Below are 286,895 nucleotides of genomic sequence, written 5' to 3' on the forward strand. Positions count from 1 at the left end.
ATAAACTCACATACTGAAAAATCCAACGTATGGCTCCTGAGCTAAGTTGCCCTCGGTATGGAAGGGAACAAAAGCGTGTTTCCTCAGAGAGCTGAAACTTTTTAAAAATCATATCTAATGCACTTCACGTGCGCAAGAGTAATGAGAAGCATTCGGAAATGGTGTGTGTGTCTGTGTGTGTGACACCTTCTCTGTATTCTTATTACTAGTCACTCCAAGTACCTGGCGGCAGACATGGCCTATCAAAATCCACCTCCACATGCCTGGGGGGGTGGGGGGGGAAGAACTCATGCGTTATGACCAAAAACTTCTCCAATAGTCCTGGGTCTGTCCCTAAAGCATCTCACCCCTCTGCATCATTTTCAAGAATTTCCAAAAAATTGTGTAAGACTGTATTGTAGGAGAACACTGTACAAGTGCCCACTCAGAGGGTAATGGATCTTCATCTACATAGTCACAGTGTGTGAACTAGTTTAGAACTTTCTGAAAAAGCCAGGAGCACCCAAAGAAGTTTAAAAAAACACTGTCATTTTTGCCCACACGGCTGTCACGGATAAGAAACAGAAACCATGAAAAAATGTCTGGCTAACACCTCTGAGAACTTCCCTAGTTCTAGAGAACGGGAGAATTTTTGTGCATTAGCACACACAATGGCAAGAAACACAAACTTTAAAGTGGAACAATATTTCTTGATTCATGATCTTTATTGGACTCCTGCAAAGCTGACACAGAAATGTACATCCAGGATAAACAAGTGTTGCAGATAGATACAGATAATACTGACTTAATAGCTGTGGAATCGTGTAAAACTACAAACCATTTGTAGAGACCCAAACAGTGTCTGAGCTTTCGGAACAGAATGACAATTCCCCTCTGGATCCAAAGATGGTTCCTGAGTTTCCCTGCTGAACTCACAAAGACTGAAAAGGGAGGTTCCCAGACTCCTCCATCTCATGATCCCACATCTCCCCTCCCCTAGGTCCTGGTCCCCTACCTCCTACCTTTCCCGCAAAGGTCAGACCAAGCGTGGAACAAATCCAGCTCCTACTCCTGAGTCTCACCCTCAGGCAGGAGGGCTGGCTTTGACAATCTCTACCTAGTCCCCTACCCCAGATGCTGAAATAAGCTGCTGGAGTCACTGGGGGTGGGGCATGGGATCCCTCTCCCTGGCTGCTGTCCTAGCGAGTGGCAGGGCAGTCAAGCCAGAGCCACCTTGGTGCAATGGCTCCCACTCATCAACCTACCACAGTGATACTCAGACTGCGGCTCGCAAGCTGCAAGTGGCTCTTTGATGTGTCTCCTGTGGCTCTTTGCAGCACATGATATTAAAACACTGGGTGATTTAATTATTAACCAATTTAAGTCATTAACCAATCAGGATGCTTTTACTATATCATTAATCAACAAAGTTATCAACTTGCACTAAGTTATTAACTTATTTGGTGTGAGTATATATATATGTAAACTAAATATTTCCCATCATACTGCTTAAATATGAATAGTATTACAGTAAATGAAACAATGAATTCAAACTCCTGTGGTTCTTTTGGGTAGCGTTCATCCCTAATTTGGCTCCTTATCCACTGAGGTCTGAGTATCACTGACCTACCATATGTACAGCTCAGGTTTTATCTTTTTGACAGCATACAGCTCTGGATGTTTCTCTTCGCTTAGATCGAAACAGTTCACTCTGTGGGGAAAAGCAAGAAAGAAAAGAAGTGTTAATTCTCAATGCAGACACGATCAATTTTTCTCCATGTTCACTGAAGGTAGGATAAGAAGCAATGGGCTTAACCTGCAGCTGGGGACATTTAGGTTAGCGATTAGGAAAAACTTTCCAACTTTAAAAAGCCTGCTCCTAAGTGACCAGAGGCGTTTTGCAAGGGAGTTCTCCAGGTGAAGGAGGAGCGATTATGTGATCCTTGGCGTAAGTTTGTTGTCTGTAGTGTGTGTGTTTGTGGTGTGCTTGCTGCTTGACTGAAATATAACGTGTGGTCTGTTTATTTGGGGGACCGTGGGTTGACCGTTTTTGTGCTGAGCCTAGCAGCCTGCTAGGCAAGGCTGAGAGCTTCTTAACAAGGCTTTGATCCTTAAGCCCTTTAGCACCCATCAACCCTTAACCAGGGGGCAGGGCAACTCAGGAAGACCAAGGCTTTAAAAAGCCCACTCACTCGTAAGTGACCAGAGGTGCTAGTGAACAGGAGTGGCTAACAGGGGAGTTTTGCAAGAGAGTTCTCCAGGGCGAGTGGGGGGAAAGCTAGATAAACTTAACATTCTTTAAACTTTAAGCTAAAAACACCCCCTGATAAAAACAAAACACCAACAAAGGAATGAGCTTCAGGAGTAAAAAGAGAATGCAGGCAGAAGTCCAGCAACAGAGTGGGGGCTGTCCAGTTTATTGCACCCAATGCAGCATGTATGATTACTTGCCCTATGGACAGGTGGCATATGTGTGCATTCGGTGCAAGAAGCTCCTGGCCCTCAGAGACTGTGTACGGACTTTGGAGACCCAGGTGGCTGAGCTCGAGGAGCTAAGGGAGACAGAGAGGTACACAGATGAGACTTTCCGAGACACAGTAGAATGGTCCCACCCCAGTCTGACAGCCTCTGTGCTGTTGAGGAGGATGAAAGTCTCAGGGAAGGAGAACACCCAACTGGAGCAAAGGGAAATGATCCCACAGTTGGGACCCTCCTTCCAGATGATGACGTGGTATCCTCTCACATGGACGATACCTCTCCAGGGAAGGGAACTCCAGTTATTAGGAAGAGACAGGCATTAGTAATGGGTGATTTGATCATTAGAAACATAGATAGCTGGGTTTGCGATAACCAGGAGAACTGCATGGTGACTTGTCTGCCTGGTGCGAAGGTTGCGGATCTCTCGAGGCATCTAGATAGGCTTATGTGTCGTGCTGGGGAGGAGCCGTGGTCATGGTACATGTAGGTACCAATGATATAGGGAGGAATAGGAGAGACGTCCTGGAGGCCAAATTTAGGCTGCTAGGTAAGAGATTGAAGTCCACAACCTCCATGGTAACATTCTCTGAGATGCTTCCAGTTCCATACGCAGGGCCAGTTAGACAGGCAGAACTGCAGGATCTCAATGCATAGATGAGATGATAGTGTAGGGAAGAGGGGTTTAGATTGGTTAGGAACTGGGGAAACTTTTGGGAAAGGGGGAGACTATACAGGAAGGATGGGCTCCACCTAAACCAAAATGGAACCAGATTGCTGGCACTTAAAATTAAAACGGTCATAGAGCAGTTTTTAAACTAAGGGCTGGGGGAAAGCCGACAGGTGCGGAGGAGCACGTGGTGTGGACAGAGACATCCCTTAGGGGAGGATCTATTAATGGAGATTGTCTATGTCCTAGTAAGGAGGAGAGGATGAAAGATGATAAAAATACAGGTAGGATCTGATGAGAAACAGCCAAATGAAAAAAAGTCCCATTCAATTACATCACGTAATGGCAGACAGCTAAAAAGTGACAAGTTTTTAAAAGTGCTTATATACCAATCTAGAAGTCCAAATAATAAGATGGATGACTGCTTCTTGGAGCAGTTAGTCCTGGAACCCACAAGAGGAGAGGCAATTCTTGATTTAGTCCTAATCGGAGCACAGGATCTCATCCAAGAGGTGAATATAGCTAGACTGCTTGGTAATAGTGACCATAATATAATTAAATTTAACATCCCTGTGGTGGGGAAAACACCACAGTAGCCCAACACTGTAGCATTTAATTTCAGAAAGGGGGACTAGACAAAAATGAGGAAGTTAGTGAAACAGAAATTAAAAGGTACAGCACCCAAAGTAAAATCCCTGCAAGCTGCATGGAAACTTTTTAAAGACACCATAATAAAGGCTCAACTTAAATGTGTAGCCCAAATTAAAAAACATAATAAGAGAACCAAAAAAGAGCCACTGTGGCTAAACAACAAAGTAAAAGAAGCAGTGAGGGGCAGAAAGGCATCCTTTAAAAAGTGGAAGTTAAATCCTAGTGAGGAAAATAGAAAGGAGCATAAACTCTGGCAAATGAAGTGTAAAAATATGATTAGGAAGGCCAAAAAAGAATTTGAAGAACAGTTAGCCAAAGGTTCAAAAAGTAATAGCAAAAATGTTAAGTACATCAGAAGCAGGAAGCCCGCTAAACAATCAGTGGGGCCACTGGACAATCGAGATGCTAAAGGAGCACTCAAGGACGATAAGGCCATTGCAGAGACACTAAATGAATTCTTTGCATCTGTCTTCACTGCTGAGGATGTGAGGGAGATTCCCAAACCTGAGCCATTCTTTTTAGGTGACAAATCTGAGGCACTGTCCCAGATTGAGATGTCATTAGAGGAGGTTTTGGAACAAATTGACAAATTAAATAGTAATAAGTCACCAGGACCAGATGGTATTCACGCAAGAGTTCTGAAGGAACTCAAATGCGAAATTGCAGAACTACTAACTGTAGTCTGTAACCTGTCATTTAAATCAGCTTCTGTACCAGATGACTGGAGGATAGCTGATGTGACTCCAATTTTTTAAAAGGGCTCCAGAGATGATATTGGCAATTACAGGCTGGTAAGCCTGACTTCAGTACTGGGCAAGCTGGTTGAAACTATAGTAAAGAACAAAATTGTCAGACACACAGATGAACATATTTTGTTAGGGAAGAGTCAACATGGTTTTTGTAAAGGGAAATCATGCCTCACCAATCTACTAGAATTCTTTGAGGGGGTCAACAAGCATGTGGATGGGGGGATCCATTGGATATAGTGTACTTAGATTTTCAGAAAGCCTTTGACAAGGTCCCTCACCAAAGGCTCTTAAGCAAAGTAAACTGTCATAGGTTAAGAGGGAAGGTCCTCTCATGGATTGGTAACTGGTTAAAAGATAGGAAACAAAGGGTAGAAATAATTATCAGTTTTCAGAATGGAGAGAGGTATACAGTGGTGTCCCCCAGGGGTCTGTACTGAGACCAGTCCTATTCAACATATTCATAAATGATCTGGAAAAAGAGGTAAACAGCGAGGTGGCAAAATCTGCAGATGATACAAAACTACTCAAGATAGTTAAGTCCCAGGCAGACTGCGAAGAGCTACAAAAGGATCTCTCAAAACTGGGTGACTGGGCAACAAAATAGCAGATGAAATTCAGTGTTGATAAATGCAAAGTAATGCACATTGGAAAACATAATCCCAACTATACATATAAAATGATGGGGTATAAATTAGCTGTTACCACTTAAGAAAGATATCTTGCAGTCACTGTCGATAGTTCTCTGAAAATATCCATTCAATGTGCAGCGGCAGTCAAAAAATTTTGGGCATCATTAAGAAAGGGATAGAATCTGGGGGGAGCAAGGGCTGTTATAGCAGAAATAAGGGAGAGACAAGACAGAACTGGGCGTGGAAATCAAATCAGTATCTTAGATGTCTGTATCTAATGCGAGAAGTATGGGGAATAAGTAGGAAAAACTCGAAATGCTAGTAAATAAATACAACTATTACATAGCTGGCATCACGGAGACTTGGTGGGATAATATGCATGACTGGAATATTGGTATAGAAGGATACAGCTTGCTCAGGAAGGACAGGCAGGGAAAAAAGGCAGGAGGTGTTGCCTTATAAATTATAAATGTCATAAATTATAAATGTCATGGTAGGGGCCTACTACAGACAACCAGACCAGGAAGAAGAGGTGGATGAGGCTTTTTTTAAACAACTAACCAAATCATCCAAAGCTCAGGACTTGGTGGCGATGGGGGACTTTAACTACCCAGACATCTGTTGGGAAAATAACATCGCAGGGCACAGATTATCCAAAGTTCTTGGAATGTATTGGAGACCATTTTTTATTTCAGAAGGTGAAGAAAGCTAGTAGGAGAAGGCTGTTCTAGATTTGATTTTGACAAATAGGGAGGAACTGGTTGAGAATTTGAAAGTGGAAGGCAACTTGGGTGCAAGTGATCATGAAATGGTAGAATTCATGATTCTAAGGAATGGTAGGAGGGAGAACAGCACAATAAAGACAGTGGATTTTGAGAAGGCAGACTTTAGCAAACTCAGGGAGTTGGTAGGTAAAATCCCATGGGAAGCAAGTCTAAGGGGAAAAACAATTGAAGACAGTTGACAGTTTTTCAAAGAGACATTATTAAGGGCACAAGAGCAAACTATCCCATTGTGTGGGAAAGATAGGAAGTATGGCAAGAGAACACATATTCAATGATCTAAAACCCAGAAAAGAGTCCTACAAAAAGTGGAAACAAATTACGAAGGATGAATATAAACAAATAACACAAGTATGTAGGGACAAAATTAGAAAAGCCAAAGCACAAAACGAGCTCAAACTAGCTAGGGACATAAAAGGAAACAAGAAAACATTCTACAAATACATTAGAAGCAAAAGAAAGACCAAGGACAGAGTAGGCCCGTTACTCAATGAGGGGGGAAAGACAATAACAGAAAATGTGGAAATGGCAGAGGTGCTTAATGACTTAAAGCACCTCTTTGTTTCAGTTTTCACCAAGAAGGCTGGTGGCGATTGGATGTCTAACATAGTGAATGCCCGTGAAAATGAGGTAGGATCAGAAGCTAAAATAGGGAAAGAACAAGTCAAAAATTATTTAGACAAGTTACATGTCTTCACATCACCAGGGTCTGATGAAATGCATCCTAGAATACTCAAGGAGCTGACTGAGGAGATATCTGAGCCATTAGCAATTATCTTTGAAAAGTCATGGAAGACGGGAGACATTCCAGAAGAATGGAAAAGAGCAAATATAGTGCCCATCTATAAAAAGGGAAATAAGGACAACCTGGGGAATTACAGACCAGTCAACTTAACTTCTGTACCTGGAAAGCTAATGGAGCAAATAATTAAGCAATCAATTTGCAAACACCTAGACGACAATAAGGTGATAAATAACAGTCAGCATGGATTTATCAAGAACAAATTGTGTCAAACCAACATGACAGCTTTCTTTGACAGTGTAACAAGCCTTGTAGATGGGGGGAAGTGGTAGATGTGGTATATCTGGACTTTAGTAAGGGTTTTGATACTGTCTCGCATGACCTTCTCATAAACAAACTAGGGAAATACAACCTAGATGGAACTACTATAAACTGGGTGCATAACTGGTTGAAAAATCATTCCCAGAGGGTAGTTAACAGTGGTTCACAGTCATGCTGGAAGGGCATATCAAGAGGGGTCCCGTAGGAATCGGTTCTGGGTCCGGTTCTGTTCAATATCTTCATCAATGATTTAGATAATGGCATAGAGAGTAAGTACACTTATAAAGTTTGAAGACGATACCAAGCTGGGAGGGGTTGCAAGTGCTTTGGAGGATAGGATTAAAATTCAAAATGATCTGGAGAAATGGTCTGAAGTAAACAGGATGAAATTCAATAAGGACAAATGCAAAGTACTCCACTTAGGAAGGAACAATCAGTTGTACACATACAAAATGGGAAATGACTGCCTAGGAAGGAGTACTGCGGAAAGAGATCTGGGGGTCACAGTGGATCTCAAGCTAAATATGAATCAACTGTGTAATGCTGTTGCAAAAAAAGAAAGCATAATTTTGGGATGTATTAGCAGGAGTATTGTAAACAAGACACGAGAAGTAGTTCTTCCGCTCTACTCTGTGCTAATTAGGCTTCAACTGGAGTATTGTGTCCAGTTCTGGGTGCCACATTTCAGGAAACATGTGGACAAATTGGAGAAAGTCCAGAGAAGAGCAACAAAAATGATTAAAAGTCTAGAACACATGACCTATGAGGGAAAATTGAAAAAATTGGGTCTCTTTAGTCTGGAGAAGAGAAGACTGGGAGGGGACATGATAACTGTTTTCAAGGATGTAAAAGGTTGTTACGAGGAGGAGGGAGAAAAATTGTTCTTCTTAACCTCCGAGGATAGGACAAGAAGCAATGGACTTAAATTGCAGCAAGGGCAGTTTAGGTTGGACATTAGGAAAAACTTCCTAACTATCACAGTGGTGAAGCACTGGAATAAATTGCCTAGAGAAGCTGTGGAATCTCCATCATTGGGGATTTTTAAGATCAGGTTGGACACACACCTGTCAGGGATGGTCTAGATCAAGGGTCTCAAACACATGGCCCATGGAGTTATTTCCTACAGCCCGCCATAGCTCCCCTTGCCCCCCATCTCCATCCCCCCCCCGAGCGCACTGTGTCTCCTCTCCTCTGCCTACCTCCCAGTGCGTCCCACCGCCAAACAGTTGTTTGGCAGCGCTTAGGATTTTCCAGGAGGGAGGGAGGAGGAGTGGGGCGCTCAGGGGAGGAGGCTGAGAAGAGGTGGAGCCGGGGTGGGGATTTGGGGAAGGGGTTGGAATGGGGGCAGGGAAGGGGTGGGAAGAGGCAGGGCCTCATAGAAGGGATGGAGTGGGGTGGGGCCAGGGACGGGGGGGGAGCTTTTGTATCTTGGTATGACAAGGTGTCAGTGATGTGGCCCTCAGGCCAATGTACTAGTCCTCATGTGGCCCTCATGGTGATTTGAGTTTGAGATCCCTGGTCTAGATAATAATTGGACCTGCCTTGAGTGCAGGGGACTGGAGTAGATGGCCTCTCGAGGTCCCTTCCAGTTCTATGATTCTAAGACAGAAAATATCATGTTGCCTCTATATAAATCCATGTAACACCCACATCTTGAATAATGCATGCAGATGTGTCACCCCATCTCAAAAAAGATATATTGGAATTGGAAAAGGTTCATAAAAGGGCAACAAAAATTATTAGGGGTATGGAACGGCTTACATATGAGGACAGATGAATAAGACTGGGACTTTTCAGCTTGGAAAAGAGACGACTAAGTGGGGATATGATTGAGGTCTATAAAACCACGACTGGTGTGGAGAAAGTGAATATGGAACTGTTATTTACTCCTTCCCATAACACAAGAACTAGGGGTCACCAAATCAAATTAATAGGCAGCAGGCAGTTAATAGGCAGCTAAAACAAACAAAAGGAAGTATTTCTTCACACAACACACAGTGAAACTGTGGAACTCCTTGCCAGAGCATGTTGTGAAGGCCAAGACTATAACAGAGTTAAAAAAGGAACTAGATAAATTCATGGAGGACAGGTGCATCAATGGCTATTAGCCAGGATGGGTAGGGATGCTGTCCTTAGCCTCTCTTTGCCAGAAGCTGGGAATGGGCGACAGGGGATGGATCACTTGATGATCACCTGTTCTGTTCATTCCCTCTGGGGCACCTGGCATTGACCACTGTCAGAAGGCAGGATACTGGGCTGGATGGATCTTTGGTCTGATCCAGTATGGCCATTCTCATGTTCTTAACTAGAAGGATACGTAACTCTAGAATAAGCTTCCAAGAGAGGTTGTGGAATCCCCATCATTAGAGGTTTTTAAGAACAGGTTGGAAAAACACCTGTCAGGGACGGTCTAGGTTTACTTGGTCCTGGGGCTGAACTTACTATCCTCTCACGGTCCCTGCCAGCCCTACATTTCTATGCTGGCTGACAGTCCGTCTGAGGCGGAGGGCACTGCACACCTTTGGGTTCTTTATGATTACTACTTATTGTGGTAACGCCTAGCATACTGAGCAACATTTTCAAATTTATTTTAGGGGCAGCCTGGCCAAACGAGTGCAGCACGGCGACCCCACACACAAAGTCGCAAAACCACTAACTCAAATTTGGCATGGTTAAGCCTGAGAGGCGCTGTGACCCACTGGTCATCCAGGAACCAATGACAGGTTAATCTGGTGCTGAGCAGAGGTCAGCTACATTACCCGGAATCTTGTGCATCAGCCGTACATGAGCATCAGTGTCTCTCACTCTGTCTCTGAGAGAGAGAGAAAGGCTAATGCACATGTGTGGCTGATGCATATGTAGCTGCAGGAGATAACATTATTAAATTGGGAGTCGGGAGTCTGTTCTTTGTAAGTGGGAGTCTCCCTGACATGCTGGGAAACTTGGTCAGTATGGCGCCTAGGAGCCATTGTCATAGGCTAGGAGCTTATTGTGTTGGGCACTGCACAAACACAGAACACAAAGACAGTCCTTCCCCAAAGAGCTCACAGTCCCAGCTGCCTGCCAGAGCCACCGCCCTGCCTGCTGCCTTACCCTTGGGGAAGGGGAGGAGAAGCGCTGGTGCAGTCTGTGCCTGGTCTGCTTCCCCCACACCCCACTCACGCTGTACCACTGTAATGTGAATACTCGCTACGGTGGTGGAAGGGGTTTTTCCATCAGTGTAGTAAATCCACCTCCTGGTAGCTAGGTCAATGGAAGAATTCTATCCTGGGACTTAGGTTTGCTTAACTATGTCTCTCAGGGATGTGATTTTTTCTCACCCCTGAGCAATTTAGATAGATCAGCCTAAGTTTCAGGTGGAAGCCAGGCCTCACTGCTATCTGTATCTTTAAAACATTTGGGCTGGGTGTTTGTGCGGATTATAAATGGCACTTTCGTACTTTTCTTTGGGTCTTTCACTCTTCTTTTCTCTCTCTCTTTTGTCTGTCTGTTAGTCTTTGTCCCGGGATCAGTCGTGATAATGGTTGTAAATTATCTGAGTACAGGCGGGTTCCATTAATTAAATTGTGAAAGAATCCCAGACTTCTGTTTTCAGTCTTTCCCACTGAATAAAATAACATGCCATTCTAATATGACAAACTGCTGCCTTTTGTATGCCCTGAACACCACTGTGTTATTCAGCTTTTCAAACAGTAAACTGCAGCCTTTCTCCAAAGCAGTGGGAAAAGAATAACAGCCAGTTCTTGGGTTAGGGGGCATGGAAAGAAACACTGTGATTCAAGTAAAAAAAAGTCCTTACTCATGACCCGGAGTTAACACGAACAAATTAAAGGGACCCAGCAGTAACTTACAAGAAGTTCCGAAGATCACAGCTTACAAACCTCAGGCCACCACACAGCACCATCGCTCTTGGATCTCCCGCATTCAGATCGGCTATGATGTCATAACTCCACAATCTGCAGGAACCAAATATAGACCATGAGGAAACAATGCTTATTTTTACACCATTCACTGCTGTCAGTGGCGTCTAAAAGGAGATTCTTTACCCGGACATGCACAGATAAATCATAATGCTCCCATTGGCACGACAGGCCCCTGAGGGAATTCCTTTCCATGTGCACCTGTTGTGTCAGTTACGGTATATTCTGCATGCAAACGTCCAGCTGAATTTAAGGGAAAGGTAAACCTTGGGAGTCCACTTCTAATGGGTTTGAGAATTCTAGCAACTTGCTGTAATGAGCTGCTGGTTCATTACTGGATACTCCCATCTTCTAGAACAAGCTGGAGCGAAAGGCGTGGTTCATGGATGATGTACATGGGCACTAAATATGCCTTGAATATATTAGGATTATTAACCACTATGATCACATCTCATTTCCAAACCAAGAGTTGATGAATGCTTTCCCCATCCTAACACAGAAAAACTTGCTGACAGCTACCTCAGTTTACCCCAAAAGAGTGCCTATTCCAATTCTAACTTAATCATAGAATATCATAGAATATCAGGGTTGGAAGGGACCCCAGAAGGTCATCTAGTCCAACCCCCAAACTTCTAGAACTTCTAGAAACCAGGACAATAGAAGGCCAATATTCCATTTTCAAGGTGTCAGATTGGCTTTCTATAGAAAGCCAGATACATTGAAACTAAACTCTGAACTCTCCCAGGGATAAAACGGTAATGTTTACAAAAATTTCCTTCACTTTGCCTAAGTTTATAGATACCTTTGTCAATTTCTTTAAGCGAATGTAAGTCAACTGGGGAACACAGAAAACATTTTATAAATTTACAGATGAATGAAATTGCTTTTTCGGTGTAGCTAAAGAGGTCCACCCAAAGATTAAACACGTTTATAGGAAAGAGCATGTAAAGCATGACATGTTAACTATGGGACACAATCAAATCATAGTGAGGTAGATCAGAGATAAGACTGGACACTGTAAATTTAAACTGGTTAGATCCACTGCTTGATCTACTTGAAATGAAGGTTCCATAAGTCAAACTTCCTGAAATACTAAGACTCCAAAATGAATTTTCACCCCAATTACAAACTGCACTTTTGTCTGCCTTCTGAATCAGATACAGTCTCCCTCTACATGTGGATAATCTGTTTTATTCCTTTTTTTTTGTCTTTTATTCCACTGTAAGTCCCAAAAGCTATTAAATAAAATGTGCCAGACATAATAGAAAAAAACAACAAGGAGTCCTTGTGGCACCTTAGAGACTAACAAATTTATTTGGGCATAAGCTTTCGTGGGCTACAACCCACTTCATCAGGTGTATGAAGTAAAAAATACAGGAGCAGGTATAAATACATGAAAGGATGGGGGGTTTCTTTACCAAGTGTGAGGTCAGTCTAACAAGATAAATCAATTAACAGCAGGATAGCAAGGGAGGAAAATTAACTTTTGAAGTGGTAAGAGAGTGGCCCATTACAGACAGTTGACACAAAGGTGTGAGTAACAATAGGGGGAAATTAGTATTGGGGAAATTACGTTTAGGTTTGTAATGACCCAACCACTCCCAGTCTCTATTCAGGCCTAATCTGATGGTATCCAGTTTGCAAATTAATTCCAGTTCTGCAGCTTCACAGAAGCTTTGTTAGTCTCTAAGGTGCCACAAGGACTCCTTGTTGTTTTTGGTGATACAGACTAACACGGCTACCACTGAGACCAGACATAATAGAGAATATACAAAACACGTCTACTCAGTTCAGAGGAATTGTAAAAGATGTTTGTTTTTCTTTTGACTGGTTGTTGCACTCTGAAATACTGTGATGAAACCACTCTGAAATACTGATATGAATATTACAGCCTGAGAAAAAGTTATTGACAGGGCTAAGCATCTGACGTGTGTGTAGCTTGGGAATATTAACAGAACTGCTTAGCAAAGGCAATTTTCATTAACAATGTGGGTCAATATAGAAAACGATCTTTGAAATTAATGAAACTTAAATATCCTCTGATGAGAAAGGAATCACGAACTTTATTAGACACCGTCACCAGCTACTGGACACAAGTACCAAAGAAACTGGAGCAGCAGAAACCTGAATGCCTATTGGCAAGTGTCAAATAGGAAGAGAAGAGGGCAGACCCCTCCAACAACCCCTGGAAAGGGTCTAAAACCTAAGGACCAGCTCAGAGGCTGCTTGATCCATTAAATGTGATCAGACCTTCATGACTCTTCAAGTGAGCTAAAGCTTATGCTCAAATAAATTTGTTAGTCTCTAAGGTGCCACAAGTCCTCCTTTTCTTTTCACCATGAACAGCACTCCTCTCCTGCAAGGGTTACCGGGGTTAAGAAGAGATTGCAGTTCTCTTTGATTTATGCAAATTAAGGACACCTCTATACTTTCAACTTGATGCTGGTTTTGCGTATCCACCTCAGCTGATGGGCAATACCTGTTGCGCTATCAGATCGTACTGATAATGCCTTTGTTATCCTGCAATCAAGTTAATGTTGCCTTGTTGATTTCCAGCCACACAAGGACAGCACTGTTTTGAAACAAGTGCTCTGCATTCAGGTCAGACATCCAATGAGTCACTGCTCCTGCCCCACTGTTCTTTATGCATTCTGGAAATTTTCAATGCTCTGCACCGTGGGATTCCTACTGGAAGTCAATGGCATCTTGGGGCTTGGAGACAAACTGAATAATTCCCATGATTCCTCCTGTTTCGTCCCATCATCCTCCTTGTTTCTGTGAGCCTGAGCCATTTTCAAAGCAAGCGCTGTCAGGCAGCAAGGAGGAAACTTTGGCATGCTCTGTGGTCCTCGGGGTGAGAAGTATAAACAGGCTGCTGAAAACATATCTACAGTCGTGCAATGACTTCAGAACCTGGCCCTGTCCTCAGCTGCACTTGGTGCTGCTGAGGAGACTTGGAGGAGAAGTTTGCTGTAACCGACCTTTCTGCTCCCTGATTCTGGGGCAAAGTTGGGGCCTAAACAGCTTCCAATCTAACTTCCAGGAACCTCAGGACTGCCCTAAGTTACCTCAGCTGCTGTGCTGGCCTAGGGTCTGCTGAGGCACCTTGAACTCTGCCCCCGCCCTCCTCCCCTAATATATGACTCCATACCGCACATGCCCTACGCTAAGGGCGGGAGACAGAGTTGGCTATACCAGCTTTGCACCACCGGAGAATTATCCCGAGTCAGGGGGATCCTTGGCTGTCCCTTTAGGGCAGCTGCCCAGTTGCTTTCCCTGCTCAACAAAGGTCGAGGCCAGAGCCCACTAGGTTGTTCAATTGTTTAACTAGTAAAATACAAGCAGTGAACGCATTGGTGGGTCTCTGTTCTTTGCCTGGGGAGCAGAGTGGGCCTGGTCCATGGCTGGGTTCCATGCCCTGTAGGACATTGTGCTCCTGGTATAAAGAGTAACTCACAGCATTGAAATGTTAACAGGCACTGACTTTACTTACCCTAGTTTCTGCAGTTTACAGTTTGGATGTTTCAGCCCCTCACACAGCTGCTGCACTCCTGAAGCCCCCAATGAGTGGCCCCCTATATTTAGCTCTGCCAGGGTCTGGTTGGTGCTGAGAGCAGAGGCGAGATCCCCACAACAAGCTGCTGTGAGCTCACAGAGAGACAAACTGCAGGAGACAGACATTTATAGAAAGCAGAACGACTTGTTTATGCCCCATTCTTTGCATTTCATAGAATCATAGAATATCAGGGTTGGAAAGGACCTAAGAAGGTCATCTTGTCCAACCCCCTGCTCAAAGCAGGACCAATCCCCAATTTTTGCCCCAGATCCCTAAATGGCCCCCTCAAGGATTGAACTCACAAGCTTGGGTTTAGCAGGCCAATGCTCAAACCACTGAGCTATCCCTCCCCTCCTTGATACCGGTGTTTATCGCTAAGTGATTTTAGTTCAGAGAGAAATATTAATTTTAAATAATAAAGACAGCTATAGAAAGCTTTAAAATAAATAATTACATCAAGAACAACAACAGAAACTATGTTCTAAGAACTTTAAGGCTGCAAAGTCAACCATACAAAACCATAGGGAATGCTAGACTTAGGGTTCCCCTGCAACCTAAATTCAGCCCCCTTGTTTGTTTGCATTATGACACAATCTATAGTTACACGACCCCCCTGCAGTTTTTTCTATAGCTCCTTGCCTGATCCAGCAGACAGGGCAGATGGTGCACTCTAAAGGAGCAGCCATGCAAAATTTCTTTTTACCTGCAACATTCACTTTGTGGTCCCAGACCTTAATTCTGTACCAAATACAGAAATATGAATTTCCTCCTGGGCCTCTCTCTGGTGCTCTCACCATAGTATCCGAGCACTTTACAAACACTAATGGATTATTTATCTTCACAACACTCCAGGACAACAGGTGGTATCAGCATCCTCACTTTCTAGGCGGGGAGCTGAGGTACAGAGAGATTAAGCTAAAAAAATGTTCATTAGTTCTGGGTACTCGAGACCCCCTAGACCCTGGTCTTCCAGAGTCCTTAACGTTTTAATAGCACATTGCATGTTCGAAGCACAGCTCCAGACAGCCTCCATTGCAGTCATGAGTGCTCAACATTTCTGCAAATAAGGCCCCAGGCATCTCAGTTTGGCACCCAGAAAGTGGCTAACTGTGAACATTTTGGTTTAGGTGATTTGCCCAGCACCGCACAGACACTCCATGGCAGAGGCAGGGAGCAGACTCCAGGGCAGCATTCAGCTGCCTTAATCCTTCTTTCTCTTCCTGTAATACCCAGCCTCATTCACTGCCCGCCTTCTGACTTCTGCAACAGGGGAGGCAATGGTCCTACAGACAACGGCTTCATTCACTGCACAACCCTGATTCATCCGCAGAGTTCAGTCCACTGCTGTTCACTGACTTCCTTCCACAGGACCTCTGCCTTACAGCATGAAAGCATAGCATTAAAGACTGCATCATAATGTACATGCACGGGGTGGGGGAGGGTGTCAAATTAGTTTTTCATGGGCAACCTAAAGTCTGAGGATTTCCTCATTTAAATGTTTGACTTAGCAACGGTAACATTCTTTTAACAGGTTTAATGTAATTTTCTAATAAAAAAAAAACAACAACAACAATCCTGAACACTGTAAATCCATTACATGGAATCATAATTGACCCCCAAGCTGGGCCTTCAGCAGTGTTCTCACCTTTAGAACACAGCTCAGAACGCTATCACTTGAGCCTACAAACTAACTGGTAACAGTAGTAGGCTGCTATCCTCTATGTGGATCGGGCACTAGAGGGATTAAACCCACTGGCAAAGCATGTGTCTCACAGCTATTGCAGGGTATGTCTACATAGCAAAAAACAAAACAAACAAAACAAAACAAAAAAGTGTGTTTTAACTCAGGTTAGCTGCCCCAGGTTAAAACAGAAGTGAAAACACGGCAACTCCGCTTTTAATTTAGGTTAGCACCTTAATTAAAATGTATAGGGGAGCCTGGGCTTTAACGTGAGCTACTAACAGGAGTTAGAAGCCATGTCTTCACTGCTATTTTAACCTGAGTTAGCTAATGCCGGGTAGCTAACCCAAGAAAAGGACACAGGTTTTTGTGTGCACACGCAGTGTAGACATACCCTGAAACTCAAGCCGGTGGGAGCAGTTGCAGAAGCACTGGGCGGGAAGGGGGTTAACTGGCGCCCGGTGAGGGCCACCCCTCTCCCACAGCACCCTGGACTCAGAACTGCGCATGGAGGATGCACCCCTTGGGAGGCACTAGTACCCATGCAGCATCCTCCCTTGCCTCACCATGTGGTCTTGGGGGAAAACTGCAGGGAGGTGCAGACATAGCTGGGCCAGGCTTTTGGATACTGATGAGGTCAGAGCGTTTTCTAAAGTTCTGAATAGGAATTTGCTCATCTGTGCTGTAAATTCCCCCTTCCTCCATTCCCCTCAGCATGCCTGTCCCACCAGCTCAGACTCCCCTTACGCTCCCTCACACGCAGTGGAGAGCTGGAGCCCGTTCGCACCCGTTCGCTAGAACTGGTTGTTAAATTTAGAAGCCCTTTTAGAACCGGTTGTTCCGCGAGGGAGAACCGGTTCTAAAAGGGCTTCTAAGTTTAACCGGCCAAAAGTGGCGCCTTGGGCGCCGGCTCCATGGGTGCTCCAGCCCTAGAGCACCCAAGGGGAAAATTTGGTGGGTGCAGAGCACCCACCGGCAGCTCCCCCACCCCATCCCCGGCCCCAGCTCACCTCTGCTCCGCCTCCTCCCCTGAACGTGCCGCCCCTTCCCCGCTTCTCCGCCCCGCCCCCCGGCTTCCCGCGAATCAGCTGTTCGTGCGGGAAGCCTGGGAGGGCTGAGAAGCAGGCGGCAGGTGAGCTTGGGCGGGGGGGGGTGCGAGGAGGGCCACCTGCGCCGCAGCAGGTAACCCGGGGGTGAGGGGGGCGCGCAGAGGAACCGCTCCCTGCCCCAGCTCACCTCTGCCACCCTCGGCCTGAACGGGAAGCTGCCGCCTGCTTCTCAGTCCTCCCCGGCTTCCCGCTGAACAGCTGATTCGTGGGAAGCCGGGGGGGGGGGCCGGAGAAGCAGGGCGGGGCGGGGCGTTCAGGGGAGGAGGTGGAGCGTAGGTGAGGTGATCTGGGGCTGGGCATGGGGCGAGGAGCTGCCAGTGGGTGCTCTGCACCCACCAAATTTTCCCCATGGGTGCTCCAGCCCCGGAGCACCCAGGGAGCGGGTGCCTAAGGCGCCACTTTTGATGTGATCAGTGGGGGAGCTGCCACTCCCCCTGCTCCCCCCCAGCTACGCTCCCCCACCCCTAGAAGCCAGAGGGACCTGCCGGATGCTTCCTGGGAACTCCCCAGGTAAGCACCTCCGGGACTCCCCACCTCACTCCCTGGCAGGTGCCTCTGGCTCTTAGGGGTGGGCACCCACTACGGTGGCCCATGAGACCCTCCTGCCCGGTTCTGGGGGCAGTCAGAGGACCGGGGAGGGGGATGGATGGGGCAGGGGTCCTGGGGGGGGCATCAAGGAACGCGGGGGGGGGTTGGATGGGGCAGGAGTCCCGGGGGGCGGGGGTGGGCAATGACCCCCTCGTGGGGTGAGGATGGAACCTGCTGTTAAGATTTTGGCAGCTCATCACTGCTCACACGCACTTACCAACATGTAACCCTCCCCTCTCCAATTCAATTCTGAATGTGGCTCAGTGAATCCAACTGAGCATAAGCGAGTCAAACTGAATCAGGCCTGCTGTAACCAAGGGACCAGATCAGGGACGTGAGGAGGGAAAGCAAGTAAGGGGCTGGAGGGGTGTAAAAAGGTGTAAGTCAAACTATCCCTCCCCCTTACCTGGCCTTACACTGTCTTCTGGCTACTTGGTTTTGAGAGCTCAGCTCAGACTCCCTTACACAATTGGGGAGCAGGTGAAAATAGGTCTAGAGGCATCTAAACTAGTCAAAGAAATTCACAGTGTGAGGGACTGACTGAGGGCAGCAGAGCCACACAGAGCCTGCGGCTTTCCTAATTGGACTATTGTCATATCCTCTGTTTCTGCCAGGATCCACGTTATGTTATTTGCACTCCTCTGTGAATCACACTTGGAGAAAATGCTTTTCATCTGTGTGCAATGAATGGTGGGGGATGGGAGTAGCAGTACAGGCCCTTTCCTTTCTGCCCCTCCCCCCCGCCCCCCATTCCCAGCCCAAATGAACCAGTTTGAACCTAGGTCACTGATTAGTAATTTCCTTCATGTGAGGAATGTCTCCATGGTAGCAGCAGGACTGTATCTCTCAGGGTTAGGACCAAAGTTCTGCCCCACATGCTTCCCCTACTGCCTCCCCACCAGGCTCTCAAGAACAGATTCTTTGAAGGGCCTGAGATCTCAGCCACGCTGGTGCTGCAGGTTTGCCCTGAAGCTTCCTCTGAGAGCACATGAGGAGGTCAAGTCCTTCCTGGGGGAAGCACAGTGATATTTATTTTATTTGTTCATTTATTTTTACAGTTCGTTCTGGAGAACTGAGGGGGCGGGTTCTGTCCAGCCTACCCAGGAGAAGAGGATTCCAGTGCTCCAGTTCTGGGGATGCTCCAGTTCTAAGGGGAGGGACATGGCAGCCATGTTATCTTTATGTCCAGACCGAAAGAAGAGACTTGGGGAAATAACTCGCTCCTGAAATCTACACAACCAAAATTTAAATAAATTGCAAAAGCTTCTCTTGTTCTTTCCTTCTTCCTTCCCCCCACCACGCCCACCTCCTTTTTTCTCCCACGGTTCTTTGTCTAGTTGCTAGGCTTTGTCCCAGGGTTGGTTCTTGTGATGGTGGGAAAGGATTTGAATGGAGGAGCATTCATAGCGGGGCAGTAACCCTAGTAGAAAACATTGAAATCACAGTAATGCAATGTTCAGAGACACAGAGTACAGGGAGCCAGCTGTTACTTACTTTAATATCTGCAGTCTACAGTTGGGATGTTTCAGTCCCTCACACAGCAGCTGCACTCCTGGATCTCCCACTTTGTTACGCCCCAAGACTAGCTCTGTCAGGGTCTGACTGGTGCTGAGAACCGAAGAGAGAGCCCCACAAGAAGCGTCGGTGAGATTGCACCAGTTCAAACTGTAGGAGATGGAAAACAGCAAGGAAGATAATCACTCGTTTCCTCCCTGTTTGTGGCAATTCTCTTGCTGATGTCAGCGTCTGTGTGGAAGGAGATGGTTCATTCAGAAGAGACCAGTCACAGGGCTCTAGCAGGAGGCTACAGGATGTCAGCACCAAAGGCCCCTGTGTAGATTCCGGTCCATTTGCCCCGGCTCTGTCAGTCACCCCAAGTACCACAAGGGAACGTTCAGAGGAGCTGAAGGGAGGGAGGCAGAGTGTGTGTGTACGGGGCTGTGGGGTGGGATGTTTGTAATGAACTGGAGAATCCTAACAGCAGGCACTGAAGAACAGTGCAAATCCTTTCCCAGTGCTGGTACTCTGGTTCCTTTCTGCTTATGCAAATGAAATCTAAAGCGTCTGTAAAAGGTCCTTTGCCTTCCCCAAACTATTCCCCAGTATCTAGAACAGGGGTGGGCAAACTTTTTGGCCTGAGGGCCACATTGGGGAATAGAAATTGTGTGGAGGGCCACGAATGCTCACAAAATTGGGGTTGTGGCACGGGAGGGGGTGCGGTCTCTGGGGTGGGACTGGGAATGAGGGGTTTGGGGTGTAGGAGGGTGCTCTGGGCTGGGACCGAGGGGTTCAGAGGGCGGGAGGGGATCAGGGCTGGGGCAGGGGTTCAGGAAGGGGTGCAGGTTCTGGCTGGGGGTGCAGGCTCTGGGGTGGGGCTGGGGATGAGAGGTTTGGGGTGCAGGAGGGTGCTCCAGGCTGGGATTGAGGGGTTTGGAGAGTGGGAGGCAGGTAATAACTGGAACTGGCTGAAGTTTGGGGGGCGAATAGTCTATTCACCAAAAGATGCAATTTTGGGGCAAACCAAAACTATTCATGAATTTGGCACAGATTTGCAGAACAGTTTTGGCCAACGTTTTTCCTCAGGGCTAGATTCACCACGCTGAAGGAGGAACTAGTGGCTTCCTTACAGCCTTTAGCCCAGTGGGTAAGAGCACTCACCTGGGTCTGTGGGGAGACCCTGGTTTGAATCCCCACTGTGGAGCAGAGACTAGAATCCAGGTTTCCCTGCCCTAGCCTATGGGTTATGTTGGCAATCTCTCCCAAAGGTAGGGAATTGAGGGAAAAGACTACTGCCTCCAATTCGGGGGGTGTTTTAATGATCTGCATAGTTTTGAGTCATTGTTGCTATGTGTTCCCCCCTCCTTTAGTAAAAGTTTGCTTTGGTTTATACATAGATTCGGGACTTGCAAGTGGGGAAGTATTCCCATATAACCTCTCCGATGAACTGCAACCTTGTTGTGGTGGAGAGGCTCGAGTGGGCTAAAGACCTGTGGAGCTATATCATCCGGAGCTTTTATACTCCTGGTAGGGTTCCCCTTGGCGAGCAGTTCTGAGGCAAGGCTCCTGACCGTGGTCCAAACTTCAAAAGACCCCAATGGCGTCAGGGTTTTCTTCATGTCAAGCTTTGTGTGGTTACCACTGGCACACCGGTTTCCCCACGTTAAAATATTTCACATGCAGGCCTCTGCCAAAAGGTTCACACCTGCACAAAGTCCTGAGACAATGGACGAGTGGCGGGGAAGACAGGAGCAGTGATCTCTGAGAGTCTTTAGTCACAAACCTGCATGCAGGCAGCAGCCCTGTGATGGTCATTTTGTGCTTGGTTGAGACAGAAGTGCATTTCGGCAGCAGCGGCTGTGACTGAGCAGGGCCTTTTCAGGATCCCCCCCGCTCACCCCAAATGGGAAGGGGGCTAGAAAAGGTGTCCCAAACATAAGTTGTCTCACACTCTTCTGACTGGACGACCGTATCCAGTGGGATCACTCAACTCTGCAGCTGAAACAAGAGATATGACAATGAATTTTGCCACCTGGAATGACCACACCCTTATGGACTCTCAGCACAGTGAATGCCCAGAAAGAAGAACTGCCACAGTTGCCAGAGAACTGGCAAGACTCAACATTGACATTGCAGCTCTTAGCGAGACCCGCCAGGCCAATGAGAGCCAATTAAAAGAGGATGGAGGTGGCTACACCTTCTTTTGGAAAGGAAAGCCACCTGAAGAGAGTGCATTCACGGGATTGGCTTTGCTATCAAAAATAAGATCGCCAGTCACCTTTTGGAGCTTCCTGTGGGGATCAACAAGTGTCTCTTGACTCTTCGGCTCAAGCTTAGCACAAGCAATATGCCACGGTCATCAGCATATACGCCCCAACACTCGGTGATGAGGAAGACAATAAGGAGCAGTTTTATAGCGCTCTCGATGCAGTCCTCACAGCCACACCTAAGGCAGACAAACTCATCCTCCTGGGAGATTTCAATGCCAGAGTTGGATGGGATTCCCAACTCTGGAGCAGCACAATAGGCAAAGAAGGGGTGGGAAACGTAAACCCTCCTCAGCAAATGCGTGGCACAAGACCTGCTCACCACAAATATCATCTTTAGGCAGAGTAACAAATTTAAGTCCACCTGGAAACATCCTAGGTCCAAACACTGGCACCTCCTTGACTATGTTATAGTCAGAACCCGAGACTATACCAACATCCATATAACACAAGCTATGAGGGGTACCAATCACTGTTGGACAGACCATCGATTCGTAAGATCAGTCATGTACCTGCAGCTCGCTCCACCACACACGAAAGCAGTACGAAGTCAAAGCACTTCAAGACCAAGCCAGCTGCAAGACATTCCAGAAACATCTGTTTGAAAAACTCTCTAACATGCCAGACAACGTCATTGACATTCAAGAGCATTGAGATCAACTTAAAAACACCATTCACAATGCATGTGCTGAAACCATAGGATATTCCACTCATCGGCACCAAGACTGGTTTGACGAAAACAACGAGGAAATCCTAGCATTAATTCAACAGAAAAGAACTGTATTTTGTAACTGGCAAAATGATTCTTCTAACAAACGAAAACATGAGGCCTATCACCTGCTTAAAGCCAAAGTCCAAAGGAGGCTACGTGACATCAAAAACAAGTGGTGGCAAGAGAAGACCTCTGAGATCCAGGGTTTCGTAGACCAGGATGACATGAGAAGCTTCTGTCAAGGTTCCTTCCCCACTCTGAACTCTAGGATACAGATGTGGGGACCTGCATGAAAACCTCCTAAGCTTACTTTTACCAGCTTAGGTTAAAACTTCCCCAAGGTACAAACTATTTTACCCTTTGCCCTTGGACTTCCACTGCCACCACCAAACGTTTATCTGAGTTACTGGGAAAGCGTTGTTTGGAAACTTCTTTCCCCCCAAAATCCTCCCAACCCTTGCACCCCACTTCCTGGGAAAGGTTTGGTAAAAATCCTCACCAATTTGCATAGGTGACCACAGACCCAAGCCCTTGGATCTTAGAACAATGAAAAAAGCATCCAGTTCTTGAAAAGAAACATTTTAATAGAAGAAACAGTAAAAAGAACAGGATCACCTCTGTAAGATCAGGATGCTAAATACCTTACAGGGTAATTAGATTCAAAACATAGAGAATCCCTCTAGGCAAAACCTTAGGTTACGAAAAGACACACAGACAGGAATATTCATTCTATTCAGCACAACTTATTTTCTCAGCCATTTAAAGAAATCAGAATCTAACGCATATCTAGCTAGATTACTTACTAAGTTCTAAGACTCCATTCCTGTTCTGTCCCCGGCAAAAGCCTCACCCAGACAGACACAGACCCTTTGAAGTTCTCCCTCTTCCCAGCTTTTGAAAGTATCTTGTCTCCTCATTGGTCATTTTGGTCAGGTGCCAGTGAGGTTATCCTAGCTTCTTAACCCTTTACAGGTGAAAGGATTTTTCCTCTGGCCAGGAGGGATTTTAAAGGTGTGTACCCTTCCCTTTATATTTATGACAGCTTCTTTCACACAACAAAAGCTATATATGGGCCAAGCTCCAAAGGCCTGACCCCCTTACGTTCTCAGGATGGCTCCGCTCTCCTCAAGTAGAATGCAGGCATTAAACAAAGCTGGAAGGAGCACTTTGAGAGCCTACTAAACTTCGAATTCACGGTCTCTGAAGACACCATCGACTTTATTCCACAATGCTCAGCAATGGAACACCTTGCTGATCCCCCATCTTTTGAGGAAGTCCAGCATGCCATCACCCAGACAAAAAAAAATCACAAGGCACCAGACCCAGACGGCATCCCAGCTGAGATTTTTAAAGTTGGTGGAACAATGCTCCAGCACAAACTTTACCAACTCCTTGACAAAAATCTGGACCCGCGAAGAAATTCCACCTGACTTTAAGAATGCTAACATTGTTACAATATTTAAGAAAGGGGACAAATCACTGTGCGGGAACTACAGAGGTATTGCTTTCCTCTCCATCGCAGAGAAGATTCTTGCCTCGATCCTACTAAACTGCCTCCTCCCCCTTTCCGAGGAACTCCTCCACAAATCACAGTGTGGCTTCAGGCCATCCCAAGGCACAATCAACATGATCTTCATGGCAGGACAGATTCAGGAGAAGTGCAGAGAGCAACACCAGGAACTGTTCATGGCATTCATCGACCTAACCAAGGCCTTTGACTCTATCAATTGTGATGCCCTATGGAAGGTGCTGTGTAGGTTTGGCTGTCCACAGAAATTCATTTCCATTATCAGACTACTCCGTGATGGGATGACTGCCACCATTTTGTGCAATGGCTCAGAGACCGAACCATTCACCATTTGCACTGGTGTCAAGCTGGGCTGTGTCACTGCTCCAATACTCTTCTCCATTTACCTTGCCATGATCCTGATTCTCATTCGCGACCACCTTCCTGATGGAATCAGGACTGAGTACCGTATGGATGGCCAACTCCTCAGTCTTCGACGTCTCCAAACAAAATCTAAGATCATGAGAATTGGCATCACTAACCTTCAGTATGCAGATGACTGTGTCATTCTTGCACACACAGAGGCTGACCTGCAAAGCACCCTAAATCTTTTTGCAAATGCCTATTACAGCCTGGGTCTCTCTCTCTCAACATCAGGAAAACCAAGGTACTTTACCAGCCCGCACCTGCACAAACTACTCTTCGTATTCCACAAATCACCATCAGCGAAGAACCCCTGGAAAATGTGGACCATTTTCCATACCTTGGCAGCCACCTCTCCCAAACAGCCAGCATTGACACAGAAATTGAATACAGGATCCACTGTGCCAGCACGTCTTTTGGAAGACTACTCAAAAGAGTCTTCAATGAGAGGGATCTACAAACAGGTACCAAGATCTTGGTCTACAAGGCAGTTGTCATTCCCACTCTTCTCTGTCGGTGTGAGACCTGAGTAACCTACAGATGACATCTCAAGCGGTTGGAGTGGTTTTGGCAGTGCTTCCTCAGGAGGATTCTCCAAATCAGCTGGGAAGACCGACACACCAACATCAGCGTTCTCTCTGCAGCCAACATCAGCAGTATAGAAGCGCAGGTCATGAAATACCAACTCCACTGGGCTGGCCACTGTGTACATATGCCTGTCACTTGCCTCCCAAAGCAAGTTCTCTTCTCTCAGTTAAGTCAGGGAAGAAGGGCTCATGGAGGGAAATGGAAACATTTCAAAGACGTACTGAAAGTACATCTTACAAAGGGAGGCATCAACCCAACAAACTGGGAGGACTTGGCGCGAAACAGAACACAGTGGCATCACACCATACACCAAGCCACAGCTCACTTGGAGGAGAACAGACACTCTCATGAGAAAGAGAAGCAACAAAGGAGGAAAGAAAGGGCACAACGCTCCAGCCAACAAACTATATCTCCTCCAAGATTACACCTGTCACTTCAGTGGGAAAATCTGCAGGGCAAGAATTAGGCTCCTCAGCCACTTAAAAACTCAGCAATGAACCCCTTTGGCAGACATCATCCTTGCACTGAGGGATAGCCGAAGAAGATTCCCCTTGCCCAGGGGAGGTGCATAGTTGTCCCAGGTTTCTGGGTGTGAGCTTGAGCCCTTCTGTTTTGTAATTTTAAGAGGAACCCCTAGATAATGAGCCTGGCCCTCGTTGCTGCCGGACAACACCTGGCAGAAGGGTGATGTCTCTGCTCCAGCAACACGAAGGGGCCATAAAGCTCTTCTACCCAGCCACCTGAGGATTCCCTCTGTGGAGGAATCCCTGCATGTCACAGAGCTGGCATTAGACCACTTCCCACAACCTCCCTGGTGTGTGTGGGCTGGGGGGCATGGCAGAGTTTCAGCAATCCCCAGCTCGTGTATTGGCACATTAGAGCCAGACCCAGGTGGGGGGGAATGACACTGTACCAGGCTCATTAGCCCCTCCCATTAGTTGACCTAATACCTCCCCCCCACCAGTGCAGGATTGGTCCCTAAAGTACACTTCCCTGTGAGTTGCCTAGTCTAGTATGACAATGTCCCGAGTGATGGAGCTTCCACCACTTCCAGGTGGAGACTATTCCATGAGCTAGTCGATCTCCCAGCAGATCTGACAGAGCAGCACAGCAGTGAAGCAGACACCCTTCAGCTGTGTATCTTCCCTTCCCATCCCCACCCCCTACATCACCATCAGTGAGTTACTCATTCCCCACCCTTCTCCAGGCTGTGAGGGAGAGCAGAGGCTGTTGGCACCAGGGAGAGAAGACACCATCACTATAGGACTCTCTGCAAGTCCAATTACTGCTGACGGGGAAGGAAACTACTAATTTCATCTCCTACAGGGAGGCACCAGTGATCTGCAGGTCTTGCTTTTCAGGAGTGGACAAGAAGCTGTAGCTGCACTGACCAAGGGGAGCTGCAACCCCGTGGTGGCTCCTAGAGGAAGCAGGAGGGAAGGAAAGGGCGTGGGGTGGTACTTGCTGAAAGGGGAATTCATTGACAGATGGCTCCTTTCCCCACATACAGGGATCACTGATAGTTGCTGATTGGCTCTCTCTGCTGCAGGGTGCATAATGGAGAGTGGCAGCTTGTCAGCCTTGAGAAGGAAGACGCGAAACATCACCAATTATGGGAATAAAAGGAGAAAACAAAAAGCCATGAGATGAGTCCTATCCATCTACACACTGATAGGCAGAGCTAAGAAGCCTTGCTTGAGGACTGGTGGAAACAGATGGGGAGAGAAGCTACTCAGCCCTCCAGGCAAAGGATTGGACATTCTTGGAAGACAAGGGGGGTCCTGCATTAACCCCAAACCTCCCATGATGGAGCGAAGCTACTGAAAAAGGAGGCTGATTTTGCCATTCACTCAGCTAGTGCTTCTGAGGGTTCAGCATCCAACATGCAGGTTGTTTGGAAATCTGAGCAGAAGCCTCACAATGGGTGTTGGAAAATCTGTTGAAAGTCTCCAGATTTTCCCAGGACATCACAGGCCAGCGGTGTGGGCGTGGGGTGGCGGAGTGTCCGACATGAAGAAATAGAAACTTATTGATACAGAAGAGGGAAGAACAATAGCTTTGCCCAGCGGGTTTCCCCTTTTTTTTTTTTCATTTTAATTGCAAGTCCAACATAGGCACTCATTCTGGCCTGCCCTACTTCTAACCATAAACACACACATCCCCATTCCCACTGGGCTGCACTTCAAAGGGTCTGTCTTCACACTGGTGGGGTCTCTCTGCTGAGAGCAGGTCGAACGTCAAAGGCAAGAGTCACTGGAGCTAAAACGGCGGTGGGGAGGTTCAGAAGAGCCAGAGGGCCAAGTCCTCTTTTTCTCTTAGTTGTTTTAAATTAAATTGTCAGGGTGTCAAAAGTAATTTAAATAGCTGTAGAATGGGGGTTGGCTAAAAGGTAAGAGTGCGCTCTTTTTAATAAATGCATTTTATTAAGGGTTGTTTAAAAGGAAAAAAACTATTTATCCCCCCAAAATTGGGGCTGTGGGGCCAGCTGTCTGGTGTGGGCCCAGCTTTACTTACAATCCCCAAACAAGACAGGCTGGTGCATGTTGTGAGTCACTGACACAAGTGCTGGAGAGACAGTAAAGGGATCAGAGACCAGCCACCCCCAGGGGTGAGCGCTTTAAACAAAGGACACCTGTAAATACACAGAGGTGGCCAAACGTTACTTACATCAATCTCTGTAATTTGCAGTTTGGATGTTTCAGTCCCTCACACAGCTGTTGCACCCCAGTATCTCTCAGATTATAATTATAACACATATCCAGCTCTGTCAGGCTCTGTTTGGTTCTGAGAACAGCAGCAAGATCCCTACCACACGTGTCTTTGAGATGACAGCTTTCTAACCTGCAAAAGAGAGGAAATCCAGACAAGAGTGATCAGCACGTGAATTGCGCTCGTCACAGCTGTTCTGACAAGTGGCCTTGCCCACCAGCCCCTCTCCTGACCAATCAGCATTGAAACTGGGCCAAGAGTCCAGCGCTAGCTGGGAGGATATTTTTAAGACAGCCATGCCTGGCAGCACATGCAGGTTCAGAAACAGAGAAAGAGAGAGAGAGAGTGCATCACACTTTGGAGATGACCCATGCTTTGCTTCTAATAAGTAACCATCTCTCTCAGAAAAAAGAAAAGGAGTACTTGTGGCACCTTAGAGACTAACCAATTTATTTGAGCATGAGCTTTCGTGAGCTACAGCTCACTTCATCGGATGCATGCCGTGGAAACTGCAGCAGACTTTATTTATGCACAGAGAATATGAAAAAATACCTCCTCCCACCCCACTGTCCTGCTGGTAATAGCTATTAATAAGCTATTAATAAGCCATTATTATATTATATTATATTATTATTATTATTATTAATAGCTTATTAATAGCTATTACCAGCAGGACAGTGGGGTGGGAGGAGGTATTTTTTCATATTCTCTGTGCATAAATAAAGTCTGCTGCAGTTTCCACGGCATGCATCCGATGAAGTGAGCTGTAGCTCACGAAAGCTCATGCTCAAATAAATTGGTTAGTCTCTAAGGTGCCACAAGTACTCCTTTTCTTTTTGCGAATACAGACTAACACGGCTGTTACTCTGAAACATCTCTCTCAGCTTTGTCTAAGTCTCCTTCATAAGAATCCATGCATATTACACTAGGCCCTGCCCCAAGCCCCACCCCTTGTCCAATGAGAAGCCAGTGTTGGGTGGGACTTCCTGATTCAGCCCCACTGCTTTCTCGTCACCCTTATCAGCATTAAGAATAAATCAGACATTTCAAGCTCCAAACCTCAGCCATCAACCAATGAGGAATAAGGTTTGGGGTAAGACTTCCTCTCCGACACCACCCCCACCTCTTCCCATGACCTTTGAGTGTATCTACGTCAAAGAGACCAATGACAAGATCAACACTAGCATTCAGACAGCACAGGTTTTCCAGAGAAGCTGACAGAGACACTGCCTGGTATGGTGATGGAGTTCTCAAGAATTACCATCCTTGGAGACTTCAGCATTTACATCAACAATATATCTGATCTAGTCTACCCTTTTCACCCAATGAATGTCACATGGAGTCTCTGGGCCTACACACACACACACAAAGCTGGTCACACCCTGTATCTGATCTTCATAATGAACGTCGATGTAAGCAACAATCGTTGTCCTATCCCAATCAGACCATCCTTTCCATAAAATGGAGAGCAGAACTCTCATCGTCTCCAGGCAAAAGTTCTGGCCATGGTGGCTTGTCCCCAGAAGCTCAAAGACCCAGCTATGGTCACAAAATAATGGTGCCCTACCAATCAAGCAAGGACTTGAAGAACCAGTGAGACATCACAGTCACTGACTGACCACTGCCATCAAGACATGGGTTATAGAGTACCACCTCCCCTGTTTGAGCCTCACAGAGCTCTACGGCTTCTCAGTTCCTAGAGACTTCAGCTTCCTTGGTTGAAGGATCCAGCTTTCCTTAGATTTCAAGAGCTCTGACCTCATGTCCTTCAGGTGATGGATGCAAAAATGGCTGTCTGTTTCTGCTTATGCATCCTATTTCCCAAAGTCCATTGTCTCTTTTTCAAGAGCCAGGAAGGCTTCCTGGGGGGTACAGCCTCCGTCCTCTGTTGGGATTGTTAAGTGGCCACGGCCGCCACCCCAGGCTTGCTAGTTTGATGGTTTTGTTTACCTTCTATATAAATGTACTGACCTCATCTTGTTCAATTTACATTGGAGACAGAGTCATTCTTTTGTCTAGGACAGACTGGGCTTCCACCAAACATATTTTAAGACCATACTTCCAGCTCACCTCCGTAATTCTTTATACACCAACTGCACATACATCACGCAATAATACTAATGACCAACGTGTCCTCAGTTTACATGTGATCCCTTACGTGGCACCTTCTAAATACAGATTCTGACAACAGCGAGCAGGGACAGTGAGCGTGCCAGGCCTGATGTGAGTTGGCACTGAAGGACACCCTGGGTCACAGGATCCCCCATGGTTGGGGCTGAAGCTGAAACCCAAATTGAGTATTTCAGCTCAGACAGGGAGGTTTAGAATCCTCGGGGGTCCTGGGGCCTCTTTTGATCTTTCCATGTAAAACTAGTAAAAACAAAGTATCAAAAGTTAGTAAAGTGATCTATAAAATAGGCTGGTAGCTGAAGGTTAAGAGTGAGCGCTTTTAAATAATTATTAATAATTGGGGGTTTTAGGGAGTCTAGGGAGTACTGTTTGGCATGGTGGAGGAAATCTCTTGCGTGCCAAAGCCATCCTCTACATCCACTTCCATCCAGCATTGGGAACCCGCACCTGATCCCCCTCCCCCACCCCTGACAAAGGAACAGGTATCATGTCACACGTCCCTATGGGCAACCCAGACTTGCAAATTAGATGCAAACCTGTAAGTTGGAAGAACTGGCCGAGCAGGGGCATTGTACAGGCTTCCCAATTAGTCAGTGATGAGGGCTTTGCTCCTTTTCTACTGCTAAAGCAGTGCTATGACCTGCCGCCCTCCGCAGAGTGGCACAACTTACAGCTAAGACATTTGCTAACGTATCTCTTCTGGATATGTTTGGACAAAGGCTAAGACAGCATGAAGAGTGCCAGACTTTCATTGTACCTAACCACTCCTGCCTTTTCCCTCTCCCTCATTCCCGCCTCTATTTATCTACGTCTATTTTATTAATATAACCTCCATCCTAATGTGTTATATCCAGGTAGCATTATCACGTATTTGTGCAGCTTCAGTGAGTTGTAAAACTGCTTTCGTATTTGGGAACAAATACAAGCTGTATGTGGATCTTCTCTTTTGTATTTTTTACTGACTCTTTCTTTACAAAAAAAAAAATCAACAGGAAAAAAAATCACAAAAAGTTGTTTAATATATTTACAACCCTGCCCTCCCTCCCGTACCCTAAACATATATATTCAGCAATGACCAGGGGTGGAGAGCCAGCTGTCTGGTGTGGGCCCAGATTTACTTACAATATCCATTTTCTGAACAGGGCAGCTGGGCGCACGTTATGAGTCATTGATGCGGGTGCTGTAAAAACACTTAACTTTCATCTTCTCCATGTAGCTGCAGGGAGCAGACATCAAACACCAGCAACACACCCTGTCAAACACTTTACATGGAGGACACCTGTAAATCCAGAGGAAGCCAAATGTTACTTACCCTAGTCTTCGCAATTTGCAGCTGGGATGTTTCAGCCCCTCACACAGCCGCTGCACTCCGGAATCTCCCAGAGGATTGCCATTCAGGTCCAGCTCTGTCAGGCTCTGGCTGGTTCTGAGAACAGCAGCGAGATCCCCACAGCCAGCACCTGTAATGCAGCAATATTCCAATCTGCGGGAGAGAGCAATGCAGAGCATAGTGATCACGGCATGAATGGGACCGTTCTGATAGGTGGCCCTGCCCAGCAGCCCCTCTGCCTGACCATTCAGCATCCAGAATGGCCCAGATATTTCAAGCGCCAAACCTCTGCCATTGACCAATGGGAAATACAGTTTGGGGTAAACTTCCCTCCCGAAGCCCTGTCCCTAGCCACCAAAACTGACTCCTGCATAGCCCCCTCCATCACTACAAGAGATTTGTGATAAAATTGAGAGAGATGGCAACACGCTCATACATCAGAAAATACAGGGCTGAGGCACCTAGTTGGGAATGATAGGTGGGCACGAAAGTCCATCATTCCTCAGAACGGAGGAGGGAAATAACCTAATCTGTGTTGACATCAAAATGCTCAGGGTAAAAAGAATGGTTACTTACCTTACAGTGACTGATTCGTCAAGATGTTCTATGCCTGTGCTGATATAGTCAAAAATCAATTTAGACAGTCTCTGTGCAGAAATCAATTTATCTTTAACTTTACTACCATAGGCCGCAAAAATCATCTGGGTGATTTTCTAAAATACCTTCTTCTATTCAGTAGAATAGACCTAGCTCCTTTCTTCCTGGGAACAAAATAGTGGGCACTTGTCTTTGATGGCAAAAAGATCTATCTGAAGAAATCCCCATTCATGGGAGACTAACTGAAGGACTGTGCCTTTTAATGTCCACTCGTGAGAGGACGTGCTCTTCCTGCTTGGCTGATCAATCAGGATATTACACCTACCAGGAGAAGCCATACTATGATACTGAGTTGATGCAGAATGCATCATTCCCATAGCAGTATGGATTCTTGACAAAGAGTCCAATCTTGCTGCCTCTGTCTCTTGATATACATGGCTGTGTAATAGTCCACTAAGATCTGTATTGACAGGCCCTTTGCAACTGGGAGAAAGGACCTGCATGCTAAATGGATAGCCCTCCGCGCCAAGACATTTAAGTGGCCCACTGAATCCATTGCTGCCCCAAGACCATGAGTCTGCAACTGAACTAAGTGAGCTCCCCTGTCTAGATGCATTGGTGATCGGAGTCTTAGCAAGGACTGGAGTTTGAAATGGAATTCCTTGACATATATTGTTAGGGATTAGAAGAGACAAATGAAGAGACAAATGACCCCTTGGGGGATTTCAACCCTTCTTCATGTTGTGAATGCTTGGGTAAAATACTGATTCGATCTGTGACTGTAACAGCCTTAGCTCGAGTCTTGCAAAGGGTGTCATGTAAGTACTTGAGGCCATGTGGCCTAACAGTCAAAGATAGACCCTTATGAGTTTTGAGGGCAAGTCTCAATCTAAGATATTAGTTGACAGATGTTCTGAAATCTCTCTTGAAGGAGAAAGACATTTGCAATTCTGGAGACCAAGATCATCCCGATGAATTCTATTGACTCTGTCAGCATTAGGTTTGATTTCTTTAGCTTGACTGTGAGACCCAAATCAATTAAAAAGGCATGACATCAATGCACATAAATTAAAGCATATCAAACCTCCATTTGACTGCTCATATTCATGAAGAAAGTGGCCTTAATACTCTGTTACTTAATCTGAATTAAGTTACAGCAAATTAAACACTGATCCCCTACCAAGTAGGCAGGGCCTGGAAGTAGCAGTGAGACATCACAATCATTGACTGACCACTGCCATCAACACTTGGTTTCCAATACACTCCTCCCCTTTATGGTTCTCACAAAGCTCTGTTGTTTGTCTCACCTGGGACAGATGAAGCAGGAAGGAACAAACCCCAAGTGTCAGTGTTGGGAAAAATCTAAGAAGAAACAAATATCTGCACAAAGAATTCTTCACATCTGCTCATTGGCCATGGAAGAGGCCAACAGATCCTCCTCCTCCTCTGCCACAGCAACCACTAAGTCACACCCCACTGAATTATTCAGGACTGTCAATCACTCTGTCAACCTAAAATGTCTCTTCATTTCCATAACCCAGCACCACGCTCTGGGAGGGACTGCTACCCACTGACATCCCTTATCCCGTTGGCACACGGACCCCTGGGACAATGGAGGATGTTCCTGACTCCTCTTGGCTTATACTTTACTCTCCTTTTGCCACCTCTGGAGATGCTTGAGACAGATGTGTAAAAGCCTCCTGTGGAGGAGAAGATGGCAGGAGGTGATGCCCACTCAGCTGCAGAAGGAGCAACTGTGGGGATACAAAGAAGGCCATCCTGTCTCCCCTGAGAGCCCCCTCAGAGCAGGAGAAGATGGTGACTCCTGCTGAGGGTATAGAGGAGCAGCACAGCTCTGGCCTGGCCTTTGGAGATCTCAAAGCTGCAGCTGGACAGCATGACAGATGGAGAAGCGGATGGGAACACCAGCCAGGAGCATTAACTGAAGAGGAGTGAGGCCATGCACTGCACCATGTTTGAGACAGGCATCGGACTGCGAGTCGGCCTACACACTGACTATGCAGAGCTCCCTGCAGCACCACCATGCAGCGAGAGCAGCCTCCTGTAGGAGACCAAGAGCCACTGCTTCACCTCCAACCCCACCTTCAACTGCACGAACACCCAGTTCTATACTGAGGATAAAACAGAATAGTGAACAGCTGCTGATTCAGTGAGCGCTCTCCATCCTGTGCACTGCATGAGGCAGGGCTCCTCTGGAACAAATAATATGTGGTCATGTAATTAAAGAATGTATTGTAATGCATATGCACAGGGCAGCTGAATTAAGGTTACCCAGGCAACTTTAATTCTGGCATTCCCTAACTTCTGTGCTTGACTTTGCAACCTTAATGCTCTTTTAACATAGGGTGGGTTTTTTTGTTTTATATCTAACACTTATTCCTCAAGTGGGGGCGGGGACTGTTATTACTGCTCCAGTTTGGACCTCTATTTCCATTTTCCAAATAAGACAAGCCCTCAGGCTGTTATGAGTCACAGACATGTCAGGGGCTAGAGGGACACTCACCTTTCACTCACCTATGTACCTGAAAGGGAGCAGACATCTTACCCCATCCTCACACCCTGCTGAGTTCTTCGCTTCAAAGAAACCTGTAAACACTCACCTCAGTTTCTGCACTTTGCGGTTTGGATGTTTCAGTCCCTCACACAACAGTTTAATTCCTGAGTTTCCCAGGACTTTATCTGACAGGTCCAATTCTGTCAGGGTTGGTTTGGTATTGAGAACAGAGGAGAGATCCCTGCAGCAAGCGGCTGTGAGAGAGCAATTCACAAGCCTGCAGGAGACAGATAAACAGAAAGGGAAATTAGTACTCCTGTCTGTCCAGTTCCCTCAGTGGGTACCAGTGACTATCTACAAAGATTCCTTTAGTCTGGGAATAAAATCACAATAAAATCGCTGTAGTAGTGGATGCTAAGGACACGATACTATGGGTGGATTTCAATCCACATGCATCTGTAGCTCTCATTGATCGCATACATATGTTATTCTAAGCCAAAGTTCCCAAACTCCATCCCCTGAGCAGAAACACTTGGGCTTGTCCTACTAAAAAGAACATGATTATAAAGAAGGGGTCAAAGGAGTGGAAAGAAATGGAGGGAAGGAATCTCAATGGTAAATAATGAAATGCTGCTGCACTGGAAGATATATTACAGTTTTGTGGATGGGGGGAACCCATTCTTCTTTCTTGCTCCATCATTTCTACTTAGCACTCAGAAAACAAACCACCACCCATGGAATATGTAGCATTGAACATTCAGGCTTCATAGAGGGGCTCAGTTTTGCCCAAGTCTCAAGGCCCACCTTCCTCTCCTAGTACCCCTGGGACACTAGAAAAGGCTGGAATTTCTCTAGCAAGGCCAATCTGATAGATTGTAACAACAGTTTCACTGGAGGCCTAGCCTTCCACCAGTGCAGCTCCCCTGGTGGCAGACTGTCTGCTAGCATTAGTAACCATTGCGTCCTCTGACCCTGCTCTTAGAAAAAATGTCAAAAGCCATTACTGCAACTCAGAGAGCTGCCCCAGCGGTAGTGCAATGTGGGAAATTTGCAGTGTTCAGAGCAGACAAGGCTACAGTGTAAATAACAGTGACCAAAGAACAGCAAACAGGGAAATCTGTCTGGGAGCTTGGTAGGGGGATCTTTCTCCTTTTTTCTTTTAGGCTAAGGACTAGGAAGAGAAGGCAATGATGGCTACTGAGGCAGCAAGAGAGGTGACCTAAACAGGAGAGGAGACAAAGATGTCTGGGTGCAGAAGCTAGGGAGTGTACAGCATTCTTGAGTCGGTGCCTGACAGGAGAGAATTATGTATGAACTGTTGCCTGGTAGCGCTCGTGACGGAGAAGATCGGAGGAGCAAAGATGCAGATGGAGACGATGGAGTTCAGATGGGGATTTGAAGACATGATGGAAGAGAGGAAGCTGCACACACAACTCACTATTCGACATTGGTGAGGCCTCATCTGGAGTACCTATTCGACATTGGTGAGGCCTCATCTGGAGTACTGTGTCCAGTTTTGGGCCCCACACTTCAAGAAGGATGTGGATAAATTGGAGAGAGTCCAGCGAAGGGCAACAAAAATGATTAGGGGACTGGAACACATGAGTTATGAGGAGAGGCTGAGGGAGCTGGGCTTGTTTAGCCTGCAGAAGAGAAGAATGAGGGGGGATTTGATAGCTGCTTTCAACTACCTGAAAGGGGGTTCCAAAGAGGATGGCTCTAGACTGTTCTCAATGGTAGCAGATGACAGAACGAGGAGTAATGGTCTCAAGTTGCAGTGGGGAAGGTTTAGATTGGATATTAGGAAAAACTTTTTCACTAAGAGGGTGGTGAAACACTGGAATGCGTTACCTAGGGAGGTGGTGGAATCTCCTTCCTTAGAGGTTTTTAAGGTCAGGCTTGACAAAGCCCTGGCTGGGATGATTTAACTGGGAATTGGTCCTGCTTTGAGCAGGGGGTTGGACTAGATGACCTTCTGGGGTCCCTTCCAACCCTGATATTCTATGATTCTATGATTCTATGATTCAAGATTCACAGACACCTGCTGAACGAGAGGACCTGAAAAGTGTCTGCTACACAAGGGAGTGACTCTTGGAAAAATGTGACCACGAGAACAAGGCAGAGGAAGAGACCAGCTGATGAAGGCAAGGAGGAGAAGCAATGAGAAGGTGAGGTGATAAGGAAGAAGAAGGAGTCCAGGCAAAAGAGAGGAAGAGATGATGGAGATACCCTTGGATCAGAGCTCTAGGAAGGATGGGGGACTATAAGAGAACATAGGTCAGAATGATATGCTGATAGAAAGAACAACAAATGGGAGGGATCCTGGGATTCACAACAATACCAGGAAGAGGCAGGTCTATGTGATTAAGGGCTTCTTACTAAAAAGGACTGACAGACCTGTCACCAGAGCAGTTCCAGAGAACAGAAGGGTGTGCTATCTGCCAGGAGCAAGGATATGAGATATGGACCTGAGGCTGAAATGGAGCCTGATAGGTGTGGCAAAAAAAGTCCATGGATTGTCCTACATGTCGGGACAAATAACAGTGCCAGTCTCCTCTAGAAGACACCAAGGACAGCTAAGTTTGGCTGGGGAAGATGCCTAAAGAAGTGGAGGCTTGGGTGATCATCAGTGGAATAGGTCCAGTCCCTACAGGAGAAGGGCGAAGCCATGATACAATAACGCAGTTCCACACTTGGCTCAAGGATCGGTCCTGTGAGGAAGGTTGGGGGATGTTTGACCATGGGGATGCATTCATAGAGAGGGGATCCTTTGATGCGCGGGCTAAACCCGAGCACCTGGGGTACTAGCCTTTGGGGATCCAGGCTGGCACGACTGATAAGAGCGGTATGTGGTACCAGTGCTAGTTTTCCTTCTTCTCCCCTGTGGCTCCTGCCCAGAAACCCCCCCCCTTTACCTCTCTGCATTCTACAGCATCAAGGCAACACACAGGGGAAAGGAAATGCAGGGAGCAAGGGAGCCTTAGTTCCAGCCTAGTTACGTTCTGGAATGGAGGACAAGGCCCATGCTGAAGTTCCCCAGAACCCAGGAACAGGAAGTGTCCATCATCCCTCTAGTGCTGCCTCTGACCAGGGTGCTTTCTGATACCCTTACATGCCCCATCCACATCTCTTCCCTGGGGATCTATTCCTTCATGTGGAGCTCTAGGATCATTACAGCCTTAAGGTTCCAAGTCTCTGTGGATTTATTAACCCATATGGGCTTCCCCATCCATGAAGCTGTGGAGCTGACCTCACGGTTGCTATCTCAGGAAGCCTCCTCTTCAAAGATCATCAACTCCAGGGAAGATTCACTCCCAGAGACCATCCATCTCCCAGGTCATGACCCCCACCCCTTCATCTCCATTGCCTCACAGAATTCTGAGCAGCGTGTGAGGAAGATTTAAGAGGATGTTAATAAAGATCTCTTTCCATCATTATTCTACATTTAGAAGATGGTAGTGCCCCAAAGCTCCAAGCAGAATTGCAGCTCCATTGTTTTGGGTGTTTTACAAACAAAGATAATGACACAGTCCCTACCCCGGAGGGTTATAGTCTCAGAGAAACAACCAGATAAAGGGTTAAGGGTGGGGAGAGAACATACAAGCAAATTAATCTAGTGATAGGAAACTAAGAATTGTGCCACTTTTCTTACTGCTGGGTGTTTTGTTTTTTTAAATGTGAAATTGGGATAGAGATGAGGAATAGCAGGAACATGTGAATTAGTAAAAGTAAGGAAGTAGGAAAGGCAGGAAGAGAGACGCCATCTTCAGCCCCTGGAGGATCTGCGAGATCTACTTTCACAGTCGCTCTACCAGATTTTAAAAAATTACAAGAACTTTTGGGAAGACTTGCAGGCAATCTTGATCTAAAGCTGTCAATGGTGCAAGAAAAGGCCCAGCACCTCCTTTCTGATACCCATTAGCCTAAACAGGGATGGACTGTTTCTAATAATGAAGGCATCCTGGAGCCAGCTAAAGTGTCTGGCTTATACCAGCAATCATCTCCCAAATCTATGTGGGCATGTTGCCTCTCTCAGGGCCATCCACCTGCGTGTGAATATTTCTATTCCTACCTTCTCCCTTGCTCACTCTAATAGCTGTAAACAGAAGTGATGACAAGCCAGTGCTGCCAGATCTATCCCCGAGGATGAGGAGGCCAAAGGCTGGATCTTCTAGCAAGGCAAATGTCCGCACTCTAGATGAAGATGACTAACTATCAGACAGCGTTGGCTGAATATGATTTCCTCACTTGGGAGAAGCTTCTCTCTTCTCAAGCAGTTCACAGATGATGGCAAGAAGCAGGTGAATGGGGTTGTTTCTGAAGGTCAGCAAGAAGCCACACATGCCTTTCATGCCAATAAAAGTGTCTTGGATGCTGTGCCCACATCAGCTACAGCACAGTCTCATGGCTGAAGAGTTCAGGTCCAGCTGACCAGACCATAACTGAAGACCTTTCCTGTAAAGATTTGGGATTGTTCCATATCAAACAGAGGAGACCTTTCAAAACCTTAAGGGCTCCATGGTCACCCGAGGCCATCTGGCCTGTATGTCCCCTCAGTGTGCAAAAAGCCAATGCTCTTCCATTTCACAGAATCACAGAATATCAGGGTTGAAAGGGACCTCAGGAGGTCATCTAGTCCAACCCCCTGCTCAAAGCAGGACCAATCCTAGAGGCCAGGCTCATCCCACCCTCTAATGGGCCAGAAAAGCTGAGAGATATTCATTCCTCTGCCAGGCACAAAACCAGGAATCCACAGCAATGACCTGCAAGTACTCTGGGAGTTCCTCTACTGCACCATGTGCTAAATAGGGGATATGATGTTCCAGCTGAGATTCCCAAACTAATTTCTGCCATGAATTCACATTCTCCCCGCTTTGGGGACCAGCTTTTCTTTATCCAGGGTTCTTTCATACCGTAATTATCCAGCTCGGTGTTCTCTTTTGCAGAACTCATGAGCATGGAAGCTGCTATTGAGGCAGTGAATGCACAGCCAGGGAAACCGTCAGTAAAAATCAGTGCCTTGCAGTGTGCACACATGCACCACAGCAGCGCTCACGAACCACAGATTTTGCCTTTCATGTTTTTCAGAAGAAGCCCCAAGGGACCAAGCAAACAGAGGGGGTTTTGTGGGGTTTTTTTTTTTAAGTTGACACGGTTTTGAAATTCAAACGTTCGAATGAGAAATGCAATGCTATATCTTTGTTAATCCGAAGGATGGGGGATGGCACTGGGGCCAGGCCGAGCAGAGACCTGGCAGTCTCCCCTCAGCTGCTGTGGGGATGGCATGCAGCAGAGGTACGAGTGGCAGAGTTGGCTGGAAAAGGAAACAGTTTGTCCATTTTTATCAAAATTATGGGGTTTTCTGATGAGCCGCTTGACAGCTGACGGGGCCAGTTTCATAGAGTGTAAGGCCAGAAGGGACCGTTAGATCATCTGATCTGACCTGCTGCATGCACAGGCTATTGAATTTCACCCAAACACCCCTATGTTGAGCCCAATAACTCCAAGCTGTCAAAGCTGTCACAAACAGATGGGCAGGGACAATGTGGAACTGCACTGGGAGAAGACTCATTGCACGACTGCAGCTGCTCTGCCAGTGTGTTGAAACAGTGCAGAGGGGCATGATAGTGGCCATGATGCGATTGCACTGGCTCTGAGCAAGGTTAAACATAGAAGGCGATGTCATCCATTGTGCACTGTTGTAAGCAGGCATGTGTGCGGACGTGCAGTGTTACAGGTGTGTTAGGAAGATGCACTGATGCTATTCTTTAGCATAGACAGTTGCAGAGACTGCTTATCCACTCATCACTCTGTAAAACTGCTGGAGGAACCCAGGTTCAGACTCTTGGGTGTAGGAGCAGAGTGTTTTCCACAGCTAGAACCCCTTGTCAGAGGGGATCAGACCGAGCCCTGGCCTGGCCATGTCCCGAGCAAAATGCAAGATCGTCTCTTTGCTAGTAACAACACCAGAGTCAGTGTGAGATGGTGAGAGATGAGAGAGTAAAATGAAGAAAAAGAAAGAAATAGAAAAAAAAAAGATGGGCTTGATGGCACAGAAATAGAAAAGGAGAAGAAAACCCCACCCCCCAAAACACCCCACATTTGAATCAGGGAGAAGTTAGGCCAGATGGGGATACATGAATGTTAAATAAACAGACATGGACAGTGATTAGATACCCTGATAACAGAACAGGCACCTTAGAAATGCCTATGATTAAAATAGCTCAAATAATCTTTCTCGCCTTTTGAGTCTTCTCTGACCTTAAGTCATTTCCCCTGGACACACGGCTTACCTCAGTCTCTCCTGCTCATCTGTTGGTTGGTAGCTGGGTTAAATATAATTAAACTGCTAGGCTGAAACTAAAGGAATCCCATGCAAACTGACGGGAAATTTAAACAGATTTCTTAGTAGCTAGACAGTTATATACGGTCATTACACCTGCCCCGGCAAAGAGGGCTGCACTGGTGTAGAATTTCCATGATAACATCAATAATAATGGGATGTTTAAAAGGAGAAAAATACAGCTACTTACTTTAGTTTCTTTAATTTACAGTTTGGATCCTTCAAAACTTGACAGAGCAGATAAATAGGCGAATGCTTCGGCTCATCCCAATGCTGTATCCTAAAAAGAGAGAATAGAAATGTTCTATGCTGTCATCTCGGGACAGATTTTAATTCTAGTTCCTGAACATTAAAACACCCCTTTGTATGGCGCAATCATACACTGTGTATGAGTTGATCTACAGTTTCAGTTCATTGTAAATACCCCCAAACAATGTATGTATAATACATTACGATGTACTTTACCTACACAAATAGAATAGGTTCTACTAAGTGTAATCCATTTATTTTCTGGACTTCTACAATGCTGGTCCTTTGCGCAGTTAAATAAAATTCTATAGACTCCCACAAATGGGAATGTCTCCAGTGTTTACATGTTTTCATGTTGGGCAGTAATCGTTGCATCATTTCTGGAGATAAACACGTTCATTCCTATTTAATTTAACCAGGAGTGTTAATTTACCCATAAAGATAAAAACCAATAATCTGAGTATTTGTTTATAATTTTACATATGCTGGCTATCACTCAGTATTGTGTAACTGGTGTTACACTTTGTGAATTTACATCCCTATAAGTAACTAGAAATGGTGGTTTATTAGTTCCTGACCCCAAAGAGTACAAGAGGGCAAGTTAATTTTAAGGCAGCATCACCCTAAAAAATAGTTCAGGGGGAATAGTACAAAAATTAAAGAATATTCTGATGAACTTTAAAGTAAATTTATTTCCATTGTGTTCACACAGTTTTACTGTTCATGCTCTACAAATATTCTAGCAAACAAGTTTACAGACAGGAATGTTGCTGAAACCATGAATATTACAAAATGTTTGCATGGAAGAAAAAATCAGAATTTGTAATCCTGAGCTTTCATATTGGAATTCTGGTTCTAATGTTTATGCTCATCCATTCACAGAACAGAAGCCTGTGAGATGAATCAGGTGTCCAATCAAAATTAATAATTTTGAACTAATACATTTTAACACATATATTGTTTAAACAATCTGTGGGGCGGAAAAGAGACAATTATTAATTGTTAGCCCAGCTCTAATAAGCAGATAATGATACAGATTTGATATTTTGGGTGAAAGTCATTGGCTCTGCTCTCCTCCTTCTATCCCTCTATTTGTTCCGGCATCCCAGCTCCTGAGCTATCTTTGTGCCATTGTCACTCCTTCCCTCATCTGTCTCCTCCAGCTCTCCCTTCTCCTCAGGTCCATTTCCCTTTCAATAAAATAGTACCAGCGCTCATACAGCACTTTGCATCCATAGATCTCAAAGCTTGTTTTCTGGAAGAAATGTTTCTTAAATCAAGTTACCACCTTTCTGGAGCTGGCACGACAGAGATTCCCACTTTCTGCATACACCAGCAACATCCTCTGCATGCTGCTATCCGTGTCCTTCAGATAAACCCTACAAAATGCCCCACCCTGTTCTCTAAGGACAACACCTGTTAACCAAAATACACTTAAGATACAGCAAATAATTATAAGCAACATCCCAAATTCACCTCCAAATATCATATTTTGCAACAAAAAAAATCATTTAAACAATCCAGAATCCTAACACTAACTTATGGTTTTCTCTCATATGGGGTATCACCCAATAACAACCTTAAGATGCAAAGTCCAGACCTCTACCACCTCAGTGCTAGGAAAAAAATCTCTTGGGGAAGAAATACCATTAATCCTGTGGGTATGCCTATAGAGGGATTTGATTTTTAACAGTAAATGTCGGCAAACATCAATTTCACACTGGTTATATCGGTCATTACAACAATGTGTAACACACCCTACCCCTATTAATCCTTCTCCGTCCTACGATGTCAGGGCTGTTAATTGCTCATTTCATTTGAAGTGGTCTCTTATAACATATGTGAACCCCTTATGCTTAACCATCTGTCCCAGCTTGTATTTCAGCTACAATACTCTGGCTACCTTCCCCAGACGTGACATGCTTTGTTCAGGTCAAAGCTTGTCCCTTCCATCAACAGAAGTTGGTCTAATAAAACATGTGACCTCACCCACCTTGTCTCGCTCATATCCTGGAACCAACACAGCTGCAACAACACTGATTTCACCATACACACGCAAACCGATGAAAAATATTTCCATCAATAATAATAGAAATTTACAGATAGGCCAAGTAAGAAAAATGCTGCAGAGTTTGATTTAAAGATATTTACTCTGTATATTTTGATATGTGATTTTAACAGTTTGTGCTTCAACGGTTATACAGGTTTAACTTTTTGCATCTCGCCATCTATTGTCATTAAATAATTATTGTCTAACTCCCTTCTCATAATATCCACAACTCTGAACATTTAAATTGATCAAAATCTAAAAAAAAATAATAATAATAATAATAATGCTTGAAACACATAATTTGCGCAACTCTGAAAACTTAAACTGATGAACATTTTAAAAGCTTACAAATAAACATTGATATTATCCATCAAAACTATACAAAGATAAAAATCAAATTCTGCCAAGCCTATCTATGAGGAATGGGTCAGAGAGAGCTCAGCAGCCAAGTGTGAATTAGCACTAGAACACTGGGGGGCAGAATTGTTAGACTGGGTTCCGTTCCTGGGTCTGGGTCTACTATAGTCTACTTAGATATAGCAAATCTAAGTACAACAATACCCGGTTTTTGGGTGTCTGCTGGGAACAAACCTGGAATTTCTCTCTGAAAACATGAGCTTGTACCACTTGACCTAAAGCAGTGGTAGTCAATAGGCAGACTGCCGGCCAAACCCGGATGGCCAGATGCTTTTGAACAAAAGAACATAAGAATGGCCCTACTGGGTCAGACCAAAGGTCCATCTAGCCCAATATCCTGTCTTCCGACAGTAGCTAATGCCAGGTGCCCCAGAGGGAATGAACAGAATAGGTAATCAAATGATCCATTCCCTGTTGCTCATTCCCAGCTTCTAGCAAACAAAGGCTAGGGACACCAACCCTGCCCATCCTGGCTAATAGCCATTGATGGGCCTATCCTCCATGAGTTTATCTAGTTCTTTTTTGAACCCTGTTATAGTCTTGGCCTTCACAACATCCTCGAGCAAAGAGTTCCACAGGTTGACTGTGCATTGTGTGAAAAAATACTTCCTTTTGTTTGTTTTAAACCTACTGCCTATTAATTTCATTTGGTGACCCCTAGTTCTTGTGTTAGGAGAAGGAGTAAATAGCACTTCCTTATTTACTTTCTCAAAACCAGTCATGATTTTATAGGCCTCAATCATATCCCCCCTTAGTCGTCTCTTTTCCAAGCTGAAAAGTCCCAGTCTTATTAATCTCTCCTCATTCGGAAGCCGTTCCATATCCCTAATAAATTTTGTTGCCCTTTTCTGAACCTTTTCCAATTCCAATATATCTTTTTTGAGACGGGGCAACCACGTCTGCATACAGTATTCAAGATGTGGGCATACCCGGGATTTATATAGAGGCAATATGATATCTTCTGTCTTATTATCTATCCCTTTCTTAATGATTCCCAACATTCTGTTCGCTTTTCTGACTGCCGCTGCACATTGAGTGGATGTTTTCAGAGAACTATCTACAATGACTCCAAGATCTCTTTCTTGAGTGGTAACAGCTAATTTATACCCCATCGTTTTATATGTATAGTTGGGATTATGTTTTCCAATGTGCATTACTTTGCATTTATCAATATTGAATTTCATCTGCCATTTTGTTGTCCAGTCACCTAGTTTTGAAAGATCCTTTTGTAGCTCTTCGCAGTCTGCCTGGGACATATCTTGAGTAGTTTTGTATCATTTGCAAATTTTGCCACCTTATTCTTTACCCTTTTTTCCACATCATTTGTGGATATGTTGACCAAGACTGTCCACAGTACAGATCCCTGGGGGACACCACTATTTACCTCTCTCCATTCTGAAAACTGACCATTTATTCCTACCCTTTGTTTCCTATCTTTTAACCAGTTATCAATCCATGAGAGGACCTTCCCTCTTATCCCATGACAGCTTACTTTGCTTAAGAGCCTTTGGTGAGGGACCTTGTCAAAGACTTTCTGAAAATCTTTTTATTTACATTTTATCATTATACTTTTTATTATTTTCTCTGGAGTCTGGACCTAGACCAGGAAATTTGGACCTTGACAAAAAATAATTAACTACCCTTGACCTAAAGTATCACTACTGTTAGCACAGATGCAGTGACAGACTCAAACTTCTATGTGCCGTAGTCTCTGGAGAGGAGCAAACATCTGCGCTGTGTGGATGTGCATCACGCAAGGAGAGATTTTGGCCCATTTCACCTGCAAGGCAGACGAGTGTCTGTCATCTTACACGTGGGTTCCACTCCCAGCTCTGCCCGCTTTGGCCTTGTCCAACCTCAGTTATCTTAGCTGTGAAATGGATGCGTGATAGTCCACCTCCCCTAAGGGCCGTTGTTAAAAGGGTTGTGATGCACACAGCAATATTAGAGCAGCCAGTAGAAGGTGGGGATTAGGACTCCTGTGCTCTTAGCTGCTATCTCTGTGCACCTTCCCCTACGCTACAGGGTATTTGGTGGCACTTTCAGTTTAAAAAAAAGAGAAAAAAAGCATGAGGTTGCACTGATGGTGCAGAAACGTGTGACAGATCTTTGAAGTTTCCAAGGAGAGGTTGGACAAACACCTGTCAGGGATGGTCTAGGTTTATTTGGTCCTGCCTCAGCACAGGGGACTAGATGACCCCTAAAGGTCCCTTCCAGCTCTCTGTATCTATGATTCTACACTGCCAGTGTTGTAGTGATGAACTATACCAATTTTGCTCCAGGGGCATAGCATAGACAAGCTCTTAGTAGCACAGGACGTTTTCTTCACAGTCTTGGGCGTCCATTCTCAGATTGTTGCGAGCTGAGGTGCTGCACAGACTGAGTATGGGCCGTTCTGCACTTTGGCCATTTCATAGCAATATTTAAAGCTTATAGTTTTGCTTGAAGTGGTTTAACTAGATTTAAAGCCGAGATGAAAGCCTGCAGCACACAATGTCAATGAGGGTACTGCTCAAATCAACTGTAGTAGTCTGAGAACAATGCCCTAAAATGACAAACAAGTACAGAGCAACCCACTGTCATTTGGTCCCAACAGTTCCTGGCCACTGAGCACTCTGAGGACAGCACCCAAACTACGAAAGAGCAATTTGCACCATCACCCTGGAAGTCAGCAATGAGTTTTACCCAGCTACTGTGTGTAATGGCAGGGGTCTGTGGGTGTTCTGTTTTGCAAGGGGAATGTTCTTTTTCAGACATTCACTGAGTATAGGCAGAAACGCCTGTCCTTGAAATTCAGTGTTTAGTGAAATTTAGAACAGGAAGGACAGCTGAGTTTGGATAAAGAGAATCTGAAGAAGATAATGACTTATTTTTTCTGCCTTTATTGAGGAGAAGAACATAGTTTTACACTTAGGGCATAGATATTCCCTGTTCTTTGTAGTGTCGTTGCGCCACAATGATGGACTTTGCAAAGTAGTCAAAACGCAAGAAAAATAATGTTTTATCTGTTAATTAAACTACAGATTTCTGAACTCAGGTGATACTTACTGATATAGCCACTTCTGTCGTCTTGGAAGCATGTCTTCCCCATGGTCTTCAAAAGCAAATGTACAGCAAGATATGCAAAGTGACTCCAGTCGATGACAATTTTTTATACAGAATGAAAAAGCCATCTGATCCATTTGGGTAAGTTTATTTGAATTTAATGTTAGTGCAGTCAATTGATCCAATGCACTTTTCACAAAGTTTTCTTCATACATCTCAAACATGCAGTGAAACTCCTCAAGGTTATAAATATGACGTGTCTCCTGATGCACATTGGACAAAGGTAAATATTTTTGTTGGTTTGTTTGAACCCACTTCAGCAAATCTGGCTTAATTTTAGATGAAATTTTACAGGAAAATTTTTCCTCCATGATTTGCATTCTTTCTTCATTTAAGAGACCAAACAGGAATCGCACTGTTAACATTAAGTAATTTCCAGAGTTTCCATAGTTTTCTAATAACGTTTTCACATCTTTCTTGGGAGTCCCTGAATCTTCCATTGTCTCTTCATCTTCCTCCAGCACATAAAACAAAGCTGCAAAAAACTCCTGAAAGCTTAAGTGAATGAAGCTGTAGGCATTCACACAGTCAATGTCTTTTTGAAAAACGTCCTTGTTCAAAGACAGGGGAAAAGAGTCAGTTTGATTTAAGCCAAACTTCTTGAGTTCTGCTTCCTCAAACAGTATCTTCCGTTTCCAGATGCCATAAGCAGCTAAAGAACAAAGTCGCCGCAGATTAGCTTGCATGTGTTGCTTCAAATTGCTGCTGACAGGCTTCGCTAAACTGGAAAGACAGAGCATGTACACTCCAGTGACTGACTTTGAAGTCTGTGCAAGATCCTCACCTTTTTCAAACTGTTGTTTCACAACAGTGCAGATGATCCAACACATGATGGGAATAAAGCACATAGTGAAGAGAATGTCATTTGCTTTCACAAATTGTAAAGCTTGTCTTGCTTGTTCCTTGTTTCCAAAGAACTTGTGGAAATATTCTTTCCTGTCGGCTTCAGAAAACCCCAGGATCTCTGCATAACGTGAACACTCCAAACACTGCAAGAGTTTCTCCAGAGCAGTTGGTCTTGAGGTGATTAGCAAATAGGATTGGCGAAGAATCTTTTTCCTGAATAAACTGCTCAGTATTATTTCCACTGGCTTCTTCTCCCAGGGATCAGAGCACAGATTTTCTGTCTGATCAAAAGAGAATCTCAGTTCATCAAAACCATCAATTATGAATAAGAGTTTTTCTGGCTTCATCAAAATCTCATTAACTGGTGCATTTGTATTCGGCCAATTTTTAAAAATCATGTCAACCACACTTCCCTGCTCAATAAGGTTTGTTTCTCTGCAGTTTATGTAGAAAACATAATCAAATTTTTTCTTATAGAGTTCCCCAGCTGCCCAATCGTACATAATCTTTCTTGATGTCATCGTTTTCCCAATCCCTGCAGCTCCCAGCAGCACAACAATTTGTGGTGTTTGTCCTTGTTTATCACGTGTAAATAGGGTGTCTATCGTAACTACAGAACAAGCTTGTTTAGTCTTGATTTCTTTGTCTCTCCGACTCATGGCCATTATTTCATGTTCTCTCTCCTTTGCATGATGAGGGTCGTCTAGAATAATCAGCTTCGGATATCTTCTGTTTAGAATCACATTATCAGTAGTAAGACTTGTCATGTTTTGTATGACTTCATACTTGTTTTTAACATCTTCTTTATACTTCTTCCTGTAACCTAAATCAGTACATGAGGCATTAGAAGTATTGAACCAGAAGCTCTGAGAAAAGACTTGATCTGTTACAATAAACCAAATAATAATGGTAACTGAAACTGATATTGCACCTGTCCTCAGAGAATCCAGAAATCATTTTACTATTGGCCTGATTCTGCAGCCCTAATTCATATAAAATTGTCCCAGTGAAATGATTTATGTGAGTAAGGACTGTGGCTATCACTTTACCCCCCACTGTAAAGCAGCCACTTCTTGGGAGAAACCTGGCAACTGTTTATCAGTGCATAGCAACACTATACAACAAAGTAATGTACAAAGTGCAATTGAAACAGTGCTGGGAATTTAGGTGGAGAAAATGTAACTTCATAAACTAGAATTTGCCCAAGGCACTTGGGTATGAATAAAGGTATCATAGTGTCTTTATTGACCACAATTGGATGCCTCCAGTTATTGTCCTTGCTTAGGAGATGGTGCCCCTAGCAGCAGAACACCAGGCTGGTGCATTGGCTCAGTACTGACCCGTGTTGTGCCCATGTCTGTATTAGAAGTTGCCCACGGTAACAAGAGTCCCACTCAGCCCATTATATAGAATTGTTTGTAAAAGTCGGCCAGAGTTTAAAATAGAATGGCTGGTACAACTGGAGTGTTTACAGTCGAGAAGACCGGTGCTCAGCGGCCTGCAACGCTCCTGGTAAAGGACAGGTTGGCATGAAAACAGAGGTGAGAGACTCTAGACATGGGAGGAAGTGTTTATAATTGAAATGGCCAACTGGCGTTGTGGTCAGTTGATTTTGCTGGCATGAGGTTGCTCCCCGTTTTGAGCACTCTTTATCTTGGGGCAGAGGGGTGTCACTAAACAGGGCAGTGGGACGTATGGATCTTTACCATCATGGCTGCCATCCTTGTAATTTCCCGTGATCCACCCTGACACTGTTGGACCTTCGTCATCCTGAGCCTGAAAGCCATCCTGACCAGCCCAAGCCAGAGGGAGGGACTCAAATGACATAATTGTCTCCACTGGCTAAATCCTGACCACCACCCTGGCATGTCAGCTTGGGGTTCCTGCTGTCACCCCCTCCCTGGTGTGTCATTTTCCTTCCCAGTCTTTCCCTTTATACCTACTGTCCAGTAAGTTCATGGCTTAGCCAGCCAAGACAACTCCATCTTTTAGAACACTTCTGTGAGTCCAAACCACAAAGGGAGACAAAGGCAATGCCTTAAACAGCCTGACTCTGGTAGACATTTGCCGGGTCTTAGAGTGTCTGATCAGACCATGTGCTGGGCCTGTGAGTCCCCAGCAGTGATGCTGGAAGTGAAAGTCAGCACCAGAGAGAGGGCCTGCATTTTCCCTTTGCTATACTTTTCTCCCCCCTTTGTGTGCATTTGTCTTGTTTTGTCTTAAAGTATTTCAGCAGCAACACAAAGGCATTTCCTGGGGACTGATGCTGGCTGCTGCCCATTAAACCATAGGGATTGCTCTTCACCTCCGGTGCTATTACCACAGTCACCACTGAAATCTGTTGCCTTTGGCAGTAGGTAGCCTTACTGCTGAATTCATGATATTCCCGAGACTAAAAAATAATAAGGAAACCCTGTGCTGAAAGTATGATCTGGAAAGGTGTTTGTTCCAGCAAAGGATCCAAATGAAAAAGCAGGAACCCAATGTTCTTAGGTAATTTACCATGTAGTTATCAGTCACTTTATGAAGTTCTGTTTGTGGAATACAGCAAGAGGCGTTGTGTTTGTGTGACCTCTCTCTGTCTGTTTCTGTTCTGGATTGGTCTGCACTTTACATAATGAGCAGGCTACATCATCAGGAAAACAGAACAACTTAAATTGGGGCAGAGTTATTCAGGCGCATTTGTAAAGAGAGGGAGTCTTCTTCCAAGCAGCCATGTTTCTAAGCAGATTAGGCTGAACAATTAAAGGGCCCACGTCAATTCTGCCCTAGTGCAGGAGGTGGACTAGATGGCTCATGAGAGCCTTTCCAAACCTAGGGAACTAAGACAGACACAGAGGGAAGCAGAGAGATTTTTATTTGGGACAATTATAATCAAGATGGAACTACTGGTTTGGAGGGTAGTATAGTTTTTACTATATTCAATTATTCATATAATGCTCATTGCCCAATCAGATGTTATTTTACAAAAATAAGTTTGAAAACAATTTACTTTATCTTTTGTGGGGTGGAAAGAGGATATTTTATTCCCCTAACTTAGTTATTAACAGATGCTCGTCAAAAGTAAACTAAAACCTATAGAATATTACTATGTGCTGGTAGGATCTAGAGCCCCAGTTGGTGATCAGGGCCCCATTGTACTAGGTTCTGTGCACACACATAAGAAAAAGACAAATCCTGCCTGAAAGAGCTCACAGACTAAACCAACAAAATGCTCCCTGCATTGTGCTCTGGAGGCAGCTAAACTCTCCCCCTGGGGGACTGTCCAGGTCAGAGAGTTCCAAAGGCCTCTAGGGAGAGCCCCGCTGCCAGCCCTGGAGCGTTCCATCCCAGGGACCCCACCAGAACCAACCCAGCTGAGCTCCACTGTCACCGTGGGGAACAGGGGAGAGGAACAGGAATGACTGTAACAGGGTTGAGTTTAGCTCCATCACAGAGCACATGGATTCTAACATTGCTGCACTAAAGAGTGGCTCCCCACTGGCACTTACAGTCCTGTGAGACACTGAAAAGCGGCCTGGAGTCTTTGGAACCGCAGCTCTCTAGGTTTGCTGGCTACCTGGCTGTTTGTATTGCACTGAATTTGTTTCCTTAATGAAAAACAGCTTTGGAAATAAAGTTTGAGCATCTGGCCCACCACTGGCATCCCTGCTTATTGTCCCCTGGCTTCCTGCTGAGATTTAGAATTTGGCATTTGTGCCATCAGCCTGTTGTTTCTCCTTCTGCTTCTATTGATGCTGGCCTGGGGCATATTCCAGGAGGAGACTCCCAGGTTTTAAAGTGGCTATAGGTTTCTTACCTTTCTCTTTTCCTTCTTTGAGTTTAGCAGCAGAATCTCGGAGATTGATCTGAGTGAAAACGTCTATGGTTACATCTACTGCAGCCTCTCCACCATAGAATTTCATCAGGAGGTTCTTTGTATCTGTCCTGTCGGCATTGTCCAGACAACCTTGAGGGATGTTACCTTTCCCCTTAAGGGCAGAGTGTGATAGTTTGTCTTTAAATCTTTTGAAGTCTCCCTGAGAAAGGTTGTCAAGGGCACGTACGAGCAGATCACTGATTCTGCTGCTTTGGTTTCCCATCACTGGATATCAGGAAATGAGCTAAAATACAATGAAAAGTCCCATTATTAATAAGTGATATGGTAGAGAAAGCAAGTGCGATCTAGTGGCGAAAGTAGATCACCGGGGCACATAACTCCTGGGTGCTTTTCCTCATAAATGGCTCACTGGACTTGGTCTCTCTGTGCCTCAGTCTCTCCATCTGTAGAATAGAGATAATCATACTCCTCAAACTCACAGGGCTGTTGTGCAGCTTAGCCAGCATTGGTAAAGCCTGTTGAGGTTTTAGGATGAAAGGTGCTATAATAAAATAAAATAATAATAATAGTAATTATCACCCAAATGAATTTCAAAATGCAAGGTTGGGATCCCCTAAATTAATTACATTTCAGAAAACAACCACTCAGTCTGGAATCTGCACAGCACAGCCCTGGGGAATCAGGCCCCGTGTACTGAGACCCAGTGCTAGCTTGTGATGACCTCAGGAGGTTTTTTGCATAGCAGAGCACACCAGGTAAAAGGTACCTGTGCTAATTTCTGACAGTGATCAGGCCCCACAACCTGAACCTATAAACTAACTAGTTCCGATCAAAATTAGCCCATCCCAAAAGAGTGACGTACTTACCATTTGCCAGAAAGCTACTGCAAACAATAATGGTTGTCCCTAATTAGAGTTGTTTCTCTTAGTCTTCTTGATGCTCGACCACAGATGCACAGGGCATCTAGAAAGAAGAACAGGGAATTTGCTCAAAGTTTATTTCCACAACAAAGAGAAACAGAAACATCTCCAGTTAAAGCTAATCTTCAAAGCTTTTTGAATTTCTAGAACAGTTCCTCATAGGACAGCAAGTAAGGTTCTAAACCTTCCTGGTGATTTTTTATAGATATAAAACCTCTTCTTGGTTTTTATTCCTTCTGGAAGTTTGTCTTTTGGCTCCACTCCTTTGGCATCAACAACTGGCAAAACTTTTCCAGTGATCTATTTACACCACAGACTCCATGAACTTGTTCATCTTTTTTCACCTGCCCTCATATTCTGCGTTGGGAGAAAATAATGTAGTAGCTTTAACCAAGCAAGTAGCAAGTCTAATCAAAACAAACAACCTATAAAAAGGGTCATGACTGAGTATTTGCTCAATGATCTCAGCAGACAGTGGGGCTGAAGTCCTTCTCACTCGTGTTTTCCTGAGGTGGAACATTACCACTATTTTTAGTTTTAAAACAGCATGAGAAAGAGGGGTTTGGAAAAAAATAAAGGAAGCAGAAGTGGACCTTCATGGGCCAGGAATAGCATAAGCTGAAAAAGTGAACCTGGAACAGCTTTACAAGTCACTTTCCCAGTGACTCAGGAAGAAGTTGCTGCTTGATAAATGGAGAGAGGGAGGAGGAATTGCTGATACACCCCTGTGAGATTCTTTATCACCGCTGTCTTTCTGGGGCAATCCTCTTTATTCCCTCGAAGATCAAATAAGCAATTCCACTTGGGGTGCAAAACCCCCACCCCACTAGCTCACACCCCAGTGGCACCATTTGAGGCTTTGTGTTCTTATTTTGAGAATTTCTCAAGTTTGTTATATTCATTTGCAGCTCCCCAAAGCCCATGTCCCAATGGAAAAGTGGAAGCAGGACATCAGCCGTTCATTTCAGCAGAGAAATGAGAAAAATGGTGACAAGGGATCTGCTAGCCTCAACCCTTTTAAGATGGAAGCACAGAGGGTGGTTTCTGCCTGGTTTTACGACAAGGTACCAGATCCTCTGTAGACATAGGTCAGCACAGCTCTGTGGATGTCAATGAGCCATCCTTGATGACACCAGCTGCGGATCTGGCCAAAGGACAGTTCACATCTTGGAAACGACACAGGGTCTGGGAAGAATGCAACGAGGTGGCCCATATCATAGAATCATACAAATCATAGAATATCAGGGTTAGAAGGGATCTCAGGAGGTCATCTAGTCCAACCCCCTGCTCAAAGCAGGACCAATCCCCAACTAAATCATCCCAGCCAGGGCTTTGTCAAGCCTGACCTTAAAAACCTCAAATGTAGGGCTGCAAAGGGATCTTGAGAGGTCATCTAGTCCAGCCCCCTGCACTGAGGCAGTACCAATAAACCTAGACTGTCCCTGCAAGCATTTGTCTGATCTGTTCTTCAAAGCCTCCAATGACAAGGATTCCACAACCTCTCCTGGAGGCCTATTCCAGTGTTTAACAACCCTTATAGAGAGTTTTTCCCAATATCTAACCTAAATTTCCCTTGCTGCAGATTAAGCCCCTTATTACCTGTCCTACCTTCTGTGGACAGGGAGTACAATTGATTTCTGTTCCCTTTATAACAGCCCTTAATAATTTGAAGATTGTTATCAGGTCCCCCTCCCCTCCCAGACTTCTTTTCTCAAGACCAAGACTATGTCTACACTTAAAATGCTACAGTGGCACAGCTGCAGCGCTTCGGTTTAAACGCTATCTACAATGACTAGAGGAGGCTCCCGTCGCTGTAGTAAATCCACCTCCTTGAGAGAGGATAGCTAGGTTGATGGAAGAATTCTTTCGTTGACCTTGTGCTGGTCTACATCTGGGATTAGGTCGGCTTAACTACATTGCTCAGGGGTGTGGCTTTGTCACACCCCTATGCAATGTAGCTGGATCAACCTCATTTCTCAGCGTAGACCAGCCTGAAACTTCCAGAGTTTTTTTAGCCTTTCCTCATAGCTCAGGTTTTGTAAACCTTTTATCATTTTTGTTGCTCTCCTCTGGAACCTCTCCAGTTTAGCCACATCTTTCCTAAAATGTGGCATCCACAACTGTTCACGGTACTCCATCTGAAGCCTCATCAGTGCCAAGTACAGCAGAACAGTTACCTCCCCCATGGTTTGCATATGACACGCCTGTTAATACACCCCAGAAACATATTAGCCTTTTTCGCAACTGCATCACATTGCTGACTGATATTCAATTTGTGATCCACTGTAACCCCCATTACCACGTAGCCAGTCATTTCCCATTTTGTAGCTGTGCATTTGATTTTTCCTTCCTCAGTGTACTACTTTGTGCTTGTCTTTACTGAATTTCATCTTGTTGATTTCAGATGAATTCTCCAAATTGGCAAGGTGATTTTGAATTCTAAATCCTGTCCTCCAAAGTGTTCGCCACCCCTCTAGCCATGGTGTCATCCACAGATTTCATAAGGCACTTCATTATCCAAGTCATTAATGAAAATATTATCTGGTACTGGACCCAGGACTGACTCCTATGATACGCCCACCCTGTTTGATAGCAAGCCATCGATAACTATTCTTTGCATATGGTCTTTCACCCACTATATATATATATGGGTCCCTAAAGAGTGGGGTCACAGGGGGCCTAGATTTGCTTGCATCAGCCCTGCACACAGAGTGACTATCATAAGTGTTGCCCTAGAGACATCCATCTGTTGAGGAAAGTGACATGGATGCTATGGTCCCTATCTCGGCTTAGTCTCCTACTGCAGCCTTTAGCCCAGACAAACTCCCCAGGACATCTCCTTTAGAAAAATGGCTCTTACACCTCAAAAAAACCTACATTAAAGAACATTACGGTTGCAAAGTCAAGCAACCAAAAGTTAGGAAATGCCAGAACTAAGGCTGGCTGTGCCACCTGAATCCTGCTCCCTTGAGCAAGTGCACCACGATACAGTCTTTAGTCTTTCCACGGGACCTGTGCCTCATTCAGTGAGCGGGCAGTTAGTATTTATTTTTATCCTCCTGAATCAATGTGTGGCCTCAGGCCTTATGCAACACACCCCATTCAGAATTAATTTCTTTCTGGGTGTTTCTATGGTGCTCTCACCTTTGTATCTGAGGAATTAAAAACATGAATTAATTTATCTTTGCAACTTTCCTGTGAGGTGAGGGGTTATTATTATCCCCATTTTACAACTGGGGAACTGAAGCACAGAGAGATTAGACTGTCAGGAGTATCCATTAATTTTAGTTGTTCAGCTTGGGACACCTAGGGCCTGATTGTTCCAAAGTACAGAGCATTGTACAGCACTTCATACATTCAAAGTACAGCTCCAGTCGACTTCAGATGTAATTGTGAGGGCTGAGCACTTCTGTAAAACTGGTCCAGGTGCCTCATGCCGGACACCCAGAAAATGAGGAACACACAATTTATGGCCAGCTGTGAGCACTTTGATTTAAAATGACTTGCTGGCCTCACATGGGAATTCTGGCAGAGGCAGGGATATAATCTAGCTTTCCTGGACAACATTCAGCTGCCTTAACCATGACATCATCTTTTCTCTTCCTATAATAAAATGCTTCGTTCACAATACAAATTCCAGCTTCTGCAACAAATGAGGCCAGGGTCCTATAGACAACAGCAGACACTGCTCTGTTGCCATGCTTAGCCGGAGAAAGTCAATACTGTAATATCCTGGTTTTTTAGGCTCTGAGGACAAGATTTTCAAAGTAACCAGTGATTTTTGAAAGCATAATTGGGACACATTGAAGGGTCCTGATTTTCAGAGGGTAGTACTTTCTGAAAATTAGGATCTTGTCATATATCTCAAGTTGGGCACCCAAAATCACTATTGACTATTTAAGTATGTATCAACAGTAGAACAGTCATTAGGCCAGAGAGAGCAACTGTGAATGGCTCTGTGGTTAGGGCACCCACCTAGGAGATTGGAGACCCCCCAGTCCCAATCACTCATTATTTATCCACTGTGGAACAGCTTCAAGAGGAGAGATAGAGAGAAAGCCCCCACAGAATATCCCATAGCTCAGTAGTTAGAGTGTTCTCCTGAAAGATGGAAGACACTGTTCAAATCTTTACTCCCCCTCTCACAAAGAGGGTGGAAAGTAACCTGGGTCTCACACATCCCAGATAAGTGCTCTAACCACTAGCCTAAAAGTTATAAGAGAGACAGCACCACTTCCTCCTCTGGTTGTTCTATGTAGAGCAAGGCAGACACCTAGCTAGCTCCCTCAAGAAACTTCTTAGGTGCCTGAACTGCCTGACTCCCATTCGTGGATCTCTAAGCAGAGATAGGCATCTCCCTGAAGCCCAACTTAGGAGCTTGTCTCTGAGGGAAGTAAGGGGCTCACCCCAAACCCATGTCGTTGGCATCTCTAACTGGATAGATAAGCATTTCGCCACCTAGTATGCTGGACTAACCCTAGCCGGGGGAGCTGTACCCTTTATAAGCCTAACCATATCATGGGATGCTCTACCAGCCTGAGGTCTAACACTAGTTCGTAGAGCCCTCTCCCCATAACCCTAACACTAGCCCAGGAAACCGTACAGCCCCTAGATGTAACCCCAGCTGGGAGGCCCTATCCTTTCCAACCTTAAACCTAACTCAGGGAGCCATACTGTCTCCAGGCCTAACCCTAGACTGGGGAGCCCCACACTTTGTATCCCTAACCCTAGCTCAGGGAGCCGGACCAGTCTGAGAACTAATCCTAGCCCAAAGAACCCTATACTTGGTAACCCTAAACCAGGGAGCCCTACCAGCTCCAGGCCCAAGTCTGACCCTGGGAGCCTTTCTAACCCAAACCCCAGCCCTCTGCTATCCACCGAGGCCTATCCCTAGCCTGAGGAGCTCTACCAGCCACAGGAATAACCCTGGCCCAGTGAAGCCTACCCTTTATAACCGTCTGAGACCTACCCCTTGTTACCCAACTCTAGCCTGGGAACCCTATCAGTCCTGGCCCAGAGAGACCTACTCTTTCTAAGCCTAACACTAGCCCAGGAGCCCAATCCTTAGTAATGCTAAATACCTATTAGCCACAGGCCAAACCCTAGGACAGAGAGCCCTACCCTTAGTAGCCGTAATCGGGGGAGCACTATCGATCCCAGGCCTAACACTACCCTTAGAGGCCTATGTGACCTTAAGTTCTCTTGCCATGTGGTCTTTCTTTCTTTGTTCCAAAGACAAGCTATCCATCACATGGCATGGAAAAACCTCAGCTTTCTGTCCATAGGCATGTCCTTGCATACCTTGCTGAGTCCCAAGGCATGTCTGCCTTCTCTCAATGCATCAGTTGTATAGCTGATGGTCCTTAATGAGCCATCAAACAGGCTAGGCAGAGCTGAAACCAACTTGTCTGGGGTGTCAGCCAGAAGCATAGCATAAGTTTGAAATACAGACAGTATAGAGCCAATATTCAAAACTTCAACTATAAAAATGATACACATACACAGATAGCATAATCATAATCAGCAAATCATAACCTTGTCTTAGACACCTCATTTGACCCCCTTTATATAAGATTTGGTGCGACTACAGGACCTTGGTTGCAACAATGTTTTATACGGTCCCAGTTCAAGTCAATAACATCACAGCCTACTGTTTGTAACCATAACCCTAGACTGACGATCCCTACTGGCCAAAGACCTAAACCTAGCCCAGGGATCTTTAGCTTTACTAACCTAATCCTACGCCGGAGAACCACTTAGTAACCCCAACTCTAATCTAGGGAGCCAGAGGCTTTTTAACCTTACTTTATCCAGAGGATCCCTATGGGACCCAATCCCTAATCCATATAACCCTAACACAGACAACCCTACTGACCACAGACCTAAACCCACCGTGGAGATGCCTACTGTTAGTAGCCCTAGCCCTAGCCCAGGAAGCCCTACAGACCCCAGGCCTAATCCTAGCCCGGGGATCCCTACTCTTAGTAGCCCGGGAAGCCCCACTGGGCCCTAAACTTAGCCCGGAGAGGCCTACCATTATTAGGGTTACCATATGTCTGGATTTTCCCGGGCATGTCCAGCTTTTTGGTTTTTAAATAGCCATCTAGGAGGAATTTGTAAAAAATCTAAAAAGGTCTGGGATTTCCTTCCCAATGCAGAGCGTGACGTGGCTGATAGGGCGGCCGGGCAGGATTGAGCCGCTCACATCGGGGCCTCCAGCAGCCAGAGCCCCACCCCTGCAGCCTCAGCACGCCGCACCGGCAGCATTCGGGGTGGGGGAGCGCAGCAGCGTATCTGGCAGCGGCTCTGCACGGAGCCAGACGCATTGCTCTAAGCGGCGCAGTAAGGGGGCCAGGGAGTTGGAGAAGGGGCATGCAATCCCAGGGGGCAGTCAGGGGACAGGGAGCAGGGGGGGTTGGATGGGTTGGGGGTTCTGGGGGGGCGCCTGTCAGGGAGCTGGGGTGTGGAGAGAGGTGGGGCAGTCAGGGGCAGGGGGGGTTGGATGGGTCGGGGGTTCTGGGGGGGGCAGTCAGGGGACAGGGAGCAAGGGGGGTTGGATGGGTTGGGGGTTCTGGGGGAGGGGGCGCCTGTCAGGGAGCGGGGGTGTGGAGAGGGGTAGGGACAGTCAGGGGCGGGGGGGGTTGGATGGGTCGGGGGTTCTGGGGGGGGCAGTCAGGGGACAGGGAGCAGGGGGGTTGGATAGGTTGGGGGTTCTGGGGGGGGTCTGTCAGGGAGCGGGGGTGTGGAGAGGGGTAGGGGCAGTCAGGGGCAGGGGGGTTGGATGGGTCGGGGGTTCTGGGGGAGGGGCAGTCAGGGGACAGGGAGCAGGGGGGGTTGGATGGGTTGGGGGTTCTGGGGGGGGCTGTCAGGGGGCGGGGGTGTGGAGAGGGGTAGGGGCAGTCAGGGGCAGGGGGGGTTGGATGGGTCCGGGGTTCTGGGGGGGCAGTCAGGGGACAGGGAGCAAGGGGGGTTGGATGGGTTGGGGGTTCTGGGGGAGGGGGCGCCTGTCAGGGAGCGGGGGTGTGGAGAGGGGTAGGGGCAATCAGGGGTGGGGGGGGTTGGATGGGTCGGGGGTTCTGGGGGGGGCAGTCAGGGGACAGGGAGCAGGGGGGTTGGATAGGTTGGGGGTTCTGGGTGGGGCCTGTCAGGGAGCGGGGGTGTGGAGAGGGGTAGGGGCAGTCAGGGGACAGGTAGGGGGTGGGATTCTAGGGGGGCAGTTAGGGTTGGGGGGGTCTCAGGAGCGGGCAGTCGGGGACAAGGAGAAGGGAGGCTTAGATAGGGGGTGGGGTCCAGGGGGTCGGTTAGGGGCAGGGGTCCTGGGAGGGGGTGATCAGGGGACAAGGATCAGGGGGGTTGGATGGGTTGGGGGTTCTGTGGGGGGCAGTCAGGGGGTGGGAAGTGGGAGGGAGTGGCTGGGGGGCAGGGTGGGGCTAGCCCCCCCATGAAGTGTCCTCTTTTTTGAAAGTTCAAATATGGTAACCCTACCATAATTTACCCTAATGCCGTCCCAGGGAGCCCTACCCTTAGTGACTCTAACCCAGGCCAAGGAGCCCTAACAGTCTAAAGTGTTGGCAGACTCCAGGCACCCCAAGACTTGTTCAATGCTAACCGTGAGCCCAGGATTCCTACCAACACCAGGCCTAAACTGACCCCAGGGAGCCTTACTTTTGGTCACCCTAAGCCTCGCCTGGGAAGCCCTACTCACCGCAGGCCTAAACCTAGCCTGGAGAGGCCTACACATCGAAGCCTTAACCCTACTCAAGGCAGCCCTAGCTGTAGTAAATTTAGCCCTAGTCTGGGGATCCCTATTGGCTGCACTTCTCACTGTAGCCCAGGGACCTCCTCCCCTGGCAACCATAACCCTAGCTTGGGGAGTCCTACCAACCTCAGGCCTAACCTGATCCATGGAATCCCTACTCTTGGTAACCCTAACCCTAGCCTGGGGAGTTCTACTGGAGCCAGGCCCCAACCTAGCCCATAGAGGCCTACTGTTAAGGAGCAGTATCACCTTGTTCTAATGGTTACTGCCCTCCCTGTTAGAAATTTGTGCCTTATTTCTCATTTAAATTTGTCTGGCTTTAACTTCCAGCCACTGGTTTTTGTTATGCCTTCCGGAGTTAGAGTCCTTTAATGCCTGATATTTTCTCTCCATGAAGGTACTTTAAACACCATAATCAAGTCACCTCGTGGCCTGTTCAATTAAGCGAAGTACACTGAGGCCTCAGATCATTTTTTGTGGCTCTTCTCTGCATCCTCTCCAAATTTTCAACATTCTCTTAAAAGTATGGACAGCAGAACTGTACACAATTTTCTAGTATCAGTCCCACCAGTACCATAAACAGAGGTAAAATCACCTCCCTGTTCAGACATCCAGAACTCACATCAGCCCTTTTGCTACAGCACTGCCTGGGAGCTCAAGTGGAGTTGTCTGTTCTCTATGATCCCTAAACCCTTCTCAGAGTCACTGCTTTTGGGATACAGACCCCCACCCCCATTTTGTAGGCATGGCTGCACTCTTTGATCCACGATGTGTGAACTGGCATTTGGCTGTATTAAAATGCACTTTGCTTGAATGGACACCAAGTAACCCAGATTGCTCTGTGTGAGTGCCTTATCTTCATCATTAGTCACCACTCCAATCTTTGGCCCATCTGCAAATTTTTAATCAGCTGTGATTTTATATTCACTTCCAGGTCATTGATGAAAATATTGAACGTAAGGTTAGGTTAGGGCACGGTGTATGCCCCTAGAGTGCATTCTAGCAAACTGGAAGGTATTTGGTGCGGATCCGATGACTAAGAGCCAATTAAAACGATTCTGTACAGTTGACTGGCCTCAATATCAACTAGAGGACCAGGAGTGGTGGCCACCAGGAGGGTCAATTAATTACAACATGATCCTTCAGATACTCCTGTTCTGTCAGAGAACAAGGAAATGAAATGAACATATGTATGCGCATTTGTTTCTGACTTTATGTACTCAACCAGATATTTTACAGCGCTGTAATCTGACTCCGACTGGTTCGGTAGCAGCTAATGTTAGTCCCCAGACCCCCACCCCCACTGTAATGGCAAAGCGGGTGTCCCCTTCGGCCCCCACATCCCCACCGTATAAGGGTAGGATGCCTCGGGTTACAGAGATTGCCCCCTCGGTGGGACTCTATCCTTTGCTTACCGAGACTGTTGTGGCTTGCCCAGGGGCAGACGGACGTCAGGCTACCACTATGCAAGTGTATACCCATGTGCCATTCAATCCAATAGACTTAGCAGCTTTTAAAACACAGGCTGGGGAATTCTCAATGAACGCAAGCAGGTTTATTTCAGTCTTTGAGGGGTGCCTCAGTAGTCACAAGCCGATTGAGACGACTGTAATATCCTCCTGAGAACCCTGTTGTCTGAGGTGGAGAGGGATCAGGTTACAGCTAAGGCAAGGGGAGCGTCAGCGTTCAAGCGAAAAAAAAAAGAAAGGAATCTATCTGTCAAGTTCCTCTCCAAATAATTGTAAGCGGCTCAGGGCATTTCTGGGTATGGCAGGCTTTTGCAGAATATGGATCCCAGAGTTTGAACTGTGGGCTAAACCCCTGTACGACTGTGTAAAAGGAGTGGATCTACCCCTTCTATTGGACCCCAGAGGCTGACAGGGCATTTAAAATCCTGAAAAGAAAATTGATGGAAGCCCCAGCTCTGGACCTGCCGGATCTCTCTAAGCAGTTTCAGTTGTATGTACATGAACGAAGGGGGGTGGTCCTAGGAGTGCTCACACAGCTGATAGGAGCATGGAGACGTCCTGTGGCTTATTTTTCTAAGCAACTGGATCAGGTTGCAAAGGGTTGGCCGGCATGTTTACGGGTGGTCGCAACTACAGCCCTATTGCTTGAGGAAGCCGAGAAGCTAACATTGGGAGGGGTTATGCAAATCTATACTCCCCATATGGTCCGAGCCTTATTGGATGCAAAGGGAGGGCTTTGGCTCACCCAGGCTCGGATTGCTCAGTACCAGGCTAAGCTGTTAGAGAACTCTGAAGTCACCCTACAGCCTTGCCCCTCCCTTAACCCAGCCACTCTCTTGCCAGAAACAGAGGAACAGAAACATAACTGTTTAGAGATCATAGATGTCCAGTACTCCAGCCGTCTGGATTTAAAGGATGTACCCCTCCCAAATGCAGATTATGAGTGGTACACTGATGGTAGCAGTACTGTAATAAATGGGCAAAGGAGGGCGGGTTATGCTGTTGTGAAAGGAGGGATGGCTCCATTCCCCAGAAGGGAAGGTCCTCTTACCAAAGGGCCTAATCCGGCCAGTGCTGCAGAAACTACATCAAACCACTCATGCTGGCAGGGAAGCACTTATCCAGCTAATGGGAAAATACTTTATCACTTCCGGACTCCGACCCCTGGCTGCCCAGGTACAAGCGGACTGCTTAGTCTGCCAAAAGAATAACCCCCGACTGGGACATCCTGTGCCACCAGCTGCCCTAGAACCCACTCCGGGCCCCGGACAAGTGTGGCAAATAGACTTTACTGAGTTTCCCCGGACCCAAGGGTTCAAATATCTCCTGGTTATAGTGGATCGGTTCAGCGGATGGCCAGAAGCCTTCCCATGCCGTAACTACACTGCCAGAACAGTGGCCCTCAAGTTTGTTAAGGAGATCATTCCTCGCTTTGGACTCCCCCTGTGGATGGAATCTGACAATGGGACACACTTCACGTCAAAAATCATTCAAAGCATCTCACATGCCTTACAGATCCCCTGGAAACTCCATACACCCTGGAGACCGCAAGCCAGTGGGGTAGTGGAGCGGACCAATCAGACCCTTAAACGGCATCTCTCAAAAGTGTGCCAAGAAGCCTCACTGCGATGGCCTGATGCTTTGCCTCTTGTCCTACTCCGTATCCGCGTTCTCCCAAAGGGTAGATTAGGGCTCAGTCCCTTTGAAATTATGTTTGGAAGGGCATGGCCTATGAATGGCACCCCGGTTCTGTCAGGGGAATGGGAGTTGGGTAATGGTTTTTTGTCACAGTATATGTGTTCCTTGTCTGCTGTTCTCTTGTCTCTTCACAGGTATACCAAGGATTCCCAGCCTCTCCCCTTGGACTCTCCCGTTCACTCCTTACAGCCCGGTGACTCTGTGCTTGTTCGCACCTGGAAAGACGAGCCTCTCCAGGAAAAGTGGAAAGGACCCTATAGCGTCCTGCTGATCTCCCATACAGCGGCAAAGATCGAGGGACACAAGAACTGGATCCATCACTCTCGTCTAAAGGCAGTAACCGCCCCCTTGTCAGCAGGACAGTGGACCGTCCAACCTGCTGACTCCTCATCTAGTGACGATCTCGGGCTAAAACTACTGTTTAAAAGACACAAATAGCGGGCACTTTAATGCTAAAATGGGCCCACCCAGGTACTGGAGATCCTGGGTTGGGAAGACTCTGGTCATAATTAATTGGGTAACATTGTTATTCTCTGTATTGGTATTTCCAAACTGTGCATATCGGGAGCATAACTCCTTTGTTTTGCTTGCGCACCATGTTGCTAATTTAACAAACCAGACTGATTGCTGGGTGTGTGCTCCAACTCCACTATCCCCCAAAACGGGAATGCCCCTTGACATGCTGCCCTTGACCCTAGCAGAATTAGCCACCACCAAAGAGCAGGAAAGAACGGACTCACCGTTCTGGAATAAGACCTCTTTACAGCAGGCCACCTATCAGGACCAGGAGTATTCAGTTGCCGTACGCACTGAGGGAGTGTTATGTTTTACCCGAAACCAATCTGATCACTATGGGCATCCTGTGGGAAAGAGCTCCTGTGTTATTACACAGTGGGCTGATGGGTATTGGATAAAGACCAACAGGGGAGGCCAACAGTGTGGGTGTAATGGTTCCTCCCCTTTTAGGGAAACCCTTACAAATAATCTTACCACAAAAAAAGGGGTTTGGAAATGTAACTTGCTGTCCAGTTAATATCTCCAATGTAGCAAGCCAATGGTGGGTTTGTAGTGGTCCCTATGGCGAGTGTAATTTGAACGGCACAGTTAGAAATGCCCCCACTTGTACCCAATCAGAAGGATGGGATGCCCCCTTAGGGGCATATAAATTGTTTAAAAAAGCAGCCAAAGCAGCCTTAAATATCCCAGGAATCCCCTTAAGAAACAGTCCTTACTGGGCCCTACAGGGTCACTATTTTGTATGTGGCTTATTCTCCCTGTACCTTATTGCAGCTGCAAATAAACTTTTCTGCTTCTCCACCCCGTTGTGATTATTGGGTGTAGCACACCGGGTAACGAACCAACTCAAGCTGTTGTTCAGCCTCTCGGCACTGGGTGCCGGCAACACGTGACAGTCACGCCCTGCTTCACTGCAGTGGCCTGCGTTCTGCTGCAACACTTTGTATGCAGTTCCCTCTGGGTGTCTCCCTGCAGGCCAGGAGGAAGGGGATGTGCAGGGGAAGATGGGAATTAGTCTCTTGTTTAGCAGATCCATCCCAGGCAGGCACATAGATTCCAACTTCTGAGAGATGCCGATGTACAGAAGCTAAAGTATATTGAAACAGGAGGAGAATCAGCTCACCAGCCATGGAGGGGGAGCTCGCCCTCTGTTTTTAGCTCCCTCCCACTCCCCCTTACTTTCAACCCTGTACATGCTGATCGAGTAGCCCTTGTGAAACGGTTATGAGTGGACTGTGGACTAGCCCAGTCCATAGATTCAGGGAGCTGCACAGCAGCCTTGCACCTTTATTTTGGGGCTAGATTTCTCCTCCAAAACCTTGTCACTGAACGGATTAAATCAGTAACGGTCCATAATGGTTTCTCTTCATGTGCAGGTTTGAAATATAATCCAGCCTTATGTTGCTATTGTTGTCCCAACTTCTGACACCAGTGTCATCTCTCTGCTAAACAGTAGCAGATGTCCAGGGTCTTGCAGGTCAGTTTCCAATAGAGAAGAAGTCAGTGATGCAAAGTCTGGGTACACTTTAAGTGTAACTTGTTTTATTTTCACATGCACACCAGTCCTGGCATGAGACGGTCACACAGCAGGTGGGGCAAAACCTTCTTCTGGGAATCTCAGCCCAGCACCAATGCCCAGTTCCCAGAGAACAGACTTCAATCAGAGCCCATGGCAGAGAGCAAACTCTCAGGCTGACCACAGAGCTCCCTCTCTCCCAAAGTTGTCTCCACACAGAAAATACTTGCATAACAGAGCAGATAAAATCATGGCAAGAACCAATGATTGGAAACTGAAGCCAGATACATTCAAGTTAGAAATAAGGCACAAGTTTCTAACAGCGAGGGTGTTTAACCATTGGAACAAGCTACCAAAGGAAATGGTGGATTCTCCATCTCCTGCAGTCTTCAGATCAAGGCTGGAGGCCTCTCCGGAAGATCTGCTTTAATCAAACAAATGGTGCCAGACCAGATGATCTAATGGTCCCTTCTGGCCTTAAAAGTCTATGAATTTATGAAACCAAAAAACACCCCCATTTGATCCATCCCCCCCAAGAGCAGCAGCCCATTGGCACACCAAGAAACACAGCCCAAGTAAGAGTGACACATGGTCACCAGTCATAACATTATGTAGCTCCTTCAGTGGAGCCTCAGAGATGTAGACATAAACCAAAGTGTCTGCCCCAAAATGAGTGAAATATACATGGATTGTTTTTTAAATCCTGTCTTACATAGTTCATGCACTGACTGTAATGTATGTAAACAAACCAGTATAAATGGGAGTTAAGGCTGGGTCTGTACGTCGTTCAGCAGTTGTTAATATTTAAGTGTCCATAAATGTCATGGCATGTGATCTATGCTGTGTAATTCACAGAGTGATTTTCCTGTGGGGGTTTTGGATCTATGTCTCAAAGCTGCCTGAATTTCCAGCAAAGGAAGCTTTTAGTACAGAATTGGGATTGGGGAAAGGAGGGCACCTCAGTTAGCTCCTTCTTTGGTTTCTATTTCCTCTCTAAACAACCTCCTTAACAACAATCCCCAAATCTGCCTTCTCTTCCCAGAGATAACCCCCGACCCTTAAAGCCTGTGAGCAGCCGGGGGGGAAACAGCCACAGGATGCCCGCAGCAGTTCCAGTCTCCGAAGTTTCAAAACAGCTTAAGTAGGGCTGGGGGTGTGTCTCCACCTGGCAAAGGGAGAGATCCCCCAGGCTGCCTCATGGCCCCTCTGTGCCCTACAGCAGGCCAGTGGCTCCTGTGGTTTTCTCAGCTGTTCTTGATGATGGGCAGGAGGGTGGTACCTCCCCTGGGACAGTTCTGATCTATAGCCCATACCTTACACTCAGACTCATTCTGTCACACACACACTTCTGTCTCATGCCCCACCCAAGCGCCTCCTCAGTCTCGATCCCTCCCTCACACACGCAGCTGCTAAAAGCAGAGGAAATGGCAGACCAGTCCTCTCCTTTCTGGTTTAGACACCTACGAAAGACTACAATCCTGAGACCTCCTCTGCTCCCCTGCAGGAGGGACTCTAGAGACCTCCGCAGAGATGCACCTCCCCCACCCGTCTCTCAAGAGGAGATGTCGCTGATCTTTACAGAACAAAAACCCTGCTCTAACATGATTTCAGCCAAGTGAAATATTTTGCATGCTGAGCTCACCCTGCAGCACTGAAGAGCACTGGTTCCGTTGGAACGAAAATCAGCTTTTCTTCCTCTCAAAATGAGTGGGCAAATCCCCACAAACTGATGAAATTCAAGAAGTTTCACTCTCTAGATGTAGACCCTGGCAGGACTTCCTTGCCTATTTCCTGTCTCTCTCTCTCAGCTCAGCTCCTTTCTCCTCCCCTTCCCTGTTTAAAGAAACAGAACTGTTTTGTCCCTACAGTGCTCGAACAAACAGTGCAGCAAAAAGCCTTACACTCAAAGCAGATGCCTAGTAAACATCCAGCAAAAGGGAACATTAACAATAGAGATGTGGATGGGCAAATTTTTGGCCTGAGGGCCGCATCAGGCTTCGGAAATCGTATGGAGGGCTGGTTAGGGGAGGCCGTGTCTTCCCAAACAACCAGGCATGGCCTGGACCCTGCCCCCTATCTGGCCCCCCCAACACACTTCTAGCCCCCTGACGCCCCCCCCAGGACTCCTGCCCCATCCAACCCCCCTGCTCTCTGTCCCCTGACCGTCCCCAGAACCCCCGCCCCTGACTGCCCCCTGCTGCTCCATCCAACCCCCCCTCCTTCCTGACTGCCCCCAGGGACCCCTGCCCCATCCAACCACCCCTTCTCCCTGTTCCCGGAACCCCTCTCCCTGACTGCCCTCCACCGCCCCATCTAGCTCCCCCACTCCTTCCTGACTGGCCCCCCGGGACCCCACCCCCATTCAACCCCCCTGTTCCCCGCCCTCTGACCATCCCGACCCCTATCCACCACCCCACCCCACCCCCTCGAACTGCCCTGCTGTCGTTACACCTGGCTCTGCAGCCCCGCCGCCCAGTGAAGGATACTGCTCCGCGTAGGAATGTGCTGCTGGTAGCACTTATCGCTACGTACAGATTGTAAGAAACTGCTCTTGTATTAAACTGCTACCTGATGTAGCAAGTGCCTACAGGTAGCAGTTTCTTGCACTATGGTGTCTGTGAAATTGCTACATGTAGAAATGTGCTCCCGGTAGCAGTTAGTGATACGTACAGATTGTAAGAAACAGCTTTTGTAAAAAGATGCTACTTTATTTGTACATGCTTGAAACCTGTTATCGTATTTCAATCTTCCCTCATAGGTCATGTTTTCTAGACCTTAAATTTTCACAAACTTTATAAGCGTACTCTCTATGCCATTATCTCAATCATTAAGATTTTGAATAGAAACCTCTCCAGACCTGATCCCTGGAGAACCCCACTCCTTATGCCTATTTTATTTATCGTTATGTCCATCTAGGTTTCATTTCCGTAGTTTGTTTATGAGAAGGTCATGGGAGACAGCATCAAAAGCCTTACTAAAGGCAAGATATACCATATCTACTGCATGTAGGCTTTTTACACTGTTAAAGACAGTGATCAGGTTGGTGAGACTGCTTGAAATACCGTTTTTTAACAAAGTGGGACCTGTCGCTGCGGCAAACTATAGAGATGTGCTACCTGTGACACTGCAATGTGATGAAGCTAATTCCGACAGGCAGCGCTTTCTCACACCCTCAGTATGTGAGGCTGCTATCTGTAGGAGTCAGCTACATCAGCTGGCCTTAGAGAATTCTTACCATTAGCAGTTCCTGAGAGTGGAGCAGTGCTGGGGAAGGACAAGGGGAGCTCGGGAGCTCCAGCCTGTTCAACCCCCAGGCTGCAGGCCTTGATGAAGGCCTTTGAAAAGGTACTGGGGCTGCAGAGGGGCAGCCCAGGGATAGGCAAAGGCAGCAGGTCCTAACCCCTTGCCAATGATGAGTGGCCATTACACTGCAGTCTGCTCCAGTGAGTGGAGGCTAGATGATGACTGGCAGTAGCCACTGAGGCAAAGTGGGTTTAGAGGGTTGGGGGTTGCCCTGGGAGGGAAAACCCAGAATAAGGGGTTACTGCAGGAGCAGCACCCCAAGGTAAAGGGCACCGGGGTCCAGCAGGGACATGGGTGCCAGTGTCAGGCAAGACACTGGCCAGTAGGAGGTGCTCTGTACACTAGAGAGCTAATTCCCTAGATGACCAGCAGGAGGTGCTGCGCTGGTGAGTCTCGACCTCACTACAGTGCCATTGGATTAGAGGACCTTTTTTGGCAAGAACCACCAGTAGAGCAATGTATGTGTAATATAACTATGTTAAAAACTCCCACCTTAACCTATTACTTCCCAACTCATGAGGATAAAAGAACTAACACACTGGATACCAGTAATATTATAAACTTCAACTTTTCTTTGTGGGTCAGTTGAACAAGTCTGTACAAACTAATGAAGAAAAATAATCAAATCACACAGGCCCAGGTTCAGACATGCAGTTTGGCTATTTTAATCAGGGATCTGAAATATAAAGAGTATCTGCACAAGCAGAACAAATTATAACATACCATTGGTATGATATTCTTAAAGGATAGGCCCCTCTTGGTCTTCAACTTTAAAAATTGTTACACCCAATTATTCTTTTCTTTATTCTGATACGTTTAATTGTAATCTGTGGTATGTTCTGTTGGATGCTGAAACCACCAGCTCAGATTGTTTCAAAAAAATTATACAGCCTTGAGAAAATTACATGAAGTGTGACCCATTCAGTACCTCTGGATTGAAGGGTCATTTGTGGGTCAATGTAGAGCTGAAGTTATGAAATTGTTTCTTTTCTTTAATTACTATTATTAATATGACTTTATTTTGTATCAAATGAACAAACCAACTTAACTGTTCTAACATTGTAACTCTTGTTTGCCTCCCAACATTCTAAATTGTTCATTACACTTGTTTTAATAAGATTCCATATTGTAACTAAAACCCCATTTTAAAATGCTCACTCCATTTTGCAAAACCCTGCTGTAACCTCATTAACTTAGTTCAGGTGTGTGAATGAGGTATGCATGGATAATGGAATCAACCTCCAGCCGCAGCCTGTCCTGATAAAGTTAAGTGCAAACACCAACGGCTGAAGATGCAGACGACAGCCCTGACAAAGTAAGAAGAGTCCACCTCAAAAGAAAAGAAGAAAGGTACAATTGAAGCAAGATCAAAGACAGGTCCAACTGACAAGCGATCAATCACACCGAACCCAGAGGCAGCGTGACACAGCAAGACCTATAGACTCTTGATTCGAACTAAAAGCCTATAATAAAGGATGGGTGGTATGGAAGACTGTGGGTAACATTCTGCTGCCAACATTGAGTGGCATCTGTGCGTGTCCGACAGAGACCCAGCCCTTCCTCATGCCCAGCTTTCCTGGCCAGTTAGCTGCCACAAGTTATGAACCAAAGCTGTGAAATCAGGCCACGTACTCAAGCTACGTTCAGGACTGGTAACTATCCAGCAGCTGCAGAACATTTGAATTGTGTGTGTGTGTAAGTATTTGGTATTAGCTATTGGTTATAGATCAAATTGTGTTATCCTAATAAATGTGGCATCCTGCCTTGTCCCCTGAAACGATCCTGTGTAGCTTTATCTGTATAACATTTTATCTGTCCCTCCCCTGTTAACTCAAGAGTAAATAGTCCAGCTACAATTCTGATTTCAGCAGTAGATATTTTCACCCATCTGGATCTATCACCTGGTGTTAGATAGAAGTTGCTGTGCCTCCCACCTCTCTTGTGTGGTGTAGTGGACAAAAGAGATAGAGAAATGACTTTTGCAAACAAACAACAGATTTATTTAAGGGAAGTAACATCGGGAAAAGGAAAAAAGCATGAACTATAAAAAATGTAGGCCCTAAATAACTGGAACCTTGACTGTCTCTATAACGAACAGCCCCCGAGCAATGGGTGCTCCCACCGTTTTTTTTCAAGACGCATGTGCCAAAGTTCTGAGGTAAGTAGCTCTCTAGGAGACCATTGTAACTGGTTCCAAATGTCTGTTGGCCTCTTTATGGAACTTTGGATGGAAAGAAACTTCACTCATTTTTGGAGACAATCTACCATTGTGCTTTATACAGACTTCCACTTCTGTCACTGTTACACACACTTCAGGAGCAAAGAGGTATCACCAACAAAATGACACTCAGAACTGTGGTACTCACATGTCACCTCATTGCTCTCTCATTTAATTTTTGAGACATTTTTCTTCCGCCTTTTGTCTTCACTGTTAAAACTTCACTTGTCTTGTGTTGTTTTCATTAGTTTTATTAGCAGTGAGACAAAGGGCTATGTCTGCATAATGGGGACACCAGATATATTAGACACACCTGGCCTTGTCTATTCTTCAGTGGGTGATAATGTCAGATCTTCTCGTTCTCAGTATGCTAAGCTGAGCTGAGCTGAAGTGTCTGTCTTCCCATCATCTGGATTGCTGGGACAATCACTTCTCACTGTTCAGTTTTTGTACCTCAGGTGTTTCCAGTTGTTCTTGTAGGCTGTCATTGTCCCCCTTTTCTTTCTTCCCCCCACTTTCTGGAAGGCTCTTTTGCTGTGACCTGGGTCAAACAGCACCCACTGTGTAGAGGTATCTGATCTTGGTCAAACAGTCCCCATTGTATAGCACTGTCATTCAGAGGTTTCTATTGCACACAGTTCCTGGGGTAATCTTTGTGTGTTTGTGCGTTCCTTCAATAAGCCACTAACATTGTCTGGCCTCATCCAGCAGAGCACATTTGAAATAGAGAGACATGGTCAATATTTCTAGCCTCAGATACAAACATTACATGCATACAGGTTGGATAAACACAGTAAATAGGTCTTAAGTTTTGCAATGATACCCCACATCAGCCATCTTGCATAAAGTATATATTAGCTATGTCATATCCATATCATAAGCATATTTTCATAAAGAATGTAGAGTATAATGTCACATCCCACATGTATGTTTGCTGATCTGCAAATACTAAAGGAGTATGCACCTTTGGGTGAACACGCTCATGACAATAGTGCAGAGCCATGCAAGCTTCATGATTCTGTGTGAGATGGCAGGCAGTGAGGAGGGCCAGGCAGGTTTGTGGGTTTAGGGAAAAAAAGGTGTAAACATTATGTATACGTTTATATATGGGACACATATAAAATTAGTGGATGGTTAGCAACGCATTCTAAGAAGTTTGATCCCATGACCACAACCACCCCGTCTAACCTGTTTGGTACCCAGCAAACACTGCAAAACCAAAGCTTCCCAAAATACGGTGGGTGGACAGTGGGATATCTATTCATAGTGCACCTCACCCTGAATCTATACAAGTGCTTCTGGTGAGTACCCTGACTGCTGAGGCAAGGAGTCCAGGAGTCCACATGCACACAAGTGACACAGTAACCGTAGTGACTCTATGCTGACATAACTTGAGTTAACCCACACTTAAAGTGTAGATATGGCCTTTGGTATATGAAATGTTTGGGAGAGGTAACAGGAACAGTATGAAGGTAGACTAAAATTCATTCAGGTGTTTAGGCTCAAGGGATTGGAACTCACCTTACTGCACCCTACGGGCTCAGGAACAAAGAGGCACCAAAAAAAGAGAGTATGGCGGGGCGGTAGCCATGTTAGTCTGTATCCACAAAAACAACAAGGAGTCCAGTGGCACTGTTAGGATATAGATATTCAGGCCTGTCTGTAAAGGCCTATACTCTAAGAATTTAGGTGTATTCTTATCACTTGGCTAGTGATAGAGGTATAAAAGAAAGAATCAAAACCACTGTCTGCCAGTGTAAGGGCCTTCTCTTACTGTGACAGTCTGAGGCCCTGTTCTTAGGCTAAGGCCTTTGGCTAAGCAGCAGAGGCAGCCATAAGCTGGGAAGCGAACAGTCACATCCTCACATTCCAAACTAGTCACATTGAAATAAGGTGCTATTGGGCTGTTAGGCACTATCAGGACAGGATTGTATTCCTATCACCTCCAGAGAAAGGGAAGTGCCTAGAAAATGTAAAAGGAAACTTAGTTTGATAGCATCCTGTCTGGCAAGAACTCACTTATCAATAGCTGGGATGTGAAATCCTCACTTCTGTATTGTTTTGTCATTATAGTTCCCACTTTGCTGTTGTTTGTCTGTATAATCTCTGTCTGGTTCTGTGATTGTTCCTGTCTGCTGTATAATTAAATTTGCTGGGTGTAAACTAATTGAGGTGGTGGGATATAATTGGTTACATAATCATGTTACAATATGTTAGGATCGGTTAGTTAAATTTCAGGAAAATGATTGGCTAAGGTATAGCTAAGCAGAACTCAAGTTTTACTATATAATCTGTAGTCAATGAGGAAGTGACTGGGTGTGGGTGGGCATGGGCATGTGGGTGTGTGAGATGGTAACAGGGAATGGGGGTAAGAAAATTGGAATCATGTTTTGCTAAAGGGGGAAATGGGAACAGGGAATGGGAGTAAGGAAGTTGGAATCATGTTTGGCTAAGAGCAGGAATGGGAACAGGGACACAGGTGTAAGGCTCTGTGGTGTCAGAGCTGGGAAGGAGGATACTAAGGAAGGAAACTGGAATCATGCTTGCTGGAAGTTCACCCCAATAAACATCGAATTGTTTGCACCTTTGGACTTCGGGTATTGTTGCTCTCTGTTCATGCGAGAAGGACCAGAGAAGTAAGTGGGTGAAGGAATAAGCCCCCTAACAGGCACCTTAAAGACTAACAGATTTATTTGAGCATAAGTGGACTTTCACTCCATGCGTCCGAAGAAGTGAGGTTTTTACCCACAAAAGCTTATGCTCAAATCTGTTATATAAAAATTTCTTGACTGGAAGGTGTATAACTCATGAATTTAGAATTCTTGTGATTGTAAAGGTATCTTGGGGTTGTAGATGTGTGTTCATTATATTTTGAAAGGAAAAGCTATGAATGGGTTGAACAAAGAATTAGATCAGTCCCTCAGGATAAGTAGATTGGCTATTAGCCAAGATAATTGTCACGGAGTCCCCAGGCGATGCTCTGGAACTGCTCCCTATGAAGCCAGTCAGGACTCTGGTGAAGACTCTTCTCTGTGAGCAGACTGTCTTCAGGGCAAGAAGCCCACACGGCTTCCACCTTCCTGGGTCTGACCTTGGAGCATTCAGCATCCTCTGCCCCGCTGTGTGCTTCCCACAGCAAGTCTGCCCAGGCAGCGTGCTGGGGAAGCCAGAGGGTCCTGCACCCCAACTTCGCAGTCAGACATGACTCTCAGCCAGCCAGTAAAACAGAGGTTTATTAGATGACAGGAACACGGTCTAAAACAGAGCTTGTAGGTACAGAAAACAGGACCCTTCAGCCGGGTCCATTTTGGGGGGCAGTGAGCCAGACAACCACATCTGCACTTCACTCCACGTCACCAGCCAGTCCCAATCTGACTCACTCTCCAGCCCCTCCTTCTCTGGGCTTTGTCCCTTTCCCGGGCCAGGAGGTCACTTGATTCCTTTGTTCTCCAACACCTTTAGCTATCACCTTGCAGGGGGGAAGGGCCCAGGCCATCAGTTGCCAGGAGACAAGAGTGTCAGCCATTTACATACACTGGCCCTTTGCTCTGGAACAATTACAACCCCTTATCCCACTACCTAGAGACTTAAATGCATAGGGAGTTGTGGAAAACGAGTCATACTCTGTTTGGTTCAAACAGTCTGAGGCCTTTTATTGAGTACAAGCATGCAGGGAGAGAAAGTCAGAGACAGTCACGCGCAGGTGCCAGCCTGATTTCTCTGTGCCCTGCCCCTATAACACCAGCCTTATATAGGTCCATGTTCAAGCTGAACCAATTAGTAATTTTCCACCACTCAAGCATTATTAATTAAGCCTTATAAGGAAAATAGAAAAACTGCTTCATAGTTAGCACAGTGCTGACGCACCTTGTCATTATCAAGATCTGCGGTTTGCTGCGGCAGCGTTTTGACTAGGGACTTTTTGCAGGGTGGAGGGTGCATACAGAGGACAGCTAGGGACTTTTTGGAGGCCTTTTGGTTCTTATTTAGCTAGAAATTGGCCTAGTCCATTCTTTGTGTCAAGTGCCACAGCCTAGCATACATCAGCGCTTTAGCTCAAGCCAAGTCTTACAGGAGACAGGCCTGTAGGCCTCTTGCATGGCAGCCCTTGAATAGAATGCATAGATGGAGCCGCAGAAAGGGGAGGGGCTTAGGTCTACAGCAATTACCCCCACAGCAATTACTCCCACACGGGGAAACTGAGGCACCCCTGCAGTATTCAGAGGAAACATTAAGAACATTCCCACTTAGTCACAATAATCAGGGATGCAGGCCCATGCTCTGCAGGTCCCTCAATCGTCCTTTGACTGCCAAATGCTGGAAGCGGACAATAGGACGGTTCAATGAGTCATTGCCTGGTCTGATCATTCCCTTAGAAGCACCTGGCATTCAGTTCAAACACAGCACTGGGTTGGTTTACATTCAAAGTAAAGCAAGTTTATTAAACAAAAGTCACAGGTTAAGCAACACCCAATAGAAGGAATAAAGCTAGAAAGGGTTACAAACAAACAAAAGTGAAATACACTTTCTAGTGGCTAAGGCTTAACTCAGCAAGCTAAAGCCTTGGTTCAAGGTCGATTTCTTACCAGTCTTTTTCTTTCCAGCCAACTCTCTCTCTGTCAGAGACTTCCTCAAGAAATATAAGGTGCAGGTTTCCCTTGTCTTCCTAGGTGAAAGATCATTGCCTAAGCAAGTTTCTCACCGATGTTCTGTTCCCAGAGAGACTTCAACCCCCTTGGCTGAAGGGCCCAACTTTCTCAGCTTGCAAGAGCTCTACTCCTTTGTGTCTGTCCAGTGATGGATAACTTAGGGGGTTCTCTACCCCAGCCTTTAGAGTCCAGTAAAGCTTTGACAAGCCTCTCTCCCAAAGTTCATTGACCTTGCTTCAAGAGGCAGCCAGTCTTCAGCCATTTATCAGCTGAAGGGGAGAGTTCAAGCTTTTTTTGGGGTGGGGTGGGGGGGGAGAAGAGACATTGTCGGTGAAAGAGGAGCCAGAATTGGGAGAGAGCTAGCTGAATGAGGACTATGGCTGTAGAAGGTTGTTGTATCAGGTATCACTAGAGCAGTAGCTTCTGTTTGGGCACATAGGACTTACTATAGGGCTTTTGAAAATGCCAAGGATATGCCATAAACTTAACCATCTCCCTGTCCTGCACCTTTGATCTCTGCTCCCAGGTGGCCATTCAGGGTTCTTAGGGGTCACCTACACCAGCTTTCTGACAAAAGCCCAGAGAAATTAAAAGTCACTCTGATTTTGCCTGCATGAGCTTCTGAAGGTGTTGACCATAATGGATAAGAAACAGGAACCATGAAAAATATATATCTCTGAGGAACCATCCCTGAGGGCTCTCCTAGGCCTGGAGAAACATGTGCATTCGCAGAAACTATGGCAAGAGATACAAACTCTAAAGGACAGCATTATTTCTTGGTTCATGATCTTTACTGGACTCAACAAAACTGACACAGAAACGTACAGTCGGGACAAACAAATGCTGGAGATGTAATATGGAAAATGTCGGCTTAGTTGCTGTGGAATTGCGTAAAACTACAAGACTTTTATAAATACACAAACAACAGTGACTGAGCTGTTGTAACAGAGTGACAATTCCCCTCTGGATCTGAGGATGGTTCTTGAGTCTCCCTCCTGCACGTAGGGAGACTGAAAAGGGAGGTTACCAGATCTTTCATGATCCCACACTTGGGCCCTGATCTGCATCCTCCCTCCCACTCCCTCCCCCCACAAACCAGCTATCCCTTCTGAGGTCAGACCAAGCATGGAGCAAATCCAGCTCCTACTCCTGAGCCTCTCACACTCAGGCAGGAGTGCTGGGCCTGACAATCTCTACTCAGCCCTGTACCACAGATGCTGAAATATGTTGCTGGGGTCCCCCTTAAAAGCCTGCTTTCTCAGCTAGTGGGAGGGCAGCCAGTTCAGAGCCTTGCTCGTTCCGTGGCTCCCACTCACCAGCCCTACCATATCTCTATGACCAGATCAGGTTTTGTGTCTTTCACAGCATCCAGCTCCGCCTGGGTTTCCTCAGTTACACTCTGATAGCCCAAGCTGTGGGGAAAACAGGGAAGGAAAAGGAGGTGTTAATTCTCTCTGCAGACACAACACCCGAGCCCACAGCTCCTATAAAGCACCATAAGCTGCACCCACAGGATCTGTGTCACTGTCACACCTGCTGATCTCACTGCCAGCAGGTGCCTTTCCTAGACTATCAGGGTGGGAAGGGACCTCAGCAGGTCATCTAGTCCAACCCCCTGCTCAAAGCAGGGCCGATCCCCAATTTTTGCCCCAGATCCCTAAATGAGGCCCCCTCAAGGACTGAACTCACAACCCTGGGTTTAGTAGGCCAATGCTGAAACCACTGAGCTACCCCTGCCTCCTTTTCTGTTGGGAGAGGGGAGAAGTACTGGTGCAGTCTGTAGCCTGGCCAGCCTGCTCCCCCCCACTCCCACTCATGCTGTGAGCTCTGGGCAGGGACAGCAATGTCCTTTCTGCCTGTACGGGGCTGGATTGTGCAGCCCTTGCTCAGGGCGGGGAGCAGTTATGGACAAGGACAGTCCCATTGATCATTGCGGGGCTACTCAGCGCACACAGGGAGCAGGGGCTGCAAAATCCAGCTCACAGAATCTCCCCATGGAAGCAGCATGATCTCAGCTGTCATTGCTGCATGAGCTCCCCACAGGGCTTCAGTAACGCCGTTCTTGAAGGGGTTGAGTTTGCAGCAGCTGTTGTGGGGCTGAAGATGGCTTTAAGTGCTTTGTCACCTACATGATTACTTGGATTGTCTTGAACATTATTGTGTGTCATGGGGGGGTGCAGGGAGGGGCTAGGGGTTCAAATCTGGGGTCATCTGAGAAAAAAGTTCTTGACATACAAGCCCCCCCCCCCCCGCAAAAAGTCATGGGATAGAAGAATCAGACATTTTTTATGACTTTTTTGCCCACAGCGGTGGCTCAAACTATGGCTCTGACCCTCCCCAAATCTATAGCAATTTCTCTCAGATAGCACAGCCCACCCACTGCCCCTTTGGGAAGCAATATTTAAGAAGTTATTCAAGATACAGTTTGGAACCTCAACATGGGTCAGCCCAAAGTGACTCTCCGAAGAGAGTGTAATACACCTGTGGCAAGTGTAGGGCTCGACTGCTAAGCAGATTTGGTGGAGCATATTCTGCCCATCTTGCCCTTTATATAGGCCCTCCATACCCCTGCACACCCCCTCAGTTGAGGCAGAGTTGGGGGGCACACAGTTGGCTATATCTGCTTTGCCCCACCAAAGGATTACCCTGTGTCAGCGGAATCCGTGGCTGCTGTGTTAAGGCAGCTGCCCAGCCTAAAAGGGGTCAAGGGTTGAACTCGACTACATTATTCAATTGTTTAACTAGCAAAATGTGACCAGTGAATACATCAGTGGGTCTCTGTTCTTTGTCTCAGGAGCAAAGAGGGCTGGTCCATGGCTGGATTCCATGCAGGGTATTGTGATCCTGGTAAATGGAGTATAACTCACAACACCACCGTGTTAACCAGCTGGTACTTACCTTATTTTGTGTAGTTTGCAGTTGGGATGTTTCAGTCCCTGACACAGCAGCTGCACGCCTGTATCTCCCAGTTTGTTTCTCCCTATATCTAGCTCGGTCAGGTGCTGATTCATGCTTAGCGCAGAGGAGAGACCACCACAACAAGCAGCAGTTAGACTGCAATGCTCCAACCTGCAGCAGACAGATACAGAAAGGAAAAGACTACTTGTTTACAACACCTGTGTTTCTCCTCCTTGACATCAGTGTCTCTCTCAAGAGACTGAATTCAGAGACAGAGAAAAATCCGCTATTTCTATTTAAATCATCATCAAAATACTCCTATAAAAAGTTCAAAGCTCCTAAGGCAGAATCAACACTACAGCAAAACCCCAGCAACATTAAAATAAATATTCAAACGGGAACTCAGCCAGCCAGCCCCACACACACACACAAAAAAAAAATCTCTTTCCTATCCCTTCATTGCTCTGGGAGGCATCCCTCAGCAAACCCAAAACCCTGATCCAACAAGTGTCTTTTACAACATGCCCAAGTGGTCCCCAGATTCAGGCTATTTTGTGCCAAGGAGGGAAGTAAGTTCCAGAGCGCCCTGACAGCTGGCCCCTCTCCTTTATAACCAGGAGGATCCAACTGAGATGCCCCTGCTGACTGCAGCTGTGGCAGTAGTGTGGGAAGAAGTAATCCAATAGGCCAGTTAGATCTTTATAGCTCATAGGCTCATAACCAACACCTTAAACTCCACCCAGAGACCAGCTGTCAGCCACTGTGGATTCCAGACCACTGGATCATGTGCTCACTGTGAGATGCCTCGCTCAGTAAGCAAGTCATTGTGTCTGCACCAGCTTTGCTCTCTGAATGGTTTGAAGTGTAGCCCGCTGCTACTCAGAATGCTTTGGTAATGAGTGGATTCCTTTCCACTTGCCCAGTTATACCAGTTACCCTGTATTCCACGAAGGGATGGTCAGCCAAGAATGGAACAGGGTGGATAGGATGTAGATGCATTTCCAGTGGGGGTGGGGAATACCTCACTACACAGAAGGAAATGCCTGGGAAATAGGTCACAAGCTCATTCATTGCCAGCACTCTGTTTCCCTGCAGGTTAGGCAAATGAAAACCACTACTGCTGTGTAAACTGGCCTGGCTTTCTCAGAAGTAACCCAGTGCCTCAGACTGTGAAGCCCAGCTTGGGAGAGCAGGGACCCTCACACCACACAAAACTACCCCCTTGGGCTACTGTGAGGGACCTAGGTAACAATTTAGAACCAAAGCCAAATGGCTCTTTAATATCTCATGGACAATATTGCTGTGACTGTGTTGGTCCCAGGATATGAGACACACAAGGTGGGTGAGGTAATGTCTTTTAATCGGACCAACTTCTGTTGGTGAGTGAGACAAGCTTTCAAGTTTACTCAGAGCTGAAGAAAAGCTCTGTGTAGCTCAAAATCTTGCCTCTTCCTCCGCAACAGAAATTGGTCTGAAAAAAGATATTACCTCATCCACCTTGTGTTTTAAATATCTTGAGTAGATTGCCTTCGCCTTCAGGGTCACTTGACCCATGTTGCAATTTGAAAGAATAAACCAGGTCTGGGTAATTTTTATGGATTTTATATAAAAGATTAAAAAACAAACAAACAATGAACATACATATCACTGACTAACTTTCTACAATTCCACTAAACTAATTAAGAATGGAACACCACAATGATCAAAATCAAGGTCACAACGGAGGTTGATTCACTAGATGAATTAGTTAAAATTATCAAATCAAGGTAGCAAGTAAGCAGACCAAACTAGGCAGCTGACACAAGAAAGAATTTCTTTTGTTGATCCTGCATTAGGAGAATTAAGGAGGAGCCTTCCCTGTAATCTAAAGCCCCAGCCAGCGTTCCAGACAGCAAGACATGAGTGTCCATTCTGGTCTGAGGCCCTTGCCAAGTGAGATCACCCAAAGGGTGATTTCTTTGCAAGTCACCACTTTCATACTTCCCTCTTAAATCCCTGTGTTGTTACAAGCTATTTTCTATATTCCCACTTCCCTCCACCTTTCACATAGTAAATAGCACAGAATCTTTTGAAAAAGCCTAAACCCAGCAGCGATTCATAGAATCCCAGGGTTGGAAGCGACTTCAGGAAGTCAGCTAGTCCAACCCCCTGCTCAAAGCAGGGCCAATCCCCAATTTTTGCCCCAGATCCTAAACGGCCCCCTCAAGGATTGAACCCGCAACCCTGGGTTTAGCAGGCCAATGTTCAAATCACTGAACTATCCCTCCCCTGCATTGTTAAATCACACACAATAGCAGCTTTTGGAACACCACTCAGGAGAACATCAGTAATTATAGAGGACAGACATGGACATTTGGTGTTCCCTCCTAGGGAGCTATTAATGCTGCCACTCTGCCTCCAACACTCCCACACATGGTGGTGGAGCCAGGAGGCATCCCTTATAGAGGACAAAGATAAAAAGAAAAGGGTCAACCTCCTTCTGCTTTGTTTTTTAGGATCTTTACCTCAGGTGATGGTTGTTTACTGGAACCAAGTGATGGAATCACATGGTGAGAGCTCCTACCGCCAGTGGGGTCTTTCAGGCAGTAGCAGACTGCTCAGGCTGGCACAGCTAATGACCAGAATCTTTCACCTCTTCTTCCTCTGGACAGCCCAACCAGGGAAGAGAAGGGAACTTTGCTTCAGATGTTGCTGGTGAACCAAGAGAGCTCCCTTCTCTTCCACATGGACTTGTTACAGAGCAATGACTGCAACACCCTAGTCACTGAAGATGGTGCAGTACAACGAAGGCTGCCAGCTTAATAGAAGCCAATCAACCTATTTCCATTGGGGATTCCTGACACTTGGTGATAATTGCTGGGCTAATGAGACAATTGGCTCAGTAACTGGGAGGAACAGGAAGCTGGGTGGAGGAGAGAAGTTGTGGGGCAGGCTTCCCCTGGTGTATAACTGTGCTCTGCCCTGCCCTGTCTGAAAATAGAGGATTAAAGGTACATGTGATGGAAAGGTAACAATCAATGTGTTTGTAATGGAGAGGCTGTGAAAACTGGCTAGGCAGTGCTGCACACTGGATAGTTGGAGAAGCGCCTTGTGACAGGCCTTTACCGTGATAGGTGTCATTTCATGCTTCCTCCATCTCAGGAACCATCTTTGTAGCTTTGGGCCAATTAGTTGGTCCATGCGTTCTGGATGCAGTTGATGTGGCCCAATTCTTCTGCAGCACATAATCTTTAGGCCTTTCATTCTCTATCCTCTACCCAGTGACAGGAGAAGAAGAGCATCCGTCTGTTCCATTAAAGCAGCATCAATTCCATATCCTAGCCTGAATCCAGACTGTGCTGGGTCTGGAATGTTGGCTTCAGTCAGGTGGAGCTTGTAGTTGGCCTTTTCTTAGCTTCTCTTTGAACTTGCTCAGGAATGGGAGGTTTGACGCTGGTCAGTTGTTGGCTAGAGCAGAAGTTCCAGGGTGAGCTAACGGGACCTACAGTGCTGTCAACCTTGGTGAGAGCTGCTGCCTAGGGAGAGGGGCAGGCTGAGGAAGAGACGGGTGAAGGACAAAGCACCCTGGCTGCTCCCATAGACAGTCCCCAGCTAATGATTATTTCTACTGAATTTCTTCATCCTTTCCTGCTTCCCTTTTTCCTCTTTCTGAGGTAGTTAGGTTCGTCCCAGGATTCATTTATTAAAATGAAGGCAAAGGATTTGAATGACAGAGGGTTATTCTAGTCAAATTGTGAAATCTCCTACACTGTGTTTTCATTCACACACCGTGAGTAAATTAGTCGAAGGGTCTTCAGTAAAATACACTGCATTTATGGTGCATGTAGAGTGGCTGTGTGATCTAATTTCTCATCTAATACAAGGTGATAAATCTACATAGCAGTGGGTCTCTTTCTGACACCTTGGGAAGACAGTAGGTGTTTTAGGGTTGTTGATGCATTCATTAGTGCTGGGATTCATAGAATATCAGGGTTGGAAGGGACCTTAGGAGGTCATCATCTAGTCCAACCTGCTGCTCAAAGTAGGGCCAATCCCCAATTTTTACCCCAATTCCTAAATGGCCCCCTCAAGGATTGAACTCACAACCCTGGGTTTAGCAGGCCAAGGCTCAAACCACTGAGCTATCTCTCCCCCCTCTAGTAGAAAGGGCTGAAATCACAATAGTACAATATCAATAGGCACAGAGGAACCAGCTGCTACTTACCCTAGTTTCTGCAGTTTGCAGTTTGGATGTTTCACTCCCTCACACAGCAGCTGCACTCCGGAATCTCCAGGTTCGTTATACCCCAGTTCCAGTTCTGTCAAGTACTGGCTAGTGCGGAGAGCGGAGGAGAGATCCCCACAACAATCAGCTGTGAGATCACAACCCCACAACCTGCAGGAGGCAGAAACACACAGAGAAGGAAACTGGTAATTCTTTCACTGATGTCAGCGTCTGTCTGGAAAGGGATAGTTCATTCAGAAGAGACCAGTCACGGGGCTCTAGCAGGAGGCTGTGGGACTGTTGACACCAACGACCCCTGTGTGGATTCCTGTCCACAAAGGAACGTTCAGATGAGCTGAAGGGAGGGCAGCAGCCTGCAGGGGTGTTTGTAATGGGCTGGAGAATCCTAACAGGCACTGAGTAATAGTTCAAACCCTTTCCCAGTGCTTGTACTCAAGCTCCTTTCTGCTTATGCAAATTCAATCTAAAGCTGCTGTGTGAGCTCCTCTGCCTCCCCCAAAATATTCCCCCAGTGCCTAAAACTACACCTATATCATCACTGCAGTTACCCCAGCTCTGGATGTCCAGTTCTGGGAACCCAGGTTAGCCAACCACGGGCATTGAGTGTCCACACTGCTAAGCCACACTCGAGTCATACCTCTGCAGCTTTGTCCACACTGGTGCTGCACTAACCCAGGTCAGGTGCCAGGACTTCTGGGGGCATATCCCATGGTTCTTAGCACTGTACTAAACTGCGCCACTCTATGGTGTGAGCCTCTGGCCAGCTAGTAGTATGCTGGGGTGAGGCTCTCCCAGACAGCAGTACAATTCAAGTGCTGTGTAAGACATAGCAGGCTGCATGGAATGTGGGGTTTAAACACCAAACTGGTGTATCCAGGCTGGTTAGTCTCTAAGGTGCCACTAGTACTCCTTTTCTTTTTGCAAATACAGATTAACACGGCTGCTACTCTGAAACCTATGCTGGGAGGTATCTTCTGGTGTAGAAGATGGGCATAGGTAGACAGGCAGGAAAATATGGCCCTGAGGGAACTGTGGCAAGGCAATGGAGGACTGCCAGCACCCGAGTTAAGTAACCTAGGTTCCAACCTGCATCCACGTGCAAAGTGGGTTGGTTTCAGCCTGAGTTAATGTGGAACCTGAGCTCTAATCTATACTCTAGACCAGTGGTCTCCAAACTGTGAGGCATGGAAGAATGTCCTGGGGCATGGTGAGGCCCATGCCAGCCCACATGGAGTGATGGGGAAAGAGTGCCACCCAGCCCCACCGTACCCCAGCTCCACTCTGGCCTGGCCCTGAGCCCAAGCTGAGACCCCGGCTCCACTCCCAGCAGCAGCCTGGCCCCCAGTTTCTGGCCCCCATTCTCAGCAATGATTCCATTCTCTGGGAGAGCGCAGAGACATTCCATTAGTGGTAAAGGGGGTGGAGGGTGCAAGAGGAAATGTTTGGGCACCACTGCCCTAGTCAAATAAGCTAGCCATGGCTTACAGCACTTCCAAACCTGGGTCAAAGGCTTTTGTCTGTGGACAGCAGAGGACTTAGGGCTAAAGCCTTGGTAACAGCCCAGGTTAACTCTGCAGTAACCACGTATCCTATCAGCCAGGGCATGTGGGAACCAAACCCCTTCCAAACTGGAAGACAGGTGACATTTTTTCCTCACAGCCAAACTCCAAGCTACGTATATTACTGATAATAGAACGCACCCTGCTCCCAGCCCACCTGTTTAACACAACTGTTCCCCAAGAGACTTTCTGGGTCTGTAATAAATGACTTCCTTCCCTTGCCTGCATCAGAACCACTTACAAAGGGTGGAGGTGGGGTTCACAGTGCTTATAAAATGAAGGAATTCACAATGAATCTGACTTGTGCTCCTTGTAAGGTTCCAGACCTGGGACACATGATCTCACTGCATGATGGTATGCACACTCCACAATAAAAAAAAATCCCTCTAACGGGAGCATGTTTCTTGGCCGATTGAATTGCTATGGGAAGTCTGTAGTTAACCTCCATGGCTGAACCCTTTAACTTGCTACATATAAAAGAAGCCTGGTATTGACCACAGAATATATTACTGGGTCATTCTGGGACACTCAAGATGACATGAAGGAAATTCCTTAGTTTTCTATGTACCACTGCTAGGAGTCTGGGTAATAAATAGGAGGAATTGGAAATGCTCGCGTGAGAAACTCTGTCGTAGTTGGTATTACTAGAACCTATGGGAGGAGTCACATGATTAGAATGTTTAAATTAATGACTACAACCTATTTAGTAAGGAGAGGAGAGGATAAAAGACAGGTTAATGGCAATTAATATAAATCAGAAATTAAGAAATGCAGGCAATTGATAAGTGAAGCTAAAAGTCTCAACAGCAAAAGAATAATGAAAAGGATATTTTTTAAAATATATCTGTAACAAAAGTAATCCTAACAATAGTGTAGGTTCATTACTAGCTGGAGATAGTAAAATTGTCAACAATGATGCAGAAAAGGCAAAAGTATTAAATATCTACTTTTGTTTTGTAGCTGACAGGAATTAGAGTCATAGGACTGGAAGGGACCTCAAGAGGTCATCTAGTCCAGTCTCCTGCACTCTTGGGAGGACCAAATATTATCTGGACCATCCCTGACTGGTGTTTGTCTAACCCAGGGGTGGCCACCCTGTGGCTCCGGAGCCACACGCGGCTCTTCAGAAGTTAATATGCGGCACCTTGTCTAGGCACCGACTCCGGGGCTGGAGCTACAGATGCCAACTTTCCAATGTGCCGGGGGGTGCTCAATGCTCAACCCCTGGCTCTGCCACAGGCTTGGGCCCCACTCCACCCCTTCCTGCCCCCTCCCCTGAACCTGTAGTGCCCTCGCTCCTCCCCCTAGAGCCTCCTGCATGCCATGAAACAGCTGATCGGGAGGTGCAGGGAAGGAGGAGGAGGCACTGATCAGCAGGGCTGCCAGTGAGTGAGAGGCACTGGGAGCGGGGGGAGGAGGGGGGCGGGAGAGAGCTGATTGGGGGTTGCTGATGTATTACTGTGGCTCTTTGGCAACATACATTGGTAAATTCTGGCTCCTTCTCAGGCTCAGGTTGGCCACCCCAGTCTAACCTGCTCTTAAAAGTCTCCAGTGACTGGGCTGTTGATAAGTAAATCTTGGGAAACTGAGGACGTTCCAGAGGACTGAAAGAAAGCTAATGCTGTGCTGATATTTTAAAATGACAAATGGAACGAACGGAGTCATTTGGCCTCCCATCAACCCAGGAAAAAATAATGGAACAGCAGAGATGGATCTAGTAATAAAGAGGTAAAGGACTGAATATCAATAATGGCAGTCAATGTAGTTCATGGAAAACAGGTTTGTCGGAGAGTCTGGTTGATAAAGGTAACTACTGAGATGATGTACTTAGACTTCTGCAAGAAACCTGATTTATTAGCACATTGCATTTGGATTAAAAAATAGCACTGTACAAAAATCAATACAACACCTATGACGTGGATTGAAAACTGGCAGACTGATAGTTCTCACCCTATCCATGTATTGTAGGTGTTCCCTTTTTTCCTGCTGGTTAGAGACGGCCAAAATTTGACAGCCAGCCAGAGACTAGAACCACCCCTCTGTGGAGCTCCCAGAATTCTCTGCCTCCACTCCTGGGTAATGGGCACACCAGGGGTCTCCTCTTTGTGGCAGAGTCTCAAGATCTTTTTAAATTGGATTCCACTGGAGGCTCATACAAATGACTCTAAACTGAAGTATGCTATATTAAATTATAAAAATAGCAATGAGCAGGCTCCCTTTTGGTTAAGGGGTTTTCTGAGCTAGTCTTGCATCTGCTCTGGCCACAGCTCTCTTCCACAAGAGGGATCGTTTTGGGGGCAGTCCGTCTTTTCTCCTTTAACTCTCTGGTCATGGATGAGAGAGGAAAGAAGAGGGGCCATCAGTGCTCTGATGGTGGAGGTCTCTCAGAGCCAGGACCTCAAGGGCCCATTTGCCCCAGTTGTAGGTAAGAGCCTGCAGCCAAACCAGAGAGTGGTATAAGACAGGTCCCCCTGTTGTCCTCTACACATAGGGCACAGCCCCCTCAGAAGGCAGGGCTACAATGAAACAGTGGCTCAGCTTGTAGAGTGCCTGCCAGGCCATCTGGTGCCGGACATGCCGGTGGGCAAAGCAGATTTGGAGGCTCCCAGTACTGCAGCGAGCAGAGCTGGCTGAAAATTCTGCATTTAAATTTTTTTTTTTAATGGAAAATGGCTTTGTTCAACTACATAGAAATGTCCATTTTTTGTGAATTTATGTGTGTAACGGGGGGGGGGGGGGGAAAGAGGGATTCACAACCAGCTGTTACAGTCAGCTCCTTCCTGCCTCTGAGGAGCACAGGCCAGCACCTCCTGCCCTCCGAACCTTACAAAGGACAGGCCAGAGGGTAAGTACCCAGCCAACCCTCAGTCCTCACACCATTCAAAGGGATCCTCATTCCTCTACAGTCCTGGGAGTTCCCCTGAGAGATAAACCAAAGTACTAGCTTTGTCTCAGCTATTGCAAATGATGCCGTCCTCTGAAATATGAAGGCACGGGTGTCCAGCAGACACACACGCGCCCAAGGTCAGAGTGAAGGTTCGCATTATAGTGCGGTTGTGAGGAATGCAATGCGTGCGTTGCGTTACTGCACATGGCAGAGCATAGGACTTATGGAGGAGCAGAGTCTGGCAGTGGAAGTGGTGAATGTGTTTTGTGAGGGGTGACGATATTTAAATGGGATGTTTTCTTGTTTTCAAGGGTTTGTTTGCACATTTCTCTTGTGCAACACTTGTGGTTGGGTTTGAATTGGACCTTTTCTCAAAAAAGACGCCCTAGTTCAAACGGGAATTAATTCAGGGAAATTCTCTGGCCTGTATTGTACAGGTCAAACTACCTGTCACAAGGTCCCTTCTGGCCTTCTAATCTATATGCATGAGGACAGATGCACGGATTTAGCTCCAATACTTTTGGGTAAAACAATGCCAGTGTGGAGGGCAAAGCCTGAGTCCATTCAGCCATGGCGAGTTGGACACATTGAATTGCCTGTGGTTCGCTCATTCAAAAAACCAGTTGAAACTCCAACAATACAAGTCTAGTGCATGAGGCCTATGAATCACCCACCAGACCAAGTTGTGGTTTTGAGGGTCAGGGAGCTGTACTGTCCAAAGGTTAATTTTACACTGAACATGAAAGACAAGGGGATGGGGTGACGCACTTTCAGAAAGGTCAGTGTCCTATAGCAAGCCCATTGGGGAGCAGGGAGGAAAGAAACTGAGAGGAAAGAAAGAGACAGGGAAATGGGGGCATAGTGTGAAAGGGAAGAGAGAACTTGCATGAAGATCAGAGACCAGGTTGGGGCATTGACAGATGGGCAGCTTTGTCCAGCCAGGGGCTCAGAGGCAGGGCTTCTGACAGTTGTAATGGAGGTATATTTGATTGGTTGAAACCCAAAGATGTTTCCCCCAGTGAGCTGGAAATTTCATAGTTCCAGGCTCAGCCAAGCAACGAAAATGGAGCTGAATTTGGGGCAGATGAGGTACCATCACATTCCTGAGCTGTCTAACCATTTAGCATCACTGCCTCTCATGCCACCATCTGTGAATGACTCACTCCCAACCCTCCCCCAACCTATGAGGGATAAAAGGGGCAGGACTCTGCAGGGCCACACAGATGGGAGGCACCAGTGAGCTGTAGGTTTTGATCCTCAGGAGGAGACAGGAGGCAGCAGGTGTCCTGAGCAGAAGGCTCCCAGAGCAAGGGGGAGGGAAGGAAAGTCAGTGGGGTGATGGGAAGAGAAACCACTGACTGATGGCTACTTTCCCTACAGAGAGGAGGGGTTTTGATAGTAGCTGGTGGATTCTCTTTTCTGCAGGCTGTGTAATGGAGATGAAATGCACCTTATCCTCAAGAGGGAAGATAAGGAAGAGGCACTGATGGTGAGAATAAAAGAAGAAATAAACTAGCCCGGAGTTGAATCCCATCCATCTACACACAGATAGGCAGAGTTTTGAGGCTTCCCTTGATGGCTGAAGGGGAGAGATGGTGACAGAAGCAGCTCAGCCCTCCAGGCTGTGGATCTGATGTTCTTGGGGGGGGGGGATTGGGATCCCTGCATTAGGGCTTAGTGGCACTAACCCCAAACCTCCAATGATGGACCTTAGCTGGGAGGCTGATTTTGCCATTCACTCTGCTTGTGCTTTTGTTGCTTTTCAAGAGATCTCAGCATCCACCGTGCAGGTCTCTGGAAAACTTGGGCAGAAGAGTGACAATGGGAGCTGCTGGGTTCTGAGCAATTCTGAAAATCTGGCCCAAATTCCCAGGAGCACCCCACACCAGGTAGAAGTTCAGTCACGAAAGAAGACCCACTGAGCAGACATGTACTAGAATAGAAAAGGGAGGAACCACAGCTTGCCCCAAAGGGTTTTGTGTTTTATAATGAGTCCAACATTGGCCTCTGTTCTAACCTGCCCAGTTTGTTACTGTGACCACACCTCCCCACTCCCAAAGGGCTGCACTTTAAAGGGTATTTCTCCAAACTGGTGGCGCCTCTCAGCTGAGAGAAGCTTCCGCCCCATCTCTGTGAATTTCAAGGCAGGAGCTACCATGGCTAGGGCTGAAGCTGAAACCACACTGGATAGTTCAGCTCAGATCGGGAGGTTAAGAATCCTCCAGCTCCTGGAACCTCTTTTGCCTTAATAAATTTTAAATCAATATGTCAAGGTGTCAAAAGTCATCAAAGTTCTCTACAAAACAGGCCGCTAGCTGAAGGGGAAAGACTGCACTATTTTAAAGCACATGCATTTTAGTAAAGAGTTGTTTTTAAAAAAAAAAATCTATTTATTCGCTAAATATCAGGGGGCTGTGGAGCCAGCTTCTGGTGTGGGCCCTGCTTTACTTAAAAATTTCTATTTTCCAAGCAGGGCATTCCAGTGCGTGTTGTGAGCCAATGACGGAGGTGCTGGAGAGACACTAATCTCTCAGCATCTCCATGTAGCTGCAGGGAGCAGACATCAGACACCAGCCACACACCCTGCCAAGCGCTTTACACAAAAGGACACCTGTAAATGCACAGAGGAGGCCAAATGTTACTTACCCCAGTTTCTGCAGTTTGCAATTTGGGTGTTTCAGTCCCTCACACAGCAACTGCACTCCAGAATCTCTTAGATAGTCAATACCCAGCTCCAGCTCTGTCAGGCTGTCACTGATGCTGAGAACAGCCGCGAGATCCTCACAGCAAGCATCTGTGAGAAGGAAATTTTTCAACCTGCAGGAGAGAGAAATGCAGAGACAAGCAATCACTGTGTGAATGGGGCTTGTCCCAGCTGTTATGACAGGTGGCCCCACACACCCACCCACTTCTCTCCCGGACCAATCAGCATTGAGAATGAGCCAGAAGCCCTGCCTCACACCCTGTCCCAAGCCTCACCCCTAGTCTAATGAGAAACCAGTGTTGGGTGGGACTTCCTGCATAAGCCCGGCTCCATGCATTTCACCCTGACTGGACCGCCCTGGGAATGAGCCAGACGCTTCAAGCCCCAACCCTCTGCCATCGACCAATGAGGAATAAGGGGTGGGGAAAGACTAAGCACCACCCCTAGTCCTTTCCACTGACCAACCAGAATTCAGGATGGCCCCTGCACTCCCATCTGTCAGAGTTTTAGAGTAACTGCACCTTTGATCCCCTCTGTGGTCTGCTCAAGGAAAACTCCCTCAGGCTTCTAGCATTCACCTCTCTCTCGGCAGGGACCCATGCCCCATTCCCTTCTGACTGGGAGTTTAGGCTGGGGCAGCCACACTCTGATTATCCCCAGAAGGTCTGACTAAGTGCAGTCCCTGGACTTTGCTCTCTTTCCAAAGCCTGTAACTGTGGTTTACTAGTGACCTACCCAGCACTCTCAAAGCAGAGTGCAATTATTTAAGGACAAAAACATACAGAGAAAACATAAAACAATAACAGGATTTAAATGCTCCCCCCACCCCACATCACCTCTATGGAGACCCAGGCAGATTCCAGTCCCAACAACCCTTCAGCAGGGTGGGGTCTTCTCTTGGAGAAAAGGTCACAGCCATTTGTCAAATCAAAAAAGAGGACCCCTCTGTCAAGATCAACTTAGCCTTTTATACCAAACCTCTTGCTTTGCCCCCGCTCCCAGAGTCTGATTAGCCATAGAGCAAATGGCCCTGCATAATTATTAGGTCCCGCTGGAAGGCAGGCATGGGATGCCTACAGAAGGCTGTGACAGAAGGCTTGGACAGCCCTTGAGTCTCTGTGGAGGATGCAATTAACTTGAGCTGGTCTGTAGGCTTGGGACAGAACACAGGAAGGCCCAGAGATGCCCGTTTGGGAAGATTTTCACAGGAAAAGCAAAAGGCACATCTAACAAAAAGGCTGCGCCCTGCTAAATGTTGAGTCCTTTCTCCAACGTAAGGGTGGTGGGGGCGAGATCTCCTCAGCAAAATAGCTGGTAAAAACGTATGTTCACCCTAATCTTGTTCTTGGAAGCATTTGCGCTGTTGAGCTTAAATTTACTAAAAAAGTTCAGCCTGAAGCAGACACCCAGTATGGAAAATTTCCATCCAAGCAGTTAGAGTTCAGCCAATTTATAAGCAACTGAAGACAGACTTACAATAGGAAGTATCAGGCAAACTTAATAATAGGTGATACTACCAGCACATGTATTCAATTACAGGCAAAACACTTATTCCTCAAATTCAGAGAGGAAGAGGAAGAGTTTGGAGGTAAAGCTCCAGTCTGGCCCCATCTTTCTTTATAGCTTCAAGTTTACAAACATGACAGGCCAGCGGGATGTTGTCAACAACTGACACATGAGGTGCTGCAGGCTGAGTCAGCTGTCAGCCTCACCATTTACTCGCTGGGAGCTGACAGTCTCACACCATCGGCACAGCCTGCTGAGTTCTTTACAGAAAAGGAACCTGTAAACACTCACCCCAGTTTCTGCAGCTTGCAGTTTGCATGCTTCAGTCCCTCACACAGCAGCTGCACTCCTGAATCTCTAAGGAGGTTCCCCCTCAGCTCCAACTCGGTCAGCGTCTGGTTGATACTGAGAACAGAGGAGAGATCCTCACAACAAGCAGCTGTGAGCTGGCAACCCATCAACCTGCAGGAGACACATAAACAGAGGGAAATGAGCACCTCTGTCTGTCCTGTTCCCTCCTTGGGTTTTTATAGCAAGATTCCTTTATTCCGGGAATAAAATCACAGAGCTGCAGCAGTGGTTGCTGAGGACCATGTGAGGATTTCAATCCATGTGCAGCTGCAGCTCTCATTGATCCTGTATTCCACATATGAATGTTATTCTAAGGCAAAGTTCCCAAACTCCATCCCCTGAGCATAAGCACTGTAGCTTCTGCTAATGAAGAAACATTAAAGGAGGAGCCAGGAGAGAGGGAATAAAGGGAGGGACAAGATTCTCATTGGAAAATAATGAAACTGCTCCTGCAGTTAAAGCTATACTTTAGTTTTGCAGACGTGGGAAGCCTGTTGTTCTCTCTTGCTGTCTCATTTCTACTTAGGATTCAGCCACGAAGCCAGCCTCTGGAGTACTTAGTTCTGAACATTCAGAATTCAGGGATGGGCTCAGTTTTGCTGAGGGTCAGGTCCCCCCATCCCTGTCCCATTTTCCCTAGGTTTGACCATACACTAGAAATGGCTGGAATTTCCATAGGGAGCCCAGTCTCGCAGGCTGGGCCTCCAATTAAATTGTTACAGTCTTTCACCATTGCAGACCCACTGTTGTGACAGCAGCATCATGGGAGTGACTGTAGAGGCGTCAGAAATTTGTGAAGAGCTAAAAAGTGGGATAAAATGAGCCCAGAGCTAGTGTCTGTGTTACATATGGGCTCATAATGCTAGAGACAGACTGATAGGTGCCTCACAACTTCCCTCAAGAAAGCTCAAACGAACTTCCAGTGATGGTCAAGGCCAGATCCATGGCTGGTGTAAATCAGTGAAGCTACTTTGAAGTCAGTGGAGCGATACTGATTTGTACCAGCAGAAGATCTGGTCCCTAGTGTGGAAATTCACTGGCCATAAACTCCCTGACATGTAGTGTGAGTCACAATTTATCAATGGATGAAAATATACATGGATTGGTGTAGGAAGTGAAGACTGGGGACGGAATTACAAAGGAAGCCAGTGGCTGCTCATGCTAATCTTTGTATTTTACAGTTGGGATGTTTCAGCCTCCACAAAGTGGTGTCACTCCTGAATCCCCTTGGCTGAGACTGGAATTCCTTCTCTGGGACTGAAGGTAAATGTCACACGCAAAGTACAGCTCAGACAGTGTGCAGCAGCCAAATTATCTGAGCATATCACACCATGACTCTCAAACTGTACCAAACCCCCATGAGTTTCAGGATATCATTCCAAACCCTAGCAGTAGCCCTGATTTACAAGACTCGTAATAGCTCAAGGTGAGGCTGTCTCAGAGACTGTTCACCCACCCGTGATCCACCAACCTGACTACATTTTCCATGGGCACTACAGCTAACAAAGTCCAGGTCAGACTCCCAGGGGCACAGGCAGAGCATTCTCAGCAGCAGGCCCCAGCTGGGGAGCGCTTTCCCAGGGAAGATTAGACTGAGCCTGGCCCTGTCCATGTTCAGATCTAAATGCCAGACCAGCCTCTCTGATCCCTTACAGAGACCGGCGTTCAGGTAGCTCCAATTGCTGCCCAGCACACAGCCTTCCAAAATGTGGAGTGGCACAGGCTCATACTCCAAGTTCAGAAAACTAGTTAAGTTTCCTCTGCCCCATCAGGAACAGGAGGGGCAAACCCTAAAGGTCAGAAAACCAGGACATTTCCCCAAGGAAAAGCAAAGCATCTTATACAAGGACAAATACGACGTTTACATTTCATAACCTGGCACAGCGGCCCTGTGTGCATCATCAACTTGACAACGTTACCTGTTATGGAACATTTCGCAAGTACTGCCCCCCGGCCCCTTCCAAAATATGAAGCAGCAGTGACCTCTAGTGACTGGCCAGAGGAACTACACTCCCTGTCTTCACTGGATTCCATCTGCAGTAGGGACAGGAGTCACAGAGTTGCCAAACCAGGGTCAGATGAGATACCTGACACTTGGCTGCCCTGTGGTCTGTACTTAGTGGTCAGTGATGTCGCCTTGCTGCTGGGGAAGTGCCTTTCCCAAGAGATACTGCTGCCTGGATCGCTGTATTTTTTTAAAAAGTTGCGTCTGACTATTCACAGCAGCTTGCAGTCTGAAATCCAGCAGCCAATGCTCATGCAGCTGCCCCAGTCTGAGACGGATTGGTCCCCAGCTCACCCGAAGATCTCCTGAGAAAGGGTAAAGCCTTCCAGAGCACCAATACAAACTGCCCATCAGTAGGCTCCCCCTGCCATCAAGCCCCCCCCTTCTTGGTCACAGCAGCAGATCAGCCCCCAGTGCCCAGGCTGGGCCTGGCAATTCCTTGGGGCAACATGTTAGAGGCCCCCCTAAAGCTGTCCGTCAGTGTTGGAAAGTGAATGTGATGTTGCAACTCACCCTACCCCAGTTGGAGGTCGCTGAGCAACAGGATTCTCGGGGGGATCATTCATCTGCTCCCACTGCCATTCCCACTTGTAGCAGAAAGGAGAAGGTCGCTCTCACCGGTTTCTCTGCAACTCCATTTGCTCCCAGGAAAATCTGGAAGCGCAGCTATCTCCTCCTACAGTTCTCTGCCAAACTCCCTTTCCAAGTGAGAGACTGAAGAGGCTTCATTCAGTGAAAGGTTTCAGTTCACTTCTGCCCCCAGATGACAAGGATCTGACACAGAGGAGTGCTGGAGAGAAACTGTTTGCTATTTCCTGGCCCTGCCTAGTCCAATGACATGGATCAATGTGATAATGGCCTGTCACATGACAGAGGACACCCACATACTGCTACCTTAGTAACTAGAAACATTTTTCTATTCCCGGAGGGGCCTCTTGTCAAGGGTATTTCTACAAACTGGTTGTTTCTCTTGGTTGAGCCTTGCTTCACTTCCCAGTGCGGGGACTTCACAGGCTAGAGCCACCTCAGCCAGGAGGAAGCTGACACTGGTGAATGGTGCAGTTCACACTGTGCTGGCTGCTCAGAAGATGAACAAAGGGAGGTGTAGCTCGTAGAGCAAGCTTGCTTGTATTATATTCACTGCTTCACATTATATTCAGCAGTAATGCAAGGAACCTACAGGCCTGTGTCCTGTAAGACAGCAGTGTGCCCTTGTTGCCAAGAAAGCCAATGGCATTTTGGGTTGTATAAGTAGGGGCATAGCCAACAGATCGAGGGATGTGATCGTTCCCCTCTATTCGACATTGGTGAGGTCTCTCTGGAGTACTGTGTCCAGTTTTGGGCCCCACACTACAAGAAGGATGTGGATAAATTGGAGAGAGTCCAGCGAAGGGCAACAAAAATGATTAGGGGTCTGGAACGCATGACTTATGAGGAGAGGCTGAGGGAACTGGGATTGTTTAGTCTGCAGAAGAGAAGAATGAGGGGATTTGATAGCTGCTTTCAACTACCTGAGAGGTTGTTCCAAAGAGGATGGTTCTAGACTATTCTCAGTGGTAGAAGAGGACAGGACAAGGAGTAATGGTCTCAAGTTGCAGTGGGGGAGGTTTAGGTTGGATATTAGGAAAAACTTTTTCACTAGGAGGGTGGTGAAACACTGGAATGCGTTACCTAGGGAGGTGGTAGAATCTCCTTCCTTAGAGGTTTTTAAGGTCAGGTTTGACAAAGCCCTGGCTGGGATGATTTAATTGGGGATTGGTCCTGCTTTGAGCAGGGGGTTGGACTAGATGACCTCCTGAGGTCCCTTCCAACCCTGATATTCTATGATTCTATGATTCTAAGACATTAGCTTCAGCAAGTTAGCATAAGGCTTGAGGCCTAGGAACTCTGAACAGATAAACGGCCCAACAGAAACAGGGAGCTGTAAATAGAGTATTTAAGGGGGATTTCTGACCACAGGAACACGGCCCAACCACAAGAGTGTTATGGCAATGAACTGAGATACATAACAGGTACATGAGCTACATCCACAGACACCTAACCAAAAGAGGGCCATGGTAACAAATTGACCTATGTGATAAGCTGAGATCACTGATATACTGACTTACAGGAGAAGGATACTCCAACATTAGCAAGGTGAGGAAATACAAATGAGGAAAAGGGGGGAAAGCCTTGCATCAAACATAGAGGCATCAGCGTAACATCATATAAAAGTTGCATCCCAGCCTAGGGGCAGTAGGAGAAGGAGATGTAGCTCTTCGGAGGTGCCAGAATGATGGCCACTGATGATGAAGGGGAAGGTGATGGTGATGAGGAAGATGAAAATGAGGTAGGATCAGAGTCTAAAGTAGGGAAAGAACAAGTCAAAAATTACTTAGACAAGTTAGAAGTCTTCAAATCACCAGGCCCTGATGACATGCGTCCTAGAATACTCAAGGAGCTGACTGAGGAGATATCTGAGCCATTAGCAATTATCTTTGAAAAGTCATGGAAGACAGGAGACATTCCAGAAGAATGGAAAAGGGTAAATTTAGTGCCCATCTATAAAAAGGGAAATAAGGACAACCTGGGGAATTACAGACCAGTCAGCTTAACTTCTGTACCCAGAAAGATAATGGAGCAAATAATTAAGCAATTAATTTGCAAACACCTAGAAGATAATAAGGTGATAAATTACAGTCAGCATGGATTGGTCAAGAACAAATCATATCAAACCAACCTGATAGCTTTCTTTGACAGGCTAACAAACCTTGTGGATAGGGGGCAAGCGGTAGATGCGGTATATCTTCACTTTAGTAAGGGTTTTGATACTGTCTTGCATGACCTTCTCATAAACAAACTAGGGAAATACAACCTAGATGGAGCTACTATAAGGTGGGTGCATAACTAGTTGGAAAATCGTTCCCAGAGAGTAGTTATTAGTGGTCCACAGTCATGCTAGAAGGGGATAATGAGTTGGGTCCCGCAGGGATCGGTTCTGGGTCCAGTTCTGTTCAATATCTTCATCAATGATTTAGATAATGGCATAGAGAGTACACTTATAAAGTTTGTGGATGATACCAAGCTGGGAGGCATTGCAAGTGCTTTGGCGGATAGGATTAAAATTCAAAATGATCTGGGCAAACTGGAGAAATGGTCTGAAGTAAATAGGATGAAATTCAGTAAGGACAAATGCGAAGTACTCCACTTAGGAAGGAAAAATCAGTTGCACACATACAAAATGGGAAATGACTACCTAGGGAGGAGTACTGCGGAAAGGGATCTGGGGGTCATAGTGGATCACAAGCTAAATATGAGTCAACAGTGGAACGCTGTTGCAAAAAAAGCAAACATCATTCTGGAATGAATTAGCAGGAGTATTGTAAGCAAGACACAAGAAGTAATTCTTCCGCTCTACTCTGCACTGATTAAGCCTCAGCTGGAGAATTGTGTCCAGTTCTGGGCACCACATTTCAGGAAAGATGTGGACATATTGGAGAAAGTCCAGAGAAGAGCAACAAAAATGATTAAAAGTCTAGAAACACATGACCTATGAGGGAAGATTGAAAAAATTGGGTTTGTTTAGTATGGAGAAGAGAAGACTGGGAGGGGACATGATAACAGTTTTCAAGGATGTAAAAGGTTGTTACAAGGAGGAGGGAGAAAAATTGTTCTTCTTAACCTCCGAGGATAGGACAAGAAACAATGGGCTTAAATTACAGCAAGGGCGGTTTAGGTTGGACATTAGGAAAAACTTCCTAACTGTCAGAGTGGTTAAGCACTGGAATAAATTGCCTAGGGAGGTGGTGGAATCTCCATCATTGGGGATTTTTAAGAGCAGGTTGGACAAACCTGTCAGGGATGTTTTAAATAATACTTAGTCCTGCCGTGAGTGCAGGGGACTGGACTAGATGACCTCTTGAGGTCCCTTCCGGTCCTATGATTCTATGATGGCTCACATTTCAGGTTGTTCTACAATGGATGGTGTGAGTAAATGGATTTACAGATGTACATTCTGTAGAATCCTGAGCTGGATATGTTTGTGACTGTGCTAAATATATTAATAAACTATTTGTAAATATAGAGGAGTTCCTGTAGTGTGAGTGTTGCAGCTGTGCACATCGGAGTTTCCCATTATATAATGATTTGAATAAATACTGGGCCCGATCTTGGGACAAGATACTGTCAACCCTCAAAGTGATAACTGGGGATTATATTTATATTTCCTCTATAATCTATAGATCGGGCTACAGAGGGGACAGCACAGGAAGCCTCTCTCTCCTTGCCCAGCTGCAGCCCTCGCGCTCCCCTGAGCACAAGGTCCGATCCCTTCTTTGCTCTTAGGGGCAAAATAAACAACTAAGCAACCAATGAAGAGTAGAAGGGGGCCATGATAAAATCCCACAGTGCACTGGCCAGGACAGGCAGCTGGGCAAACAGAAGAACAAATGGTAGCTCTTGAAGAGGGTTTAGCTACAGACAAATCTTCCTGACCCCTTGGCATGTAAAGGATATGTGTAACACACACACCTCTTGGGTGTGGTGTTCTGTCCCATCTAGTGGCACCGAGATCCCTGAAAGAGAGAGATAAAATGAGTCTGCCCTACAGCCTTAGCTAAGAAGCAGGTGGCTTTTAGCTCACGTAGTAAAGGCTCATGCTCTAAGCTCCAGAGGTCCCCAGTTCGATCCTGCCCGTCGGTGACCAGTGTCTGTCGGTGTTACAAGTGGGGGCTCATCCAGGATTCCAACTGGGAAGTCTCTGAAGCTTGGGACATGCTTCCTCAGCTAGGGGAAGTATGTAACCCACACACCTCCTGGGTGTGGTGTTCTGTCCCCTCTAGTAGCACCGAGACCACTTAAAGAGAGAGCAATTAATAAGTCTGCTCTACAGCCTTAGCTAACAGGCAGTTGGCTTTTAGCTCATGTGGTAGAGGCTCATGCACGAATCTCCAGAGGTCCCCAGTTCAAACCTGCCCACTGACCACCGGTGTCTGTCAGCATTACATGTGCAGGAAAAATTCTTCCTCTCTGAAACAGTGTCCCTCCCAGGTTTCAGAGTAGCAGCTGTGTTAGTCTGTATCCGCAAAAAGGAAAGAAGTACTTGTGGCACCTTGGAGACTAACAAATTTATTTGAGCATAAGCTTTCGTGAGCTACAGCTCACTTCATCGGATGCATGCAGTGGAAAATACAGTGGGGAGATTTTATATACAGAGAGAACATGAAACAATGGGTGTTACCATACACACTGTAACGAGAGTGATCAGGTAAGGTGAGTTATTACCAGCAGGATGGGGGGGACACCAAAACCTTTTATAGTCACAAAGTTCAGCCACCAGGTTTGCCGTGACATTATCAGGGATACTGTTCCTGACGGCTTGTAGTCCATCTTTGTGTGTACCACTGTGTATGTACATTGGCCAAACACTTTGTGTGTATCTCTGCCATGTACATTGGCCAAACCGGACAGTCTCTCCGTAAAAGAATAAATGGACACAAATCAGACATCAAGAATTATGACATTCAAAAACCAGTCGGAGAACACTTCAATCTCTCTGGTCACTCGATTACAGACCTAAAAGTAGCAATTCTTTAACAAAAAAATTTCAAAAACAGACTCCAATGAGAGACTGCTGAATTGGAATTAATTTGCAAACTGGACACCATTACATTAGGCTTGAATAAAGACTGGGAGTGGATGTGTCATTACACAAAGTAAAACTATTTCCCCATGTTTATTTCCCCCCCTACTATTCCTCACATGTTCTTGTCAACTGCTGGAAATGGCCCACCTTGATTATCACTACAAAAGGTTATGGGGATTTTTTGTTTTGTTTTTTTCCCCTCTCCTGCTGGTAATAGCTCATCTTACCTGATCACACTCGTTACAGTCTGTATGGTAACACCCATTGTTTCAGGTTCTCTGTGTATATAAAATCTCCCCACTGTATTTTCCACTGCATGCATCCGATGAAGTGAGCTGTAGCTCACGAAAGCTTATGCTCAAATAAATTTGTTAGTCTCTAAGGTGCCACAAGTACTCCTTTTTATCCCTCCCACAGTTCCCCCTGAGGCAGACAGATGAGAGATTTAGGCTCCTGATCTCCTTGGACCTCTTGTGTTTCTATTAGTTTGAAATCAAAATAAATGTAGTCTTGTTTAAAGGTGATTAAACAGGTGTTTAAAAGAGCCTGCTTCAATTTTTATTGAAAAAAATACATGCTAGTGGAAATCACTCATTCCTCATGTTCAGGGGAGTTTGAACTACTGCTCCAGTTTGGTCCCATCTTTATTAATAAATTCTGTTCTCCAATCGCAATAGACCGTAGGGATATTGGGAGCCACTGAGACAACAGGTGCTGGAGGGACACTCAGCTTTCAGCCTCTCCGTGTTCCTTCAAGGACCTGACATCTTCCACCATCCATTCCCCCTGCTGAGTTCTTTCCAGCAGGAAGATGTGTGAATACTCACCTCAGTTTCTGCAGTTTGCAGTCGGGATGTTTCAGTCCTTCACACAGCAGCTTCATTCCTCCCGCCTCTCCCAGGTTGTTCAGCACAAGATCCAACTCAGTCAGGGTCGGTTTGGCCCTGAGAACAGAGGAGAGATTCCCACAGGAACTGGCTGTCAGACCACAATTCATCAACCTGCAGGAGACATAATCAGAGAGGGAAATGAGCACTTCTGTCTGGCCAGTTCCCTCCGTGGGTTTCTAGAAAGAGTCCTTTATTCTGGGAATAAAATCACCCTGCTGTAGTCGTGGATGCTAGGGATCACATAAGGATTTCAGTCCACATGCAGCTTTAGCTCTCAGTGGGCCTAAGAGTGGGAGAATTGTATGATTCCACCAGAGAGAGATGGAGGCCCGGGACCTGAGGTGGGTGCACCCAGAGAGACCCGAAAGGGGACAGGGGTGTAGCTAGCCCTGTAACTGTGGCACAGGATTGAACATGTCCACTGCAGCCTAGATGTTGCTCACCAAAGTCTGAATTTGGCCTTTCACAAGGTAGCATTCTAGATACAGGGTTTCCTCTTTCCCGATGGCAGGCTATAAGCCACTGGGCAGACTCAGAGCTGGAGTGGAAAAATGAAGTTATTTCAAGGTGCTCGAGGGGAAGGAAAAGCACAGAAAGCCTCCCTCTCCTTGCAACCCGCACTACGGCTGTGCCCTTGCATTCCCCTGAGCCAAAGGTCTGATCCCTTCTCTCTCCACTGTGATGCAAAAGTAGAACCAAAGCAGGCAAGAGCAGAACAGAAGGAGGCATGATAAAGTCCTGCGACTCACTGGCCAGCACGGCTAGCTGTACAAACAGAAGAACATGGTGCAGCTCGCAGAAGGATTTAGCGGCAGGCAAATTCCCCTGCCCGTGAAGGATGGGCAGGAAGAATTCTACCTCCCTCACACAGAATCTCTCTCACACCCTCCCTTAGGCAGGGCTGTAAGAGATTTAGGATTCTGAGGCTTTGTAAGGCCTCTTGTCCTTTCATTTGTCTTAAATCGCAGAAAATGTAACATTGTTTTAAAGATCGTTGTACGAATTGGTTGTTATCAAAGGGAGTGAGATCATGCTTTATTGAACTTACATTTTTAGTGAATATTACTACAACTTCGTCCTCAATTTCAGGGGAGGCGGGGTTGAACGAGGGCTCCTGTTTGGGCTCATCTTTCTTTATACGTTCCATTTTCCAAACATGAGGGGCCATCGGGATGTTGGGAGCCACTGACACATCAGGGGCTGGAGGGACACTCAGCTTTCAGCCTCACCATGAGCCTGCAGGGAGCTGACATTACACACCGTCCCCAGACCCTGCTGAGCTCTTTCCAGAAGAGAAACTTAGAAATACTCACCGCAGCTTCTGCAATTTGCTGTGTGGATGTTTCAGTCCCTCACACAGCAGCTGCACTCCTGAATCCCCCAGGTTGTTCTCCCCTATGTCCAGCTCTGTCAGGGTGGGTTTGGTGCTGAGAAGAGAGGAGAGATCCCCACCACACACGGCCGTGAGATGGCAGTTAGAAAGCCTAGAGGGGACAGATAACCACAGAGGGAAATGAGCACTTCGGTCTCAGTGGATTTCTAGGAAGATTCCTTTAATTTGGGATTAAAAATTACAGAGCTGTAGTAGTGGATGCTGAGGACCACATGACCAGGTGTCGGTTTCAATCCTAGGCATCTGTAGCTTTCATTGATCCTGTGTTCCATACATGAACATTATTCTAAGGCAAAGTTCCCAACCTCCATCTCCTGAGCAAAAACATTTGGGTTTCCCCTACTAAAGAAACTTTATTACACCTGATAGGACAGGAAGGGGAAGAAAGGGAGGGAAAGGAACCTCACTGGAAAGTCTATTGCAGTTTTGTGGATGGGGGCAGCCCATTCTTCTCTCTCTTGCGGCATCATTTCTAATTAGGACTCCACAAACAAGCTGCCCTCTGTGGGATACTCAGTATTGAACATTCAAGGATGGGTGAGTTTTGCCTTGTCTCAAGTCCCCCATCACTCTCCATGTTGCCTGGGCTTGACCACACACTAAAGAAGGCCTCAATTTGCAAGGGAGGGCAGTCTCACGGGCTGGGCCTACAATGAAAATTGTTACCATCTTTCACCATTGCATTTCTACCAGTGGCAGACTGCCCGCCACATTCTTAACCACTGGAGCGCCTAGCCCTGCTCTTAGGGAAAATGCCACTGTCCGTTGTTAATACCTTTTCAGCTGCATTGGGAGTAGTGCCATTTTGTTAGTGAAATTTGAACAGAGCTCTGAGCAGACAATGTAATAAACAGTAACCTAAAGGTGCTTGTAGAAAATTCGTGTGTGTTGGACTATGACAAAATGATGTGGAAGGGATGCGGCTGGAGAGAGATCAGAAGCTTAGGAGTTAAATTGCAGTGCATTCGGGAAGAACTGAAAGGGTAGATAGAATGACTGAGCCCTGATGTGTTGTACATGTTACATACAAGTGCACAATACTAAGAAGAAACTGATAGATGCCAAATGACTTCCCTTAAGAAACCTTGACTGAATTTCCAGTGATGCGCAAGGCAGGATGCTGAGATGGTGTAAATCAGACAAACTACTTTGAAGTTAGTGGAGCTTTGCTGATTGACAGCAGCTGAGGATCTGGCCCTTAGTGTGGAAACTAAGAAGCACTGGCCATGTGCTCCCTGATCAATCTGCCTCTTACACTCTGTGTGGAGGATCATCCACTCCCTTTCCAGCCAGTTGTCACTTATTTAGGAGTCAAACTGGACTGCAGGCTAACATCCATTGAAAGAAAAAGTTCACCTCCTGGGGAGAAGAGGCAAATGTTCTGCAAACTTCAGTCCTGGCTCTAGTGTTTGATCCGGCAGAATATTGTGCAGCAGTGTGGGGCAGGAATCAGCCCACGCATCTTGTTGATTCGGAGCTGAATACAGCCTTTAGTGGCCGCCTTAGCCATACATTCACATCTAATTTATATGGGTTGGCTCATATAGATCCCGCAAACTTTGACGATGCCATCACTCTTAAAACTGCCCGGAGGGCCATAACAGATGAAAACGACCTGCAGCATGCAAGGCTGACTATGCTTCAAAAGAGTGCAAATAAGCAATGCACACTTCCCGCAAGTAGATCTGCCCACCTCCAGAAGAAAATACCTACACCTCAAGCTCCTGCTGACTTGCCATGACCAACTTCATACTGCCAGCTTAATAGCAGGGCTGTCAGGAAGGGGGAGATTGCTTGAGATAAACACCTAACACCATACCCTCAAAGGACAATGCCAGAACTATTAGCCTGGGTGATACTAGCTCCCCCTCCTGCTGGGACACAATATTCCACTTTTACACGAGGGGACCATAGAAGGGTTTAAGGAGACATACCTAGGGAGCTAAGGCAAAGGGAAACAGAGGGTCACACCCTAGAATCTACTAGAGTGTCTGAGGAAGCTAGACCAGCCTAGATCTCCAGTGGAGACGGGGGTGGGAGTGATAGGATTCCAGGTAAGATAACTATGCATGTAGACTCTGATGTTTTGAAACCCTTTTTTTTCCCTAAAAGGCTTTCTTCTTATTAAATAAACAATACTTGTGTTCTCAGAAGGCTGTTCTGGCCACTGGGTTTGACTAGTCAGAGACTCCCGAAGGGAAGAATCACAGGTGTTGAACCCACTTAGACCCGCAGGATAATCACAGTGGATACACAGGTACTGGCTGAACCGGTCAGACTTGCAAGGCCATCACAGTGAACACAAAGGGGACTGTTACCCTGGGCCTTGTCTAAGAGTGGGGAAGTTGCATGATTCCACCCAGAGAGAAGCAAGGACTAGGGGCCCAGGGCCTGAGGTGGGTGCACTCAAAAAGACCTGAAAGGGGACAGGGTGTAGCTAGCCTTGTAACCATGACATAGGCTTAGGTTTGTCCACTGAGGCCTAGATGTTGCTCACCAAAGGCTGAGTTTGGCCTTTCCCAAGGGAGTATTCCAAATACAGGGTTTCCTCTTTCCCTATGGCATAGTGTAAGCCAATGGGCAGACTCAGCAGCTGGTGAGGAAAAATTAAGTCCCAGCTACAACTCACTTCAAGTCCCTTTCATCGAGTCTTGCTTTATTGTGAAAAACAAGTTTTAAAAGCAAGAGGAAATCAACTCATTATACTGGGTAATAACTTCCCAAGACATTGTCAGCTTGAAGGGTAAAGGACAGTGCATCCCCGTTAGATAGCTTCCTCCACACCTGCTTCCCCTTTACTTCCTTAACCCTGCCCAGATCAGCCATGGAACCTGGGAACCTCTTACACTGCAGACACCAAGCATGCAGCCTGCAGGAGGATCTGATGTGCATGATATATTTATGCAGCCCATATGACATTCTCAGATTCTCCAAAATCTAAGCTGCCATTTAAACAAAGTAAGTTTCTAGCCCTCATGGCAGCAGAGATCACCTTCTCAATGCGAATCCAGTGTAACACATACAATGACGTTTACCTGAGTTGGCAGACAGCCTGAAACAACAACTCGGGGGTCTGAACTATCCTGTTGCCTGGTATTCTGACTGGAGTATCAACTTAGTTAATATTGACTCTGAACCATCATCAATGGGCTTTAAATCACTGATCATTTTGGTGGCTGGAAGAGGTAGGAAGGGGTGGGCATGAAACCCAGTAGCTTGCGGATTGGAAGTTGCTACAGAGAAGAAAATGCAGAGACATGGAACAGAGCAAACTCCCAAACACCAGCAAGAGGAAGAGAAACAGAAAGAAGGATGGAGAAGGAAGAGAAACCAAGGGCAGAAATGCAGTGACCTTAAAGGGGAGCAGATTTTCTCACTGATGAGGAATGTGGCAAGAAAGTGCAGCACAAATAATAAACAAAACAATTAGTTACTACATAAACCCAAATTGTCCCCTTGATTGTTGCTATCAGGGGAGGAGTCTATTGTGCATCACAGGGAGTACATTGTATTTATACCCTGGACTACAATTAACCATACAAATCAGGCTTCTTCCCTGAGTGAGTTTCACACCTCTGCCTTCGATGCTTAGATGCACAATATATGTAAAATAGTTTTAAAGATCATAAAGTGGTGTTTAAAATGGGCTTTTCCCTCAGAAGATGAGATTATGCTTCAATTTTTATTCAAAAATCCATTTCAGTGAAGATCACTTTTAGGGGAGTTTGGAATTAGTGCTCCAGTTTGGGACCATCCTTATTTATCACTTCCGTTCTCCAAAAATGACCAGCCATCAGGCTGTTGGGAGCCACTGACACACCTGATGCTGGAGGGACACACAGATTTCAGCCTCTCCATGCTCCTACAAGAGCTGACATCACACACCATCCTCATGGCCTGCTGAGTTCTTTACAGAAAGAAACCTGCAAGTACTCACCCCAGTCTCTGCAGTTTGCAGGTTGGATGGTTCAGTCCCTCACATAGTAATCTCACACCCGAGTCTCCCAGGTTGTTCATTGACAGGTCCAGCTCAGTCAGGGTCTGTTTGGTACTGAGAGCAGAAGAGAGATCCCTATAACAAGCGTTGGTAAGATGGCCGTTAGTAAGCCTGCAGGAGACAGATAAACAGAGAGGAAAATGAGCACCTCTGTCTGTCCGGTTCCTCAGTGGGTACCAGTGTGTTCTTAGAAAGAGTCCTTTATTCTGGGAATAAAATCCACAGCATTGTGCCAGTGGATGCTGAGGATCACATGACCATTTGTAGGTTTCAATCCACATGCACCTGTAGGTCTCACTGATCCTTTGTTCCACACACGAATGTTATTCAAAGGCAAAGTTCCCAAACTCCATCCCTGAGCAGAAACACTTGGGTTTCCCCTAATAAAGAAAGTATTATCAATGAGGGGTCAGGGGACGGGAAAGAAAGGGAGCGAAAGGAATCTCACTGGGAAATAATGAACACACTGCTGGAAGGTATGGTACAGTTCTGTGAATGAGGGGGAGCCCATTCTTCTCTCTGTTGCATCATTTCTATTTAGGGCTCAGCAAACAAACCTCCATCTATGGGATACTTAGTGTTGAACATTCAGGACTCAGGGATGGGTTCCATTTTGCCAGCTTTTCAGTCCTCTCTCCCTCTCCCATTTTTTCTGGGCTGGACCATAGACTAGAAAAGGCTGGAATTTCCCTAGGAAGCCGAGTCTCATAGGCTGGGCCTACAGGGCATGTCCACAGTGCAATAAACAACCCATGGCACGGCTGCAGCTGGCCTTGGCCACCTGACTCAGGCTGGCAGGGCTTGGGCTGCAGGGCTATAAAACTGCACTGTAGACATTCAGGCTCAGGCTGGAGCCTGGGCTCTGAGACCCTCCTGCCTTGTGGGGTCTCAGAGCCCGGACTCGTACACTGCAATTTTATAACCCTGCAGCCTGAGCCCCACCAGCTCGAGTCAGCTGACCTGGGCTCTGAGTCTCGGTCCCACCGGGTTTTTTGTTGTTGTTGCATTGTGGATATACCCACAATGAAATTGTTCTTATAGTCTCTCACCATTTCAGCTCCCTTGGTGCAGACTGCCTGCCAGTGTTATTAACCACGGTGTCACCTAACCATGCTCTAAGTAAAAATGAGGGTGTCTGTTGCTACCTGCAGGGGCGCTGCACCCGCAGTAGTGCAATGATAGGAAATTATAACAAAGAGACCACATCTTCCTCCATTGGGGGACACCAGACGTCTTTGCCACCCATCTGAACAAGAAGCTACTAGCCTTCTGCTCATACAGATTTTTTCTTTCTGAAACTTTTTAGTAAGGCAAAGTTACAATAAAATACCACATTGTACATTACTTATTACTTATTCAGGATCCGGTTAATATTCATAGAATCTGGTTAAAGATTCTGGCTTGCTGGTTGGGGAGCTCTCCTCCTCTGAGTATGCTAAAAAGGGTAACCAAATTTCTAAATGCCTATCCTCTTTTTGGCCTCTCGCTTGCGTACGTATTTGATCTGAAAGCATTTCCAGTGCAAGTACAGCACATATTTTACTATACCACAATTCCATAGGAGAAGTCCTACAATTTTCCAATAATGTGCAATACAAAGTCTTACTGCTAACAATAAAAAAGAAATTAATTTGTTTTTCAGTTTAAAACATAGATCATGTACTGGAGCATTAATTAAGCAGGTCAGGGCATCTCCCAGGAAGCTGGCATTTTGTCATAAGATGAAAATCTTTAACAATTTCCTCCCAAAACTATCAAATTCTTGGACACAACAACCACATATGCAAGTATGTTCCCCTTTTCCTGCAACCCCTCCAAGAGAGCACCTCCTTAGTAGCAAAAATATAATGGATCTTAACTGAAGCAACATGCCATGAATACAGTATTTTATAAAAAAAATTATTTATGAGCTACACAAATTGAAGATGTATATCCCCTTTGTCATATAGGGACCCACTCATCCAGATCAATTTCTTTGTCCAAATCCTTCTTCCATATTTTCATCTGGGTTGTTTTCTCATCAACATCTTTTTCAATCAAAATTGTATATGTCTTAGCAATTAAACCTTTTGTTCCAGCTTGCTCCTGGGGCAACTCCTGAAATTCGGTTAAAGGTCTAGATAGCACAGTCTTGTAACTAGATTTTACAATAAAGTGTTCGACTTGTAAATATTGAAAATACAGGATTTTTACCTTATTACATATCTCTTGGTGTGATTTTAAATCAGGACCCCAGAACAGCTGTCCAAATTGAGTCATCTCAGCTCCTATCCACAATGAATAGTCACTTTGATATTTTCTAGGGATAATTTCCTGATTATTAATGACTATACCTAAGGAAGAGGGCCTTTCGCAACACAAATTTTTAAAAAAAATTGTCCAAAGTGGCTAAGATAGACTGGATGAACGGGTGACTTTTATTTTTGGTGACCTACATTTTTTCTTAAACCAATAATTACTATAAATAGCTGCGTCTGAGCTCCAGTCTTGTTCAAGTTTTACCCAATGTTCAGATGGTCTATTGTGAACCTAATTTATCATATATTTTCCATTGTGATGCATAAGAAGAAGAAGACGATAAAATTAGGGGGACATAGTCCAATTCACTTTATAGACTTAAACAGAACTTTAGAACTCACCTTTTGTCTTTTATGTTTCCATATTAATTTTAACAGCACATCCTGCCATGTTTTTAATCTCATGTCAGGGATACCAACAGAGATCCACAGAAACAAAAATAATAACTTTGGGACGAAATTCATCTTTACCGAGGCTGCCCTACCTACCCAAGAAATTTCATATTAGTTCCATTCTTCCAAGTACTTTATTATTTTATTTCACAGTGGAGGATAATTTGCCTTTAAAAAGAATTTTTATGTTTCTCCACAATATTTATTCCTAAATATTTTAAAGATTCCTTAGTCCTTTTAAATGTATGTACCTGCCAACAGTTTGTTTTGACCCCTTCAGGAATATCAATTCCTAAAAATTTCAGATTTGTCATCCTTTATTTTGAAAACTGATACCTGCCCAAATTCCAAAATCAATTATCCTATCATTTTTAATGAGGCTTTTGGATCCTGCAAATACAACAAGACATCAGCATACAAGCTATTTTGTGTTTTAATCTAGGAGATGTTTTGATGCCTTTTCTAGGGGCTGTTTTTCACATTTATTGCAAATGGCTCCATTGCCAAAGCAAACAATAGAGAGGATAAGGAACAACCCTGTCTCATACCCCTAAACAAATTAAAGGGAGGGGAGTGATGACCATTAATCAAAGCAGACACTTGAGGATGAGAATGCAAGGCCAAAATGCCTGTAGAAAACTGATTTCCAAAACCAAACCATACCAAAATCTGCCTGAAGTACTCCCACTCCAGCCAGTCAAAGGCTTTCTCAGCATCCAAAGAAAGCAGCACACAGGAAGAATTGCTAGAATTAACATTATAGATCAAACTGAGAGTTCTTCTGATATTATCAGAGAGATGCCAGAAACCCTACTGGGACCTGGAGCTTTGTTGGATATTCAAGTCATAATTACAACTTCAATTCCTCTGCAGCAATTCGCCTATCACGAGCTGCCCCATAATCCACTGAGAGTTGAGGTAGCATCACACTTCTCAAATATCTATTTATAAGTTCAGGGTTTGGCTGTTATGAAGTGTACTAACTATGGACAAGTTAGCAAACAATTCAGAGATCTCTTTGATGCCGGTTACCAAATCTCCCTTTTTATTTCTAATCAGGGGGAAGGCTGATTTCTGTTTTAACTTTCTGGGGAAAAGCCGATCAGCCTTATTGTCCTTTTCATAATATTTTTGTTGAATATATATAAGTGTTTACTCGGCTGTACCTGTTTGTAACAAACTAATCTTCCCTCTTATCTCAATTATTTTCTTATACACTCTTGTATGTTCTGTCGATTTATGTCTACCTTCCAAAATAGAAAGTTTATTAACCAAACTCTCTTCTTCATGCTCTCTCGTCTTTTTGAGGTATGGTGCTTTATTTATAAGGCGCTCCCTCATTACCACCTTTTTGGCATCCCAGAACTCACTTTTATTGATCTCTTTCTTATTACTATATATACACACTTCTGAAAATTGTATTCCAGCTCTTTAATTCTAAGGGGGTCATATAACAAAGCTCTTTTTTTAATAAATTAGCCAAGGTCCTAGAATAAAAATCATATAAATACTGAAATAAGATCCACAAGTAGCAGAATATGTATCGTTCCCAACATCCAGATTCATCTCCTGCCAGACATTTTCTAAGTGATGCAACAAATTTGCACTTGCTTTTCCCAAAAGCTCTCTGGGTACATTTGATCGATCCAAAGTGGGATTAAGCACCTTGTTAAAATCCCCCCTAGAATAATATCCCCATCCCTAAAACTTCATAAACCCCTAAAAAACTATTAACAAAGGAAGCTTGCCCTTGACTGGGAGCAGGTACATGGGCTATCACCAGCAGGAGAGTGAATTTGTGTGGGGGGGTGGAGGGTGAGAAAACCTGGATTTGTGCTGGAAATCACTTTAGATAAGCTATTACCAGCAGGACAGTGGGGTGGGAATAGGTATTGTTTCATATTCTCTGTGTATATATAAAGCCTGCTGCAGTTTCCACGATATGCATCTGAGGAAGTGAGCTGTAGCTCACGAAAGCTTATGCTCTAATAAATTGGTTAGTCTCTAAGGTGCCACAAGTCCTCCTTTTCTTTTTGCGAATACAGACTAACACGGCTGTTACTCTGAAACCTGGCTAATGTGAGAAGTTTATCTTTCAAGGGCCCCTGAATTAAAATTTATCTGCCTTCTGTATCTATGAGTTGTGCTGAAAAAATAAAATGGAAGCATTTAGCAAAGAATATTGCCATCCTTCTTCTATTAGATTGCCCTGGGGAGACAAGGTAGTTTATTATTTATCATAATTTTTCTTCAAGTGTGTTTCCTGTAACTAGATTACACTAGGAAAATCTTTTTTTCAGTGAGCAGAATACGCTTCTCCTTTTTGTTGGACTGTTCATCCCCCTTAACATTAACAATCATTGCACAATAAACTCACCTATAACTCCCAAGCCTGTTCTCACCCAGTATATTACCCCAGCCAGATGCCATGTCCCCATTACATTTGTGCCTGTTCTTTAAGTAAGATATTTTAGATAGAGTTCACATCCTACACGTAGTCATTTTAAGATTCACATACATCACTTTTCCTTTTTTTAACACCTGTATTAGTGTACCTTGACTCTGCATCTGATTTACTATAATTTTCAGTTCTGCTCCCCAAGTTTTTAGTATAATTTTTCTGTTGAAACATATAACAGTATTTAACATGTTTCTGTTCTCTTATCCTCTGTTTCCCTCTCATTCCCCTCCCTATGCATTCTCCCACTGTCATCTGGTCCCCTTTATCAGTGAAAGCAGCAAAGAGCCCTGTGGCACCTTATAGACTAACAGACGTATTAGAGCATAAGCTTTCGTGGGTGAATACCCACTTTGTCGGATGCATCCGAAGAAGTGGGTATTCACCCACGAAAGCTTATGCTCCAATATGTCTGTTAGTCTATAAGGTGCCACAGGACTCTTTGCTGCTTTTATAGATCCAGACTAACATGGCTACCCCTGATACTTTATCAGCGAGAATCCAGACTTTCCTTATGTCCTCGGGGGCATGTTAGCTCCCTGCTGAAGGGAGGTTTTCTTTTCTTTCTTTTTTTAATGTTTCAAGAACCAAGCCTTATATAATCTTATCAAACACCTTTGTAATATTGAGCATTCTGAGATTATAATGCTATCTTTGAGTTAATTTATTCTTAAAATATTCCACCATAGATGATCCATTTCCAATTAATGTAAATTTTGGAATGTTTGTGATTACTTTAAAGTCAAACTGACTTCAATAAGGCAGATCTAGGTCTCCTGCTATTTTGTTATTAATTTTTGTTTATACAATATAAATATAAATCACAACATTAAAAAAACTATAATCTTATAACCATTAAGGATACTGTATCCACACAGAGTAAACTATCCTGCATGCAGCTTCCATTTAACTCTAACCCTTTGTCACTATAACCACATGGATATAATATCCATTATTTATTGTAATGTCTTGAAATACTGATTGTGTTCTTTGGGATGTGGACTTTTTACTTTGCTCTCATGTCTGTCCAGTTGTCTTAATGATGCATCTTTTTGAGCTATTTTGGTCTCTTTGATCTCACTGATTCTTGGCAACCTGGAGGACCAATGCCCTTCATCCCCTTCAGATTGTTCTTGAGCTGATTTGCCTGTACCCATATCCATAAGTACTGGTTTCCTCTCTTTTGGACCTGAGACAGATATCTGCTTTTCCATCTAAAGGCCAATCTAAATGGGAAACCCCTCTTGCATCTTATATTGTTCTCTCTAAGAATTGTGGTCACCTAGTAAATTCTCTTCACTTTCTAAGGGTTGCTGTTGCTAGATCTGAGAACATTTGTATGGGCTGATTAAGAATCATCAGTGATTCAGCTCTCTCCCTCATCACCCTCAGTATTTTATCCTTGTCTTGATAGCAGTGTAGATGGACAACCCTATCTCTGGTCTGGAGCCTGCTTGTGGTCTGGGGAAAAGAGATCTGTGAGCCCTCTCAGTATGAATGCATCTTTATTACCCAGTATTAATGGTATGAAAAATATCGACCAATGTGTCCAGCAGATTTCTCCCTTGAGTCTCCTCTGGAAAACCTTTAATCCTTATGCTATTCCTGCATTCTCTAATTTTCATGTCCTGCAGCTTCAATTCTATTTCTTGTTCTTTTTTTTTTTTCAATTATTTGGATTCTTCAATCTAGATTAGTAATTCCGTTGGATTGTTCATTTAATCCTATTTCCACATCTGTTAGTTTATCATTAATTTTATTTTTATCTCTTTAATGTAAGCCTGCATTACTTTTCCCTCATTCCCTTATTCATTCCTTTGATTTCTAACAGCAGGTCCTTCAGATCAGCCTTAGTGACTGGTGCTTCTCCACAGTTTGTTTGCTGAAGGGCCGTTACTACTTTTTATGGCCATGTCTTTGTTTTGGGGGAGTCAGATGTTTGTACACAGGAGATCTTTCCTTTCCCAGACATCTACATCTTCTTGTCTTTCCTTCCTGCTTGTTACACCTCTCTCAAGATGGCTGCCACCACACTTCCCCTTTGTTTGTCTGACCTTTCCAAAATGGCCACTGATGACACACTTCCTCCCCTGGACACAATAGTACAATTTTAATTATTATTTTTTTAAATCTCATTGCACTCATCCTCTGTCTTTTTACAGGATAATGAGGGTCCAGTTCAACATCTCCATATTTGCATAGTAATTATTAATATATTCTGCAGGCTGAGGGCTCTGGATTCTGATTCTCCCTCAGAGTCAGCTCTCTGAGATTGGGAGCTATCCAGCTTCCTTCAGCCTTCTGTTTAAAACTGGCTCCAAGAGGGGTTATTCATATTTAGGGCACAGATCTGTGGATTCAGTTTGTCTTAGTTCTTTTTATCTTCTTAAATTGTTTTAATTTCTCCCCAGTTTATTGCGGAGAGATAGATTAAACCACTATCTTGTTTATTGTTTGAGCCATGCCCCCATGCTCACCGAGATTTTAAAGAGCTGACTGAGGAGCTCACTGGGCCATTAAAGTTGGTTTTCAGTAAGTCTTGGAACAGTGGGGAAGTTCCAGAAGGCTGGAGGAAAGCTAGTATTGTGCCAATATTTAAAAGGGTAAATGGAATGAACCAGGTAATTATAGGTTTGTCAGCCTGACATTGATCCCAGGCAAGTTAATGGAGTGGCTGATCTGGGACTTGATTAATAAAGAATTATAGAAGAGAAATACAGTTTAGTGCCAATCAGTATGGTTCTATGAAAAATATGTCCTGTCAAACTAATTTGATATCTCTTTATGATGAGATTACAGATTTGATTGATAAAGGAACAGTACTGATGTAATATATGTAGACTTCTGCAAGGCATTTCACTTGCTACTGCAAGACATTTTGATTAGAATGATACAAAATTAACACGGCACACATTAAAATGGATTAAAAACTAGCTAACTGGTAGGTCTTAAAACGTAACTGTAAATGGGGAGTCATCACTGAGGTGTATTTCTAGTGGGGTCTCATAGGAAGCAGTTCTTGACCTTATGCTATTTAACATTTTTATCAATGACCTGGAATAAAACAAAAAATTATTTCTGATAAAGTTTGCAGATGGCACAAAAATTGGGGGAGTGGTAAATAATGAAGAGGACCGGTCATTGATACACAGTGGATCGCCTGGTAAGCTGGATGCAAGCAAACAAATATACGTTTTAATAAGGCCAAATGTAAATGTATACATCTAGGAACAAAGAATGTAGGTCATACTTATAGAATGGGAGACTTTGTTCTTGGAAGCAATGACTCTGAAAAAGATTCGGGGATAGTGGTTGATAATCAGCTGAATATGATCTCCCAGTGCAACGCTGTGGTCAAAAGAGCTAATGTGATCCTTGGATGCATAACGAAAAGAATCTCAAGCAGGAGTATAGAGGTTATTTTACCTCTGTATGAGGCTCTTGTGTGATATTGTGTCCAGTTCAGGTGTCCACAATTGAAGAAAGATGTTGATAAATTGGAGTGGGTTCAGAGAAGATCCATGAGAATGATTAACGGATTAGAAAACCTGTCTTATAGTGATAGATTCAAGGAGCTCAATCATTTTAGTTTAACAAAGAGAAGTTTAAAGGGTGACTTGATCACAGTCTATAAGTACCTACATGGCGTACAAATATTTTATAATGGGCTCTTCAATCTAGCAGAGGAAGGTATAATAGGATCCAATTGCTGGACACTGAAGCTAGACAAATTCAGACTGGATATGAGGCATACATGTTAAGTGAGAGTAATTAACCATTGGAACAATTTAGGAAGGGTCATGGTGGATTCTCCATTCACTGGCAATGTTAAAATCAAGACTGGATGTTTTTCTAAAAGATATGCTCTAGGGGAAGTTTCTAAAAGATATGCTCTAGGGGAAGTTCTATGGCCTGTGTTCTAGACGAGGTCAGTCTGGATACAGTGGTCCGTTATGGAATCATAGAATCGATGAATCTATAGTCCCGAGAAGAGTGCTAGCAAGGGATGTCTTCTCTATCCCTGGAGGAGGATGCTCCTGCATACCTTGATTCCAGCCCATTATAACAAAAGCACTGGCACATCTCAGAAGAGACAAGGGTTCTACAATCCTCAGAGCCTCACACTGGCCAGGACAGGTACGGCTCTCAGCTGTGGTGCAGATGATCCCATCAGGCTGAGAGTCTAGTCTTGGATCATCATGTAAAATGAAGACACCTTGCTCCATCCTACGCTGGAGCCCTCTCCCTGACAGCTTGGCTCCGGACAGAGTACAGGGCCATAGACAAGAGCACATGGCTTATGTCTTCCTGGAATCGTATCAGCCAACTATGAGAAGTACCGATAATGTCCAGTGAAAAGGGTTTCTGGTGGGATGCAGACATGTCCATGGGACCCCTGTATTTGCGCCACAGAAAAACAGCTTGACTGACTCCTTCATCTGAGTCTACACTAAAGACTAACTCCATCCAGGGGCATTTGTCAGCCATTCCAGCCTATCAGGAAGCAGACAAAGTGTCTCTGCAGCCGTTATCCTCTGGTTCATATGGGGATTGACACTTCTGAACACCCATTAAACAGCTCCTGTGTCATAAGCTCCTTTTGAAGCATTCGTTTCAACTTGAGCTTAATTTTCTTACGTGGAAGATCATTTTCCTACTGAGCATGACTGTAACTCAGATAGCAAATGAGTCTCAGACTCTACTCACTGATCCACCTTACCAGACATTACAAAGCTAAGGTCATAGTATAGACTCCTCTGAGATTCATTCCCAGGAGCATCTTGAACTTTCACCTAAATGTGCCCATCATCCTGGCTACGTGTTTCTCACAGCTCTTGTCTCACATACCTCATGCTGGAGGACACATACCCTCTGCAGCACGCATCTCATGTTAGGGGACAAGGTAGGGATTTGGATAATATGGACTAGAGCAGAGACCTTGGGCCTGCAGGGATCGGCTGTCACCAGCCCTGCAGCATCGCAGAGAGCCCTCTGCAGCCCTGCTGTCATGGGAGTGAGCGAGCGGGGCCATGCCAACGGAGCTGCAGAGGGCTCCCTGCACTGCCACTGGGCTGGTGACACCTGCGCGTGCAAGGTGTGGAGGGGAGGCTGCAGTCCCAGCAGGGCAGAGCAGATGTCATGAACAAAACCGCCTCCAGGCTTGGTTGCCTAGCAACCCAATGAGCTCAGCTGGGACCAATAAACCCTCACTAAGTGACAGTGCGACTGATCAAAAGAGCCAACAGATCATCATTGAAGCCTGTAGCAAGAACAGTACAGTGGCTGCTTAATGCGTTCCACACCTACATTGGCACCAGACCTCCCTCCTGTCCAGCCTCTGCCTGCTCCACTCCAGCCAAGCTCCTGCCTGTCTCTGAACTCCTGAGTCCTAACTCTGACACCGGCTGGTCTCCTGACCACAACTCGAGCTCTGCCCTTTGGTTCTGTTCTGACCCCTGACTCTGACCACCGGCTTGTCTCCTGACCACAACTCTGGTTCTGCCCTCTGATTCTGCTCCAACCACTAGGCCAGACTCCTGCTCCGCCCACTAGGTTGCACCACCTACACCTTGGTGTGTGACAGCAGAGAACCCAGACCAGGACTCTGCTCTGCCCCACCAGAACCATAGCCTTCCCTGCAGGTGATTTCTGCAGGTGCAAGTGCAACCCACACACCTCCTGGGTGTGGTGTTCTGTCCCATCTAGTGGCACCAAGTCCACTTAGAGCGAGAGAGAGATAAAATGAGTCTGCTCTACAGCCGTAGCTAACAGGCAGTTGGCTTTTAGCTCATGCTGTAGAGGCTCATGCACTAAGCTCCAGAGGTCCCCGGTTCGATCCTGCCCACTGGCAACCAGGGTCTGTCGGCGTTACACAAGTGCAAGAAGGCTGTGGTGCTGGCAGGGCAGAGCAGTCTTGGCTGGGGCTGTCTGTTCTACCCCCTGAAGACCACTCCAGCCGCCGCACCTTGCTCCTGCAGGGATCAGCGTAGGAGGCAGCGCAGGGAGCTCTCTACGGCCCCACTGTCATGGAAGTGAATGAGAGGGGACATGCCCCTGCCTCCTGACTATCCAAACTCCCAATTATCCATATAAAATCTGTGTCCCCCAAGCTATTTGGGCAATAGGGAGTATACGGTAAATGGAAATTTATATTCCTGAGCACCTAAACAATTCTATGTAGTCACTACAGCAGACAGGGTCAGGAGAGCTACGGTGCTGTAGAACTTCTGGGATAACAGCAATAATAGGAGGGTTTTGAAAAGGAAAAAAAAGCGTCTTACTTTAGTTTCTTTAATTTACAGTTTGGATCCTTCAATGCTTGACAGAGCAGGTAAATAGGTGAACGTGTCGGCTCATCCCAATGCTGTTCCCTAAAAAGAGAGAATAGAAATTTTCTATGTTGATCTCTGGAAACAGATTTTACTTCTCTTTCCTGAACATGATAATATCCTCTCAGATGGCGTAATCATACACTGCATATGAGTTACTCCATGAGTCTGTGAGTGGGATTCACAAGGGAGCCATCCCATGGTCACACACACACACACACACACACACACACAAGCAAAATATGACACTGCACATCACAGGTGAAAGTGGGATGGTACGGGCCAGTACGGCGCACCGGTAAGAAGTGGCCGCCGGTACCGGCCCGTACACAGCCGACGTTAAAACACTGCCATGGCAGCACTTTAACGTCACTGCCCCTTTTGCCACCTCTCCCTCCCCAGGGCCACGGACATGGGGGAGCAAACGGGGCAGCTGCTGCTGCTTTAAATCACCGCCGGAGCCCCAGGTGGTGCAGGTTGGGCAGCGTGGAAGGGCTGGCTGGGAGAGGCTGACTCCCCCAGTCCAACCCCTTCTGCCCGAGGCCCCACCCCTTCCAGGATCCCAGAGTCAGGTCCCCATACCAGTAAGTCTTTTACATTACTTTCACCCCTGCTGCACACACTTCTCCCTCTGAGGAGAGGATGAGAGAACAAACACCACCTGACAGTGTCTCATGTCTTAATGCTGGCAATCCCTCAGATGATAGTGATGAGCATGCTACTGGCAATCCCTCAGATGATAGTGATGAGCATGCTATAAGAACCGGTATAAAACAGAAGGGCTTGAAATGGACTCGAGCATTGCACTGTTTTTTTCGGGGCTGGTAAAAGTCTACCAGCTTGAAGACATGAATCCAGAAAAATAGATGAAGTGAGCTAAAGCTTATGCTCTAATAAATTTGTTAGCCTCTAAGGTGCCACAAGTACTCCTTTTCTTTTTACGGATACAGACTAACACGGCTGCTACTCTAGAACCAATCTGCATTCCCTGTTCCCAGCCACCCATAATCACCTCACTCTTGCCCTCACATATTTTGCGCAAAGTGCAGCATGCACTGAAAATATGGGGCAGATTTTTTTTCTGTCATCAGTTAACACATGTTCAGTGAATTGGCCCTCTTCTGATTCCGGCACCCTTTTCCAGTGTCCCATCTCTGTGGCAGGGGACAAGCTTATGCAGATGTGAATCCCCTTACTGAGACAGAGGTTGACATGGGAGGGAGTGGGACCTTCCTGGAGTGTTTGGCCTGGGTCAGAAGGAGCACCCCTGCGGGGGTGAGAGGCCTACAGGGGTGGAGGAGGAGGAGATTATTGACCCTCCACATGAGGTGAAGAAAAGGATAGGTGTGTGGGGATGTTTCTGCTTTTCCCCCTCCCTCTTCCACTTAACAGTAACTTGTGTAACTCAGATTTTAAAGATCCTTTTTGTGCCTTGCCCTGAATGTCACTATTTGGGCACCCAGCTTAAGCAGTTGTGTTTCTTCAGTGAACACCTTAATGTGGTTGAGAGGGTGACTCTCTGCAGCCCCAGAGCAGTGCCATCTTCCTGGCCTCCTTGGAAACAGGAGGCAGCAGGGCTCACAAGTGTCATTCCAGCTGAGGGAACAGAAAGTCACACACACACACCTCCACAAGGTCCTTTCAGTTTTACGGTTGAAATCACCGTACTTTGGTGCTTTGGTACTTAATGCCTCATTGACATGTCACCTGACTGCCCAGATTCTCCCATTGATCTGAAGTTCAGCCGTAAGACCTTTGTCACTCGTACTGCTGCCATCTTTCCTTTTTAAATGACCTTCTCCCTCCACAATGTATGTTTCTCTACTTAAGAAATTATGTAGGCGTGTTTCCATCTCAGACACTACTTACAAACGTGGCTGCTTGGGTGGCCGTAGGGAATCTTCATTCGGGTCTTCAAATCCAAACATGCACAGATTTAGATAGAGCATCTCCAGCTTCCGACAGTTTTTTAGACAGAATGAAAGAGCCACTTGGTCCATTTTGGTAAAATTATATTCAGCTAAATACAGCTCAGTGAAGCGATTGAGTGCACTTTGCACAAAACTCTCTTCTTGAATTTCATACAAACAGTGAAACTCCTCAAGCTGATAAATCATCTCAGCATTACGTTTAAAGGATGACAACTCCTCATCAGGCTCCAAGAACAGCTCCTCAGACTCCAGGGACAAAGACGATATTTTTGGTTTTGTTTTAACCCACTGTAGTAAATCTGGTTTAATTTTGGGAGAAATTTTGCAGCTAAGTTTTTTCTCCATGTCCTCCATTCTCTCTTCATTTAAGAGACCAAACAAGAATCGCACTGTTAACATTAAGTAATTCCTAGATTTTCCATAGTTTTCTAACAATTTTTTCACATTGTTCATAGCACTTCCTGAATCTTCCACGGTTGTTGTTTCTTCTTTCTCCAACACGTAAAACAAAGCTGCAAAAAACTCTTGAAAACTCAAGTGAATGAAGCTGTAGACACACTCACAGTCAATATCTTTTTGAAACATGTTCTCATTCAGAAAGAGAGAGTCAGATACATCTAAGCCGTGCTTCTTGATTTCTTCTTCCCCAAAGAGTATTTTCTGCCTCCAGATTCCATCTGCAGCCAAGGAGCAAAGTCCCTTCAAGTTAGCTGGTGTGTGCTTCTTTGAATTGCTGCTGTGACCCTTTAATAAACTGAAAAGATAGAGCATATATACACCAGTGATTGTTTTGGATGTTTGTGCAAGATCTTCACCTGCTTCCATCTGTTGTTTCAGAACCGTGCAAATTATCCAACATACAATGGGGACAAAGCACATGGTGAAGAGCATTTCATTTTCTTTGACAAAGTTAAAGGCCTTTCTTGCTTTTTCTTCATTCCCAAAAAACTTGTGGAAATATTCCTCCCGCTCAGCTGCAGAAAACCCCAAGATCTCTGCATAACGTGCACATTCCAAACACTGTCTGAGTTTCTCCAGAGCAGTTGGTCTCGTAGTGATTATTACATAGGATTCAAAAAGAACAGTTTTCCGAACTAAACTGCTCAATGTAATTTCCATTGGCTGCTTCTCACAGGGATCAGAGCATAGACTGTCTTCTGGCTGATCCAAGGAAAATCTCAATTCATCAAAACCATCAATTATAAACAGGAGTTTCTCTGGATTTATCAAAATCTCTTCAACTGGTGCATTTTTATTAGGACAATTCTTTAAAATCAAATCAGCAATTCTTCCTTGCTCACTGCCAAAGTTCACTTCCCTACAATTTATGTAGAAAGCATAATCAAACTTTTCTTTATAAAGCTCTCCAGCTGCCCAGTCAAACATAATCTTTCTTGCTGTCATTGTTTTTCCAATCCCTGCAGCTCCTAGCAGCACAACAATTTGTGGTGTTTGTCCATCTTCATCACATTTAAATAAATTACCCAGGGTGATAGAACTAGCTCGCTTAGTCATTATTTCTTCATGTCTCCATCCCAAGGTCATTATTTCATGTTCTCTTTCCTTTTTGTGACAATGTTTCTTTACAATAATCAGCTTTGTGTATCTGTTGTTTAGAGTCACGTTCTCACCAAGACGAGAGTTCAAGTCTTTTATTATTCTGTACTTGTTTTGTATGTGTTCTCTATATTTCACCCTGTAATCTAAGGTAGTGACATGAAGCATTAGAAATATGGAATCAGAAATTCAGAAGAAAGACTTACCACTAATGTTACAGTACAGCTATTTAAACAATAATAATGCTACTTTAAGATTATACTGCAACTTCCAGCACTAAGTATCCCAAAATCAATTAACTATGGGCCTGATTATAAATTGTCCCATTGAAATTAGTCATGTGAGTAAAAGCTGTAGGATCTACCATGCACTACAATAGAATTCTCTTTATCCGAATGGCCTGCAGGACATCTGAAATGTTCGGATAACTGGGCGGTTGGATAACTGGGTGTTCAGATAACCGGAAGTGTGGGGTACCTCACTGCCTCCCCCGAGTACACAGTCTGATGTAATAAGACTACACAGGCTGAGGTGTTATTTCTTATTTCTAGTGGTAAACAAAACATCTAATGCCTGTAATCAACACAATTTTCTATTAGAATGTCACATACCTGGTCTTCCAGGTGTTTGTTTAGGACAAAAAGCTGCAAGAGAAATTTGCAGATGAATGTTAGTGTAACAGAATCACAGTGTGGCATGCAGTTAAGGAAGATGGGGCAATTCATTCAGTTAGTAGTCTCTGCAGGAATAAGAATTTGTCAAATTTAAGGTATCGGTATATAGGAGTACGAGTGTATCTGCTTTTATTGTGCTTTCAATAATGGAGAGTAATGTTATGAAAACGGTTAAACATGGATTTAATATATGAAAATAGCCTTGAAATATTAGGGGAAGCTACAGTTTAGTAATTATGGGGCAGGAAATGCAAACCAAAGGTTCTCCTTAAGTTTCAACATATCTTAAATAGTTTTGTAGAAAATATTTACCATTATTACTTTACTTGGTTTATTTTGCAAACTACAAAGAAAATACAAAAATTACGTTAAATACACACTGAAAATACATAATGGCTGATAGAGAAAAAAACATTTCAAAAGAAGCCTGCAAATACCAGGAGGCCACCTTGCTCACAAGCTGTCCCTTCAGAAGGAGACAGTTGATTTTCTTTCTAACAGCATCAGTCTTGTCAGGAGGTGCTAAGAATGATGCTCACTCTTTGCTCTTGGCAGGGGGTTAGACTAGATGACCCTGGCAGTCCCTTTTAGCCCTATGATTCTAGGAGGTATCTAGCCTTTGCAATACTTTTTGTCTACAGGCAATGAGTCAGAGATAAAGACTGGACCCACAGGCTGTGGACAAGGGGGACAGCTTTTGCAGCATTGTCAACCATTGTATAAAAGAGGATGTGCCAATTGACGTGGACCATGGGATAAAGATGGGGGCACCTTGAATCGGATCTTGCCACCACCCATAGCCAAGGAGCTCGTAAAGAGATGTTATATGAGCGAGACAGTGAGAACTGAAGAAACACATCTGCCTTTGGCACAACCGGTGTTTGATACACTACAACCAAGCCATGAGAGCTGCACAGCCATGGTAACAGATGATGAATGTCATCACAAGGACAGTGCAGAGACAAAGCATGAGCCCAGCCCTTGGGCACAACTGAGGTTTGACACTCTGGAGCTGACCAGGAGACCCCAAACAATTCAAACAGAGCAATGTCTCAGGTAAATTATATGTAAGACAGTTTAAGGGGTTGAAATAAGGATGGGATACTGGCCATAGCTGCTCAGCTGGCTAGAGTGTTTGGCTCCCATCCAAAAGACTGGTCAATCAAGACCAACCTGAGGCAAAGGTTTTTAAACTATGAGCTGAAGAGGCCTCTACATACAAAAATGAAAGGTTTTAAAGCATGGTGTAAAAACTAAAATGGCACCTTACGTGTTTTTCTTATTTCAAATCTCTCAGCAGCTTAGAATTGGTTCTTTCAAGGCCTGGAAAAATCTGGACATCAAAAGCCCTGAACACTCAAATGGACTGGATATGGTCCACTTTTCCCCACACCTAGAAACTGAGTAAAGGAGGTGCTAATTCTACAAGACCTAACTTTGAGGATGGGATTTGAGGATGGGACTCAGCTAACCACACCTGTGCCAGTCTATACTCTTAAAACTGTACGTGTGAGACTGTACAAGCAGCCATGCACTTCATTAACCACTGTCTGAAGGGTTGTCTACATCTGGAGTTATTCTGGAATAACAACTCCACATGTGGATGCTCTTACTCCCAGTTAGCTTAATATATGTTGAAAGTGGATTAAGCTAAACTGGAAAAAAGGCACTCTTATTCTGGAATAAGAGTGTCCACACATGGAGTTATTCGGGAACAGCTACTCCAATTTAAATTCAGACCTTCCTTAAACTGATATACTTTAAGTGTAGACAAGTCTCGAGGACCGTGAAGGTGGTGTCATAGATGCCCTAGGCCAGCACCACCCTGATTGCATGAACCGGACTTCGCTCTCTTGTGGGACACTTAAAAGCAGCTGGAGGCCTTTGAACTGCAGCTCCCTAGGTTTGCTGCCCACTCAACAGTTTGTTTTCCACTAAATTTGTTTCTTCAATTAAATAGAGCCTGGAAGATAAAGTCCCTGCCTGGAATCCTAGAAAGGTCCCATTCAGCTGTTTACTGAGAATATGCTGGGTCAGATTCTCTTTTGTGATCAGTTTCCAATTACAGATCATTGATTCTCTGTCCCAGCCCCAGCATAGGTTAGAGCTGCCTGGGGGCTGTTCTAACTTGCATCAGCTGCCACTGGACCCCAAGAAATGGCCCCCCAGACGGGGATGCACTCCAGTCATTCCTCCTCCCCACCTCTCTCTGTAGGGACACTCCCTCTGCACCGCTCTGTTGGCTCTACACTCATGGGGATTTCCTCAGAGGGAGAGTTACAGGCTGACTCTGCTCCCCTTGTGCCCGCTGAGTAGAAAAAAGACAGTGGAGCAGGTCAGAGAATCTGGCCCACTGTGAGCATCTCTGCTCTGAGTTCCCCTGGCTTTCTGCTAGGATTTAGAATTGGTCATTCCTCCCATCAGCCTGTTTCTCCTTCTGTTCTTGTTGCAGATTCCTTGGGGAGACTCCCAGGTTTTATAGGAACTTTAGGTTTCTTACCGTTCTTTCTTTCTTCTCTGAGGTTAGCAGAAGCTTCTCTGAGATTGAGGTGACTGAAAACTTCTATGGTCACATCTACTGCAGCGTCTCCACCATAGAATGCCATCAGGAGGTTCTTCGTATCTATTGCATCAGCATTCTCCATCCGACCTCGGGGGATGTTACCTTTCCCCTCAAAGTCACAGTGTGATAATTTGTCTTTAAATCTTTTGAACTCTTCCTGAGAGAGGTTGTTGAGGGCATGTATGAGCAGGTCACTGATCCTGCTGCTTCTGTTTTCCATCACTGGGTATCAGGAAAGGAAACTAACACACAAAATAAAATCCTGTTATTCATAATTAATGGGGTATAACAGCAATTTTCCCTATGTAGAAGACAGAAGTGTAGTATAGTAATGAGAGTAAATCATGGGGGCTCATAACTCCTCTGTTGTTTTCCTCACAAATGAAACACTGGACAGCTCACTTTGTCTCTCTGTGCCTCTATTTTCCCATCTGTAAATGGGGATAATCATACTCATCTAACTCACAGGCCATAACTGTGTCATAAGCGGTTTGGACACCATGCTGCACCCGCATTCAGTCAGACTTGTGTGACTACAGCCCAGTTGTTCTGAGTGTTCTGGGCCATATTCTGCCATCTTTACTCATGTTGATTTCAGTGGGACTACATGTGGGTAAGGTATACTCGGGGTGAATAAAGGGGGCAGAATATAGCTCTAAAAATTTAACCAAGTTTTGGGGGTGAATTGTTGTTCACCAAATCTCTAGAAACATCTTACTGAATTTATGAACAAAGGAAAGTCTGACAGATCCCTGAAAAGCCATTGATTGAAAATATGACAAATGCTTAACTAAATAAGAATTATCCCCATGCACCTAATTATATCAGTTCTACTAGCTAGAGGCTTAGGGCCACAGGTTTAAAAACAGCGTCCATTTTTCTACCTGCGATCAGTAGCAGGTGCAGTTTTGTTGGTGCAAATCATTGTAGGCACAACAGGTGACAGGCCCCGAGCCTAAGATGGGGTCACCATTACACACATACAGGTTCCTTTGCACTATTGTGCCCTCTGCTGACTGACTTGCTGATGGTGCCCACAAATCAGAGAGACTTCTAAATGCCAACACTGAACCCCATGAATATTTGCACTCCCAAAAACTGAGCCCCTAATTGATTAGGGGGCAAAACTGGAGGCCAATTTTTTAAATAGAATTTACAATAGAGTTTTCAGCAGAGTTGCAAAAGAATCATTAATTTGGCTATCAGCAAACAGGAGCCATAAAAAATGAACAGAAGGAAAAAAAGGAAAATGGTTTAACAACCGAAAATTAAGACAAATGGTGAAGAAATCTAAGCAGAACCACAGAGTCTAAGCAAATGTAAGAAATCTAAGCAAAACCTCAGTGCTTTTCCTGAGTTACTCCCACCTCCTTCCACAGACACTGTTGTGCTGAAATGCTTAGTCACAGAAAGTCAGATTATACTGGGGGAGACATTTGTTCTAGGGAGGATCAAGCTTTGAAAGAAAAGAAGCTTAAAAAAAACCATTCGCGCAAATGTGACCATTCTCTCAGCAGAACAGTCATGTATTTAAGAATGGAAATATTTTAGATCCTGATTGTGCCCTGTCTACAGTTGAATCTATGCACATAATAGTCAGGATGTAAAGGGTTTCTAGAGACCTTTTACCAACGTGGAAATTGTAATATCCTGTATTTTTGGCTCTGAGAACAAGATTTTCATTAGTGACCAGTGACTTGGAGTGCCTAAATTGAGACACCTTAAAGGGGCCTGATTTTCAGGGGGTGAGTGTTCGGCACTTGAAAAATCCCCAGTTTTCAGTGTTTCATGCTGTGCACCCAGAATTATGAGTCACTCTTGAAAACCTTATCCTAAACTGTGTAATTTCCAGTTTCTCCATAGTAAGCACAAACACTGGTATGGAAAGAAAAAGTGGCAATACGTTAAAATGGGAAAAGAACTTCAGCAAAATTCTGGATGAGTGATCCCAGACGTGTACAAGAGCCACCACTTCCCCTGTATGCATTCCTCTGAAAGTAACTCACTGTAAGCTGCTGTTCCAGTGATGCCTCACTGGCTCTTAAAATAATTAAAGCAGCTCAGTGGAGAGGGGTGGGGTGGGGGAAGAGGGAGTTCCATTCAGAAAAGTGTCTGAATGTGGCAAATGTTTACATAACTACCCTTGACTTAATCTTTGAAATCATTGGATCCAGATTGCAGCTGGACTTCTTTGTGATATTACTGTGCCACCCTGTGACCGGGAGTATGAACCACAGATGAACTCTGATCCATTGAAGTCAAAGGCAAGATTCCCATTGACTTGAATGGGGCCAGAATTTCACCCTAGACCACTCTAAGCTTGTGCCTAATCTCCCGAGAGCAACAAAATTCTCCTTAGCTGCATGTTAGTAAGAGAACAAGTCTCCAGACACAATTATTTGATTAAACAATGCTGCAGGCTCATTTAGTTTTATGAAGAATCTTACCAATAAACAGGCAATTTGAGTCCTAGTTATTTCTCAACAATTTGGCTCCACTTTTCAGCATTTGAACAAAACTATCCCCCACGTCCCATAAGCCACCAGATGAATTTAACCACTTTGCTTTACTATATGATATGGATATGAAAGTCTTCTCCTGATGTAATTTGGGCTTCCTTATTGTTTCTGGTACCTAATTCTTATTCTGTTTCATAATTTTTACTGTATGTTTTTCCTTTCTGATTATGGTGTCCTATCTCTCCCATATTTCTTTTATTCTTTTGTGTTATTTCTGAAAACATTTTGCAAGAAAAAAGTCACAAAGATAGTTTTATTATCATACATTTTCTTGACCCACTAAAAATATTAACAGAAAATATTCAAACCCCATGTTGTTATTCAATGAGCATTTGCAAAACGCGGCTGAGAGAGGGTGTGACATGGAGCAGCATTTTGTGGGCCAAGTTCAGAAGCTAAGGGTCTTAGAGTAACTTTAATGTGCACATGCTGTCAGCAGCCTGTGAAGTAGCTGTGATCTTGAAACACCACATGCAAGTTTGGCATTCGCAGATTTAATGTAATATTAATGTAGGTAAAGAACAGGGAGTTCAATGGGACAGGAGGGTTCAAAAAAGGAGGCTTTTTAATCGAGATACAAGAATGTCACAAAGAGGGTCTATTTCTGCTGCCCACCCCAGGACTGTTTTCCCTCACCATATAAGAGAGCTTGAACTCTGTGGAAGGGCATCAGTGGGACTGGGGGCAAAAATAGAAAGATGCTGCAGAGCAAGCTTTGCTTTCTCCTTCCCCTGTGGAGCTGGGATTCTCAGATCCCCTCTCCCCTTCACTACAGCTGTGCAAATAACTGATTTTTCAGTGTAGTGACAGTTCTGTAAAATCAAAACAAAATTGTTTTGGATGCAACAAAACCCTTCTTTTTTTTATTTCATTTTTAACCTTTTAAATAAAAATCAAAGGAAATTCCAAAACCGAGACATTTCAAAATGCAAAGTTGAAATATTGTGTTTCCAAAATGCCTAAACAAACCACTTCAAGTTTTTCAAAATAAATAAAATAAAATAAATAAATAATGTTTGCTACCCCCTACCCCCGACCAAAAAAAATGTGTCAAAATCAATTTGCAAAATGATTTGGCCAACACTGATCTGCATTTTTAGGTGAAAAAAGGTTTCAGATGAAATACTTCACCCAGCTCTACCCTCTACTTGCAGACACAGAAGGGGCCATTACTTCTTCCCCAATAGTGTCTCTTTCTGCCACTTTCCCACACACAAATACAAGAGACCTGACAAGAGATTCAGAAACTAGAGCAAATGACACACATTCTCCCTTCAGGTTTTCACACAAGAGAAATCACAGTCAAATATTATCTTGAACATATACCCCTCTGTCTCTACACGGGACCAGAGAGCTCTCTACATGTGTGTCCATTTTCTATCTGCACAGAAAACTCTGGCTTTCTTCAGAGAACCTGGCTGACAGCCATATGACAGATCAATAAAAATATTATGCATTGTGGACTCACCTTGAGGCGCTGAAGAGAGCTTGTTTAGCTTGAATTTTTTTTTTTAGAACTTTTTCATGCTAAAGTGGAGGAATACTGTTCTCTGCAATCTGGTGAAATCTGGGAGTGCTCTCATAGTCTATATATGGTCTCTGCATTTCCAGTGTCTTTAAAATTAGTCACTATTAGACTATTAGCCCTGCCCCTTTCCTAGTCAAAAAAAAAAAAAAAAAAAAAAAAAAAAGTTCAGCAACTGGAATTAAGGTTGCAAATTTCTATCAGTACTTTAAAGATAAAATTTATTAGTAGAATACTGAATGTCTTTCTGATTTTTTTTCCCTTTTAAACCTACAAAGGAAAGTTTCATTTAAAAAACATATTGTGGAGTATGAAACTGCAGAGTGAAGCCACCCTAAAGGGTCACTGAACTTCGTCATTCCAGAGCAAATCTCTTAAGATTGACAGAACCCCCCCCCTGCACCATTCCATACTGAGTACGTGAATATCTACACACCATCCATCATTATGTGCCCCCTACTCACTCCCCGCTAATTCGCCTTCCCTTGACAACACGGCAATATCAACACCCTACATCTTACACCGAAGATAACCACACTGATCGAATATTATTTAATTAATTTCATTTTTGCCTGGACTTGGGTTCAGACAGAAATGTTAAACTATCTGATTCTTCTTTTAATTTTTTATACTAATCTTTGAACTTTATGGGCCAAAACCTACCAGCCTCCATAGACAGACTGAGGAGTATCCCCACATATGGGCTGCGGAGGTGGGGTTCAGCAGTTGCATTCCAGAGTGAAAAGAAAAGGAGTACTTGTGGCACCTTAGAGACTAACCAATTTATTTGAGCATAAGCTTTCGTGAGCTACAGCTCACTTCATCAGATGCATATCGTGGAAACTGCAGCAGACTTTATATATACACAGAGAATATGAAACAATAGGAAATGGCCCACCTGATGATCACTTTAGATAAGCTATTACCAGCAGGACAGTGGGGTGGGAGGAGGTATTGTTTCATATTCTCTGTGTATATATAAAGTCTGCTGCAGTTTCCACGATATGCATCTGATGAAGTGAGCTGTAGCTCACGAAAGCTTATGCTCAAATAAATTGGTTAGTCTCTAAGGTGCCACAAGTACTCCTTTTCTTTTTGCGAATACAGACTAACACGGCTGTTACTCTGATTCCAGAGTGAGTGAGAGGAATTCTGTGTCTCACTGGGTATCCATGTATGTGTGAGGTGAAGTGAGTCCCTTAGGGAGGGACAGGGTCTGACTCTGCGAGACCTTGATGGGATGTATGGATTTTATGGTACAATGAAGCCTCCCTTCGCTGATCAGTTCTCTGTTTTGTAGGGGTTTGTATGTGCAGATTTTGTCATGAGCTCCGATCCCAAGTCCGCAAGGTTCAGACGAGCAGCCATGTTCCAACCCTTCACCTAGCAGCCTCTGGGCAATAGCTTACCTGAGACCTGTGAAGCCCAGTCTCAGTGTCCTGGCCCTGCCATCTCATCTCCTGTCTCGTGACTGCAGACTTTGGCTCTGACTACTAGGGCTGGCCACCCATGACTCACCCATGACAGGTTTAGCTGGCTGCTATTTTTTTTAAAGGGTAATTTTATATATATTATGTATATACACACAACAAATCATTTATTAGTTAAGGAAGCTCTCTGTTCAACTGTAATACTTTCCTCAAGCATTGAGAAGCTAAGAACAACAGGCCAACAATCACACATCTATATGCTCGCTGCCTGCACCAATATTAAACGTATCAGCTCTTACTTACTTCTGCCCTCTTTCTGCAACACATTGCTAACACCCAAAACTTCATAAACAGCTGTACAACCTTAATTCTTACAGTCATACCAAATGGCTGCTTAGGTTAGAAAACAGTAAGACAATGTGAGAAAGCGGAGGGAAACTTACTTCATCACACTTTCTTACTGTGTTAAACAGCAAAAAGGTTTGAAAAAGTAGCCCCGGGTCTTTCCCCCATCCCCTGCCACTTTATTTTGTTTTCCTACTGGAAAAATTTGTGAAACAGAAAGTGGGGAAAATCCAAAACATTTCAGAAAAAAGTAACTTGAAACATTTAGTTTAGATTTGTATTTAGAAAAAAATTCAGGAAAAGCATTAAAAAGGCAACCTTAACAGAGGCTAGATGTTGGGAGCAGAGGGGATGAACATGGAAAAGTACAATAGGGTCATAGATGTGGAAGGATAAGTCTCATGATGGGAATACTGCTATAGAGGGGTCTGTTCAGGAAGGACAAACAAGAAAAAAGGGAGGAGGTGTTGCATTATGCAGCAAGAACATATACAGTTGTTCTGAGGTCCAGAAGGAGGTGAGGTGCAGACCAGTTGAAAGTTTCTGGGTGAAGGTAAAAGGGGAAAAAATAGAGGTGATAACATGATAGGGGTTTACTATAAACCACCAAATCAGGAAGAGAAGGTGGATGAGGCATTTCTAGAACAAACAATAGAAACATCCAAAACACAAGATCTGGCAATAATGGGGGACCTTAACTACCCAAACATCTGGTAGAAAAATAATATGGCAAAACATGAGTATGGGGAACAACTTTTTATTTCAGGAAGTTGAGGAAGTAACCACGGAGACAGCCATTTTTTAGAGATGATTCTGACCACAAGGGAGCAACTGGTTGTGAATCTGAAGGTTGAAGGCAATTTGGGTGAAAGTGATCATGAAATGACAAATTTCATGATTTTGAGGAAAGGAAGGAGTGACAGCAGCAGAATAAGGACGACGAGTTTGTTTGTTTGTTTTTAAAAAAGCACACTGACAAACGCAGAGAACTGGTAGGAATGGTCCCATGGAAAGAAAAATCTAAGGGATAAAGACATTCAGGAGAGCTGTCAGTTTCTCAAGGAGACAATACTAAAACACACAACTGCAAACTATCCTGATGCAAAGGAAATATAGGAAGAACAGTAAGAGGCCAATATGGCTCCATCAGGAACTCTATAATGACCTGAAAATCAAAAAGGAATCCTGCAAAAAATGGAAACCTGGATGAATTCCTAAGGAGGAGTTCAAAAGAATAACACAAGCATGTAGGGACAAAAGCAGAAAGTGTAAGGCATAAAATAAGTCCTGTTAGCAAGGGACAAAAAAGGCAACAAAAAGAGGTTCTTTATTTACATTAGCCGCTCATCTCCCCATTCACCTCCTCACCCCACTTGCTCGCCTCCGCCTCACCTCCCCGCATGTCTCCTCATGATTAGCGCGGGGGCCCCCAAAGCACAGGGCCCTAGGCAACGGCCCCAATTCACCATATCCTAGGGACCACTCTGAGTGTAGGTCCTCTGCTTAGTGGGGAAGGAGAGTTAATAACTGAGGACATCAAGAAGGCTGAGGTGTTTAATAACTATTTTGCTTGAGTCTTCATTAAAGAGGTTAATAGTAACCAGATACTCAACACAATTAATATTGACAAGGGGCAAGAAACAAGCCAAAATAAGGAAAGAACAAGTTAAAGAATATTTAGATAAGTTAGATGTATTCAAATCAGCAGGGCCTGATGTAATCCATCATAGTGTACTTAAGGACCTAGCTGAAGAACTGTCTAGAAAATATCTTTCTAAAATTCCTGTAGGATGGGTGAGGTCCCAGAGGACTGAAGAAAGAAACATAGTACCTATCTTTGAAAGGGGAAACAAAGAGGTCCCAGGGAATTGGAACAAATTATTAAGCAATCAATCTGTAAGCACCTAGAGGATAATAGGTTTATAAAACACAGCCAGGATAGATTTGTCATCATGCCAAACAATGCTAAATCATGCCAAACCAATTTCCTTCAGGTTACTCCCCTAGTGGATAGGTGAAAGCAGTAGATGTGATATATCTTGTTTTTAGTAAGGTTTTTGGCACATGACATTCTCATAAGCAAATTAGGGAAATGCAGTCTAGATAAAATTACTATAGGGTGTGTGCTCAACGGGTTGAAAGACCACACTTAAAGATATCAATGATTATTTGTCGAACTGGGAGGGCGTATTTAGTGAGGTCCTACAGGAGTCTGTCCTGGGTCTGGTATTATTCAGTATTTTCACTAATGACTTGGATAATGGAGTGGAGAGTATACTTATACAATTTGTGGATGACACCAGCCGGGAGGGGTTGCAAGCACTTTGGCGAACAGGTTTAAATTCAGAAGGACTTTGACAAATTGGAAAATTGGTCTGAATCCCGCAAGGTGAAATGCAATAAAGACACATGCAAAATCCTTCACTCAGGAAGGAAAAGTCAAATGTACAGCTGCAAAATGGGACGTAACTGGCGCAGTGATAATACAGCTGGAAAAGACTTGGGGTTATAGCGGGTCACAAACTGAATATGACTCAACAATGAGCAAAAAAGGCTCGTGTCATTCTGGGGTGCATTAATAGGGGTGTCATGTGTAAGACATGGGATGTAACTGTCCCACTCTGCACAACACTGGTGGGGCCTCAGCTGGAGTACTGTGACCAGTTCTGGGCGCCACACTTTAAGAAAGATGAGGAAAAAATTGAGAGAGGCCATAGGGGAGCTACAAAAATGATAAAAGATTTACAAAACCTGACCTAAAAAAATGGGCATATTTGAGAAACGAAGATTGAGAGGGGACCTGATGACAGCTTTCAAATATGTTAAGGGCTGTTATAAAGATTACAGTGATCAGTTGGTCTCCCTGTCTATTAAAGGTAAAACAAGAAATTATAGGCTTAATCTGCAGCAAGGGAGATTTAGGTTAGATATGAGGGGAAACATTTTAACGACAAGGATAGTTAAGCTCTGGCATAGGGTTTGAAAGGAGGTGGTGGAATCCCCAACATTGGAGGTTTTAAGAACCGGTTGTCCAAACACCTGTCAGGGATGGTCTAGGTTTATTTTAGCACAGAGGGCTGGATTTGATAATTTTGAGGTCCCTTCTAGCCCCACATTTCTATGATTCTATAGAACCCTATTTTCTAATGATTTACCAACTCTAAGAAAATGACAGAAAAGAACAGGAACTTCTACGATACTTGCTTCTCCAGAGTGCTGCAGGCAGGATACACGGACAACTTGGTCATAAACCAGTCACTCAACCTTTGGGTTTCACTTCACTCCTCCAGTTTCAGCTGACATTTGCACTAGTTTCTTCCCACCAGTTCTCTCTCACGCCAGTGCAGGGATTCTCAGGCTGCTTTAGCCTTCCAAACTGATTACAGCAATCATATAATGGAACTGAGCCAATTCCAAAATTGACCAAGTCTGAAACTGCTGATAGAGAAGACAAAAAGGATGGAAAAGAACAGAGAGAAAATGGAAGGGGGAGAAATGATACACTAGGGAAGGGTTAACGGAAATCTTAAATCTCATGTCCTAAAAGTTAAAAAGGACCTGGCAGTTGAGGTATGAAGACTCTGGTCCCTGGTCTAGTCTCTGAGGTCAGCAGCTGAGGTCAATGGGAGCTCAGCATTTTTGAAACTCAGATCTCTTATTGGAGGGACCTCACTTCAGGCTCCTGTTTTTGAACATCTTGGCCCTAGTTAACAGGATTTGATGACTCCATGTTTGCTTACCAATACCTCCATGCTTTGGATCACAGCTATCTTGTGTTACCTTGTTGCAGGTCCCAGTCAAGAGCCCGTCTCGGCCACTGCTGAGGGAACCCAGCTGCTGGGTCCCCCACATGTTTTTAGCCCCCAGAGCCTGACATGGGACTCACACGGTCCCGGTGTTTGGGGTCCCTAGGCACAGTCTTGGGGCACAGACCCTCTGCCTAGTACACTATCCTTAAGTGTTGCAACCCCTTGTCTAGCTGATCCGAGGCTCAGTGCTGATCGTTCACACTTCCCCATAGCTTCAACACACCCTCTGTGAGCCTTCTGGAGTACAGTTTAACTCAGGAAGCACGAGGGAAGTGTAAAGCCTATAACACACACAGGCACAGAACAGATTCTAACACCACTGCTCTTTTATGTAACAGATAAAGCACAAGAGAGTAAGACCATATAGAACATACCAAACATCCTAAATGCAGCTCACCCTTTCCTAGGGAGTTCTTGGGAGACCATCTGTGTTCAGGAAGATAGGCAGTATCCCCTGCCTCACCCGGCTCTGACATGCTGGGTTACTCCTCCCTTCTCTTGAGCTGGAGAAAAATGACCCAAGAAAAGAAATAAAAAAGAACAGCTTCTGACATTTTTATAATGTCCCAGTCCTCTCTGTCAGGTGACTCTCTGTTCAGCCTCAAAAGGTGACTGCTGTCCCTTGCCGAATGACTCTGTTGCCAAGGAAACCTCTCCCCAATAAACCAGTTCTCCTGGTTGGGAGCCAGTCCTTTATTTAGAGCTATTTCATTTCAACCGGAAATCACTTAACATCAACGACCCTCTTTTGTTATTCTTTTGCTACCAGCCAAGAAGTTCACAGTATAAGTGTAAGGCAAAAGACACAGGGAGCAAAAGGAAACCAACTGGTCAGTGTGGAAGGGCTGGTCATATCACACCATCTGCCTGACCACTGATATTTTGTGGGCATGATGGATGAGAAGAGTTCAAGGAGGGATTTGAACAACAGCAAGGTGGCTTTAGGCAGGCCTTTGAGGAGGAGCAAAGGGGGTTTGGGGCCCTGAGAGGGGCAGGTTCTGGAGGAGACTTGAGCAGCAGAAGTTGCCTGTTTTTGCCCCAGAGATGGCTTTCATAGAATCATAGAATATCAGGGTTGGAAGGGACCTCAGGAGGTCATCTAGTCCAACCCCCTGCTCAAAGCAGGACCAATCCCCAACTAAATCATCCCAGCCAGAGCTTTGTCAAGCCTGACCTTAAAAACTTCTAAGGAAGGAGATTCCACCACCTCCCTAGGCAACGCATTCCAGTGTTTCACCACCCTCCTAGTGAAAAAGTTTTTCCTAATATCCAACCTAAACCTCCCCCACTGAAACTTGAGACCATTACTCCTTGTTCTGTCATCTGCTACCACTGAGAACAGTCTAGAGCCATCCTCTTTGGAACCCCCTCTCAGGTAGTTGAAAGCAGCTATCAAATCCCCCCTTTGAAGACCCGAGAGCTCCTCCAGTGCTATCACGCAAAGGCTTTTTTTTAAATGGATGCTTGAGGCAACACTCATGCTCCAGAGGCAGGCAGCAGGAAGCAGAATCTATCTGTCCCTCCTGCCCTAGACAGGGCAGCCCCACTAGCCCCTTGTGCTAAGGAAGAGGATTAGAAGAAACAGTAAAAAGGAGGGGAGTGAACAAGAAGTTCATAGCCCTGGCCAACAGGTTTGGTTCAGATCGCCCAAGTCGTGTATATGTAATTGTAGTGTACAGGAGTAGGGTAGTATCTCTTTAAATAGTTTGTGAGCCCTCCAATGGTCCTCACTGTAGTCTATATTTTAGAAGCTGCCAGAACTCAACCACAGCAGTAGGGTGCACATAGCTCGGCCTTGCATGGTATGTATATTCAATCAATGTCGGTATTTGCCCCCCTCCCGCCCCCGTGCTCATGTGGTTCCTTCTTATTATGTATGTTGTGTGAAGAGCAAAAGACAACTGGTGATCAGGATGGGGTCCTCATCCAGGACTGCAGTGACAGAGTGTGACTGCAGAGGCCTCAAGGAAGGGAAACTAAAAAGAAAGCTGCAGCCACTGAGAGTAAACTACTTATTTAGGGGGAAACAAAGGCTAAAAGTGACAGGTCGTTGGTAGGAAAGGGACTTGTTTGATGGATCCATAGAGGACTAGGGAGACTGGAGCACTGTATGATAGCCAATGATATAAACTGAGGAGAAAAAGGTGGCGTTTTACTGAGTGTAACAGGGGCTCAAACATGTAACCCGCTGCACAGCAGGACAACTGCTATTAAACCCACAGGCACAATATTTGCTGATTGCGAAAATTCTATAAAATCCCCCATCCCCAAAGCCACTGGGGATTGCAGAACGTTTCTGCACTTACAGTTAGAATTGAAGGGGAAATGAAACCATTTCTCAATAGTGGCTGAATTAAGGAAATTAATAGAGCAGTGCCAGTGTGGAGAGAATTTAAACTCCTTGTTCTAGTACCACCGAGCCTCACATTTGTTTCTACGACAGATGACCCTAAGATGACAGAACGGGAAGGTGTTGCTGACACAGCTGCACCAGATAGAGCAGAAACTGTCCCAGAAACCGTTGTGATGCCTGTGTTATCCAGAGAGAAGTCGTAAACTACCTCTCAGACTGAATTTTTAGCACGGTGTCCATTTACTGATAGTAGTTTTGACAGAAATATATTTGTAACTGTAACATCCTTTACATCAAAGGGGCAGAAGTATGTAGTACATAATAGTGTAATATCCCTTTAAAAATATGTGAACCCTCTAGCGACACTCACTGTGTGCTATGCATTAGAAGCTGCCAGAACCCAACCAGACAGCCTTGTGTGGTCTGTATATTCAATGAACATAGTTATCTGGACCACACTGTGCCCATGCCGTCCTTCATATTATGTCTGTTGTGTGAATAGCAACAAAAAAAAACAACAACAAAACAACCCACACACATTTTTCCCTAAGCCCAGGGGCCCGAGTGTAAATGTTTTACTAGTTAGTTCTGTATCTCTAATATTTTTTTTAGGACACAGAACCATACATTCATACATGCTGACCTGTTACTGGTAGCAGTTCTCTTTCTTTTTCCCATCTGAACTGCTCTATAAGAGACTGCTCCTGTAAGATTGTTCTTTTACTAATATGCAGCTAAGGGGAATTTTGTTGCAATCAGGATGTTAGGCTGAAGCTTAGAGTTTTCAAGGGTGAAATCCTGGCCCCACTCAAGACAATGGGAATTTTGCCTTGACTTCAGTGAGGGCAGGAGTTTATCCCTCGTGCACACTTTGGCTTTCACAAGGTGACATAGCAATATCACCATGAGGCCCGATGGCACTCAGGATCCATTGGTTTCAACGATCAAACTGAGGATGGATGTCTCATCAGGAGTTGTGAATGGAATCTTCCCTCTACATTGTCTCAGAACGTCAGAACTGCTTTAAATTTTTTAAGAGGTAGTGATATGTCATTGGAACAGCACATTGCCGTGAGTTACTTAAACAGAAACACACAGAGGAGGCGATGGCAGCTCTCTTCGAAATCTAGGACCACCACTCATAAGAGATTTCTCCACAGTTTTCCCCTATTTTAACTAATGGCCACATTTTTTCCTCCATATCAATGTCTGTGATTTCTATATAGAAACTGGAAATCGAACATTTAGGCTAAGATTTTCAGAACTGACTGGTAATTTTGGGTGCCCAACAGGAGATACTTGAAAAGAGCCTAATTTTTAAGTTGTTTAAATTTAGGCACCCAGAATCTAAGGTACCTGGAATAACTGGTTACATTATAAAATTTAGGCTCAGGGCCTAAAAACCAGGATATTACAATTCCCACTTTTGTAAAAGGTCTCTGGAAACCCTTCACATCCTGAGTATTAAATGCATAGATTTGGCTGTAGACAGGAAAGAATGGAGTATCTGAAACACTTTCATTCTTAAATAATTGTTCCTTTGAAAGAATGGTCATACTTGCCCTAATATGTTTTAAATCTCTTTTCCTTCAAAGTTTAGTCCTCAAGATAAACTTCTCCTCATTATAGAATCTGACTGTGTTAAGCATTGCAGCTCAGCAGTGTCTGGTGGGTAATTCAGGAAGAGCACTGGGTTATTTTGCCTAGATTTCTTCACCATTTGTGTTTATTTTTGGTTGTGAAGCCATTTTCTTTTTTCTTTTCTTTTTGATTATGGCTCCTATCTGCTGGTGTCCAAATTAATTATTATTCTTTACAACTCTGGTATAACCCTACTGAAATCAGCATGAGTAAAGATGGCAGAATATCACCCTGAGTGTCTAGAGCCTTTTGATGGAAGTCACATAGTTTTGCCTGAGATTTTACTACTGGTGCATCCTGATGTCCAAATCTCTTATGACATGCTCAGTGTCACTGCCTAAATAGTTGCTTATCAGTCAGGAAATAGAAAGCCCCTCTGTTCTTGAGGTTTAATTACTTCTTGTTTGTGATAACATCACGTGCAGAAATAGATAAGTGAAACCAAAGTGCACTGTCTGCCCATGTTTGTTTCCATCCAGTGTGCACAGTTTACTTTCTGTCCCATGTACTTACATTGCTGCATGTTAAGATTTTCCTCTGAGTCTGAACAGCTGTTGTCTGAGAATGAATGACTGAGAAATAACCCTTATCATGATAATGGAGCTTTAGATGGGGCAGGTACAAGCCACCATCCTGACTGGGGAGCATTTTACTCCCACTGTGCACTTATTTTGCTTTGGTGTAATGAGTACAGTAGTTGCAGGGCCCTGTGGATATAAAACAGATCTAAAGTAATCCCCTCAGCATGATCAGATGGCTCTCCTAAAAGTAATTAGCACAGCACGAGCTAGAAATGCCTCGTGAATGGTGAGCGGGGTGACATTAAACAGCTGTCAAGTGCAGCTAATTCTCATTCCAGATAGTTTTTAGGGGTTTCTAAAATGCACTGGTTATTGTTTTCACTCCCTCAGAATCCTGTACATTTGGAGTCTGGTACAGTCCTAAACAGCCTGACCTTACAGTGGAGGGATAAATATAATTGCATCCAAAAAATATGTTAAAAGACCATTAACGTTGAAAATCAAGTACTTGAAAGTTAGGAAAAGCCAGAATTTAGGCTGTGCAACCTTAATTCACCCCTCTTATGTGTATGCATTATGATATTGTCTTTAATTATATAAGCACGCACTTTTTTTTCCCCTGAGACAACCCCTACCTCACTCAGTGCACAGGATGGACCTTCTCTGGGAACAAATCGGGGTTGTGTACAAGAAAGCTGTTGTCTGTGGGATCCCTGACTCACTAATTACAGACATTGGAAGGTATGTAGTGAAGAAGGCAGGGGATTGCAGGAAGTGGACGGAGGATCTCTTGTGGCTAAGGCAAATTGAATGCTGCCTTAGGGGATTCGATTCTCCCTGTCTCAGTGATAGAATTCTTATATGATGTAAAGCTCTAAACTTTCCATAGGCAGCCACTGTGTGTTCCTTGTCCTCTGTATACTTAGCTTCAGACAGCTGGGGTCTGATTGCAGAAATGCCGAGCATTCACAACTGCATCAGATGTGAAAGCTCTGCTCTGAACATATAAAGTGCTTCAAAATGTTAACTAGTCCAGGAAACCAGGCCCTAGGCTTCCCAAATTGGGTACCCAAAATTAGTTGGCACTTTTGAAAATTTTGGCTTTAATACATGTTCCTCATACGTTTAATGGGGTAATAATCCTATTTTACTTCACCTCATAGGAGTGCTGTAAAGATTAATTCATTAATGCTAATGAAGAATAAGGATACTATGCTCAGCGCATGATATAAAAACCCAAGAGGGGATTAATAATTCTGTCTTCAGAGCAGGGTTGAGATGGTGTGAGGTAAATAAGCGATGGGGCCACCCAGTGAATGATGAAGATAAAAAGAATTAAATGGCTACCTATTCACCGTGCTCTATTCATCCTTTGCACTGAATGAGGCTGGGGTCCTGTGACAAAAATAGTATGTGATCATATAATCAATTCTAATGCCTAAGCACAAGGGGGCTTGATTGAGGTTGCATGGGCAACCTTAACTCTGGCATTTTCTAACTTCTGACTGCTTGACTTTGTAACCTGAATGTGCCTTTTAATGTAGTTTCCTATGTTGTTGTTGTTGTTTTTTAAGTGAACAATCAGAAGTTTTACCACGTGGAACCATATTGACCCCACACGTGGGTCATCAGCAGGGCTGGGATATTTAGATTCACAGCACAGCACCTCTGGAGCTAATGAAGTAACGGGCAGCCACAGAAGGTTGTTATTGTCTATGTGGCCTTCTCACTAGGGAGGGATGGAGACGCACACTTTGCCAGTGGCTTTCACAGCTATTTGCCAGACAGCAAAGGAACATTGAGACTCAGGGCTTGTCGGTTCCATTCCAGCTCTGGAGAGCTGGTGCTTTAGTGGTTACAGACCGTGTGCCCCCAGCCTCTCCTTGTTCCCCTCAGCTCCTATCTCTCCACTCTCTCATCTCCTGCCTGTCCCACCACCCCCATCTCGTTTCCTCCTCCTCTTTAGCTCCTGCCTTTCCCTCCTTACTCAGCCTCTATTCTCCTCCACCCTGGACTCCCGCCCCTTCCCCAAGATTAGGAAGACCCAGCACACCATGGCTGGAATGAATGCAAGACTGGCTTTCTTTCCTGTTTACAAAGATGCCCCCTAATGGTCACTCTGAATGTTGACATCTTTCTGGAGAGGGGTGATCAAACTTTTTTCCAAACTTATCGTTAAGCACCACGCCAGTGTGTGCAACCGGGATCAAATACCAACACCAAACAGCCCCGAGAAGGACAGGGCAGGCTTCAGGCACCTTCAGCCTTGTGTCAGGGTGGCCCTATTGAACTGTCAAGCCCTAATGTCATCGTTCAGGAATGCAGGAAGAACATCTGTCTGTTGCTGGACAGCTCCGCACTTGCAGGCAGTTGGCAAGAGAGCTCCATCCCCTTCCCTTCTCCACTCCCTGCCCCCAAACTCTGCACACCCCTAGCTGGCTGGCACCGCCCCCCTCTTGAGCCCCAGCCAAGACCGGAGATGTCTCTGAGCCGTGGGAGGGTTTGAGAGAATGAGCAGGTGGGGGTGGGCTGAGGCCAGCGGGAAGCTGAGAACAGAAACAGAAACGAAGCAGGAGCCCTGCGCTTGGAGGGAGCCCCGGCTGCTGGAGCCAGGGCACTCCTGCACATGCCCCGCCTGGAGCTGGCAGGGACCAAGCCCGGTAACTGACCTGCAGTCTGAGCTCCCCCCGCACCTGAGCAGAGCACACCCCGACAGGTTGGGCTGACTCAAGGTGGGCAGAGGGCTTGCAAGCATGGGCAAGAGGAGGAGCCTGGGTGTGTCTAGCCACGCATGGGGAGGGGCTGTTTTGCACTGTGCTGGGGGGAGATCCTGACCTGGGTCTGCTCCTGGCTTTGCCTGGGCCAGCTACAAGTGTGGGGCTATTGTTAGGTGGGGGGGGTCTGTTCTGGGGGTAATGCTGAGCCTCTAGCAGGCAGGGTTGGTGTTTGTGCAGAGGTGTGTGGCTAGGACCTGGGATCCCTTCCCCCACCCTGACACGGGGGAAAGGATCTGGAGAACAGGCTGGAGGCTCTGCGGGGGACAGGTGGGGTGTTGTTCACAGGTGCAGTCGCGGGGTAGCTAGCCGGGTGTACTGGAGATCTGCCTGGTAACGCAACCAGGGGCCCGCGGCTCCAAGGGCTGATTCCTGCAGGCCCCCTCGCAAAGCAGAGCCGAGGTGTGCTAGCCCATTGCTGCGCGGCCCCCTTTTCCTGAGAATCTGTCAGCCCAGCCGGGAGCTCCTGCCTTCCTACACTACACACCATGCAGGCCGCATGTACCGTAGAAGCTCAGAGCTACCAACACCTCAGGAATGTTTCTTGTTTCTTGACGTTAGCAAAGCTTTTGACACGGTCTCCCACAGTATTCTTGTCAGCAAGTTAAGGAAGTATGGGCTGGATGAATGCACTACAAGGTGGGTAGAAAGCTGGCTAGATTGTCGGGCTCAACAGGTAGTGATCAATGGCTCCATGTCTAGTTGGCAGCCGGTATCAAGTGGAGTGCCCCAAGGGTCGGTCCTGGGGCCAGTTTTGTTCAATATCTTCATAAATGATCTGGAGGATGGTGTGGATTGCACTCTCAGCAAATTTGCGGATGATACTAAACTGGGAGGAGTGGTAGATACGCTGGAGGGGAGGGATAGGATACAGAAGGACCTAGACAAATTGGAGGATTGGGCCAAAAGAAATCTGATGAGGTTCAATAAGGATAAGTGCAGGGTCCTGAACTTAGGACGGAAGAACCCAATGCACCGCTACAGACTAGGGACCGAATGGCTAGGCAGCAGTTCTGCGGAAAAGGACCTAGGGGTGACAGTGCATGAGAAGCTGGATATGAGTCAGCAGTGTGCCCTTGTTGCCAAGAAGGCCAATGGCATTTTGGGATGTATAAGTAGGGGCATAGCGAGCAGATCGAGGGATGTGATCGTTCCCCTCTATTCGACATTGGTGAGGCCTCATCTGGAGTACTGTGTCCAGTTTTGGGCCCCACACTTCAAGAAGGATGTGGATAAATTGGAGAGAGTCCAGCGAAGGGCAACAAAAATGATTAGGGGACTGGAACACATGAGTTATGAGGAGAGGCTGAGGGAGCTGGGCTTGTTTAGCCTGCAGAAGAGAAGAATGAGGGGGGATTTGATAGCTGCTTTCAACTACCTGAAAGGGGGTTCCAAAGAGGATGGCTCTAGACTGTTCTCAATGGTAGCAGATGACAGAACGAGGAGTAATGGTCTCAAGTTGCAGTGGGGGAGGTTTAGATTGGATATTAGGAAAAACTTTTTCACTAAGAGGGTGGTGAAACACTGGAATGCGTTACCTAGGGAGGTGGTAGAATCTCCTTCCTTAGAGGTTTTTAAGGTCAGGCTTGACAAAGCCCTGGCTGGGATGATTTAACTGGGAGTTGGTCCTGCTTTGAGCAGGGGGTTGGACTAGATGACCTTCTGGGGTCCCTTCCAACCCTGATATTCTATGATTCTATGAATGGAGGCTGTTGTAATGCTGAAATGTTCATAACTCTGAACAAAACATGATGGATGTTCTCCCAAACCTTTACACTGAACATGGACTTAATACATCTTTGAAACTTTACTATGCAGAAGAAAAATGCTATTTCCCCTTTATTCTTTCAGTAGTTTATGTTTAAACAATAGTGTATTTGCTTCTCTTTTTTGGGGGGGGGATAGTTTTTGCTGCTGCCTGATTGCCTACTGGCCAGTTCGTAACTCTGAGGTTCTACTATACGTGTAGCTACATACCACAGTGAAAAGCACACCATGTCCACCGTGCAGTGTGTAGCTACACATGAGTGAAAGGCTCTGGGAGAGGGGCTTCAGCTGCTCCCCACTGCCAGAGCCTTGCACTGTGGTGGGGAAGGGTTAAAGCAGTGGGGAGCTGGCAGCCTTTCCCTGCTGCCAGTGGCTTTCCCACCAGTGGGGAAGGGCTCCAGCAATGGGAGGCAGAGGGACACTACACTGCTAAAAAGCTTGGGCCAGTAAAGAACAGGTGGGTACATACCCACCCTCTTCAGCTGTGTCTTTATTCGCCTGGTTTAGTCTGTGCCTCACTCTCTATGCTGCTATTGATACCTATGTTGGGTAGCTAGTCATGTATGTACCTAAATGTTGCCAAAGAATTTTGCACAGTAGATGCACTCTCAAGGATCTGACTCTGTCAAAATCCCCCTTCTAATCATTTTGTATTGATCTTCCTTGTTCACTAGTCTTGAAGATCCCTGAAAATGGCCAAGTATCGTTCATAGACGTTTCTGACTTTGTCAGTTTTATCCAGCTCTTTGCAGTGACTTGGCTCAGTAATTCATCTGCCTCTTCAGTTCTTGCAGGTGTCTGTCTCTGACTGGTAAACAGGGCCAGCTCCAGGCACCAGCAAACCAAGTAAATGTAAAGGGGCAGCAATCTGCCCTCAGCGGTGGCGGGAATTTGGCGGCCGCACCATCACTCCGCCTCCGTGTTCAGCGGGCAGGATTCTGCCTCCCCGTTTGGCGGCAAGGTTTTTGGGAGTTTTTTGGCCGCTTGGGGTGGCAAAAATGCTGGAGCCAGCCCTGCTGGTAAAGTAGTAGGCACAGTACTTACAATACCTGTGAGTGGCAGCTCCTGTTTACAAACTCACTGTGGTGGGTCTGGGATTAAAGAATGAAGAATTTAGTTTTAATCTCCTACATTTTTCAGATTATGTATGATATCCAATGATGGCGAGAGAGAGGAATCTAAGAGAGAGCCTTCTAAACACACTGGAAAGCCTCTTGGCAGATGAGTCTGACAGGTTTAAACACAGATTATCATATATTGATTATGATGGAAGAGACTATCCCCAGATGTCAGCTGGAGGAGGCCAATACTCGGTTTAAACTTGTGGATCTGCTGTGTACCTTCTATTGTGAAGATGGTGCAGTGAATGTAGCTATTTGTGTTCTCACCCAGATCAATATGAGAGATGCTGCTGCTAAACTCACAGAGAAAGGGAAGAAAACCTACAGTGACTGCAACATCTTGGCCTCTCTCCTTCAGGTGTAGAAGAAACAGCAGCAAACTAAGAAAGAACAGGTTCCAAATCCTAAGGAAACCTGAAAATGTCCAAGTAGCCCATGATACAGTTATTTTCTAGTGTGGGAGATTGGGTAGATTCTCTATTAATAGAATAGCTCTTACTGCCGTATCTATGGATTTCCCCATTTTAAGGATTGCTGTCATGAGTCCCTTTATCTCTTGCTGTATTTACTAACTTATTGTCCATGGGGTTCATAATGTATGGACATGGGACATGTTCATAATACTTTCATTATATAAATGCAGCAGGCCAGATCTTGGCCATGCCTCTGGCTGCTCTGTTCAGGCACTGCAAAGCTGCCTCAAGCGGGTAGCTGGGAATCTCTCTGATCTAGTCAGTTCTGACACCCTCATCCTTGCCCTGGCACAGGGCTATGTGATGTGGGTTAAAGGGCATTGTGACGGGGCACACTCACCTCTCACAAGCACCCCCTTGGCCAAGTGCACATGCCTGCACTCTCTCAATTTGTCCCTGTTCCAGGATAGGGCAGTGCCTCAGGGCTCCCTCCCTGGAGACAAGGTCTTTGGCCTTTCTGGTCACAGCTCTCCAGCAGGGCCATTATGGTTCAGTTCCCCCTTTGTGGTGCCTCAATGTCCAGGCCACTCCCCCCAAGTGGCGAATGGAGGGACCAAGGCCTGCTCACCACTCCTAGTCCCAGCCCAGGGAACATGTAGATAGCAGCCATCCACTGGTCCCTTTATGTTGCACCACTGCTTTAATTCCCTGGGCCACTTCCCCATGGCCCCACATCACCCCCTTATCTCAGGGCCTTCCTAATGGAGTCCCAGCAACCAGCTCCGGGTTCCTCCTCAGGGGCAGCGAGTTATATGGGCCCATGGTGCAAATTAATTCCAATTCAGCAGTCTCTTGTTGGAGTCTGTTTTTGAAGTCTCTTTGTTGTAATATTGCGACTTTTAGAGGCTCATTCACCTGCACATCTACCAATGTGATGTATGCCATCATATGCCAGCAATGCCCCTCTGCCATGTACATTGGTCAAACTGGACAGTCTCTGCGTAAAAGAATAAATGGACAGAAATCAGATGTCAAGAATTATAACATTCATAAACCAGTCGGAGAACACTTCAATCTCTCTGGTCACTCGATCTCTGATCTAAAAGTCGCAATATTACAACAAAAAGACTTCAAAAACAGACTCCAATGAGAGACTGCTGAATTGGAATTAATTTGCAAACTGGATATAATTAACTTAGGCTTGAATAGAGACTGGGAGTGGATGAGTCATTACACAAAGTAAAACTATTTCCTCATGTTTATTTCCCCCCCACCACCCGTTCCTCAGACGTTCTTGTTAACTGCTGGAAATCGCCCAGCTTGATTATCACTACAAAAGGTTTTCCTTCTCTCTCCCCACCCCTCCCCCCCGCTGGTAATAGCTCATCTGAAGTGATCACTCTCCTTACAGTGTGTATGATAACACCCATTTTTTCATGTTCTGTGTGTATATAAATCTCCTCACTGTATTTTCCACTGAATGCATCCGATGAAGTGAGCTGGAGCTCACGAAAGCTTATGCACAAATAAATTGGTTAGTCTCTAAGGTGCCATAAGTCCTCCTTTTCTTTTTGTGAATACAGACTAACACAGCTGCTACTCTGAAACATTTGTGTACTAGATACATTTTTTAATTGGGGGATTTGCAGTGAACTGAAACTGCAGAATAGCTCATGTGTAGTATATGATCACAGCATCCAAGGTGCTATTTTAATGTTCAGGAAATAAAAATCTGTCTCCAGAGAACAACACAGAAAATTTCTGTTCTCTCATTTTAGGGGACAACCAAAGTGATCGAGTATTTACCTGCTCTGTCAAGCAGTGGAGGATCCAAACTGTAAATTAAAGAAACTACAGTAAGAAACTAATGCCTTCTTTTTAAAATCCCCATGTTACTGCTGTTATCCTGGAAATTCTACAGCCGTGCCGCTCTCTGTACCATGGCTGCTGTTTGCAACTACCTCTAACTACTTAGGAATGTGTTTAAATTTCCATTTAATATGTGTGGAATTGGCATAAGGGCTTATGGTCACCTTAGCAGTTCAATGACATTTAACCCAATTACCAAAGAGATGAGGGAGAGAGACAGAGGTAAGCAATGCAGCCAGAAGAAATTGTTGGAGCTCAGGAAAGACTCCAGAGGCTAGAGAAAAGATCTGTCCCCTGTATGGAATTTTAAGATGTCTGTCACCATGGTATCTAAGCCCTGTAAGTATCCTCGAGTAACAATCCATGTAATAACCACCTATCCTCATTTGATCTTGAGGCTTCTCCCTGATTCATAGGTGGGTTTGGTGTTGTGGGATTGTTTTGTGCGAAGAAGAGGTGAGAAGGGGAATAGCAGTTTGTCTCTCTTTACCTCCAGCCCCCTCTCTCTCCTCTTCTTACACTCTCATCCCTCACTGTCTGCATCTCCTGCTGACCCTGGTGGTCTTACTGGAAAAGGCTTTGGCAAAGACAATCTTGCATTTTGTTCTGAACGTGGCCAATCCAAGGCTCACTCTGATCCCCTCTGACAAGGGAATTCTATGGCCAGGGTCTAGCGGCTGAGTTGTTCCGCAGGGCGTTGGATGGATAAGCAGTCTCTGAGGTTAGGTCTATGCTAGAGACTGTTGGCCTTGCCAGCAGCAGCATAGCTCCCTGCCACCCCGTCACCCAGCACATCCACACACACAAGTGCTCACATCAGCCTTGCTCAGAGCCAATCTCTTGCAATCACTTCCTGTCCACCACCGCGTCCCACAAACACCCCCAACCCTGGACTAACAAAGACAGATGGAATAAGAAATATAATGTGATAGCATCTGAATTTCAAAAACATATCAACTTGGAAAAATATTGCTTTGATCCCTTGGAAATTCTTTTGAAAAATGTAAAGGCAAAATCAGGGGCTAGCTAGCACTGCCATGGCATGCCCATGCTCATCTACCTCCCATAATGCACTGCTCTCACTGAAGGGTTGCCATGGCTGTCTGTTCATTGTCTCATCAGCAACTTCCACTCCTGAGATCTGCAAAGTAGAACACAGAGCAGGGTAATTAATTAATGATTTAACAGCTAGATGACCTCTCTACTCCCACACCCCAACTAAATCCACTTTTCCATCGTCCACTCATTGCTGCCATCCTCCCCCAAGAGGCTGCACATCACCCAGAGACCTAGTCCAGTAGGTGGGGGAGAACTTGGGTAAGAATTCTGAGCTACAGGGAGGACCCCTGAGGGATATTTGTCCTCTGGGCCCAGAGAACTCTCCTCTCTCTCTTCAAAAGGGAAACACAGGATAGAAAGGACCTGTTAGTTCAGCTACAAAACCAAACCATGAAACAACAAAACAAGGACTGGAAAAAACAAACATAAAACTAACAAAACTACTAAAGAAATGAATAAAATCCAACCCCTCACCTGGCCTCTAAAAATGGTCGAGCGTTGATTTCTTGCAGACTGGGAGGGCGGTGTGGGTGGGCACAGGCTGAATGGCCTAAGAGCAGCTGTAGAGTCTTTACGGTTTTGAAAGACATCATCCGTTTGACACTGAACAATCCCAACCCTTTAAAAGAGGTGTCCTCAGTCATGATCTTGACGGGTGGACGAAGACTTGAACTCTTCAGCCATGAGACTCTACTCATAAGTACTGTGGGCACGGCTCAGTAGCCAAGGCACCATCCTTGGAATAAAAGGCATGTGTAGCTGCTTGCTGACCTTCAAAAACAACCCACTTCCATGTACTTCTCAAACAGCTCCCAGATGCTGGCAAGGAAAGGATGGGAAGGGTGATTTCCATGTGAGGAAATCATAATTGGCCAGCACTTCCTGGTGGTTGGCCATCTGCACCTAGGGTGCGGCAAGAGAAGACATATTTCTGGCTAGAAGATCCAGGCATCTGTTAGCAGCTGTTACAACCAGTGACGAGGTGGGAATAGAAAGATTCAAACTTGTTTGGAGGGCCCTGATGGAGGCACCTTGCCCACATAGAGATGGGAGGTGATTGCTGGTGTGAGTCTGAAGATATTTAGCTGGCTCCAGGATACCTTCATTATAGAAACAATAAATGATCCCAGTTGTTTAGACTAATCAGTATCCGAAAGGTGGTGCTTTTCTGTTTCTTGTACCATAGACGGCTATATCAAGATCATCTGCATGGCTTCCAAAAAAACTCTTGTAAACTTTTAAATGTATCTGCTGGAGCTCCTGGGAAAGACGATCTCACAGATCCTTCAGGGAATGAAGATGTTGTCCCTTTTCCTTCTTACTTACTATTATTAACTCATGCTCCACCCCAATTAAACAACAAAACACGGGACTAACAAAACTGCACCAGTCACCACACATGCAAAGAAGTGAATGTTCCGTCCCATTCCTCAACCCTGTGTTTCATGCCTTTTAGATGTAAAACTTCTAGGGAGGGATTGTCTCACTCACTCAGTGCACAGCACCCAGCATACTGGAGCCGCAATCTTGATTGGTGCTTTGGGGCACTGCCACAATATAAATGCGTAAGGATGATGGAAGGAGATCTTTATTAACATCCTCTTCAAACCTTCCTCACATGCTGCTGAGAATTCTGTGAGGCTGTGGCCACGAGGGAGGAGGCCACGACATGGGAGAGGGATGGTCTCTGGGTGTGAATCTTCACTGGAGTCGAACCTTGAAGAGAAGGCTTCCTTGGAGACTGACAGTATGATCTGCCCCATGGATGGGGGAAGCTCACACAGGCTAATAGGTCCATGAAGGCATGGAAACGTGAGGCTGAGGTGGCCCTGGAGTGCCCCATGAAGGAATAGATCCCCAAGATGGGGCCTCTAAAGGTCTCAAAGCACCCTGGTCAGAGGCAGCACTAAGGGACAAGGGATAAGGGACACTTCCTGACTCTGGATACCTTCAGTATGGGCCTCAACCTCCATGGGTACTAGGCTGGCACAAAGGCCCATTTCCCCTGAGAGTTGCTTCAGAGCTGTAGAATTCAGAGATGTAACAGGCGAATTCACTGACAGTAACCATGGAGGAGGGAAAGGAAAACTAGCATGAGCACCATAGACACCGTTGATGTCACAGGCTAGACTCTGCCTGGCACAGAAAGAGGCAACAGGTGACATTGTGTTGCTAAATCTGCAGCCCTACTGATGCCAGGGCTTCACCACAGCAGGGCCACCCAATGCTAAGAAACCACTAGCTATCCACTGACCTTTGGTACCATGTTTACTAGCCTTCCTCACAGATCGGTGGGAGTGAGATGACCTGCCGGGTCTGCGCCACTTCTCCTTTTACTGCCTCTTCTCCCTGCCTAGAAAGGGGGAATCCTGACACCAGGGAGCTGATGTTCAGTCAGATCTCAGGGCCTTCATCACAGGACAGAGTCACAGAGACTCAGCACTGACCTTCAGTTCAGAGCCTTTCCATGGACTGTTGGCCAGCTTCATCAGATATGCCTGGCACTCAGCTTGGCTAATTGGGATTGGGGTTCCCCCAACTCCTCACCTCATGTCAATGGTACAGGGGTCTCAACTGGACCCTGAGAGCTCCTCCATGAGAAGAGGTTTGAGGCTGCCTCTCTGAGTGCTAGCTGTGAATGAAAGACAGACTGACCTCCTCTCAGGACTGTATGTTTTGCCTGGGCACTTCAGATCCTGAACGTGGTGATACATAATGTAGTGGCATGACTCAAATCTCATCTCCTTACTATGTTCAGCCAGCCTCCTTGGCCATTGTCCCCCCCCTCAAAAAAAAATCTTCGGGGAAAACAAAAAGTCCAGTGAGTTAAGCCAGTCTCCAAGGAGGCGGAGGAAGGGAAGAGTCAGGGTAACTCAGCAGAGCTATATCCACCCACGTGTCCTGCAGTGTCACTGAAAAGGAGGCAGGCGGTTAGTTTTGACTCAGTAGACATTTTTTAACTAAAGAAAATATTGAGTATTAAATTCCCATCAGGAAAGGGAATGTCCTAAGGAGGACAAAATAAGTATAGACTCATTTCTCAAGTGATTGTCCACACAGCATGCTCCCCATGTGCATCAGGTTCTTTGAACAGCAGTGTCTGTTGGGGCCACACCTGGGCCCTGGGTGTGCTTTGACACCTCCCCAGCTGAAGGCATAAAGGACAGAGCAGGCCCCACTGCCCCTCAATTCCTTTTTACCACCCATGGCTCTGAAGTGCAACACTTGCAGTGTTTGTGTCCCTTGCTCACTGCGTGACTTAGTGATAGGTGTGTTATAGATAAACTAGAGTACACAAGCTCTCTTCAGTTTCCTTTGCCTGTTGGCTTAACAAAAAATCTAAATAGCTTTTATCCCTCCCCTTTTGCCACCCTGTACAAGGGTCCTACCCCCGGTACAACTTTCTACATCGTAGCAGACTCATGCCCTTGCCTTATCTATCTCAGGGAGGGACGTGTACCAGAATATCACTCGGTGCATCATTCCTTCCCAACGTGCACTCAAAAGGCTCAGGAGAAAGGGTCAAGCTCTTTTTGCTTGAGAAATCTTTATGCAAGGTACCTTAACTGCGTATTTCCTGGTTTTCTGATAGCTCCTCCTCTCTCTCCGCCACCTGTCAGAGCAGCTGTGATGAGCCCCACACATGCCATGATCGTTCTTCTCTGCATTGCTCTCTCCTTCAGGTTGAACGGATGCTTCCTCAGCATCACTAGCTGTTGGAGTCTTGCTGCTGTTCTCAGAACCAACCAGAGCCTGACAGAGCTGGACCTGGGTTATAATCAGTATATAGGAGGTTCCGGAGAGCAACTGCTGTGTGAGGGACTGAAACACCCAAACTGCAAATCACAGAGACTGGGGTAAGTAGCATTTCGCCTCCTCAGTGTATTTACAGGTGTCCTCTATGTAAAGTTCTTGACAGGGTGGGTGTGACTCTAGTGTCTGAGCCTGACACTAGTGTCTCACCACTATAGGATTGGAGACTTCTCTACCCCCATACTGTCCTCAGGGGCCCTTCTTTCTCTCCCAGACTTTGTGGGCTCCCCTCCCCTTTTGGTAGAGTGACATAGTTTCAAAGCAACTACAGGTATGGAGGAAGCTGTGCAAGGGCCAGTTCTGGTGGGTGGTGGGTCTCGGACACGTGTGCAGGATTTAGCAGTTGTTGTGAGTGGAGAGGGATCAGTCGGGGGAGCCAAGGAATCTCCCTGTGAGACTTTGAGGAAGGGCGAAGTAGCATTATGTGACAGACATGCTTGCGGGTGGTCCTTGAGCTGCATATGGAGATAAGCAGCCAACTGCTACCATAGTTCCCAGCTTAGCTGGCTGGCAGATCCATCAGGAGCCCAGACTGCAGGGGATTTACAGAACACAGCCAAACTTCTGTTTATAACCCCACAAGGGACCCTGGAACAGGCCCTGTGAACAAGCTCATATGGTTGCTCTCCTCAAATCTCAGAGATCCCCTTTCTCATGGGACTCATCTCCTCCCTTTGATCCCTGGTCTCAATGGAAAGTGGGTGTGATGCTGCCAGTGCTAGGCCTGGCAGTGCCTCTCCTCCCCAGGCCTGATGGTCAGAGCTGGGAGCTGGTGGAAGAGACAGATAGACAGACAGCTGCATTCGGCAGGCGAGCAACTGAACTAGTGCCAGGGACAACGAGGAGCAGAATCTCCCAGCTCCTGCTCTGAGCCTGGCCCAGCTGCCCAGGGAGGTGGTTCCCCCTACAGCCTCCCTGTAGTGATGGGCCTGCTGTGACTAGGTTGTCCCATTATGGGGCTGATCTGTCCCAAGTCCAGTTGGATTGGTTGAGAGCTGAGTGGGTGGATCTTAAGGGCCAGCCTTCTCCCCAGGCTGAATTCTGGTTGGTGGGTGGAAAGGGCTGGACAGTGCTTAGGGAGGAAGAATTACCAGAACCGTTATTTCTTATTGGCCAATGGCAGAGGTTTTGGGGGGTTGAAATTGCTGGTCCATTCTCAGTGCTGATTGGTCAGGGTGGAGTGCAAGCAATGAGGCTTAAGCAGGATGTCACACCCAACATTGGTTTTTCATTGGCCAAGGGATGGGTCTTAGGACAGGGTCTAGGGCAGGACTTCTGGCCTATTTTTTATGCTGATTGGGCAGAGGGGCTGGTGGGTGTGGCCACCTGCTATAACAGCTGTGATGAGTCCCGTTCATGCTGTGATTGCTTTTCTTGGTGTTTTCTCTCTCCTGCAGGTTGTGGTCTCAAGGGTGCCAGCTGTGGGTATCTCACCGCTGTTCTCAGAATCAGCCAGAGCTTGACGGAGCTGGAGCTGCGTGATAATGTTTCTCTGGGATATTCTGGAGTGCAGCTGCTGTGTGAGGGACTGAAACATCCAAATTGCAAACTGCAGAGACTGCGGTAAGTAACATTTGGCTTCCTCTATATATTTACAGGTGTCCTCTACGTAACGTGCTCGCCAGCATGTGTGGCTGGTGTCTGCTTCCTGTAATGACATCAAGTAACATTCAATTACTGCCCACGCTGAATGATCACAAGTCTGAAATCTCAGTCACAAGGCTCTCATGGATGTACCAAATACTCTAATGTGCTGAATACCTTATCCCTAAGCCCAGGATCTGCAATTACTCCTCAAACTCCTCCATCATCACTTGGTTCAGCTGGGCACCCAGAAAATTCTCTCTCAGGAAAATAGTGTCCTCTGGTAGCAATAAACCCATTCCTGGGGTCCAGCTGGAAGATCACACAGCATTGTTTTAACACTCAGTTAGCCCACTGGAGCAAGACTCTTCAGTCTACAGCTCCAGGACCCAGGAGCTACTGCTGCATAGACGCACAAACTTTGAGATGGACTTTCCTGCTTAGAGAGTCACAACCAATCAAAAATGGCTACTGTGAGAAGACCATTTTTCACTACCAGAGATGCAGTCCCTGGTCAGAAGTGCTCCTTGAAGCTCCACCATCAGGCAGAGGCTAATGTAAGGGCCCCCTGGTGTCAGCACTGCTCTGCTGCTCTCTTTCAGGTGCTCCGATATCACAGGGTGTGACTCAGGATTGCCTTCTTGGCCCTTCTCCCCAGGGCCTGGCAGGAGATGAGGCACATCTAGCCATTGGATCTGTCTATCACAGTGGCGTCAGACCTGTGGTCTGCAGGCCACTTTTGGTCCTGGAGGCTCTAAACAGTCCTGCTTCGTTATTGTAAGGTGATTCATTTGAAAACTGGCAATGTATTGTGACAGAAACAATGGACTTTAGAACTGCATAAAAACTACCCAAATTTACATAAAGTGGTGCCTAATGGTACAAGGGCTTCCAGTTCCTCCCCTGCAAAAAATCAACTGTCAATCAACTAAGTCACGGTAAAACCTAAAGTAGACCTAGTCAAAGGGGGCCCCTGGACTCCCTCAGCTACAGGCTCCAGCCCTGGGATCCTACCCCACAAGCAGAAGTGTGTTTTCTCTAATGCCTCCTTTGTGTGGCACCAGGTTTGCTGCAAGAGGGAAAATTTTCAGCTTATATATTGGTCTTTGAAAAGGTCACCATTGTTTCTGTGGAGAAAACATAGCCTTGCCCAGTAAGGGCTCCCTATCTGGGAAAGACTATGAAGGGTACAAGAGTGATCAAAGACAACAAAGTCTGAGAAGCTGGGAATAATGGGGGACTTCAACAACCCTTGTCTAAAATGGTCAAGTATTCAGTGCAAGGTTTAGAGATGCAATTTCTTGACACCTTCAACGACTGCTTCTTGGAACGGTTAGTAGCAGGGGACACATGCAGAGAGGGTACTCATGACTTCATCCAAAGTAAGACTCTGTCTGTGTGAGAAGTAATGATACTTGAGCCACTAAGTAACCGTGACCACAGTATAATTAAATTCAACATCCATGGGGGGAAGGGTGATATTAAACTTTAGAAAGGCAGATTTAATAAAACGAGGAAGTCAAAAGTCAAGACATTAAAATTAGATTTTGCATAGAGGTTGCAACAACAGAGTCTGTAAAGGCCCACACTCCTCAAATCAGAGAGGGATGCAAAATGACAAGAGCAAATCCCCAACACTATAAAAACAAACAGCAAGAAGTTCTTTAAATACGTCAGAAGCAGGAAGCTTGCATGGAAATCAGTGGGTCCACTGGACCCCCAGGGGATACAGGGAGCAATTATGTAGGATAAGGACACTGAAGAGAGGCTAAATTATTTCTTTGCCTCAATCTTCAGTGATTGTTGGGGAGACACCAACGCCAGCCATGGTCAGTAATAGAGATGAAGAACTATGAGAGGAGGCTGTATTGGAACAAACTGATAAACTAGAGCAACAAGTCCACAGATGCTGTGCTGCTAAGGGTTCTGAAGGAGTTGAAGAATGACGTGGCTGACGTAGTTATTGCCCCAGAGGATCGGAAGGTAATAAATGTTGAACCTATATTTGCAGACAGCATGGAGCAGAGGAACAAACTACAGGGCTAGCAGCCATAAATCCCTGCCATCTATTCCCGCTTCTGCCAGTGACGGACTTGAACAACATTTTGGGCTTAGGTCGAACTTTACAACATAATTTATTCAGTCCCCAGGCCACTCTTTTGAGACAGGTCAATGTTGTTATCCCCATTTTACTGGTAAGGGAGATTTTAGCGGAGTGTCCCAAGATGTCCCAGTGATACATTCTGTGATCCAGGCCCAGGCTTCCCTCATATGTAGCCACTTAACCTCGATGGCTGAACCCTTTATAACTACAAACTTCCCATAGCAATTCCGTAGGCCAAGAAACACCCTCTCCCCACCACCATCCCCTTCAGAGGCATTTATTGATTGTGGAGCCAGCACAAGAGCATGTAGTTTACTGGGATCACTTGGTCCCTGAGATCACGTGTCCCAGTTGTGGAACACGTTACAAGGAGCACTAGGTGGGATTCACTGCAAACCCTTCATTTTACAAGCACTGTAAACCCCATCTCTGGCCTTCGCAAGTGGGTCTGATACAGGGAGGGGAGGAAGATCATTTCTCAAGCACCCAGAAAATCCCTCTGGAAGCACGGAACCCAATGGTGCTAAAGAGACAGGCTGTGGAAGTGGGTTGCGCATCATATCTGTGGTGTTAAGTGATCACTAGTGCTTAGGTTCTTATTCGGTGTCCAGCTCCAAACAGGTTGTGCAGAACAACAAGAGCCTCCCACAGCCCCATTCAGACTCTCTGTCTAGGAAGCTGAGCCCTTCCCAGTCCCCAGTGCCCCAAAATCATGAGCAATATAAATAGCTGAGAGTTTGACTGAGCAAAATAGGGTAACTTGTCTTCTTGTTTGAGGAGGTTTCAGCTCCCACATCAGGGCTGATAGCTTTATGCACTGGGGAATGTTTTGGGGAAAGGCAGGGGCGCTTATATAGAACCTTAGATTTCATTTGCTTGAGCAGAAAGGAACCAGAATACCAGCACTGGGAGAGGGTTTGAACTGTTCCTTGGTGTCTTTTAAGATTCTCCAGCCCATTGCAAATGCTCCCACATGCTGGTCCCCTTCCTGCAGCTCATCTGAACATTCCCTTGTGGAGCCCGGAGTGACTGACAGAGCCAGGGGCACGTGGATAGCAATTCACACAGGGGCCTTTGGTGCCAATATCCCGCAGCCCTGCTAGAGCCCTGTGACTGGTCTCTTCTAAATGAACCATCCCCTTCCACACAGATGCTGACATCAGAGAGGGAACCGCAGCAAACAGGGAGTGATTGTATGTTTCTGTCTTGGGCAGGTTGGGGCATTGCAGTCTCACAGCCGCTTGTTGTGGGGATCTCTCCTCTGTTTCCTGCACCAGCCAGCGCCTGACAGAGCTGGAACTGGAGAATAAAAAGCTGGGAGATTCCCATGTGCAGCTGCTGTGGGAGGGACCTCCAGACTGCAAAAAGCTGAAGATACAGTAACAGCTGGTTTTCTAAATAGCCTGGGCTCAGCCCACCTGAGAAATCACCTCTCTTCCTGTGCCAGGCTGCCACAGCTGGGAGGTTTGAACTGGGTCCCGTTTGTTATAAAAGAGAAGGGCCAGCTTGCATGGCACTTACCGGGAGGACTCCAGGACTCTGTAATTTGCATCCCCTGTGGTACAAAATAGCTTGCAAATATTCCAGACATGCAGCAAAAGACACCTGTTTAATTTGGAGAGGGCTGCTTCCCAGAAGGATGTAGGGGTAGAAAGGAATTTTTTTGTAGAGCTCTTGTTTGACTGTTTATTTTAAGGCTGCTGAGGGGGTTGACTATCGTATTAATTATGTGTTAGGGGCCTAGAGCTTTGCACAGGTGTATCTATTTAAATTGAAATAAAATTATTTCTCTCTATTGTCTCTAAATTAGTAATCTCTTTGGAGATACATGTTGATAAGTGACAGGAAATACAGAGAATGGGGCCCAAACAAGTAGTTATGTTGCTCTCTGTCTATATCTGTCTCCTACAGGTTGCAGAGTTGCAGTCTTACAACTACCAGTTGTGGGGATCTCTCCTCTGTTTTCAGCACCAGCCAGACCCTGACAGAGTTAGACCTGAAGAACAACACCATCAGAGATTCAGGCGTGCAGCTGCTGTGTGAGGGACTGAAACATCCCAACTGCAAACTACAGAAACTAGGGTAAGGAACAGCTGATTTCCTCTAGTCTGCGCTAGTAAACATTGCACTGTGATGGTTTCAGCTCTTTCTCCTGGGATCACAGCATACTATGAATGCACCAACAACTCTTGAAAAACACCCTACTCTTCCCAAGGAGTGGGAAAGAGGCCACTTGCTGTGTAGATCTGTTATCTGCTAATAAATGAGTTGGATCACACAATGATACTTCATACATGTAACCCTTCTGCCCATCAGAGTTGGCAGCAACAAGGGCCGGGTTCAACATCTAGGGGATTCATTCCAATAACACAATGCAAACCGGCTCGAGCCCCCACCCAGTGATCTGGGACAAATATATACCACGCCTGCTGGGCGCCTCCAAGAGGCAATACTTCCCCTCTCGCAAGCACATATTAAAAGGCTTTTTGCTACACTCAGACTAACAGAGAGAAACAATGTGGCATTATGTTGGGGAAACACCACCAACAGGATTCATAACACAACCCCTGAGCAAAAAAAAAAACCCACCCCAAGCAAATTGGGGCATGCCCTTTCCCTTTGGTTCTTGAGTCCAGCAACCCCAAATCACCCAAAGTCCCAAAAGTCCAATGACCCAAAAGTCTCTGTCCCTGGTCAGGACAGCCCCAGAGTTCAAAAGTTTATCTACAGAGCTTTACCTCCCAACCTGGGTGGAGATGGGGGCAGAGGTAAGAGGCACCTTACATGATCTGAAGCTGACCGCCCCACAGCTCCATAGGCCTTCGCTCCGCTCCGCCAGCCACCCCACAAACTGCTTTGCTCAGCTCTGCGGCCCACATACAGCTCCCACCGTCCCACGGACTGCCCCACCAGCCAATCCACAAACTGCTCCGCGTCGCGTCCTACAAGCAGCTCCCGCTGTCCAATGAACTGCTCCACCAGCCTGTCCACAAGGTACTCCAGCCGTCCCGCAAACTGCTCTACAATATATCTTCAGGCTCCCACACTACTTAACACAACACTCAGTGATTTCAGCTCTTAGTCAGCTCAGCTCTTTAGTGAATTCAGCTTGTAGCAGGGGAGCGTCAGTGCTGGTGCACTATTAGCCCAAAGTGAGCTCAGCAGCCTATAACTAGATTTCTAATGAAATCAAAATTAGCTCTGATATTCTACAGTGGAGAGAGGAGGAAGTGCAATTAGCATGTAAGGCCCTCACCAAGGGACCCATACCACCAAGTATTAATACTTGTCCCCAGCCTCTCTCCCTTCAGAGAGTTTTGGAACCCATGACCCTTGCCTAGTGAGTGCTACTTAGGTGATGGTGAGTCCCTCCACCATAACAAAAGGCCAAGTACAGTTCCAAGCACAGTTCCCATAATCAGGGTAATAACAATTTATTCTTCCTGCCCCAATAACAGAGACACTGGGGATCTCACAGCAGCCAAAGTGACCATTTGGGCAGCTATGGCCTCATTCTAGGCGGAGTGGGTGTGCCTATGCAAATGAGATCAGCCCCTGAAGTTCTTTTCCACAACTTGCCACACTCACCACCAGATGTCAGGGTGGAGCTCATCCTGACACTGCTTACATACACTATAAACGCAGTGCATTTTAAAGTAGGTACTTGGGTTATTTTACTCACTAAGTGTGAAGGCGAACACAGTTATAGGAGACTTTCACAGTTTGATTAGAATAACCCTTTACCATCACCACAAGAACTAATCCTGGGACAAAGCCTGATAATTAGACAAAGAGGGAAAAGGAAGTGGGAAGGACTAAAATGACTAAGAAATGAACCAGGAACCATCATTAGCTGGGGACTGTCTATAGGGGCAGTCCCCGTACTTTGTCCTTCACCCCTCTCTTCCTCGGCCTGCCCATCTCTCTAGGCACTGGCAGGTCCGCTTAGCTCTGCAGGTCCAATTGCCTGGTCAGGCAACAATTCCAGGCAGCTATAAATGATTGTGAAGCTCTTTAGTTGATGAAAATCCCAGAGTAGGAGCTTAAGTGCCATTTCGGTCCAGCCCAGACACCTGGCTGAGTGGTTACAACATTCTCTTGGAGCTGTGGATTTAAATCTCTGTGCTGCAAGCCTGGCTTCTTCATCGCCAGAGACTGGGAAGGAAATGAACCAGAGAGGAGAAAATGAGGAGGGATGGATGTGAGTGAATGGAAGTCTGTTCTGTGGCATTTGGGGCTAGTAATACCAGTCCTCGATACCTCACCTGCATTTTAGTTCTGTGAGACAACAACAGGTTCCTTTCACAGACACAGCAACGGCAGCTTTCACAATTAAGGTTGCATGGGCACCCTTTGTCTGGCATTTCCTACAATCTCAGTGTTTGACTTTGCAGCCTTAATGTTCTTTTAACATGAGTTTGGTTTGTTTTTTGATGTACATCAAGGGCCTAGTGCTTCCTATAGGTGTCTTTCTTATCATTTAAATCACAATAAATCAACAAAATGATTCCTCTCCGCTGTCTCCAAATTAAGAATCTTTGTAGAGATACACAAGGCTACCAAGACAGGGAAGCACAGAGAATGGGGCACACTAGACAGTCATTTTACTCTCTGTATATCCGTCTCCCACAGGTTGTATGCCTGCAGTTTCACAGCTGCTTGCTGCGGGGACCTCTCCTGTGTTCTCAGCACCCGCCAGGCCCTGACAGAGCTGAACATAGTGGGGAACAAACTTGGAGAGTCAGGCGTGCAGCTGCTGTGTGAGGGGCTGAAACATCCCAACTGCAGACTGCAGAAACTAATGTAAGTAACAGCTGGCTCCCTTTAGCCTGTTAACAGGGTGGTGTTGTGAGTTACACTCTCTTTACCAGAGTGGCAATATCCTGCAGTGCATGGAGCTCAGCCATGGACCAGCCCCACTCTGCTCCAATGTGTTCACTGGTCACATTTTACTAGTTAAATAATTGAGCCCACTATGTTATTCAGTCCCCAGCCCCTGCTGAGCAGTGCAGAGCAGCTGGGCAACTGCCCTAAAGGGGCATCCAAGGATTCCCCTGGCAGGGGGTCAACCTTGGGAGGTGCAAAGCAGGTATTGCCAGCTCAGTGCCACCCATCTCCCCTGCTCAGCTTAGGGGTTGTGTAGGCTGCATGGATAGATATAAGGGGGCAGAGCAGAGATCCTAAGCTGGCACAGCAGCTGGGGTAACTTAGAGCAGCCCTGAGGTTTTTCTGAACTACACAAGAGGCCACTGGAGCCCCCATCTGGCCCAGGATCAGGGGAGCAGAAGGTGGCCTAGTGCCAAGTCTCCTCATGGGTGCCACGTGTGAACTTGGTGCCGAGTGCCAAGTCACCTCCAAGTCTCCTCATGGGTGCCACGTGTGAACTTGGTGCCTAGTGCCAAGTCACCTCCAAGTCTCCTCATGGGTGCCACGTGTGAACTTGGTGCCTAGTGCCAAGTCACCTCCAAGTCTCCTCATGGGTGCCACGTGTGAACTTGGTGCAGCTGAGGACAGAGTCCAGTGGCTTCTAGCAAACCCTAACCACAGCATAGTTTGATACTAGAAACACAAGTACTTTACTCACTAAGACAGTAGCCACACACGTACACCTTGCCCTGAACTGGAGCCATCACTCCTGCTCTCCCAAAAGTCTGGAAAGAAAAGAAAACAAAGCACTACTCTGTTCTCCCAAACTGGCTGTAAACAATAAATCTGAATAAATAACGTCAGAATGAATGTGTTTCCCACAAAGGGGCTGGGACTCCCCCTGCTCATCACAGTCATTTCAGGCCAAAATCTGCAGCATCACCCCAGCTACTGATAACACAGCCCAGCCAGCAAGTATGTCACTGAGCGCCGGCTGTGGGCTGGCCCCCGGTGCCCTTTCTAGCCTGTCCTTCTCGTGGCAGATAATTAGGAGCTGGTCTGCGGCCCCACCGGCCAGAGCTCAATCCTGTCATCTCTGATCTTGTCAGGGTCCTTCTGCATTGCCCTCCTGTGTCACCCAGCCTTAGCAATTGCCTCTCCCCTCCTGCTTGCAGGCTCCTCCTCCCTTCCCCCCGCCCCCCTTTGCATTGGGGCTGCTGCTCCCAGCCCCTGCCAGCCACAGCCTTCTTCCCTGATCAGCTCTGACCTTCCCAGACAGCCTCCTTGCCCCGGCTCTCAGGATGCTGCTACTTGGCCTTCCCTACCTGCTGCTCACCCTCACACACACATGGGCCATCTCTCTCTCTCTGCCTGATTCCCCCCTGTCCCAAGGATGTCACTTCTCTTTCCTTGTCATTCTCAGTCCCTGCCTCTCACAGAATAACCTGGGGGCCCAGTCCTTTCCCTTCACCCCATTCTAGATGGTGGGGTACCCAGTACTGGACCAGCAGCTCACTACAGCATATTGCTATGACTCCCCAACTCATTAGAAATGGCCCCTCAATGTCAACTGGACATTTCTACACAGTAACTGACCCAACAAGTGCACGTGGGAGGAAATCCCTCCAGGGCCTGTCAGGCCAATGGGAGCATTGTGATGTATCTGTGCGTGTCCAGAGTAGAGAATCTCCTTTAAGCCACCACTGATACCAAGGAATGGGGCAAAAATAACCATTGTTTCCTCCTGGTGTAGCTCTGGCTTTTGCAGACTGGAGAAATGCGATTTCACAGCTGGGTGTTGCGGGGAGCTCTCCTCCGCTCTCAGGACCCTGACCGAGCTGGACCTGCGGGGGAACAAACTGGAAGATACAGGAGTGAGCCTGCAACCTGCAGAAACCAGTGTACATTAGAGCTGGGCCCCTTTAATTTGTGCTTGTCACTCAGGGTCACGATGAGCCCTTTTTACGAGAATCAGTGTTACTGGCCAGGCCCCTAACCCTGGAACTAGATCACATGTGGCGCTGGTGGGGATCATTTTACCAGTTAAAGTTGGATAATATAGTGGTTTTCCTGAAGAGGAAAAGGAAAACTGCTTAAACAAGTCAGAGAGAAGGACAGGAGAGACAACAAGAGTAGAGAGGATTGAAGCCAGAAGGGAGGAAGGGAAGCAGGTTCTGTGGCGCTTCGGGGCAGCAAATACCTTTAAAAAGACGTGTGCACACAGTCCTGGAGATCCCCATTTATTTCTGGGATATATAAGTGAGCCTGTGCAGAGACACCTCAAGGCAGCGTTCAGAACAATTTAGATTTGGAAACTTTATATTTTTAAATCGAGCATTTGGGAATAAGTGGCTGGATGCAAATGTAACTGGGCCAGTGTAATGTGACTCCCCTGGGAGGGTAGCTGGCTGGAGGAATAGAATGTGTGATCTCTGGATCGAAACACACAAGCTTCTACTGCCTGAACTACACCCCCCAGATCTGTTAGCTGAACTTTGTAGCCATCTCAAACTTCTATGTAAACCAGCCACTAGAGGGGGACAGAACCATATTGGGTAAGGGTGGGTTACACCAGCAGGTCCCTGTAGAACAGCACCATGCTCTTAGCTGGAGCACGGGAGCCTGCCCTCCCACACTTACTGTAAACAAACAGACAAACCTCATTCCCCTGAACTCGCTGTAAAAGAAATTCAAGAATAAGTGAAACTTTAATATCTTCCTGCAGCCGAGATGGTTGTTGAGCTCCCATCTGCATTGCAGTAGTTTCCGGCCAAGTCTGCAGCCCCACAACAGCTACTGTAAACTCACCCCCTTCAAGAGCTGTGTTACTGAAGTCCTGTGGGGAGGGGGCGTGAGGAGCCCCTGCAGCACTGAGAGCTGAGATCAGGCTGCTTCCATGGTCTCTGAGCTGGATTTTGCAGCCCCTGCTCCCTGTGTGCGCTGAGTAGCCCACAGCGATCCATGGGACTGTCCGTGTCAGTCAGTGCTCCCCGCCCTGAGCAAAGGCTGCACAGTCCAGCCCTTTATGTGCAGAAAGGACATTGCTGTCCCTGCCCAGAGCTCACAGGGTGAGTAGGGTGTGGTGGTGAAGACCAGGCTACAGACTGAACCAGCACTTCTCCTCCCCTCCACCACGGGACAGGCACCTGCTGGCAGTGAGCTCAGCAGGCAGGGCCGTGACAGTGACACAGATCCTGTGGGCTCTGGCAGGCAGATGAGAAAGACCCCAGTGGTGGGCAGCCCACCATGCTTCAAAGAAACTGTGGAGACAGGTGTTATGTCTGCAGAGAACACAACATAAAGCTGCCACACTAGGTCCATGGTCCACACTAGGTCCATGGTCCATCTCGCCCAGTAGCCTGTCTCTGACAATGGCCCGTATCAGAGTTTCAGGGGGAGTATACAGAACAGGATGATTCTGGAGTGATCCACTCCATCTTCCACTCTCAGCTTCTGGTATTCAAAGATTTAGGATTGTCCTACTGCATGGGGTCACATCCCTGAGCATCTTGGTTTAAGAGCAATTGATGGGCCTAACCTCCATGAACTTTTCTAATTCTTTTTTTAACTCATTTATACTTCTGGCCATCACAGCATCCCATAGCAATGATTTCCACAGATTAGTTGTGCATTGTGTGAAAATGGTTTGCATTAAACCTGATGCCTATTAATTTCATTGGATGACCCCTGGTTTTTTGCATTGTTTGAAGGATTAAATAACACTTTTTCTTCACACCATTCATGATTTTATGGACCTCTATAATATCCCCTTTAGTCATCCCCTTTCCAAGCTGAATAACTCTAATAATTTTAGTCCTCATATGGAAGCTGTTCCATACCCACAATCACCTTGTCGGCACAGGCCCCAGTACTGATCCTTGGGGGACCCTGCTGTTCACCTCTCCATTGTGAAAACTGACCATTTATTCCTACCCTTTGTTTCCTCTCTTTCAACCAGTTACTGAGAGAGAATTAACGCTGCCTTTTCTTTCCTTGTTTTCCCCATAGCTTATCCAAGTGGCATGTAACCAAAGAAACACAGGCAGAGCTGGATGCTGTGAAAAAGATAAAACCTGATCTGGTCATAGAGAGATAGCAGAGCTTGTGAGCAGGACACACTGCACCATTGTGGGACTGGTACGGCTAGCCTGCCCCCAGCTGGGGCAACAGCTTGGTGCAGGGGACAGACGGACACCTGCCTCTTTTGAGAGATTCCCTGCCATCCCCAGGTACTCCAACAGCATATTTCAGCATCTGTGGTAGAGATCAGGGCCAGCCCTCCTGCATGAGGGTGAGAGAGACAGGAGTAGGAGCTGGATTGGCTCTGCTTTTGGACAGACCTTGGCGGGGGAAGTTGGATTGTGGGTGGAGTGAGCAAGAGGGAGGAAGGGGGTCAGGGCCCAGGAGAGGGAGAGATGTGGGAACTTGATGGAGAGATCTGGTAACTGCCCCTGTTCAGTCTGTCAGTGCAGGGGGGAAACTCAAGAACCAGTCAGGAATTTCCACTCTGTTCCAATAGCTGTCACTATTTGTATATTTACAAGGGGGTTTTGTAGTTTTTCACAATCCCACAGCTATTAAGTCAGGATTTCCTGTGTCCGTCTCCGACATTTTATTTATCCCGGGTGTAGGTTTCTGTGTCAGTTTTGCTGGAATCCAATAAAGATCATGAATCAAGAAATAATGGCTGGTTGCTAGACCTGACCCTGGGGAGGGCTGCAGGAAGACAGTGTCTCCAGGGAGGAAGCCCTGGGGATACCACCCCATACCAGGGTGGGACTACTTAAAGACCAAAGCCCAGGGAGGGCTAGAGAGAGACACCACCAGAGGGGTACTGAGAGAGGCTCCAGTGGACAGTATAACCCAGAAGGGGTTTTTGCTGGTTAACAGGCAGACAGTGTGACTCGGCCCGAGTGCTGTGTAATTGACAAACCCACCCGAGAACCACCAAAAGGGGTCACCAGAACTAAAGAACGCAGACATGGCCAACCAGAAGAGGGCACTCATGAGAGGTGGGTGCCAACCCTGTTACACCATGTCTGCCCCCAGTTGCTTGGAATAACCAGTATAAGCTCTGTGGCCTGAAGCCCTAGAGATCTGGGAGCTCGCTGTCGACACTAGTTGGTGAACGGGGAGAAGAGCAGGGCTGGAAGAACATAAACTGTATTGTAACACCCATTGTTTCATGTTCTCTGTGTATATAAAACCTCCCCACTCTATTTTCCACTACATGCATCCGATGAAGTGAGCTGGAGCTCACGAAAGCTTATGCTCAAATAAATTTGTTAGTCTCTAAGGTGCCCAAGTACTCCTTTTCTTTTTGCAGATACAGACTAACAGGGCTGCTACTCTGAAACCTGACAAAATGAACAGAAGCTCCATAAGGGAGGGAGCTTTCTGCTGCCATCTATTGGTGAGCAAGGGGAAATGACTGAACCATCTTAATTGCATCTCAGCTCTGTGACAGTTTAAGGCATTTTGGTGAGAATGCATTTGAGTTTTGAGTTTGGGGGAATTAAACCACCCTTCTGCCTGTCAGGACATAAGAGAATAGCACCAAATATGCCTGAGGTGAGGCAGGTCAATGACCAAAGTCTGTCTTCCACCACTGGGCTCTGGAGCACAAGTCACAGAGAACAGAAAGTTGTTTGTTTTCTGGTTGGAGTGTGTTCATCTTAACACGCTCTCTTCCCATCCCCATTACAAGTTAGTTTTTCTGTTTACTGTTTTACATTAGAAAGGCATGTCACATCTACACTGGCATACTGTACAGCTGGGATTACCCTAAGCCTTTTCCTTAAAATTCCCCATTGGCACACTAACCATGGCAGGAATGCTAGGTTAGTAATGGTGCTGGCAGCCTGAGGATGTGCAGCACCTTTATGTTAGTTAGGCCCAATGATTGCACTGTAAAAATGATGCATGAAATAGGCCCTCTACACTGATTTCTTGGGGAACTTTTGTGTTTGGAGATGTACCAAGCAGGGCCCATTTCTCAGCTCAGGCCCTAGCTGGCCCCAAAACCTTTGTTTTCCGAAGAACACTTGGACAGATTGAGGAACTGCTCTAGACAGTCACCCAGGAAAGTCCTTTATGGGTAACACCAAGAAATATTGAAAAACAAACACATGCTCTTGTGTGTGTGTGTCTCTCTCTCTCATCCCATGAAGAGAAAAGCCCACTGGAAAAGACTAGTCATCATGCGATTTTAAACTCAAGTTTCTGGCTTGCTTTTTTTTTTTTTTTTGGGAGATCCCAGCTCAGCATAAACAATTAACAGCATAGGGCAATTCAAACAGCTGAAAAAAATCACATATAGTATCTGTTCTGTTTTAAAGACTTACGCACTTGCAAGTGTGATTTTCAACCCCCCCAAGTGACTTAGGAACACAAGTCCCATTGACTGTCAGGGATGGTGGGCGTGTTTGTGCTCCCAAGTCACACGTACAATTTTGGAAATCCCACCCTTGTGTTATCGTAGAGATGACAGCATGGTAGTTCTAAGCTAGTCACTTCTCAAGAATAGGGGACAGGTTAGTAATTACCTCTGCACCTCTTCAGGCCACCCTTACTTTGGATGACATCACGCTGATACAAGTGACTAGGAAGCAGAGAAGGGGCTTATTCAAGAAGGCTAAGGACAGACCAGCAAGATATGTGTGATGTTATTCACAAGGATTGCTGTAAGACTGGAAGGCTGTTGCAACCTACGCCGGCACGAATGATAGGGCTGCTCTACCAAAATTAAGAACTTTCTTTGCCTTAAATGCTGCTTTCTGTCCTCTTCAGACATGCACAAAGTGCATGGAAAAGTCAAGGGGAATTTCACAGTGACTATCGAGAATTTTAATGGTTAATAATTACTAGGTTTTTGCCTCTGCAGTTCCTATACCTGAGAAATATTATGATGTTACATTTAACTCCTCGATTGCAATGATGAAGTGGCTATTAAATACACCTCTTCCTGGTGTCATACAATTAGTATGGTTGTGCAATCTCTATAAGCAATAATTGTTATGAGATGACATACGCCACCTAGAATGCTGCAATAAAATGATGTTAAAGATACCTTATAAAACGCTATGATAACCTTACCCTCATGCAGGGCACACAAACTATTAAGTTTTATGGCTTGTTTTTCTGTATCACATTTCAATAAACTTTTTCACCAGCTCAAAGTTTGATCATTTGAATCAGCTGTACGAGAGCAGGGGTGGGGGAAGAGATAGCATATGGTTGCCATTTTGAGCACATGGATGGCGGAGTGGGTGGCGCGTTGGTTGGCCGGTAGAGATGCGGGCAGGGAGAGGGAAGAGAAAGAGGGGGTTTATGGTGAATTACAGCGTGGCAGGGGCCAGTGACCATTCCATTTTATGGCCAACAATCTGCTTTAAAAGTGATGTCCCCTGGTGCAGTCGCCATTTTGATTGGGGCTTAAAGCTTGGAAAAGCTCCTCCTACCTTACATCCGCCAAAAATGTCTGCAGCAGCCGGGTACCCAAAAGCTGGATTTTATAGATTGTAAGACAATGGATCAGAATAAAGAGGCTGTGGCATCCCCATCATTGGAGGTTTTTAAGAACCGATTAAATCAGTGGTTCTCAACCCGCAGGCAGCTTGCAGCCCAATCAGCACACAGCTGTGTCCCATGTGACATCCTCAGGGCCATCCAGGTAGTATATTTATTGTGTGGATGCGGCCCACATAACACAGAGAGCTGCATATGCAGCCCACAATGGTAAAGAGGTTGAGAACCACCGGGTTAGACAAACACCTGGCTGGGATGGTCTAGGTTCATTTGGTCCTGCCTCAGTGCAGGGGGCTAGCCTAGATGTCCTCCCACCATCCCTTCCCACCCCTATATTCCTATGATTCTGGGTACATAGGGACTGATTGCCAGGACTGTAATTTTACCTGGCCTTTGCACAGGCCATGCAAGGTAGGAGAACGCTTATTCGCACTTCCCCCCCGCCTGTTCTCACGCATGCATTAAAAGCCAGGCAAACATTGGTCCTGAGAGGCTCCAACTGTGTTAAGGTGGGTGAAGGGTTAAACTTTGTAAACTGGTTGCTCTGAATTTCACTTTCACAGGTGGTATTTTCCTCACTCTCTAAAGCAGACTTCAGGCTGAGGAGAGAGCACAAGAGTGTTCCTTGTTGCCCGTCCTGGGTTCTTTTTGTATCTATTTGTGGATCTAAACAGTCAGCAAACCAGGGCAAAGAAAGGAAGCTGGCTCCCAAGTTCTCTGTGGACTTTCACAGTAAGTGCATCACCCTCTGTTTTACCTTCACTTAAATTAATCTTGCTTAATCAACAGCTTTATGAAGTTAGAGAAAGGGATTTATCTCGTGCTGCCTGATGTCTGTCAATTGTAAAAGTAAAGCTGTGTTAAGGAGGAATCTTTCCCCTTGCTTCCTTGGCAGCTTTGCATCTGACGGAGGTTAGGATTCCATAGCCACTACTAAGCCTGCCCCTGAACGGCCTGCATTCGCCCTGTTTTGAACACAGTTGGTCTTTAGAAAGTTATAAAGAGTTTTCTTGCATACTCATGAACTAGACACCTGTGACTCTAGTGGTCAAATATTTAATCATCAATAATTGCCTGTATAAGGCTTTCAGTATGAAAACATAGCAGAGACCTTTAAAATAGAAGTCAAGCTTGTAGCCTTTTTGGTGGTAAAGTTAGTCTTCAAAGAGTAACCTAGTCACCAGAAAGAAAAGGAGTACTTGTGGCACCTTAGAGACTAACATATTTATTTGAGCATAAGCTTTCGTGAGCTCCAGCTCACTTCATCGGATGCATGTAGTGGAAAATAGAGTGGGGAGGTTTTATATACACAGAGAACATGAAACAATGGGTGTTACCATACAGACTGTAACAAGAGTGATCAGATAAGGTGAGCTATTACCAGCAGGAGAGCGGGGAGGTGAGGCGGGGACCTTTTGTAGTGATAATCAAGGCTATCATCTTGTCATGGACGTTTTTTTCCCTAAAATCATAGGGTGAGATTTTTGAAGCAGCCTAGGGGATTTCGACATATCCGGCATTAACTTTTAAAGAAGTATTTAAATCCCCTAGACTGCTTTGAAAAATTTAGCCATGCGTGGTTGTTCATGATCTCTCACTGTCTCAAAAGCCATCACACACCTGTGTATTATGAAGGAGGGAAGAGAAGACCTGGAGGAGGGAAAGGGGAGACATGGAAATAGGAGAAAGGCGTGGGGAACAGATGGAATGTGGCAGGAGGGGAAAGGAGAGGGAAGACATGGGAAGGAAAAGGGCATGTGGAATGGGAAGAGAAGAGACATGGAATTGGAACAGGGGAGGGGGGGAGAGAGAGGAAGAATTATAGGGCCTGTCTTCACTACCGTGCTAAATTGGCACTGCTGCAGTACGTCTGGTGAAGACGTATTACGTCAACATAGATTCATAGATATTAAGGTCAGAAGGGACCATTAGGATCATCTAGTCTGACCTCCTGCACAATGCAGGCCACAGAATTTCACCCACCCACTCCTGCGAAAAACCTCTCACCTATGTCTGAGCTATTGAAGTCCTCAAATCGTGGTTTAAAGACTTCAAGGAGCAGAGAATCCTCCAGCAAGTGACCCGTGCCCCATGCTACAGAGGAAGGAGAAAAACCTCCAGGGCCTCTTCCAATCTGCCCTGGAGGAAAATTCCTTCCCGACCCCAAATATGGCGATCAGCTAAACCCTGAGCATATGGGCAAGATTCACCAGCCAGATACTACAGAAAATTCTTTCCTGGGTAACTCAGATCCCACCCCATCTAACATCCCATCACAGGCCATTGGGCCTATTTACCATGAATATTTAAAGATCAATTAATTGCCAAAATCATGTTATCCCATCATACCATTTCCTTCATAAACTTATCGAGTCTAATCATGACTACTCCACCTCAGCCAGAGGACATAGCATGGTGTTGACACCACTTTTAAGTCGATGTAAGTTACGTCACTTGGGGGGGAGGGGTGTTTTTTTCAGACCCTTGAGCGACATAACTTACATTGACATAAGCATTAGTATAGACAAGCCCATAGGAAACTAAGGAGAGAAAGAAGACCCTCAGGGCGAAGGAACAGAGAAAGCTGGGGGGTGGGACCCACACAAGGAGGGAAGGAGAGTTTTGGGGAGTTGAAGGAGAAATCCGCCGAGAGTCTCTCTCAGATAATATTGTGAGGTTACAAGTGAGCTCCTGGAACAAACTGGTCAATCAAAGAGCAGCAGGCACGCAGGCCTGCACGGGTCACACCCATGAGTTCAGAGAGGACTGAAGAATGAAATGGCTCAGCTGCTGACAACAATATGCAAACTCATTAAAAATAGCTGCTATATCAGAGGACCTACTTTTAAGAAACGTGCTGGGTGCTCCTGGGAATTACATACCAGTGAGCCTTACTTGTGCACCTGGTCAACTGAATGAAACAAAAATGAAAGAAACAATTATACAAGCCTTAAACCAAACACAATGCAATAGGAACACTCCCTTCTGTAAAGGAAACCCAGGCCTCTCTCATCTTCCAGAATGATTTGAGCATGATGATAAAATAGTGGGCAAATTGGAAGTGGATGGTTGACAGAGTTTATCTAGATGTTCAGAAAGCTTTTCACAAAGTCTTTCTCAAGGGTATTAAAGAAATTTACCGTGAGGTGAGAAGTAAATTACCGTCATGGATGAAAAACTGGTTTTGGGACAGAAGACAAAGAAAAAGAAGAAATGGTCAGCTTTCAACATGGCAAAAGGCTAAAAGTGAAGTACTGTACCATCACGTTGTGCATTGCAGTGCTGCTTATTGGGTTCACTAATGACATGGAGAAGGGCCAGAATAGTGAAGTGGCCAAGTCTGCAGATGACAAAACTATTTGGGTATCTCAGGACTAGAGAAGACAGCGAGGACCTTCAGATGGACTTGAAGCAAAGCTAGGCAAGTGGGCCACATTGACCGATGAAATTAAATGTTGACTAGTGCAAGGTGATACATATTGGAGGGAATAATTTGAACTATTCATACACATTACTAGATTCCACATCTAGTGTAACCACTGAGGGAAAAGTTATCATTGAGGGCAGCTCAGTGTAAACCTCTGCTGAATGTGTAATATAGGTCAACATGCCCACCCCTCCCAAAAAAAGTACTTACGATGTGTAAAGAATGAAATAGAAAATACGGCAAATATTATCAAAGGTGACAAGATAGAACGGCATATAAAGTAATGAATGGTTTAGAGAAGGCAGGTCTTATTTATCTTCTCATAAAATGAGAGCAAGAGGATATTCAATAAAATTGAAAGACAACAAGTTTAAAACTAATACTCTTTTACACAGTGTATACCTTGTGGCAATGAGTTCCAAGAGTTAATTATACATTCACAAGCTCATCTTTGAGAAGATGGATTCATATATTTTCAGGCCAGTAAGGAGCATTACATCATCTAGTCTGATCTCCTGGATAACACAGACCATTAAAATTCACCCAATTACTCCTGTATTGAGCCCAATCACTTGCATTTGACTAACGAATGTCTTCCAGAAAGGCCTCCGGTCTTGATCTGAAGACATCAAGAGAGGGAGGAGCCACCACTTCCCTTGGTAGTTTGTTCCAAAGGTTAGGGGCTCTCACTGGTAAACATTTGTGCCTTTCTTCTACTTTGAATTTGTCTGACTTTCACTTCTACCCATTGGTTCTTGTTATGCTTTTCCCAGCTAAATCAAAGAGTCCTTTAGTACCCAGTATCTTCTCCCCATGAAGATATTTATACACTATAATCACATCACCTCTCAGTCATCTTTTTGATAAGCTAAACAGATGGAGCTCTAAGACTCTCTCTGAAGGGTATTTTCTCCAGCCCTTGAATCATTTCTGAGACTCTTTTTTGCACCCTCTGTAATTTTTCAACCTCCTTTTACAGATGTGGTCATCGGAAGTGTACACAGTACTCTAGTATTGGTCTCACCAATGCCATACACAGAGGTAAAAATCACTTCACTACTCACTGTTCCCTCATTTACACAGCCAAGGTTTGCATTAGCCTTTTTCAGCATGGCAACGTACTAGAACCTTATGTTGAGTTACTTATCCGCTATGACCCTCTAAATCTTTTTCAGAGTCAATGCTTTCCAGGATACAGTCCTCCCTTCTGTAGACAGGGCTTGCATTCTTTGTTCCTAGAAGTATGACCTTTCATTTGGCTGGATTTTGTTTGAAGGGCCCAGTTTACCAAGCAATCCATATGGCTGTGTGGTGGGTATATCTACACTGTAACCAGAGGTGTGATTGCAGCATGTGTAGACATAGCTGAGCTAGCTTTGAGAGAGCTAGCTAGCTAAAAACAGCAGTGAAGTCACCAAGGCATGGACAGAGGATGGGCTAGCCGCCCAATGACAATTCTGTCTAAGACTCTGGGTATGTACTGGGGCAGTTAGCCATGGCTACACTGCTATTTTTAGCAAGCTAGTTTGTTCAAAGCTAGCTCAGGTATGCCTACCCATGCTGCAATCGCAACTCAGATTGCAGTGTAGACATATCCCACGTGACTGCCCTGTCCATCCTCCATATTATTTACCACTCCACCAACCTTTGTCATATTCACAAATTTTACCAGCAGTAATTTTTGTTTGCTTCCAGATCATTGATAAAAATATTGACGAGCATTGGGCCTAGACCCAAACCCTTCTGAACTCCACTAGAACCACCCCCAGTTAATGCCGATTCCTACTGACTTCTGTCAATCAGTCCTTAATCCATTGAACTTGTGCTTTGATATTGTATCATACTAATCTTGTAATCGGAATGTTGTGCAGTGCTAAACAAAATACCTTACAAAAGTCTATTACATCTCAACAGTTGCTATTGTCAACCACATTTGTAATCACACCAAAAAATGAAATCAGATTTGTTTGACAAGACCTATTTTCCAAAAAGCCATGTTGATTGGCATTAACTGTATTCCCACCCTTGAATTCTTTATTGATTGAATCCCATATCAGCTTTTCCATTGTTTTGCCCAGGATTGATGTCCAGCTAACCGGCCTATAGTTACATGTGCTTTCCACATGTCCATTTTGAATATTGGCATGACATTAGTACTCCTCCAGTCTTTGGGAATTTCCCCAGGATTCTAAGATTTATTAAAACTTAACATCAGCAGGTCAGAGATATCCTTAGTCAGCTCTTCTAGGATGCTTGGGTGCAAGTTATCTGGGGCTTGTTATCCCTAATAGATGTTTAACATCCTCTGTTATTATTAAAGGACTGGAAACTACTTCGTCATCTTCATGTTATATGAATACATCATCCTGCTTCTTTCCAAATACAGATGGGAAACAATTATTGAACACTCCTGCCTTTCCTACATCTGTATTAACCATTTCTCCACCTCCCTCTAATAGCAGATCTACAGCATTTTTAGGTTTTATTTTGTTCCTGATCAACTTTTAAAACTCCTTCTTACCATCTTACCAGCGTGGATTTTTCCTAATATCTTTAGCTTCCCTTGACAATTTTTTTCTGCACCTCATAACTTCTAATTTATATTGGTTGTTATCTATTTCTCTTCTTTCTATTTGTTCTATATTGGGCTTTTATTTCTAATTGCTGACTTCGCTTCCCCACTGAACCGGGATGAGCTCCTAGCCAATGTTGTTCTCTTTCTTGATTATGGAAGTGTGGCTTTTTGGCCATCTAATAATCACTTCTTAAAGAACTGACTCTCTCTTTTTTCCCAGAATAAAGGTAATCAGGCTTTGATCTCTGGTCCCTAGGCAACTGTCAACTTCCAGTCCAGTGATCAAGTCATCTTTATCCATCCTAACGAAGTCCAAAATAGAGTTGCCTCCGGTTGGGTGCAAAACCTTTTGTGTTAGAAAATTATCTATAAGTTCCAGAAACTCTAATGATGCTTTGCTGCTGGCTGCATGAGATCTCCAGCATGTGTCTGAGTGGGTGAACGGCCTCTTCTGAAGCCAAAACTAATACTGATCTATGAATCATCTAGCCAGAGGTGCTCTCACGGATCATATGGTGTTACTCCTGTGCCTAGAACTCTTGAACAACATGCCAGAGTTCCACCCAGGGCCTGAGAGTTTCACTACTCTCCTGTTTCCGAGCATGCAACACTGCCATGACTCTGTGTGTGAGGCAAAACTGCCTCTAATTCACCAGGCACATTTTAAAATTTGGGGTCAAATCCATCCCTTGTATAATGGCCACCGAATGCAGTGGGTTTACAGCAGTAATTCATAATACTGCCCTTGACTGTTAACTCCTGGATGTCGGTTTTATAATAGAAATTTAAGTATCACTTTCTGAATGTGACAGCAAAATATACCGGGAAACCCTGCAGGTACCAGGTTCTCAGATCACAGACGTCCTTTGTTGTTCTTTATGATCAGTCATTAAGCTGTTAGGACTGACCTTGTGAGCTGTGCTATCATTCAAGTTAAGCATAGAACTGCTCTTATCTAAAGCTTTAGCTGCTGCTGAGCACCTAGATTCCTTATAGCAGGTAATTGGGTCTACAGGAACTATTCACCTGGCTTATCTCACATCTCCTCTTCAAACAGTGCAAACTCAGTAGATAAATTCAGAACTAAAGTAGCCATAGGACATTTACGAGGTGTCATATTTATGCCCTATTCTGGCATTGCCAAAAGCTAGCCTGGCCTTCAGTGCAGGCCACGCCAGCCGGGAAGGCTACCCTAGTTTGTGCCCCATTGGAAGGCACTTAGAGATCATTGCAGTGGTTCAGAATCACTCCTCCTCCCATACCTGACATGCCCCCTCCCTTCTCTGGCCTGTCCCCATCCCACACCTGCTCCTGACCCAGGTATGTCCCTTGAACCTGTGGCTACTGCAGAGGCAGTTGTGAGTTGACTGCACGAGCTCTGCGCTGGGAGAGAGGCCTGTGTCTGGTGTAGAGCCCTCATGGCTGCCCGATGGCACCGTGTGCCATTTCTCCACATTCCCCTACACCTTCTCAGTCCCCTCCTGCCCCACATATTCCCTTGTACCCTGCCAGTGCCCTCCTGTTCCCATAACGTTCCTCTGTAGCCCCTCAGACTCCTCCTGCATCCCACACTCCCCTTCCACATCCCAGTGTCCTGGCCTGTTCTGTAGCCACAGAAAGCCATATTGGTGGTGGGAGGCCTGGCTTCAGTTCCAGTGGAAACACCATCAAGCTTTACCAAGGGCAGCCTCACTTTTACATCCCAACCTATAAGGGAATTATATATCTCTTGACTGAGGGCAGAGGCAGCCTGTGATTTCAGTCCCCTTGGAAATAACGGGTGGCCATTGTGCACCTCCTCAGGCCTTCCTGTCAGGCCTCAGCCTGGGAGGTCACCAGGCGGGAGGTCGCCAGTTTAGCCTGCTACTTCCCCAGCACTGATCTGTTGAAGGTACCCTGTGCTCCCAGGCAGCCAGGTCCTTCCCACCCCAAGGCTGGCATGAGACTGCCTGCCTCCTCGCTCACAGCCCTTTTTATACCAGCCCTCCCGGGCCTGGATTGGCTGCTACCTGCCCTCCCCTGATTGGCTCCTCAGGGCAGCCCTTTCCCAGAGCTGGTTTTAACCCCTTTCTGACTGGAGCAGGGTGAGAGGCTGCTGAGTGTAGTCTCAGAGCAAAACAAGCTTAAATGGGAGTTTTTCAGAGACTCAAATTGCACTTGGTGGCTACACCATTGATAGGATGATTTGCATAAATCAAAAGAAAGTTGAGGCAAGTCCAGAGGCACTCTTAGTGCACAATAGGAGTGTCTATATGGAGAGTTAGTGCTAAACAGCCAGTCCGCAATAGCTATTCTGGGCTGTTTCCCTGTGCAGATACGCCCTTACTCTAGTTATAGACCATCCAGCTCTAGTTTCCATTTTTAACCCACCGAAAGGAGTCCTGACAACGGCTGCAGCAGGATTACAGAGCCGGGCGATATTCTTGGGGGCTCTCGGAGTTCAAAAGTACCACCCAATGATGGGAGTACGGATTGCTTGTCAAACTTGCCATGGAAAGACACAGGGGAGAATACTGAAGTGGAACCAAAGACAGTTACTACGTCCTGACCCCTTGCCAGTGACAAATGCCATGGTACAACAGAATAATAAACCTGATCCCCTGCTGGCCTGGGAACATGACATTGTGATGAGTGGATGGACTAATGCATGCAAACAACTGCCTCCAGCAATTCTTGTTTGAAAAAAACAGCAGAGTGTAGGTCAGCATTGCCTAATGCGTGGTACCAGAGTGCTTATTCCAGCAAAGCTCAGGCCACAGGTACTCTAAGGACGACCTGAAAGCCATCTGAGAACTGTAGAAATGAAACCCCTTGCCAGGAGTTGTGTGTGGAGATTCTCTGTCTAGCACCTCCTTGGAGAGCGGAGACCCTGTAGTCCAATTGCCTAGCTCCTAGGACGAATGCTGACCCCTCAGACTCTTCTGTAGCTTAAGCACACCCTCCCCGAGAACTCCAGCGTGTGGGCACTCTGGGTTTACAGTTTCTCTCTTCAGGGGCATGTGACAGTGAAGCAAACCTGCACACAAACAGACTTTGCACAGGATTCTAAAACATCCTGGCTCTCTAATGCAATAGCATGGGAGATTTTTCCTGCTTCCATTTCCTCACCACTCTGCAGAGTTCTTTGAGCTTGGGCAGAGCCCTCTGAGAAGTCCAGGTTCCCCTGTTCCTGCACATGCCTTCTCCTCTGAACCATGGAGTCTCTCTGACACTGCCTCTGCAGTCAGTACCCTCCTGCTCTCCTGTCCAAACGTCCTCTGCTTCTGGTCTCTTCTCAAAATGGATGGTGACCCAGATGCTCTCTTTTATAAGCTCCCATCTCCTTAGTCAAGTGACCTGCAGTTCAACCTCATCAAATGATCAGAGTCCCTCATCACATGACCTGTTGGTTAATTACCAGCCCATCTGGACAGATCGGTTCTCCTGGATAGTAGCCAACCTTTTGTCTCAGGCTGTTTCTATTTGAATAGAAGACCATCAAGGTTTAATGACTCTCTATGATTAGCCCTGGGCCACCACCCTAGGCATTTCAATCCAACATGTCATTAAAGGAAACAGAGAAGGCAGCAAGCCTCACTTTCAAAATGGAGTCTGCAGGCTGACACAAATATTCACAGACAGAATTTGTAAGCTGTCCACAGATAGCTTCCCCAAATTATCCCGGGGGGGGGGGGTGTTTTATTGCAACAGTTGCCCATTCTGAATGGCCTGGTGTATTCTGTATGAATTCAGATAGTTCAGCACTGGTGATGACACCGTACATGTCATGAAGAGACCACTTAAACCAGCTTTCAAGCATAAGTTTAGCAGCATCTTTTGCACCAGTGACACCATTGAAAATACCAAGTCTACAATCCAGCCATAGGCAGTGATTTATGATAATACCAATGAGCTTCATGTCCCTGTTGCTACAAGCGACCCTAACATGGTTGGCAAAGCAGGAAGGTGTCACTGATACAACTACACCAGAATGTACAGATACTGTTCCACATAGTGTTGTGAAGCCTGGAAGATGTTATCAAGAAACATCTAGAAAGAAGTCACAATCGGCCTCTCACATTTAGTAGCATGGTATACATTTAATGCCAGTGACACACTTGAAACTTTTTTTAAATGTCCTTTACATTAAAGAGGAAGGAGTGTGTAGTGTATAGAATTGGGTAATATCACTTTAAATGGTTTGTAAGCCCTCTAATGACGCTCACTGTGTTCTGTGTGTTATGTACCAGCCAGAGCAGCAGTGTGCATATGTATTTAGTCATCATGGGGATTTGGAGCTCACTCTGCCCATGTGATTTTTTTATACTGCAATTCTTGTGTAAAGAGCAAAAGACACAACAAAGTGGGGAAGAGCATACAGAATAGAACATGCCAAGAAGGCAGAAGAGGAGTGAGTATAGCAGGAGAAGCAATTAACAGGAGGCTCCCTGCTTTTATCTTATATATCCAGGGCTGGTGTTAGGGGATAGCAAGCAGGGCAATTGCGCAGGGCCCCATGTGACAGGGGCCCCACAAAGCTAAGTTACATCATCTCGACAGAGTCACTGTGGGTAAATTTAATGCAAGTGTTACAGTAATTTAATCTCTAAAAGTGGAAATAAATCACACTAAAGCAGAGATTTTTAAACTGTGTGGTGTGCCCCCAGGGAGGGCGAAGGGCCATTTGGGGGAGTGAACGGCGACACTACGTAGATTGGGCTTCAGCCCCAGCCCTGGCCACCTGGGCTCAGGCTTTGGTTTCAGCCCCGTGTGGCAGGGCTCAAGGTGGGGGCCCACTCCTTAGTTTCTGCCCTGGGCCCCAGTGAGTCTAATGCTGGCCCTGCTTATATCCTCCTGGTAGTAGCTTTGCCTGCTGAACCCCTTCTCTGTTGTCCCCTTGGCACATAAGGGCTTGTCTCCACTACTGGTGGGATCAATGCTGTGGTGATCAATCCACCGGGGGTCAATTTAGCGGGACTAGTGAAGACCCGCTAAATCGACCGCTGATGGCTCTCCCATCGACTCCAGTACTCCACTGGAAAAAGAAGAGTAAGGGGAGTCGACAGGAGAGTTTCTCCCGTCGACCCAGCATGGTGTGGACCCCGCAGTAAGTAGATCTAAGCTACGTCGACTTGAGTTACACTACTAACGTAACTCAAATTGCATAGCTTAGATCGACTTTCCCCCATAGTGTAGACCTGCCCTCATACACACTCTGTATGCATGCTTTCTGTGACTTTGCTATGGTACCCTGAAGACTATGTCCATACTACCGTGGTAAGTCGACCTAAGCTACGCAACTCCAGCTACGTAAATAACATAGCTGGAATCAATGTACCTTAGGTTGAGTTACCGCGGGGTCTTCACCATGGTGGGAGAGGGGTCGATGGGAGAAAAATCTCCCATCTACTTACCTTACTCTTCTTGTCAGGGGTAGAGTACAGGGGTTGACTGGAGAGCGATCTTTACTAGACCCGCTAAATCGACCGCCGGTGGATCAATCTCAGAGCTTCAATCCCGGCTGTAGTGTAGACCTGCCCTCAGTTCGGTACAACTTATATCGCTCAGGAGGGTGAATAATCCACACCCCTGAGCAACATAAGTTACACTGACCTAAGCACTGGAGTGGACAGCCCTATGTCGGTGGGAGTGCTTCTTCTGCCAACAGAGCTACTGCCTCTCACGAAGGCAGGAATTATTAAGCTATCATAAGACCGCTTAGAGCATCTTCACCAGAAGCGCTACAATGGAACAGCTGCATCGGTACAGCTACACCTCTGTAAGTGCTGTAGTGTAGAAATAGCTGAAGTAGCCTTTGTACTAAGTCTAAAAATTTTAATGTCCCCATTATTACTTTAGGGTCTTTTTGACTAGCTTCTTTATTTTTATAAAAAGAAAAGGAGTACTTGTGGCACCTTAGAGACTAACCAATTTATTTGAGCATGAGCTTTCGTGAGCTACAGCTCACTTCATTGGATGCATACCGTGGAAACTGCAGAAGACATTATATACACACAGAGACCATGAAACAATACCTCCTCACACCCCACTGTCCTGATGGTAATAGCTTATCTAAAGTGATCATCAAGTTGGGCCATTTCCAGCACAAATCCAGGTTTTCTCACCCTCCGCCCCCCCCCCCCCAAACTCACTCTCCTGCTGGTAATAGCCCATCCAAAGTGATAACTCTCTTCACAGTGTGTATGATAATCAAGGTGGGCCATTTCCTGCACAAATCCCTCTGCCCCTCCACCCCCACGAACATGATACAGTTCTGTGGTGGCCTAGAATCCTATTTTCGACATCTCCGACTCAAGGAATATTTCCAACATACCTCTGAACAACATACTAATCCACAGAGGCCTCCCTACCAACACTACAAAAAGAAGGATTCTAGGTGGACTCCTCCTGAAGATCGAAACAGCAGACTGGACTTCTACATAGAGTGCTTCTGCCAACGTGACCGGGCTGAAATTGTGGAAAAGCAGCATCACTTGCCCCATAACCTCAGCCATGCGGAACACAATGCCATCCACAGCCTCAGAAACAACTCTGACATCATAATCAAAAAGGCTGACAAAGGAGGTGCTGTTGTCATCATGAATAGGTCGGAATATGAACAAGAGGCTGCTCGGCAGCTCTCCAACACCACTTTCTACAAGCCATTACCCTATGATCCCACTGAGAGTTACCAAAAGCAACTACAGCATTTGCTCAAGAAACTTCCTGAAAAAGCACAAGATCAAATTCGCACAGACACACCCCTGGAACCCCGACCTGGGATATTCTATCTACTACCCAAGATCCATAAACCTGGAAATCCTGGGCGCCCCATCATCTCAGGCACTGGCACCCTGACAGCAGGATTGTCTGGCTATGTAGACTCCCTCCTCAGGCCCTACGCTACCAGCACTCCCAGCTACCTTCGAGACACCACTGACTTCCTGAGGAAACTTCAATCCATCGGTGATCTTCCTGATAACACCATCCTGGCCACTATGGATGTAGAAGCCCTCTACACCAACATTCCACACAAAGATGGACTACAAGCCGTCAAGAACACTATCCCCGATAATGTCACGGCTAACCTGGTGGCTGAACTTTGTGACTTTGTCCTTACCCATAACTATTTTACATTTGGGGACAATGTATACCTTCTGATCAGCGGCACTGCTATGGGTACCCGCATGGCCCCACAGTATGCCAACATTTTTATGGCTGATTTAGAACAACGCTTCCTCAGCTCTCGTCCCCTAAAGCCCCTACTCTACTTGCGCTATATTGATGATATCTTCATCATCTGGACCCATGGAAAAGAAGCCCTTGAGGAATTCCACCATGATTTCAACAATTTCCATCCCACCATCAACCTCAGCCTGGTCCAGTCCACACAAGAGATCCACTTCCTGGACACTACAGTGCTAATAAACAATGGTCACATAAACACCACCCTATACCGGAAACCTACTGACCGCTATTCCTACCTACATGCCTCCAGCTTTCACCCTGACCACACCACACGATCCATCGTCTACAGCCAAGCTCTGCGATACAACCGCATTTGCTCCAACCCCTCAGACAGAGACAAACACCTACAAGATCTCTGTCAAACTTTCTTACAACTACAATACCCACCTGCGGAAGTGAAGAAACAGATTGATAGAGCCAGAAGAGTTCCCAGAAGTCACCTACTACAGGATAGGCCTAACAAAGAAAATAACAGAATGCCACTAGCCGTCACCTTCAGCCCCCAACTAAAACCCCTCCAACGCATTATTAAGGATCTACAACCTATCCTAAAGGATGACCCAACACTCTCACAAATCTTGGGAGACAGGCCAGTCCTTACCTACAGACAGCCCCGCAACCTGAAGCAAATACTCACCAACAACCACATACCAGACAACAGAACCACTAACCCAGGAACTTATCCTTGCAACAAAGCCCGTTGCCAACTGTGCCCACATATCTATTCAGGGGACACCATCACAGGGCCTAATAACATCAGCCACACTATCAGAGGCTCATTCACCTGCACATCCACCAATGTGATATATGCCATCATGTGCCAGCAATGCCCCTCTGCCATTTACATTGGTCAGACTGGACAGTCTCTACGTAAAAGAATAAATGGACACAAATCAGATGTCAAGAATTATAACATTCATAAACCAGTCGGAGAACACTTCAATCTCTCTGGTCACGCGATCACAGACATGAAGGTCGCTATCTTAAAACAAAAAAACTTCAAATCCAGACTCCAGCGAGAAACTGCTGAATTGGAATTCATTTGCAAATTGGATACTATTAATTTAGGCTTAAATAGAGATTGGGAGTGGCTAAGTCATTATGCAAGGTAGCCTATTTCCCCTTGTTTTTTCCTACCACCCCCCCCCCCCAGACGTTCTGGTTAAACTTGGATTTAAACTTGGAGAGTGGTCAGTTTGGATGAGCTGTTGCCAGCAGGAGAGTGAGTTTGTGTGTGTGTGTGTGTGTGTCCCCGGAAAGGGGGGGGAGGGTGAGAAAGCCTGGATTTGTGCTGGAAATGGCCCACCTTGATTACAATGCACATTGTAGGGAGAGTGGACACTTTGGATGAGCTATTACCAGCAGGAGAGTGAGTTTGTGTGTGTATGGGGGTGGGGGGGTGAGAAAACCTGGATTTGTGCTGGAAATGACCCACCTTGATTATCATGCACATTGTAGGGAGAGTGGTCACTTTGGATAAGCTATTACCAGCAGGAGAGTGAGTTTGTGTGTGTGGTTTTTGGAGGGGGGTGAGGGAGTGAGAGAACCTGGATTTGTGCAGGAAATGGCCCACCTTGATTATCATACACATTGTGAAGAGAGTTGTCACTTTGGATGGGCTATTACCAGCAGGAGAGTGAGTTTGTGTGGGGGGGGGGGGGGGGTGGAGGGTGAGAAAACCTGGATTTGTGCTGGAAATGGCCCAACTTGATGATCACTTTAGATAAGCTATTACCAGCAGGACAGTGGGGTGTGAGGAGGTATTGTTTCATGGTCTCTGTGTGCATATAATGTCTTCTGCAGTTTCCATGGTATGCATCCGATGAAGTGAGCTGTAGCTCACGAAAGCTCATGCTCAAATAAATTGGTTAGTCTCTAAGGTGCCACAAGTACTCCTTTTCTTTTTGCGAATACAGACTAACACGGCTGTTACTCTGAAACCTTTATTTTTACAAAATCCTCCTTTCTAAAGTGTGACAGATCTGATTTTTGCTATAGACCATCCTATAGGGATGTTAGAGACAACAATATATTTAAATGTATTTGTCAGTGACACAAACGTAGCTACTTCTTGTACAAAGTCTGCGCGTTACTTAGAATGATGTTGAAACAAGGACTATCCTTGTTTACTCTAGAAATAGCTGCATTTAGGAACAATTGTTTGTCAAGAAATTTTTGTCTGTTGCCCAAAATTTCATGATATTTTAAATCTAATTTTAATCATATTTTATAACAACTTTACCACAATGGTTATAGAAATTTTTCAGTTACCAAAAAACCTGTTTTCAATAAAGCTTTCAAAAAAATTCATAAAAACATTATACAAAAAGGTTTGAAAAAAATCCCAACAGGTCCATTTTGAGCCCTCCTAACTCAGAACAGCTTCAACAAGTTTTGCAAACTCTCTGCACAAGCCCTTCAAAAGATGAGCGTGGGAACTTAAATTCATCACTCTGCTGGTCACTAAAAACAATAGGGTCACACGCCCTATTGTCTGCTAACCTTGATTGCCCACTTCATTTTAAGTGTCTCCTGCAACATGTGTGAAACCCTTATGCTTAACAATTGGTCCCATCTTGTATTTAGCTCAAACCTTCTGGTCACTTTCTCCAGACAAAGAGCTCTGTGGAGTCTGAAAGCTTGTCCCTGCCGCCAACAGAAGGTGGTCCAATAAAAGACATTGTCTCCTCTACCTCATCTCTCTCTGTTTTGGGGGAAAACACTTTCACATTCTCCAACCAGCTTCAGTTAATCTGACACTCAGAAGAGCAGTTCTGATTCCATCCAGTAGGGGGTTAAACTTTCCTGCTTTATGACAGTCGTCAAGCTCTAACTGATGGAGGATAGGCAGAAAGTCCTATGGAGAGGTCATTCAATAATTGTCCATTACAAGAGGTTTAGATGTTTTTCTGAAGCCTCAGGGGCTGCCCGTGCTGGAGGCAGGATCCCAGACTATATGGATCACTGATCTGATCTGCCATGACAATACTTATACTGTAAAGAGTAAGGTAGGAAAATAAGTGTTACAAGAAATCTCTAGTAACCCACAGTGCAGATGATAATATCTGCTAAGCCACTTCCTTTGGTTCCATGGGAAGGTGTTTGTTTTGTGCAGTGACTGCAACTTTCTGATGTCTCTTGGTTTTAAAAGTCTGAGGGAGTTCAGCTTTAATCTTCTAATGTTCTTGATTCAGTTTCAGACCATTCCTAATAGCACACGATGAGTGGAGACAAGACCCTGACTGACATCCTCGTGCAGGAACTGGAGGATCTCGAAAAGAAAGATTTTAAAAAATTTAGGCACAAATTATCTGATTTTCGCTATGAGGGAGCGAAACGTAAAATCCCCCGGGGCAAGCTGGAGAATGCTGACGAAATGGACGTGGCCAGTCTCCTGATAGAGTTCTATGGCGAAGACAGTGCAGCGAACGTAGCGATCGAAATCTTCACCAAGATAGGTCTGAAAAACTCTGCCATGAAACTCCAAGAGGAAAAAGAGACAGGTACAAAAAAAATCTAACGCGGCTGCTGCCCCTGTGAGTCCTTCTTCATTAATATTCCCCACTGCAGCTCCAGGAGCAGCAGCAGCAAGCTAAAGCCACCTAATGGATTCCAAAACCCTGAGGAAACCGGTGGGAGTCACCAGTCAAGGCAGAGACACATATGGGGTGAACTTGCAAAACTCCAGCCTCCTTTTTTGCACCTGCAAAAAGGGCGGCCCCATAACTGCAGGTCTAAATCAGAGCATTGCACTTCTAACAACTTCCTTTGTACCCACTGGGAGTCCCCAGATTTGCACCTATACGTCAATTTGCACCAGTAAAAGGGATGCTGCTCTTTGAAAATTTGGTCCATAATATTTTTCTAGAATGACTGTGAAACAATTGTGCCTCTTTTTTATTAGTAGCTCTTATTGCATGTTCTCTAGATGAGCACTGCATTTCTTAGGCCATGAATCAGCTGTAGTTAGTGTATCATACATTTCTACGTAAGTAGTTATGTAAAATATAGACAGACACCATACGGGTAACTGAGAAAGAGAGAGACCTGCGAGAAGCAGAATGCTATTGTAAGAGCCTGATTCTGCTCCTATTGCGCTTCCAGGTTGCATGGTCACATCCCACATTTTATTTTTATGTGGGAGAAAGCACAGCCCATCACATAGGCACTAAACAGATCTGCACATGACACAGAGTTTGATCCTGCTCCCACTGAGTCCACAGGGTAGATTCTGTGCTCTCAGGAAACACAGCATGGAACACACAGCTCAGGAATCATAGAATCATAGAATCATAGAATATCAGGGTTGGAAGGGACCCCAGAAGGTCATCTAGTCCAACCCCCTGCTTGAAGCAGGACCAATTCCCAGTTAAATCATCCCAGCCAGGGCTTTGTCAAGCCTGACCTTAAAAACCTCTAAGGAAGGAGATTCTACCACCTCCCTAGGTAACGCATTCCAGTGTTTCACCACCCTCTTAGTGAAAAAGTTTTTCCTAATATCCAATCTAAACCTCCCCCACTGCAACTTGAGACCATTACTCCTCGTTCTGTCATCTGCTACCATTGAGAACAGTCTAGAGCCATCCTCTTTGGAACCCCCTTTCAGGTAGTTGAAAGCAGCTATCAAATCCCCCCTCATTCTTCTCTTCTGCAGGCTAAACAATCCCAGCTCCCTCAGCCTCTCCTCATAACTCATGTGTTCCAGTCCCCTAATCATTTTTGTTGCCCTTCGCTGGACTCTCTCCAATTTATCCACATCCTTCTTGAAGTGTGGGGCCCAAAACTGGACACAGTACTCCAGATGAGGCCTCACCAATGTCGAATAGAGGGGAACGATCACGTCCCTCGATCTGCTCGCTATGCCCCTACTTATACATCCCAAAATGCCATTGGCCTTCTTGGCAACAAGGGCACACTGCTGACTCATATCCAGCTTCTCGTCCACTGTCACCCCTAGGTCCTTTTCCGCAGAACTGCTGCCTAGCCATTCGGTCCCTAGTCTGTAGCGGTGCATTGGGTTCTTCCGTCCTAAGTGCAGGACCCTGCACTTATCCGTATTGAACCTCATCAGATTCCTTTTGGCCCAATCTTTCAATTTGTCTAGGTCCTTCTGTATCCTATCCCTCCCCTCCAGCGTATCTACCACTCCTCCCAGTTTAGTATCATCCGCAAATTTGCTGAGAGTGCAATCCACACCATCCTCCAGATCATTTATGAAGATATTGAATAAAACCGGCCCCAGGACCGACCCTTGGGGCACTCCACTTGATACCGGCTGCCAACTAGACATGGAGCCATTGATCACTACCCGTTGAGCCCGACAATCTAGCCAGCTTTCTACCCACCTTATAGTGTATTCATCCAGCCCATACTTCCTTAACTTGCTGACAAGAATACTATGGGAGACCGTGTCAAAAGCTTTGCTAAAGTCAAGAAACAATACATCCACTGCTTTCCCTTCATCCACAGAACCAGTAATCTCATCATAAAAGGCGATTAGATTAGTCAGGCATGACCTTCCCTTGGTGAATCCATGCTGGCTGTTCCTGATCACTTTCCTCTCATGCAAGTGCTTCAGGATTGATTCTTTGAGGACCTGCTCCATGATTTTTCCAGGGACTGAGGTGAGGCTGACTGGCCTGTAGTTCCCAGGATCCTCCTTCTTCCCTTTTTTAAAGATTGGCACTACATTAGCCTTTTTCCAGTCATCCGGGACTTCCCCGGTTCGCCACGAGTTTTCAAAGATAATGGCCAATGGCTCTGCAATCACAGCCGCCAATTCCTTCAGCACTCTCGGATGCAACTCGTCCGGCCCCATGGATTTGTGCACGTCCAGCTTTTCTAAATAGTCCCTAACCACCAGGAGTGGAGAACAAGGGTAGCTTTAAGCCACACGTGCACCACCTGGATTTGGGGCCTCTCTAGAATCCAGGCCCTTGGCGTGAATTTTAACAGCCCCAGGGACGGCTCCGATTTCCAGCAGCCTGACACCACTGCCTGCGGGTGGCTCGGTGGCTCAGAGTTGCTGGACCTCACTATATAGACCAAAGCTGCTGAGTGCTACGGTTACCGATGTTTTCCCCCTTCCATTCTTATCCCCCATTTTCTAGGCCCTCTGCCTCGCCCACCCACATGCTTTGTAACCTTCTCAGCCAAGGGGGGAAGGATTGCTCAGTGGTTTGAGCTTTGGCCTGCTAAACTCAGGGCTGTGAGCTCAATCCTTGAGGGGGCCATTTAGGGATATAGGGCAAAAATGGGGATTGGTCCTGCTTTGAGCAGGGGGTTGGACTAGATGACTTCCTGAGGTCCCTTCCAACCCTGATATTCTATGATTCTAAGGTGTCCAAGATGATCTCAGCCCATTGAGAAAATAAGGACAATTTGCATAAAATTGATTTTGCCATTTTTATGAGATACACTAGTTTGAAAACGATGCACTTTCCCCTTCCACACCACCTGAAGTATTATTCTGTTGCTTTGGACTCATATTTTAAGGATTTGTCACAGGGTCTCTCACCACACTGGCGCCTCCCGCTGGCCGTTTCAGGAATTAGCGCTGGTCAGCAGGCGTGGCCTCCGGTGGTGGTGGCTCTCCCGTCCTCGTCTCCGCCTGCAGACCCACTGCAGGTCCAGTCTCACTGCCTCTGCTTCGTGGCACAGTCCTCCAGCCATGTCACAGTCCGGGTTCCCCCCTTCCGCGGGGACTCCTTCTGCAACAGTCTAGCTGCTCCTCGCAGCGGCTTGGCAGTCCCTAGCCGGGCTGCTTCTTCAGCAGCGAGTGGGAAGGGGAGACCCAGCCACGCCCACTACTCTGGGTCCCAGCCCAGGGACCCTCTAAACAACAGCTTCCCGCTGCCCCTCCTTTCTTTCTATACTAGTCTGTCTCAATTCCCTGGGCCACTTCCCCGCAGCCCCAGCACCTTCAGCTCCTGCCTTTGGCTCCTTCACCCTCTTCTCAGGGCTTTGGGCCTGCAAGCCCTAGCAGCCCTGTTCACAGTGCTAGTCTCTGCAGCCCTCTAGGAAACCAGTCCCCTCCTTTGGGCTTCCTACAGCAGACTCCTTGTTCTGGACTGCAGTTTCCTTTTTGGCTGGTCGAGCCACCACCCTAATTGGCTGTTTCTTTGCAGCCCTGTAGGCTGGGTTTTAACCCCATCAGGGCCAGTGTGGGGAAGATGTCCCATCACAGGATTCATCACTTTCTGGCGCACACTGCAACTGGCCAAAGTGTAATGAAGTTTCTTTAGAATGTACTTCCCCTATTCCTGTGAGCACCCTTGATATTTAATGAGAACAAGAGGATTGAGTCTTTGCTCTATAAGTATCTTTCCTACAAAAGAAGTGGAGATCCATTGATATGTGGCTCATGCCCATCTCATTTCTCTGAGACTCATATTAACCCCATGTTATTTCTCTTTCAGTTTTGGTTCAGCCTCAATCTACTCGATCTCTATCTGTTGCAACTCTGAGTTTGAAAATGACACAAGGTAACGTATGGGTCATACATGTTGAAAATTGTACCCAGTTATTAGCAGCGTTGCAGACATTACAGTGCATCTATCAAGTGTTCAGTGTATCACTAGACAAAATAATCGTCATTTGGGGACAGAATCTGATCTCAGGTACACCAGTGTAAATCTAGACTAATTGTAATTAAGTTATTGCTCTGATTTAGTCTGGTGTTACAGAGACCAGAATGTGGCCCAGTGTGTTTTCCAAATTCTCAAATTCATGAGTAACTGAGTTGGGGGATGATCCAAAACCCATTGAAATAGAAGGAGTCATTCTACTTTTAAACATCATCTATTAAATTGCATGTAGATATTTTCCCTTCTACTCCCCGCATCTCTCCATATAGAAGAACCTCTATCTCTGGAAACATTTCACTAGTATAGTCAATGTTCAGCTGAATTTAATTTTTAAATTTTAATTTCAAAATATCTATTTTCCCATCATCTGAAATTTCCCCCCACCCCCCAGCAATATGATCTGTTATTCCCCTTATTAATTAGAATCTGGGATTCATATGCATCTAAATAGCACTACCATGAAACTCATTAATAATCTGTCTTTTTTTTTCCTGAATTTCTGCATTCACGGATTCTGATGGTCCATATCATTGAATTAGATTACAGACCAAAGTATAAGGAACATATACGAGAAAAATACCAATTAATAGAAGAGAGGAACAATCAAGTTGGAGAGTGTGTGGAACTAAACACAAGATACACAAAGCTGCTGATTGTAAAGGAACATCGTGACCAGAAGGAGAGAAAGCATGAAATAAGAGCCAAAGGGAAAGAGCATGCAGAAATCATGGCAAAGCGAGCTAGTTCTACTAAACTGGAGACTTTATTTGATGCTAGTGGAAACAGGCAAACACCACTGAGAACCATTGTGCTGCAGGGAGCTGCTGGGATTGGAAAAACAATGTTAGCCAAGAAGCTCATGGTAGACTGGGCATTTGGAAAACTCTATCCTGGCAAGTTTGATTACATCTTCTACATCAATAGCAGGGAAATGAACTGTATTTCTGAGCGTCGAAGTGTCGCAGATCTGATTTTAAACAATTGTCCTGACAGAAATGCACCCATCAAAGATATTTTGATGAATCCAGAGAAGCTTTTGTTCATAATTGATGGTTTTGATGTACTTAAATTTTCCTTTGATCAGCAAGAAAGTAGTCTGTGCACTGATCCCTTTCAGACAAAGCCAGTTGAAATCATACTGAGCAGTTTATTAAGTAAAACAATTCTTCCAAAATCCTACTTAATAATCACTACGAGACCAACCGCTCTGGATAAACTCCGGCAGTGTCTGAAGTTTCCCCATATTGCAACAATCCTGGGATTCTCTGAAGATGACAGGAAGGAGTATTTCCGCAAGTTCTTTGCAAATGCCATACAAGCAAAACAAGCTCTAGATTTTATAAAAGAGAATGAAATGCTCTTCACCATGTGCTTTGCTCCCATCGTGTGCTGGATCCTGTGCACAGTGATGAAACAACAGATGGAGAGCGGAGAAGATCTAGCCAAAAGCTCAAAAACAACCACCTCGGTATACATGCTCTTTCTGTCCAGTTTATTAGAGAACCATTCCAATTCAAAGGAATCCGTACACACTGACTTGAAGAAGCTATGCTCTCTAGCAGCAGATGGGATCTTGAACAATAAAATACTCTTTGAAGAAGATGATGCGAGGAAGCATGGTTTGCATGGATCTGACATTCAGTCACTCTTTCTTACTAAGAATATTTTCCAAAAAGATATCGGCTTTGAAAGTGTCTACAGCTTCATTCACTTAAGTTTCCAAGAGTTCTTTGCAGCTTTGTTCTATGTCCTGGTGGAAGATAAAGAAAAAGGGTGTGAATCAGTGACTCTGAAAAAAGATGTGAATGAAATTTTGAAAAATTATGGAAAATCTAGAGACAATTCTTTTACCTTAATGGTACGTTTCCTTTTTGGTCTCTTAAACAAAGTGAGAATGAATCACACAGAGAAAATCTTTGGCTGTAAAATTTCACCTGAAATTAAACAGAATTTATTGAAGTGGTTTGGATCTGTAGCAAAAAGAAGCTGCGGTCTGACCTTCAGATCCCTCGAGGAAAAGCAATTCCAGCTTGAGTTGCTTCACTGTTTATGCGAGATTCAGGAAGAAGAGTTTGTCAAAAGTGCAATGGATTGTTTCCAAGAAATTGGTCTGAGCAATATTCACTTTACAAAAATCGACCACATGGTTCTTTCATTTTGCATAAAGAATTGTCGTAACGAGCAGTCGCTCTCTCTGAACGGTTGTACGTTTGGACTGGAAGAGCAGGAGGAAAGAAAAGAGTCAGTGCTACAAAAGTTTGTTCCTTGGTGAGTGTGTCAGTTTATTGAGATGAATGTCCAGTGTGTGTAGTTACAATAGCACCTGCTCTTGTCAGAGTGCAGGTGGACCTGTCAACCATTCCAGTATAATGCCATATTTTCATAGGCCTAAATCCAGAGGTCCTTACTCAATACATTGTACTGATGAGATATTGCCACTGCTTACATTGCCACAATCTTGACCCAGTGCTATTCAAGTCAACATGAGAGTCTTTCCATAAACATTAACGGGCTTTTGTTCAGGATCTTTGTCCTGGCCAAAAACAGACACCTTCAATTCTCTAGCCTGTCAAGTAAGCCCACCTCACTTACACTTTTCAAAATACACATTTCTGATGCCAGAAATCCCCCATTTACTAATCTGGCATCAGAATAAAGGGGTAGTCACATCCGATAATGTTTAAAAGGATTATTTTTTACAAAAATTATTGAATTGTCTGCTCCAGAATAAAAACTACTGAGCCAACCTCTTGAAATGAGAGGGAATTTTTTTTCCAGCACCCAAAATGGAACGTTTCTGTTCTCTCTTTCCAGGGAGTTGGAGGAGAAGGAGCCAAAATATTCCCCACCTCACCTTTTGTGTCAAGCACTGAAGGATCCAGGCTGTAAGCTAAAGAAAATATCGTAAGTGCTTGCTCTTCAAGGAGCCTATCATTGCTGCTGTTCTCTCAGGGGTTTAGCAGCAATGTGCAGCTATGTATCACTGTGGTTTAGTGTCTGAGCAGCAGAGTGACTGCTAATTCACATGGAACCAGCCCACTTCATGATGTGTTACTGATAAAGACCCAGGAATTCGGAGGTTACTTGAGCTAGACATATTTATCTATCATTATTATTTATTATTGCCATTTTGTGCACTGTATCTGGATAAGAACATTATTTTGAAATGTATTTCTGTTATTAAGTATATCCTATATGTTTTACCGGTGCAACAGACCTGATTTCTTCTTTCACTTCCCCTCACCCATATTCAATAAGAGCAGTTTATTTATGTTCTACGGAAAAAGAGCTGGTTGACGGGAATAATGGTTTTTATAGATGTCCAGGTCTATGACACACTGGATGTGCTCCTGAAAATGCCCACTTAGCATGGGGCTCCACAGCTGAATGGGAAGCTTTGCTTCCAGAGGAAAAAATTCATGGGTCAACGTGGAAGCAACTCCCACTGAAGTCAACGCAAGCCTATGCAAGAATCTCAGAGGAGAATTTTGACCAAGAATGCTACTAACAAACCAAGAAGACCCAACAGTGATTGGTTTTTAAACACCTCAAACATTTGACATGAGGAAGAATTTTCAAATGTAGAGTACCTAAGGGATTTCAGTGAGTGTCAATGGCCTCAAGACAATCACTACACTCTCAAATGAACTCCCACAGGAAAATTTCCACATTCCCACATTTTTCCCACAGGAAAATGATCAAAGACAAAAACACTCTTTCACCTGTGGGTGACACTTTTCACAAAGTGATCACTCCACATCTGACCCCTATCAGTCCTCACCTGCAAAGGAAACCTGCCCAAGGCCTTCAAAAGATGAGCCTGGGAGTTTGAATTCATAACTTTGCTAGACACTAAAAATCATGGTCTTAATAAAGACACTGGAGTTATGGCTTATTACAATCTGCAACCCACTAACCCCCCTGTTTGTCCTTTGACTGCAGGGGCCACTTCCCCTTGAATGATCCCTCAGATTAGAATATATGCTAACTACTTATGCTAAACTATCTGTTTGATCTTGTATTTAGCTGTGACACTCTTAGTACATCTCCCAGCCCTGAAGAAGAGCTCTGAAAGTTTGGCTCCGTCAGCCACAGAAGTTGGTCCAATAAAAGAAATTACCTCATCTAACTTGTCTCTCTAATGTCACATAGATTCTTTTGAAAAATCTACCCTAAAGAGTCTTCCCTTTCACCTGTTTACTTACCCAGATCCTGCTTAGCTTTTCACAGCTGAGTCTTTATTAAACACAAGCCAGTTACAGTTCAGCTCTGGGGATTGCTAATTAAACACAGAATATTATGAAGCATCTTCTCTATAATGAAAGACCCCGTTATAGTGAATGCATGCCAAGGGGGAGAGCAGAAAGCATGCACCAGGGGACAAGTTAACCATAACTCTGAATGTCCTGACTTCTGTTACAATCTCAGTCTCACTATTACATTGGCATAGTGATTGTTTGTTTTTAAAATGGCTTTAATTATTTTAAATCAATTATAGAAAAATGTGCTTGCAGAACACCCCAAATTATCACGGGAAAGCAAGGAAACATGTTACAAACATAAAATTCTAGCCTGCTAAATCATTCCACCTTCCCATGAGCCTTCCATTTGCACACTGTCTCTTCCTTTTGTAGAAGAGAGAAATTCCTTCCACGTCACATGAAGTTCTTCAATTTTCCTATTATTGTTTTAAATGTGAATTTAATGGGAGTACTCATGTACTTAAAATTAAGCATGTACCTAGGTGTTTCCAGGAGCGGGCCTTGAGATTGTTCTCTTGTTCAGTACTGGTAAACTTGAACATGCCCTCACCCCTGTCTGTAAATTGCCTAGGAACACTTCTGCCATGTCAATGTCACATCAGCAGGGTGTTTGACACATGCCATAGGATGGCTAGCGATCACTTTTGTTTAAGAACAATACAGCTGGCTAAGGTCCTGACCCAAAGCCAGGGAAGATGGTAGGAGTTTTTAGGTGTTGGATCAAGCTCTACATCTCTTTACAGGAATACACAGACATGAATAAAGTGGAGGTGGCCACCTGGGTGAAAACAAGCAGTAACCACGTCTGTCTCTTGCAGTTTAGGGTGCTGCCGCCTCACCTCTGCTTGTTGTGAGGATCTCGCCTCTGCTCTCAAGACAAACCAGTCTCTGAAAGAGCTGGACCTGAGCGGTAACAAACTGGGGGAAACAGGGATTAAATTGCTCTGTAAGGGACTGAAACATCAAAACTGCAATGTTCAGAAACTGGGGTAAGTAACCATGGATTTTCTTTATAACTGTGTTATATTCATGGCATTCTAACTGAAACCTAAATCCACAAGGAACTCTTCACTTCAGTTCAGAATCAGCGTTAGCCCTCTGCTCAGCCCTGAAACCCGGTTCAGAAGATTTCAGCCCCAGGATTATGGAGCTGCGGCTAGTTACACTATGGTGAAGGTTGCATGCAGCCTTCCAGCAGAAGGCCAGGTTTCCATTCCCAAGTAAGGTTCATGAAAACCTCCTTGTGGTCTGAAAATGGCCATGCGGCACTCTCAGGCCAGAGGAGAGACGTTCTCAGGAAAGTTTAAACACAAGTCTGTGATCTCTGAGCTGGAAGGAGGCGGCAAATGGACTCTTGCCAGTCCCAAACACTTTGGTCGCCTTTTGAAAGTGGAAGTTTAACATTACCAAGCCCTGATGTAGGGAGATAAAGCCCCGGTGGGATTTTGACTCGGTCACAATCAATTGCAATGATTAATAATTGCTAGCATGTTATGGGCCAGACTGTGGCTGCTGGCTAGGGGTACAAAGTGGAAGTGGGGAAAAGGGCACCAACCAAGGATTCTTCCATTGATACGCCCTTGCCCAAGGGGCACACAGCCCCAGTTCCAACATGCCCAGAACACAATGGAAGAGAGAAGGAAAAGAGCCATGATGTCACTTTTGCTACTGGAGTCCTCTAATGGGCATGGTGGGTTGGGGCTGGGGCCATAGCCCTATTCGTCTTCTGCACCAGTTATAGGACCAAGGCTAATTCAAGAGGCTACTCACATGGCACCTTTCAGAGAATGTAGCAGTGTCCAGCCCAGCACTCCTAGAGCTATTGTGGTTTCCTTAACGTTGGAACAGCCAGGATGCCCCTCAGACCTGTTGGCTTTCAACTCACACCTTTGCTGCAGGTGTCGCGCTGCCTAGCTTGGCTTCCTAGGAGCCCAGATGTGAGAGGGACACAAGTGGCTGTGTTCAAATGAAGAGCCATCGTGTGTTCCGAATCCCTTTGTCTCCTGCAGGCTGAGGGGTCGCAGTCTCACCGCTACTTCCTTGGGTGACCTCGCCTCTGTGCTCACTAAAAACCAGAGCCTGACAGAGCTGGACCTGGGCTATAGTAAATGGGGAGATTTAGGCGTGAAGTTGCTGTACAAAGCACTGAAGCATCCAAACTGTAAACTACAGAAAATAAAGTGAGTAACCACTTTACTGGTCTAGATGAGCATTTTCTTCATACTGTATTTCCTTGTCTCTTTTCACCAATGATCTGTGGCAATGATCTAGGCATGGGCAAACAGCCTCATGTTCAGATGTAGGGCTCCTGCTAGTCAGGCAGTATTTGGAAATCTATAGCCAAATATTATACTCTTAAATCCTTTCAACCCTCTCTAAGATCACCCGTCCTCTCAGCCATACGCGCTGACTTTTATTTTTCCCCGGGGATGCTCCATCCCCTCTCCAGCCTGAGGCCCTGCCCCCACTCCACCCCTTCCGCAAGGCCCCGCCCTCAATCTTCCTTTTCCCGCCCCCTCCCTGAGGCCCCGCCCTCACTCTGCCTCTTCCCGCCCCCCCCAACCTCTCCCCCAAGGCCCCTGCCGCTCACTGCTCTCCGCCCTCCCCCAAATGCCTTCCCCAGCCTCCAAACAGCTGATCGGCACCACAACCTATCAGTTGTGGCTGGTGGGCGCTGAGTCGGAGCCGATGCTGTCAGCTATACGGGTACACTTGAAATGAAGGGGAGTGACACTTGTGTAAAGGGGAGCAGAACTGAGCCCAGAAGGCCTGCTCCAATGCCCACTGAAACCAATGGAAAGAGTCACTTTCACTTTACTGGGCACTGAATCTGACCTAGGGAATCTAATTTTCACCACCTTGCACATCGCCTCTGAAACCGGCCCCCTCAGTGCAGTGAGTGGTGCAGAAACAGGTTGTTACTTTTCTGTCTCTCTCCCGCAGGCTGGAGTGTTGCCTTCTCACAGCTGCTTGTTGCGATGACCTTGCCTCTGTTCTCGGGACCAACCAGACCCTGACGGAGCTGGACCTGAGAAATAATGAGCTGAGGGATTCTGGAGTGAAACATCTGTGCGCCGGACTGAAACGAGAGAACTGTAAAATACAGAAACTCGTGTGAGTGGTCCCGGGCTTCCTCAGAAGCTTCTGATTAGTCTTTGCTCATTTCAGAGGCATGTGTGTAAGTTTCCCCCACTGGGCGGTGGAGGTGCAGTGCCAATGAGACTGGGGGCAATAGCAATATGAAGTACCAGGAGAGAGAATATTTGGTGCGGAAGGATTTATCTACAGCATCTCAAATAAAGAGAGTAAGGGCTGGATCCTTCAGCACAGATTCCCATGTGAAAGCGTTGCAGGGTTGAGCCCATTGAGACCAGAGGGCTTTCCTTTATGCAGACCTCTGTGTCTGTAGGCTGGACGGGGCTGCCACGGTAGGAAATGCCTCTCGGGTTGGACTCCTCCAGGACTCTACCCACAGAGATGCTGCTCAGAGCAGAGAACTGAAGCAGCTGCTTAGGAGGCCAGCAGAGGGTGCCAGGAAATGGGAATCCCCAGGGCAAGCTGGGAGACTCACGAGGCCTGATCGCTGCCCTCTCTGCCTGTCTCCCCTGCAGGCTGTCCAACTGCTATTTCACAGGAGCTTGTTGTAGGGCTCTCTCTGCCGTTCTCAGTAAAAGCCAGTCCCTGAGAGAGCTGGACATGTGCTATAATAAACTGGGAGATGCAGGAATGAAGCTTCTGTGTGATGGGCTGAGACAGCCAGACTGCAAACTACAGAAACTAAGGTAAGATACCAGAGGCTTCCTTTGTGATTGGCTGGTCTTGGCTCTGCTCTTTCTGGCTAATCTGGGCACGTTTTTCTCTGGCAACACAGTGTGGCTGCTTAAACATCTCCAGCAATTGCTGCTATTCCTTGATCTCTGGCAGAAGTGGGATCTTTCTACGTTTAGCAATGTGAGTCGCCAGACAGTCCCATCCATTCCCCATCCATACCAGGATCAGCTTGTCACAGATTGCCCCACTGAAGGCTTGTAGACAGTCTCTGTTTTCTTTTTAAGGGGTAGGGGTGCATTTAGTGGTCATCAAATGTGCCAAACTGGCCGCTCTGGAGAGTGAAATGCTCCGTTTGACCACAGAACAGGTACAGTTCTGTGCCAGCCCTTGGTCAGAATTTTAGGCAGGGTCCAGTCAGTTAAATTAACATCTGGGTATGGTGCAGAGAATAGGGATGAGTCCACACTTGGTTTTATTGTCTCTCCTTCTGAGCAAGGAAGTGACACAGGTGCCCCGATAGCAGAACTGCCTCTGCCCTGGGATGAGAATGATGTTCAGCCGAGGGTGACCAGATAGCAAATGTAAAAAATTGGGATGGGGTGGAGGGTAATAGGTGCCAATATATGATAAGACCCCAAATATTGGGACTGTCCCTATAAAATTGGAACATCCGGTCAACGTAGTTCAGCCTCTAAACCCATCCAGGTCCATTCAAAAACTTGGTGCCCATGAGGAGCCTGCCAGCTAAATCATTAAATATTACCCACTGGGATGGCAGGTTGTATGGACAACTTTCCAGCAAAAACAGGAGTGACAGCCCAAAAGCCACCACGTGGCACTATAATGAAACCTCAGCTGATGTGCAAAACCGGATGCCAGTATGCACCTATTAGAGTCACACTGGCATTGTGAGATTGTAACAATCACTCTTGTTGTTCCTTGCATCTCCCTCTCTCCAGCGGCTGCTGGGTTTTTTCTGCTGACCCTGTCTTTGTCTTGTGCTTTTGGTTCCATCTCTTTCTTATGCAGTGATTACGAGGTGACCCTTTCAGTGTGAGCCTATTGGGCCAGCAGCTTGCCAAGATATAGATTTGTGCAGAACCATCAAGAGCTTCAAATGGACTACATTGCACTAGCAATGTTCCCAAAAAAATTGCCAACCTTAAATTGGGGAGCATCCTGCTGAACCCCAGCAGGGTAGAAAGACAATTGTCAGGTTTTCATACCTACTCTCAGCTGGCAGCAGCTTTACCTAATATAGTCAGAATCCTGGGGGCAAATGAATCCCTGATTTATCTCCAGTTTACTTCAGTGGAATAAGGCCAGGAATGAATTTGGCCAACTCTTTTCCCCTTCAGATAACACCGAAATAAATTAGTAGAACAGTCAGCAAGTGCTCGCAGAGCGAAATCCACATGGTGGGAAGTACGTGCACCACACACTGTCAAATCACTGCCTTGCGTGGTGACAGGTTTCAGAGGGGTGGCCGTGTTCGTCTGTATCAGCAAAAACAACAAGGAGGTCCCCTCATTGTTTTTGTGAAATCACTGATGTTTCTCACTGAATTATGACATAAAATAATCTCCTGAGGAACACAACTTTTTAACTATGCGGGTAATTAACCACTGGAACAGACTGCTCAGGGATGTGCTGGATTCTCCAACTCTTGGAGCCTTTAAATCAAGATAACATGTCATCCTAAATGATATGTTCTGGCTCATCCTCATGTTATTGGCCTAAATGCAGGGATCACAACCGAGATGCGAGTGAAATTCTGTGGCCGGCCTTATGCAGGAGGTCAGACTAGAAGGGAAATTTTCAAAGGCACAAATGGTAATTACGTGCCTAAGCCTCATTGAAAACCAGTGGGAGTTTGGCACCTACCGACCATTTGTACCTTTGCAAGTCTGCCTCTGGATGATCATAATGGCTCTTTCTGGCCTGAAAATCTATGAAGCTATGAATGCATTGGACAATTGATCCCTGGTAGAACTCTGAGCTACTTCAGGGATGAATTTGGCTTCAAATGTGGGGGTACACCAGGCATGGTATGCCTGTGTTGGCATGTCCCTGTCTCTTGCAGGCTGACCGGGTGTGGTCTGACCCCTGCTTGTTGGGAAGATCTCTCTGTTGTCATAACAACAAACCAGTCACTGACAGAGCTGAATATCAATCAAGATGTGCTGGGAGATTCAGGAATGAAACGGCTGCATGATGCAGTGAGAAGCGCAAGATGTAAGCTGCATCCACTGCTGTAAGTGACCCCTGGCTTCCCTGACATAGTCAGAAAGAAAGAAGTCATAAGAAATGACTAACAGGTGTTTCTGGGTTTTGGTTTCACCCTCCTTCCCAACTCTCCCTGCCCCCAGTACACCCCCTATGTTGGGTTCTACAGGGGCATGGTATAGGATCCAGCTACACTGGATCTATTATGGACTCCCATATGCTTGGGAAATCTCCAGCAGGGAAGATGGGCCCAGCTTCAGTTTCTGTCCCCTTTGCACCATTAGAGTAGCAGAGAGGGAACGAATCAGGCCAGGGAATCTGGCCCTTTTTCTCCAGATCAATCCCACCGCTAACTCCCACTAGAGTAGGCCCTTCCACTTATTTGTGCTTTGAATTATCCCACGTCCCCAGTGCGGGTGTCTGAGAATGGGGCCAGGCCAGTAGTCTTGTGATCATGTTCTCTGTTTCCATTCAAGGGGTTCCGTTTTCTTAATCCCAGTCTGCCATTCTCCCAGCAGGCAGGGTCTGAGGATGCCGAGGAGACAGTGCACTCATGGTGAGAGTGTGGCTGGTATCAGTCAATAAGAACTCCTGCCGCTGACTAAGGAATTACACAGATGGACTCTAAAGAATATCCCAGCTAGTCTTTTCTGCTTGACAGACACTGGCCAGAAGGGTGGGGGGGGTTAAAAGAGAAGATAAATGGGGAGATATACATGGTTCCATCACACGCATGGCAGACCTTGCTCTTGGGGGAGCACAGAGATTAAAATCACTTTCGGGCCAAAAGCACACTTCCAGTAGCACCACAGACCACATGTATGTGACCACAGTGGTGTGCGTGGCCGTGGGAACAGGGGCTGTGATCTCGGGTACTCAGGACATATTCACAACATCCTCATGCTTCTTCCTCACTAGCTTGAATGGAGAATCTATTAAGAGAGATGGAGATGACAAGGGTGATGAAGAGGGCTATAATGGCGATGAAGACTACAACGGCGATGAAGACTATAGTGGTGATGAAGACTACAATCCTGAAGATCATCTCTGACCACGTCAGCAGAATTTTCACCCTTTCCCACTTGCTTAAAATCAGTCATCATCTCCTTCTAGAAATGGCAAATGATGAAACAAACCACGTACACCCTTTCTTTTAGGGGAAAACAGATTTTACATGAATAAACTGATTAAAATCCCACAAAGTAGGTTCCAGGCCTAGCATAACATCACTGGAGATCAGCTTTGCCAAAGAAAGACGTTTTTCTGCTTAGAAAAATGCCTGTTTTTCAACAACAACAAATTAGTTCAAGAAATTTCAGTCATCTTTATTCACAGGACACTGCCTGCAGTTCAGACTTTCACAAATCCTGCTCAGTCCCACAAATCCTTTGAGAACCAGGATCAGAGTGGAATGTGATTTGCAGCAGTGGCATGAAACCACCAGGGTGACGGGCACTTTAGAAATAGGTGGTCGGTTGAAAAATGCTATTTGACCCATGAAACATTTAAGACTAAGAACATAAAATAACAAAATCAATTTATATTGACTGACACAAACAGCAGTGTTCTAATTCCATAAAGCACAATAGGATACGCTGAAAAGCTATAAAGGAAATAGAGTTCGGTACAACTGCCATACTGACCTTACAACGGTAAAAGAGAGCCATCTGGTAGAGAAAGTGAAAAACAGCAGTGTCAAAGCATATGGAGGAATTAGAGTTTCTTGTATGATAAGAAGTAACCTTGGCATCATTTTAGATAGTTCAATGAAGCCCTCTGCTCAATGTGCCGCTGCAGTCAGACACAGCACACAAAATGTTAGGATGCATAAGAAATGGTGTGGAGAGTAATGCTGATAATATTTTAATGTCATTGTATAAATCAATAGTGTGGCCTGCTCTGTAATTCTGTGTGGAGAGTCCTCAGAAAGGATATTGCAGAACGAGGGGGGGGGTTCAGAGAAAGGTGATGAGAAAAACCAAGGGCCTGGAAAAACTCTCCTATGAAGAGAGATTGAAAAGACTGAAATTGTTTATGTTAGAAAGGAAACAAATCAGAGGGAACATAATAAAAGTATGTTAAATAATGAATGATACAGAGACGGTGGATCAAGCGCTTCTGTTCTCCTTGTCTCATACCACAGGACTAAGGGGCCCTTTGATGAAATTAAAGGGTGATATCATGGTTCAGCTGAAGTCAATTGCAAAACTCCCACTGACTTCCAGGATTTCACCCAAAAGGTGGCAAATTCAGCAATGATAAAAGGAAATACTTTTTCACATGCTGTGTGATTAGACTGTGGAACTTGGCCCCACATGGTACTGCTGAGGCCAAGAATGTAGCAAGATTCAAAAAAGGGTTGGACAATTGTGTGGCCATGAAGAATATCCGGAGCTGTAACAGTTAATGCTAACTCTTTTGGGCAGCGATATTAAACCCCTTGTTTAAGCGATCTCTAACGATGAGAGAGTAGGATGGGATTTAAATGAGGGTCAGCCAGTAGATTGTCCCACATCAGCCTAATGCAGGGTTCTTACACCTTCTTCTGCAGCATCTGGTGCTGGCCACGGTCAGAGTCAGGATACTGGATTTGATGGACATTGGATCTGATCCAGTCTGGCAATTCCTATGTTGCTACAACAAATAATTTTAACTTAATACCCTTGAATGTTAGAGAAGATAATGGGATCAAAGAAACAAAACATCCCTAACCAGTAACAATGTTCTCTTATCTTGTTAACAGAGTGATTTCTCTCCTTGGACCTTGAGAAATAGAAACAAATTTGGTTGGCACAACTATTTTACTCTCCCTATATAGTATTAGGAAACACTATTTCACTAGGAGGGTGGTGAAGCACTGAAATGGGTTACCTAGGGAGGTGGTGGAATCTCCTTCCTTAGAGGTTTTTAAGGCCCGGCTTGACAAAGCCCTGGCTAGGATGATTTAGTTGGGGTTGTTCCTGCTCTGAGCAGGGGCTTTGACTAGATGACCTCCTGAGATCTCTTCCAACCCTAATCTTCTATGAGTCTATGAGCCCTGGGAGGGAAAAAAAAGAGAATTAAGGGGCTAATTCTGTCATCCTTACTCATGCTGAGTAGAACCTTACTCCTGGAGTAGTTCTATTGACTTACAGGAGGTTACTCATTGGATAAATTAATATCCATCATGACAAAGGTGGCAGAATAGGCTTTCAAAAACAGCCCTTTTCAATGCACTCTACTAGAGCGGGTTGGAAATTTTTCAACAAAACAGGTTTGTCATCAGAAAATGCCTATTCAGCAAAAAAAGACACTTTTCACAATAATGTAGCATTTTCAACTAAACTTTCGTCAGGAAGCCTTCTGACGTCCAGCGTGGAATTTCTGGTCAAAACCAGAGAGAGAGAGAACCCAACCCCACCCCCAATAGCCAATGGCCCAGTGGTCAGGACACATATCTGAGAGACTGAATCTGCCTGAATTATTGAGAGTAGGGACTTGAATCTTGGTGGCCCATAGCCCAGCTGAGTGTCCCAACCACTGAGCTAGTGGCTACTTGGGGGTGGGTTGTCTGTCTCTTCTTGTTTGTGAACATTTTCAGAGGTCTCCGTTTCATTTTTGAAATTTCAAAAATGTTCACAGGATGGGAAAACCATTTCCTGCCCTGATCAAGCCAGCATACAAATCCCAAAAAAATACATTTAGAACCCACAAATCATGCTATTTTAATGAGAGCGCTAAATGGCTCATCCAGCACTGGTTCAGGCTGGCATCTTTAACATGGGCTCAGCAAAGGGCTTTAAAATTGCCTTTGCGTGGTGACTCTCAGACATAGCAACTTGTTGACAAATAGCACCAATTCCTAAGCTAAAACTGGTTAGAGTTTCTCTTGAAGGGAGTTCTGAAGGGAGTGCGGAGGAGCTGAGTCCTAAAGGGAAGCTGTAGCTCATGAGTTACTCACTGGGCTGTGCTGGGCATGAGTTACAGCTTCCCTTTAGGACTCAGCTCCTCCGTGATCCTTTCAGAGTGTCTTCTTGCTCTTGCATCCCACAAGTACAAGGAAAGAGTGTCTGTGTTCCTGTGAGCACAAGGACTGCAGCTGTGTCCAGCTTTTGTGCCGGACTGCAAAGGGGAAGACTTCACAAACACACAATTTGCACATTCACTTATCTATTATAGAGTGAAAGATTCCCGGTGAAGGTAGGTTTACACACATCCCAGCACTCCAAATCGCTTGAAATGATCCACTTTCTGCTGATGTTCCTGAAGATCTTTGTGCTGTAATGCCTGAAAGTCTAACTGATTCTTAAAGGTTGTTAGAATCTCAATCAGCTGCCTGATTGTAAATTGTAAATCAGGTCACATTTACTTATACCTGGTACAATTGCCCATATAGCTTTATAACTGTCTGAAATGTTGATTCAGTGCCCTGCTTAGAATGACAGCTATGTCCGCCCTGCAAGCTCTAATAATGTAATTTTTTCTGTAATTAACTGTATTTTAACATTTCTATTCGACATTTGGTTGCTTTCTTTAATTCTTTAATAAAATGCCAGTTGGTTTACTAGACTTCAGGGCTTCCATGACACCTCTTTCTTCAGGGAGAGTAGAATGGGATCCGAATGAACCCTTTGTTTCTATCCTCATTACTCATCCTGGTCATTGCTCTTCCCTTCATTTATTTTACCTGCTTTCAGTTCCGTTTCTTCTGTCACACTGCCCCTGTGCCTGGATCGGCCACTCCTGCATTCAAATGTTCTTTAAATCACATCTCCTCAGGAATGCCCTTGTTTCCTCCTCTCACCGGTCATCCTGGGTTTTCCTTTGTGTTTGTCTAATCTGATTTAGGCCCAGAGCCTGCTAACACTTATGCATGTGTGTAAAGTTACTCACATGAGTACAGTAACTCTCATGCATAAGTGTTTGCAGAATCCAGCATTCGACTTTAAGCTCCTATGGCAAGGGACCATGGTTCTTTCTATGTTTGAAGTGCAAGGTAAGTTTATGGTGCTATACAAATGTCTTCCCCACGTCTCAAGTATTTCCGGCCTTTACAGATGCAGATGCTTATGGGAGAAAGAGGAAACACTCAGGTTAACCACCCTGTCCCAAGCTATCTGGTATCACCTTTCCAGCTGCTTTGCTAGCCTGTCTTAGACATGGACTTCAAGGAAATTACACTAAAGCTGAATTTTGCTGAAGTTCTTTTCCAAGAATTTGAGTACAATAAAAACAAACAGTAAATAGCACGCTGGTGCTAATACGAAACAGATCATGAGAGTTGCTTACAGTATTTCCTGTAATAACAGCTTAATACCTGAGAATTACAAGAAGCTGTTGACACACCTGAGCTCACTTGGTGCAATACACGAAGTGATAACACCCGTTCAAAGCAAAGACCTGCTGTGGGAGGATGGGGCTAGCATGGCTTAAAGAAATATAAACGCTTTTCTGCCCCCCTGCCCCCGACCCTGTGCCCCATCTCCCCTGTATTGACCGGGACCAGCTTCCTTCACCCCCTCAACCCATCCTTAGCCCCATGAACCCTCACCCCAGATCCCCTCAATTGTCCTGGACCAGCTCCCCTTCAGCCCCCTGAGCCCCTGTGCCCCAGGTCCCCCAAACTGCCCTACACCAGCTCCCCTCAGCTCCAGCCCCCTGAACACTTGTGCCCCAGCTCCCCTGAATTGCCCTGGGCCAGCTTCCCTCATCCCCCCACCCATCCTTCCTCAGCTCCATGTACCCTCACCCCAGCTCCCCTGCATTGCCCTAGCCAACTTCTCTCATGCCCCCCAGCCCCTCCTCAGCTCCATGAACCCTCACCCCAGCTCCCCTGCATTGCCATAGCCAACTTCCCTCACACCCCCCAGCCTCCCCTCAGCTCAATGAATCCACACCCCAGATCGTCTTCATTGCCCTGGCCTAACTTCCCTCATGCCCCCCAGCCCCTCCTCAGCCCCATGAACCCTCACCCCAGATCCCCTCAATTGTCCTGGACAAGCTCCCCTTCAGCCCCCTGAACTCCTGCCCCAACTCCCCTGAACTGCCCCAGCCCAGCTCCCCTCAGCTTCAGCCCCTTTGAACTTCCACCCCAGCTCTCCTCAACCCCATGTCCCAGTTCCTCTGAACTCCCCCACACCAGCTCCCCTCAGCTTCAGCCCCTCTGAACCCCCGCCCCAGCTCCCCTCAACCCCACGTCCCAGTTCCGCTCAGCCACACGTCCCAGCTCCTCTGCACCCTGTTGCCTTGAGGCTCTATCCTTGGTGGGCTCCTGCTTTGGAGCAGCCAGCCTGGCTCTCTGCCTCTTGGATTCTGTGCTCACACTGGGGAGGAGGCAGCCATCACCGGGAGGGCAGGGGGAGGCAGCCTGCCAGGCGCTGCTGGCGGGAGGTCAGGAGAGCTGGGATTTGCTCTCCAAACCCTTCTCAGGGCTGGGAACTCACCTGGGGAGGATGTGAGAGGGTAGGCAGCACCCCTAGCACCTCCCCGTGGCAACAGGGCTATATGGGGGGCACTGCCCAGAAGAGGACTCTGTGTGGCAGCAGAAGAGTACAGTGGGCCTACTCCCCCCACCCAAGCACACCCCTGCGTCCCCAGGAAAGGGGGAGGACCCTGCTGCTCCTGGAGAGAGACGGGGGGCCCATGCCACCGCCTGTTCCTCTGTAGGAGAGGAAATGGGCCTCCCTGCCACTGCAACTCCAAATGAGGAGCGGGGCCACAGCTCAGGAGTGGACCCAGGAGGCCTGTGTTGTGGTGGGCCTGTGGCTCCGGATTGCCTTAATCTGGCTCTTTACCAAGTAAAATCATCCAAATATGCTGCCAGCCTGTATTCTCAGCCCTCTGGGCCTCAGACGGCTCACAGGGCCTTGGATATTTTGCAGCAGATCAGCCCACCCCCGCTTCCTACGCTTTGGAGCTTGAACCGCAGCTTCAAAGCTGTGTCTATACAGCTACCGTATTTCTAGAGCACGAGTGGGAGCCCTGCTAGCCTGTCTGTTGATCTGGCCTGGGAGACTTGCTCCCAAATGCTGTGTAAACATACCCGCAGGCTGGGCTACGCCTCAAACTTTGGCTGACCTAGCTACGGCACTAAAGACTGTGAAAAAAACTGCACCCTGAGCACTGTAGTTAGGTTGACCCAACTCCCCGCTACCCCCTTTCCCGGTCTAGATGCAGCTAGCGCAACTGAGCGATTCTTCCATTGACCTGCCAACTACCCCTTGAGAGGTGGGTTCCCTACATCAACGGGAAAACCCATTCGGTCGGCCTCAGAAGCATTTACGCTATGGCAGCACGGTTGCAGTACTGTAGTGTGTCGCTGTAGTGGCCGCAGTGTAGCCATGCTCTCCCCTCTTTTATATGGCAAACTGGGACAGCATTTTAAACCCACTCCCTGTCATTCACCATTAAAAGTGATATATTTTCACCTTCCCGCCTTTCCACCCCCCACACCTCCCACCCACACTGCCTGGGATTGTAGGGGGAGAGCGGGGAGGGACAAATAGCCAGTCCCTAGACAAAGATCATGCTCGGTAATAATCCCAATCCTCACAGAATCTCTTGTGCAATCTGCAGCTGAAAGCTACTCAGCTCGGGGCTTCCCTCCCTCTGCTTCTCCTGCTCGGAGCTTGAGTCTGGGACAGCCACTACAGCAGTTTGATCTCTAGACAGCCAGTCCTTATGGATAAGGCCTCAGCACTTCACGCCCCTCGTATACATTAAGCAGTGAGCTCAGTTACCCGGAGAGGAGTGTCTCAGGAGATCCCCTTAGAGCAGTACCTGTCTCAATGTTTTTCTTTCAGAAAAAGTTATTTCCTTCCTCTCTTCTCCGCTCAGTGACTTCCTACTACCCTCCCTCGCCCCTCCTACAGGAGATCCTGCAGCTGCAGCAGCAGCCTCAAGCTGACAGACTCCAGCCGAGCCCTGAAAGAGAAGGCAAGATACAACTTTTCAACTTCTGAAACCTTGTGGGTCGTGTTTTCTGCCTGGCTGATTCCTGGGGGCCGCCACACAGAGAGAGGCATTTAGAGGTGGGAAACTGCCAGGAGAGTTTGACAGGAGAGCTGCCAGCCATGAGCAGACGGAGGGATTTCCAGTACTGCCAGCCTGGCACTGGGAGAGAGAGATTAAGAGCAGGGGAGCTGCCGCCCGGCTGGCCCGGCTGCGTTCTCATTACTCAAGGTCCCAAACAGCCAGCAACTTATGAATCCTGGCCTGGCCTCCTGAGTTCTTGCATGCTTAGCCCTTACAGAGAGAAAAGCTACCCGGGCTTGCCTTGATCTTACTCCTCTGTGAACTTCAAAGGGAGTTGGACCAGATCCCTAAGTTCAAAGTCTCCCATGGGATTGTGTCTCTCTCCCAAAACAAACAGCGCAGTGACTATCTCGAAGAGAAGGGAGACATCCCTTACACTAAGATACAGGCGGGGAGGGAGAAGGAATCAGCCACTTGAATTTTCCTACGGCATTCTGACAGAAGCATTTTCATTTGACATAGAATGTTGTGCCTGATTCTCGACTGGCGCCTTTTAATCATTTACTTAGTTCAAAGTGGGTCTAAAACTCTTCTGTTCATCGATTCATAGATTCCAAGGCCAGAAGGGACCATTGTGATCGTCTAGTCTGACCTCCTGTATGACACAGGAATTCCCCAAATTAATTCCTGTTTGAGCTAGAGCGTGACTTGGTAGCATTTTGCACCCACTTTCCACAGCTAAGAATGACTGCCTGGGGTGCATTACAGAACCGGGCACTGGCATGATTTCCATCGCCAGGTGAGAGGATTGTCACGTGAGCTGCGGCAAGTATTTTTCCATGACAGGTGGGGTTTTTGCATTGTTTTTAAGATGCAATGAGTGCAGACTCCCTCCTGGTTCCTCCGCATCCTTTACTTTCCAGGGAGAGAATGCACATTGCCCCTGCAGCCCTGTGCTTCCAGTTCTGGGCTCCCATACAGACCCACCAGTTCACCTGAGTCCTAACCTGCAACAGCGACTGCGATTCCACCACAATTCTACCAATGCACCTTAACCCTGACTTGCAATATGGCTATTCCAGTCCTCAGGGCTAGAAGCCATGGAGGCCTGAGAAATTGTTCCACGCACCACTCTCATTGTCAGAAATGCCCTGCCACCAGCTGCAATTCATGGCAACTTCCTAATACCCCTTCATTGAACCGCTGCACTCTGCAATCTCAGCCAGGCACCGCAATAATGTTGCAGTAAGATTGTGGGGGCGCAGGGTTGTCTTTGACAAAAAATCACTGTATGGTGTTGTTTTATTTAATCCTCGTCTCCGATTCTGTTTGTTCCCTGTTTACAGAAGGCAGCAATGGCAGACGGTGGGACAGATCCTGCTGTGTTCACCTCCAGCACTCTGCCCTCAGATCCCCGCCTCCTTGCGACAGTGACCAATGCCTATCTGGGGACCCGAGTTTATAGGGACATCCTCCATGTAAACGGGGTATATAATGGGGCAGTGGGGGACACTCACCGTGCCGATGTCCCCAGCCCTGTCAATGTCAGAATCAACGTGCCTGGTGAGGATGGACTGACAGAGACCTTCACTTTGAACACCAGGACAGGTAAACAGACAGAGCCTCAGCTCCCAAGTAGCAACTGCTTTCTTGTGCTTTAATGTTTTGTTTGCCTGATTTTCTTTTCTCCTCATTGTCAGTGACTCCTGCTTAGAAGCCTAGAAGTTAAATCGCTAAAGCCTCCTACCAGTGTTTTCATTATCTATGTGATCGGATCGACACATTCTCTCTCCCCCATTCCTGGCCCCATGTTTCTAACATAGCAAGAAATGAGCAAGGCTTTGTGTTTCCTTCTTGCTGTGTGCATGGCATCATGGACAGTGGTCAGTCAAAAGCATGCACAAGTCTGTGCTATGTTCATGGCATACACACAGTGAAGACAGATAAAAAGGATAAAATACTCTTGTTGGAAGGGTTGCAGTGTAACTACTTTATTTCTTAGAATTCAAAACAATCATACGCAAAAACCCAAAAGAGAGAGAGACAAAGCAGGCTGCTCCCTAAAAAAGAGAGGCACAACTCATCCCACCTTACTCTAGGCTGGCTGTCTGCAGAACTGAGTCTGACGATGGCATGTTTCCCTACAGAGCCCACTGGCCTGCAAGCAGGACCAGGAAACCCTTCAGAAATTTAAAGTGATAGCTTACACTTTAAACACAGTTTTCAATACCCCACAATCTGGGAACAGTGAATGGCTTCTGCAGAGCCAGCAAGGAGTGCTCACATGCACATGTTAGGGATGAATTTCACAGAATAGTGGCTAAATGTCTTTAAAAATAAACACAACACATAGAAAGCTGTAAGGCCTGATTATACCAGACTCTGAATACAGAGGACTTTTTCCACCTTAGCATTACACTTTTGAGGTTGGTCAATTTCCCTTTAGCTGAGAATAAGACACTAGTGTTTATGCCATGTCTGTGCACCTGCTGGAACCATGTTAGTAAATGATGTTTAACCATGACGTTCGGTAAAACAGTTTATAACTGGGCTTGGAAGGATTTGATTTTTATTGGTAAATGTTAGTAAATGTTGATTTCACAGACAAACCAATGAAAAATATTTCCATCGATAATAACTGAAATTTACAGATAGACAAAGTAGGAAAAATGCTTCTTGAGAATTTATCAGAGTTTGATTTAAGGCCATTTACTTTGTATATTTTGACATGTGATGCTATAAAGCTTTAATTTTTTAAATCTCAATGTCTCCTGTCATTAAATAATTGTCTAACCCTCCGATTTAAATAGATTTTAAAAATGCTTAAAAATAAACATTGATATTTCCAGTTGAAATTATTTCTAAAAAAAAAATTGAATTCTGACAAGCCTATTTATAACACAATTCCTTCCATGGCTGCTCTGTCCTGGTAAACTATATTAGCAGTTACTTACAGGCAAGAACCATGTTTAAACATTTTTGGATAAAATGGTTCCAGTACTAGTGTAGACAGTGGATCAGCCAGAAATAAGATTCTGGATCACAACATCAGAACTGGATCCAGTTTAGGCTCCCTCTTCACAGTTTGGACCTAATCTCACTTACTCTATCTCAGTCTAAAAAACTGGACTTGAGAAAGTTTTTGAATTTGGTCCAGATATTGAACTCCGAAGTTTGGGAGAGTTTGGATCCAGCCTTTTGAGTACTTAAGTCTGTCTGTTTTAGAGACACTGGGCTGATTCTGCTGTCAGTTACAACAACATAAAGCTGGTGGGAGCAAGTGGAATTATAGAATATCAGGGTTGGAAGGGACCTTAGGAGGTCATCTAGTCCAACTCCCTGCTCAAAGCAGGACCAATCCCCAATTTTTGCCCCAGATCCCTAAATGGCCCCCTCAAGGATTGAACTCACAACCCTGGGTTTAGCAGGCCAATGCTCAAACCACTGAGCTAAAAGGAAGCACTGTTTTACTTCCTCTTTGTTATCTTTCACTGCAACGCTGTCCTCAAACCAGGTCTAAGATTTAGCCCCTCAACCAGTTCATCAGTAATTTAAGCACTAACAACCACTGAACAGAAACAAGGACCCTTAATGGAGTCCAGTCACCGGTGTTCTTTATCACCAGAGAGAGGAGGGTCAAATGGTGTTTCAGACTCTTTAAGCAAAGTCCACACACAAGAATCAGGCTTGTGAGATTTGACTCCAGAGTTCAGTTTGAGGGTTGGTCCTGGCTTATTTCTTGCTTTGATAATAAATCCCTGCTGGGTTTCAACTTACTGGGGAGGTTCATACTTCCTGCAGGCTCTATTGCCCAGATTCTCAATGGTATTTAGCTGTCTAACTCCCATTGAAAGCAATGGAAGTTAGGTGCCTAAATACCTTTAATACTCTGGGCCCATGTGCATTTTATGTACCTGTCACAATGGTACCTCTGACTGTCCTTTCTCCCTGTTCCAAACAGGGCTCCATACAGGCACAGGTGTGCGCCCACCCGGATCCGATAGCAGGATCAGGCCCTAGATTTAGAGAACAGGCAGGAACATCTGAGAGCGGAAGCTCCAAATGATAACTCTGTTTGTGTCTGCAGGGACTTTCAGCCACTTGCTTCAGTCGCCAGGTTACACCGCCACCCACAGGATCTACGCCCACCACTCCCTCGTACACCTGCTGGCCTTCAGCATCACCATCAAGCGATCGGCTGCCAGAGGCCCACCAGTGACCGTGCAGCTCCAGATGCAATTCACGCCACAGAGCCGAGACCTGGACTTGCACCAGGGGCAGGACTTCCAGGGAGCTCAGTGAGTGTGGTCATGGTAGGGTGTACCCAGCAGGGCTGTGGCCTGAGGAACAAAAGGACTCGCCCTCTTTCCACCTTTCAAATGGGTGACAACAACAAAGCTAGGACAATGGCTGGGGTTCTGAGAGGTATCTAGGCTGGAATAACTCTGAGCATCTTTACCCGTGCTCCAGAGAGGCTGGGCCTGAGAGTCAGGCTCTGGGAGCTGCCTCAGGCCCTCGGTACTTTTGGTGGTGCCACGGCAGCGGATGCCACGTGTCACAGCTACAGACGTATCAACCACAAGAGCCACTGACTAGAATGGAAGGAGAAGGGAGAGTCTGGAAAGCTGAGAGTTCTAGAGTCCAGCTCGACCTAAGTTGGGATTTCTTCAATTTCCTGTTTGACGTTTTACTTGATGTTCGAGGGGGAGGATGTTAATTCAATTGATGGAGACAGCTCCACCCCCACCTCAGTGGGTGGTGCCAGCCAGGAGGTAAACTTCAGGCTGTTCAGTGTCCCATTGCAGGCGGGTGCTGCCCAGAGGAGGGGCATCTTGCCATGGGCATTTTGCTATATTTTCCCACCAGGGGTGTAGAGAGGAAGACAATCTGAAGTGGGAAGAAAGCCCAAGGTATTTAGGCTTGAAATGAATGAAAGTTGGGAGCCTAAATACTTTAGAGGATCTGGGCCAACGAGACAATCCAGGGGAGGAAAGAGGGGGTGTAAATGGGAACCCTGAACTCTCCCCTACTCTGGGTCATCTGTCTATTTCCCCTCCATGTCTATTGGTCTCTCTTCTCACCACCCCTACGCTGTGCTCCACAGCTCTTGCTAATAACAGTGGAATGAGAGTCATGATACCTTTCAGACTCGGAAGCTCTCTCTGGTGGTGAGAGTCCCTCTCTGTTAAATGGGTCGGGGGGGAGGGAAGGGCTGTTCCACACAACGGAATGGGCCTGACCCTTAGCTACTATGAATTGACGTAACTATTTTGGAGTAAACGGAGCTACCCTGATTTACGCCAGCAGAGGATCTGGCCCCTTGAGTCATTCACTTTGTGACCCTTCTCTGGCTGCTGAGGCGAAGCTGCTATTTGCTGTATCTTGCAGATATATCTATGGGAAAACTTTGATCCCCGAGGTGGAGGGGGCTCCCCAGCCCACGGTGCACATGATCTGGACTCCGGTGCCACAGGCTGTGATCCTGCCAGGGGAGGAGCAGGAGAGAACCTGGGACTTCCTGACTGCCGTGGCAGAGAGTGAAGAGGAAGTGAAGAGGTGCTTTAGCGAAGGAACGTCCCTGATTGCCGCTGGCTCCTTATACTCCTCTCACACCCAGGCCTGGGCAGCACTCTGGAAAGGATGCCGGGTCGATGTAGATGGGCCTCTCCCTTTGAGGCAGGCCCTATATGGATGTCTCTATTACCTGCTGAGTGCAATTCCTCCCCTGGATTCTCCTGACTTCCTGTTCCATGGAATCAGTCCCGGCGGGTTATCCAATGGCACGCAGGGAGAAGACTATTGGGGGCATGTCTTCTGGGACCAGGTGGGCTACAGAGGATTGCAGCCCATAATTCCGTTCTGGGGATCAGACATGCTACAGCACTCCAGCCTGGGAGAGGGAAACACGGCACTGGCTGGGAGGCGTGGCAACAGTCTACGTCTTGGGAGGCTGATAGGGCAAATCTTGGTCACCGTGCCTTGGGGTGTGTATCCCACAGCACTCAGAGGTTGGGAAGACAACTAATGGCAGTAGTGTGGTGGGATGTAGAACCTGCTGAACCCAGACCCTGTCTCTATAGCCAGATTTGTAACCCATTCTTGGCAGGGTGGCCTCTGGCTCTACGTATGTTTAGTGTGGTTAAAATTGGCACATGACCATGGTCAGCTCCGAGTGTTCCCCCCTGCCAGAGGCTTATGTCAGCACATGGTTTTCTCCCTATAACTGGCTCACGGCACGGACTAGTTTGTAGTGTGCGCAGCAGTTACACCAGGTCTCTGGAACGGGTCTGGATGGCCCTTCTGCCTAGCAATCTGTGGGGTGGACAACCCCAAGTGCCTTATTCCATGTCCTGCTGCTGCGTAGGAACATCCTCCAGGCTCTCAGCCCCCCAGCTGGGGCTCTATGGGAGAACTGCTTGGATTCCCCAAGAATACTCTGTTACAAACAGGGCTCGGGAGCGTGGCGGGTATGGAGACACCAGTATGGGTGTGAGGGCAGAAATGCGCCTGTGTGGGCACAACTCAACCATGTTCCTTTTAATGAGATAAAGTCACGGTGCCGCTAGCCAGTTACATGCACAGTTAACAGTGGTTAACACAGTGGTTGTGTTGGCAGGGCCTCGGCGGCTCCGGGTGTACGGATCCCACAGTATTCAGAGGCTGGGAGGGCAAGCCCTGGCCCTGGTGTTCTCTCTGGGTCCTGGCACACTCATTGTCCGAACCTCCCCTAATTTCACTAAGGGTCTGACCTGATACAGACTCATTTTCTGTTTCCAGGACACATGGGTATACCCAAACATCCTGTTATTTTACCCAGAAGCAGCCCGAGCCATCCTGCAGTACCGTATTCGCGCACTAGGTGGAGCCCTGAAGAACGCTCAGGAGCAGGGATACCAGGTAGGAACAGACTCGTCAGAAAACAAACAGAGGCGACAGCCACCAAAGGGAATAAACCTCTTGATACTTAGCTTGCCCTGGTCTGTTCGGTTCAGAGGGTCATGCTCAGCCTCTCCTGGGGGTATTTCTTCCGGCAGGGTGCCAAGTTCCCTTGGGAGAGCGCAGCCACGGGCCAGGAAGTCTGCCCTGAAGAGATTTATGGAGCGCAAGAAGTTCACATCAATGGGGATGTTTTGCTGGCATTTGAGCAGTATTATCACGCCACACAGGTAACCGAGACACGCGCGCTGTGGTGCAGGTATGAGGATGGTGCCAGAAACAGGACAGGCCCAGTGGCCACAGCTACCGGTCTTCTAGGATCCTTGGTGACTTTACTCCTCCCCTCCCAGAGCAGATCATCTCTGCTATCCTTTCCCCCATTCACAGTGGCCAGTAATACTCCCTGACGAGGCTCTCCACGATCTACAGTGGCCCTTCTTCAACGCCTGCTCCTCAGATGTTGTTCCTTATTTCACTCTTCAGCATCTTGCTATCCAACCCTGGACTAGTCTCTCTTTACCCCTTTCCCTAACTACTGCTGGTACAACCGGTTACCAGAGTCCCCTGGACCCCCTAACAGCCCTGCTGCTCTCCTTGAGCCCTGAGTATTACATTTATCTTTCTCGTGTCTCCCTTGCCCTGAGTCTAAACCCTCTCTAAGTAGGAGCTAAAGAACCCCAACTAAAGAGAAGCATGAAATAACCCACATTGATTTTTGTAGCTGTCATTCTTCTCTGTCATCCAGTTAGAAACCTGTCTTCTCAAAAGTGGGTGGGGCTGACATGAAGCCTTCTAAGGGTATGTCAACACTGCATTGTAAGCCCAGGGTTAGAATTTAGGCTCAAGCCTAACCCCCCCTTCCATCTACACACAAATCACACTAATCCAGGGCTCAGAGCCAGCGTCCCAGGATCCCACCGGTGTGGAGGGTCCAAGCCTGAGCCAAGCTAGGACCCAGGGTTCAAGCCCTATTACTTTGCAGTGTAGATACAGACCTGTTAGACTTATGCTCTGCAAAACCACCAAAAGTATACCACAATGCCATAGGATGACTTTCTTTTTCTTCCGGATAATCAGGTGGATAGTCAAGTTTTCCCACACGGCACCACAAATAAAGGGCTAGAGCAACCACACTATGGAGGGCACTAGGATGTTTGGGATAGGGGTGATTGGACTTGGGGCCACATAAAGCAGTGTAGACACTGGAGCCCCAGGTTGGGACCCAGGGTTCAACAATTTCTACCCTGGTGTTACAAATGAGTGTATATGCTCAAACCCCGAGGTTAACAAACCTGCTAACTTGAGTTGTACTAACCCTGGGCTTACACTGCACTGTAGACATACTTGAAATGTCTCTTAGGCCTGAAAATTACTGGCAGGGACAAAGTCCAATCCACAGAGCTATTTGCTTGCCTGCTCAGGGAACTGAATTTCCCCCCAATCCCTCTGGGAACAGCCTGTTACACTATGTGTGCAGAACAGGACAGAAGTTCATTTTCTCCTAGAAGAGGAAGTTTCCTCTACCCATCAAGCACAGGGAGAGGGTGGTGCTCCCCTCCCGTTGTGTGGAACTGCTTAGAGGCGGTGGTACGAGATTTCCACACTAAGGCGATTACACACTCTTCAAATGAGTCAATGGGCCAGAGTCAGCCTGGTACAACTCCTGCTGAAATCCACAGAATTCCATCCACTTATGCTAGTGCTGAATTTGGCCTTATTTCTTCACTGTGAAGGTAGTGTCTGAGCTGGAGGGTATATTGCACTCTACAGCTGAAAGTTCAGGGATATCCAAGCCTGTAAACAAACTCCACTGGGAATAGCGCCCCCAAAGAGCAGTGCAGTAGCAGTCATGCGATGAATTGGACAAAGGGATTGTGTTTGTGCTGATGCTGGAAAAAGGCAAGGCAAGGGAAGCAGCTGCTGTGATTTCAGCCAACGGGCTCTTGGTTCAATGTCCACCTTCTTCCCAGCTCCCCATCTCTCTGGGTCTGGGTACTGCTGTCTCTGTTCCTCGTGGCTCCCTCTGGGTTTGGGTACCACTGTCTCTCTTCCTCATGGCTCCCCATCTCTCTCTCTCTCTCTGGGTTTGGCTCCCTCCAGGACCAGAAGCTGTTCAGGGAGGAAGGAGCCTGGGACGTGGTCGGTACGGTGGCTCAGTACTGGTGCAGCAGGGTGGTGTGGAGTCAGGAGGAGCAGTGCTACCACATCAAAGGTAATTCCCCCGCCTGGGAGCCGGTTTCTGGGAGAGGACTTGGCAGGTGAAAGCCCACAGCTTCTCCAGCTTGGCCTGCCTCACTCTGGCGTATAGTAACAGCTGTTCTCTGCACGGGATGCACTGGCTCCCAGGTCCTCTGCATTCCTGAGCAGCCTACCATGGGCTTAACCCGCAGCACCCACTCAGACCTAGCATAGCTTTACTGTGTGCTCAGAGAGTGGCTGGAGAGCTCTCTTGTGCCTTCCAAGCTCACCCAGTCTCCCACTCCCTTGGGCCCTGCCAGGGGTTTAAAACAAAAGGAGGACAGGGACTGCCCTGGTGTGATGTCTCCTCCCTCTTCCTCCAGGTGTCATGCCCCCAGATGAGTATCACTACAGTGTCGATAACTCTGTTTACACCAACACCGTGGCCCAGAGGAGGTAACGTGCATGATTTCTAGAAACACTGAACCATTCTGATCAGTCTTCCCTGCTGCTTAGCAAGCTGTCGGGTTTCAGAAGAAAGCCCAGGCTCCAGGAGGCATCAGCAGCTCTCCGAAGCTCATGCTTTGGGCCATAGTCTTTCAGTCTTGCTATTTCCCTTGTGGGCGACTGGCTGGCTTAGCGCCTTTGCTTCCAGTTCTTCTTATATTTTGCTCTTTAAAGCGTTGCAGACACCATATAAACAGTCTCTCCTCACTCCCTCCGCCCCCCCAGCTTGAACTTTGCAGCCGAGGTGGCCCGTGATTTCCAGATCCCTGTCCCTGAGGAGTGGCAGGAGGTTGCCAAGAAAGTCAAAGTGCCGTTTGATGCAGCCAGGAACTACCATCCAGAGTTCGATGGATACAGCCCAGGTGAGTCGGAGAAACAGGAAGGGGAGGGGCTGCATCTCAGCCTCGATTTGTCCTTTGTGGATGCTCTACAGCACAATAGTAACCTCGGATCCTGACTACGTAGGGCTTAGGGCAAGCGCTGCATTGCTGGCTTCTTGAAGAAGGGTCGATGCTGATGCGGTGTGCATGCTGGTGGGTCACCTAACCCAGGTTCTTATTGTAGAAGGTGTGGCTACTGAGCTGTTCTCTGCCCTGGATGGGGTGTTTCTCATCTCTGGGTTACTATTAGACTTGGAAGAATTCGATTTTTATTGGTAAATGTCAATTTCACTGTCCATACACAAAGTGATGAAAAAATATTTCCAGTGATAATAATTGAATTTGACTAACTGCAAAATGAGAAACATGCTGCTTGGGAACATCTTAGAATTTGATTTACAGAGATTTACTTTGTATATTTTGACACGTGATGTTGACAGTTTTGGTTTTAATAGTTATAACGCTTTAACTCTTTGAATCTCAACATCTACTGTCATTAAATAATTATTGTCTGATGCTCCTCATAATTAAATTTAAATTAAATGAATAAAAATCCAATAACATGTTTAAAAATAAACATCAATCAAAACTATAAAAAATAAAAATCAACTTTTGCCACACCTACTTATTATTAAAGAAGTTGGCCTGTGTCAAGATTTTCTTTGCTAGGGATAGGTTTATAGCGCCTCGGGAATTTGCCCTTTCCCTGGTTGCAAGTGGTACGGTTACTGTTTGAATGCTTGTTTGGACCTTGAAGCTACATTTGCAAGGCTGAGCTCCACAGTAACGCCTGCAGCTCTCTGGTTCTGTGCATGCAAAGAGCCTTGCCTGGTTAACACCATGTTAAAACGGGGCATTTTGGGTGATATCCTGGCCCTGCTCCAGCTTCCAAAGAAGGACCTGCTAGGACGACGTCCATGCAAAAATTTCTAAAAAACTGGAAGTCGCTGTGTCTTGATCTAAATTCCAGCCAGCCAGACCTGAGCCATCCCCAACTAATCTCCTGTGTCCATGACCCACCTTCTCTAGGCTTGCTTTGCACTTCAGTTATAGTGTTGCTCTGTTGAAATGGCATCACATGGTTCTCAGTGTATTGCATTAAATGACTCCCTATCAAATTAGCTTAATGTACTAGGAAAACAATGATCTTTCTAGCTGCCAGCCCTGCATGCTCCCCCTGGGATCTGAGATTCAAGTTGGGCCCATCACCTCTCACTCCTAGTTCCCATGTATGCCCTGCCCCTCTGTCTGTCCCTTCCCCAGGTAAGCACGTGAAACAAGCTGATGTCGTCTTGCTCGGATACCCAATGATGTATCCCATGAGCTCTGAAGTCCGAAGGAACGACCTGGAGATGTATGAACCTGTCACTGAGCTGGATGGGCCAGCCATGACCTGGGTAAGCAGCCAAGCAGAGTGGAAGCCAAATGGTTTCAGTGTGAAAGGGGGGAGCCTCCTGCAGGGCTCGGCTCCTCGCAGTGCACCCAGGAGGCACCTGTTTGGTTCTCTTTCCTACAGAGCATGTTTGCGGTTGGCTGGATGGAGCTGAAGGAGATCCAGAGGGCACAGAGGCAACTGAGCAAGTGTTTCAACAACATCACCGAGCCATTCAAGGTCAGGCAGGTGCAGTGGGGTTTGCCCCCTGCCACTGTGGATAGATGGAAGGGGAGTCTATCTGGGCAGGTCTGTAATGACTGATCACAAGCAGCCCGAGCTGCTGACAGATGTCACTCAGACCGGCACCTACCTTAACTGTATTATCAGTCACTGCGGCCTCTTCTGTGTTATTGATCTCTGTCTTGCCTACTGCAGGGCAGTTCACCAGTGCCTGCGTACTGATGGGCCATGGGGGAATGGCACCACCACCCTTCTCCCTCTCCTCTCACCAGGGGAAGCAGGGCTAATGTGCAGGCATCATGCCCACCCCAGATTCCTTCTCCTCGTTATGGGTGGCAGCAGTGGGCCAAGCAGCACCCTGCTCTGCTCTCCCTCCCAGCTCCTCGTATCAAGGGTGGGCTGCAGGGCTGGGGGCATTGCAACACCCCCCCCCCAGTGCTAGGAGAGGGCCCACTATCAGCTCCCAGTTCCCCTCTTTCCAACGGTGACAAGATCTCACCCACCATGGCTCCCTTTCTCCTCCTGCTGGGTGAAGGGCTGAGGAGCAGGGAAAACCTAAACAGGGTTCCTCTTTTCCCTACAGTGGGGCAGCAGGACCATGTGGGAAGAATGCATCATACCCACCCTCTCCCTCTGTGGCAGGAGTGGGGGCAGTTCTCTGGGCTCCCAGGGGACCAGACAAGTGATGATCATAATTAACACTTTCCAATGGCATGTAATGTTATGAAGCGTAACTACTAAATCCTGACAGGGCCTAAGTCATTTCTCTCTCACTCATCGGTGTAGATCTGGGTGGAGAACTCCGACGGGTCAGGAGCTGTGAATTTCCTGACGGGTATGGGAGGATTCCTGCAGGCCATCCTTTTTGGATACACGGGGTTCAGGTGAGAGCGCTATTGCTACCCATTTAATTTCTTGACCACCATGACAAAAGATCTCTAAGAACCTTCACGTTTAAATGTAGCAAGATGACTGGTCCTATGGTGAAAGCATTCAGGATGCTGGGGCTTAAGGTCTCTTCACTAACTAAGTTGGGAGGACCAAGGCCACCAAGGGTATGTCGACACTAGAAGCACTACAGTGGCACAGTTGTAGGGCTATAGTGTAGACACTTCCGACAACAATGGAAGGGATTCTTCTGTAGTAAATCCATCTCTCCGAGCGGCGGTAGCTAGGTCAGTGGACTAATTCTTCCAGTGACCTAGCAGTGTCTACATTGGAGCTTAGACCAGCTTAGCTACATCTCTCAGGGGTGTGAATTTTTCACACCTCTGAGCAACACAGCTAGGTCAACCTAACTTTGTAGTGTAGACGAGCCCAAAGACGTGAATTCATTAATTCTGAAATGATTTGGTTAAATTTATCTTGATTCAAAAATTAGTGCAGATACCCATGACAAAATTTTAATAATCCGCTTTTCATTACTAGGCCAGTTTCCATAAATGGAAGTCCACCATCAAGATTAAAACACACTTTTAAAAGCATACAAAGTAAATATCTTTGAATGTGCCCTGTATAGTAGGTACAGCATTACAGAACTGAACATTTTAAGAAAGCTTTTACATCTGCCTATTGATGCTTTATACTTTAGATAGCAAGAGATTGCCGCTCTTAAGTAATGTTGTAAATAGATTGACTCTTGTTGTGTATTTGAAATATATGCTGGATAGATTTTCTCAAATTAATGGAAATCACTGGAGACACATCACAGAAATCACTTCTTGAGGTGACAAAAGGCTAAGTCAAACTTTGACATTTTAAATATTAAAGTTGGTCTGAATCTGAGGGCGACTGGTCTCCCCTCTTGATAATAAAACTAGCATCCTTCCCATTTTAAAAATGAGGAAACTGAGGCTCAGAAGAGCAAGTGACTTCCTCAAAGTCAGATGATAAGTCAGTTGCAGAGCTGAGAAGCTACACCTCCGGAGCCTCAATCCTGTGTTTCAGCTACAAGACCATCTTTTCTTGTCTCGGGTACTGCTTGAGATTAGAGCTGGTTGAATGTTTTCCAACAGAAGAGTTGTCCATCAAAAAATGCTGATTTGACTAAATTGATACATTCCGATATGTTTGATGGAAAATTATCAAAATGTTTCTTTGCGGTCAAATTATTTCATTTCAACCTTATTGGACTGCTTTGGTTTGATGTTCCTGAAACAAAATTTAGGGATTTCGGTTCTGCAGTGATATTTCTAAGTTTTGACTTTTTGTTCCAATTCAAAAATTATTTTTGTTAATTAAATTTCCCATGGAATAGGAATTCTAGTTTCCAACTAGCTCCACTGAGCCCTCCCCTTCCCTCCCACTGTGGGCAGGGGGTGTCAAAATAACCCCTTAGCAAACTGCCATTTTACAAAGCCATTTTCTACCTCCCCTTTCTCTTCTCTGCTGGGTAGGAAGATGGTGAGGAGCTGACAGAAGCTCTCACCGCTCTAGCCAGATGTGTCTCCTAAGGTTTGGTTTCACCCAGTGATGTACGAATCACTGGCCTGGGATATCACCATCAAGTGATTTATTGTGACATCAGGGGCAGGAGAGGGGAGGTTGAAAAGGAGACTGTTTCCTACTGGCACCTAAATATCCTGGTGAACAGCATTCAGTGAGAGAGACTACAGGAAAGGAATATGGCTCTGCAGTGGGACACTGCTCAATCTGTTTAAGATTTGCCAGCGGCTGGTAATAATGTCTGAGCCCTTTTACTAATGCAGTTATTTCTGGTTCATTCATAATTAACGGTGGGAAAACTGGTCGCAGCCACAAAATGTATATCCAGATACAAGAGACCCAGAGCAGAGCAAAGCCAGCTGAATCAATATTGAATTAGAGCAAAGTAGAGATCTGGATATCACCCTAATGACCAGGCACACCAGCCTCCAGGCTGAAAAACAACATCTTCCCCACAGTGACAGAGAAATTGTAAATAACTAAAGGGCCCAAAATAGACCACGTGGAGGGAACTCACCACCAACATCAGCTCCTGAGGAGCTGAAATCTCCGGCTGAGACTGAGAACTTGGGCTGGCGCAGTGAGAATGGACCCAGCTCAGAACAAGAGTAGAGAGCTCCCCGAACACACATGTGGAACCATTTCCAAGTGTTCCTGCCCTATGGGTCAAAACCAGCAGCACCTGCAGTAAATAAGTAAGGGGAGCCAGTCAGCTGCGTGGGAAGTTGTGGTTCTGAAAAAAAATTGAACCTCTGAGTTAGAAAAAACTGAACTAAAGTATCCTCAGTGGCCCTAAAAGCAGCACCCAGAGAGCACTTTAGGGTGGTCAGATCTGGTGGATTTTCAAAGCTATGCCCAAAACAGATGTGATTCTGGTCCTGGAACATATTCTTAAAGAGCTTAGTTGAGGACAGATCGAGTTTAGAGGTGGTAAGATTGATATGTAGCAAAATACTTAGTGCTAACGAGTCACATTCATTGTTGGTGTGTGTGGTCAGTATTAGGTGTGAGAAACTCCCAAGTCTCTGGTAGACATAGATGTGAGTTGCAGGTTTCCCATCCAAACTCCTACCTTAATCGCCACCTTTCCACCCGTCAAAGGTATTTGGACTCCATGTTCCACTTAGACATGGACTCAAGCCATAGAGTTTGAATCTGGATCCAAATCTCCCCTAGCAGGCAGACTGAGATGACTTCCACCCCTCCTCCAACTCCTTTCACATGGGCCTCCAAACAGAAATCATAGAATCTCAGGGTTGGAAGGGACTTCAAGAGGTCATCTAGTCCAACCCCCTGCTCAAAGCAGGACCAATTCCCAACTAAATCATCCCAGCCAGGGCTTTGTCACATCGGCTGCTAACAACCATTGGTCACTAGGACACTGGCCCAGTGACCTAGGTTAAGGCTCCACGTGCCATTAGCATGCTCCGGAGCCGCCCTGTCTTTTGTGATGTAGTTCTGAGCTAAGCTGTTACCAATAGCTCAGGTGACAGTGCTGGAAGAGTCAGTCAAGAACTGTGGCACATCGCATGCCCCTTCACCTTTCCTGGGGAGGCTTGAGGATAATACCCTAACCAATTGGTTACAAAGTGACCACAGACCCCAATCCCTGGATCTTTGGACACTGGAAAAAAATCGATCCGTTCTTAAAAGAAGAATTTTATTTAAAAAAAAAAGAAAAGGTAAAAATCCCCTCTGTAAAATCAGGTTGGAAGATAACTATACAGGGTAACAAAAGATGCACAAAACACAGAGGAACCCCCTCTAGCCTTAGTTTCAAAGTTACAGCAAAACAGGGATAAACCTCCCTCCAGCAAAGGGAAAATTCACAAGTTGAGAAAACAAAGATAAACTGACACGCCTTGCCTGGCTGTACTTACAATTTCTGTAATATGTGAGACTGGTTCAGAATAGTTTGGAGGACATGGATTGATGTCCGGTCCCTCTTAGTCCCAAGAGCAAACAAACACAGAAACAAAGAACTCAAAACAAAGCCTTCTCCTCCCTTCCCCCCACATTTGAAAGTATCTTTTGTCCCCATTGGTTCCTTTGGGCAGGTGTCAACCAGGTTATTTGAGCTTCTTAACCCCTTATAGGTAAGGAGGAATTTTAGGCTACCCTTATGGTTATGACACTCCCAGCTCAAGAGGGGGTGCTGGAAGACTCACTGATATTCTAAGAAAATGACAGCCCAGGAAGGAGAATAGCCAGTGTCTCTTCCTCCGTGGATGGAATTCACTAACCCCTGACTCCTCTCTGCCTTTCCTAGAATCACCAAGAGCAGCCTGAACTTTGACCCTACATGCCCGGACAACATCAGCAAACTCAAGGTCACTGGAGTCTCTTACCTTGGAAGCAAGTTGAACTTCACGCTCACCAAAGAGAACGTTAGGATAAAGGTGACAAAGTCCTCACGTGACCCGCAACTGTCCCCCCTGGAGGCTGTGCTGGTAGCATCGGGCCAACGCATTCCCTTACCCGAAGGTACAGTGTCTCCCCACTATGACACTGTGCTGTGCGTTTCTGATCTTCACTGCTGGGAAAGGTTAGGGGGCAGCAAAGCTTCTGGGTCTCCCAGTCCTATACCCTTCCCTGGACTCACTTCTGCTGGCAGGGCCGGCCTCACAGGAGGGCAACGTAGATGACCACTCAGGGTGCCGTGGTCAGGGGGGCACTGTGGTCAAGAGGCAAGAAGTGGGGCGGGCCTGGTGTGCGAGGCCACAAAAGGGAGCTCCAGGCAATGAGGGGGACAGCAGGACCCAGAGGTGATGGGGGGCTGGCAAGCCCAGGGCGGCAATAGGAGTCTGGGGGGATGGGTGTGGAATCTGGGGAGGAAGTGGGGACCAAGGGTGATGGGGGCATGGATGGGCAGACAACAGGGGCCAGGGATGCCAAAATATAAGTTTGCCCAAGGAGCTATTTTCCCTCAGGCCGGTCCTGCCTCCTGGGAAAAGCTGGGGCTGCTACAGTGCAAGCCGGCCCATGACCCGCACTCCTAGACCATTGCGTACAGCACCACCTGCTGGCAGAGGCAGGGACTGGACTAGCTGTCGGCTCCCCACAGCCAAGGCTATCTCCTGCCCTCCGCAGCCTGTCCTGCTGGGGTAGGCTGGGGGCGTAACTACCTGACTGCATTTCCTGCTTTGAAGCTGACTTAGTAGAACACCCTGGCCCTGGATGGTACCTTAACATAGGAGACTAAAGGGAATAACCAGAGAGAGGGTGGTTAGAGCCAGGGTCCTTCTCCCAGCTTGTGTGTTTGTTTGTTTCCATCGCAGGGCAGAGCATCTCCTTCGCCACAGCTGCTGGCCGGATCCAGAGAGCATCCGCCGAGCCATTTTAAGTTGTATTTGTCAGGGCAGGTATTAAAACCACCAAAGCTACGCAAACATGGCAGGGAGCAGGCGTCCTAAAGCAGGAGTCCTGGGAGCCCCTGCTGCGTTGTGGTGCAGACTGAGGTTTGGCTGCACAGGACCTGCGCATAAGTGACATGCTCCAGGGGGAGGCTGTTTGATTTCCCTGCTTCCTTTGTGACCAGTGAGGGGATGTTTGGAAAATGCTAGACGGGGGTGGGGAGGAGGGGAATGCACCATCCTCCTGCTCGTATTGCCCTTGGGAAATGGTTTTATTGACAGCTGAATTTGATTCACCTCCCAATTACCTGCCCTTATTACTTCCCTGCATATTTGCTGACCAATATTTACCCCTTCTCTGCCGGGCTCAGCTTCTGCAACACCCCTTTGAGCACCCATTTATGGCACTTCCTTAAGCTTGCACCTAGTACATTTGGCTGCATGGGAGCTGGCTTTTGCCTTCCGTGCCTGGTACAATGTGTCACACACACGTGATGGAGTGACAGCAGCTTCTCCATAGTTAACATGGCATGTCATTTTCCATCACATGGTGAGAGTTTCAAAGGCACAAGGGCTAGGCCACCCCCAACTCCCATTTGTGCCTTTGAAAATCTCTCCCTAAAGTCTGATTTTGGCCACCCACCTAAAACCCACCAGAAGAGGGACTATTGACTCAGATTTAGGTTAGCTCTGGAGCTGAGGAGGAATGTTTCTACCCAACCCGAACAGAATTGCACAAGTGAGTCCTGCATTGCAACCCCCTAAAAATAGGTGTCTGCTGAAATCCAAGAATTCGTCTGGCTTTATGTATTGCTTTGTAGCAGAAAACCAAACAGAAAGAGAGAGAGAATGCACCATCTGCTGGCTTCCCCTGGCTGAAACCTCATGCCCAACCCCACCCTTTCGCTGCTTAGTGTCCAACTCTAAATGTTACTGTCATTCTGACTAGGCTCCCTAGAATGGCACATTGGCTCTGGCGACCTCATTTGGGCTCAACAGGGGCTCCAGACCCACTGGGCCTGACTCTATTCTCCATTCCACCAGCATAAAGTGGGATTATCTCCACTGAAATCCAGCGGGTTGCATGGGCGAAATGGACTGGGGAATCAAACCCATTACTTGGTAATCACCGGCCAGGTGCTTGGAGGGTACAGTACACAAAATGGAGACAGTCCCTGCCCCAGGGTGGTTATGTTTTAAAGGAGACACACGCTGGGGAACCCAGAGGAGGTATTTTATTGGCTAATGTTGTTGCTTCCTTGGGGACACTGCGGAAGACTGTGTGTGTAGGAGGGTGGGTCTTTTGGAGAGGTGCGGCAAGCGACCCGCAGGACGGCTGGCGGAGAGGCGCGGCCAGGGCAGAGCCCCGCAGAAAGGTGCGGCAATCAGCCGTTGCGGCGATGAGCAAGTGCCCGAGCAGTGGAGCATGTAAAGTGCCTCCTTACCCACCCCCCCGTCTCCCCTCCACACAGGGTGGAAGGTGAACTTTGCAGACGAGATCAGCTCCTGAAGTCTTTTTCCACAGCTCACCACTAGATGTCAGGGGAGAGCTCATTCAGACTCTGCTTACATATACACTTAAAATGCTACCGCGTAGACACTCACTACAGTGATGAGAGGGTCCCCCGTTGCTGTAGTTAATCCACCTCCCCGAGAGGTGGTATCTAGGTCAATGGAAGAATTCCTCAATCAACCTAGCGCTGTCTACACCAGCGGTTAGGTCAGCATGGCTACGTCCCTCGGGGAGGGTGTGGATTTTTCACCCCCCTGAGAGATGTAGCTATGCCGATGTAAGTTTGCAGTGTAGGCCAGCCCTGAGAGTAATCATACAGGACCAGAGGGGCTCTTTCCTATTTACTCTCCATAGGGCTAGTGGGAGGGCTGCTGTGACTCACCCCACCCTGATCCAGCCACTCTTTCCTGGGCTGCAGAAACCTTCCCTTTTCTGCACAGGTGGGGTGAAATCCATATGTAGATGTTCCCCTCCATGCATGGAACAAGGGGGAACAATCTGGCCCAGAGGACAGTAATAAAACTGCCCCTATTTGAATTTGTCCTGAGTGACAATAGCACCTATCAGCAGGCGTTCCAGGCGTTCCTTTTCTCCATGTGATATAAATACAAGGAGAGCTTCTGTCTGTTTCTTCAGAATCTCCAGACAATGCCAGATATGTTCCTGAGGGAAAGGAAGGGAAATGGTTCAATCTGGTTTTTCTTTTCTGGGTTGGTCTCTCCTGCCCCCTCAAAACAAAACATTACACTGGTGCCTGGATTCCATTTAAACTGTGCTTTAGCTCTATCCCGTTTATTAACCCAAGAGGAAAACTACAGCTGAACCCAGGAAACCTCCAGCTGCTGGAAGAGATCAGGTTCAATCAACGTTGCCAATTCATGGTTGTATTCTGAGTCTCGCAGTAGCTGATGGTTTTCTTAAAGCCCCAGCTCCTGGAGTCAGGTGACTATGTGAGACTTACAGCTTTCATTAAAAACCTAAATATATGTTCCTCGCCCACATGTCCACGGACCAAAGCTTGGAAACACGAACCCTAAAGCCTCAAAAGCCAGAAGGCAAATAAAGAGACCCAATATTTACTGCTTTTAAATGTCATGATTTCTGAGCCAATCTTATGATTTTGGGAGGCCTGACTCACGAGTTTTGAATGCTTAGGATTGGTAATACTAGTGGCTTCTTATACCAGTCAAATAATACATCCAAATGCTAAGGTGCATTAGGCGAGGGATTCTAAATGCAACTAGAAACAATATAAAATTAATATTAAAAAGTCAGAATGTAAAGATAACATACCTAGATCAGGACAATACAGAGCAGTTTCCTACCTTGTATTCCTGAGCAGCCTCCTCTCACGTTGTGAGACCTGTGATCCTGGGATCTATCACAAACCACACAGATCGGGATTTGGTCCTCTATGTAGAACAGTTTCAAAGCCTCCTTGTGATTCTCACAGTTTCCTCCCCATCCTGGCTCTCTCTCTGTTCCTAACCCGAAATGCTTACTTAGTTCTGTGATGTTTGCCAGCTGCCTGTCTGGCCTGAAGTTCCTCTGGGGAAAAACACCTCTGCACTGAGGACAGGAGAAGCTTGGCCCTGATCCTGTCCCGTCCCCCTCCCCCGCCCTGAACTGTGTGATGCAGGCTCGGCAGAAATTGCGCCCACAGTCTATGGACACCAGAACTGTAAAATACACCAGGCAGATGGGACAGGTAGCTTCCTCGTGCAACCTCTCAGCGGGGCTCAAAGCAGCCATGGCCCCTTCCTGGTGCCCAAAGAAGGCTAGTTTCACTTTCCTGCGCTTAGCCTGTAGCAATAACACAGGGCTTTTCCCTCCCTGAAACAATCCTTTGTGCACAAAGTTACAGGCTGTGGCGGTATCTGAGCCCCTCCTAGATGCTAAATCCTGCAAGTCGCTGAGCGTTGTAGCTCTGCTCCAGCAAAGCACTTAAGCACCTGGTTAACGTGAAGCATGTGAGCCATCCTAGTCCAAAGGGCCTACTCCTGCTTTGTTGGACGAGGGTGCTCAGCACTGTGCAGAACTGAACCCTAGCTAAGGAGAAAGGTGCCAAATGCTGTTCTTCAGCAATTTCTGCAGCTTATCTTCTCCTGACCAGCCGTGAGTCCTCCCCTAGACACTAGGGCCCAGATCCCCAAAGATATTTAGGCTAAGAACTTTCCTTTAAGGATCTGGGCCTAGGGCCCTCCTGAACCTGGAGCTGAGGTTCACTGAGCAAAGCCTAGGATGTCCCCCTAGAGGGTGAGGGGGTCTTGCTCCCTCCAACATGGCAGGCTCTTCTCCAGAGACAGCAAGTGTTTTGAAGGGCCCCAGAGAGGCCTTCTCTCTTCCCCTTTTAGCCATAGAAAGCTAACAGAACGGCCACCAGAACCACAGATGGGGAACAGAATCCACTTGAGAGCTATCAAGGGCCAAAAAAAGCATCTGAGAAAGGAATTGAAATTACAGCATGTGCGTGTGTGGGTGAGTGTGAGAGAGGGGTCCGCAGCCATGTTGGTTCCTGTGAAATCAAAAAGCAATTCCCGGCTGTCCCCGTGGTTGGAGGAAGCAACACCCAGGGAATTCCTTGGTCCCAGGCAGACAGAGGGCTGCGGAGGCCACAGCTCACGCCCACCAGGAGGAGAGGACTTCATGTCACGCTGGGTGATGCACACAGGGTTACAGACTCCAGGGAATGCTTTGAGAACAGGCAGAGCAAAGAGGGGGAACTGAGGGGCCCCCAGAGAGCACACTCTGCCCCTGAAACGTTGTTGAGTTACATCCCCCTGAAAAGAAAGGGTTAACAACGCCCTGGGAGCATTGTCACAGCTGGAAACTCAGCAATACTGCTGAGCCCTGCTGCTATCCTGTAGTATCTAGGTATGATGCCCACAGGATTTTGGCCTGTACTGACCCTCCTGCTTCCTTCTATCCTGGCCGGCCCCAACTAATGCCTGATTAAATGGACCTGATCAGCTGAGTCCCAGGCTTCAAAGGGACCCCCAGAATTTTCCCCCAGCATGCTCTCTGATTTTGTTTTCCAGCACCAAAGCAACACCCCCTCTCCTTGCCCTGCAGAGCAATTTTTGGGGGACCTGAGCTAGAATCACCAGTGCCCTGTGCCTTGGAGAAGATCCACCCTCACCCAGAGCCTTTTGTGGCCACTTATCAGGGCAAACCAGACCAGTTTACCCCCACTGTGTATGGGTGTAAATGACTACGTAAGGTGCAGGGCAATGAAGAATCAGACCCCCTGTACTGTGGATTAATCTGAGCCATGTTAAACGTTCACCCTTCCCTCATCCTCCCCTGAACCTTCATGTTGCCAGCCCTGCTCCAGAGACTAAGACAAATTTTGCTCTGAATCCAGAGCAACCCCATTAAAAACCCTGTGTGCTGCAGATACTGTGTGTGGCTAAGCTGAGAATGCCCCATTGTCTTCAGCAGTGCAACGGGCTAGGAGGGGAAGCAGACAGAACCTGCAGCTTGAGAAAGATCCTATATCTCCTGGATCCCTGCCCAGTGCACATTCACCCTAAAGCACCAGGTCCCCTTCCAGCTGTGTCACTGCATGCAATTGCCACCCGCATTCGTTGTTACTTCTTCCTCTTTTGAGTGCAGGCTCGAGGCCAGTGGTCCCCCACCGTTCTTGTGGGAATATTCCCCGCACACCCCACCGCCGAAACGCGGCCGCCGAAATGCTGCCGAGAACCGGCAACGCTTCTCGGCGGCATTTTGGCAGGCGGTTCTCTGGCGGCCGTGCTCGGCGGGGGCATTTCAGCACTGCGTTGGGGACCCCTGCTCTGGGGCCATCTCTTTCTCTCTCTCCCCTTCCTCCCCATCTCCCACTCTTAATGTTTCAAACCAGAGCATTTTAAAGCCACTCCCGGGTCTGGCAAGATGCCGTCCTGTGTAAACAAAACCCAGAAGCCTCAAACTAACCTCGATGGAGTTTATAAAAAGCCCCAGGGCCTCTCTGTGCCACTGGCAGCATGTGGCAATGCTTAAGGAGGGAGAAAAGAAGAGCGCCTGCCTTGTAATTAGGCTGACTGTAAAACAGGTCCTGTCAGAGCTGCACAGCCACTAATCAGCACTGGGCCGCTAGGCCAGGGCGGGGTGGGAGGAGGCAGCCCCCCTGATAACAGCCCTGAGGGCCTCGGGGTTTCAGTCCACGCTTAGATCCTGGAGGAAAGTATTTGAGAAGGAATTAAAATAACCTGCTCTCGATGGATTCCCAGCTCCCTGCCCCGTTGCGGGAGGGCAGCCGAGACAGGATGGAGCTCCATCTTCTCAGGGAGCCTGAGTGTAGATCCCCTCTGCCAGCTAACCCCACCAGGGTCCTGGGAACACTCTCCTGCCAGAGCCCAGGGCCACTTCCCGTCCGGACAGCCTCGGCACGGCTCCGGCCTGGGATGGCGAGTGGCAGGCTCCCCTGGGAGAGCGCTGCTGGCAAGGGTCCCTTTGGAATCTCAGCGGCTTTCGGGCCAGCTCCTGCCGCCCTTCGTCGCGCTGAGCAGGACTCAGTAGGGCCCCTCGCAGAGTAAGGCAGTGCTCGGTGTGCATCACAGCTGCATAATGGCTGCTGGTGTGCAGAGAACCACGGCCTACCCTACTGACCAGTAGTGTCTCATTGTTTTGTTGGACTCCCACATCTGTCTGTATCCATCTGTGGTCTCTTGTATAGTTAGATTGTAAACTCCTTGGGGCCGGGACCATCCTTTGGTCTGGGGCTGTACAGAGGGGGCCTGGGCCATGACTGGGATACTCCAATATTATAAATAATAGCACTCCCCAGATGAGCCCAGTCCTTACCCCAAATCAGACCAGGATTCACCCCGGCTGCAGCTCCACTGGCAGCAGCAGCAACAGAAGCTGGAGTGTAAACAGGGCTCAGACAGCTTGTCCTGATCTGGGGAGATCGTGCAGCTCCACCTCTTTCCAGCAGCAGGAGCGACACTGGCCATGGGGCCCAAAGCCTAAACCCCACCCATCCTCTGAATGAATCACCCAACAGACTAGGGCTGCACTGCATACGTGGTGCCCCACAGAGTCACCTGGTATGGCTCTGGGGCGCAGCTAATGGGCGAGACTAGTAGGTGTAGAAGGGAGATCCAGTGGAGAGCAACCCGCGCTGCTGGACCCTACAACCAATACTGCAAGGGAATTTACCTTTCCTTTCTGCTCAGGGGGGTTGTGACGCTTGAGGCTTATTCTTACCTTGCCTTGTTTGTCCCTTGGACACCTCCAAGCTGTACCCCACCACCCAGAATCTGGTGATTCCCAAGAATGCCAAAAACCAGACGAGTGCCAGGTCAGAGAGAAGAGAGGTGGATTCGGGGGAGTCACTATTAGGATGTCCCTTCAGCAACAGTGGGCATCAAAACTCCCACCATGGCTTGAGCTGACCATGGACATCAGAGTTCTCTGCCAATCCTCGGGATGGCCTGAGCTCACTGGGGCATCTGAACACATACAGTGCAAGCCCTAATTGGGATGATTTAGCTGGGGTTGGTCCTGCTTTGAGCAGGAGGTTGGACTAGATGACCTCCTGAGGTCTCTTCCAACCCTAATCGTCTATGATTCTATGTCCTTTCAGTGATATCCCTGCCAGCTTTGGAATGCTGCAGGGACCGCCCGAGGAGTAAAATAGAACAGCCCAAGTTATCTACAGAAATATCACAGTGTCTCCACCCTAGGAGACCACAGGAGGCAGGGGTAGCAGGAGCCCAGCTAGGCTAGAGCCAGATTAATTGGCTGCCTGACCAGAACAACTAAACTCTGGACAAAGATCAATGGTGAACAAACCAATGAGAAGCCAGTTAATGAGCCAATCAAGGCTGCAGTGAAAGGCAAGGGACTGGCTGACTGGACATTTTCAGCATTGGCCATAACCAGAGTTCCTTGCATGTTTTGGGTGTTGGATCTGTGTACCAACCAATCAGAACTCTGCTTCTCTGAGTCTGGCAGCCAATGAGATTGCTTTTTTGTCAGGACAGGCACACCCATTGGCTTCCAAAGTCAAAAGCCATAATATTTGGCTGATAATAATATGCTACAATTCTCCTGAGTCTCTGCAGCTTTGAGAGAGTCATGCTGCCCTGGGCTGAAAAGCCAAATACACCAAGAGGAGCATTAAAAGCAGCCTGCAAACTAGTTACCCACATCTGTGGGGCAAATCCATTGTTGTTCTGTTAAGCTAAAATAGGCCCATTCTGTGAGAAATCTGGGGTACCCCGTGTGCAAGGTAGAGGGGTGGAGCTGAGCGAGTGTGACTAAAGATCAAAGTTCCTTCAGGATCCCAAGGGAATATTTAATGACATTTGACAGGCCAGGAGATGGAGAAATAGTAAATTGCTCCCTGAGATCCCCACCCTGGCTCTCTCGAGGATGGGCAAAGTTCAAAAGGGGCAGAGGTGCTGTGCAGATGAGCATCATGCCCTCTAGACACTTAATCTTGCCTCGGCTTGGGGAGAGGGACTAGATTCCCTCTTCGGCCTTCCATTTCTATGATTCTCTGAACCTCGCCCCAATTCTCCAAAAGTGCACTGTCAGATTTCCATTACTTTATGCTTCCACTCATGCCAGAAACCCAGCCAAACAGCCTTCCTTGTGATCATTTGGATTTCCCATCTTTGCTCCTGAATGGAATCAAGGCACGGCAAAAATGGAAAAAAAAAAATCATGAAGGAAGGGGTTGAGATATTTTCAAACCTGAAAAATGTTTTGGGTGACGGTTCAGGTTGGTTCTTCGTTGATCAGAACCAGAGGATCCATCCCTATATGGAAATCTTCAGTATAATGAATTTTAAGTCAGAACTAAGGCTTAAGATTTTGCCATGCATATTTTTAGTAAACGTCACGGACAGGTCACGGGCAATAAAGAAAAATTCATGGAAGCCATGACCTGTCCGTGATGTTTACTAAAAATATGCATGACAAAATGGGGAGCCGCAGGTTCCCCACACCACCCAGGGGTACCTGGGTCGGAGCTGCAGGGTTTCCACATCACCAATGTTGCCAAGCTCAGGGCACCCCCGCCACCTGCTGTGCCTCTGGCATGGAGCTCTGGGGCTCCCCTGCCGGCCGCCGCTACTGCCCTCCATGCTCCAGAGCACCCCCGCTGGCTGCGGGGCTGGGAGCTGCACGGCACCCCAGCCGCCTGTGGGGCCAGGAGCTGCAGAGCACCCCCGCTGCCCGGGGCAACTGGGAACTCGGGCCACACGGTTCCCAGTCACCAGGAGTGGCAGGGACCCTACAGCTCCCAGGCACTGGGGCTCAAGTCAGAGAAGTCTCTGGAAGTCATGGATTCCGTGACTTCCGTGACAAAGTCGTAGCCCTAGTCATAACTCAATTCATATTAGGTAATATCTCACAAACCCATCTAGTGGGCTTGGTCCCTTAACAGGAGATTGGGATTCGGATTCAAACACCCAGCCCTTTCCCTCCTTGGGCATGCCCCTGTATTCACTAGCCTCCCAGATCTAGTCCCGACATGTACATTGCAACTTGGGCCTCCCAGGGTGCAAAGGAGGGGGCAGGCCTGGATTAAGGCCTAGGTTCTACAGGCCCATGTTTAGCCCCTCGAGCCCTTGGAATCACATGATCACAACAGAATCTGAGATTTCATTAAGAAGAACAGTCAGTTTCTAGCCCTTCTGATTGGGAAGTTTGAAAACAGGACCTGAGAGTAACTGAGTAACTATACCACATTTCCATTAGCCATTAGAAACTGCCACACATAGAGAGACTTATGATTTGTGAAGTTATTTAATCACTTAAATAGTAACAACCAAGGTTAGCGTTAGACACAGTAACAAAAGAACAGGGTTCCAAGGGAAGTCGATAGCTCATGTCTCTAACACCCCATGACCAAACACCCCAGGACAAGCAAAGACCAAAGGAGAAGGAAAGGAGGAGAGGAACCACAGTGCACAGACTCAGCTAGCTTGAGCATGAGTCCATGCAATCAACCAGGATGTAAAAGGAACTATTTTCACACCTCAGGCCACATCAAAGGGCAAGCTGTGGAATGAGTTCCGGGGCACATGACAACCTCAGTGGTGCTCTGGTTGGTGGGAGGCATTAGTTGCTCTGGGTTACAACAACAGAGGTTGCAATGTGCAGTGGTTTGGTTGGCTGGGTTATACTGGATTAGCAGTGTCTTTAGGAGGCTGCCGGAGTGGCCCACGTGTGTTTCCAGGAGCCCGCGAGGCCCCTGGGTCACTTTCCATCATCGTCATTAGCGAAGAACTTGTAGTTGAAGAAGTCCATGGACTCCTGAGCAAGCTTGGAGAGGTGGATCACGCCTGTGATCGCCAGGGCGATGAGCAGCAGCGGCAGCAGCAGGCTCCACACCATCGCCAGGATGTTGTAGCATCTGGCTTTGGAGCTGAAGTGGCGAGCGGCCTCGATGTCACCAGCCACCTTCTGATCCCGCGCCTGCAACAGCCAAGCCAGGAAGGGTACAGTGAGTTAGTGACATGGCAGAGGAGGCAAAGGACGAGGCAATGCCCTCAGAGCAACACAATCGAACTACAGGCATCAGAACAGGCTGCAACCACCCACTGCAGCTCTCAGCGGCTGTCTGTCACTCACCTTACTTCCATCTGCCCCTTGCTCTGGAGCTGAGTGTTCTCTCCCTGCTCCATTCTCTCTCAACTGCTCTGTCAGCCTAATCCAGTGAGTCTAAGCAAATAACTGACACCCACTTACCAACTGGTAGCTTACCCCTCCGTTACCATACACGGCATCTCTGAATTTGGCCTACTAAGTCTCAGCTGGTGTAACTCAACATGGCGAGGAGCCAGGAGAGAGGTCTGTAGCTAGAAACATCACAGGGGACTGCAAGAATTTGTGAATTAAAGTCAGTCCCATCCCACTTTAATTTATACCATCCTCCAGCTCCTTACTACTTTCAGCTCCCTTATGCATCAGTAAGCGATTTACAGCACCTCTGACCTCAGCCCACTGTCTGCCTCTTTGTGTCTCAGCTTTATCTCCATCACACATTCACTCACGCGTTCCTTTGCTATTGGCATCTGTTAGCAAATCAAATCCAAGAAGGAGCAGTGGCTCTGACTCTCTATCAATGATCCTCAGCAGAGAGATCTGGGAACAGAACGGTTACTCTAAACCTCTCTTTCCCCCAGTTCTCTCGGAAGTGCCTCTTGCTGAACTTCATTAAATCCATTCCCAGCAGTTTAGGATATACCCCTCCCCCATTCCTGAACAGAGCAGATTCCCAACGGCAAGGTGTGGGATATGGAGGAGTCCCTCCACATGGATCATGGTCCCCGGGCATCCTTTGGAGTAGAGAAGTCAGTCCCCAGAACCTCATCCAATACTGGTGGCACTAATTATGGGATAACAGGAAAGTGTGATTGCCAGCACAGCTCGCAGCCTCATTGATGTGTAGGAATCTAGCTGGGGATAGTAGCTTGGATGATACACATCAGCCTCAGACAGCATGAAGATGTGGTGCTTGAGGATGCTGCACCAGCACAGGATGCTCACATCATTCCTGATGCTCTTTACACAGACACTGCAGTCAGCTATCCTGCCCCATCACTGCCCTTTCAGACCCAGCCACTGAATCAGGAGGCTCAGGCAGTCTGTCTTGGAAATGCCAGAGCAGCTGTCACGGATAGCTGTATTTTTCAGTGTTTTTCCTTTTTAAAAGTAGAATTCCAGCTAGTGGGCAGCACTGGGCTAATGTCCTCTGCTAGGACATTGCTAACAAGGTGAGATTTAGGGCGGAGGCAAACTGAAGCCAGCTGCTAATAAGAACTTTCTACTGGGTCACAGTAGTGCCAGTAGGGCGTTACCCTCCGTACACAGTACCGGCAAGAGATTTTTAGCAGGTACTGAGTACCAGAAAGACTTGGGGCCAACCCCTCCCCTTCCAGAGGGAGGGTGGTCATAACATTCTTCCAGCATCTCCTAGATTTTTCACATCACTTCCCGATTTTAGGGTGTATTACAACTCAGAGCACAGAGAGAGATCCCAGAATCTCTAGGTAACCTGGGTGAAGTCTATAATTCCTACCAGAGTCCCTGGGAAATCCCAGCATCTCTAGGTCAACCCAAGAGAACTGGAGTGTATCATTCTTACTAGAGACGCCTGGGAAGGAGGCTCCATGTAAAACTAGATGCACTGAGATGTACGCTTCCTAGCCAAGTCCCCTAGGAAATCCTGGAATCGCCAAGTGACTGGGAGACATGGACACGAAAGGGTCCATTTCTGCACTAAGGAGCCAGCCTCTATGGGCCTGTGTAGAAGAGGCAGAGTAGGGCCGGGCTATCTTACCTTGACAGAGTAGGCAAGAGCCACTAAGCCACAGCAACAGAGGTTCATGTAGATGGTGTTGAAGATGGACCAGATCAGGTGGTCCCGGGGCACTACGGAGGGTCCGATGGTGATGACAGTGGGAGAAGGGTCCTGCTTGCGAGACGTCATGGGCAGGTAGTCCTCACGAGGGTAAGACGTGTCCATGGTCCTGGAAGGTGAAATCCTCAGCTCTCCTGTGGTAGCAGCCTGTAAGGGGAGCTGGTGCAGGGCAGGTCCTTTTTATAGTCTCTGCCTCAGGCACAGCTCCATCTCCCTCTATATATAAAATAGGGAAATTATAGCCCTCGCCTGGCTGTGGTTATCAGAAATGTTTGGCCAAAGCTGAGAGCAACATACTTGGGTTTGTAAGCCTGCCCTCCCCTGATTGTCTATGGAGCGCTTTTTATAGCCTCATGGGCTGAGGCCTCCCTGTCAGCCTTTTCCAGAGAACTGGGCAGCTCGAGGGACCGAGTCAGGAACCCGGCTTTGAAAGGACGTGCTGCAGATCACGAATGCTGCAAAGGGCCATGGACCATACAGGACTATGCATGGCAGTTCTGTGCTATAACCCATCAGGGACAGAGAAGGAAGCTGAACGCACTGCGATGTACGTGTACAGGGCAATACAAGTGCATTGAAAGAGCTCTTTCTTCTCAAGCGCTAAAAGATCAATAACTTCCCAGAGGGGATTGCATTTCCCTGCCACCTCTGTATGTTTTTCTGGGCTTTGCAGTACCCTTTGCTAAATATTCTAAAATGTATGATTCACACCCATCTACAGCTCTGAGAACCAAAGTGATGCCCCCACTCCAGGAACTTCACAAATGAATCATCCACAAAAGGTAAAGCACTTTGAAATGGAGAGCTGCTGCCAAGGCTAGGGAGGGGCTGAAACAGGGCCCTAATGGAGCTAGCTTTGAAAACCCTGTCCTAGATCCTCAAAAGTATTTAGGCACCAAAGTCAATGGGAGTTAAGTGCCTAAATACCTTTGAGGATTTGGGCCCTGTGCCTACCCTGGAATGAATGCCCTGTAAAAGTGTTCTCCAAGACAGCTCCAAGGACTGTTTGAGCAAGGGGCTATTGTTCATGGCATGGGACTGAAGTACTTATATTCAAGGAGGAGATGTGAAGCCAGCATCTTCCCTCAGTTACATTGATGTAAAAGAGTAAAATCTGCCCCACAGGGTCCATTCCAAGCTGGCAGCTATCCAGGTCAACTTTTCTTCTTCCAGAGTCCAGGGCAGGTTTTTTTCCCCCTCCTGAAACCCCAGGGCTCAACCCTAGCGGTGGATAGAGCAGCTCTGATCATAAGACCAACCAGACTTCAGGAAGAGTAAAGACAAACCAGCGGCAAGTCTAATATGTCTAACATCTCTGCACTCAGAAGTTCTGGCTATTTCAGTGTGACCTCCCAGCAAGTCACAGGAATATGTTGGTGTTGTCTTTTCAGATTTGACACAGGCCATCAGACAGCTGTCACACTAAGGGATTCTGGTCATTACCAAACCAGGTTGGCTACAGGTACCTACAACTCTCACAGCCGAGAGATTGCTGCCTTTCAAAGTCGTTTGCCCAGAATAAAGACTAACTGGATATTGCAGTTCAGTGAATGGGTTGCTTAGGACTCAGACACCTTCCACATATCAGTGGAAGAGTGAATGCAGGTGAGAGACAGGACGTTGGAGCATAGATACCCGAGACAAGCACCGTAGTAATTCTACAGATTAGATGGATGGCAGTGATTCTAGTACCAGCCCTGACACAGCACAAAAGAGAGAGCTTGTAGGGTTAGAGGGCACCATCCATATGACCAAGGCTCCTACAGTCACACACCTGGAAAAGGACAGAGCAGCTCACGTTAAATCCAGCCATGCTGGTAATATTGCAGGATACTTCCGATAGCTTTCTGCCAGGGTCCTGGCTATAGTCCCCTCAAGATCTGTAACAGTAACCACTGCAGTTCAGAGGGTAGCAGTTCATAGGGTCCAGGAGGTGCCTAGCACACATTGGGGTGCAGTAAAATAAATAATAATAATTGTAATGGCTATAATGGCCGAGCTTCCCCTCCTGTGTAGAGTGAATTGACTATGGCCTTTCAGAATCCAAACAGTCCTAAGAAAGCTCATATGCAGGTCTGGGCATTGTTTTATTCCCACACCAGCTTCAGATTGCTTCCTTTCCTCCACTCCCTATATACACACACACACACAGAAAATCAACCTCTTAACTCCTACAATGAGTTGCACCATGCAAGAGACACAAAAGGCAATATGAAAAGTTTCTATAAATACATTAGGAGCAAGGGAAAGATGAAGGAAAGTGTAGGTCCTCTACTTAGCCAGGAAGGAGAACTAATAAAGGACGACATCAAGGAGTCTGAAGAGTTTAATGATTATTTTGCTTCAGTCTGCACTGAAAAGATTAATTGTGACCTGATACTTAACACAATTCATATTAACAACAAGGAGAAAGGAACACAAGCCAAAATAGGAAAGAACAATTAAAGAATATTTAGACAAGTTAGACGTATTGAAGTCAGCAGGGCCTCATGAAATTCATCACTGGGTACTTAAGGAACTAGCAGAAGTAATCTCAGAACCACTACTAATGATCTTTGATGAGAAATCATGGAGAATGGGTGAGGTCCCAGATGATTGGAGAAGGACAAACATAGTATCACTCTTTAAAAATGGGAACAAACAGGACCTGGGGAATTATAGACCAGATACTGAAACAAATTATTAAAAACCGCTTTGTAAGCACCTAGGGGATAATAGGGTATAAGAAATAGGCAACATGTATTTGTCAAAAACAAATAATGCCAAACCAACCTAATTTCCTTCTTTGATAGGGTTACTGGCCTAGTGAATAGGGGGAAGCAGTACACACAATCTATCTTGATTTTAGTAAGGGTTTTTTACACAGTTTCACATGACATTCTCATAAGTGAACTAGGGAAATGTGGTCTAGATTAAATTACTATAAGGTTGGTGCAATACTGGTTGAAAGAATAGGAGTACTTGTGGCACCTTAGAGACTAACCAATTTATTAGAGCATAAGCTTTCGTGAGCTACAGCTCACTTCCTCAGATGCATATCGTGGAAACCATATGCTCACGAAAGCTTATGCTCTAATAAATTGGTTAGTCTCTAAGGTGCCACAAGTACTCCTTTTCTTTTTGCGAATACAGACTAACACGGCTGTTACTCTGAAACCTGGTTGAAAGAATATACTCGAAGAGGAGCTATCAATGGTTTGCTGTCAAACTTGGGGGAGATATCAAGTGGGGTCCCACAGGGGACTGTCCTGGATTTGGTACTATTCAGTTCTTGCATTAATGACTTGACTCATGGAGTGAAGAGTGTGCTTATAAAATTTGTGGATGACACCAAGCTGGGAAGGGTTGCAAGCACTTTGGAGGACAGGATTCGAATTCAAAAGGACCTTGACAAATTGGAGAATTGGATTGAAATCACTCTGATGAAATTCAATAAAGACAAGTGCAAAGTACTGTACTTAGGTAGGAAAAATCAAATGCACAAATACAAAGTGGGGAATAACTAGCTAGGCAGCAGTACTGCAGAAGAGAATCTGGAGGTTTTAGTGGATCACAAATTGAATATAAGCCAACAATGTGATGCAGTTGTGAAAAAGGCAAATATTAACTGGGGTGTATTAACTGGAGTGTCATATGTAAGACATGGGAGGCAATTGTCCTGCTCTGCTCAGCACTGGTGCGCCTCTGCTGGAATTCTGTGTCTAGTTCTGGATGCTACACTCTAAGAAAGATGTGGACTAATTGGAGACAGGCCAGGAGAGCAACAAAAATGATGAAAGGTTTAGAAAACCTGGTCCTGGCCTATGAGGAAAGGGTATAAAAAAACCTGTGTCTGTTTAGTGTTGTGAAAAGAAGATTGAGTGGGGGACCTGAAAAGTCTTAAAATATGTTAAGGGCTGTTATAAAGAGGGTGGGGATCAATTGTTCTCGATGTCCACTGAAGGTAGGACAAGAAGTAATGGGCTCAATCTGCAGGAAGGGAGATTTAGATTAGATATTAGGAAAAGCTTTCTAACTATCAGGGTAGTTAGGCTCTGCAGTAGGCTTCCAGAGGAGGTTACAGAAGCCCCATCGTTGGAGGTTTTTAAGAACAGGCTGGACAAACACCTGTCAGGGATGGTCTAGGTTTAATTGGTCCTGCCTCTATGCAGGGGACTGGACTTGATGATCCCTTGAGCTCCCTTCCAGTCCTACATTTCTGTCTCACAAGCCAAACAATGGGAACAAGTTGCAGCTAGCCAGGCTGGCAACACACTGTACCATAAACCAGAGACTGTCCCGGGAAAATGGGACACAGGGAAAGATTGGATGAGAGATGCACAATGCAAAGTAGCCTATTTCCTTTCCTTAGGTCATGTCTCTCCCATTTGGCCATTTAACCCTACAGAAAGATCCATTCCTCATTTAGGGCAATTCCCTTCCTACAGATAACAGGAAGATTTTGGTTTTGAAGTGGACTTGCTGGAGCGGGTGCACCATCTCTATTGCCAATGATGAGAAGGGAAGAGAATTTCCCCTCTGACATTGCCAGGTCTTTAGGGAAAGACGCCCATCCCCAGGTATACTTGGGGCAGTGGGATCTGCTCTTGGAAAGGCTGAAGATTGGATGAATCATTTCTAAGTCTTCGTGGTACCAAACAGGATGTAGGTGAAAAGCCAACAAGCTACATACAGAGCCTGCAGGTTTTACTTAGCAAAGTTACTGCAGGCAGAGGTGTTCTCACCACAGAGTCTAACAAACTGCCGAACAACTCTGCACCGGGTTCTGACTCTTATCCTCCAGTGCGAATGGAAGCAAGTGAGCCCACCACCATTCTCTGACCTGCTGTTGTTACTCAGAATGGAGGACGATCGACGTGTAGCTCTAACTCTGTTCATGCAGCCCCTGGTGTGGTTCAAAAATCGGGACTCAGGCTCCAAAAAGCCATAATATTGGCTTAAAAATCATGGGTTTTTTAAAAAAAATAATTCATTGGGGATTCTTTGTTTTTGTTTTTGAGCCTTTAGGATGTTCTCAAGTCCTAGTTTTGTGATCTACTCTGCAATTGAGACGGTTAGACACTCACCTTTTTTTTAAATGAAAGTTGAGATTTCCGTGCAGTCATGTGGGCTTTAAGAAAAATACTAAATGTAAACTCCCTCCTTCCTCTCCCCCCCCCCGCCCCACATCCTCCTTACCATAAGTGAGGCTGTGATGAAACTTACTTGGGCCTGGAGTCCCACAAGCCGTTGCTGCCTGGTTGCCAGGCAACCCTTCCTTAAGCAGAAAGGAGGCCGGAGAGATGGAACTAAAGCGGCTGCCCAGATGTCCCAAAGAAGGGGAGCTCTGGTTGGTTTTTGATCCCAGGTGCCAGAGCGAGAGGAGGCAGTCACTCCTTCTGGGGTGTCAGTTGAAAGGGAAGAGAAGCAGGGAGCATCCAGCTCCCTTCACTGAGTGACTGGTTTGAGAAGTTTCCCACTCCTCAGTTGGGAAACTCCGCTGAGTTGGGTCCCCGGTGGGCCTACCACACCGCTGCAAAGGCAGCGACTGCCTGACAGACAGTTCAGCTGCCTCAGCCTACAGCCTGATCGCTGACAGTTACTTAAGCCAGGAGGAAAAGCAGAAAGCTTATAGCTAAGCTTGTTGCCCCAGCGTGAGGCCTGGTCTACACTACAGAGTTAGGCCAACCTAAACCACCTTGCATCGATCTAACTACGGAAGTGTCTACACTTAACTTTCACTCCCACCGACGTAACTGGCCAGCTACGCTGACTTAACTCCACCTCCACAAGCGGCATAGAGTCAAGGTCGATGTAGTCAGATGGACGCAATGTCAGCGTAGACACCGCGTTGCTTATGGTGCCTGTTACTGGCTTTCAGGAGCCTTCCCACTGTGCCCCACACTGACAGTATAATCGATACAAGTGCTCCTGGTGATGCTGCGCAGCGCTGATGCCAGGGGCTAAGTGTAGGCACACACAAGCGATGTAAATCACTGCAGCTAGGGTTACCATATTTCAAGTTCCCAAATGGAGGACACTGCTAGGGGGAGGGGGAGCTGGAGGGATGGGGGTACCATGGCACCCTTACTTCTGTGCTGCTGCTGGTGGCGGTGCCGTGTGTTACTATTGTTCAAGTAGGTATTAGACCTACAAGGATGTGTTTCGTGGTCAGACTTTATTAAATGCTTGTAAGCTGCTGCATGTGCTAATCTCTGTATGCCATATTGTAAGGTAATATTTGAGCAGTTGTATTGTAAGTCTCTGTGACAATGTAAATCACCAGACAGGAGAGAAACGTTAACTAGTGTAAAGTGCTAATCTGCAACAGAAGATGTTACGTCCTGCCCAACGGCAAAAGTCCATCAACACCACATGGACTATTGTGGGACATTAAAGAGGACAAATAGATGTTTAGACAAAGCCTACATTATTTTGTCTCTCAATTTAATATCAATTTTCAATAAATTCCATTTTGGGAAAAAAATGGGGAAAAAATCCCCAATTTGACATTTTTGGAACAAAAAGTTTTGATTTTTTCATTTTGAAATGACTTTGTTTTGAAGTTTACTTTATTTTAAAAAATAAGAATACATTTTAAAAAGGGCTGAAATTGAAACAAAATGTATCGATTGACCCAAAACTTTTTTTTTAATTTTGTTTTGCAAGAAATTGTGGAATTTCGTTCCTTTTTGGGACAAAGAAAAAACTCAAAATCTTTAATTTTGGGGGAAGACAGAAAATCCATTTTCCATCCAGCTCTCGTCTTGACCCACATGCTTCAGAACACCAGTTGGGGTCAAATAATAATTTCACCCATGACATAATCTTGCAGTGTCAGGCACAATCTGGAGAGTTTATGCTTCTTGCGTGTTCAAATTTAATAATGATCATATTAATAACACAAGATGCCAGATAGCTGGTTCATTTGCAATTCAATCAAAGATCATTAGTCAAAGATTAATACAGCCTGATACAGAATACAGAAAGGAATACATATGTTACCAATCCACTTCTGACTTAACTCCCCAAAACTCTTTCCTTATACATAGCTTGGGACAAAGAAATTCCGTTCCCATGACTGATTTAACTGCGAGTTCTATCTTAGATGCCTCAATTTACCTCATTAATAAGCTAAAGACATCTGTGACCCATCCATTATTACCAAAACCACTTGTGACAATAAGTGGTTCTTATTGACCTAAACATCAACCAGTGGTTCATTATTTTATCAATTACAGAACACGTGTGTGATAACAGACATCCCTTGTCAATCACCAGTGGTCCCTCTCTGGACATGGGAATGCAATTCTTTACAGGTCAACAGGGTCAGAGTAAAGGATTATACACATTCCATTATTGATTACATACATTCATTCCTTTGGTCCCCCACTAAGGTTCAACCTAAGTACAAAGAACTTTTCAGTTTGATAAGTACAGAGCACTAGATTTGTAGATACAAAACACTTTGGTTTATACCCCAAAAAGGATTTTGGTTAACATATATAAAAGAATATGTATAAAAATATATAAAAGAATTGTAGCAGTTTTAGTATCTATTAACATGCTTCACTCTGAAGTCTCCAGCACTGAGACCCTAGGCTAGATGAGATTACAATATCCTTTCTCATCTGTGGCTCTTCTGCCATTTCTTGTGGGTCACTTTCTCCCCAGAGAAACCTCTCCAGTTCCCTGTCAGGCACACAGGTGTTGGACACCAAATTGGTGGTCTCCTGAGTTTTGTAGATTGGTGGGCAGGTCCTTACGCTCACATTCCTCCCGCCCCTCCGCTCCATTGGAGCACTGGCTCGTACCTCCGGCCCAGATCCTGTACTCCTAAGAGAAGGGGCAGGTCAGGGAGCAAACTCAAAGTCCACTTGAGAATATTTTCTCCCAAATTCTTCTGTTGGAAGCACAATTCAGCCCTAGAGATGCACTGATTGTAGGAATGGGCCCAGGGGTGAAGAGCAGGAATGGAGCCAGGGGGTGACGGAAGCACATACCTAGCTATGGGATACTGAATAAAGGCACCCGAGTGCCCAATGCTTCTGCTTGGAAGGGGTGTGTCACAATCTGATGCGTTCAGTTATTTAGGACTCAGCTCAATTCTTCCCAGCCCTGACCCAAGGGGAGAGGGAGAAGGGAAACTCCCCGGTCGCATGGGGCCTGGGTGTGCAGGGAACTAGGTGTGTGGGGACAGAATGTGCTGCTGCCAACCACTATAAGGCCTTTTATTTTTAATCAGATTAACACCCGAGTGCCTTTCCCAGGCACCCCCTAGGCTCTAGGCAGGCCCCTCCACTCACGCAGGCCCCTGCTCTGCAATGCCCAGGTAGTTTTCCCACTCTACTTCCAGTCCTAAAAGGCTCAGCCGTCCAGCTGGGCCCTGGCTAGAACACCTGGCTGTGGGTGTCAGTGACCAGAACAAAAGGGGTATTAACACAAATGAAGCATCCCCAAGCTGGGTTAAGGCTCTTGCTCTTTAGAAGATGCTCACCGGGCTGGGGCCCTAAACTGATGAGTTCACAAGTAAATAGAGAGGAATAGTTCCCTCTCAAGGTGAACCACATCGAGCAGGGCCAGCCCACCCTTCCTTCCAGGAGCACAAAGAGCTCCTGCCTTCAGCCAGTCCTCCCTGCAGGAGCTGTGGACTGCTCCCCTCCCCACTCTGCAACCAACTCAGCTGGGTTTCTCCCATTTAAGCACCCCCCCCCCCCATTCCAACATCTCTCAGAGGTGGGGCGGGGCCAACTGGTCCCACATGTGCTCGTTAGCTCTGTGTTGCCCAGTGCATTACCCCATCACACAGATCAAGTTAAACATTTTGTCCCCTTTACACTTCTCTCTTCCCCACAGGGCAGGTCGCTGCAGTGAAAAGAGCAGGCCAGAGTCTCTGCAGATGGCTTTACTGCTGTAAATACTGCCCCGGGCAAACATTATTGCTGACTTGATATAGACAGATAAAACTGGGCCAAGGCACAAAGTTTGAATCCAGATCTAAATGCATGGAGAGTGGGGGGATGGGAGGGGAATTTGGAACCCATGTTTTGATTTGGCCCATTGTAGAATGGGGGCCAATGGTAAAGCCTGGATCCAAACTACCCCAAAGAGTGGGTGGTTCTGGTCCCTCTCTAGGAACAAAGTGAGGTAGACTGGAACCTCCTCTGACCTCATCATCTAATACTCTCTGTGTCGGGTGCTGCAGAGAAGGAGGGTCACAGCAGCAGTGAATGTGGATGATTTTCAGTGCAAGAAATCCAAAAAAGGTGAACAGCTGGATCAGGCTGGAAAAGGAACAAGTAGGTAGTGGCCAATTCCATGGCCACAGTGCACGGAGCAGAGGACTGGGGGCCCGCGCAGATTTGAAATGAGGGTGATCACATAACTAGCATCAAAGCTACAACGGTGCTATTAATGAGTCAATTTTTGAACTCATGACCAGTTGTGAATTTCCATCACAGCACGAATAGCCAGCAGCGTGTCGTTTCCTCGCCATTTGGGTTATCTTCCAATCCCTTCTCGGAATGCCTGGCTGGTGTCAGTCCCAGGAACTTCATTAAACAGATGCTGCTAAGGTCTCAAAAAGAAAACTAAAAGAACCACAGCAATAGCAACTACTACCAGCAGCGACCCGATGATGTTTAACACCTTGGCAGTGGTGCCATAGCTCCGAGCACCTTCCAGGTCCCCCAGTACTTTCCGATCTCGGGCCTGGAAAAGAAAACAGGAGCATGGGGAAAATGAGAGCAAGTCAAGAGGGTGGGAGAGTTTTTATATACTGCTTAACCCCTTCTGTGCCAAGATAAAGCACCCACAGCCCAGGCACCATCTTATTGAGCTATAGGGAACTCCCTGACTTCTGCAGCAGAAAGAGAAGAAGCCAGAGTTCAAAGGGAGCTAGTTCAGGTGTTTATTCATTGAGGTTTCACTAGGAGTGTAGAAAGTACAAGAGACAGCTTTGCGAAATAGCCAGGATTTCAGAGACCACTGCTTGTGCAGAGCGTTCCATATCACGCAATTCATGGCCTTTTGTAAATATGCAGCTCCTTTGCATAATGACCATTAGTATAATGTTGCTTGTTTGCATGCTGGTCCCACCCATCTGCGCTAGACCTCGATTCACTATGGTTCTGTTTTACAGTGCCATCTTTATCTAATAAGGAAACAAAGGGAGGGGTGGAAGTTTAAATAAGCAACAAAAGCATGACCACAAGATGGTGCTATAGCCTAACAGCATGAATGGTTAATATGAAACTAAGCAGGCAATTTTCATTTGAGCAACCACATCTGTTGACTATATACTTATGCGGTCATGGGGGGATTAATAAACTGTTGATTAGTTAAAAGCCCCAGGTGCCCTGATTTGAGAGAGGATGTCCAAGGTAAAAGCTGCCCTCAAAAGTACCTGCTCCTAAAATTGAGTTCTGTGTAGCTAGAAAGCTTGTCTCTTTCACCAACAGAAGTTGGTCCAATAAAAGATATTATCTCACCCACCTTGTCTCTTTAGTCCTAAAATTAGTAAGCTAATGCTTTCTGGACTCGATAAAAAGGGGTTATCCTAACTGAATTGCATTCCCACATTCACTATAACACATCAAATAGACAAATCTGGTTTGTTGGATTTCAGCATTAAAATCTAACTGGCACTTGGGCAAATGCATAAAATTGACCCCCATTCCCACTGATATAAATATATAACCCTCTGCAAAGACGTGAAGCCCCAGCAGTGAGAGCAACCACTCTGTGCCCACGGTGCAGTGGGGTTAGGGTGAGCAGATGTCCCAATTTTATAGGGACAGTCCCGATTTTGGAGTCTTTTACTTATATAGACTCCTATTACCTCCCACCCCCGTCCCGATTTTTCACACTTGCTGTCTGGTCACCCTAGGTGGGGTACAACTAGAAATAACAGGGTGCCACTGAGCAAAGGAAGATGCAGTAGATCAGAAAAATGACTCCCTAATGGGAGGTGTGCCCATATCACCTGGAATATGTAAAGCTACCCTGTGAGATATGTATGAGGTGGAAAACATGGCATTGTCAGAGGAGAGGGACAAAATGACCTAACAGGGGTGCTTTCCCACCTCTGATGTCTGTGAATGGTTTGCTATCCTGACAAAGGCTGACTGAAAACCTAGCGTGGGGAATCCTTAAGCCTGCTAAAAAGTCCCACTTGTGACAGGAAATCCTGTTACTAATTGTCATTATAAACTAGCCTCTAGAGCCAGCACCATGGACCAATTGTGCTAGGCCCTGTACAAATACACTGGATGCCCTAAACACAGTGTAAATGTTATATTGTGTGTAAGTCACGACAGTATAGAAAGAAAACTGGAGAGACAGACAGGGGAGCATGATAATGCTGTTTCCTCAATGATAAATATTGAATTTCTTTTTTTCCTTGGTGCACCTCAGGTGTTCGTTGTTCTTGCAGAGGACCAGACCTCAGAGAGCCTGAACAGACACTATTAAGGAAAAACAAATGCACAGTTTCTAAAACTTTGGGAGTACGTCGTTTGCAATTTCCTAAAGCTGGCCCAGCTGTACACACAGCAGTCCACATTCTATGGCATGCTTGGTTTGCATGCGCTCTCCCTGGCACAGCACACCCATGTGTTCCTCTGTGGGTCATTCTATACTCCAGCTGCAAGGAGCCCTTTACTCCCCACTCGTGCGGGGGTTGAGTCTCTCATTGTGGAAAATGGAGCCAGTTAATTCCTAGGGCAGACTGGCTACATCCCAAGCTGAGCCCTCACTTACTAGCGTGTTGAGCATCCAAACCAGCCTGCAGAGAAGCTGAAGTGCATCTCTTGCACAGTGGTTTGGTGTTCCTATTGCCCTGTCCCACGGATCATTCCCAGCCAGGTCTCAGTCTGCACACTAGAATAGCACATCTCTTTGGAGCACTGATGTGGGGCACCATTCCCCCTGCTACCCCCCACACCAGAGGCAATGCAAGGAGCACTGAGCAAGTGCCCCAGACATGCCAGGACATTCCCTGACCCTCTAAGGATGCTCACAGCCAACCGGCTGGGCTGCAAACTCCTAACCCTAAACGCCCCCACACAGCCCGGCCCAAGGACAGCTGATAGCAGGAGCAGCACAGGACAGCCCCGGGTGTGGGGCAGCCCAGCTGGCCCCGCAGGGTGGATTCCTGCCTTGGGATGGGGGCGGGGGCTGAGCGGAGAAAGAAAAGCCAGAGTCAGGGCTGTGGGGAGGGGAAAATAAACTGCCAGGAGTCGGGAGAGACCCGGGGGCTCCGGGAAGGGATGCGGGAGGGTCGGAGAGCTGGGATGCGTGAGCCCTGGATACCGGCTTCCCGGCGGGGCGGGCTGGAGGGATCGGGCCGCTGGGGGCACCAGGTGATCCGAGGGGGATCCGGGCGCTAGGGGCACCGGGGGATCCGGGCGGGCTGGTGACATCGGGGGACTGGGGGCACCGGGGGATCCGGGCGCTGGGGACACCGGGGGGAAACCGGGCGCTGGGGGCATCGGGGGACCTGAGGGGATCTGGGGGCACCGGGGGGTCCGGGCGGGCTGGAGAGATGGGGGCACTGGGGGCGATCCGGGCGCTGGGGGGCACGGGGGGATCTGGGCACTGGGGGCACTGGGGGGGGATCCGGGTGCTGAGGGATCTGGGAGGAGGGATCCGGGCACTGGGGGCACTGGGAGAGGGGGATCCGGGCGCTGGGGGCACTGGGAGAGGGGGATCCGGGTGCTGAGGGATCTGGGAGGAGGGATCCGGGCACTGGGGGCACTGGGAGAGGGGGATCCGGGCGCTGGGGGCACTGGGAGAGGGGGATCCGGGCGCTGGGGGCACTGGGAGAGGGGGATCCGGGCGCTGGGGGCACTGGGAGAGGGGGATCCGGGCGCTGGGGGCACTGGGAGGAGGGATCCGGGCGCTGGGGGCACTGGGAGAGGGGGATCCGGGTGCTGAGGGATCTGGGAGGAGGGATCCGGGCGCTGGGGGCACTGGGAGAGGGGGATCCGGGCGCTGAGGGATCTGGGAGGAGGGATCCGGGCACTGGGGGCACTGGGAGAGGGGGATCCGGGCGCTGGGGGCGCTGGGGGCACTGGGGGGGGATCCGGGTGCTGAGGGATCTGGGAGGAGGGATCCGGGCGCTGGGGGCACTGGGAGAGGGGGATCCGGGTGCTGAGGGATCTGGGAGGAGGGATCCGGGCACTGGGGGCACTGGGAGAGGGGGATCCGGGTGCTGAGGGATCTGGGAGGAGGGATCCGGGCACTGGGGGCACTGGGAGAGGGGGATCCGGGCGCTGGGGGCACTGGGAGAGGGGGATCCGGGTGCTGAGGGATCTGGGAGGAGGGATCCGGGCGCTGGGGGCACTGGGAGAGGGGGATCCGGGTGCTGAGGGATCTGGGAGGAGGGATCCGGGCGCTGAGGGATCTGGGAGGAGGGATCCGGGCGCTGAGGGATCTGGGAGGAGGGATCCGGGCGCTGGGGGCACTGGGAGAGGGGGATCCGGGCGCTGGGGGCACTGGGAGAGGGGGATCCGGGCGCTGAGGGATCTGGGAGGAGGGATCCGGGCGCTGAGGGATCTGGGAGGAGGGATCCGGGCGCTGAGGGATCTGGGAGAGGGGGATCCGGGCGCTGAGGGATCTGGGAGGAGGGATCCGGGCGCTGGGGGCACTGGGAGAGGGGGATCCGGGCGCTGAGGGATCTGGGAGGAGGGATCCGGGCGCTGAGGGATCTGGGAGGAGGGATCCGGGCGCTGGGGACAGTAGGGGGGGGCGGATCCGGGCGCCGGGGGATCCGGAGCGGGAGGCGCCGAGGGTCCGGCCCGGCTCTCACCTTGATGGAGAAGATGAGCGCGGGGAAGCCCAGGCAGCCCAGGCAGGCCAGCTTCTGGCACAGCAGGACGTTGAAGAGGGACCAGAGCACGAAGTCGCGGGGCTGCTCGGCGGGGAAGCCCGGCGGGGCGCCGGGGTAGGGGGGAGGCAGGCCCCGGGGCTGCAGGTCGATGCTCACGCTCTGCTCCTTGCACGCCATGGCCGGGCGCTGCGAGTGCGGCTCCGAGCGCGGCTGGAACCGGGCGACTCTGGAGCGGGGCGGGCGGAGACAGGAAACGTGACTCCGAAAATGAAACCGCCCCCCGCCCCAGCACAAACTCCCTGAACACCCCCCGCCCCGCACAGAGCCACCCCCTCCTGCCCCCCAACACCTCCCCCCGCACAGAGCCACTCCCAGCCCCCCCGAACAGAGCCGCCCCCCTGCCCCTCAGAACCTCCCCGCACAGAGCCGCCCCCTAGAACCCCCAAACACAGAGCCCCCCTGCCTCCTAGCCCCCCCACCCTAACAGAGCCACCACCCTGCCCCCAGAACCCCCAAACACAGAGCCCCCCCGCCTCCCAGCCCCCCCACCCTAACAGAGCCACCACCCTGCCCCCAGAACCCCCAAACACAGAGCCCCCCCGCCTCCCAGACCCCCCACCCTAACAGAGCCACTCCCAGCCCCCCCGAACAGAGCCGCCCCCCTGCCCCTCAGAACCTCCCTGCACAGAGCCGCCCCCCAGAACCCCCAAACATAGAGCTCCCCCGCCTCCCAGCCCCCCCACCCTAACAGAGCCACCACCCTGCCCCCAGAACCCCTACACACAGAGCCACCCCCCTGCCTCCCAGCCCCCCCGCACAGAGCCGCCCCCCAGAACCCCCAAACACAGAGCCACCCTGCCTCCCAGCCCCCCCAACAGAGCCTCCATGCTGCCCCTCAGAACCCCTACACACAGAGCCACCCCCCTGCCTCCCAGACCCCCCGAACAGAGCTGCCTCCCAGAACCCCCAAACACAGAGCCCCCCCTGCCTCCCAGCCCCCCCACCCTAACAGAGCCACTACCCTGCCCCCAGAACCCCTACACACAGAGCCACCCCCCTGCCTCCCAGCCCCCCCGCACAGAGCCACCCCCCAGAACCCCCAAATACAGAGGCCCCCCGCCTCCCAGCCCCCCCCCACCATAACAGAGCCACCACCCTGAACCCCTATGTTGAGGACCCCAGGGCATGGCCACTAGTTAAGTCGAGGGGATGGAAGGCCATAAGGGTCGAGGAAGTGTCCCTGCTCTAGGCCTAAGGGCTTCTTGTCAACCCCCCTTAACGGAGCTCAGGCCTGGCTGGTTTGAGTAAGCTCTTTTGCTCTTAATACAATGTTGCAGTCGCAGATAATGCCTTATAGTGCAAGGTTTGCTGATGCCAAGTTAAAGATAACAGGAGGAAATTGTTACAAGGCCAGACAGAATGTGCTGGTTGTTTAAGTTGCTAGAAATGCTTATTGAAGGTTGCAGGAAATAAACATTGTTGTAACCCATATAAGGAAGGCAGAGCATTTGTGCAAAGCTTTAACGGGCTAATGTGTAGTGCAATAGCATTAAAAAATATAAAAGTATGTATAATGACCTGCTCTGATGTGCAGGATTTAAGATTTCTCTCCCTGTATCTTTCTTTAAAATTCCAAATAAACTTTCCTGCTTCTCCACCCTGTTGTAACTATTGGGTAACGCACACCGGGCAATGCACCCCTGCTGTTGCTTGCCTCAGGCACGCTGTGCCGGCAACACCTACACACAGAGCCACCCCCCTGCCTCCCAGCCGCCCCGAACAGAGCCACCACCCTGCCCCTCAGAACCTCCCCACACAGAGCCGCCCCCCAGAACCCCCAAACACAGAGCCACCCCCTGCTTCCCAGCCCCCCCACCTGCACAGAGCCACCCCCTCCTGCCCTCCAGAATCCCCACACACAGAGCCACCCCCCTGCCTCCCAGCCCGACCACCCTACCCCCCAACACCTCCCCCGCACAGAGCCACCACCCTGTCCCCCAGGATCCCCCTGCACCCCCTCCTATCCCTGCCCCAGAACCTCCCCCTGCAGAGAGTCACCCTCTCCTGCCCCAGCACCCCTCCCCCACACAGAGCCACCCACTCCTGCCTCTGCCCCAGCACCTCCCTCAGGACTGAGCTAGCCTCCCCCAGCACCTGCTACCCCAGGGCAGAGCTCCCCATCTTTCCTCAATACCCCACCATCTGACAGGCCCCTGAGTGATTTAATTCTCACCCCCTGCTATTGAATTAAGTGCACCCCCTTCTTTCCCCCCCACACTCCCTAAGCCCAAATCCCCGCTTGGGGCTTATCCCAGCCTGGCAGAGCCCGAGCTGGACTCCTGCCCCCATCTCCCAACTCCTCACCCCAAACCCCACACAGCTGCCAGCAGGGGGCAGTGAAGGACAGCCCCGGGTATGGGGCAGCTCAGCCAGCCCCTGGCAGGGAGATGGAGTCCTGCCTTGGGATAGACAGACAGAGGCCAGGCGAAGGCTCCAGGGGGTGGGGAAACCCAAGGTGGAGCCTTGGCAGGTAGAGCAGAGGAAACAAAAGACTGCAGAGGGCTGGGGGATGTAGGGTGGGGGATGGGGCACGAGAGATGTCCAGGGGTGGAGGAAACCGGGTGGGATGGGAGTGATGCGGTGGAAAGCAAGGGGCAGGGATCGGGATGCGGCAATGGGCCCTGGCACATGGGGGATCTGGTGCAAGCTGGACTGGAGGGATCGGAGCATTTGGGTGGGGGGGTGTCTCATCATGCTGGAGAAGATCAGTGCAGGGCAGCTCACACAGCCCAGGAGAGCAATCTCCTGGCACAGCAGGATGTTGCAGAGATGGACCAAAGCACAAAGTCCGGGGGCTGGAAGCCCCACCTGGGGCCAGGGTAGGGGGCAGCCACGCCTACTCACGGCCTGCAGCTTAGAATCCATTGCTGGGTGGTGCGGGGCCTGAGTGTGGCGGGACCTGGGAGGTTCTGGAGGGAGGGGCTGGGGGAGCCCAAGTGGCGGAGTCAGGAAACTAAATTCTGGGAGCCACCCCCAGGACAGAGCCAGGCCCTATACACCCCTTCTGCCCCCAGGAGGGATCTTCCTCTTTACTTCACCATCTAGATCTGTCTCTGCTCCCCCCACCAGATAGGCTGGTAGGAGGGGGCAGCTCTTTGGCAGCCCATCCTCACCACCATTTGCCACCCTAACCTCCTTTAGAGACCCCACACTCCCTGTCTCTCCTTTCTTCCCAGCCTCTCCCCTCCATGCATCCCTTCTGCTCTACTCCCTCCTCTATCAGCCTCCCCCACCCCTAGGAAATGTCAGCCCTTTGGAGAGGATACACAGAAGAGACAAAAAGAAAAGGAGGACTTGTGGCACCTTAGAGACTAACTAATTTATTTGAGCATAAGCTTTTGTGAGCTACAGCTCACTTCATCGGATGCATCCAATAAGTGAGATACACCCAGATAATCTGGCGTATGACCTGCACCCACCCACAGTAGAGGAAGCTCAAAAAACCCCAAGGTCTCTGCCAATCTGACCTGGGGGAAGACTCCTTCCCAACCCTACATATGGCAATCATTTTGACCCTGAGCAGGTGAGCAAGACACACCCAGCCAAACACCTGAGGGAGAGCATGCTCGTTGCCACCTGAAAGCCCTGGCCCACCGGCTCAGTTTCCCATCTCCAGCTGTGGCCATCCCTTCAGAGGGAGAAGATACAAAAAAACCTCTCTCAGAATACACTGTGGGGGATCCCTTCCTCATCACTGCCAGTGGCCAGCTGAAACCCTGAAGTATGACCTCTAGGAACATAGGACGTAAATCAGAAGTGAGCCCCAGGGCTCTTGTGGCAGTATGTTCCACAGGTTAACGGTGTGCAGCAAAAACATTTCCAGATCAATGGAAAATATAGAGAAAGCAGATACCTTTAAAAAAGTTATCAGAATGTGCCTCGAACATGTGCTACAAGTTCTGCGGAAAACAAACCCCGAAATTCTTCCCAAGCAACTGGATGAAAATACATGGGGGTGGGTGGAATCCAGAACTGTTAGGCCAGTGTATTGAGCCGCCAGATAAGGCATGGCTGTGAAGTGGAAATGGAACGCACCTCTGATCATTACAATAGTGTGTGGGCAGGACTTGGGATGGAAAAACCTACCCAAGCCAAGATCTCCACAGCTGAATGTCATAGTTTAGTTAATGTTCATCTGGTTGGAGAGAACAAGGCCAGCCACAAACAACTTTTAGAAGAAAATCTGTGGCTATGTAATGGTCCCTCCCTCTTGAGTCCCGAGGGAGGGTAGTACTGGAGTGCCAATGAGAAGCGCACTCAGGAAAGTAACTCAAATACTTTCCTGATGGACTGTTTTTTTCTCTAAATGGACAACCTATCCTAAATTCTCAATTACTGAGGGACAATCTTCACTCATTGATATATTTTGCTTTCCGCCACCAACTCTCTGTATAACTTTTTTCATCAGTAATGTACCCAAATGCATGGATACTAGATATCTAAACTGTATTCTTAAATTCATTCACCTAAATTTTGGTTATTGCTGATTATGCACTATATGTATCTTATGACTTTAAAAACAAACTTTGTATTTGTGGATAATATAAGCACTATACCCAGATGTACAGACACTCTTTTCTCAACCTATGTATTATATAATTTTTTTAACATTAGCTTTAATAAAAATTTTCATCTAGCTGGAGCCAGGCATGAGCTTGGAACAAGAATCAGCTCTTATTTCAGAACCCCCAAGAACTGAAGGATGATGGATCTAGGGATTTGGTTTGACCCATTATAGAGGAGGGCCAGACAAAAAATTCCAGTCAGCATGCAAGCTCCCCTCCCCACTCTTTGGCTGGGGGGTGGAAATTCCAATTTAGCTTTCTGGGAACAGCTGCTGCACAAATCATCTATTCAAATACTGGGCGATCTTTTTCAGTTTAACCTTAACTCGGAATGTCCTGGCTCTCCACATTGAGAACTGAACTGTTCTTCCAGGATGTTGACATGCTCCCAAGTGTAACATGCTCTGACCCTTAACTCCATCTTAAGGAAATTTTGGTCTAGGAATTTGTTTAGTTTTTCATAAACCGTTGGCTGACAGGAAGTGTGTCGTCACAGCTGGGTCACTGCTTCCCGCCCTCTGCAGAGCTTTGTCACTCCAAATGTTCTTCCTCCCCTCCCCCTTATATTTCCTAATGAAATCCATGAGGAAGGGAGGGCCATAGTTCTGAGCCATGCTCATGGCTTCTACACTCACTCATCCCAAGTTCACCCTCCAGCACACCAACCCACTGATCTGACAGCTCTGCCGGCTGCCGTCAGCCACAGCTGCTCCTGCGGTGCTCACACACTCCAGAGAGTTTCCTTTTTGTCACCACCAGTGTAATAATTGGGCCGACAAACTGACCCCACTTGTGAGCGCCACCGTGAAAAGTGAGTTAAAGGTCATTAAATGTCACAGTGAGCCTAGAATAATAAATGTTGGTGGGAAAAGGTGCCAGAGGGAGACAGCCAGACCGAACTAGTTCAAAGGAAAAGGCAAAGGGATGTAATTCAAGGAGAGTGCGAAGATCACGCCTGGTAAACAAGAGGCGTGTGGAACTGGAAATCAATGCCCCAATATTGGCAGGTCAGACATCCAACCGAACTGGTGGGCAGAATAACGAGGGGATGGGCGATCCCACCAATCACACCCCGTTAGGGTCCTCCCAATGGGGCTAGGGAGGGGGGCATTGAGTAGAGGTGAGGCAAGCACACTCACTGATTGAACAAAGGGGAAGGTGCAGGGTTCATCCAGATGGCTGCCACCCCCACCATTTCCTGGGACCCAGCCTGACACCCTTGTTCCATTCTCATCCTCATTCTGAGACGTTCTGACCAGAGCAGGACACAGAGAAGGGACCCAGCTGACACCATCACCTGCACGGGCTTTGGCTAAATCCCATCCCCCACCTGGGTGTGAGACTTTGTCTTTCCTCCTTCCTCCCATGTGTCCTTTTCCTTCCCTACCTTATGTCTTCTCTTGCCAATCCCTCTCCGTTTTCCTTCTGTCTAATGGAAGCCTGACTTCGTTTGCCAGGCCTGCCTGTTCACAACACTGCTGGGACCAGACAGAGGCTACTAAATGCAGTGCCCTGAACAGCCGGATAAGGTACAAGTTTGCCAAGTCTCAGAGTGGCTGCTGAGACCACGTGCTGTGTTTTTCCATCAGTGAGGTTGCAAGTGAAAAAAACAACAGCAGCTGCATTTTCTCTCTCTGCTATTCTTCTCTTTCCCCTTGCATGGCTCTTGTTTTGTCTTGAGGCAAACAGGATCCAACTCCAGCCCATCTCAGCTAACTCTCGCTTTTCCCCCCCACAGGACAGCTATTCCCACTGTTCTAAGCAAATGTCAGACGAGGGCTGAGCAGAGGGTCGGGGTCCTAAAGACTCTCTCCTGCTAAAGGGAACAAGGGATGTTAAGATGAAAGCCTTACATTTTAACTGTTTGTCCTCCTTCTGCTGCATTGTCAATAAAGCGTTAAAAGAATGTTTAATTGTGCTGCCATGGTGCCAAGCCAACTGTGGTCTCTATATGCCAAACTACAAACCTTGTGTTGAGTTAAGACACAAGTGGGGCCGTGTTCACACCTTTGGGACCCTATGTTCCATCTAAATTATTAGAGTGAAGGGGCTGAGTCCTATGGATCTACAAGAAGGAGAGAGAAGTCAGAGGGTAAAGGAGAGGGATTGGGACTGTGATGCCCCCCGAGGGATACCCAGGGTTGTGAGTGGGGTGACCATATGTCCCATTTTGGCCAGGACAAGTCCCTTTTCTAAGCCCTACTCCAGCAATCCTGAGGTTTTTAGCAAAAGTGGGTATTTGTCCTGTTTGCTCTTGCCAACTGATCAAATGCCCATTTTTGTCAAGAAAGTCAAGTGCAGATGAACGTGCTCGGGCGGAGGGGGGGCACAAGTGCCAATGCAGGGCTTGGACAAGCAGCGACCCCCAGCCCCACATTGGGAGGGGGGACAGGGCTCAGCTGAGCCCTGCATGGGGAGGGGGCCGAAGGCTAGCTCCATGTGGTGTCCCGTTTTTCCGTTGAGAAATATGGTCACCCTAGTTGCGAGGCACCTCACCACCACCTGTCCTTAGCATGAGGAAGTCTTGTCTGTGCATCAGCTCCTAGACACTATCAGCCTTTGTCAACACAAGTATGAACGGCCAGGCCGCCGCAGACCTCGCTCTCTGTGTGCACGCTACTGATAGGCACACACCAACCCCTGAATCTGCACAGTGCTCCCTGCAGTGCCCAGGCCCTTCACTGCACACACACAGAATTATGAGAGTTGCCATCCCCCAGGGGTCAGTACACACCAGCCTGAATTATTTCAACTCAGGATCTCCTCCGCTTAATACCACAGCACTGAAATATGTGGGGAGTGAAAATAAGACCAGATTTATTAAAGATCAGCGGTTCAAGTGGGTAGTGAGTAAGGGCAATGGAGACAGAATGGTTATATGTAAAACAGAAGTATAACATGCCTCCTAGAGTCTAAACTTAACAGGCTGAATCCTTGTCTCAAGCAGTTATTCTCACCTAAAGCAGACTCCCAGAATCTCCCACCAGCATCACGAGGATCCCTCTTTCACAAGGCAAAAGTGCTGTCCTTCGGCTCCCCTGGGAAAGGACAAAGAGCCTCCCACAATCCCCAGTGTAAAACTTCTGTTGGGGACCTCAGGATTTTCTAAGGTCTGTATGTTCCTGTGTATCAGTGGGGTTCTACCTCTGGTATTTGGCTCTGTGTCTCGTGGGATTTCACCACAGACCAGGGACCCCTGGGATTTCACAACACACCAGATTGCTCCTCTGGAGTTTAAGGTCTCCAGGAGGAAAGCTGTGGGGATGGTACCAAGCAGGGCTTATGCACTAAGTCCCCTGCAGGACTCTGTTGGTCTCCTCTTCCACGTTCCCCACTGTTAGGATACAGATATTCAGCTCTGTCTGTAAAGGCCTATACTCTGAGAATTTAGGTGTATTCTTCTCACTAAGCTAGTTATAGAAGTATAAAAGAAAGAATCAAATCACTGTCTGCCAGTGTAAGGGCCTTCTCTTACTGTGACAATCTGAGGCCCTGTTCTTAGGCTAAGGCCTTTGGCTAAGCAACAGAGGCAGCCATAAGCTGGGAAGTGACCGGTCACCTCCTCACATTCCAAACTAGTCACATTGAAATAAGGTGCTACTGGGCTGTCAGGAATACAGTCCTCTCCTGATAGTGCCTATCACCTCCAGAGAAAGGAAAATGCCTAGAAAACGTAAAAGGAAACTTAGTTTGATAGCATCCTGTCTGGCAAGAACTCACTTATCAACAGCTGGGATGTGAAATCCTCACTTCTATATTGTTTTGTCATTATAGTTCCCACTTTGCTATTGTTTGTCTGTATAATCTCTATCTGGTTCTGTGATTGTTCCTGTCTGCTGTATAATAAATTTTGCTGGGTGTAAACTCATTAAGGTGGTGGGATATAATTGGTTACATAATCATGTTACAATATGACAGGTTTCAGAGTAACAGCGGTGTTAGTCTGTATTTGCAAAAAGAAAAGGAGGACTTGTGGCACCTTAGAGACTAACCAATTTATTTGAGCATAAGCTTTCGTGAGCTACAGCTCACTTCATCGGATACAATATGTTAGGATCGGTTAGTTAAATTTCAGGAAAATGATTGGTTAAGGTATAGCTAAGCAGAACTCAGGTTTTACTATATAGTCTGCAGTCAATCAGGAAGTGGGAGTGGGGGGGGAAATGGGAACAGGGAATGGGAGTGGGGAACTTGGAATCATGTTTGGCTAAGGGCAGGAATGGGAACAGGGACACAGGTGTAAGGCTCTGTGGTGTCAGAGCTGGGAAGGAGGATACTAAGGAAGGAAACTGGAATCATGCTTGCTGGAAGTTCACCCCAATAAACATCGAATTGTTTGCACCTTTGGACTTTGGGTATTGTTGCTCTCTGTTCATGCGAGAAGGACCAGGGAAGTGAGTGGGTGAAGGAATAAGCCCCCTAACACCCACATCCATGCTGCTCCCAAGATCAGCATTAATAGGAGCACTGGTGTTCCCAAGAGCCAGGTGCTACCAGATTAAAAATGGATTGTTGACCCTGGGATGGAGAGTTTGGGGACCAGAACCTTTCAGTTCTGGGAGGAACTGAACTGCTTCTTTTGAAAAGAATAAAAAATAAACCAATTACAAGAGGGAAAAAAACATTTATTTGAAAATAGTCCCCGCACATTTCTGCCAAGAAGAGCTCTACAAAAATAATTCTCTAAAGAGAAAATTCTGAATAATCACAAGACGAACAACATTGACCCTCCTCAAAAACTGCAGGATCTCAGAGGGCTTTGAAAGCCACGCAGTCTGCTTTTGGGATGGGGAAAACAGAGCATTGTGAGAAACCTCCCCCCCACCCCACCCCGTCACTATAGTGACCCCTCCAGAACAACTGGAGCATCAGGAGAGCGCTGCCCCTTCATCCACTCAGTAACTGAGCACTCCAGCCCTTGACAATTTAAACAGCAGGACAAAGGCAAGCAGAGCAGAGTAAGGGAACTTGCGGAGAAGTCATCCAGCTGGGGAGAATCCTGAGGGGTGGTTTAGTTGCCGTAGTTAAAGCCATAGTTGTTCTTGTTTTGGTTCCCCTGTTGAATTGTTTGCGAGACGGCCACAGCTCCTGTTGCCACGAGGACAATGATCAGAATCACTGTCAAGATGCTCAGTACCAGGACCGCGATGTTCAGGCACTTGGCAGTCTTGCCATAGCTTCCTGCTCCATTGGCGTCACCCAGAACTTTGCGATCTCTGGCCTGGGGGGAGGAAGGGGAAGTAATAAGGGTAAAGAGTGAAATGCTTGAGGCACCAAGGCCTGCTTCTCAGGGCGGCTGTGAACTTGCGGCTCTCAAGACTTTGGTGGAAGTTCTGGGTGCTCATCAACTCTCAATATCCGTCTCCAACTAGCCAGTGCTGCTGGCAAGCAGAGGTGTGGGGGGAAATGAACAGAGTGACTCCTGACACTCTGCACATCTGAGACCTCCCCACTCTGTGACTTTAGCTTCCCCTTGGGCCCTGAACTCTCCTCTCTTCATATTTCCTATGGAACTGCCTCTCGCTCTCTCTGCGACCTCGCCCATGTGCTCCACTGCCTTTACAGCCCCTCAGCTGAAATCCTCCTCCCCAGAGGTTCTCATCTCCCCTAACCTTGATTTCCAGCAACTCCTCTGTGGCCTCCCTTAGCCCCATCCCTCAAGATGCCAACACGTGTTTAACCACCCTACCTGCCTGCTCACATGCCCCAAGAAGCACACATGGATCTTCTGCACCCTCAGAACTGCCCCTCTCTTTCCAGATTAAGTTCCAAGTTGCCCTCCTTGTTTTTAAGTCTCTCCATAGATTTGCTGTAGCCAATTTCACCAGCTCTCTCGCTCCCTCTCATCCTGCCCACTCCTTTCAGTCTTCTAGCAGCTTGTCTTTCGCCTTGCAGAGAGACAAGGCGGGTAAGGTAATACCTTTTATTGGGCCAAATTCTGATGCCAAAAGAGACAAAGTCGTACATTCCACCAACTTCTGTTGGGCCATTAAAAAAAATATGACCTCACCCACCTTGTCTCTTATATCCTGGGACCAACAGAGCTACACCACATTTACACACAGTCTGGACATTTTCAGTAGGGAGAAACCTTATGGCTGAATTACCCATTTATTCACTACTGTATATTATGTCTTTATCTCATTGTTTAATTTATTCCATGGAGCGCCTGGACATGCACAGTTGTCAAGGCGTGCAGAATTCAGACAGAGAAGTCCAGTGACATGTTAATTGCACTGCCCAAGAGAACCAGCAGAGCTCCAGCACTGCCAGGCAAAAACAGGCAACCAGTAAATTCAATCACAGAAAGGGCCTTTATGAAGTCCAGCTTCCTGCAGCACAGAGAATTTCACCCAACAATCCCTGCATTTAACCAACAATTTGTGGTTGAAATAGACCCTACTTCCCAGTTCTCTCAGGAGAGAACTTTCCTTTATTCTTTCTTTCTTTCCATTATTAGGGATTTATCTATTTGGGATAGGATTCCAGAATCAGGTAGCATGTGACTTTAAAGCAATATAGTTCTAGTGGAATAGCTCCGTGTGCATGCTCTTATTTCAGAATATTTGCCATCGTGGATTCATGGTGTAAGAAACGTGTAAGGGACAGTGTCGCGTTTGTAAAAGTAAATATTCCTAGGAGTGCATACTTAGTAGAAGGTAAGGGGTATATTATGTGTGGGTAGCGAGCAGGTAGAGGCGGAGATTAAAGAGGAATCTTTATAGTTTAAAGCACCAAAAATGTAACTCAATCGGTCAGTTCTAATGGGACATCAATGTCACCACTTTATATACATTGCTTATAGAGAGCATCACTGTGTCGCTAGGCCAACACCTTCTGCATGCACAGGCCCTACCAGTTAAGAGGAGTACTCCACTGCTTCCCTCCTCCTCTCTGGACTTAAAATAAAATAAATGTAATTTACATCTGGACTATACAAGACTTTAAAACATTCAAGACCGGTGAAAGACATGATGACTAATTGTCTTGGGGCGGGGGGAGGGAGAATTCCTGCAATCTTCTGGGGTTGACCTGGACCTGGCTACTGTTGTCAAAATTAAGGCCCACTGTGCTTCTGAATGAGAGCATCCATACATGGGTTTATGGCAGTGTAACTTGTGTGAGTTAACATCACACCTTTAGCATCACACCGTGTAGACAAGCCCTTATTAGTAAAGGGAAGCAACTAAGGGAAATTAGGGGGGGAGGCCTCTTAATGCCTTTAGTTTAAAATGCTTTAACTGGTTTTCCCATGACACCCACACATATAGGGGGTTGCAGACATTTAGATACAAATACCGCCCCAAAGTGCAGCAGAACGAAATATGCAACGTGCCTAAAAGGTGGATTGAAATTAAAATATGCAATTAGAAGTATAAACAATTCAGTTGAAAAGTCAACATTTAAGTATGCAACAAACAAAGTACCAGATGTGTAAAGGGTGCGCTTTAGTGTTTGCAGGATGGGGGGTTACTTACAGAAATAAGGATTTTTTAATAAATTTGCAATTACAAAGGGTGGGAGGTCAGGGAAATCCCATGTTACTGGAAGTCCAAAATGGTACTGAACTCTATAGCAAAGTACAACCATTTTAAGTATATGGATTCCTTGGGAAAGGTAACAGCAAAAATATGAAGCCAGGGCAACCTAAAGGCTCTGAAACAGAAAGCAGGGCTGTCCTTAGGCATAGGCAGCTGCAGAGGGCATGAAAATTTGGGGCACCCCTGGGTCTTAGAGTCCACTCTCCCACCCTTCCTATCCCTGTTCTGACCCTTCCTGCGGCTCCCACAGCTAGCTGCTGCAGCCTGGTGAGTCTTCCTCTGGAGGGGATCTAGTAACTTAAAAGTGAAAAAGCCTTCCAGCCTGCCAGACCTATTAGCACAACATTGAAACTGTTAAAGAGTCATTCAAGTGGTAATGAAGCCAATTTACAGGCATTTGCCAACCCCAAGGTACATACTGTCAGTTTCCAACTTTACTGACAAAACCAGTTATGCATTACGGTAATATTTACTCAGACTGCGTTAGGGCTAGTCTACGCTGGCAATGTTAAAGCGTTGTGACTCCGTCACCGTGAGGCGGGCCGGGCGGCTCAGTATCTTTTGCTGCCTCATCCCTACCCCTCCCCACCGGGCTGTGAGCCTGGGCTGCTGGTCCGGCATAGTGGCACCAGTTTAATAATACTGCGTAGGGCCCCATAAATCCTAAGGACGGTCCTAACTGAAAAGCACATTAAAAGACCCCAAAATTGTTCTTTTTTAATTTAATCAAGTTTAGGTGCATAACTCATGATTTTTGCATTCTTGGCTGTCAACTTATCGTGGGGTTCTAGGTTTAAACAAGTTACAGTAGAAGTTTGCCTTTGAGAAGGATTTCCTGCAAGGTAGCACAGTGCCCTTAGAGCCTGAATTTTAAAAATATTGCAGCGACTCGTGGGATTTTCAGACGCATGTGGGTGCTTTCAATCTTAAGGAAAATCTGGCCAGTAGTGGGGACCCTTTTCCAAGAACTAGGGTGCTTGATAGAGGTAAAACAACAGTTGACAAAGGCAATCCCCATTGGAGGATCAAAGGCCACTGAAGAAGTTTTTACACCAACCCCAGAAACCAGTCAGCCTTGAAGGCATATGATCCCAGAATAAACTTGTGTTATAAAAACAAAATGGCATTAAAAACTGTAAATTAACTGTAAAATTGCAATACACACAGGAAATGTTACACTAGACCAGAGGTGGGCAAACTATGGCCCGCGGGTCGGACCCTCCTGCCCTGCCCTTGAGCTCCCAGCCGGGGAGGCTAGCCCCCGGCCCCTCCCCTGCTGTCCCCCCTCCCCTGCAGTCACGTGCAGCTGGCTCCATCTGGGCAGCAGGACTGTGAGCTCCTGCCAATCTGATTGGCATGTGGGGGGTGCGGGCGAAGCGGTGGTGCGTGCGGGACGGCAAGAGGGGTTGGGGTTTGGATAGGGGTCACGGCAGTCCGGGAACAGGAGGAATGGATAGGGGGTGGGTTCCCGGGGGGCCCATCAGGGGTGTGGATAGGGGTCGTGGGGGGATTGGATAGGTGTGGGAGATCCGGGGGGCCTGTCAGGGGTGTGGATAGGGGTCAGGGCAGTCAGGGGACAGGAGCAGGGGGGCTTGGATGGGGGTGGGGTCTCAGGGGGGCAGTTAGGGGCAGGGCGTGCCGGGAGGGGGCAAACAGGGACAGGAAATGGTAGGGGGCGGATAGGGGGTGGGGCCCAGGCTCTTTGGGGAGGCACAGCCTTCCCTACCCAGCCCTCCATACAGTTTCGCACCCCGATGTGGCCCTCGGGCCAAAAAGTTTGCCCACCCGGGGCTAGACGCTCTGTACAATGTGATTGCTGAAGCTCCGAGCGACTGTTCCTATTTTCAAAGCTTATTTGCTATTAAAAATACAAATTAAACAGCGCAATGACATCCCTCCGCGCAACGTTACCAGAGGGAAAATGGCAGGCGGTGCTGACCGTAATAAAAAGGGCATTTTAAAAAAACAAATAAATGTACAGGAGTGAAACTGTATTCCCAGTGGATTACAAGAAAAGGAGTCCAGGTCAGGGACTCACACCCTTGGGGCGGACAATTTTGCAAACCGCTAGGAGGCTTTCTGCGGCCACACAGCTGAGAAGAAAAGGAGGACTTGTGGCACCTGAGAGACTAACCAATTTATTTGAGCATGAGCTTTCGTGAGCTACAGCTCACTTCATCGGATGCATATGGTGGAAACTGCAGCAGACTTTATATACACACAGAGAATATGAACCAATACCTCCTCCCACCCCAGCTGAGGAGGGATCACTTGCAACGCTGCTAACAGGCCCGGCAAAAATGGTAAGGTTTCGGGTGGGGTCGCCTGTAAAATCCGTCTCTGATGCAGGTCTCCGTTGGCCGCTCCATCCATGGTTTCCGAGCGGGAGGAGCAGCCTTTAAGATCACAGCCCCGGGAAGCGGGTGCCCAGCCCTGCCTGGCTGCCCCGCACCTGGGGACTCGCCTCCCCCGCCCCGGGCCGGGCACCTGTCACTCGCGGGCAGCGCCCCTGGCCCCGGAGCCGCCCGGGCTCACCTTGAAGGAGAAGACCAGAGCCATGAAGCCGAGGCAGCAGACGTTGCAGAAGACGGTGTTGAAGAGCGACCAGAGCACGAAGTCGCGGGGCGGCTCCTGCCCGGGGCCGCTCTGCCCGGGGCCGCTCTGCCCGAGGCCGGTGTAGGGGTAGGAGTACGGGGGAGCCGAGGCGCCCTGCCCCATCTTGCCGCCGTCGCGGGGCTGCAGGTCGAGGCTCACACCGGGATCCATGGCGAGGGCTCTGGCCGCTCCGGAGCGGGGGCTCCAGATATGCCGCGCGGGGTGGGGCCGGCGGGGGCGGAGCTGGGCCGGCGCGGCGGCCGGGGGCAGAAAAGGGGGGAAACGAAACTCACTCCGGAGCCCGGGGCAGGTTGCGGAAGGGCGCCCCACGGCGGGCGCTGCAGGGGCAAGGGTGTTGTAGGGCAGGGTGGAGAACAAGCCGCGATTCCTTTAAAAGCATCCAAACAGCTGGGGGTTGTTGTTTTTTTAATTATTATTATTATTATTTAAATCGGATTTTGGTTTTTTGATAAAATCCTTTTTGAGGGAAAAACCCTATCTCGAGACAGTTTTAAGTAAGGTACATTCCAGCTCAAAGAGATCTCATCACGGAATCGGGATTCTAAATTCTGAGGGTCTCAGAGGAGACAATATATTCGGGTAATGTTTAAGAAAAGTTTTTATAAATGAGTTCCAATAGTTCTTGGATTAGGGACCCAATCTTATGGGGAGCCAGACGCTTCTGTATAGATTATTTAGGTTAATCTTTCTATCTACCCAATGGGACTCAGTGCTCAGTCTAGAAAATACCATCAGAGATGCTTAGTTTTGCAGATGTCAAACTGTGGATTTGTGTCTCCAGAGGTAGCATGCTTCTTACCAGCAAAAATGTTTTAAAATAAGTAAACAATATAGAGAGGTGAGGAATAACAGACCTCAACCCCTATTGTCCCTCTGCAAATCTGTGTACACAGAGTCAATCCCTGACCTCTCTCTAAAAGTGCAAAGTTTCAAAAAGTTCAATGAATAGAAGATTGTTGGGGGCAGAATAGATCTGGACAAGGAGAAGAAGTCTGGAGATAAATGTGAGAAGGGAGGGACAGGCAGTAGAAACAAAAGTGAAACTGTTTGAGCTGCATATTCCAGAAGTCTTGAGGTCTTTCTGAGGGTAGCCTTTGTTGATTTGAGATCTACCAGACCATTCTCTCGCTAGAGGGGAAAACCGATAATGGTACGGGCAGCAGTTTGGGAATAAGAACCGTTCAAGAAATACGTGCTTGCTGATGATGTTTTAAAGAAAGTCACACCAGTGAACTCTTAGAATCATAGAAGATGAGGCTTGGAAGAGACCTCATGAGGTCATCTAGCCCAACCCCCTGCTTAAAGCAGGACCAATCCCCAACTAAATCATCCCAGCCAGCGCTTTGTCAAGCCGGGCCTTAAAAGCCTCTAGGGATTGCGATTCCACCACCTCCCGAGGTAATCCATTCCAGTGCTTCACCACCCTCCTAGTGAAATGGTGTTTCCTAATATCCAACCTAGACCTCCCCCACTGCAACTTGAGACCATTACTCCTTGTCCTGTCATCTTCTACCACTGAGAGCAGCGTAGCTCCGTCCTCTTTGGAACCGCTCTTCAGATAGTTGAAGGGTGCTATCAAATCCCCCCTCATTCCTCTCTTCTGCAGACTGACACAGTTGGCAACGGGCTTTGTTGCAAGGATAGGTTCCTGGGTTAGTGGTTCTGTTGTGTGGTATGTGGTTGTTGGTGAGTATTTGCTTCAGGTTGCGGGGCTGTCTGTAGGTAAGGACTGGCCTGTCTCCCAAGATTTGTGAGAGTGTTGGGTCATCCTTCAGGATAGGTTGTAGATCCTTAATAATGCGTTGGAGGGGTTTTAGTTGGGGGCTGAAGGTGACGGCTAGTGGCGTTCTGTTATTTTCTTTGTTAGGCCTGTCCTGTAGTAGGTGACTTCTGGGAACTCTTCTGGCTCTATCAATCTGTTTCTTCACTTCTGCAGGTGGGTATTGTAGTTGTAAGAAAGCTTGACAGAGATCTTGTAGGTGTTTGTCTCTGTCTGAGGGGTTGGAGCAAATGCGGTTGTATCACAGAGCTTGGCTGTAGACGATGGATCGTGTGGTGTGGTCAGGGTGAAAGCTGGAGGCATGTAGGTAGGAATAGCGGTCAGTAGGTTTCCGGTATAGGGTGGTGTTTATGTGACCATCGTTTATTAGCACTGTAGTGTCCAGGAAGTGGATCTCTTGTGTGGACTGGACCAGGCTGAGGTTGATGGTGGGATGGAAATTGTTGAAATCATGGTGGAATTCCTCAAGGGCTTCTTTTCCATGGGTCCAGATGATGAAGATGTCATCAATATAGCGCAAGTAGAGTAGGGGCTTTAGGGGACGAGAGCTGAGGAAGCGTTGTTCTAAATCAGCCATAAAAACATTGCCAACTGTGCCCACATATCTATTCAGGGGACACCATCACAGGGCCTAATAATATCAGCCACACTATCAGAGGCTCGTTCACCTGCACATCCACCAATGTGATATATGCCATCATGTGCCAGCAATGCCCCTCTGCCATTTACATTGGTCAAACTGGACAGTCTCTACGTAAAAGAATAAATGGACACAAATCAGATGTCAAGAATTATAACATTCATAAACCAGTCGGAGAACACTTCAATCTCTCTGATCACGCAATCACAGACATGAAGGTCGCTATCTTACAACAAAAAAACTTCAAATCCAGACTCCAGTGAGAAACTGCTGAATTGGAATTCATTTGCAAATTGGATACTATTAATTTAGGCTTAAATAGAGACTGGGAGTGGCTAAGTCATTATGCAAGGTAGCCTATTTCCCCCTGTTTTTTCCTACCCCCCCCCCAGACGTTCTGGTTAAACTTGGATTTAAACTTGGAGAGTGGTCAGTTTGGATGAGCTATTGCCAGCAGGAGAGTGAGTTTGTGTGTGTATGGGGGTGGGGGTGGGGGTGAGAAAACCTGGATTTGTGCTGGAAATGGCCCAACTTGATGATCACTTTAGATAAGCTATTACCAGCAGGACAGTGGGGTGGGAGGAAGTATTGTTTCATGGTCTCTGTGTGTATATAATGTCTTCTGCAGTTTCCACGGTATGCATCCGATGAAGTGAGCTGTAGCTCACGAAAGCTCATGCTCAAATAAATTGGTTAGTCTCTAAGGTGCCACAAGTATTCCTTTCCAGTTCCCTCAGTCTCTCCTCGTTAAGTCACGTGCCCCAGCTCCCTAATCATTTTTGTTGCCCTCTGCTGGACTCTTTCCAATTTTGTCCACATCCCTTCTGTAGTGGGGGGACCAAAACTGGACACAGTACTCCAGATGTGACCTCACCAGTGCCGAATAGAGGGGAATAATCACTTCCCTCGATCTGCTGGCAATGCTCCTACTAATACAGCCCAATATGCCGTTGGCCTTCTTGGCAACAAGGGCACACTGTTGACTCATATCCAGCTTCTCGTCCACTGTAATCCCCAGGTCCTTTTCTGCAAAACTGCTGCCGAGCCATTCGGTCCCTAGTCTGTAGCGGTGCGTGGGATTCTTCCTTCCTAAGTGCAGAACTCTGCACTTGTCCTTGTTGAACCTCATTAGATTTCTTTTGGCCCAATCCTCCAATTTGTCTAGGTCACTCTGGACCTTATCCCTACCCTCCAGTGTATCTACCTCTCCCCCCAGCTTAGTGTTATCTGTGAACTTGTTGAGGGTGCAGTTCATCCCATCATCCAGATCATTAATAAAGATGTTGAACAAAACCAGCCCCAGGACTGACCCCGGGGCACTCTGCTTGATACTGGCTGCCAACTAGACACCGAGCGTTGATGACTACCCATTGAACCCAACAATCTAGCCAGCTTTCTATACACCTTATAGTCCATTCATCCAATCCATACTTTTTTAACTTACTGGCCAGAAAACTGTGGGAGACCGTATCAAAAGCTTTGCTAAAGTCAAGATATATCACATCCACTAATTTTCCCATATCCACAGAGGCAGTTATCTCATCATAGAAGGCAATCAGGTTGGTCAGGCATGACTTGCCCTTGGTGAATCCATGTTGACTGTTCCTGATCACCTTCCTCTCCTCCAAGTGCTTCAAAATGGATTCCTTGAGGACCTGTTCCATGATTTTGCTGGGGACTGAAGTGAGGCTGACCGGTCTGTAGTTCCCTGGGTTCTCTTTCTTCCCTTTTTTAAATATGGGCACTATATTTGCCTTTTTCCAATTGTCCGGGACCTTCCCCAATCGCCACGAATTTTCAAAGATAATGGCCAATGGCTCTGCAATCAGATCAGCCAACTCCCTCAGCACCCTTAGATGCATTAGATCTGGACCCATGGACTTGTGCATGTCCAGCTTTTCTAAATAGTCCTTAAAGTGTTCTTTCACCACTGAGGGCTGCTCACCTCCTCCCCATACTGTGTTGCCCAGTGAGGCAGGCTGGGAGCTGACCTTGTCTCTGAAGACTGAAGCAAAAAAAGCATTGAGTACTTCAGCTTTTTCCACATCGTCTGTCACTAGGTTGCCTCTCCCATTCAGTAAGGGTCCCACACTTTCCCTGACTTTCTTCTTGTTGCTAACGTACCTGTAGAAACCCTTCTTGTTACCCTTCACATCCCTTGCTAGCTGCAACTCCAGCTTTGCCTTAGCCTTCCTGATTATACCTCTGCATGCTTGAGCAATATTTTTATACTCCTCCCTAGTCATCTGTCCAAATTGCCACTTCTTGTAAGCTTCCTTTTTGAGTTTAAGATCACCGAAGATTTCACTGTTAAGCCAAGCTGGTCGCCTGCCATATTTGCTATTCTTTCTGCACATTGGGATGGTTTGTTCCTGCACCCTCAATAAGGCTTCTTTAAAATACCGCCAGCTCTCGTGGACTCCTTTCCCCCTCATATTAGCCTCCCAGGGGATCCTGCCCATCAGTTCCCTAAGGGAGTCTAAGTCTGCTTTTCTGAAGTCCAGGGTCCATATTTGGCTACTCTCCTTTCTTCCTGTTGTCAGGATCCTGAACTCAACCATCTCATGGTCACTGCTGCCTAGGTTGCTACCCACTTCTGCTTCCCCTACCAATTCTTCCCTGTTTCTGAGCAGCAGGTCAAGGGGAACGTGGCCCCTAGTTGGTTCCTCCAGCACTTGTACCAGGAAGTTGTCCCCAACACTCTCCAAAAGTTTCCTGGATTGTCTGTGCATTGCTGTATTGCTCTCCTCATCTACCTCATCTTCTGATCCAGTGGTCTATAGCATATGTCCATCACAACATCACCCTTGTTGCTTTCACCTCTAAATTTAACCCAGAGACTCTCAATAGGCTTTTCTCCAGTTTCACACTGGAGCGCTGAACAATCATACCACGCTCTTACATAAAATGCAACTCCTCCACCTTTCCTCCCGTACCTGTCCTTCCTTAACAGTTTATACCCATCCATGACAGTGCTCCAATCATGTGAACTGCCCCACCAAGTCTCTGTTATTCCAATCACATCATAGTTCCTTGATTGTGCCAGGACTTCCAATTATTCCTGCTTATTTCCCAGGCTTCTTGCGTTCATGTACATACACCTAAGATAACTAGCCAATTGCCCTACTTTCTCAGTATGATTCAGGAGGCTTCCCATCTTGTACCCTCCTCCCTGTGTTTCCTCCTAGTATCCCACTTCCCCACTTACCTCTGGGCTTAGGTCACCATCCCCTGGCAAACCTAATTTAAAGCCCTCCTCACTAGGTTAGCCAGCCTGCCTGCGAAGATGCTCTTCCCTCTCTTTGTTAGGTGGATCCCATCTGGTGGAACTGGTGGAAGTCACGTAAGCACATGGGTTCAGAAACTGTTGAAGTGATAATCTCACTTTTAACAGCAGTAGCTTCTTCTGCCAGTGTAGAAAGAATATATTCATTCCAAACTGAGAAATCGTTTGGGACCTGAAAAAGCAGTAAAGCTTGTTTTTCTTTTCCAGATTATGAACAAACAGGAAAATGAAGGTGAAGACGACTGAGTTAGCTGCAGAAGCCAATATTGTAAGTTTCTCATGTTGACCTGGCGGATATAGTTGATTTTTTTTTTTAATATTTCATTTAACTATTTCGGTTAAAAACAATTTTAACAAAAACAAACCTGATTTTAAAAAACTTGAATGTTTAAATTCAAAAAATCATATGCTTGTTTTGTTAAAATATTATATGTTTGCTGTTGAAGAAAAAATTCAGAATACATAATATTGTTGTTTTAGTTAAATAAAGCAATTTAAATGTCTGTCTGGTGATGTTCTCCTCTTAATACAGCATGGCAAGAAAATCCTCCAAATATTAATAATTAACCTGTTGAACTGGAGATCGTTCACCTCCCACTGACTTCATAAATATCTGCTTCAATTACCTTTGGTAAAAGAAATATCAAACAATCATTCATTTTCTGATATAGCTGTAAAACTAATCTGAAAAGTTTTCAAAATAAATTACATTAACAATGTATAGTGTGTACCTTCTAAAAATGAAACCTACATCTATCTCTGAGTTGTGAAGAATATGTATTAAGGTTATAACAACCAATAAGAATGCACTTTTATTTAGATATCCATGATTAAATCGAGTCTTCCTGACTAGTGATTTAAATCAAATCCACCCTGTTGTCAGGGCTAAGGAGGAGCTCTGCCCTGGGTTATGTGACTGCCTCTCCCGCTCTGGATCTTCCTTCTGCAGCTGCCCCCTTTGCAGGCATCTCTCTGCCTGGAGAGCTCCTCTAGGGCAGTGATTTTCAAACTTTTTTCTGGCGACCCAGTTGAAGAAAATTGTTGATGCCTGTGACCCAACAGAGTTGGGGATAAGGGGTTTGGGGTGTGGGAGGGGCTCAGGGCTGGGGCAGGGGATTGGGGTGCGAAAGGGGGTCAGGACTCTGGGCTGGGGAGTGAAGGCTCTGGGGTAGGGCTGGGGACGAGGGGTTTGGAGTGCAGGAAGGGGCTCTGGGTTTGGGGGTGCTCAGGGGTGGGGCAGGGGATTAAGGTGTGGGCTTGGGGCATGGGCTTACCTTGGGCGGCTCCAGGTCAGCGGCGCAGAGGGGTGCTAAGGCAGGCTTCCTGCCTGTCCTGGCACCGCGGACCGCACTGTGTCCCGGAAGCGGTCAGCAGCAGGTCCGGCTCCTAGGTGGAGGCACGCAAGCAGCTCCACGTGGCTCTCGGCCACAGGCACCGCCTCCCCCGAGCTCCCATTGGCCAGTTCCCAGCTAATGGCAGTGCGGAGCTGGTGCTGGCGGCAGGGGGAGCACACGGAGCCCCGTGCCCCACCCCGCCTAGGAGCCGGACCTGCTGCTGGCCACTTCCGGGGCGCAGCGCGGTGTCAGAACAGATAGGGACTAGCCTGCCTTAGCCGGGCAGCACCACCGACGGGACTTTTAACGGCGCAGTCGGCAGTGCTGACCAGAGCTGCCACGACCCAGTGCCTGACATTCTGCGACCCAGTACTGGGTCGCGACCCGCAGTTTGAAAACCACTGCTCTAGGGTAAGGGTGACCATATGTTCTGTTTTGGCCAGGACAGTCCCTTTTTAGGCCCTGTCCCAGGCTTCCCAATGTTTTTAACAAAACTGGGCGTTTGTTTCCAATTGCTCTGCCAACTGATCATCAGTTGGCAAGAGCAAATGGGACAAATGCCCGGTGTTGCCAAAAAAGTGGGGTGGGAACCTTAGCGGGCCGCAGAGGAATGTGCGGGGTGTGGGAGGGGGCAAGTGGCAACACCAGCCCTGTGGTGGAAGGAAGGCTGGGGGGAATGGCTCGGGCTGACCTGCCCCACATGCAGGGGGCAGAGGGGGCCTTGAGCAGCCCAGTGTGCAGGCAGGTGCTGGGGGCCTTGGGCAGTGTGGGGGGCTTGGATCACCCGCTCCGCATGCACAAGCAGCGGGGGAGCTTGGAGGACCAGCCCCATATGCAGGGGGTAAGGGGTTTGCATGGAGGAGGGGGATTGCGGGTAGGTGGCGGGATGGGGGTGGGCTCAGGCTGGCCCCAGATGCTGGTGAGGAAGGGGATCTCAGGCCAGCACTGTGCTGGTGGGAGGCAGGGAGGGCTCAGGCCGCCCCAGTCGGGGGGCATGAGGGGAGAGGCTCCGGCTGGCCCTCTGGGAAAAATATGGCCACCCTATCTATGTGACCACCCCCTCTTCAGCAGAGTCCCAGGGCTCCTTTGTGGCCACCCCCCCCCACCCCCCAAGCCAGCTCTGGCACATGTAAGAACAAAGCAAGGGAGGGTTGCTTTACGGTGTGTGCTAATTCCAGCTAGGCGTTCGCCTTCCTGCTACTTCTGCATAAGTTACGGTTTCCATTGCAGTACGCTCACTCGCCATGTCTAACAGCCCCCAGCACCTCTAACTGAGCCCTGAAATCTTTTGAATAAATTGAAACCCACATGGTTTCTACTTGAGTGTTATTCCCTGTGCACACTGGGAACTGACAATGCGGCAGCTGACCTAAACAGTAACCAATGCCAAGGCCAATGTCTCATGCACACTGATAGGCCCTGTTTGTTTTACAACATCTGAAAACAATTTGATCTGTTCCAGCCAGAGACCTGTGCCTCAGGCCGGCCGACAGAAGTGAGAGCCATGTGCAACTCAGGGGGAGTCATTTGTCAGAAGAGAGACTCAGAAAAGGGGTAAAAAGTTAAAATAGAAAAAAATCTCCCCCCCAGAAGTGAAGGGAATTGGAGAAGCACTCAGGAATGATTAGCGTGCTGGATGGACCGATTGATCAGGAGAGGTTGAAACACCGTCATCGGCCATGTCTTCAGCACAGTTCCATAGAAATTGTTGGAGCTTCACCAATTGGCACCAGCTGAAGATCTATCTTGGCTAACTGATAATGATTAAAGAAGGGCTAGAGCTGCCTAGATAGTTAAAAACACAGCCCTGCTGGGCTCCAAGGAGAATCCAGCTCATTCTCATTCCCCTGAAAGGATGTATGAGAACTGGAGGAGGGTAAGGGACCCTGGGGGCTCTAAATGCATATGAAGGAGCCCTCATTCCACCCCAAGAATAACTGAATGGGCAGGTCAGTGGGTTCCATCAGAGCCTCTTGAAATATCAGTGGATAAACTGCGTCTGAGAGCCAAGCCTCTGAGGCCAGATCCTCAGCTGGTGTAAATTGCTAAGGCTCCATTGCTTTTAATGGAGTGTTACTGATTTACTAGCGCTGAGGATCTGACCCCTTCTGTCTCAGCCCTCCAAATGGCTCAGAGTTTGTAGCTAGAGAAGTCCAAGCCCTGGAAACAGAGAAGGCAGGGGGTTTGGCGCAGCCTCGCAGGGATATGTGTGGGCTGGATTTTCAGTAAGTTCTTGTTTAGTCTGAGCTGCTAAATCTATTGTTCTTCGTTACAGATGGCAGAGTTTGGGCCCTTTCTCCAGGGAAACGTGAACAATGTATCCTTTTTCCAGGTGCTGTGCTCAGTTCTCAGTTTTGCATAAGCATGTGCTCACTGAATTAAGTGAACCCCCTTTGCTTCCCCTCTCCCCCCACAAGTCCCACCTCGGGGTTTACCCCCAGAGCCAATGGGCTCGGCTGGCCTCTTGCTCCTTCATAGAATCATAGAATCATAGAATATCAGGGTTGGAAGGGACCCCAGAAGGTCATCTAGTCCAACCCCCTGCTCGAAGCAGGACCAATTCCCAGTTAAATCATCCCAGCCAGGGCTTTGTCAAGCCTGACCTTAAAAACCTCTAAGGAAGGAGATTCTACCACCTCCCTAGGTAACGCATTCCAGTGTTTCACCACCCTCTTAGTGAAAAAGTTTTTCCTAATATCCAATCTAAACCTCCCCCACTGCAACTTGAGACCATTACTCCTCGTTCTGTCATCTGCTACCATTGAGAACAGTCTAGAGCCATCCTCTTTGGAACCCCCTTTCAGGTAGTTGAAAGCAGCTATCAAATCCCCCCTCATTCTTCTCTTCTGCAGGCTAAACAAGCCCAGCTCCCTCAGCCTCTCCTCATAACTCATGTGTTCCAGTCCCCTAATCATTTTTGTTGCCCTTCGCTGGACTCTCTCCAATTTATCCACATCCTTCTTGAAGTGTGGGGCCCAAAACTGGACACAGTACTCCAGATGAGGCCTCACCAATGTCGAATAGAGGGGAACGATCATGTCCCTCGATCTGCTCGCTATGCCCCTACTTATACATCCCAAAATGCCATTGGCCTTCTTGGCAACAAGGGCACACTGTTGACTCATATCCAGCTTCTCGTCCACTGTCACCCCTAGGTCCTTTTCCGCAGAACTGCTGCCTAGCCATTCGGTCCCTAGTCTGTAGCTGTGCATTGGGTTCTTCCGTCCTAAGTGCAGGACCCTGCACTTATCCTTATTGAACCTCATCAGATTTCTTTTGGCCCAATCCTCCAATTTGTCTAGGTCCTTCTGTATCCTATCCCTCCCCTCCAGCGTATCAACCACTCCTCCCAGTTTAGTATCATCCGCAAATTTGCTGAGAGTGCAATCCACACCATCCTCCAGATCATTTATGAAGATATTGAACAAAACCGGCCCCAGGACCGACCCTTGGGGCACTCCACTTGATACCGGCTGCCAACTAGACATGGAGCCATTGATCACTACCCGTTGAGCCCGACAATCTAGCCAGCTTTCTACCCACCTTATAGTGTATTCATCCAGCCCATACTTCCTTAACTTGCTGACAAGAATACTGTGGGAGACCGTGTCAAAAGCTTTGCTAAAGTCAAGAAACAATAGATCCACTGCTTTCCCTTCATCCACAGAACCAGTAATCTCATCATAAAAGGCGATTAGATTAGTCAGGCATGACCTTCCCTTGGTGAATCCATGGTGGCTGTTCCTGATCACTTTCCTCTCATGCAAGTGCTTCAGGATTGATTCTTTGAGGACCTGCTCCATGATTTTTCCAGGGACTGAGGTGAGGCTGACTGGCCTGTAGTTCCCAGGATCCTCCTTCTTCCCTTTTTTAAAGATTGGCACTACATTAGCCTTTTTCCAGTCATCCGGGACTTCCCCGGTTCGCCACGAGTTTTCAAAGATAATGGCCAATGGCTCTGCAATCACAGCCGCCAATTCCTTCAGCACTCTCGGATGCAACTCGTCCGGCCCCATGGACTTCCCCCCCTTCCCCCCCCCGGCCACATCCTTAGCTCCAAACCCACATACAGCATGGCCCCCCCACATGGCTGCCTGCAGAGGGCAGCACAGGGCAGCCCTAGGTATGGGGCAGCCCAGCTGGCCCCCCCTGGGGAATCATAGAATCATAGAATATCAGGGTTGGAAGGGACCCCAGAAGGTCATCCAACAGAGAGCTGGTCATCTGTTGGAGATGCAGTTCTGCCTTGGTACGGACAGAGACAGAGGCCAGCCGGTGGCTCCGGTAGAGTAACATGACATCTCAATATTATCAGGACCATCCCCATATTAGGGGTTTTGTCTTATATATGCAACTATACCCCACCCCCAAAAAAGTGTCTAGAAATAGCAAGTGTGAAAAAATCAGGTCACCCTAGGCTCCGGGGGATGGCAGCAGATCAGGAAAATGCAAGGCAGAGCCACGGTAGGTGGAGCAGAGGAAACAAAACTCTGCTGAAGGCTCAGGATGTGTGTGGGGTGGGGAATGAGGGGGGAGGGGGGAGGAAGAGATGCCCAGAGTTGGGGAGACACAGGTGGGGTGTGGCAATGGGCCCTGGGGATCCAGAGTGGGCTGGATTGGCAGGATCGGGGCATTTGGGGTAAGGGGGGGTCTCACCTTGATGGAGCAGGTCAGTGCAGGGCAGCCCAGGCAGGTGGTCTCATGGCACAGCAGGACATTGCAGAGGGACCAGAGCACAAAGTCCATGGTCTGCTAAGTTGGAAGCCCTGCGCGGGGTTGGGGTAGGGCGCAATCGGGCCCTGGGGCTGCTCACGGCCTGTACCTTGGACTCCATGCAGGGGTGGTGTGGGGGCAGAGTGCAGGCAGCTCTGGAGGAGGGGCTGTGGAGCCCAGGTTAGGTCAGGAAACTAAACTAAACAGAGCCAGGCCCTATATACCCCTACTGCCCCCAGGAGGGATCTTCCTCCTCCCTTCCCCAGCTGGACCTGCCCCTGCTCCACCCATCCACCCCTGATAGGCTGGCCACAAGCAGAGAACAGAAGACCCGAGGTACACCAATGCCAGAGGCCCTCACAATGGCAGGGAATTGATGAGGTGAAATATACCCAGATAATCTGGCACGTGACCTGCACCCACACACTGCAGAGGAAGGTCAAAACCCCGCAAGGTCTCTGCCAATCTGACCTGAGGGAAAATTCCTTCCCAATTCCAGATATGGCAATCTGTTAGACCCTGGACATAAATGACCCAGCCAAGGCCCTGAGAGAGAGAATGCTTGATTTCACCTCCAACCTACCTAGTGTCCCATCTCCAACTGGGGCCATCCCTTCAGAGGAAGGAGATCCAAAATTAATAATAATAATAATAAAAATTAATAACACCTCCCAGAATACACTGTGGGGGAGAATTGCTTCCTCAGTGGCTGGCTGAAATCCTGAGGTATGAGCTATAGGAACATAGGCCATAAACCAGAAGTGAGTGTAATGTTCCCCTCTGGTGTTATCCAGACCAGTGATCTGCTAGGTCACTCCAGTCCTTGACTCTGAGAGCCAGCCTTACCCTGCTCTGCTGTGAGAACCCCCACTCTTGGGGTTGTTCACACACAGCATCTGGCATGTAAGTTGCTCCTTGGATTGTGCAACCAAATGACACTAGCCAATATCTCCGGCCCCAGACACAACCCTAGGAGCCTCTGTCTTGCAGTGTCCAGTTATACCCGCTGTACACTACAAGTTTATATGAGTTCATCAATTTAACAAATAAATTGATATGTATGAGGCTTGTTATCCCAAGGGGAGTCTCTGACATGCTTCAAACCAAACGCACTGCTTCAGGTCGAATAAACAAACAGATTTATTAACTACAAAAGATAGATTATAAGTGATTATAATCAAAACATAACAAGTTGGATTTAGTCAAATGAAATAAAAGCAAAACGCATTCTAAGCTGATCTTAACACTTTCAATGTCCTTACAAACTTAGATGCTTCTCACGACAGGCTGGCTGGTTGCTCTTCAGCCAGGCTCTCCCCTTTGATCAGCACTTCAGTCACTTGGTGGTAATGTCTGTAGATGTAGGTGAAAGAGAGAGGAAGAGCATGGCAAACGTCTCTCCCTTTTATCATGTCCTTTCTTCCCTCTTGCCTTTGCCCCCCCCTTCAGGGTCAGGTGAGCATTACCTCATTGTAGTCCCTTCTGATCAAGGTAAGGGCGGTGACTAACTTGAGAGCCCAACAGATCTTTTGTTGCTGCCTAGGCCAGTGTCCTTTTTTCCTGTGAGGCTGGGCTGGGTTTGTCCCATACATGCCCTGATGAGGTGTGAACTGCCCCTCTGCTCTTGGAGAATTTTGCCTGCATCTTTTTAAGCCATGAGGACACATTTTCAGCCTCATAACTATATACATGAAAGTACAACCTATAACATTACTATAATAACAATGCTCAGTGCATCATGAGCCTTTCGAAGACACCTGACATGACAAACTTTGCATTAGACATCACACAAACATATTATAAGGATGAACATGGGGGTGTAGGGTGTTCCCACGAGGTACAGAATGTCACACCACCCTACTCCACTGGGTCCCAGCCCAGGGCCCTAGCAGATCCTCGCTGCCCTCAGCCTCCTCAGTTGGCAATGCACTACGCAGCTCAGTGGCTGGTCTGGGATCCAACAGAGAGCACAGCAAATCTGCCTCCTCCCCTGTCTCAGCCACAGATGAGTTACAGGGCCCAGCTTTTATCTTTCTGTTCCGCCTTTCTGTCCCGCCCTCTGTGCTTCCAGTGTGGAGGGAGGGGGTTGGCTCTGCTCACCAGGGGGGTAGGTCAAAGGCAGCGTGTGAACCGCCTGTTTGAGGAGGCTCAGTCTCCCCTGGCCTGCAATACCCAGGGTGGGTAATGGTCCCTCCCTCTCAGGACCGGAGGGAGGCCACTTGGACTCATTACGGGGTAGTATTTAATCAAGCTGGAGCCAGGCAAGAACAAGAATAAGCTCTTATTTCAGAACCCCAAGAGCTGAAGGATGATGGATCTAGGGATTTGGTTTGACCCATTATAGAGGAGGGCCAGACAAAAAATTCCAGTCAGCATGCAAGCTCCCCTCCCCACTCTTTGGCTGGAGGGTGGGAATTCCAATTTAGCTTTCTGGGAACAGCTGCTGCACAAACCATCTATTCAAACATTGGGTGATCTTTTTCAGTTTAACCTTAACTCGGAATGTCCTGGCTCTCCACGTTGAGAACTGAACTGTTCTTCCAGGATGTTGACATGCTCCCAAGTGTAACATGCTCTGACCCTTAACTCCATCTTAAGGAAATTTTGGTCAAGGAATTTGTTTAGTTTTTCATGAACTGACAGGAAGTGTGTCGTCACAGCTGGGTCACTGCTTCCCGCCTCCTGCAGAGCTTTGTCACTCCAAATGTTCTTCCTCCCCTCCCCCTTATATTTCCTAATGAAATCCATGAGGAAGGGAGGGCCATAGTTCTGAGCCATGCTCATGGCTTCTACACTCACTCATCCCAAGTTCACCCTCCAGCACACCAACCCACTGATCTGACAGCTCTGCCGGCTGCCGTCAGCCACAGCTGCTCCTGCGGTGCTCACACACTCCAGAGAGTTTCCTTTTTGTCACCACCAGTGTAATAATTGGGCCGACAAACTGACCCCACTTGTGAGCGCCACCGTGAAAAGTGAGTTAAAGGTCATTAAATGTCACAGTGAGCCTAGAATAATAAATGTTGGTGGGAAAAGGTGCCAGAGGGAGACAGCCAGACCGAACTAGTTCAAAGGAAAAGGCAAAGGGATGTAATTCAAGGAGAGTGCGAAGATCACGCCTGGTAAACAAGAGGCGTGTGGAACTGGAAATCAATGCCCCAATATTGGCAGGTCAGACATCCAACCGAACTGGTGGGCAGAATAACGAGGGGATGGGCGATCCCACCAATCACACCCCGTTAGGGTCCTCCCAATGGGGCTAGGGAGGGAGGCATTGAGTAGAGGTGAGGCAAGCACACTCACTGATTGAACAAAAGGGAAGGTGCAGGGTTCATCCAGATGGCTGCCACCCCCACCATTTCCTGGGACCCAGCCTGACACCCTTGTTCCATTCTCATCCTCATTCTGAGACGTTCTGACCAGAGCAGGCCACAGAGAAGGGACCCAGCTGACACCATCACCTGCATGGGCTTTGGCTAAATCCCGTCCCTCACCTGGGTGTGAGACTTTGTCTTTCCCCCTTCCTCCCATGTGTCCTTTTCCTTCCCTACCTTATGTCTTCTCTTGCCAATCCCTCTCCGTTTTCCTTCTGTCTAATGGAAGCCTGACTTCGTTTGCCAGGCCTGCCTGTTCACAACACTGCTGGGACCAGACAGAGGCTACTAAATGCAGTGCCCTGAACACAAGGTACAAGTTTGCCAAGTCTCAGAGTGGCTGCTGAGACCACGTGCTGTGTTTTTCCAGCAGTGAGGTTGAAAGTGAAAAATCAACAGCAGCAACCAAAGCTGCATTTTCTCTCTCTGCTGTTCTTCTTTTTCCCCTTGCATGGGACTTGTTTTGTCGTGAAGCAAACAGGATCTGACATTAACAAGAGCTCCAGCTCATGTCAGCTAACTTTCTCTCTTTTCCACAGAGCTCAGTTATTATTTTCCAGACCAGGGGTTCTCAAAATAAAAATGTTGGTGGCCTCAGAGTGCAGCCATCCATTCTTGCTGGTGGTTGCTCTGACAATTTTTCCTAAAGTACTTAATGAACTTTAGGAGAAACAAATAAATATGCACATATACACGTCCAAATCATTGTAATTAATGTAGGGTTTGGGGCTGGTTTGTTTGTTTTAGAAGACTCAAAGATAATGTACAGTTGTCTCTATTCTTTACTGGACGTATCGAGAATAGAAATACAAAGAAGGTGCTTTGCACCTTCTTGTCTTTTTTGTTGTTGGTTCTTTTGCATTTTTTTATTTTACTGGCTAGCTAGTAAGTCTGCTGCTGTGAAAAGTGATCCTTGTCTGTTAATATCTCTTTTCACAGCCTCCCAGCTAGCTACTAGGTCTGCTGTGAAAAGTGACATTAACAAATATACAAATATCAATTTTCACAGCAGACTTCTCAGCCCCAACTCCTGGGGACAAATTAAGCCCAAGATGTGGAGGTGGGGAGGGAGGCAGCAGGGGTCGGGGCAATGGGGGAGGGGGTGAACCCGGGGTTGGCACCCCCACCACATGGCTGGGGGATGGAGCTTACCGCCGCTTGGATGGAGCCTGAAGCCCGCCACCCCACGATGGAAACCTGACCACACCACACCTGGAAGGTGGGGAACTCACTGGCTGCCTGCTCCTCCAGTGTTTGTTTCTCCAAAGGGGGGCAGGGTCCAACCCCTGCTGGTAGCCTCCGGGGAAGGGGCCGCTACCCCCTCCCCCCCCCGTAATCACTATCCAGGAGGCTGTGGCCTCAAGAAAAGGCTCAGCGGCTGCATTTGAGAAATGCTGATCTGAGTAACTGTCAGACAAGGGCTAGGGCAAGGGAGGTGGTCCTTCTAAAGACTCTCCTGCTAAAGGGAACAAGGGATGTTGTTAGGACGAAAGCCTTACTTAATGCTTTACATTTTAATTGTTTGTCCTTCTTTTGCTGCATCTCCAATAAAGTGTTAAAAGAATGTGTTGCCATCAGGGCCGTACCTAGCCATTTTGGTGCCCTACGCAGCCCCCCCATGGGGGTGGGCTGTGTGGGGCCACAGGCCTCCGCAGGGGGCGGTAAAGGGGCGCTGGCCACTGCCTGCGGGAAGTGGAGTGACCTGGCCCCAGCCTGCTCTGCTCCCCTGGCTCCCAGGCTTAAGGTGGGGGTCAGGGGGAAACGGCCCCCCAGCACTCGCCAGCAGCGTGGCTGGTAGCCAGGGGAGCAGAGCAGACTGGGGCCGGCCGCCGCTGGTAAGTGCAGGGAGCCCGACCCCTGCTGCAATCCTCAGGGGAAGGGCTGGCTGGAGTGGGGGCAGGGCAGGGGCGGAGCAGGGGCGAGAAGAGGCGGGGCTGAGGCGTAACAGGGGCGGGGGCCATGGGGAAGAGCGGAGCAGGGGCTGGGGCTGCACACAGCTGTGTAGGGCACCAGGAAATTCCTATGCAGCTGTGTACTTTGCATATGGGTAGGGACGGCCTTGGTTGCCATGGTGCCAAGCTGGCCGTGGTCTCTGTATGCCAAACCATAAACCTTGTGTTGAGTTAGACACAAGTGGGGCCATGTTAACACCTTTGGGACCCTATATGCCATCTAAATGAATACACCACCACCAAGTTGCAGTGAAGGGGCTGAGTCTGTTACCCCCAAAATTAGACTTTTGACACCCCGCCATAGCCTGCCTAACTCAATTTATTAATTTGTCTGTTTTGGTAGGTAAAAGGGTGGCCCGCTCTCGAGGATTTGCCAGGCTTTTACCGCGGGTTTCTGTCCGCCCTTTGGAGGACTCCCTGGAACAGACTACCTCTGTTGACCCTTGGAAGGACATGGATACAGCATTCCACTCAAAGGATTGACATCCAGCCAGTATTCTTCGAAAACAAAATTATTCTTTATTTAGCACAATATTCCCTAATACAACAAATTTATTAAACGAACAAAGAATCCATACATTTTCTTAACAAGGCATAACTTCTGCTAGCACAGGTACATACCAAAGTATTCCAAATTGTGATATCAGACCATTGAAACAAGAGCTTCAAGTGGTTACATTCCATATGGAATGGCCAGTCACACACAGAATGCTGACAGCAAATCCTTAAACACTGACATTATAACAAACCTCCAGCTTTCTTATCCCATGCATACGTTATACTTTATATTAGAATCGCCATGCTTACCTGACCGCTGTCTTCCTTTCCCTTTGAATAGTCCTGCTCTGTCAATGGTATCATTGCCACGGCTGCTTCGTTGCCACTGCTTGCCTTTCCTTCAGCGATTTTAGCCCTTTTTTGTTTTCTACCTCTTTGGTCTTTTCTTTTGATGATGCTTCTATTACTCCCACTCACACTGACAGGCAAACACAGACTAAATGAAGCCTGTCAGCTACCTTCCTTCTACACAGATTTTGACCTATTGGGATTGCTTACTTTTACAGTCCCACCACCAATCAGGTTTAAGCCCTCTATCTGTCAATCAAAGCTGGACCTGATTAAAGACCTGTGTTATGCTTTAACTGACCCCTCTCTTCAGGGTTTGGGAGTGACTGGGATGATTTAGTTGGGGTTGGTCCTGATTTGAGCAGGGGGTTGGGCTAGATGACCTCCTGAGGTCCCTTCCCACCCTGAGATTCTAGGATTCTATGATTCTGTGACCTTTGTTTCACTTCAGCCTGCCTGCTTGCTATTGGCCGAATCGCTCCCAGACCTCCATTTTGGATTTCTCTGTGACTGCTGGTGACTGCCATTTGGTTATCGCCAGCCACAACCACCTAAACTGTAAAATATTAAACCTCTATGATTATAAACAACTACCCATATCTAAGTGTAGCCAAACACTAGGCTTTACTGGCACCACTCTCCTTGGTATTAAATTACCCAAGTTGAATGTCGTTTTCTCCCGGCTTCAGCTAGTGGTGGCAGCCCAGCGCTCTTAGTGCTGGATTCCTTACGCAGCACAGAGCAGCTGAAAAAGCTCCTGTATCAAGTCCTGTGGAGCTCCACAGAGCTGAAGGAGAGAGAGAGACATCAGGGGGTAAAGGACAGGGTTTGGGACTCTGTGATGCCCATTTGTGAGGCACCTCACCACCACCTGTCCTTAGCATGAGGAAGTCTTTTTGTGCATCAGCTCCCAGATACCACCAGCCTCTGTCAGCACGAGCATGAACGGCCAGGCCGCCGCAGACCTCGCTCTCTGTGTGCACGCTACTGATAGGCACACACCAACCCCTGAATCTGCACAGTGCTCCCTGCAGTGCCCAGGCCCTTCACTGCACACACACAGAATTACGAGGGTTGCCATCCCCCAGGGGTCAGTACACACCAGCCTGAATTATTTCAACTCAGGATCTCCTCCGCTTAATACCACAGCACTGAAATATGTGGGGAGTGAAAATAAGACCAGATTTATTAAAGATCAGAGGTTCAAGTGGGTAGTGAGTAAGGGCAATGGAGACAGAATGGTTATATGTAAAACAGAAGTATAACATGCCTCCTAGAGTCTAAACTTAACAGGCTGAACCCTTGTCTCAAGTAGTTATTCTCACCTAGAGCAAACTCCCAGCATCTCCAACTAGCATGGTGAGGATCCCTCTTTCACAAGGCAAAAGTGCTGTTCTTTGGCTCCCCTGGGAAAGGATAAAGAGCCTCCCACAATCCTCTATGTAAAATTTCTCTTGGGGGCCTCAGGATTTTCTGCAGGCACACGTAGACTTCTAAGGTCTGTATGTTCCTGTGTATCAGTGGGGTTCTACCTCTGTTATTTGGCTCTCTGTCTCGTGGGATTTCACCACAGACCAGGGGCCCATGAGAAGACTAGAAAGTTTGCTTGCTCCTCTGGAGTTTAAGGTCTCCAGGAGGAAAGCTGTGGGGCTGGCACCAAGCAGGGCTTATGCACCAAGTCCCCTGCAGGACTCTGTTGGTCTCCTCTTCCACATTCCCCACATCCATGCTGCTCCCAAGATCAGCATTAATAGGAATACTGGTGTTCCCAAGAGCCAGGTGCTACCAGATTAAAAATGGATTGTTGACCCTGGGATGGAGAGCTTGGGGACCAGGATCTGTCAGGTCCTGAAGGAACTCAACTGCCTCTTTTGAAAAGAATAAAGTATAAACCATTTACAAGAGGAAAAAAACTTTTATTTGAAAATAGTCCCTCTACAATTCACATTTATGCCAAGAAGAGCTCCACAAAAATAATTCTCTAAAGAGAAAAATCTGAATAATCACAAGCAGAACAACGTTGACCCTCCCCAACAGTTGCTGGATCTCGGAGGGCTTTGAAAGCCACAGTCTGCTTTTGGGGTGAGGGAAACAGAGTGATCTGAGATCACCCCTATCTCTATAGTGACCCCTCCATCCTGTTAAGGTAGGACTTGGCTGGTGGCGCTTTAGAAGGAGGATCAGCCAGTCAGTCTCAGTAGAAGGGTGGTGGCTGTAAGGGGGTGGTGGTGGAGTGTAGATCTCCACATCGCAAAGAGAATTTCTGGATTCCAATTATAGAACAACTGGAACATGAGGAGAGCACTGCCCCTTCATCCACTCAGCAACTGAGCACTCCAGCCGTTGACAATTTAAACAGCAGTACAAAGGCAAGCGGAGCGGAGTAATGGAAGTTTGGTGAAGTCCTCCAACTGGAGAGAATCCTGAGGGGTGGTTTAGCTGCAGTAGTCCCTGATCTTCTCCACAGACACTGCTTCTGTGAAGATCTGACATTTTATTGATAACAGGATGATGAATACAAGCACTACTGAGAGGCCCAGTACAAGGATGTCTGGTTTTGTGCGAGTAGAAAGTCAGCAACTCTACCTCTGGGTCTTCCTCCTGCAGCTTCCCCTTTGGCAGCCTGGAGAACTCCTCTAGGGTCCCCATTGTGACCACCTCCTCTTCGGCAAAGTCCCAGGGCTCCTCTGTGCGCCCCCCACCCCCTTCCAGGCCAGCCCTGGCACATGTAAGAACAAAGCAAGAGGAGAGTTGCTTTATAAGGTGTGTGCTACTTCCTGTTAGGCCTTTGCCTTCCTGCTATTTCTGCATAAGTTACAGTTTCCATTGCAATACACTCACTCACCACATCTAACGGCCCCCAACACCTCAAAATGAGCCCTGAAATCTTTTGAATAAATTGAAAACGATGTGGTTTCTACTTGAGTAGTTTCCCCATGCATGCTGGGAACTGACAGTGCTGCAGCTGACATAAAGAGTAATCAATGCCAAGGCCAATGTCTCATGCACACTGATAGGCCCTGTTTGTTTTACAACATCTGAAAACAATTTGATCTGTTCCAGCCGGAGACCTGTGCCTCAGCCCCTGCCTACAGAAGAGAGATCTGTGTGCAGCTCATGAGTAGGGCCATGCTGATGTTAGGGGTTTTGTCTTATATATGCAACTATACCCCTCCTCCCACCTCTGCCCCCCAAAAAAAGTTTCCTGATTTTTTACACTTGCTATCCGGTCACCCTACTAATGAGTCATTTGTGAGAAGAGAGATTCAGATCTGGTCTATACTACAAACTTAGGTTGATGGAAGCCCCCTTACATCAACCTAATAACGTATGTGTCTACACTACCAGGTCTCTTCCACTGACCTACCTCACCTGTTACATAGATTACCTGTTACCTGTTAATTACTCCACCTCCACGAGAGGCTGAGCTCTTAATTTGATGTTGATGGGTCAACAGAGAGGCAATGTAGACACAGCATTGTTTAAGTCAACTGAAATGGCCCCCAGGAGGTGTCCCGCAATGCTCCGCTGTGACCGCTCTGCTGATCGTTTTCAACTCCACTGCACAGCAGCCAGGTACGCAGGAAATAGCCCCTCCCCTATTAAAGCCCCCGGAACTTTTGAATTCCCATTTCCTGTTTGATCAGCGTGGAGAGCTCGGCAGCCCAGCTGATCATGGCGACTCAACACCCCAAACATGCTCCAGCCTGGACTACACAGGAGGTGGTGGATCTTATTGGTCTGTGAGGAGAAGAGTGTGTTTGCAGGCATAGCTCCGATCCAGCCATAGAAACGTTGACATCTATGGGACGGTCGCGCGGGGCATGGGGGAGAAGGGCTACACCTGGGACACGCAGCAGTGCCGTGTGAAAATCAAAGAAATGCAGCAGGAGTACCAGAAGACAAGGGAGGCGAACAGTTCTGGTTCTGCACCGCAGATGTGCCACTTCTAGAATGAGCTGCATGCGATTCTCGGTGGTGACCCCACCGCTACCCCCAACCACAGCGTGGACACCTCACAGAAGTCAAAGTCCCGGGCCACTGCAGGCAACAATGAGGAGGAGATTTTGGAGGAGGAGGCGAATGGGAGACAGGCTAGCGGGGGGATCCATTCTCCTCAAGAGCCAGGAGCTATTTTTAGCCCCGGAGCAGCCTAACCAGTCGCAGGGCAGCATCATGGCCGAGCGTGATGCCGGGGAAGGTACCACTGGTGAGTATGCAATTCCAATCAAACTGTAGTGGTCACATGCTCTTATATTTTATGTTTAATATGAAGAAAAACTGAGGTGCAGTAGGTATCTGATTCCCAGTGGCCACTCCAGCTATTGCAGAGGGTGCCCCCTGGAAAAGACTGTTTAGGTGCACAGGGATGGCCTGGGAATCCTCCACGGAGATCTCCAGGAAACTTTCATGGAGGTACTCTGCAATCTTTTACAGAAGGTTTCTGACGAGGGCTGCCTTATTTCTTCCACCATGGTAGGACACTTTCCCGCGCCACTCCAGTATTAACTCTGCTGGCATCATTGTGGTACACAGCATAGCAGCATAAGGACCAGGTCTGTACCCCGATGCTTGCAGCATCTGCTCTCTTGCCACCTCTGTTACCAGTGCACTCCTACCAGATGGTTGGACATGGGACCACACTTGGGACATTGATATAGACTCCTCCTCTGGAATAAGGACATCTCTCAGGAGGGCAGAGCTGGAAAGGAGTGCAGACCGTGGAAAAGGGAGGAACATATCCTCCGGCGTTATGTACATCTCCATATGCCCTGCTGTCCAAGGGGTTCTGGCAGTCTAGTCTGAAGGACCTGGTCTATCTGTGGCAGCTGGACAGTCTTTAGATGAACGAGGTGGTACCGATGGTGGGGCCAGGCCAGCACCCATAGACAGAACCAGCGAATGACTGTCCTTATGCTGTGGTACTGAGGTAACAAAAAGAACCAGCAGGTCTTTCTTTTTACATGCCTTGCACTCCAATCTGGGGGTCTTCAGCAGAGCTGGTTCCTTAGGCTCCATATGTGTCTTCTAATCTGACCTGGACAGGCTCAGGGAGGAAGCATGTTTCTTATGGACAGCCCTTGACTGGGATCTGTCCTTGTGCCCATGAGATTGCCCTCTACTCTCATGGGGAGCCCTACAAGAAGAGTCCTTGGGCTCAGATGTTGAAACTCCACTCCAAGGCACATGCTTGGAGGGGGACCTGCTGCTCAGTTGAGGCTGATGACCGGGGGGGATCTCTGTGACCTGGATTGGAGAGGACCCTCATACCCTTCTCCATAGGTGAAGCTCCTGGGCATAGGCACCGACTTCCCCTCTTTCGTGTGGGTGCTCGACCCCCTCTCTGCCCCTAGCCCCGGCCCCACTCCACCCCTTCCATGAGGCCCTGCCCCTGCCCCACCTCTTCCCAACCCCTTCCCCAAAGTCCGTGCCCCAACTCCGCCCCCTCCCTGCCAATATTCCAACTCCTTCCCCTAATCCCCGCCCCGGCCCCGCCTCTTCCCCACCTCCTCCCCTGAGCACACCACATTCCCACTCATCCCCTGCCTCCTGGAGCATGCTAATGCTGCCAAACAGCTGTTTGGTGGCAGCCAGGTGGGAAACGCTGGGAGGTAAACAGAGGAGCAGGAATGCTGCACGCTCAGGGGAGGAAGAGGTGGGGTGGGGGGGGTGGTAGCTTGGCTGCCAGTGGGTACAGAGCACCCACTAATTTTTTCCCGTGGGTGCACCCACAGAGTCAGCACTTATGCTCCTGGGC

The 286,895-nt window shown here is 47.0% G+C and overlaps 9 protein-coding genes and 1 long non-coding RNA gene across 15 annotated transcripts; 5 read left to right on the top strand and 5 right to left on the bottom strand.

Moving 5' to 3' along the window:
• Window positions 1-685: 685 nt before the first annotated feature.
• LOC311521887 (NACHT, LRR and PYD domains-containing protein 3-like) lies at window positions 686-66,619 on the bottom strand. 3 transcript variants are annotated; one of them, XM_084630576.1, is made up of 12 exons: window positions 66,478-66,619; window positions 51,824-51,920; window positions 50,937-51,240; window positions 46,235-47,960; window positions 40,661-40,750; window positions 34,234-34,404; window positions 30,998-31,168; window positions 27,514-27,687; window positions 19,347-19,517; window positions 14,412-14,582; window positions 10,880-10,954; window positions 686-1,690 (listed from the first exon to the last, which is right to left on the bottom strand). In XM_084630576.1, exons 3-12 carry the CDS (start codon window positions 51,217-51,219, stop codon window positions 1,606-1,608), a joined length of 3,117 nt encoding a protein of 1,038 aa, XP_084486702.1. In that variant the 5' UTR covers window positions 51,220-51,240; window positions 51,824-51,920; window positions 66,478-66,619; the 3' UTR covers window positions 686-1,605. The 3 variants fall into 3 exon arrangements, with proteins under 3 accessions (XP_084486702.1, XP_084486701.1, XP_084486703.1); XM_084630575.1 differs by having other exon boundaries at window positions 10,850-10,954; XM_084630577.1 differs by lacking the exons at window positions 686-1,690; window positions 10,880-10,954; window positions 14,412-14,582; window positions 19,347-19,517 and adding an exon at window positions 21,171-21,347.
• Window positions 66,620-73,638: 7,019 nt separating this feature from the next.
• On the bottom strand, window positions 73,639-127,313 carry LOC311521886 (NACHT, LRR and PYD domains-containing protein 12-like). Its single transcript, XM_084630574.1, has 13 exons — window positions 127,233-127,313; window positions 123,183-123,487; window positions 120,620-120,652; window positions 118,390-120,154; window positions 116,473-116,562; window positions 104,984-105,154; window positions 100,967-101,137; window positions 99,591-99,764; window positions 91,076-91,246; window positions 89,221-89,391; window positions 82,108-82,278; window positions 77,904-78,074; window positions 73,639-76,417 (listed from the first exon to the last, which is right to left on the bottom strand). The coding sequence occupies exons 2-13, from the start codon at window positions 123,463-123,465 to the stop codon at window positions 76,327-76,329; spliced, it is 3,462 nt and encodes a 1,153-aa protein (XP_084486700.1). The 5' UTR covers window positions 123,466-123,487; window positions 127,233-127,313; the 3' UTR covers window positions 73,639-76,326.
• A 10,727-nt stretch (window positions 127,314-138,040) lies between these two features.
• On the top strand, window positions 138,041-162,441 carry LOC311522782 (NACHT, LRR and PYD domains-containing protein 3-like; the record flags this gene model as incomplete). Its single annotated transcript, XM_084632254.1, has 6 exons — window positions 138,041-138,129; window positions 150,075-150,205; window positions 151,602-151,767; window positions 155,804-155,974; window positions 158,525-158,695; window positions 160,512-162,441. The coding sequence occupies 6 exons, from the start codon at window positions 138,041-138,043 to the stop codon at window positions 160,666-160,668; spliced, it is 885 nt and encodes a 294-aa protein (XP_084488380.1). The 3' UTR covers window positions 160,669-162,441.
• Window positions 162,442-182,734: 20,293 nt separating this feature from the next.
• Window positions 182,735-194,480, top strand: LOC311522783 (NACHT, LRR and PYD domains-containing protein 3-like; the record flags this gene model as incomplete). Its single annotated transcript, XM_084632255.1, has 7 exons — window positions 182,735-183,017; window positions 186,933-186,998; window positions 187,640-188,873; window positions 189,915-190,004; window positions 192,181-192,351; window positions 193,372-193,542; window positions 194,306-194,480. 7 exons carry the CDS (start codon window positions 182,735-182,737, stop codon window positions 194,478-194,480), a joined length of 2,190 nt encoding a protein of 729 aa, XP_084488381.1.
• Window positions 194,481-195,021: 541 nt separating this feature from the next.
• Window positions 195,022-198,525, top strand: LOC311523083 (ribonuclease inhibitor-like). The gene is made up of 3 exons (XM_084632800.1): window positions 195,022-195,144; window positions 197,217-197,387; window positions 198,278-198,525. Exons 1-3 carry the CDS (start codon window positions 195,059-195,061, stop codon window positions 198,408-198,410), a joined length of 390 nt encoding a protein of 129 aa, XP_084488926.1. The 5' UTR covers window positions 195,022-195,058; the 3' UTR covers window positions 198,411-198,525.
• A 6,620-nt stretch (window positions 198,526-205,145) lies between these two features.
• On the top strand, window positions 205,146-225,318 carry PGGHG (protein-glucosylgalactosylhydroxylysine glucosidase). Of its 4 annotated transcripts, XM_084632222.1 has the most exons (15): window positions 205,176-205,273; window positions 205,923-206,111; window positions 206,659-206,920; window positions 209,400-209,610; window positions 210,701-211,136; window positions 212,090-212,209; window positions 212,347-212,478; window positions 214,349-214,460; window positions 214,810-214,882; window positions 215,159-215,295; window positions 216,577-216,710; window positions 216,830-216,925; window positions 217,715-217,812; window positions 221,643-221,857; window positions 222,652-225,318. In XM_084632222.1, exons 3-15 carry the CDS (start codon window positions 206,668-206,670, stop codon window positions 222,714-222,716), a joined length of 2,082 nt encoding a protein of 693 aa, XP_084488348.1. In that variant the 5' UTR covers window positions 205,176-205,273; window positions 205,923-206,111; window positions 206,659-206,667; the 3' UTR covers window positions 222,717-225,318. The 4 variants fall into 4 exon arrangements, with proteins under 4 accessions (XP_084488349.1, XP_084488348.1, XP_084488350.1 ...); XM_084632223.1 differs by lacking the exon at window positions 205,923-206,111 and having other exon boundaries at window positions 205,146-205,273; XM_084632224.1 differs by lacking the exon at window positions 205,923-206,111 and having other exon boundaries at window positions 205,267-205,368.
• A 6,824-nt stretch (window positions 225,319-232,142) lies between these two features.
• Window positions 232,143-234,725, bottom strand: IFITM5 (interferon induced transmembrane protein 5; the record flags this gene model as incomplete). Its single annotated transcript, XM_084630534.1, has 2 exons — window positions 232,143-232,672; window positions 234,540-234,725. 2 exons carry the CDS (start codon window positions 234,723-234,725, stop codon window positions 232,454-232,456), a joined length of 405 nt encoding a protein of 134 aa, XP_084486660.1. The 3' UTR covers window positions 232,143-232,453.
• Window positions 234,726-241,517: 6,792 nt separating this feature from the next.
• Window positions 241,518-248,675, bottom strand: LOC311523033 (dispanin subfamily A member 2b-like). Its single transcript, XM_084632694.1, has 2 exons — window positions 248,410-248,675; window positions 241,518-244,310 (listed from the first exon to the last, which is right to left on the bottom strand). The coding sequence occupies exons 1-2, from the start codon at window positions 248,605-248,607 to the stop codon at window positions 244,170-244,172; spliced, it is 339 nt and encodes a 112-aa protein (XP_084488820.1). The 5' UTR covers window positions 248,608-248,675; the 3' UTR covers window positions 241,518-244,169.
• An 8,984-nt stretch (window positions 248,676-257,659) lies between these two features.
• On the bottom strand, window positions 257,660-263,393 carry LOC311522936 (dispanin subfamily A member 2b-like). Its single transcript, XM_084632531.1, has 2 exons — window positions 263,132-263,393; window positions 257,660-258,276 (listed from the first exon to the last, which is right to left on the bottom strand). The coding sequence occupies exons 1-2, from the start codon at window positions 263,360-263,362 to the stop codon at window positions 258,067-258,069; spliced, it is 441 nt and encodes a 146-aa protein (XP_084488657.1). The 5' UTR covers window positions 263,363-263,393; the 3' UTR covers window positions 257,660-258,066.
• LOC311522937 lies at window positions 262,242-281,412 on the top strand. The gene is made up of 4 exons (XR_014712217.1): window positions 262,242-262,899; window positions 269,126-269,186; window positions 272,528-272,584; window positions 280,635-281,412. It is a non-coding gene; the product is annotated as an uncharacterized lncRNA (long non-coding RNA).
• The last annotated feature ends 5,483 nt before the right edge of the window (window positions 281,413-286,895 follow it).

Source organism: Lepidochelys olivacea, assembly GCF_965140295.1.
Source record: "Lepidochelys olivacea isolate rLepOli2 genome assembly, chromosome: 6".
NCBI classification, from domain to species: domain Eukaryota; kingdom Metazoa; phylum Chordata; order Testudines; family Cheloniidae; genus Lepidochelys; species Lepidochelys olivacea.

Excerpts from the sequence above, each read along its gene's own strand:
- LOC311522936 (XM_084632531.1), bottom strand. The coding sequence starts at position 263,362 with ATGGATCCCGGTGTGAGCCTCGACCTGCAGCCCCGCGACGGCGGCAAG. Across the intron at positions 258,277-263,131 it reads CTCTGGTCTTCTCCTTCAAG|GCCAGAGATCGCAAAGTTCT; the intron begins GTGAGCCCGGGC and ends TCCTCCCCCCAG.
- LOC311523033 (XM_084632694.1), bottom strand. The coding sequence starts at position 248,607 with ATGGCGTGCAAGGAGCAGAGCGTGAGCATCGACCTGCAGCCCCGGGGC. Across the intron at positions 244,311-248,409 it reads CGCTCATCTTCTCCATCAAG|GCCCGAGATCGGAAAGTACT; the intron begins GTGAGAGCCGGG and ends TTTCTTTTCCAG.
- LOC311521887 (XM_084630575.1), bottom strand. The coding sequence starts at position 51,219 with ATGGGAAACCAAAGCAGCAGAATCAGTGATCTGCTCGTACGTGCCCTT. Across the intron at positions 47,961-50,936 it reads CAAAGAAGGAAAAGAGAAAG|GTTACAGGAAGAAGTATAAA; the intron begins GTAAGAAACCTA and ends GTACTGATTTAG. Across the intron at positions 1,691-10,849 it reads TGTGATCTTCGGAACTTCTT|AGTGAACTGTTTCGATCTAA; the intron begins GTAAGTTACTGC and ends TTTTCCCCACAG.
- PGGHG (XM_084632223.1), top strand. The coding sequence starts at position 206,668 with ATGGCAGACGGTGGGACAGATCCTGCTGTGTTCACCTCCAGCACTCTG. Across the intron at positions 209,611-210,700 it reads CAGGACTTCCAGGGAGCTCA|ATATATCTATGGGAAAACTT; the intron begins GTGAGTGTGGTC and ends TGTATCTTGCAG. Across the intron at positions 212,210-212,346 it reads CTCAGGAGCAGGGATACCAG|GGTGCCAAGTTCCCTTGGGA; the intron begins GTAGGAACAGAC and ends TTCTTCCGGCAG.
- LOC311523083 (XM_084632800.1), top strand. The coding sequence starts at position 195,059 with ATGTGCTATAATAAACTGGGAGATGCAGGAATGAAGCTTCTGTGTGAT. Across the intron at positions 195,145-197,216 it reads TGCAAACTACAGAAACTAAG|GCTGACCGGGTGTGGTCTGA; the intron begins GTAAGATACCAG and ends TGTCTCTTGCAG. Across the intron at positions 197,388-198,277 it reads TGTAAGCTGCATCCACTGCT|CTTGAATGGAGAATCTATTA; the intron begins GTAAGTGACCCC and ends CTTCCTCACTAG.
- LOC311521886 (XM_084630574.1), bottom strand. The coding sequence starts at position 123,465 with ATGGAAAACAGAAGCAGCAGGATCAGTGACCTGCTCATACATGCCCTC. Across the intron at positions 82,279-89,220 it reads TGCAAACTGCAGAAACTGGG|GTTGTGGGGTTGTGATCTCA; the intron begins GTAAGTAACATT and ends TGCCTCCTGCAG. Across the intron at positions 76,418-77,903 it reads TGCAAACTACACAAAATAAG|CTTGGGCTATCAGAGTGTAA; the intron begins GTAAGTACCAGC and ends TTTTCCCCACAG.